Here is a 260,407-nt window from a genome sequence, read left to right as displayed (position 1 = left end):
CTGATGTTCCTCACGATATGCCTCTGGTGCACTGTTCTGTCCAAGGAAGCATTAAACTTATTACATCATCTTGTATGAAAACCTTTTATTAATATGTGATGGTTTATAATTTGGTTTACATTCAAGGAGAGATCCCAAGATTGTAATTCACAATGTTTGTAATTTAGATTGGTGCAGTACTTTGACAATTTAAGTAATCAGAACAAGTTCCACACACACATTTCAATCCTTAAATGTAGCAAGGTTTCCCAGAAGACACTCAAGTCTTGCAGATTCCTTAGGACAATATACATAGCCACTTAATTATATAAATAAATCCAAGTCTTGTGTTCTATACTACTATTTATATTACTTAAAACGGATCTTTTGTTGGTGAGTTTGATCACATTTGACTCTCAGAATGTGACACTCAGAGCATCCAGCCTGGGATGTAACCGTTCCCTGGCTGCGCCTGAGCTTGTGTTGTTGCAGTTATCTGCTCCGAGCCTACTGGATTGTTGTACCTGTTATCATCATCATCATCATCATCATCATCATCATCATCATATCACCAACGTGAATTATATGGTCCTCTTAGTACCAAGAAACTAAAGAACCTCAAACAAAGACAATATTAGTAGCGAAGTAGAGAAGCATTTACCCCATCTGCAGAGTAGGATTGCATTCAAGAGGCTGGAATAGTCCTTGAGACTGAGCTTGATGATGCTCGTACGAAACATTCTGTTCATTGCCTTCCCATCCTCCTCCTCCTCCCATATGATGGCTTCTCACACCAATCATATCATCCAGCTGATTACAATTTTTTCCACCAAAATGTTAATAACTTCAAAGGCTGTGAAAGAGATTAATGATCTTCATCAAAATGCATTTACCTTCATCGCCAATGCTCTATTGGTTTCAAGCAACATTTGCTCTTTGCTTTGAAGATCAGAGAGCTGATCAAGCATGTACTGTGTCTGCAATAGTAGTCATTATGAAACCAAAAAAAAAATATTTCATTTACACTAATCTCATCTGAATCATTCAATGTCTATGTATATATATATAGCTTCAAGTAGCTTATGGTAAGACCTTGATGGAGCGAACTTGCTTGAGAGAGCCATCTAGTTGACGCTCAAGCTGCTCTAGTTCCTTTGAGTTGAGAGGTCCTAAATCCTCCCCAAGAAGATTCCTTGCACACACACACAAATATGAATGACATGTGTGTATATAAAGATAGATAGATAGAGAGAGAGAGAGAGAGAGAGAGAGAGAGAGAGAGAGAGAGAGAGAGAGAGAGAGAGAGAGAGAGAGAGAGAGAGAGAGAGAGAGAGAGAGAGAGAGAGAGAGAGAGAGAGAGAGATCTACCTTTGTTGGCGCTGAAGGCTCTCATACCTACCCTTAAGCTTCAGATACTCTCTGTAGCTATTCTGAAACTCCAAGGAAAAACAGACTCTTTAAAATGATCTGATACAAAACCTAAAATATAATAAAGAGCACAATTAACCTCAAGTTCTTTGGCAGGTTTGTTGTTGACTTCAATAGAACCATAACTGCATTTCTGGTACCGTTCCAGTGTCTTGATCATGCTGAACGAAAAACCACAGGTTATAATAAGAGGATACGAATCTTGTAATCAAGAAGAAGATCATATACTTGACAGAATATGACACAAACCTAACTCATCATAATCAGACACGTTAACTTGTCTCTATTATATCCATATACTTGAGCTCTTAAATGTTTCAATCAAGATTTTTCCTATCAAATTTAAACATTATTCTCGCTAATAGCTACATATGTACTAACACATGGATCTTTTTTTCGTTTTGAGTTCACACATGGAAATAATGTTTTCGACAATTATATTTTCTGTTGTCATTAGACTATTTTAACATATAAACAGATACACACAAAATGAAGCATAACAACCTTTTTTTTTTTTGAGAAACTTTCATAGATACACACACGTTTTAAGTTTTAACCACCATAAAGTATGAATTAACAGTCAGTTAATGCATGGAACCATGTATTATCATTCTACGTTGGATCCTTGTTTCCATAGATATCTGTGTATCCAACTTTTAAGTTTCTAAATCTCGCACACACATATATTATTAATAAGTAAATGATAAAACAAAAAATTGATTTGCAAACTTCTCATGAGCTAATTAATTAATCTTCAGACAAAACATAACAAAAAAAAAGAGATCAGATCAAAATTTCAAATATTACAAATCAAGAAATCTAATAATTAAAGGTCACAACACAACACGTTCATAGACATCAAGATCGTTTGATCAGACAAAGATCTATGCTCAGATCTAGCAAAAAAACCAACGAAAATGAAAATAAAATTAAAATTAGAGAGAGAGAATTGAAAGAGAATTTTACTTAGAGGAGCTGCAAAACTCATAGAGCTTGCCACGGTTGGAGAAGATGATGAGAGCCACCTCAGCATCGCAAAGAACAGACAATTCGTAAGCTTTCTTCAACAATCCGTTCCTACGCTTCGCAAACGTTACTTGTCGGTTGATCTTGTTCTCTATCCTCTTCAGCTCTACTCTTCCCCTTCCCATTTTTCTTTTTTTTCCCTCTTTTACACACTCAAATATATGGATATATGTGACGTTTATCTATATTCAGACACACACAAAAAACACGAGTTGGGTATCTCTTTTTTCTGAGGAAAGATCTGAATTTTTAAGGTCCGGAGAAGTGAAGGAAAAAAAAGTAATTAACCCTAATTTCAAGAACAAGAAACCTGTAAGGAAGAAGAAGAAAGAAAGAAACTTTAGAGTTTAGGGTTCTTGTTTTTGGAAGTGTGTGGAGGTTGTGAACCTAATTGAAGTTTCTTTTGTAGAATAGAATCTAGTGGGAGTAGAAGATAAGAAACTTGTGAAGGTGAGTTTAGGGTTTGGTGTGTTTTCATTACAAGCCATCTCTCTTGCTTGCGCTACCCACACGCTCTCTTTAGGCGCGTGGTTTACTGTATCCAGTTTTTCTTTTTAAGTTTTTACCCTCTCTGTTCATCAATTTATTACCATTTTAGTAATTGGTAAATTTTCACTTGCAGGGAACATGATGGAGTTGTAATTTATTTAATTTAGAAAATCTTATGTGTGCTCCTCTTCGGGTAGAATTCATGTCTATATGCATATATGTATGTTGTCTACTTTTTTAGGTGTATATATATATGCCTGAGGTTATACAAAAATATCTAAACATATATGGTTTCATAAGAAGTCTATGTTTATATCATAATAACAAATCGTTTATGTTTTGTTAAATGTAATGAAACAACCTTTTTAGAAAACGTATCACTTATGATGTTTGACTCGTAACTAAACACATTCGGCCGCCTAGAGGTCGATTATCACATCTATGAGTCAAAACTTTTTAATAATCTATACTATATGTTAACTAGAAAATTGGTATAATGTACACATGCTCGTGGTGGAATGTCGATGCATATGTGTACATAAATTGAAGTTACATTCTTACGTGGTGACTAAATACGTAGGTATAAGAGATACTAGGAAAATATGTTTACAAATTTACTGTGTCATTATTTTTGTATACTTGATGTTTTAAAACTTGAAATTTTAAAACAAAGAATAGTCATATCCAATAAGAAATCGACACGTGAAAACCCATTTTAAGGTAGTAGATGTTTTTCTGCGACTTCTGAAAACAACCAGAAAATGATATGATACGTTGCTTTCATTTAATGCATTAGTTTAAAAAAAGGTTCAAAGGTGTATCTATATATATAAAAGAAGGTTGGATCTCTCCTGCTGACACATCAGCATCCATGTCACAAATTCGAGTGATGAGGAACTGACACGTGTCCCTGCATCTAAAACACATCGTTTCATTAAAACTTCAGTTAGATGGGCTTCGATCTGTTCTCTGTTTGGGCTCTCCTTAGACTCTTCTCTTCGAGGGTTTCTTGAGTCGTTTCATCTCGACGGCGGCAGTTTCTGCCTACACAAGTAGTGGAGCTTCTCCACTTAACTGATTCGTTGTCTTCGTATTTTCAAACACTGGGTAACAAATGGTTGAGATATCTCTCCACCGCCACTTTGCTCTTAAGTGACATGACTATTCAACAACGTTTTGAACCAACCATTTCCTAATCTCTGCATCGTAGTATCGCAAAGAACCTCACCGGATTGTGCCCACATTCAGATCTGTTTCAAAGTTGTAAGTGAATAAACAAACAAAGAAAAAAACAGATCAAAGAGACAAGAAAAGTTACTTACCTATTGAAAGTATGTGGCTTTGGTAATGAATCCGAGTAGTGATGCGAGTTGGAACAAGTTGTAAGGTTTCGACACTAAACTGTTTTAAGCAGACAGAGCAAATGTAGAGACCACATACCATTGCAAACACCAAAACTATCATCCTTACGAACAGATGTGATCTCTTTGGTTGTTTTATTACAATCGCTGCAGCGTCCTGTTTACATCAAACATTAAAACCTGAGAATATGAGTAAACCCTTAGTGCTTTAAAAACCATAACTTTAAATCTTATGAAGAAAAAAAGAGAAGATTTTGAAGGTTGTTTCCGATGATACAACTAACATGCAGAGAAACACAGAAGCTTAAATCACGAAAGATTAGATGAGAGTGGTAGAAAAAGAGTACCTTCAGGTATAAACAGATGGACTCCGCCATTGATGCTTCTAGAAGTTTCTGAAACAAAGTGAATGCCTTCAGTGAAAAAAATCTTCTGAAACAGAGTAACCATGAAAATGAAGAAGAAGAGGAGCTTAGATAGAAGGAGGATCTATTGGTTACTATGAGGATGATCTATAGGGGGTGAAGAAGAAGATGGGATCAGGTGGGGAAAGAAGAAGGTGAGGTGGTGAAACGAAGAAGATGGAATGGGGTAGTGAAAGGAAGAAGAAGATTAGGTTTTGTTGGCTAGAGTAAAAAAGTCAAGGTATTTTTTTTCCTTTCGGTTCAATTTTTTTTTTTGGGGTCAAATTCTTTTCGGTTCAATTAACCATTCATTTTATGTAACAATACAAATTAAAATCCATTAGTAGCCCCGATAACTAAAGTTCATTAATCAAAAATATGAGTATTGGACCACAAAAGCTAAATATGCATTCGCATACCAATTAAACTGAAAAAAAATATTTACGACACCTAAAAACATGACAATTTCATATACAAAAGTCAATAATTTTAAATGCATTGTATTTATAAAAGAATGAATATTTATATTTAATTCAACATCTAGCTAATTGTTAATAGAAACACAAACAATCTATCTATAACAATATATTTTTTTATCTCTATTTAAATCATATCTCACGTTGATACGTAAGCATTTTAAACATTTATCATTTAATATTATTTTGTTGTCATCAGAATTTAATGATTTTTGGTTTTATCGATTTAATAAATAAAATAAAATAGAGTGTGGAATCATTTGTAATTTTTTTAAATTCAGTTTCTTGTGGCTATATTACACTAGCAAATGCCGTAACAGAAGTTAAAACTACAATAATATCAATATACACAATACACACACTAATGATTAGCTCATATTTTCATATATGTATAACGCCATAAAAAATGTCTTGCTACATGCAATCTGGAGGCTCATCACATTCAACAAATACAAAAATTATTTTACACAACAACATTCAAAGATGGAATAACACATATCTACAGAGCAGCCAAATGTTCGTATACAATGCTATTTACAATACAATATAACTTATAATATAATGTTATGTAAAAAAGAGTTCGGGTTGACCAGCCAATTACATAATTTTAGATAGAAACTAAACAAAATTAGAGTTAACAGTTGTTAGAGTTGTATCTAGACATCAAGTCATGGAATTAAAATAACAATTTTCAATGTTATTTGACAAATCATAAAAGTATATGAGAAATGATTATATGTTATTGATGAATCTTTGAAAGGTATTATTCATGTTAATATTACAATTAAATGAGAGTTTTTTTACAATTAAGCAAAATCAGTATGACACATGTTATTATTACAAGTAAATTATAAAATTTATTTTCATAATTTAAACTAAAGATGTTAGTGCATGGTTAGGGAGTACTGTTAAAATATCAAAATTTGAATTTTAACAAATACCAACTCCTGATTACAACTTAGGCATTAAAATTAATAGTTTTAAAGTTTGGATTGCTACAATAAATCCACACCACCATTATACATAAAAACCACCATTATACATAAAAACAATGTGATATCTCACAATCTTTGCAAAACAAATAAACAATGACACAGTTACAAATATCATATGAAAAATTGGTCTGAGTCAGAGATAAACACAATCACGTAAATTTAAAAACACATTTAAAATATATTGACAAAATATCAAATCCCGCCCGTAGGGCGGGCCGATCCTAGTTCACAATATCACAAGCATGATATTCCTATCTACTGCAACTTGCCCACTTATGCTTTACTTTTGTTTTCAAGTTATGATTATGAAGTTGGGAGCCTACGCCCGGGTAAAAACTTGGGAATAAAACGTTGTTTGTTGTTTAAACAAAAAAAAAACGTTGTTTGGAAGAGTTTTAGGTATTAGAGCATCTCCATTAGTCATATCCATAGGGCACGAATTCCAAGAACAAAAAAGTAATTTTTTAATTTTTTTTTTTTTTTCGTTTGATCTTTTAAAAAAAAAAAAATAATAATAATATCTGACCTATCGCGGGCCGCCACGTGTCGTGGGACCCGCAGAATAGTCAAGAGACAGGTTCATCCGACAGAGCTTGGACGATACAGGTTCACAATTTTTGCTTTATTATATTAATTTTTTTTTTTGGGATTTGTGTGAATCCCACTTAAAAAACTTCAATGGAGATGACCTTAGAGTCGTTTAGGCCAAGACCAAGATAGATAGAAAAATGTGAGCTTTGGGAAGTAAACAAGCAATTAATCGTATTGTAGGGAGGCTAAAGCCGTCGCAGTTCACTTCCAAAGTCAAACTATGACGTGCAGTGCATATTCATTTCAAGATCATTCCGGTGTGAAATTGCGTGGATATGCAAATAATATTTGTTTTTTTACCATTTTTTAACTGATTTATTTTACTTATTCATTAGCACGATTTTTACCATATAGCTTATGCTCGTGGATATGCACATTTATCATGACGCTTTTGTAAAATTATCAAGTGTGGATTGTCATTCATATGTTTTTAATTACATAGCTGGAAATTCTTGGTGTTTTATGTATTCTCTAATAAATTTTCGAGGTTAGTCTTCATGTATATATGAGCATTATATCAATGCATCTTCTAATACAAGTATACAACACTAGAAACTCTGTGATAATATGTCGGTAATGAAGCTAAATTCTAACAAGATGACAGAATATACATATATGGGTTTCTGATATTAAATTTATCTCCTAAATTATATATTCGCTGTCAAAGTTCCAAAACATCAATTAAATGAAGTGTAACGCGTCTTTTGTTAAAGGTAATTATTCCAAAGAGTGGAATATGTATTTCTGGATTGCAATTGGGAATTACACTCATAAAGTTTTGTTCAATTAGGATACTAAATCACGCCATTGAAATATTGCAAAGAACTTCATTTTTGTTGTTGCAGAGAAACCTCCAGGTGACATGGGTAGTCCGTACGGAGTTACAGATGGTAAAAGTAAAAAGAGACGTGGAAAAAAAATCTAAACAGGAACAAGATGGGTGATGTGGTCTGACGGACACGTGTCGCGTCATGATTGAATTATACTTTTATCGGAAGCTTGATAGCTTTAACAGTGACTTGTCTACTTGTCTTCGGTTTTTTATAATTTTATTCAGAAATACTAACCACTAGATTTAGTTCTTAAAACTGACTAAAAAGTATTGTTTTATTCACACGTTTGATCAAATTTATTTATTGTATTTTTCAAATCATTTCTGATATATCTCTAGTTTTCAGCCAATCAACTTTCTTGTTTTGAAATGATAATTTTGAGTTTTTTGGTTCCAGATGGCACAAACAATAAAACGAAGTCGCTGGTCCTAAAATGCAGAAAGATAGGACAAGAGAGCTCTTGGTTACTACTAATTGATTTATCCGGTTTAGAGACGACAAGACCCGGTTAAGACTAACCAAATCAATAATCCACCAACATCCGGTTCAGCTAATCAAACTGCCAATCTGATAAAGAAACTGGAACAAGAGACTTCTCAAATGGATTTAGCCAAGAGTAGACATGCTGCAACTTCAACATTACCATTGGACTGATTACATATATATATCATAAGGTCAAAGAAGACGAAACAAAAGTAGTTTTAATCAAAAGTCTTGATGCAAATCTATTGAATAACCAACCAAAAAAAAAAAGGAGTCAAGACTTTGAGCACTCGGGGCAAGGGAAACAACCCTTGCCTTGGCAATTATCGCAAGTGGCTGATCTAGCGTTTGATGGCTCTGGCTCCCCGAATCCAAAGATACCTCCTGATTTGATCGACCCTGTCCCTTTGCAGCGACCACACGCTACGTTCTTTACATCTCCGCACTTCCTGCACATCCCAAGAGACCTGCGAATTTTGATAATTTCAGAAACATAGGATTGTACGGATATAGATTCAAGAAAAAAGTCTAGTTTCATTCAAGCTATAAGACAGCATCACTTTAGCACTTTTCTTGGAGAAAACCAATACTTTTTTTTTGATCAAGCCAATACTTTTTAAACATTGGAGAGAACATAGAAGAACACATTGGAGAGTGAAAGACAAAAGACATAAACCCAACAGAGGCTTTTGATGTCGGAATCTACCCTTTGGTACATATTAAACAATTGATCACAAAGAAACTCCTAAAGTTTTATCATTTTTCACATAATGAGCAAATTGAATAGAAAAAAAATCAATCAGAGCTCTATACGCAGTTACTACAAGCATCGTCTCACACGTCAATAACACATAGCCAGAAAAAACAAATCACATCCAAAGTCAGATACTTTTATGACATGGCTTATGGACTCAGAGAACATGAATTGATTTGAGGAAATGATGAGATAAGGGCTGTTCTTTTGAAAGACGCTGACGCAGCGGCTATCCATCCATTTTATAACTACCTTTTTGTTCGCGCGTCTGGAGAATGACACCGGCGGCGGTACTTTTGCCTATCAAATAAACACAGCGACCAATTCTAACTGCCGCTACATTTTACAGCGTCATATATGACACCGGAAATCTGTACGGAAGTAACCGCAGCGTCCACTTAATTAATCTACCACCGTTGTTTTATTTAATTTGATGTCTATTTCCCGTGGCGGACGCTGACGCAGCGCGTCTTTCTTACGAACAGGGCTATAATGAAACTTGTGTTACCTTCTCTGAGCAGCGGCGATGAAAGCGTCAACTTTTGGAGCAGCGATGGTGGCACCGAGAAGCAGAGCTCCCACAGCGAAACCCGCTACTTCGTTCGATGTTAAGCTCTGCATCCTCTCTTCTTCTTCTTCTCCACCTCTTCTCTCCTCCTTACCTTGATAATGATATCCTGTGTTAAGTCAAATATTATTTTTATAGCTAACTTGTACTTTCAAACATAGCAAATTGGCCTATTAGCTCAGTTGGTTAGAGCGTCGTGCTAATAACGCGAAGGTCACAGGTTCGAAACCTGTATAGGCCACAGGTTTTTTTTTTTTTTTGTTCCCTCTTCTGTTGTTTTATGACTTAGTATAACTTCTTACTCAACATCAACCAGCACAAGTGGCCTATTAGCTCAGTTGGTTAGAGCGTCGTGCTAATAACGCGAAGGTCACAGGTTCGATCCCTGTATAGGCCATTTCCTATTTTTTCTTTTTGTATGATCCCTTTATTTTCTAACTATTTTTGTTTAGACCCGTATGTTTTGTATATAATCAATTTAATCCCAATAGAAAAAAATAAAGGAAAATTGTGAAATCTCCTCCTAATGGCCTTGTAGGGTTTAAAAACTTGGTTGTTTACTCCGTCACTCTCTCTTTCTGAAATTGCAACCAAGAGGAACAAGCGATAGCGTTTCGTCTATCCTCGTTCAGACAAGCCGACAAGCGTTGTCGGCATCTCTTTAAACTTTTTGATTCGCCGTTCGGGTTACACATTCGTGTTGTTAGTTCAGTTCCTGAATCTTCTGCCCCTAAAAAGAAGAGTCTGAGATCAGAAATGGAGACAGATCTAAATGATTATACCGTTATCAAGGAAGGAGAAGCTGAGATTCTAATGCACAAGAAGAACCAAGTCTTCTTCAACAAAGCTCAGGTTTCATTTTTTTTTGCCTTCTTTTTATTGTTTATTGGATTTAATTTTGCTGCAAAGGTTCTTCATTTTTAATGATAAATGATTGAATTACATCAAGGGCAATCTCAGGACTGATCAAGTTATTAGCTTTGTGGGCTTATCTTTCGTTTTGAGATTGCAAGTTTAATGCTTTTGCCTCTAACTGTTACCAGTTAGAGTTTCATTTTGTGTTTGTGAGCTGAAATTATTGATTGTTGTGGTGTTATGGTTAGGTGAATAACAGGGACATGTCAATTGCTGTCCTAAGGGCATTTATATCCAAACGCAAGCAAGAGCATGAGGCGATGTTATCTAAAAGAGCTAGATCGTCTGGTAAAGTGGTTGAAAAGGACGTCTCTGAAGTTTCAAAGGAAGGAGATGCTACTGAGAACGGTAACCATAATGGTAAAACCAACGGAGAAGGAGAAGATGGAGTAGCTTCTCATGATGGACCAAAGGAAGCTTCCAAGACCACAACATATGAACCGGTCCGAAGGGAACTCAAGCCACCAAGAGTCCTTGAGGTTTACCTACCCTCTTTTATTTCCTTTATAACACTGTACTTTGTTTTTTTTTCAGTTAGATAACGTTTTCTTGTGTGGTCTCAACATTGTAGGCTCTGTCAGCTTCCGGTTTAAGGGCTTTGAGATATGCTCGTGAAGTTGAAGGAATTGGTCAAGTTGTGGCTTTAGATAATGACCCAGGTAACTTGTTTTTTTCTCCCAACATCTTTACTTCTATCCTAGCTTCCCAGAATAATGTAGTATTTACCCTTTTTTCCCATTAAAAAGCATCGGTTGAAGCTTGCCAGAGAAACATAAAGTTCAATGGCTTGATGTCTACTTCAAAGGTGGAGTCACATCTTACTGATGCTCGTGTCCATATGCTCACCAACCCTAAGGAATTTGATGTGGTATGCCTCCAATGTTTTTTTACATCTTGTTGACTGGCTTCATTCTGCTAAACTAATTTGGTTTAATTGATGATGTCTTAGGTTGATCTTGATCCATATGGTGCGCCGTCTATCTTCCTTGATTCAGCTGTTCAATCAGTTGCCGACGGTGGGCTGCTGATGTGTACAGCTACTGACATGGCAGTGTTATGTGGTGCTAATGGCGAGGTTTGCTATTCCAAGTAAGATATTGATTTCACACCCCCACCTTACATTACCTTACACTAAAGACAAGTACTCTATGGTTTTGTCTTAATTGTTAGATATGGTTCCTATCCACTTAAAGGGAAGTATTGTCATGAGATGGCTTTGAGGATCCTCCTCGCCAGCATTGAGGTAAATTGTTTTTTTTTTTTTGCTCTCACCACAAAATCTTCCCTGTCTATGATTTGTTTCTTAAGATGCTATCTTTTTGTTGCAGAGCCATGCAAACCGCTACAAACGGTATATCGTTCCTGTTCTATCAGTCCAAATTGATTTCTACGTCCGTGTTTTCGTCCGTGTCTACACGTAAGTTCCTTTTTTTAAAAAAAAACACTTCCCCTCAGCTAGAGGCTTAAAAAGTTAAAAGCTTTTATGAAATACAGTTCGGCGAGTGAAATGAAGAACACTCCACTAAAGCTCTCCTACGTCTATCAGTGCATTGGTTGTGATTCTTTTCATCTTCAATCTGTTGGAAGATCTCTTCCTAAGGTGTCTCTTTTGCCTACTTACTTTCTGAAAAATCAACTTTTATTTATTACTCCCTTCGTTTCAGATTAATTTTCGTTCTAGGGATAAATTTCCGTTCCAAAATAATATGTGTCGTTTTAGGATTTCAGTGCAAAATATATTAATAATTGGTTAAAATATGATTAGATGTATAGGTAATTGTGTTTTTATCTTGAAAATATATAAAATTATATGTTTTCTTAATCTATATTTTCTTAATCTATGTGCATAAGTCTAGAACGACAATTAAAATGAAAAGGGATGGAGTATAATCCTTTTTTTTTTGGGTTTGTAGCATAACAGTGTGAGGTATCAAGCAGGAGTTGGACCAGTTGTTCCTCAGGACTGCACTCACTGTGGGAAAAAATACAACATGGGTGGACCGATATGGTCAGCTCCGATTCACGATCAAGAATGGGTGGCTTCGATACTGAACGGTGTCAAGTCCATGAAAGATAGATATCCAGCTTACGACAAGATATGCTCTATGCTGACCACGATCTCAGAGGAACTGCCGGATGTTCCGCTCTTTCTGAGCCTTCACAGTCTCGCCGCGACGCTGAAATGCACTTCGCCTTCGGCTGCTATGTTTAGATCGGCTGTTGTCAATGCGAAGTACCGTGTCTCCGGGTCGCATGTGAACCCTCTCGGGATTAAAACCGATGCTCCCATGGAGATCATCTGGGACATCATGCGTTGCTGGGTGAAAAATCATCCTGTGAAGGCTCAGTCACCTGACCATCCAGGAAGTGTGATTCTGTCTAAAGAACCATCTCATCAGGTCCCTATTCCTTTCGTTTGCCATTGTTGTAAGCTTTGGACCGTTTTAAACAGTGTTTTTTCTTTTTGGACAGGCTGACTTTTCGCGGCACGTTGGTTCACTAAGCAAAGCGCAGGTGAAGAAAGTAGCGAGGTTTCTGCCGAACCCGGAGAAGCACTGGGGACCAAAGGTGAGGGCTGGTCGTCAGATCACGAGCAAACACGTCTCGCTTATTGGTCACGATGCAGTGAACGGTCATCTCAATGGCCACCATAAGGAAGAAGGAGCTGAAGAAGAAGAAGAAGAAGAAGAAGAGCCAGACATGAAAAGACGGAAGATAACAGAGGATAGTATTGCCTCAACAACATCATAGAAGGTTAATGTCTACACAAGAAATTCAGATTTTGAAACTCTGCAAAAGATTTTGCCGTTTTAATTAATATTTAAACATTTGTCATCATGTTCTGCGTTTTTTGATCCAAAGCGGCACACACATATTGAACTTTCAAATTCGACTTTTCAACGTGCATTGGTTCTATTTTTATTATATTTAGTAGTCTTTTTTTTTGTCACAATATTATTTAGTAGTCTCATAATATTTTAAAGTATTGAACAGAGACGGTCTTACCTGCGTTCTAAGAAGTAAGAAGCAATCACTAAACACTAACAAGAGAGTGTCACAAGCAAGAGAAGATCGTCTGCAATAAAATAGTATCATTACCAAAATTAAACAAACGTAGTCATCAAAGAGTCGTTGTAGTATAGTTGTAAGTATTCCCGCCTGTCACGCGGGTGACCACCCGGGTTCGATCCCCGACAACGGCGTTCGTTTTTTTAATATCCTTTCTTTTTCCAATTTTTAAAACTGTAGCTATTACGCGGCCCATATCTTGGCCCAATCATATATATAAGATTAGACCTGGATTTGCGGGTCAACTCGCCCCGACCCGTCCTGCGACCCGCGGATCGAATGATTATTTTGCATTCAAAAATCCGACCCGCATAACCCGCAAACCAAATATCTTATATCCGCACCCGCCCCGCTAAAACCCGCGGATAAACTGCATGACCCGCGGGTAATAATAATTATATTAAAAATAATTTATTTTAATTATATATTAATTATTTTTAAAAAATAATATTAAAATAAATAAAAATTTATATATTTTATATATTTTTTACGAAAATAATTATTTTAATTATATTAATTATTTTTAAAAAATAATATTAAAATAATGCATTTATAATTAAAATTAATTTTAAAAAAAACTTTTTTTTTTATATTATGCGGGTTGGCGGATACCCGCGACTCATATTCGGCTAACCCGCACCCACCCCGCTTAAAATAATTTTAACCCGCATCCGCACCCGCAATTCAAAATTTTCAAATTGCTCGACCCGCATCTACCCCGCGGCGGATCTAACGGGGCGGGATCCGCGGGCTTTGATCTAATAAGATACACCGTCGTATATATAAGATTAAGATATACGAATTCGTTGCTCTTTTGTTTGGTAGGTTCCTTCTAACATCACATCGTCTCTCTCTCAGCGCAATGGCGAAACTCTTCGGTTATCCAATCAACGTCGAAGCAGAAGGTGGAGGTGGTGGTAGCGGTGGCGGCTCAGCCAATGCGGAGGCTTCTCGATCTGGTATCTCCGCCGGTTTACCTCAGAGGGAAGAAAGCAATCCGCATTCCCGTTTCCCAGAGTCTGGATCATCGGCTCCGATGGATCCACAATCGGATCTGGATAACTCCTTCATCGATTTCTTCGGCAGAGAGTCGAACGATATCGAAACGGCTGGTGAGCCGCGAAATCAGAGGCAACGTATTGCGCCGAGTGAGGTAGATATCCCCGGAGGATTCGGTGACGTCACGGAGGAGATGGAATTAGGGCTAGGAATCGGTGCCCCATCAGGTGATGATTCAGTTACTGTGAATAAGGTAACTGATCCGGGTCGGGTCGTAGTTGGTAATACGGATCTGACTCCTCTCGGAGGTAGTATGGGTCTAGCTCCTTTTGATGATGATCTCTTTTGCGAGGAGGAAGCCATGTTGATGACTGATCAATTGGAATTAGAGCCTGTCCAATCCAGAACTGCACCTGTTAACAACATTGATGCTTTAGAATTTGCTGAAGCTGTACTGATGAACGCTGTGGAAGGCAGTTCTATCATGGACGTGGATGCTGAGTTTTATCTAGCTATGTTTCCTCGACCTGGTGGTGAAGGAACCCATGGAGCTTACGCTGATGTTTTTGCGGAACCATTCAATCAAGAACATCCTCCTCCTCTTCCTAAAATCAGGGGAACTCGTCCCGCATCCAAAAGGGTTGTTGATGATCTCCCTGTTGTGGTGATCACCTCTGAAGAGCTCAGCAAAGGGAAGATTGTTTGCGCGGTCTGCACTGGGAAGATTGTTTGCGCGGTCGAGGAGAAAGTTACTAGGCTTCCTTGTTGGCATTACTATCACGGAGAGTGTATAGTACCTTGGTTAGGGGTGAAGAACACATGCCCGGTTTGTCGGTTTCAGCTTCCTACTGATGAAAGGAAAGGCTAGGGGACTTGATGTCTTTTGTAGATGTAGTTAGTCCTTTTTATCTTTTCTGATATATAATGTCTCTTCTGTTTTCTTATTTGATATGATGATGTAGTACAGTGCATACTCGCTGTAGACAGATAAAAAAAAAGGAAAAGGAATTAACTTTTGCATCTATATCTTTTGTTCTTCAAGCTATTTTAGGTTCAGTGAATTTCTTAGACGTTGCTGAGAGTTGCAATTTGAAAAGTTTGTTTATGAACTGGAGTTCCGACTTTGATTAGGTTCTAGTTCTAAATGTGATTTTTTTTTTTTTTTATAGATGGGATTTGATAGCTGCTTAAAAGGTCCTTTTATATTTTATCGATCAAGATTAATTTATACTTTGTTCCACTGGAAGGATTCTATTGTAAAACTGTTGATGAGTATGTGTGGAAAGTGAAGAATATTCATGTGTCCTACCATATGTGTTTATCTTTGCTTTTAGACGATGCCAAATACAGTTGGGCACGGCAGAGGTCGTTTGGTTTTGTTAGAGATGATGTTGCGACTTGCAGTAAAGAGTCGATTACCTATTAAATCCCAGACCTGGTCTGGTCCAATACGGTCGGTTCATGTGACTCTCTGACCAGCTTGTGGGTTAATCAAACACAATAGTATTAAAGATATGGATTTGGTCCGGTTTAACTTTAGTCTTATATGGACCGTATCTAAATCAACATGCGGCCTTTGAGCCCACTAGCAAATCCCTGCATTTTATAGGCCGTCTCTGTATATTCACTGGTAGGCTGGTAGCTAAGAATTCCTACGTGTATTCAACACCTATCATCTGATCTTCCAATCATGTTGTACGTGATTTTGTCAGTTTTTCAAAACTTGACAGCTCTAAACAGCGGTTAAATTCGGGTGCGAGCAATGGATGTATGTAAAACCGACATCTAAAATCACACTCTAAGCTTTCAATAATCAATATTTGTAATGATGGTTCACAACTTCACATGTTTCATGTCGCATAACAAAAATGAGATATTTCCGTTCGGATATTTCAAATAATTTTGGATATATAAATGTTATTTTAATAGCTATTTTCTAAACTTTTAGTCGCCGGTTTAATTAATATCTCCATGTTTCTTTCAGTTAACTACTTCAATAACATAAATGAACCGAATCCCATTACGAATGAGATTGTAAAAAATAAAGAGTCATTTTCACATGGGAGTGGCCGGCTCCTTCCTCTTGTGGTGACTCTACATATCTAAAGAGCCAAACTTCAAATATTTAGTGTCGATTCTTATCTATTATTTTATTTTTTGATCATGGAAAATCTTCTTTCTGGCTCTTGGATGCCCAATTGGCTCCACATTATTTGCTATCCTCACATTCAATAATTATGCCCCTTGTCTCATTCCATATAACATATACTCCACATCGAAATTTTATACAAACATTCAAAAATTTATAAGCTCCTCTAAACCATCCATATACTTAAATACGAAACTTATTTCTTAGAATGGATGGACATTTAATTATAAGAACAAAACTAAGTAAAACAAATGAGAAGAATATATATCCTCACCAGCATCTGAATTAGACATAATTAAGGACATTGCAGTCTGAAATTTCAATGTGAAAACAATTCTATTCAATTTTTCTTGCTTAGAAGCATGTTCCTTTTATATATGATCAATCAGACGATGTTGTTTACGTATTATTTTATTAGAAAACACTTGTTTATATCAGGAATGCGCAAGGATATTATATCTTCAAAACACTTGTTATTTTAATTAGTAGTTTATTTACAGTTAAATTTTAAACTTTATTTGTGTGGATCTGTTTCGATTAAAGTGTTCAAAGAAGTGCATACAAACATGAATATAAAACGTATTTGTAGTTGGGGTAGGTGAATAACAGCACATCAAAAGTAAATTCATTAGTCCATTTGAAATGTTTCATTTGATGATTATTACCTCAATCATTTTGGTATAGAAATTTGAGCTCAAGTTTTCCGTGACGTTCTTCCACTTTGTCTTCTTGTCTCTTTGAATTCACTCACTCAGTCTTCTTATTGTAAAAAGGACATTAAGCTTTTGTAGACCAAAATTCACACAACTACTCTCAACTCTCAAGCAACAACCAGACGGGATTGATCTCATTGAATAACTAGTAATTGAAAAATATAACATTAACAAAATTCAGACAAATTAATCTCATCGAATACCCAAATACATATTTTAAAAAGTGAATGCTGAACTGGCATAAATGAAATTGATCGTATAAACTAGATACAAATTCAAACGGATATGAAGCAACAATGATATGAATTATCCAACAGTCAAGAATATACAACCTACCCAGACTGAATCTCACACTAATTAATAATTATGTAAAGCAAAAAAAAACTTGAATATACTACGTATAAATGATGCATTGTGCATGCATGTATCTTGCATGTATTATTTATGTCCATGTATACTTTATCATAATCGGATACCAAGATTTTGCGATTGTCCTAAGTATATTTAATTTGCATATGGTAAAAGTTGCTATCTTAGACTCTTAGTTTATAATCGTACTCGACATATCAAATAGACAATTATCTTCTTCTTTTTTTTTAGGAAAGGCATTCAAATAAACAATTATCTGGTACTGGTAGAAGACATAAACACCATAATAGTAGTTTTTAAAACGAAAAGTTTTCAAAACCTAAAATAAACCAGGGAAAATAATTAGGGAATGAACAAGTGGGTCTTTGAGAATTATTGAACCTTTTTCTATATAATCATAATAAATTAACGACAATCATATTTTTTATGATTATGACTGACGATAATAATTTTAATTGGCAGTGTGATAGTGGAGCAAGACCTTAATAAATTTTAATTACAAGTATCTCTCAGCAAACTATTTGGCCTTTGTCCGTATCCTTCAATTAAATTTAACAAGAAGAAGAATGGATTAAGTATCTGTGACTAAGAGTAATTAAGAAATTTTTTTTTGTGCAGTTTTGTTGTTAATATAGCAATTAAATAATCATGAGATTACTTCTACAACAAACTGAACGAAGGGATTAATACAAAGTTGAAAAATTTCGATTTATTAACATACATTTGTAAGTCTTCTCCATTTGAAAAAAAAAACTGAATAGAATTCCATAGAATTTTTAAAGACACAAACAAAAAAGTATAAATGGGTCCATAATTATAAAAAATTTCATAACAATAAAAATGTGGAGGTATAAAAAATTACCGTAAAAGACTAAAATGTGTTAAACCATTTAACAAAAAGAAAACTAAAAGGTGTTATGATATAATAAGCTTCACCTTTGGTGATCGGCTTTATCCTTAATCCACCAATCAGTTGGACGATTATGACATCATCCATTTTTCATTAAAAATAAATAGTGTATGAATAAATTTATATATTGATCATCATTGCTTAACGGAGAAGATCACTAATTCGGATTGGAATTTCATATGAAATTAAGGGGGCAATGATACTCAGAGTTAAAACAGCCATGCAAGAAAACGAGAAAACAATTCAACTTTCAGAGTTTCCTTTTGTTTTGTTGGACAGATGCAGTGCCACATTGTTAAAAAAAGAAAAGAAACCTTCGCCTATGGCAGCAAAATATTTTTTAAAATTGCATAATTTTATAAAAATTTGAATTATACGATGAAAGCACTAAAATAATTTGGATTTTGAAGACATGGGCTTATAAGTATATGGATTTTCTAAGCATGTAGACAATTGTTCATTGTGAAAAATTAAGAGTAATTAGATGTAGGATTATAATTTTGAATGCCTTTTTGAAATATTGGAAAATAAAGTTGATGACAGTTACAAAAAGTTGATATTTTTTTTATCTTTATTCCATTAGCATAAAAATATTGAGTAATTTAATTATCTTATCTTAAAAATCAGCTATTAAATTTAATAATAATACTTGATTAATATTTAAAAATAAAAATGAAACACTTTTTTGAAACACAAAGAATCTTGTTGTATAATTGATATTTTGTTTGTTAGTTTAGTTATCTATAGTTTCTTCTCTATTATAAGGTACATACTATTATTATTATAGGTATTTTTATGATTTGTTTCTGGCAACCAAAAATACTTACACGGCTCTGATAAGTACTAATTACTTTAAAAGATAGTTTGGTATACATATTTAGTTTTAGCTAGAAGAACATATTTCGATACCACAAATTACCATGATAATTACTAGTTATTTTAAATCTCAGTTTGCATATTTTTCCCTTTTCATAAAATGTTAAATAATTAATACCAAATAATTATTTTGTTTTACTAAAATGCGAAGATGCCAAAAGAAGCTAAACATAACATCTAAACAACAAGAAAGATTTAAATGGAACTAGGACTGATCCAGAATGGGACTAGAAACCAACATAGCAATGAAGAACAAAAAAAAGTATCAGAGAAATGAGAGAATTAATTGCGGTGAATAATCGGAGATAAAGGCGTTCTGAATTTTTTTTCTGTAAAAGATTCAAAATCTAAGAGAATTTATTGTAACGAATTCATAAATCAAAGTAGGCCAATATGGTAGTGTTATTACTGGGACCAAAACAATGAAACAATAAAATACTTTTTTATAATATTAGAAAAAGAAAACACTAAGATAAAGCAAATTGGAAAGAAAGGTAAAAAGGAAAAGATATAAAATTTAAAAAAGAACTTGAGGCTGTGGAAGAAGAACAAACTGAGCAAAAGGACATGAGACTGAAATAAAGAAAAAATAGTTTCTGAAAGATATGACTTGATGGTGTGTATTTGCCTTTCGTTTGACCAACACAGTTGCACACACGCTCTTATTGAGTAGTCAATTAAGATTTACCAAATTATGCAAGGGTTTAAGTCAGTCAACAAAGTTAAAGGTGATGGGAATTTCAATTTTTTGTAAAAAATAAGTATTAATCTATCTTTCATTCAATTTATCAGTCGGTTTGAGATGAAAATCTGTAATTCAAAGCTAATGCATATTTGATCCCAAATCCAATAACTAATTCAGTAGAAACTATTCGGTCGACCTTTTTTTTTTTTTTTTTGAAAAGTATTCGGTCGACCTTTCAAATTTTGGTTTCCTCAAATAGCGAGGTATGACATCACGGAAATAGTAAAACTTGAAATTTACTCGAAAAACTACTTTGACAGAGAAGCTTCATTTGTATATCAGCTTGGCTATATAACATTCGGTGAACAACCTAAAAATCAAACTATAAGATGTCCAATATTAAGTAAAAAAAAAATAGATGTCCAATATTAATATGCAAATGTTTTGTTTTTTTTTTCTTTTAATTTTGAGATATTCCAGATTCATGGAAAACTCAAACTAATTTTCAAAAAAAATGGTATAACCAGAACCGACCTTGAAAACAACCAAAGAAAACAGTTGCTTCCGCCCGACAAATAATAAATATAATTTCAACACATTTAACATATTTTTCTGGTAGTTGAATTGGTTGTGGTTACTACTAACAGAGCAAAGGTCCAGAGTTCTTTTTTTTTTTTTTTTTTTTTTTTTTCAAAACTAATATTATATAATTTAATCCATCCCAAAGGTCCAGAGTTCAAGTATTTCTCTTTTACTTAAATATTTGTTTTTCATTATTTTCTATTTAATATGTAAATTTACATGTCCAATATATTATTTTAGCTTCCAGTCCATAAAATATTAGAACCAGTATTAGATATGGTCCACATATGAACTCTCACTATAGATATTCAAATACACCATAAGATATGTTCATAACTGCGTAGTCATAAGATAAAAGTATGATGGAATGTATTCAAACTCGATTTTTTTAGCAATTCCAAAATCTGCCAACCACTAGACTACCTTGTGGTTTGCAAATGTTTTAGTTAATACTGCCCTTTTACACATGAAGCATAATAACCCCATGCATGCCTAAACATACCTTCTAACATAATAATATTAACAAGAAAAGAATAAAGGTACCAAGAAGATTTGTTCAATTCTCCAGTTTAACGAATCTAAGTCACGACAAAAGCAAACGATTTCCTAAATTTTGATGACATATGCTACAAAGTCAAATAGTTCTAAAACTAAGTGATCAAATATGCGTTCGGTAGTCGATCTTTATATTTTTGACCAGTTAACATAACTTAGTTAGTTAAATTGAGCAAATTTTTGGCCATAAATTGTAATTGTATGTGTGTGATTTTTAGTGGTTGTTGAGTCACCAGCTCCTCAAATGTATTATAGCCTTTGCCTAGCCTTTGCCTAGCCTTTGTAAACATTATAAAACGACAAGCCAACCCTGCCTAACACATCTTGCTTTCCTAGTGCATAAGGAGTTTTGGTTTTGTTTTTGTTAATAATAGTGGTATTTGGGTATATAATAATACAAGGGTTAGATAATAATTGAGTTCTTGTATCAACATGATGTTCTCTACATAACATTTAAAAATAAAATTCATTTAAGGTGAACTAATGATTCATTATGTGAATTAAAGATCAGGGTTCGATTAGACTCATTCAGAGGTAATCTCTGTGAATATTTTCAACGTCAAAAATATTTAGTTAATCTACTAGCTAATCACAAAGATGTTTTTGACCATATCATCTAATAATCGAAAAGAAAAAACACTAAAAGATTTTAAATGATTTGTTAATGCGCAGTTAATGGGTTACTAATGTATGTGAGATTTACATGTGTAATGTATGGTTGGAATTTCAGTATGGCATGGTTGTGTTTGAGCCTACATGACAGTTTAAAACATAGATATACATGGATAAAGAATGTAAAATTTTATAATTTCTTGGTAAAATTCTAGTTAAATAATTATTACAGTTCTAAAAATGTTCAACTATCCACTTGCGGTCTTTAATTTGATAATCTAAATTTTACTTTATGTGTGATACTATAGTAGAGAACACATTGTTTTTCATTTTATCTAAGACATCTATAAGTCTAAAACCATATAATAATTATGTTAATCAGAGAAGAGAAGCAAATCCCAAAGGTCCAACGGATAATTTTCTTCTTATCTACGAAAAAAGGAGAAATCGGCTAGTTATGGAGATGTTAGAATCAAATATACATTATATAAAGCTTTTATAAATTGACTTATCATCACTACTTTATATGTTGGCTAGCAAATCATTAACTGTTTCTAAACTTAAATAATTTGAAGCCCACAACTAGAAACTACAATTTCTCTCTGATGTAAGCACATAACACTGATCCATAACTTGATTTCATCCACAATATATTATAGACATATTACAACCCAGTGTCACAATCATCATAATGCATGACATGATATAGAAACCTTCAGTTAAAAAAAAAAAACTTCAGCTCAATCATGCATGAACATCATGATCCACTAGATGGCCATAGTATACTCTCTCCTATAATTACATGCACCAGATCCAACTTGACATTTGGTTATTAAACTAAAAACCTAATCATATCATGATCTATGTACCACCTCATTGTATCATTTTTATATGCTTATGTGATATCTCGATCTGTTTATGAAGTATGAGATACCAAGCATGCATGTAAGGGTTACGATAAAGTATAAGGCATGATTTATCTTGTATTAGTCTCATGCCTCAAGCCGTCAACTGATCGATGTATATATATCACAATAATTCCAATGGGACAAACTTGTTATAATTCAACATATATATCGATGTCATTAGTATTTTAAAATTTTAACAAAATAAAAATTTATATATCTATTAATTATTGGTAGATTTATATGGCGACCTGTAAATTTTAAAAGAAAAACAGCATTTTCATTAATTTAAAGAAACAAAACATGCCAATAGTCATGTAGAAGACATAATCATGTAGAAGACATAATCTAAATTATTTTATTTCAAAGCCAAAACCCTTAAGCATATGTCAGGAAAGCCACCAATTTGCAAAAGGCTTGTCCACTTTTTATGGCTTTCTTAGCTGTATAAACACCCCTCCTCATCCAACCTCCACCATTAACTCACCCTCTTTGAGCTCTAGAGAGAGATATAGAAGTTGACCATGCAGCCAAATTATGATAGCTCAAGTCTTAACAACATGCAACAACAAGACTACTTCCACATACACCATTATTATAACAACTTAAACCCTTCCAACAACAATCTCAATCTTATCCCATACCCTCAAATTCAAGAACTCAATCTACAATCTCCAGCAAGCAACCACTCTGCCACGTCCGACGAAGCAACTGAAGATATATTCGTCATCAACGAGAGAAAGCAAAGACGTATGGTATCTAACAGAGAATCTGCAAGAAGGTCAAGAATGAGAAAGCAAAGACACTTAGATGAGCTTCTATCGCAGGTTGCTTGGCTTAGAAGCGAGAATCAACAGATTTTAGAGAGGCTTAACCAAGCCTCGGATAGCAATGATCTTGTTCTTCAAGAGAACTCGAGTCTTAAAGAGGAAAACTTAGCGCTTCATCAAGTCATCACATCCATGAAGAAGGTTATAGGAGCAGGAGGAAGCAGAAGCATCAACGGCAGATACTCTTCTTCTTCCTTGGATAATGATTTGGATCAAGACTTGTCTTCTATTACAGATGATCGAAGAACTCATCATCCATCATGAGTTATTTATTCTGATCCAACTTTTAAAATTTCTGCCTTCATATCTGTTTTCTTTGTTTGGTACCCGTCCAATTCCGGCTCGTTTATATATTGTTGGGCCGAAAGGAAAAGCAAATTTTATGTATTTTGTTTTGGGCCAGACTCAGGTCCAGCACCGTTGAAACATACTTTTTAACGGTTTAGTTTAACTACGTACCAAAGTCTTGGGAGTTATTTTCAGCTGTTTATTGGAAGATCCCATAATATTTGAAGTGACTCTTTAAGTTTTGTTCAAGTGTCATCAGACTCATCACCACATTCAGTTTGAAAGAAAAATATGACTTAGTCAAAATGATGACATAAGTTACTTCTTAATACTACTTGTAAAATTTTAGTGATAAATATTTTGATTTTTAGTAAATTTTTTAAAATGAGATAATTATAAAATTTGGCTACATACCATAAAATATATTTATAATTATTATTAAAATGAACTTCTGATAAAAGAAGTAAGTAAGTTCATATAATTGTTTATATTTTCATCAAAATTAATTATAACTATAAACTATGACAATTTTGATTAAATTTTTATGAACAGTTAAATATTCATTTATATTTGGATCCAAAGGTATATAGATGATTAATCAAAATTTTAATCTATTGAATTTAAATGTGATTCAGTAATTGTTGTGTGATAATTATTGATTTATTGAGACAAATAAAATAAATAAATTACACTAATGTAAAAAAACTTTAAACAAAAAACTACTCAGAACTGTAGTTTTAAATATATATATATATATATATATATATATATATATATATATATATACACACACATATAAGATAAGCAAAATTTTCTATTTTAATTTAATTTTAATTAACGCAAAACCAAAAATTAAACTAAATAGTGTTAAGTAAAAGAGAAAATAAATCATTATTTATAATTTTGTTTTATTTTGTTTTTAAATCAATAAAATGAAATTTATATTCATATATATATATAGTTATTTAAAATATTTATTTTGTGCATGGTGCAGAAAATTAACTAATTTATATAAACAGACAAGAAGATAATTTGGAGATGATAGACATTTCTTCTTTCATGAATGATGATGATATAAAAATTGGTATATAATTTCAAATCTGCATGTTAGCAAAAAATTATAAAATGATTATATTATATTTGTGTAGTATAAATACTGTATGCCGCATGGATAAAAAGAGTAGTTTCCTAAAAGTATATAGTATAGGAAAACATGTTTGATGTTGCCAACGCGTGACACTACTTTGGGCCATTTTCTATATCCGATCCTAGGTATTGATGGGCTTTTATGAGCATGATTTTTACATCAGGTTAGTAGGCACATAACAGTTGAAGGATGTTGATGGTGTGGGTCGGGGTCAAATTCTTGGCTTCTCTCACTAGCAAAGTGATGTAGCGGAAGCTTTATAGGATAGGACTAGAGATCCGTTGATTCTGAGAATACCCGGAAAACTAGGATAATCACAATGATCTTATTTAGTCTAAGAATACCTAAGATCGATGTGTTCTTAAATTCGTTGAGATCACTAATGATCTACCGAAAACAAGGAACAAAAGAGAAAACTCTTAACTTTTATTAATCAATCAAAAACTGAAGTCGGAGGGTGATGTAGCGGAAGCTACGATAACACGATGAATCCTATTTAGTCTGAGAATACCTAGGATCAAAGTCTTCTTGATTCGTTGAAAACTCTCGAGTTCTAGCCGTAACAAGGAAATAAAGGGTTTCAAACCTCTGTTTATAAAAATATCAATATCAATCATCCCCATACAAACGTAAGCCTAGACGGCTATATATAATAAAATCCAAAAACCTTAAATAATAAAGATAATTATCAAAACTAATTAATAAAATAAATAATAAGATATTTGTAAATATTCCAAATATCTATCTACATCATTCTCTCCGGGTTGGAGAAGATTCGTCCTCGAATCTTGATCGTAGTCTTCGAATCCAAAATGTTTTCCCATGAAAACTCTTCCTCGAATCTTCAATAGCATGTTTTGTATGATTTTTGTACGGATCTGTTTGTAACTTGAATCTTTATAAATCCGTTTTTGCACAAGATTTGCACGCATCAGATTATCAAAAAATTTCACAAAATCTTCGTAGAACTCGTCTTGCCCGAATTTCGCACGGATCTCGTCATGCTCGAATTTTGCACAGACGAGATTTGCAAAAAGAATTTTCGTTGAAAACGAATCAACAACGCAGACATCATTTTCATACACGTCGTAGATTGGATCACCATAGATCTCTCGATAGATCTCATAGTTTTCTTTTCTCTCGACAAAGGGATAAAAGCAATCACTCACCATAACATCCAGAATCGTTCTTCGATTGAGAAACCAAAGAAACGCGGCTCTGATACCACCTGATGTAGCGGAAGCTTTATAGGATAGGACTAGAGATCCGTTGATTCTGAGAATACCCGGAAAACTAGGATAATCACAATGATCTTATTTAGTCTAAGAATACCTAAGATCGATGTCTTCTTAAATTCGTTGAGATCACCAATGATCTACCGAAAACAAGGAACAAAAGAGAAAACTCTCAACTTTTATTAATAATCAATCAACTCATAAACTGAATACAACCATAAACCGACGGCTATATATATAAAACCATAAAACCCTAAAATATTAAAGATAATTATCTAAAATAATTAATAAAAACAATAATAAGATATTTGGAATATTTCCAAATATCTATCTACATCACAAAGTCACAGTCCGGATTCTGGTAATCAAAAGCAACCTGGGATTATTTGGATAATCAGAAGGAATCAAAATGCAAAGGTGATGATCATTCCATGGACCACACGCAACTGAACATGTAACTAGTATTTAGTAGCTGAGTTTGGATTGTGACATTTTAACTCGTCTTATAACTAGCCAATTGATTTACTCAAAAACTGCTGGTACATACACGGTTACTTGTCCATATAGGCTGGTTGATGCTGCTACTTTACATCTGGTTGGATTCTTTTCCTTATCTTGCTTATTTTCTGATCAAGGGCCACAAATAAGTGGTCACTGAAATTTAGCCTTATAGGTTCTTCAGACAAGTTATTGCAGATTCTTTAGTCCACCATGGTTTGCAACGTATTCATGCAATTGTAGCGATTGGATATAGGCTTACTAGTTTGGAATTCATTTGTAGGCCCATCTATCGTTTACCTTTTCATTGTGTAAACACAACTAACTGGAACCACTAATACAACTTAGACTGAGGTTCACGGTGAAAACTGTGGAGATTTTAAAAGGGATTCCAGTTTCATGAAAGGCCATGTGTAATAACTTATGAGAAATGTATGAATTGTCTACTTGATATAAAGAGAGTTACATAGCTTTATATAGTAGAGCTATATGAATCAAACAATAATTGTGAAGATCATATAATCATTAAGAAGAATGTATGATGAAGTGATTATAGTGATTGAGTGCATCATATGAGTTATGATTGATATTCTTTCCTTGATAATGTGTTTCTGCAGTTTTCATTTATGTGTTGTTCATAGAACCAAGTCTTTTTTTTTTCTTCGTTGCTAATCCGTGGCTTTCCTTGAGTTTATTGTAATGGTCGTTGAGGAACTCCTCTCACATGTACACGTTAGTTATTTTTCCTTGGATTATGTGGAGGAAAGCAAGATGAGATATCAATTATCTGGAGCTTCACCTTCGCGAGTTCACGACTCCGGCCGGCGGGTTTGGCTCTCCTAGCCACCGCCGGTCCGGCAAAGCTTTGCTTCCTTTTTATTTTCTCTGTTTTTTTGGCTCTAAATCGGTTCGTCTTATACGGATCGTTTTCTCTTGCTTCCGGCCATGCACCGTTCTCTCTGGTGGTGGTCCGGCTTTGTTTCTGGGGCCGAGCCGTCTCTTCTCGGATGGTGGTCGCCGGCTTTCGCTCTTCGAGGATGTGTTCGAGCTGTGTTCAGGTTTGTTCTTTGTGGTGGTGAGTGGCCGAATTCGCATGAGGTCTCGGTGGAACCGATTGACGCTTAGCTGAAGTTCGGGCCGATGTTGAAAGACCCCGGTTCCTATATCTCCAATACAGTCGTTGGAGATGGAATCTGGTGGTCGTAGTGTTTCTCCCGGTAAATCCGGTGGGTGTGTTCCGGTCAAGTACAACGTCGACTCCTCTGGAGGAGGAAGGGGGTGATTTGCAATTCCGGTGAGATCGCGGGTTTCGGTCTCGGCGGCGACCGACAGCCTCTGATGATGACGAAGTCTCCGAAGTTGACACGCGTCCCATGAGTTGTAGCGGTTTGCGTACACGTGGGAAGTGTGGAGTTTGGGTGGGCCTGAGTCTCAATTTTCTGTGGGCTTTCGGTTTTGGTTTGTAATTTCGTTTGGGCCGGTTGGGCTTTTTTGTATGTTTTTGTCTTATATATATAATACTTCAGATGGAAAAAAAAAAAAGATATCAATTATCTGTGTTTTTTGGGAAGTGTACTAGAATGACTCAAATTAGTTGAGAAATTACTAGAACAACTTTTAAAAGTTTAAAATTACTAACATTATTTTATGGTCGAAAATGTCCTTGACTCTAGTTATAATCAAAAAGTAATATTACAAAAGTGCCATTTAAATTAATTAAAAAATATTCGACGGCAGACTTATTTAGCGAAAAATAAATCTATCGTAAGATAAGTCTATTATAAAAAACTGTTGTAAAATATATATCTGCCAAGTATTTGGTGACAGACTTTTCTGGTACGACAGATTTTTTAAGCCATCAGATTTTTGTGGCCGATTTAAGATTGTTGATAGATTTATTTATTTTAATATGTCATATGTAGTAACCGATTTGTTGAAGTCAGAAGTTTTTTTTTGAAGTAGTCAGAGTTTTGAGACAGATATGTTTATTGAAAATAGACATATATTTTGCTGATAGATATGTTTGCCCGATTTAATTTTACAGCAGACTTTTGTATTCATTTGGTGACAGATTTTTTTAAATTGTAGTCTTTGACGGCAGATTTTTAAATAAATTTTAATTACTAGAGTGAGACACAATTCGAATTTTTGGATAAATTCATCTAAATTTCGGTTTAATTTAAATTGGATCTCGGTTTGGATTGATTGAATTTGGTTTTAATTAATTTTGAAATTTGGTTTAGAGTTATTTTCGGTTTAAATTAATTTAAACCAATTTGAAATATTGGTTTAATCTAAAAGATATGTCCACGTTAACTCCAATTAGGTTTTACGTTCTTTGACCTCTTCTTCTTTTGTGACCTTCCACTCAGAAACACGTGGTCTACTTTCATGGTGACTTACAACTGCATCTTTTAATTCAGATCGAAGAAAGAGTAATGGAACCCATAGTTCTCGTCTGTGGGAAGTGGAAACTTGAGAAAACTATGTGGTTATTTGAAGTAGATAACGAGCAAGGGAGCATATTGATTGTTGCGAATGAAAACACCCGATTTGAGGATTTTGTTGAAATTATATTTGAGGATTACGGAGTTGATTTTGCAGAATACGATTTGGACATCTAAGTTGTACATTACACAGCTAGACATCTAAGTTGTACATTACACATACCTGCTCGCTTTTAAGAATCAAGCTTAGCATTTGAAAGGGCTAAGATATCCTTGAACCATATGGCACAATCTGAAGAACAAAAAGTAAGGCATATGATTGCAAAATTGTTGTGGTATGAATATATTTGCCGAGTTTTGTGTCATTGCTCATTGATAAACTGATATACATTGATAAATGATACAATCAAATGTTGAAAATCTAAACAAAAAACAACAAAAAGAGTGGTTACAATAACTACTAAACTAGACAAGAACAGCCCTAGCAATAAACTCTTGACCACTGTCTACATCCAAGACTCCAAAAACAATAAACACACATCCACACATTATTCAAGAACACTCGTGCTCCTGCTTTTCTTCCCTAGAAGGGTTAGCAGCCAGGAAAGTAGCAATTTATATGTCTATTCGTCGTTCAAGAATCGTCAGACAATATTAGTGGTTCTACGCATCGTCTCTTCTCTTCCCAATTTGAATTCATGTTCCAGTCAACCTATTCCTAAATATCTATAAAAAATTATTCCCATGAATCACTCTCCATTCCTACACACACCCATAATCTCAGGATCCACTGCCAAGAAAATGGTGAAAAAACAGTTCATCCGTAAGCAATACGACGATCATCTTTATTCTTTATTGACCCAAGCATAAGTTTGCACTTTAATCTTCTCCGAGTTATCTTGCGTGTCTTCAAACCCTGCAAAAGAGAGATTGGGGAATCCCATGAAGTGTATAACTATCCTTGCCTTCGTACATTAGAACTTTGATGGAGTCAACAAGGCTGCTAAAACCAATACGACCCTATGGATAGCGATTAAATGCTGCTGGATCAAACACCCTCTTACCACAATGCAAAGGGATCCGACTATTGCTTGAAATACCAAATATCCCATGGACAGTAGACAGAACAGACCAACCATTCTCCGTTTCTCTCTGGACCAGTTTCTGCATATCGAAAAAGGCTTGAAATTAATATATTTATCACTCACCGTTTCAATATTCTTCGATTTTGAGGCGGATGTGACGAAGCCAAATCGGAGTTAGGGTTCGGAGTTAGGCTTCATCGTGTACAGGGACGATGCCGATTTAGGGAGGATGTGACGAAACGAAAGGCGGCTGCGACTGAGATGAAGTTGTCGGAGATGGAGGTTCGATGTGTGAAGGGGAATTGAGATTGTGAAGAAGACAGAGCCTCGACAAAAGGGTTTTTTTTTGGGGAAAATATTATACAATTTCCTATTAAATTAACTCAATGGCAATTTTGTTAATAATAAAAGGAAAATTGGTTTTCTCGTATTTTTGTTACCCCTGTGATCTATTCTAGTAATTAAGAAAGTTTATGAGTTAGTATAGTCATTACATGTATTATTTGAATCATTATAGGTAATTTCTCGTGTTTTTATTACTATTATATTTTTCTTGTTCTAACAAAAAGAGAGAATCTACGAGGGTCCATGGACCATGATAAAAAGCCTGTGCAGCAAGCTATTTTAAAAAAGTGCATAGTGCAGCAAGCTTTTTCACTTTATGCACTTTTTCACTTTGTTTATTATATCTTTCTTAAAGTTCTCGAAGAACTCAACACATATGGTTAATTGGTTCTGTAACTTTTTTTTTCTGGTCAAATTGGTTCTGTAACTAAACATCAGGAATATGACTCTGTCTAGTAACAATTCATGTGTATGTGTAGCTTAAGTAGACAAGTTGTGATGATGTCTATGGTTGTATTTTTGGCTTACAGTTACAAGATTTATTTTTACAGTTACACACAACAATAGCTTTCGTAAGGCAAGTCAACACCGGTCTCAGACTTTTGGCTGAAACCAGATATGCATGCGTAGAACCGAATCTTTTGATTGCACTGTTTATTGAATGGTATACATGAACAGTATACCGCGTAGCTCTATGGCACTTTCCACATGGCAAAAAGGGCATCCTTTAGTAACAGTGTCACCTCTCCATTATATATTTTCCACTTTTCATTCTTTTTATAAGCATATACCCTGACTGATAAAGTGAGCAAGCATATATAGCTCTTTATTCTAAAAGATATGAGCAAGATTTATCAAGTAAGTATCTCTTATGTTTATGCGGATATATGGCCCATATATACGCGTAGACATTTACTTAATTATTGTTAATAGTTGTGAGTAAATATGTATGTACTAAAAAAAAGCTTATGGGAATGCATATTCGGTGCTCCAATCACTTCCAATGTCAACTGAGAACAATAATTTGCTTTTAATTAAATCATATTCACAATCAGCATTGTTCACTTCGCATTTGATTGCATGTTGGTTTATGGGATTGTGTTTAACTAATCGTGGAGTAGACACTGGACAGGTTGTGTTTAACTAATTAATGCAAGGAAGAAGAATACTAATTAGTAATAGCTAAGCACCAAAACTACACAACCTTATACATATAGCAGCATAAGTAATCATTCTTGAAGCCAAGGATTACACCAAACCTTACATAATCTTACAAACTAAACAGTTATTTACAGCTAGCAGTCTAGTATTCTTTATTTTTGCCATAGAATGAAGGAACAATGCCATATCCTGTGTCATGGTACATTAACATCGTGTTGAACTCTTGGTCCTCTACTTCGGTCTCGCTCATCTTTGCAAACCGTCCGTTGATCCTCGGTCTTCTCTCTGCGTATGCCTTCCTTGAAGCATACCTTATTGTCTTCTCAAACTTTCTTCTCTTCCTCTTCTCTCTGTATCTCAGGACTCTAGCCTCTCTGTCCATTGGACTGAGCATCTGAACTAGAGGTTCTGGTGGTTGGTGTATAGTCTCTTTGGGCGTCTTTTGGTGTGAAGCTGTTGTGACACGTGCTGTTGGCTCCGGCACAAAGTCAGTTTGCATTGATGGATTGTTTGCCTAATGACAAAAAAAAGAAACAAAGACAATTCTCAATCCCCTTGTTAAGAGGACTAAAGAGAAGCAACTTTTTCTAATTATTATAAATTTCTGGTCAAAGTTCTATGTAATACAGATTAACTCTTGGTAGTTATACTGTGTGTGTTTTGTGTGTATGATGAAAGAAGAAGATGAATTGAAGGGCTTACGTTATGGTTTATGGAACCATTGTAGTTGTATTGACTCCCTGAGGAGCCATATGTGATATTCTGTTGCTTGTGGCGCAGGTTTCCTCTTGTTTCTTCAAGTTGGAGTGGAACAACTCTATCTCCACCGTAGTTTGTCTGTGGTACGGTGCAGTCTTGCTTATGTTGATGTTGATTGTAATCACCAGTGAACTTGTAGTCCATACTCGAGTTGTAATCAGCAAGGTCTAGATAGTCATCACTAAACAACAACTCGTTGTTCTGGTTGTTGTTATTGTGATTGACTTTATCTGAGTAAGGGAACACCCATGAAGCCGTCTCTTTGGCATCCTCTTTACCTTCCCGATCATCTTGAACCAACACAGCTCTCTTCTCTGGCTCGGTCACTGATGTGTGGTGAGGAGTGGCCAAGGAGCTGCAAGAGTTTCCAGTTATCGGCACAACCGGAACTCGCTGATGGCGTCTAGCAAGAGGGTTTGCGGAGTGAACCTCTGAATCACAGGCTGTGCATAGAGACACATCATCTGCCTCACACATAAAAGCAGCCGGGGCACGCTCACATGACTCGCAGACAGGGACACGTTTATGGCGGGAAGCAACGCGGTTGGCAGAGTGAACTTGAGCATCACAGCTGGTGCATAAGTAGGCAGAGTCAGCATGGCAGTACACGGTGCAGATGGTGGACCGGCATGTGTCGCAGGCTCGTGCCCCTCTGTTGTTGTCTCTATTACTAATGTTGTTACTCTCTTGTTTCAACATTTTAACTCAGAGATGTAGTAAAGTGTGATGGTGTGGGAGATTGTGTCTTGAGAGCAGGGGCTATTAAAGCTATATCTGCTGTGAGAGAGAATATCGAGTCCGAATCATCAGTGCGTACACGTGGTTGAGAGCTATTAGTTGGGAAACATTCACTAGTTGCATATGTTGTACCTACTTGTCATTGAGAGATTCTCAAGAAGATAAACACCATATGGTGTTACTATTTTCGTACCATCTTTTACTATTTTTACTTTTGGATTTATTTAAAACTAAAAGTAGATACTCTATCTCTGTGGCTCTTCCAAAGGAAAAGTCTACGTAGTTGAATATCCTTCTTGAACCTTGTGATAACTAACTGTAGGTTAAGACATCGTGTCTCAGAGCCATCACCAACTTTTACCTGAGCCACAAGTTGTAGGAAAACTAGGACTCCAAAAGGAGCAACGTTAGTTAGTATCACATGTCTATATTTTATGTAGAAATTTGCAGTTGATCACCATCATGCTAATAAAAGACTCATGGGAGTTGTCAAATGTCTCTGCAACATTTTGACAGCATGATAATTGATAATATCTTGTTTATTGCTATTTAACCTAAGTATGTTTCCATATTACTTTTATACTGCCAAGTGTCAGGTCAGAGATGGAAAGTTTCATGACTTGTCTTTCTAGGATCACGGAGGTAGAGTTTTGAGCTGCTCGTTTACTACTCCGTAGGATCAGTAGATGCAATTTTTTTAAAATGACATCATGGGTTTGCTTTTGTACTAGTAATTAACCACCAGTGCTTTGTTGGCGATATGCTATAAATGTTTTACTATGTGGAAATGCTTTGGGTTCAGTGGAAGTACGATACCCATTTATGTGGTCCAAAGGTTAGAAGACCCTAGTGGCCGAATTCATGTGGCTTCCTTCAACTCTATTGTCTACAGCTGAAAAGTGAGTTTGCTTGTATAAAAAGGCTGGTCCTAGGATACACTTTTCGCATCTCTTCCTCTTTCATTATTTCTTATACCACACTATTTTTTTCTTGGTAGTTGGAGCTTAACTTCAAGTTCTTGTTATTTACTGGTTTTATGATGAATGTAATGGAGAAATCTTATGAAAGAGAAGGATTCTAGGATCATTACATTAGTGATATGAAAATAGTGGGGATTTTATAGTGGTTCTAGTTCAAGAAGAGTTGTGTATTGACCATTTTATCACTTGTAGTTCAAGAAATATAGTTTTAGCTTATTATTTCTCTTTTCCTATCTGTGGTTGGAACTTCTCTTACATGTATAGAGGTAGAGTTCCACCTTACATGAAAGTTGCAAGGGAATTATGTGAAGGAAAATGCAATTTAAAGCCAATTAGACTCAGTTGTAAAGATATTAAGGAAAGAAAACTATATGTCACTTATTTAATTTCATTATTTTGCAGCTTCCCGGGTTGCGAATACTTTCCTTCTTTCAGATTTAAATAGAAAACCTTCTTTTCTTGAAAAGACTGAGAAAGAGAACAAGAATCCAGGGACCATACAAAGCTTGCAATTGTAAGCTATGTGAGGATTCTCCATTTTACATGGCTGTGAGAAACTTATCTGAGGCAAAAGTGCAAAAGTGCAGCGACTTTTGGCAAAAGGTAATATCACTTTTATGCACTTTTGAGTGATATCTCAAATCCAATCACTAAATGTTAACATTAAATTGGTTCTTACAACTCGTTAGTTACCTAAGCAACAATTGTTATTGAATCTTTAAAATTTTCCTGAAAAGAAATCTAGATGAAACTCTCTCTACTACTTAAAGCTTACTTGTTGATGATGATATTGCGTGGTTTGTAAGTTTTTGCTACATGATCAAACCAGATCACATACTAGATTTTCTGGTGGGCTTTTGATTCAGTAGTTACACTAGCTAGTCACACTTCTGGTTTCAGTGGATGAATGAGATCCGTTTATGTGGTCCAAAGAGAACATATTTTACACTCACGCTCGCTAGTGGCTAAATTCATATGGATATCAACGCTCACTCAGTGATTGCCAAGACGAATCTTTTGATTGTTGCAGGAAATCATCAGTTAACCATGTAAAGTGGTAAGATAAGCTGAGGCTACATGGCCTTTTCCAGGTGGCAACAAAGTGAAGGGCTTAGTTACAGTGTCACTTTGATTTCTCTTTGCTTCTTTATTCTTTTATGTCAGCATATGCCTTGGAAAGGTGACACACTATAACCCTTTATTCTAATAGATTTATAGCAAGTAAACATAGGCATTGACATTATTCTGCTAGTAGTTAGTTCTGTCTTGTGAGTGTTAATTTACTGGATAAGACAATGGTATTTACGCAACCATGCTCCAGTGCTAACCAGGAACAATAATATGCCTTTGATGTAACTATACCTAGTAGCAGTTTTCACTCCGGGTTGTTTGCTAAGTTACTGCCACTTTTCTAAGTATGTTACTGAGAATGACTATTCAATGTGTGATGTTTTTCTCAAAAATAAAATGTGTGATGTTATGATGTCTCTTTTAATTGAATGAACTTTCCACGTTTTATATGTCTACAGTTAACTATGTCCTCATCTACTTTGTTTGTAAAATCATATCGTGTAAAACCTTATTTTCTCATGGAGGCACAAGCGGAATCAGTTATCCTCTACTTTTTTTTATCAAGTTGATGTGGAACAGTTGAAAAGGAATCACTACTTGTTTGAATCTCTTGGCTAGGTGAGTTCATTGTTAACTCTTCTTTGGTGCATCTAGCTAAAGTAATGCACATCGATTTAAATTTGGACTGAAAGGATAGTATTTTATGTCACTATGTGTGCAGATTTTGTTTAGATACAACAGCAAAAACATAAATATATATAATTAATTGGTACTAGTTAGACAAAAAATGTCTCTATATACATTACAGTGGTGATAACTTCTAAGGAATACAAACCAGTAATGCATTTTTCACAAGCATGAAATCTAGTTCTTGCTATAGGATGTATTATCAGAATGAAGGAACAATTCCATATCCTGTGTCGAACATTACCATTGTCGACAAACCTTGGTCTGCATCCACTTCATTCCTCTTTGCAAACCGGCCTTTGATCCTTGGTCTTTTCTCTGCATACTCTTTCCTTGAAGCATACCTTATCGTCTTCTCAAACTTCCTCGTCTTCTTCTTCTCTCTGTATCTCATCACCCTTGCCTTTCTCTCCATTGGACTCAGCATCTGAACTGGAGCGTTAGGCAGTTCCTCTGTTGCCGCTTTGGGCGATACTGTTGCGTCACTCGTTGTTGTTGACTCTGGCACAAGACTCACCATATGAATTGGGGAACCGTTGGAGCTTCCATAAGCTTCTGAGGAGACATTTGTGAAACCAAACTGATAGTTGTGTTGCTCGTGGTGCATGTGACCCTTTGATACATCAACTTGAAGTGGAACAACCCCATCTGCCACGTAGCTCCTCTGAGGCACGTTGTAGTCTTGTTGATACTGATTGGATTGACCTATGAATCGCTTATCCATACTAGAACTGTAATCCACAAGGTCCAGATACTCTTCACCAACCGAGAACCTGTTGCTCTGACTGCTGTTGTTGTTGTTGTTGTTGTTGTTGTTGTTGTTGTTGTTGTTGTCACCACAGTTTTTAACTGAACTAGGCAACAGCCAAGAAGCCGCCTCTGCTTCATCTTCTTCTTCTTGACCCACCACCACTATGTTCTCCGGTTCCGTTGTCTCACTTGAATGGTTAGTGGCCATGGAACCAGAGATTGGCAGAATCGGAACACGTTGGTGGCGTCTAGCAAGTGGGTTTGCTGAGTGAATCTGTGAATCACAGGCTGTGCATAAGGAAGCAGCATCTGCCTTGCAGAAAAAGGCAGCCGGTGCTCGCTCACATGATTGGCACACTCGTACACGTTCGTGGCGGGAAGCAAGACGATTGGCTGCATGAACTTGAGCATCGCAGCTGGTGCACAAGTAGGCGGAATCAGCTCGGCAGTAGACAGTGCAGGCGGCTGAACGGCATGTGTCACAGGCTTGTGCCCAGTTGCTCTCTTGTTTCAACATGTTTAACTCAGATGGTACTGGTTTGTTGTTTGGTGAGGGAAGTGAAGATTGTAAATGGGAAGCAAGGGACTAAGAAGGCAAAAGGAAGGATAGGATCTGGAGGAGCTGACACTTGGCGAGGAGTTAGTGGCCTTGAAAAGTTGTGTGATTATCTTGTGGCTGGCTGAGTTTGTGTATAGGGTCCATTTTCAGAGATGCTGACATTGGCTTTTGGAATCATACTAGTCGTCTTGTATCTTATCAACACTTGAGAAGAAAGATACACCAAGAGTTTACTACTCTCTCTCTCTCTATATGACTCATCAACATGTTGCCTAGGTTCTGGCCCTTGATGCATACCAAAACTATTTTCGTCTTGTAGACTACTATTTTAGGTAAGGTGGAGGCTTTGGCCATAATTATCCTTTGAACGTTTTATCTTGGTTCTTGACTTAATCATGTTTTAACTGTCTAAGGTTTATATGGTTTTAGAGATGATTGCAGCTGCACCTTCTTTTTAAAGAAAAATGTTTAGCTTTGTTAAGAAATGGATGTCTCTTAATCCATTTCTTAACAAAGTGTTTATCTTCTCTCTTTTTTTGTGTGTTTATCTTCTCTGGTAATGTTTTTTTTTGAAACTTATCTTCTTTAGTAATGTTGTAGGAGATTAACATGGCATTGTCCTAATTTTGTTTGCTTGCACATCAAGTCGGTCAAGCAGATGTGGCAACGCGGTTGGAGATCCGAAGAGCCAATTGGAATATGGCAAGTCGCTTCGAGTCTAAAAGATAAGAAGAACATGAACCACAAGGTGCAGCAAATGGTGGGTCCAAACGTGAATACTGAATAAGAGTTTCAACATCACCTATTTGTATGTAACGTTTATACATATCCAATTTGCATATGATCACCATCATTGTAACTTTGAACAAAACGGATGTGTGTTGTCACATCCGATCTCCCTCACCTTTTGAGAATGTGATATTAACTTGATCTTAACTTTATTAGATTTCAAATTTGGGGAAGTAATCATATTTGACATGGGGTCAAACAAAATTGGTGGATCCGAAATATTTAAGATTTTGAAGCCCAACATAAATTATAGACTTATCAAGAATCTTTAAGCCCAACATATTAAACATTGTTTTATTTAACAAACCAAAAAGACAACTTAGAAGCTTAATTACAATAATGACCAAACGAGCAATACTTCCCGCCACCGTCATGACCTCCGTACCCACCTTCATCGTCGTAGTCATCATCATCACCACCACCTCTACTATGAATCCACCACAACAGATTACTCAGAGAGTTCCCATCATCATGCCCATTTAATCCTCTAACCTTCTCCATCGCTCCATCTTTGTCGTAAATACTCTCCAAAGCATACACAAACCCTTTCCACCCTTCTCCGACACCCTCTCTCGCCAACGCCGGCATAGTCCAATTCACGAGTTGCTTCACGAACTTCACATCCGAGAACAGAATCTCCGACACTGGGAGTATCGGTAATAACTGTATCCCAAGCCGACACTCTTTCCATTCCTTTGGTGCGAACCATAAGCCACTGTCTCTCTTCGTCGACCATAAAACCCCAACCACACGATTCTCCGCCGTGAAGTCTGCCGGATAAATAGTGTCGCCTTCTTTCACCTGCCACCACCAAGAAGAGAAACTTAACTAAACCAAAGATAACCAAACTAACCATTTTAATTTGGATTTCTATCAATTAAACCATAAGTCTATGAGATCAATTCAAACCAGAACCAGAATTAAACCGATGTAGAATGAATCGGACTGGTTTGTGTGTTTGGTTTGAATATGGTAATATGTTTTACTAATACCCAATCGAACCAAAGATAACCAACCAAACCTATTAACTTAGATTTCTATCAGTTGATCAACCAAACTTAACCGAATAGGATTCATTTGGTTAGTTAACTAATCATAAACCGATGGCACTAGCAACCCAATTCGGTTATCATATCAAACACTCTCGGTTTGCTCGGGTAAAATCAACTTATCCGGTTCAATTCTATTTTATTTGAGATTAAAACCGTTACCTGCCACCACATCTTCGCGGCGTGAATCTCTAACGTCAAAACCGTCGAAGCCGCCGCCACCAGATGCGTATCCCCGTAAGCCAACCCCAACAAAGCAGCGGAGTAATAAGCGTTCACAGCCTCGCTCGTGCTCTCCTGGTTCCTCCCGTCGGCGAACTCCGTCAGCCCACCAGCCCAAGAATGAAGCTTGAAGAGATCAAAGCATCTCAGACGCGGGTAAACCGAACCGGAACTAACAAAGCTCGCTCCTTTCTTCTTCTTCTTCCCCAGCGTCATGAAATCCGCCATCAGAGCATACGCCTGAGGCCTGTACCTCTTCCCCCACAAAGGATCGATCTTGGCCAGCACGGCGATCGCGTAGAGGAAGTAGCCGAGATGGTAATGATGGTCGTTGTAAACCCCGAACCCGAAGTCAGCTCCGGGGTCTCTCGACCCTTGCTTCGTGATCACGCCTCCCCACGTGGGGTCGTAAAGGAACCCGTTCGGCTCGAAAGTCCCGTCCAGCCACGGCTCGATCATGCTCCTCAGATACTTCCTGATCGCCGGAATCGCGTCGAGGTAGCAGACTTCTTCGGCGATCAGAGCCAACCTCGCGGCTCGCGCGATCAGTTTCGCGTAGAAGTACGACGAGTTCGTTACCGGAGCGGAGGAGTCCAACGCGTTGACGTCTTTAACGAGAGCGGAGATGATCTCCTCGCGACGATCTTCCTCTACTCCTTTGATGGAGTGCCACGTCACCGAAACGGGGTCCGGTCTCAAAACCCATGAATCTCCGACGACGCCGACCAAATCTCCGTCGATGCTTCTGTAACGGAAGCTCTCTAGGACGGAGATTGAACAGTCGTCGGTTGATAGAAGCTTCAGGTGGAGAGGGTGAGCGAGCATTAAGAGGTCTCCGTAGCCTCGCTTCTCCCAGTTATACTCCAAAGTGAACGGCTTTGTTAAATCAGCGTCGCCGGAGACTGGGTAACAGCAGCTAAACCGGTCGAGGATCGATTCAAAATCAGGGCTTGGATCGGGTAGTACGGCGAACCGGAGAATACCGGAAAATCCAGGACTGCAGTTAATTGAAGAGCCTCCGGTTTGATTTAAGTGAACCGGGGAAGAGGCGTAGATCAGCCAGGTCTGGTTGTTGTTGAGCTTAGCGGTGTACTTGGTGGATGAGCTGTTGCAGGAAAACGACAAAACCGCGTGGATCGTTGAGATTGTGATCGAGGAGTTGCTGTCGGAGACAGAGCAGGTGATGAAGGGGCTTCCTCTGACAAGGAAGAATCTGAGGTTAGAGGAAGGGAAATCGAGAGTGACGCCGAGATCGCTGAAGGAAGAGATCAGATGAGTCTTCCTCGAATGCGGGTCGGGTCCGTCCGACCCGGAGACGGTGATGTCGGCGTTGAAAGCCTCGAAGATGAAGGCGGAGTTGTGGGAGAGAGTCGGGTACGAAATGGAGAGAGATGAAGGAGATGGTTTGACGATGTAAGGGTGGAAGTACTCGGCTTGGTCGCCGTTTTTGAGGGTGAAGTTTTGGAAGAAGGAGTTTGTTGGGAGAGGAGTTGAGAGGAGATCGTGGCTGAAGAAACGAGACGGGTCGGGTAAGACGGATGATTCGGATCTCGGGAAGAGAAACGGAGCGTTCCTTTGTCTCGATGAAGACATCTCTTGAGGCGTCGGAGATGGTGTAAGAAGAGGAAGAGTAGGTGGTGGTGGTGGATCTGGTGGTGATGGAGGTCTTGAAGGTCTGCTCTTATTAGACTTTTTAAAGGGTTTGGTGACGAATGATTTGACCTTTCGCCTCACTTTCTTCAGCATTTTGCTTAGTCAAGAGGAGAAAGCAATAAATACGGATTTGGAAATTAATGTCTTGACTCGTGGGGTTTGTTTGGTTAGAAAGAAAATTATTAAGGGATATTTTGTAAATTTATAAGATATGTTGGCGTAGATGAAAAAAAATGTTGTTTTGCAAGCCAAGGTGTTGGGAACGTGCAGGAGACTTGCTATAGATGCTAAACCTAGAGAAGATATTGTTGTATACCCAAATGAATGAAAAAGGAACATTACGAATGTGAATTTGATTACAACATTTGTAGGAATGTAATTTGTATTTTGTAATAAAGTATGTTTGATTGAGAGCTTAAGTCGTATACGTGATGGAATATGACAATGTTTGGGATGGTCATTTAACAAAATTCCTAATTTTGTGTATAGTTTTGGCAGATGCTTTGAGATTTTCTGATTTGATATTTTGCTTAGGAACGGGGAAGAGGGTTGATTGCAAGCAAAGGCAAATTACAAACACGCGGTAATGCATATTATTTTGTAGGCTCCTATTGCCCACCAATAAGAAAAGGATAAGAATTTATTTATCAGTTTATTTGTATCATAACTTTAAGAAATGTTAGCTGTCTGTATATCCCTAAAATGATACATTTCCATAATAAAAGTGTCACATTTCTTAACTGACAATTTAGGTCTACATTTTAGTTTAGCAATCTAAGAAGTAAAAATGAGTTATCTAACAAATTCCTAATAGGGTAGTTTATGAATATTTATCTGTAAAATCTGATCGGTGAGATAATTAGTTAGAAGCTTATATTTCAAGTGTACATCCACTAATTTTCTAATTTTCCTCAAGTTATCGTTTAAATTTTGTCCTTTTTTTTTCTGAAGGCCCATGTATCATACACACACGATGGATATCGAAGCCACTTTGCATGTTCGCTTCTGTTTCAGACCCAATTGAATCCAAACCAAACCAATTAGAGATTAAAAATCAAAAATCACTATCAAATCTAACCGGTTTAAACACCAACCGCTTCGGTTTAGCTCTGTGATCGCCCAGTCAGTCAGTCAGACCCGTCTGTGTTAGATCAGAGAGAAGAAGACGAAGAAATGGCGGGACTTCTAGCTTGGGGCGCCGACGAGAAGGATCGGATCCCACTAGTTTTCACGGAGGAGCAGCAGAGATACGTCATTGAGCTTGGCCCAAAAGCGACAACGCTCAGCCGTTCGATCCAAGATCTGCTTGCTCAGATTGCCTCCACCGGACATCTCCCAGCGCCTGGCTCACCTTCATGCTCACTCATGCTCACCTTCATGCTCACTCATTAGCCTCCAATGCAGCCTCTCACTCTTCTTCAGCTTGATTCCCACTCCGCCACTCGTGAACAGGTAACTTTCTCTCTTTGAATTTGAGAGAATAGGATCCATATGAGTTATTCGATAGAAATTTGACCGATACGAGGTACTTGAGTATCTCATTTTTGAAAAATGGTGAAGCTGAATCTTGATTTCTGCAATTAGGCTCAAAATGAGAGAGCAGACGTTGCTAGACGAGAGAACAGTGCATATGAGAATGGATATCAATCTGTGAGACAAAAATAGAAGAGAAGAGACATGAAGATGATTCTCTTCTTAAAAAGTTGTAAGGTCGAGTCTTAAGAAATGATATATTTTTTTTTTTTAATGTGAAACTTGTTCATTTGGACCTGCTTGATATCATATGGTTTTGCAGGAGCTATAAGATGTTGAGGAAAGCTTGAAGCTTCTCTAGATGAAAGGCACTCCAAGAGCTCTGGTGAATCTGTTATCCAGCCTGATGGGAATGGTAAAGACGGAGCTGACACAGAGGCCATGAAGTCCGTTATGGCTACAGAAGCTGGCGAGCAAAAAAGAACTATTTGGTTAGTTTTTATTTTTACCTTTTTTTTTTGTTTTGCAGGGAGTTCTCTAATCGTGTATACCTGACTTTGGTGTAAGTCATTTGATTCTTTAGAGGTTAATGGAAGAGAAGGTTCAGGAGCTAGAGAGGAGTTGGACTGTTATACAGGAAAGAGCACTGAAACAGCCTTCTCCAGGTACTTCCCTCATCAACTCTGACTGTTCTCACACGAGAAAGTTAGTAGCCTGAACATTTTCATTTGCATTTTCTGACTGGGAAGATTTTGCTTCCACAGCTCAGAGAGAGAAGTCATTGGATAAACAACTCCAAACTCTAATCGAGCAATTAGCTGCAAAGCAGGTCCATCTCAAGCTAGATCAATCTACAATTTTTTTCCCTTTCTACTGTCTCTGTCTCTTAACAGAACCCTTTGATATTCCTATCAGGGCACAAGCAGAGGGGATTGTTGGTGAGATTCATTCGGATGGAGTTAGAGAGATTGTGGAGAAGATATGAGAGCTTTGACGTCGTCGAGGGAAACGCTGCAAGGAACAGATTCAAAAAGAACAAATTCAGATAAGAGGATTTGGATCAGACCATGAGGTTGATGCTCATTCCTACCTTCCATATTCAACTGCTACAAGAACTGACACCCAAACAAGGCTCATGTATCTCAGGTCAGCTTTTGTGGCTTTGCACGTCCTCGTTTTCATCAAGATTTCCTTCTGAGATATTATGTACGACTGCTTTTACTTTGCATATAAAATTTATATGAATATGATAACTGTTCGTAAATGGTTTTCCGTCCTTGCATATGAATGAATATACATGGGCAATCAAATACTAAGACTTCTACAGGAATCTTTTTTTTTGTTTGATTTAAAATTGGTCTCATCTACTTATCCTTGAGGAATGGTTTTTATTTTTCTGTCTTCATCATTTGCAGCAAAATATCATTCCAAGTATCAATAGGTCCCGGGAGGCACCAATGAATACAATCATTTCTTAAACTCACCTCTGCGGCGGTCTGCAGATGTCCATATCTCCCAGGATGTCCATCTGGTCGAAGTAGCATTGCTTGTGTCGTGTCCATCAACCTCAGTCTCAAACCCTGCTTCTTCTTCATCTCTTCTTCTGCAGCTCGGAACTCCTCTACTTGAATGTCGTGAATCTTGAGATCTGCACCTTCGGGTATCGTCTCGTTTCTTCTGTATGGTCGTGTCCTTACACAGTCCCCTCCTTTGTCCCACGGTCCACCTTCGAAATGTTGAGGAGAAAAACTCCTCAGAAATGCCAAACCCTTGAAATTTTCGAGTATAGCTCTTAGAGATGTTCTTAAAGCCTTCGTGTATCCGTAGTACAAAGGCAGCTGAGTTGTGTTTGGTAACGCACAGTATTGGCATCCGGAGATTGTTTCATTTTCGTAGAAGATAACAGGCCGGTAAAACCAGTGGCCTGATGATATAACCAGGTAGTCAAGCCGGTTGATCTGACTCGTCCACTTGCTGTCATACTCGTCTAGGTATAGGTTGAAGAGGTTGCACTCCGGGTCTGTAGGGTCAGCTTTAGTAGTCTTCACTAGAAACGGTGACCACATGGCATGTAGAGTGAAGTTATAGGATGTGTAGTTCCATACTTTAAAAGCTTTATCTGGTGAAGAAGAAATGTCTTCAGGATATTCCACCTACAAGGAAATGAAAAAAAAAACAATTCATATATATAGAGAGAGAGATGTTGGTTAGTTGGTGATTATTGAAGATTAGATTGGATGTTTTACCCTAGAGAGAAGGCACAAGAGAGACTGGGCTTGGTTTCTGCTAATGGAATCACCAACAAACCCCATAGATTTCCCTCTAACCATTTCTAAGAACTCCTGAGGATCAAAGACGGGGAGGTCGCAGCCGTCTGGCTTCCACCTCCATCTCAGGAACCCTGAGTCTGGTCTCCCGTGCTTCATGCAGTTCTGGTGCTCTTGTATCGCCCAGCAAGTCGTGTGGTTATAGTATGGAGATTCTTCGTTCGGTATCCATTCCCCTTTGAAAAGATCACACCTCTGCTCATCATCTCTGATCTGCGTTCTTGATGTTGTTGGCGTTGTGACTGGGGTTGAGTGATATGAAGACTTCCGATGTCTTGTATGATATGGTGGAGCTGGAATGGGACTATTCACGGGTGGTAGAATCCGAACAGATGGAGAATTCAGATGACTGAGATGCATATGATCCGATGGAAGGGGACCATCAGTCTCGGGTGATGAGATAGATAGAGGTAATAAGATTGGATTGGAGAGGAGAGAATATAAAGCAGGGACTATTGCGAGGGAAAATAGAATAAGTGATAATCTAACTGCAACTCGTGGTGTTCTTTGAAGCACTGCAAACAAAGGAAGCTCCATTGTCTGCTCCAAGACTATGTTGGCTGGTCTTATCATAAAAATATGTATATGAGTAATTATGGTTGGTAATGGTGTGATCTCGTGGTGGTCAAATAAGAGTTATTCTTTAGGTTCACCAGCCAATAGAAAGTTGTCATTCTACATCCAGTATCTTTTAATTAAAGAAACAAAATAACTTGCAAATTACATTATATTTTCAAAATAAAATTTAAAAATAAAAAAATAGTATATAAAAATGAATGTTTAAAAAAATTAATATTGTCGACAAAACACTAAATCCTAAACTCTAATCTTAAATCCTAAATCATTTGGTAAACTTTAAATCTTTGGATAAACCTAAACGTTTGGAAAAATACTAAACTATAAATTTTAAAAATAAATATTTTTTAAAAAATAATATTTTTACAACTATTGTTATTTATTTATTTATTTTTTTTTAAAAAAATATAATATAATTTGGCAAGTTATTTTGTTTCCTTAATTAAAAGATATTGAATCTAAAATGACAATTAATTTTCTATTAGGGGGTGAACCCAAAAAAAAATCATCAAAGAATGAAGGAAAATTCTGACTATTCATTAAATTCAACTAAAGAACAGAGCAGGAAGACTTGTGGTTTTGGTCGTTAGGACATCATTTTCGACTTGAGTTCAATAGTTCTACTTGTGGTTTTGGTCATTAGGACATCATTTTCGACTTGAGCCAATAGTTCTACTTGTGGTATTGGTCATTAGGACATCATTTTCGACTTGAGCCAATAGTCCTTTGTCTTCTTCTCTCTTAACCAATATATAATTAATATATATAACTATGGTGGCTAATGTTTTACTCGTGGTAATCAAATAATAATCATGGAGACATGGACAACATTTGGCTATTCATTAAATATTTAAATCCAATTAAAAAACAGAGCAGGAAAGACTTTTGGTTTTGGTCATTAGGACATCATTTTCCGAACTTGAGCCAATAGTCCTTTCTCTTCTTCTCTCTTAATCATAGCGAGTAAGAAGTCATTGAGGTTATCGATCGGACCAGGCAGGCACCAGTGGACACAGTCGTTGTACAAAGACACATTAGCCTCAGGGAGATGTCCGTAGCGGCTAGGGTGACCGTCGGGTCTAAGCCACATCGCTCGAGTCGTGTCTAGTAGTCTAAACCTCTTTCCTCTCCTCTTGGCTTCTTTTTCAGCTCTCTCAAACTCCTCCACCTGAATCCTGTGTAGCTTCCTTGTCACCTCGTCCTGAGTCTCGTTCCCCTGATAAGGTCCTTTCCTCAAACAGTTCCCTCCTTCGTTCCATAACCCACCCTCGAAATGCGATGGTAAAAATGTTCGTAAATACATCACTCCCTCGAATGTCTCCGACTCCAAAATCGCTTTAAACGCTGTTCTAAACGCTTTTCTGTACCCGTAAAACATCGAGAAATCGGTTATGTTTGGTAACTGGCAATAACGGCAACCAACGATGGTATTGTTCTCGTAGTAGACCATTGGCCGGAAATGCCAGTGACCTGAGGAGATGATCACGTAGTCGAAGTCTCCTATCTCTGCTGTCCAACGCTCGTCTGGTTCATCAAGGTATAGATCAAAGACACTATGCTCTGTCTTTCCCGGGTCGGGTTCTATGGACTTTACCAAGTGTGTTGACCAAAATGGAGCGATGGTGAAATTGTATGTCTCGTATGTCCATCTTTTGAAATAATCGCTTGTGTTAACTGAAGCATCCACAGGATATTCAACCTGAAATGTTATTTCTACGTTAGTCTTGAGAAACTATGAACGAAACTAATACGTTAAAGATTCGATTTCTATATTCCAATTGCACAAGAAAACAAATCGAATTATAACAAAAGGCTGGACCATACTTCGCTGTTTAATATCGTTTATGCAATTTGATTATTCACTTTGTTAATTAGCTAAGATGACCCATGGACTCTGTGGAAATGTCAATGTCAAGTCTACCTTTTTTAGCAGAATCTTTACACACAAGTAAAATAATTTTATGCAAAGAAAAAGTTAACTATTTGATTAAAACATATTATATCACTGGACAAACTTCCCATTGATGTTTCATTATTACTTTTCCAGTATAGGAAAACATTGTTTCAATAATTGTGGCACCGGTGAACCAATCTTTTATTTAAATATTAATAATTGAGTGGTTATATGATTTTATCAAGCTTTGGTAAATAACACACACACACTTCTTAATATAATGGTAAGTGATCACAGTATGCACGTCTCACTTCGTTTATACTACTTTATCAAAAGTGTAACTTCGACTAATAATTAAATTATACACATGATCTAATGATTAGAGTTTATCGATTAGAATGTTACTTCGACGTCAAGAATGGTTATATGTTTTTATTTGCTGTAGTGAGTACTAAAAATATGATTAATTGATTTAAATGCTTTGGGACATTGAATTTAAAACAGTCTACAAATGGTTTAGTGACAAAATAAGCTACGCTCCGATCAGTTTAGGTCATATATGTATCAACTTTCTTATTTTGGTAAAAACACTAGTTAAGTAAAATCATTATTCTAATGAGCAGACTAAATGTATAACTAAATTCAAATTGATGTGAAAAGAAGGTTTAAATCCTAAATTAAGCAGTATATTTACAAACAAATAAATTTCTGTTGAGGATTATGAACTTAATATTCCAAAAAAGAAATAGAACAGTTAGAAAATATGGTGAGATTGTGTTACCTGAGATAGAAGGCATATCAAAGACTGCATGTGGTTTCTGCTAACAGAGTCACCAACAAACGCCATTGTTTTCCCTCTCACGGTCTCAAGAAACCGAAGGGGGTCAAAAACCGGCAAGTCATTTTCACATCCGTGGGGTCTCCATTTCCACTTGATGAAATCCGTGTCAGGTCTTCCGAACCTCATGCAGTTTTGGTGTTCGTGTATGGCCCAGCACGTGGTGTTCGTGTAGTAAGGTGCTTCAGGGTTAGGAACCCACTCTCCCGAGAATATGTCGCACCTTTTGTGTGTGGCTGCAACACTGTCTTGGAGCTTGACGATGCTGGTTTGGCTTGGATGTTGTTGCTTCAGGAAGAAGTTAGGGTCTTCAACAAAAGGGTAGAGAAGAGGAATGATGGTGAAGAGAGAGATGGAAATGGTCACTAGAATGAGTAGCTTTTGTTTGCTTGGAGATTTAGCAGAGTGTAGAAGCTCCATTGTAGGGAAGCTAGGGAGAGAAAGAAGATAGATTTTGAGGAAGAAAACAAATCAAGATTATCTCAGACTTGTGGCCAGTTTGTTTATAATGTTGTGAATTATTTAATCATGAACAATTTGTGAATTTTTTTCGTACAAAAAAACGAGTATGTGTCACATCTAAATTATGAGTTATGATTATTGCAAAATAACTTGCAGAAGAAATTAAAGTACTCAATCAAAAAGATTAATATTCACAATGGTGATGACTATTCTCTAATTTGGACGTTTTTGTCGGCAATTTATACGTTTAAATGATATTTAGATAGGCATCTTCTTTTTCTTTAAGTGATATGTTATAATCTTTGTTGATTTGATTCCTTTGTAGGTACCACAAGATAAATGTTATATTTGTTATATTTGTGAATTTCATGTCATACTTTCCAACTGTTTGACAAACAAGTTAAGAATAATTAGGAGTCGGCTAGACATATATGAGTTTGTTTCAGCAGCCATGTGGGATTCATTTTGGTTAGTCGCTGTTACTTTAACCTCAAGGTAAAAACATTAGATTAGTTTTAAAAATCGTTCTCTCCTTTATATAGGATATCTTTTATAAATGGCCGAAAAGAAGATGAACAATAAAGGTTTGTAAATACCAATGGGGACGCCAACGCCAAGCCACTAGATCAGATCACCATTCTTTAGATAAGATTCATAACGTTGTTGCTGCTGAGGCGATCATATCATCATCATCCTTCTGTTAGTATATATATATATCATATATATGTACACATAAGGTTTTGAAAATGTTATGAGCTTTTTTGTTTTTGTTGTTGTCAAGGGAATAATATTTTCTTATAAGATTACAAAAGACAACTGTATTTTATCCAAATGCTGGTAAGAATATCAACATCTTTGTTAGTGTATTTTTTGTCCGCAGACACGTGACGTGGAAGCTGGAACGCCACCATCGTACACAGTTATGATTTTAAAGGCCCTTTCCTTCTGGGTTTGGCTACGGAGAAGAGGGCTATTGATTCCACAAAGTTGTGTTAGCTAGCTCTCTGATCCTATCGTTGTTTTGATTGGGCTCAGATAGGTGGGCTATACTTCTACAATGGGCTGAGTGGTTACAGCAAGCCCAAGAAAAAATCTGTGACAGAATGCAAAGAAGTTAAGACAACGTGTCCTGTTTTTTAGTTTCAACAACAGAGTAGAGCTGAGTCATTGGTAGGTGTCAATCAATGACAAGTAAAAAACAGGAGCTGGAAGAAGAAGAGTATTGCTGCAGAAGATATAATCATCAGTGAGAGATAGATCAAGAGAGAGGGCTAGCTACACCATTTAAAACACACAGAGAAGAGAAGAGAAGATAGAGAGAGGGTGAGAGAAAAGCTACGTGAGAAATAACGACAATGTGTCTTGTTTTTTTAGTATTTTTTCTTGCATCTGTAAGAATAAAGTTTGGATTCATCAAGACAACAAATAAATCAAAGACTCTCTTATGATCATTAGTATCTTATTAATGGCCTAACTTATCTGTGTTAACTTTTTTTTTTTGATCAAACAAGTTATCTGTGTTATATGCTACTAATTTTACAAGTAAGAAACAGCAGTATATATAGGCACATCTTAAGATTCATGTTAAATACAGTTAATGGTACAAACACTCATGGTTTTGAAATAAGTCGAGCTAAAGAGAAATTATAAGAAATAAATGTTGAATGCTACACAACACATTTGCATATATAACTTTTAACCTTATAATTAGGAAAGCAGCATTGTTTACTTTCCATGAGAGCTTTATACTTGTATTCGTGCATGAAAAATGCAAAAATTATAGTAGGTTAATACACGACAACACGAACATCACTAGACTAAACGTGGACATTCCACTAACGCAAGTGTTGGAACAACCTTTCAAAACTGTTCGTTTACTAATTAATTTTTTTTATAAGTGAATATGCGAGTGTACTTTTAATTTTGGCACATTAATCCTGTTTGTGTTTCTCATTTGTTTAATTAATCCTTGGTGAGATCTGATTGAAAAGCATGTATTTATTGGGTTTTTTTTTTTTACTTTTCCACCTCGCTTTTGATCAACGCGAGGACGATGGTGACAGCCGACAGGGCCATTTTAGTCATTGCCAATAGACCGAAAAGAGAGTTCTACTAGCACAGAATTAGATTCTCTGGGCTCAACAAGAACGTAAAACAGCTCACGTTCTCCGCACCTGTCTGTTTCTTGTGAGTATCGAAATCTGAACGTGTCGTCTCAAACACGACACGTGTCATCAAGAATAGTACATGTGTCGTCATATGATTGGCTTTTATACATCTTTCTTCCATTCGCAGCAGTTTGTGTGGTTCAGATCTAAAACGTTAATTAATCTTATAAATCCAATATTCTTGTTTAACTTAACAGATCAATTAAAAAAATTGATTTATCCGCTGTTATATTTTTCGTGGCCAGGAATAGTCCTGATTTTATCGCTGTGATCTTTTCGTGGTCAGGAATCGTCGCGAGTACCGAAGTCACCAGCTTGGCTACCTCGAGATTAAACGTGTCAATACGTGTATCGCTTATTATATGTTTTGACATTTTGTGAAACGTATATATTAACATTTAAATCTTACACTGACTAAATTAATTTGTTGACATTAATTAGCAAATAAACAAAAAGATTTGTTGCACTTTTTAAAAATAATTCGTGTGGCTAAGAATCGTCACGCGAATCTCACCACCTACTACAATCTTTCCACATAAAGAAAAAGCTAGGGAGCTTTTAGTAAAAAGCCCAACAAGAAGGATAGATGCGTCATTTGACGGAGCCCTAATAGCCTCACAAACGTATCTGGGCTGGAGCCTATATAAAGAACTCCTCTCCTCCTTTTTCTAAAAATATATCACAAACTCATTTTCTCTTTTCATCATCGCCAAATCATAAGCGGCTCTCTCTCAACAAATTAGGGTTTTCGAGTGTTTTCTGAGTCAGGTTAGTTTTCTTCAGAGGGGTCTATCTCGTAATTGTTTCGTTAATCATAATCTTGTTTTGCGATCGATCGATTGATTAAATCTTTTCGTTTCAGGTTTCGTTTGATTGATATAAAAAGAAGAGATCGAAAAACTCCAGATCGAGATCAAAATATATTTCGTATACATGTAAGTCTCTGACGTTGGACGATTTCGTTTTTGTGATTTGTTTAGGGTTTATATAATCTGCACCTGGATCTGATGAAATAATGTGTTTGTGAGATATCTGAATTCGTTGTATTGTTGAATCATAAAAGTGTTTATTATATATGTTAGATAATCATATTGATAGTGAAGAAACATTGAAGGTTGCATCCGTCACGTTGATTCTGATTATCATTTGTTTGCTATATATAATGTTGCAGAAGAGCGTGAATGAGATTATGATGGAATCGAAAGCTGGTAATAAAAAGTCGGCGTCGTCAACTAGTTCATTATTTTACGAAGCTCCCCTCGGTTACAGCATTGAAGACGTTCGTCCCAACGGTGGCATCAAGAAATTCAAATCCTCTGTCTACTCTAACGTAACTCCCTTTCAACATTACTTCCATCTCTGTTAATTAGCCTTTGTAGTGTTAATTAACAATCCTTTTCTAATTGTTTTGTTTTTTTCTCTCTGTTGCAGTGCGCGAAGAGGCCCTCCTGAGTACCGTTCAGTTCAGACAGTCCTCGTAGTTTAACTAGTTTTTCAATTTCAGTTTTTACTTTCTGTCCAAAGCTCTGGTTCCCAAATCCCTCGTTCTCTCTTCTTCTTCCAAGAAGATCCTTTTCCTCTCACAATGTCACTCTCTGCAATCGGGTTCGAAGGCTACGAGAAGCGTCTCGAAGTCTCCTTCTTTGAGCCGAGTCTCTTCCTCGACACTCACGGCAAAGGACTCCGCTCCCTCCCCAAATCTCAGATCGACGAGATCCTCGCACCGGCTGAGTGCACCATCGTTTCGTCTCTCTCCAACGATGAACTCGACTCTTACGTCCTCTCCGAGTCCAGCCTCTTCATCTTCCCTTACAAGATCATCATCAAGACTTGCGGGACCACCAAGCTCCTCCTCTCTATCGAGCCGCTCTTGAGGCTGGCCGGGGAGCTTTCTCTCGAGGTTAAGTCCGTGAGATACACTCGCGGAAGCTTCCTCTGTCCTGGAGGCCAGCCGTTCCCTCACCGTAACTTCTCTGAAGAGGTTTCTGTGCTCGACGGTCACTTTGCCAATATGGGGTTAAACAGTGTTGCGTACTTGATGGGAGATGACGATGAGACCAAGAAGTGGCATGTCTACTCTGCTTCCTCTGCGAAGAACTACTCCAACGGCGAGAACAAGAATGTCTACACTCTCGAGATGTGTATGACTGGTCTGGATAAAGACAAGGCATCTGTGTTCTACAAGAACGAGCTAAGCTCGGCTGGCTCCTCAATGACTGATAACTCTGGTATCAGGAAGATACTTCCTGGATCACAAATCTGCGACTTTGAGTTCGAGCCATGCGGCTACTCGATGAACAGCGTCGAAGGTGACGCCATCTCCACCATCCATGTCACCCCTGAAGACGGATTCAGCTACGCTAGCTTTGAGGCTGTGGGGTACGATTTCACTACCATGGACTTGAGCCACCTCGTCTCGAAAGTGCTGGCTTGCTTCGAGCCAAAGCAATTCTCAGTAGCGGTACACTCTAGCGTGGCGCAGAAGAGCTGCTACGACTCTGGTCTCTCTGTTGACCTGGAGGATTACGGATGCAAGGAGTCGACGGTTGAGGCTCTAGGGGAAGAGAGAGGAACGGTTATGTATCAGAGGTTTGAGAAGCTGGGAATGTATTGCGGTTCTCCGAGATCTACCTTGAAGTGTGAGTGGAGCAGCAACAGTAGCTGCACTAGTGAGGACGAGAAGGAAGAGGGAATCTAAAAGCTTTTTTAGTTTTGTTGTTGTTTCGAATAATAATGTCGTGCGATTATGTTTTTTCTCCTTAAAAACCTTTGATAAAATTGTGTGTTTGGTTAGAGAGAGAGGCTCCCTTTTGTCTCCGGCGTACGGTCGGCGCGTGAGCGAGCGTGCCGTCGCCGGAGACACCATCCTTCCGTCTAGTTTCTTTTCCTGCTTCCCCGCCGTCTATTCTCATAGATCGCCTTGTCCAAGTTCTGGTACGGACTCACCTATCGTCGGTTGTCTCTTGGAGCGAATCGCCGGTTGCGAGGGTTCCGCGTCTTGGAGTAAGGACGCGGTTGTGTGAAGGGCTTGGTGTTGGGAAGGTAGCCGTCAGTTTCAATAATTTCCGGGAGACGAAGGCTTAGATAGCTCCGCCGCCGCCGGCTCTTGCTTCCGGGAAAAGGAGGCTTCCTCAGATCCTTTGTCGCCGGCGTTTGTTCCCGGGGGGTGAAGACTTGTTTAGCTTTGCGTCGCCGGCTCTAGTTAGTTTCCTTATCGTTTTGTTGTAGGGTTTGTGGTCTGATTATAGATCGGTTCTAGTTCGTGACTTTTGGTTTTGGAGTTTGCGTTTTGGTCTCTGTGGACAAAGCGTTGAAGTTAAGAGGTGGTTCCCGTGTCTTGAGAGTGGTTCGTGGATTGTCTGTCTAGGGTTTGAAGCTTTGCGTAGTCGGATTAGATCTCGATGGAGATCTCCGTCATGTTGACAGTACGGTGATGAACAGAGGTGGATCCGGTGGAGGCTTCTCTGAATTGGAGCTCCGAGGGATTGAGTGTACCTGTGGTGATGGTACGGTGGTGTTTAGTGACGGTGACGGTCTGGTGGAGGCGGGAGCAGAGCGTGTCGAGCTGACGGAGATGGTTCTCCCATGTGGCTAGCTTCCTGGACGCGTGGACCGGTCACTGTTGCTAGGGTTCTCTTTGAGTGGGCCGATAGGCCGGAGTAGTAGTTTTTTGTGGTTGGTCCATTGGACTTTTGTGCTTTGTCCCTGTATTTGTAGTTCTTGGACCTTGGTCTTTGCTGGGCTTGGCCCGATTTATAATCTAAAACTTGACGGAAAAAAAAAAAAATTGTGTGTTTGGTCTCTGTGAATTCGGATGATCGAGCATTATGAAATTATTCTATCAATAAGACCATTTTCGTGATATTATTAAGTCTTGTACAATCGTGTAAAATCCTTATTGACCATTTTTCGTAAAGTGGCGTCGTCAGGCTCTATCTAGAGTCGAGTATGTATGCATACACACAAGTCGTGTGACACAACGACAACCACCTAACGCTTATTCCGTTCTGATTCGTTTGCTTGACTATATATCGTAACACATTGTTCTGGTTTAAGGTTAATGACATGAGATTCTTAGTCAACATGCATGGTGACTTAAGAGACCTAGTTAATTTTCATGATTGGTAGTAAAAAACTGATTGCTAGAATTCCACATTGCTATTTGAAATCACTTATAGTATTAGTGTATATATATATATATGAAATATTTTTATCAGATCTCTTCATTCGAGCTGGATTTGAGTTAGAAATTCATGATTCATATAAAATTAAAAAATATTTTACAATATTTCAAAAAGTCTTTGAAAGACGGGCGGTTTGGCAACTGCAACAAATAACTTGCCGAACACAACTGCGTACGTCTAACTATTTCCCCGTCTACTATGCCGTGAACCACATACATAGAGTTTTTTTTTTCATAAATGTATAATATATGAGTTGTCTCCCAAACACCTCATTTCTGTTTGAAATTCTTCTCTTTTTGAAATAGTTAAATCATGTGTTTAGTGTGGTTCCGGATTAATCTAACGCACGAACTTTATAATTTATTCGCAAAAGATAACACTAAATATGTTTGCCAAACGCATATGCAACAAACCCCACGTTACATATTTCTATTTACATCCATAGACTTAGCTGCATAGTGTTCAAGAAAGCGCTAGATGCTAAGTGGGCGGCGATCTAACGCCTAACGCCTAAAACGACTAAGCAGACGCCTAGATTATTAGTTAAACGGTCTAGACGTTTATAAATTATAACAATATATTAAATATATGTAATATTTTATATTTAATAATAGTAAAAACTATTATTTATATATGATAAAAATTATTTTCATAAGAATATATATTACAATATATTAATTATTATAAATTATGAATAATAAATTATATATTATTTATTATTACAATATTATAATTATCTAGGCGGTTTAAAGAATAATCGCCACGGTCCTATAACGCCTATATTATATATTATTTATTATTACAATATTATAATTATCTAGGCGGTTTAAAGAATAATCGCCACGGTCCTATAACGCCTAGCGCCTAACCGCCGCTTTTTAGAACACTGGCTGCATCTCTACTGGATTAGAAATTACTAGACGACGAAATAATGCTACGTAATATCTATTAATCTATATATTCGAGATATTTTTTAAAGAGATAATATTGATGCGAGAGAACCACTTACATAGTTCTAATTATCCCATAGGTCATATCAATCCCAAAATAGACACTTGGAGTTCTCCATCGCCAATAAACAGTTACCGACATTAGGCAAAATTATATCGTGCCAATAAACCTCGCCGACGTGGTTTCAGATTACACATGGCACCACAAAGGTGTCTCCATTTTGGTCTATAAATAAAACAACAATCCCACATCTCTCATCATCAAGCAAAAACAAAACACATCCAAATTCATAAAAACAAAAATATATTCTTAAGAGAAATGGCAGACAACAAGCAAAGTTTCCAAGCCGGTCAAGCCGCTGGTCGTGCTGAGGTTTATTTCTTTCTTTAAAACTGTTATCAAATGTTAGTTACAAAAAAAAAACTGTTATCAAATGTTCTTGCTGCGGTTGGGGAATACAGTCGTGGCAACAGCATTTAGTTATCATAATTTGACACAATCACACTTCAAAAGAAAATAGGGAAAGTCTTGCTCAATAGATTTCTTGAACCAACAAAGCCTATATATGATTAAGCTTAAGCAGTAAACAGCATATAACTATAGTTAACTACTATATTCAGTCTATATTAATATCTCTTATACATTCTCTTGGTTAGTAATTCTTAAGATTTCGTTATATATCACAACAAATTCTTTTGGTGTGTATAGGAGAAGTCTAATGTGCTGATGGACAAGGTCAAGGATGCTGCTACCGCTGCTGGAGCGACTGCTCAAACCGTAAGCGATCCATACACACATATGATATATCACATATGTATATACTTTACATGTTCATGGATCTCATATCTTTTTACTGTATGTATTACTTATATAGGCAGGACAGAAGATATCGGAGACCGCAGGAGGAGCTGTTAATCTTGTGAAGGAGAAGACTGGCATGAACAAGTAGTGGACTCAAAATAAAATTGGCAGCTATTTAATATCCCTTCCTAATCAATTGTTGTGGTTTTAAATAAAATTGGGAGTTCATATTGATTCTCATCTTCATCATAGTAGTTGTTGTTGTTGTTGTTGTTGTGTTTAGTGTTTTAAATACTTGAATTAATGTTTCTCCCCTTAGGTTTGTACTTAAATTAAATACTTTGTTTCCCATTAATAGAAAACATGTATAATTTTAAGTTCCAACAATATCTTATCCTTATTATTCATTCGCTTGATGCTTATATACACCCTCCTTTAATTTTTGGTTAAATTATTAAATTATAACCAAAGTTACAGAAACCGTGCGTACTTGGATTCAAAGAAAACATTCTTAAAAATACCCAAGACGAGAAAATGAAAACTTGATACATTTTATTTCACTGATAAAAAAATATGTTGATATTCGGTAAAAGCCCAAAGAAACTGAATAAGGTCCACCATTAGGTAATCCAAACAAGGAAAGTACATAGGCAATCAGGCCCGAAGCAAACTACTGATCTAATTAAAAACTATAGGGCACGAAACTGGTAACCTCAAAGAATATAGGGTCTAAAATCGAATTATCCTAAAGTTATTTTCCTTTACGTCATCGAAATGGAACCTTCTCTCTCAGCTAGCCATGTTCCATTGCCTCGAAAATCAAAAATCCTCACAAAAACCCTAAACCATTTCGCAGAGCTTCGCAACCGCTCCTCCTCCTCCTCCGTCTCACTCCTCTCCAAAAAAGTGTCAACCTTTCGATCCCACAGATCAAATCAGAGATGAGATATCAGCAATGGCGATTGATGCTTCTCAGAATCCACCGTGGGTCTCCTTCTTCTCACTATCAGGTAACCTCCATTTCGACCAGATCCATCTCCTCTCTCCTCCACACACGTTCCAGACCCGGATCTCCGCCGCAACAAAGCCGAGATCTTTCTCGCTTACGGTCCCCAATCACGACTCCTCGAAGCTTCTCCTCCTCCTCCGAGCCTGCGGTTAAAGAGAAGTCCGCTTCCGAAGCGACCGTGATCGACATCTTCACCAGACTAACCAGCGAAGACGAGATCAAGAGAGAGCTGGAGTCTAGCTACATCGCGCTCACCCAAGATCTAGCTTTAAAAGTCCTGAGAAAGCTCGAGTCGAACCCCGATGTCGCTAAAAGGTTCTTCAAGTGGGTCAAAGAGGAGAATCATCTCACCTCGAAAAGCTACAACATGATGCTTCGTATCCTCGGCGGGAACGGGCTCGTCGACGAGTTTTGGGGGTTGGTTAGCTCCATGAACAGGAAAGGTCACGGCTTGTCCGCTAACGTCAGAGATAAAGTCGGTGACAAGTTTCAGAAAGATGGGCTTTTGAGTGATTACGTTAGGCTGAGAAAGCTTTTCCCTTTGGATCCGTTGGATGGTTCTCCCGAGAGCGTCTGCGTCAGGGTGTGTAAGGTCGTGGAGAACGGAGAGTGGAGTGATGACGTGGAGAAGCGGATAAAGGATTTGAACGTTGAGTTTGGGAGTGGTTTGGTTAAGATGATCTTGGAGAGTCTTGATGAGGAGCCGAGGAAGGCTTTGTTGTTCTTCAGGTGGGTTGATGAGTCTGGTCTGTTTAAGCATGATGAGAAGACGTATAACGCTGTGGCTAGGGTTTTGGGGAAAGAGAAGTTTTTGGATAGGTTTCAGAACGTTGTCGGAGAGATGAGGAGCGCTGGTTACGATGTGGAGATGGAGACTTATGTTACGGTTTCGAAGAGGTTTTGGCAGAGTAAGTTGGTAAAGGAAGCTGTTGACTTGTTCGAGGTTGCATTGGAGAGTAGTACTGATAGTAACAGACCCTCCTCTCACTGCTTGTCTTTGTTGCTCAAGAGAATTGTCACTGCCGAGGTTATGGATGTGGAGTTGTTTAAGAGAGCTGTGGAAGCTTATACCAAAAACGATAACAACGTTTTGACGGATGGTTTGATGAAGTCTGTGTTGAAGTCTCTGACAAGCGCTGATAGGGTTGCTGAGAGCAATGAGGTGTTGAAAGCGATGAAGAAAGGAGGATATCTCCCAAGCAGTGATCTGCAGAGCGTGATTGCATCAGGGATTGGTCGTAAGGGAAAGAAAGACGAAGGGGATGAGCTTGTAGACTTTATGGAAGAATCCGGGAAGAAACTAGATGATAAGGCAATGGCTTCTCTTGTTGTAGGGTACTGTGATTCTGGGGATCTTAAGAAAGCTTCAGCGAGTTTCGAGAGAATGGTTGGTAAAGAGGGAGTAGTGTCATCAAATGCTGATTATGCGTTTGAGGAGCTGGTTCATGCTTACTGCAACAAGAATCAGGTAAGAGATGCGTGCAAGCTTTTGTGCGCACATGTAAAGCAGAATCAGCTCAAACCTCGTCACAGCACGTACAAGTGTTTGGTGAGGAATCTGCTGACGAAGAAGGTTGCTATAGAGGGAGGGTTTGAAGAAGCTTTGAGTCTCTTACCAATGATGAAAGATCATGGATTCCCTCCTTTCGTTGACCCTTTCATGTTCTACTTCTCGAAAACTGGAAAAAGCTCCGAAGCTTACAGTTTTCTGAAGGCTGTAACCTCATATCATTTTCCATCTATCTCAGTGGTGACGCGTGTATTCGAAACTATGATGAAGTCTGCAAGGCATAGTGAGGCACATGATCTACTCTCTCTGTGCCCAGACTATATCCGTAACGATCCAGATGTTCTTGAACTCTTCTACTCCATGAAACCTAGTGAGTCTGCTGCAGAGGAACCCTTGGCTGCTTCTTCTTAGCTCCAGTTTTAGTTTACATTCCTTCCATGTTCTTTTTTTGTATTGGCCAGAATTTTTCTCCGGTTCCCTTTTGTTTACATGTATCACCCATTCGCCGGTTTAGTGTCTTCATCAACCTGGTGTACTGGCAAAATAATTACAAGATACTCTGGTTTCTTTTATTATTCAAATTTTTATCTTCTTCTCTCTACCATGGTTGTTCTGATCATTAGTAACAAGATCTGTCTGTAATTGTAGTACTTTCATTTTAAAGTTTTTTTCTCTGCACCAGTGTTGCCTATGGATCAGATCATCAGATACTTTGGTTTCTAACAGTGACAAGTGATTGTGGTATCAAAATGGAAGGTCTTTTTAATGATGATATATTTGTTTAGATAGCTAGTCTAGATGTCAAAAAAAAAAGATAGCTAGTCTTGGTTCCCCTGTGGCCAAGCCCAAAAGAAGCCATCAAGCATTTTGTATATGGGCCTGAGAGATTTAGATACCAAACATAAGAGTGTTGGTTTCTATGTCTTTGTTGCTTTCTGATTATTGATAATACTACTTGTAACAGGACCACAACCACTTAACCAATCGTAGTGCTGGTCTTTGTCGCGGTTCTATATTCAATATTCTTTTGTTCTTGTAGTTGTGTAGATATATCACAATCTCTGATATATAAATGCAAATGTTTCAAAACTTGTACCGTTTCCATTCTCGTTGTTAAAGGAGCATCATCTCTGCAAAGTTTTTTTGAATTTTTCTGCAGAAGAGTGTGGAGAAGTAAAAGGACTGAACGAGGAGGAACAGATCGGCGAGAGAGCGATGTAGCAACATAAAAAGACAAAGGATTAATGGATGTTCATACAAGCAATGAGACAAAAAGAGTGGAAGAAAGAAAGAACGAGAGGGATGTGTCATCATTCCTGTATGATGAGTTTGCTAACTTGCTATTTAGCAAAGGAGGGGGAGGGGGACCGTTGCCAAACCTTTGGATCCATACGGCGGGTTCCTGAGTTTTGAAGCAAAGCCTAACATGCTTTTTCACGTTAGAAGAAAGATATGAGAAAGAAGGAGAAGGTTAAAGCAGGTTTCACATTTCAACGAGGAGACAAAGTTTCTATCACTTTCCCGGGGAAAGCTAAAAAGGAAAAAGAATATGTAAAAAAATAATATCAATTGTCTATGCAACACTAAACTTTTGCACAAATACACTGAGCACGCTTGGGACCGGATATTTAAAATCAAATATTTGCCTTTGTATCAATTTAATTATTACAGTATTTTTTTTAATAAGCTTCACATTAGCGATGATCCCAAGATTCATGCATAATTTTATTAACTTGATAAGAATAATCTTCAAAAATACAAATGGAGTTAACACAAAAACTTTGCTATCAACATTGAGACAAAAGTCAGAACTACTGAGACATGTATCATGGTGGTTGTAAACTTTTATTATTATGTTATTCTGCGTTGTCACATTGAGACAAAAGTTACCATTTTATTTCAGCTAGGTAAACTGTTGTAAATTCTTAATATGTTAATAGTATAAATTAAAATATGCATTTTTTGGTCAAAAAATTAAAATATGCATATTCATGGAAAATATTATTTTGAATGAAAAATATTTTCATTTATATTTCCTTTGGAATGTGAAATTTACTGAACAAAATAAAATTGTTTACGTCAGACAAGCTAGTTTCTAGAGTTTGAAATAACTTATCTTTCCAGCTTTTTAACATTTTAGGATATTGGAGAGAGTGAGTCTCAAGTATCCGGAATTCCGGACAAAGCATCTGATTTCATATAATTTTATTGATGACTCAAGACAGCTGATTTTTAATGAGAAGTGACTTCAGATGGGTTCCATCATTATGAACTTGTTTGTTTTCAATTGAAATATTTGCTAAAATTTTATGGCTATTATAGTTGGCTATGAGCCTATGAGTGATAAAATAAAGGAGATGTTTACGTTTTGTTTATACCAAACCCAATAGATTTGAATAAGCATAGCGTTTGGTATGTTAGGTGAATCCCGAACGCATTGAACATATGATTAAATTGTTCAAGACAAATTGAGATGTCTGAAAGATCCAAGAAGTCAAAACAATAATCATGCGTTTCTTAACGAGCAACAAATGAAAAAAGCCAGTTACAAAAAAAAAAAAAACAAATGAAAAAAGCAATATTACTAATCAACTGCTAGACCGTTATAATTTAAAAAAATCTTTAACACTAAATGATACAACAACTTTCCATAGTATTTAATTCATCATTTAAATTTCAAATGTCAGATATACTAAACTTTGTGATGATTTATAGTTTTTCAATTCATAGCACCAGCTACATTTATACGAACCAGTATCATCGTCTTGGATGCCACAACTTTTTGAGCAATTGTATTTTCTTTTTTAATAACCAACCCGCTAAAGCTAAGTAAGAATGTCATGATTTGATGTAACAATCACATATCTACGGGAAATGATGGCAAGCTGCTTCGACGGGGCACTTTCATGGACCGACAAGACATGGTTATTTAATCATTCTATTCCAATAATCCATGCAAAATACAATTATTGATAAATTTATCCAAAAGAAACTCAAAATTAATTTCAACTTTTCATGATTTCATGGGTTCTACTTCTAAGAAACAATATGATCATAACTTGTTTGTTATTATCTACTTGATGACTCGCAGTGAACAGTCCACTTCATCTGTTTTAAAATTATGTTTTATTAATTCTTAAAAATCACAATTATGTCAAATGCTGCTTGATTCTTGAATATAAGTTTTCTTAAGAAAGAAAAAGCAAAGTGAACTTTAAAAAGATATGGCAAAACAGCATGGATGCTAGCTCTTCAACCGTTTTCCTTGTAACTCTGATTGAAAGTAGATGAGTTATAGTTAACTAGCCATATTGATGGAGCCGGATCTTCGCTATACCTCCTTGTTGAAAAATGTACTTTACACGAAAGCTTTGGATTCCATCACGATTTTTTCGGTTGATGTAGTTGAATTGTATGCCAATATGTTGATTAACTTGTGCTGAGGAGATTCTTGGGAACTATAGTATTCGAAAAACAGAAGCTAAAAATCATCCACTAAAATACTTTTCAGCATTACGTTGTAAGAGTCTGTGTCAGCATCTTCTTAACTATACAGTTCGCAACACTACTCAACGAGTACAGAATGTTAAATTTTCTGCAATTACAAAAATGTCTTTGTGTTTCTTATTAACGTTAATACGTAATTTTGGATATTTTTCTGTTTATGTTTGTCATTGACAGTTTTAATTATTCACCCATGTTTTTCCATAACATTCAATGTATGAAAACAAGTACGTAATAAAGCTTAGATCAAGTTTAAACACTGCTAATAATTAAAATGTGATTTTCTTTGTCAAAAAAAAAGTGATTTTTGTGGAACTTGATGACAATTAGGTGACCTAAAAGACAAATACAAAACTTGAAATGAGTAAAAACAAAGACTTGAGACAATTGGGTGTGAAGTATATTCATTGTCATACGTATGCCATGTAATGGCTGTAAATCGTAGGAATAGTTTGAACAGTCATACACGAATTGTTAGATCACTTAAAGATCAGGCTTAGAGCATGATTAACTCCGATTTCTTAGCATTCACATCATATCCTCTTTCTTAGACGGATGGTAGAAAAGGATATGATGAGCAGTTGTGTATATCTTTTATCGTATTTATCTCTATTTTGCGACCACAAAACTTGTATCAAATTCGCAGTATATGAACTTGTAGTATGAATCACAACAAAAGAGTAATTTGTGAATTCAAATAAGACGAGGCCAATGATATAATATAATGTCATCAAATACTATTCCTCTAACATTATTGAAGTTGAGGCAGTTTAGCTCCACCACCTCAGTCCTCAGGCATAGGACTCAAGTTTGGAACCATCTTTCTCTATCTGCATTCTGCACAACATGCCATGACATGTTTTGTGATCTTTATATTCTTATTACAGTATTTATGATTTTTATTTTGTTTCCTCTGAAATCCACAGAACCCATTTTCCATCAAATGTCAAATCGTCGAGAAAAGCACTAAATATAAATGATTGTTTCTCATTAATCGAGTTTTAAGAAACCGTGTCACGTGGACCAAACTATCAAAACTTGACTAGAGAATGACGCTTGGGAAAGTAATTCTTGAACAAAAAATGAATATTTTCTTGTTTGTTTGTTTTTGGTTTACGCATCGATGAATATAAACATGATGTACAAATGTGGATATATTTGAATAGGTAGAACGCTACAAAAACCATTTGAATTTTGCTACACATTATATAGTTATATAAGAATTAGAGGCAACTTCACTACTTAAACAACATTGTTTTTTTTTTGTTGATCAGAACTGGAATAAAACATATATTGTGTACGTGATTATTGACATGAGATCACGTTGTTACATATATAATAATAGTAATAAATTTAACCTAAAAGACTAAAGCAAATCATGTTGTTACATATATAGTATATACACTCAACAAATGCAAATGCTTGTCACGGTATTAGTGCCAACTCACATATGTACAAAACCTAGTGATAAGGACAATCAGTTTGGACAAATGGTAAGGTTAAAATTTTAGTGTCTTGTACTTGGATTGTGGGTTATCCTATTATCTAATTATATATAAAATCTATATATACATACACATGTATACATCTATTAGTACATTATATCAAAAAGCTTATAGTAAATATAGTAAAATGAAAAGTGGGTTAAAGACTTTTAAGAATTTTGTGTTTTGAATGTTAAGGAAAAAAATTGTATTTTTAAAAATTCTGACCATCACTTTCTTATATGAAATTTAAATGATGATCGTTAGCTCTTTGTAGGATTTATCGAATCTATTCCCTTTCCATGCAAAGAGCCAAAGTATTCCGCACAAATAAAAGAAAACCCCGCCAAGGACTGAGAATCATCGAATTTGTATAGAAAGCAAAATACTCTACACAATTAACCACCACACATTCTATTCTACAGATTTATATAGAAATCTATTGGCGATGATTATATTTCGATATTTAATTATCTTCGTATTTCCACACATCGATATGACTAAGATGCTGAAAATTCGAGTGGGTAACAAAATCAATAAGTATACAAGTTTCTTGAGCGTAGTTTTTTTCCCATGTAATCTTGTCATCGAAGTTCTCACATTCTCAAAACACATATTTACCTTAAGTTATCACATGTAAACATACTTGTACTGAAGGATAAAAGATGTTTAGGTCTAGCTATGCATGGCAAAGCGATGTAATGTTGGATTGCCTATCTACCAAGCAACCAATCATAAATGTTTATTCTGTTTTATAGTGTGAACATAAAAATATGAGAAATTCTTAGGTTCACCCCTAGAATGAAACTTTAGGTTCACCCAACCAATAGAATTTTGTTATTTTATATTCAATATCTTTTAAAAAAGGAAATAAAATATTGTCAAATTATATTAATATTTTAAACTAAAAAACAAAAATTAATATTAATTGCAAACAAAAATATATTTTAGAAAAATATATTTTTAATACCGTCAGCCAAACACTAAACCTTAAACCCTAAATCCTAAACCCTTGGATAAACCCTAAACCCTTGGATAAATTCTAAATCCTTGGTAAATCCAAAATGGTTGGATAAATTCTAAATCCTATGGTTTAAGATTTATCCAAGGGTTTATGATTTACCCAAGAGTTTAGAGTTTAGTATTTTTGGGGTTTAGGGTTTAGTATTTTGCTGATTGTGTTAAAAAATTTTTTTTTTTTAAAATCCAAAAATTTAGGATTTATCCAAGGGTTTACCATGAATTTAGGATTTATGATTTAGGGTTTAGAGTTGGTTGGGTAATATAAAATCTTTAGGTATTATTTAGTTTTATTTAGGTTTAGTGTTTTGGTGACGGTATTTTAAATTTAAAATCTTTTTTACGATTACTATTATTTTATATTTATTTTTTATTTTAAAAATATAATAAAACTTGACAATATTTTGTTTCCTTTTTTAAAAGATATTGAATATGAAATAACGAAATCTTATTGGTTGGGTGAACCTAAAGGTTCACTCTAGGGATGAACCCAAGTATTTCTCTAAAAATATTTCCGCTTTAATCATCCTTTGAAAACCAGTAACTTATTTTCATCAAAATTATACACACTGCATACAAACATTTTATGTATCTGTAAATATGAGTGAAATGACTCGAGAAAGAAAACAAATGTGAAAATATATATTTTAAAAAAGAAACCTTGTGCACACAAAAAAAAACAAGAAACCACAGACAAAAAAATGACAGAGTGGCAGCTAGCAAAAGAACAGTTTTCTTGATTTCCGGTTTTACCCTTTTGAATTTTTGAAATACAACTTGCTCTACTGACTAATCTTGTCCTTTACAAGAATATGGGTAAATATATTTTATTTTTTACATTTTTTTAATTTGAGTTATTACTTTTTAACGGTCTCCCCACACACAAAAGCTTTATCGACAAGCATGCGATGAACTTTTTTTTTTTTTTTGCTAAATATGCGATGAACTTCGCTTTAGACTACCAATGAATCTGATATTTATTTCCCATTTTTAAATTCATTTCTGACACATGAAAAAATTAATTCTTTAAAAATAAAGATCATGCTTTTGGTGAAGTGGGTTCCTCTGCCATATAAAGCAGTTTTTCTTGATGGTGAAATGTTTATAATTTAACCTCAAAAATAATACTTATAAAAATTTGGTTTTTGATTCTTCCAGTCTATCTCACTCTCTCTATATCTCCATCAAATATCAAATTATCTGGAAACTGAGTACATCTTGTTTTCTTCTCATTCTCTCTGTTTCAGCAATGGAGAGTACTATAGTTATGATGATGATGAGAAGATCTATAGTTTATTTCTTTGGTTTTCTCTGCCTTCTCTGCTCTGTAAGCGGTTTACTTTCTTCTAAAGGAGTTAACTTTGAAGGTAAGTCATCATAAAGTTTAAATTTTCAGTCTCACTCCTTAGCAATCAAAGCTCCAGCTTTCTAGTTTATTTTTTTTATTTTTAAATGTTCTTACATGTGTGGTTCTTGATCCAAACTAATGTGGGAATTGGATATTTTCTTTAGTGCAAGCTTTGATGGACATAAAGGCGTCATTACATGATCCTCATGGTGTTCTTGATAACTGGGATAGAGATGCTGTTGATCCTTGTAGCTGGACAATGGTCACTTGTTCTTCAGAAAACTTTGTCATTGGCTTGTAAGTTTCACATTTTACATCAATTCATTCATTTATATTATATAACATGACTAAGAAAAAATTTAAGTCAACTTTTGACAAAGAAATGCTCTAATTTTATTACAGGGGCACACCTAGTCAGAACTTATCTGGTACACTATCTCCAAGCATTACCAACTTAACAAATCTTCGGATTGTGTGAGTACTAATAATCACTGTTTTACTTAAAAATCATTTTGATTATTTTTTCTGTGTGTGTTTGTGTATGTTTTTGATGAGTTTTTCTCTCTCTCTTGCAGGCTGTTGCAGAACAACAACATAACAGGAAAAATTCCTTTTGAGATTGGTCGGCTAACAAGGCTTGAGACTCTTGATCTCTCTGATAACTTCTTCCGTGGCGAAATTCCTCTTTCACTAGGCTATCTACGAAGCTTGCAATACCTGTAAGACTAGAACTAAAGTTGTTTTTTTTTTTTGAAGTATAGCAGTTTCCACTGTACAAACGTTTTTTTGGGATGAATAAATTTAAAATTCTTTCAAAAAAAAAAAGAACTAAAGTTGTTTAAAAGATCTCTTAGTTTGTGATCTTGATATATAACTATATAAGTATGTTGTATGTGTAACATCAGGAGGCTTAACAACAATTCACTCTCTGGAGTAATTCCTCTGTCACTATCCAACATGACTCAACTTGCCTTACTGTAAGCTAAAATTCATCATTCAGTTCACATTAACCAGTTCATATGTAATGTAATGTTGGGTCTTTATTTTCCCAGAGATTTATCATACAACAATCTTTGTAGTCCAGTCCCAAGGTTTGCTGCAAAGACCTTTAGGTGATATTCATTCTTTCTCAAAATCTCTCACTCTTTCTATAATTAGCCTTTGGTCAACTATAACTGTTTCCCTTTCTGATTACAGCATCGTTGGGAACCCGCTGATCTGTCCCACTGGCAAGGAACCAGACTGCAATGGAACTACATTGATACCAATGTCCATGAACTTGAATGAAACTGGAGGTAACTAGCAAAACTACTTGTAAACACTTCAATCTTGGTAATGATCATACCTAACTAACAGCTCCTTTCCTTGTTTTTGAAAGCTCCTTTATACGTCCGTAGATCAAAGAATCACAAAATGGCAATAGCCGTTGGATCCAGCGTTGGGATTGTATCATTGATCTTCATTGTTGTTGGTTTGTTTCTCTGGTGGAGACAAAGACATAACCAAAACACCTTCTTTGATGTCAAAGGTTTGAGATCTTTCCTTCTGTTTCTTACTTGCATACAATAGAAAGATTCATTTGTAACAAATCTCTTCATCAGATGGGCATCATCATCATCATGAAGAAGTCTCACTAGGAAACCTGAGGAGATTCGGTTTCAGGGAGCTTCAGATCGCTACTAACAACTTCAGCAGCAATAACCTCTTGGGGAAAGGAGGCTACGGGAACGTATACAAAGGCACACTCGCTGACAGCACCGTGGTCGCGGTGAAAAGACTCAAAGACGGTAATGCGTTAGGAGGAGAGATTCAGTTTCAGACAGAAGTCGAGATGATCAGTTTAGCCGTTCACAGAAACCTCCTGAGACTCTACGGTTTCTGCATCACCCAAGCCGAGAAGCTTCTGGTCTACCCTTACATGTCCAACGGAAGCGTAGCTTCCAGGATGAAAGCCAAACCGGTTCTTGACTGGAGCATCAGGAAGAAGATAGCCATAGGAGCCGCGAGAGGGCTCGTGTATCTCCACGAGCAGTGTGATCCCAAGATCATCCACCGTGACGTCAAAGCAGCGAATATACTTCTTGATGACGACTGCGAAGCCGTGGTTGGTGACTTCGGTTTGGCTAAACTTTTGGATCACCAAGACTCTCACGTCACGACTGCCGTGAGAGGCACGGTAGGTCACATAGCTCCTGAGTATCTCTCTACAGGTCAGTCCTCTGAGAAAACCGATGTTTTCGGGTTCGGGATTCTTCTCCTAGAGCTTGTGACGGGACAGAGAGCGCTCGAGTTTGGCAAAGCGGCTAACCAGAAGGGAGCGATGCTCGAGTGGGTTAAGAAGATACACCAGGAGAAGAAACTCGAGGTGCTTGTGGATAAAGAGCTGATGAAGGAGGAGAATAAGAAGAGCTACGATGAGATCGAGTTGGAGGAGATGGTGAGAGTGGCTTTGTTGTGCACGCAGTATTTGCCTGGACATAGACCGAAGATGTCTGAGGTTGTTAGGATGCTGGAAGGAGACGGGCTTGCGGAGAGATGGGAAGCTTCTCAAGGGAGATCAGAGAGCAGTGTTTCGAAATGTGGAAACAGTAGGGTGAATGAGTTGGTGTCGTCATCTTCGGATAGATACTCTGATCTTACTGATGACTCTACTTTACTTGCGCAAGCTATGGAGCTCTCTGGTCCTAGATGAAAAAAAAAATCTGAAAAGGGGGTTTATGTTTCTTGAATCTCAAGGATTCTTGTTTCTCTCTTTCTTATTTATTTGTATAATATAAGGTTTTTTGTTGGGAATGTTGTTTCTGCAATTGTATAGGCTAAATTGTTATTAAGAAGTTTTGATTTAGTGTACTGTACTTGGGAATTAGGGTTAGATCATAGCTTCTTTTTTGTTTGGTTCCTGGATTTCATGTTTTGGAATTTGGAAGTTTCAAGTTTGAGAATACATTTTATCATAAGCTTTTTTGTCACAAAAAATAAATTTAATTTTTTTTAATATTTATTTGTCTTTTCAAAAATTTGAAACTTCATCCTAAAACTCCACCCTCGTAAATCTAGGGGGTGTATTGAATCTGAAATTTGAAGTGATTTGATTTTTAATGAGTTTTGAGATGATTGCAGGAGAATTAGAGAATTTGGTGTGACTTTTGTTAAAACATTCTAAAATCTCATCTAAAACAGTGGGATTTGAATTTTTATTTTTATAACTAAGGAACTCCCCTCAAATACTTTAAAAACACTTAAAGTACTCTAAAAATCTCTAACTTAAATTTTGTTCAATAACAGTAGATTTCAGAGTGTTTTATAAAATGTCAAATTCAATAACACTGGATTTTAAAGTGTTTTTTAAAGTCCACATTTGAATAACAGTGGATTTGTCATTTTAATACAAATCACTTAAAACTCTTAGTTGAATACACCCCCTAAATCTTATATTTATATTAATTATAACTCTGTGGACATAAGTGCATATTTATGGTTTAATAGAACATCTTATGGCTCGTTGAAAACAAACAAAAAAATAACTATCCAAGAAAATTTCTCTAAATTAATTTTGTTCAAAAAACTTACATCATAAATTTATTTTCTTTTAATTAATTAATTTTGCTTTCTAACAATTGGGTAACGTTTATGATTTTTCTTTTTGTCAATTTTCTCAACCTTCGCAGCCCAGCCCACCTAAATAATAAAACGGAAAAAATACATTTGTTTATTTAACCTAAGTAAGTCGCCTTTTATTTTCTCTTCCGTCTCCCAGTCGCGCGTATCCCTATCCTCATTGCATTGTCGCCGCGGTTCTAGACTCTCCGACCAAATTTAGCTGGTGAGTCTCCGTCAATCTCGTTGCTTCCTCCCCACCCCAGCTGGATCTTTCATGTCCTAAACCCTAACGAGAGTTGGAAAATTTTCAATCTTTTTTGTTTTCAGCAGGAAGAAAGAATCCGACAATGCCTACGGTTGGTGTCGGTAGAGACCGTTTGTTCGCTGCTCTTGGAGAGACCTACAGTAATAAACCCTAACAAAACCCTTCCTTCAATTTGTGTTTTTTTTTTTCTCACTTCTTGTTTGTTTGTTTGGTTAAATGTCCTTAGCTCAGGAAGAGTTTGAGGATCTGTGTTTCCGTTTCGGTATTGAGCTTGATGATGTGGTGAGTTTGCTGTCCCTCTGAATAGTTTCTTTTCTTTTCTCGTTTCATGTTTCCCACTGATTAGTTTCTTCTTTTTTTCTTTTATTAGACTACTGAGAAAGCAATAATCAGGAAGGAAAAACATATCGAAGAAGAAGCTAAGGATGACGAAGAGACCATCTACAAGATTGATATTCCTGCCAACAGGTACGATTTGCTCTGCCTTGAAGGTATTGCTCAAGCTCTTCGCATTTTCAACAAGAAGCAGGAGATTCCAACCTACAGCCTTTCTCACATCCCCAAGGACAAAATGCTTAAGATGACTGTTAGATCTGATCAGGTCTGTGTGTATATCTTACTTACCCTACTGTCGCAACTCGAACAAAACAAAACTTTCTTTTGTTTTTTTTTTCTGATGATTTTCGCCGTTCTGCAGACATCTCAGATTCGCCCTTATGTTGTCTGTGCTGTGTTAAGAGGGGTAACCTTCGATGAGGCTCGTTACAACAGCTTCATCGATCTTCAGGACAAGCTCCATCAGAACATTTGCAGGTTATATGTTATTTGTCAGTTGATCCATTATTAGCTGCGAATGTAATCTCTGTGGACATTTATACATTTTTCTTTCACTGCCTATTTTCAGGCGAAGATCCCTGGTTGCTATTGGAACTCATGACTTAGATACATTACAGGGTCCTTTCACATATGAGGTGACTACTGTTATACTCTCTTTTCCACTTTTGTTATTTTATCTGCTACTCTTCCTCTCTTGTTCCTGTTTAGTGTCATTTCTGTAGTTGAAATGATAATCAAACTTATGTACAATCTATTTCTTTTACGCTAGGCATTGATACTGTGGTCTTTGCTTCTTATTTTCAGGCTCTGTCGCCAAAGGATATAAATTTTGTCCCTTTGAAACAAGTAAGTTGCCTTTCTCTGCTACCTACTCATGTAGATATGTGATTTTATTTCTCGTTGCTTGTAGCATTTGGCATCATTCAACTTACTGTTACAGATATATTGTTTTATGTCTTTTTATGATAACATCTTAGTATATTTGGTTTTACATTTGTTACCCTGGCTAATACGAATCTCCTGGTGCAGACTAAGAGCTTCAGGGGTGACGAACTAATTGAATTCTACAAGGTAAATCACCAATAAACATGAAAGTTGTTAGTTTTTTGTTCATATCAGTCAGAATATTTACTCAGACTGCAACCGTTCTGTATAAATTTCTTCTTAAAAACTCATCCTTTTCTGATGACTGCTTTATTTTAAATTTACGTTTCTTTTTTTGCAGTCCGATTTGAAGTTGAAGAAGTATCTACACATTATTGAGAATTCACCGGTCTTCCCTGTTTTATACGACAGTAAAAGGCATGTAGTGGTTCTTTAGCAGTAAACTAAGTGTATCAACTGAAAATAATGAAGGTTTACTTTTGCAGAACGGTGTTGTCATTGCCACCTATTATCAATGGTGCACATTCAGCAATTAGCCTGCAGACAAAGAATGTCTTCATTGAGTGCACAGCAACTGATTTGACCAAGGCCAAGATCGTTTTGAATACAATGGTAACGTAGTTGACAAATCAACAATCACTACTTTAGTGACTACTGTTTCAATGATCATTCGCCACTGTTTTGTTTTCCAGGTTACAACCTTTTCTGAATATTGTGAGAAGAAATTTGAGATTGAGCCTGTTGAGGTTACATATGACAACGGACAGTCATACATTTATCCTGATCTAGCTGTCTACGATATGGATGTTCCTCTCTCTTATATCACTGACTTAATGGGAGTCTCTTTGGAGGTGGAAGAGGTAATGATGGCGATCAAGTTGTTTTGTTACTTATTGATCAATGAACCATTCTCCTTGTTCAATATTCAATCTAGAGGTTGCAGTGAAAGCACATATATGTTAGGAGCTTCTTTTCTTGGTCTGCTGTGTATTTTTCTTTCCCTTTGAGGAGGCCCCATGTGATACTAATCCTTTTGTTCTGTGAAATGGCATGTGTAACCTCCAGGTTACAAGTCTGCTGAACCGAATGCAGTTGCGCGCTGAGCGATCAACGTCTAGTGAGGGCCAATGTCTCGTAAAGGTGCATGTACCCCCAAGCAGAAGCGACGTGCTCCACCCTTGTGATGTTATGGAGGTAACTTTTTTTTTTGTAACTAGGCCTTTATACGTTGATGGCATTATGAATTATTTTGAGTAGTTAATTAACAGCTTTGGTTATATTTCACCAGGATGTCGCCATTGCCTATGGTTACAATAACATCCCGACAAGAATGCCCGCTTCGATTAAACCGCTGCCTTTGAATGAGCTCAGCGATCTTCTCAGATTAGAGGTTACTAGCATTTCCACTTACTTCGTTTATATCCATGTGAAATACAGTTAAACATTTATATCTCGCAGAGGTTATCTTATTCAATCTTTGGCACTTTTTAGATTGCGATGAATGTGTACACCGAGGTTCTGACATGGATACTGTGCTCACACAAGGAAAACTTCGCATTACTGAATAGAGAAGATGACAATTCAGGTGTTATTATTGGGAACCCACGGGGTGCTGATTTCGAGGTGCCTCTCCAGAACCTTTTCTTCTCATATTATATACTCATTGGCCATTTTCTTGCATCCTCCTCGTTACTTACCTTCCCTTTGTTTCATTAAACAGGCTGTAAGAACGAGGCTAATGCCTGGAATACTGAAGACAGTTGGTTCTAACAATAAGCACCCTAAACCTATCAAGGTAGAGCGCTTTGGTTTACCTTCCTTTCTCCAGTTACCATACCTGAATTTGAAGTCTCTTGATCAATTTTTTTTTTTTTTTTCAAGATTTTTGAAGTAGGTGACGTGAACTTATTGGATGAAACAAAAGACGTCGGTGCATCCAATCGCCGCCATCTCGCTGCACTTCACTGTGGTGCTACTTCTGGATTTGAGGTATAGGGATTTTTTCCCAACTCATCTTCTTATCCAATTGTTGTGATGCTTAAAATCTTATCTTGAGAGACTTATCTGTATAATGCACAGCTTATACATGGTCTCGTCGATAGAATCATGGAAGTAATGGGAGTCCCATTTAAACCAGAGGGTGACATTATAGGATACCATATAAAACGCTCTGAAGTAAGCTTTTTTACGAGTTACATTGTCTTTGTTACCAAACGCAGACACTCTAAAACTTTTTTGTTTTGCTCTAATCTGTGAAAGGAACCTGAGTTCTTACCTGGTAGACAAGCCAGTATCATTTGCAAAGGGAAACATGTTGGTAACTTCGGAATAGTTCATCCTGAGGTATACACTTTCTTCATCTTGTTTTGATTTTAAAAAAAAAACGCATATCAGGCCGTTCGGTTTCTGATTGTTTATTTTTGTTCCAGGTTTTGATCAACTTTGACATCACTGATCCATGCTCTTTCGTGGAGATTGACATCGAAGCTCTCCTCTAGAAAAGCTTCAACTGTTGCAAAATTCTCGTTTTTACTTGTTTTGAGGATAAAGAGAGGATTGTTCCTACAATATATTTAGCTTTTTTCATTTGATGGATTAAATTATTTGCGATTTTGCATAGATACTCTTTTCATATTTGTATACTTGACTGTCTGAGAAAAAAAGTTGTTGAAACTTTTGGATCGAGATCAGTTTGCAAATTTGTACACACTAGCGCTAGAGAAGATTGATCCTAACTTGTTGTGTTGCTTTTAGAAACACTGTGCGGAAACATTATCACATACATGAGGTTTGTTCACACATTAGGACTCGAAGTCGAAGCTAAGATCTTCACCAACATATGGATGTGTTTGTTCACACATTAGGACTCAAGGTCAACCCACAATTTGTATAAGTATTTAACATGATCTGTGTGTTATCTAATACTAGAAAAAATAGACACCTAAGTATCATATCGACATAATTGCATTTGGTTTCTTGTTGGTATCTCCTTATTGAGTTTCTTTTTAATTTTAAATAAATTAAAATTGTGGTTACAAATACAAGAGAATCGGAGAGGACAAGAATCATCCAACATTACACAAACAGCTTCTTCTTCTCCCAAGGCAAAACCTAACAGAGTAACAAAAAATGGAGATGGTGACGAGTTTTGTATATCCACCGCCTCCGTCGATACTGCTCAACACCATGAGCGTCGTTGGTTTAGTCTCTCTGGCGAAGGTCGGTTGGTCGGAAGTAAGAGGAATTCATCTCAAATACTCCAAATTCAACAACAACAAAGCATCTTCTTCACCATCATCATCACCACAACAGCCGCAGAAACCTCCTCTCGGCAGCTTCTCCAGCCGAACCGGAATGCTTCTGCTATACACACCTGCCTTCCTAGCCGCGGCTGCTTCTTTCTTCCTCGTACCTTCTGATGATCTCAGGTTTCTTCTCCTCAAATCCGCACTTGCCCTCCATTTCTTCAAAAGGATCTTCGAGGTAATAACATTCCCTTCCCTCCCTCTGATGCATTTCGTCGAACACCTTGTACGTATAGCTTGGTTCTTGACTACTTAATTCCTCTCTGACGCATTCCATCGAACAGGTTATGTTCATTCACAAGTACAGCGGAGAGATGGCGATAGAGTCAGCTCTCACCATAACCAGCAGCTACTTCTCATCCACGGCGTTGCTGCTATACAGCCAGAACTTCACGCTTGGACTAACCGAGCCAGCTTTCGATCTGAAACCCCTCGGGATTGTGATGTTTGTGGTGGGGATCGTTGGGAACCTGTATCACCATGTTTTGCTAGCTAAGCTGAGGAGTGAAGATGGGACTAAAGAGTACAAGATACCCAAAGGCGGTCTCTTCGACACGATCATATGTCCTCACTATTTGTTCGAGATCCTTGTGTTTTGGAGCTTCTTTATGGTTTCTCAGACCATTTACTCGTTTTCTTTCGCCATGGGAACCACTTTCTATCTCGTTGGTCGGAGCTATGCTACGAGGAGTTGGTATCTTTCTAAGTTCGATGACTTCCCTAAGCACATCAAGGCTCTGATTCCCTTTGTGTTCTAGTGAGATTATCTGTGCTGCCAAATGTTTTTTTTTTCTTTTTCTTTCACTTAGAATTGTGGAAGCCTGATTTCATATCACTAATAATGTTTGTGAGGATTATTTGCTTATTTATAATCACATTTATTTGAAAAACTTTATACAATCTACATGAATTTATAGATTTAAAATACATGAATTTATAATTATTAAAACTGAATTTCCATTTGAAATTTTGAAAGATAATTACACGATTTAATAGCCAAGCGAAAATAATTATTGGGCCATGATTTGTAAGCCCAAATACTACTATTGGGCTACACTCGGGTTTTAATTAATGTCAGTTACCTCCACGGACCACTTAACTGACACGTCGTCCGTGTTTCTTAGTTTGGGCGGCAAATTTGCAGAAACCGGCTCTGTCTTCTCGACCTTCTTGTGAAATCTGCAACAATGGTGGATTCGAGATTCTTTTTCGTGTCCTTAACCATCATCTTGTTCTTAGTATTCTCTACAGTTGCTCAATCACCAGGTTAAATTTTACTCTCCATTACTTTTTACATCATTAAATTTTCCTCTAGTAAATAATTTTTCCCCCTTTCTGAATTGTTTCCAGACCAGACCGTGGAGAATAAATCTCTTCGAGTTCTCTCGAAGACACTAATCGGCGATGACGGCAGAGTCTACGCTTGCTCCGACAACGATTTCTTCTCCTTCGAGTCTAACGGTTCAATCGCTTGGTCTGTACACATGGATTTCAAATGTAACACCGGTTTCTCCCCGGTTTATTCCGGTTTTAACCAGGTACGTTCCAATCTCCCCTCTCAACCGTTTCTCTATCTCTTCTGCTTTCTCAAAACAACTAATGGACGGTTTGTTGTTGTCTTCAGATGCTCGTTCTTGCAGAGAACCGAATCCTGAGAATCGATTTCCCGAGAAACGGAACCAAAACCGAACCGGAGATGTTCTTCGATCCAGGCGAAACCATTCTCGGTTTCGCGGTTAGCATATCGAGTTCTTCGGTTTACATCACGGTCAAGGACCATGGTCTCTACGCTTACAGTATGCTTCGCCAGCAACTCTGGATCGCAGAGCCTAAAACCGAACGGTTCGGATACAGATTAGGTTGTAGAAAAGATTACGACAACTGTAAATTCGATTCTGGACCGGTTATTGATTCTTGCGAAGCAAGCATCTATGTAACACCTCTTTTTTTCTCAACTTCATTGTATGTTGTTGATTGATTCTTGCGAAGCAAGCATCTATGTAACAACTCTTTTGTTTTAATCTTTTTCTTTTCAGATATCAAACAATGAAGGAGAACTCTACTCGTTATCTCTCCGTGGCACATACTACCAATGGATCCAAGATTTGAGTCTAGTGGACCGGTTCTTCACCGTTACACAAGGGAACAACGGTCTAGTCTACGTTGTTTTCCCAACAAAATCGTTAGTTTTCGCGTTAGATTCTTTTTCCGGTGACATTCTCTGGCAGAAAACCGTCGGTCCATTAGCAGAAAGTTCCAGTTCACAGCCTGTCATAGACACAAACAGTCAGTCTCTCCATTAGCCAAATATATTACATTGTAAGATCGCTCGAATTTTAGTCTAATCAAGATTTTTTGTAGCACAGGTTGGGTTTCGATTGGTTCGCTGGATGGGACATTGTACTCGTTCTCAAGAAAAGGGGAGCTTCATAAGATACCAGAAAACGTGGAAGCAGATTTGATGATCCAAGTAGAGCCGTTACTGGATTGCTCTGGCAACGCGGTTTATGTTTCTCAGACAAAGCTAGAAGGGAAGACCGATCTAGTCATTGGAGATAGTACTTACGTGTCGGCCAAGAAGCCAGAAACCGCGGTCTTTTCACTTGTAGTTCCAGAGACCAGATCCATCCACTGGTCTCATAGTTATTCTGGTAAAAACCCTAAATGACTACTTACTACTACTCTTAGTCTCGTTGAAACTATTTTGATATGATGAATTTTTTGTATCAGATCAATCTACGAGTTTGTTACTAGATGAAGATCTACAACATTTTGTGTTGGACGAGAGGATTGTTCTTGCGTTCATTGCAGCTTCTAACTCAGGAAACCCATTTAGATGTCGTTCGAAACACGTCAAACTGTCATCTAGCTGTTCATTTGCAGAACCAGAGCATCTTGATATCTACATTGGTAAACCATAAAACACCAGTCTTATTGGTTTCTTGTATCTCAAGTAACTATTTTTTTCTTCTTTTAGGTAATGAAAGAGCGATAATTTGGTTTCTACTGTTCGAGTTTGTGATCATAGTCCTCTTTGCGGCGCTTGTGAGGTTCTGTTTTATATTCTGGAAGAAACAAAAGCTTCAAGGTCGTCCCTTCAGTGTCTTTTTGGACAAGCGAGTAAGCAAACCCTAGACTTCTTTTTTTGTTACTTAGGTCCCAAGAAATCCTCTGCTTACAGTTATTTTTACTTTTATTTCAGCGTTTGTTACACAGAAAGAGGAGAGAAATCGATAGGACCATAACAAGACTTCAAAACAAATCAACGGCTGATGAATTCTCCGTGGATAAAATCAATGATTTGGTTCAAGAGAGGGAAAACGTGAAGAGGAAACTCTCTTCGACCTATAGTCTTGGAAGGGACATAGATGCGTCAAAATCAAAAGATCATGTTCTTCCCTTGTACGGGGGAGGTTCTAGAAGCCTCTCTTTTAGAAATAGGGAGAACGAGAGTATCACCATTTTTCAAACACATCGCCATGAGTCATCATCATCCTCGGAAGAGAGCTATAGGGACCAGCACTATGATGATGATGATGATGATGGTGTTGCGGATGACGAAAATGATGAAGGTGACTTGAAACGCAAGCAAAAGGGAAAGTTCTTTGTTCATTCAGAGGGTTCTACTAGTGATGATGATTATGAATCATGCGGTGTTGCAAGTAGTAGAAGAAGCACATATTTGAAGAAGAGGTCGTTGTCTTTAAGAGATTGAAGATTGCTAATGTGTAATTTGTAGTTTATAACCAAACAAAAATATTTATAGCTGTAATCTATCTATCTATACTATTATTTGCGAAGTAAAATTTTGGATTCAAGCTCTCACGTTAAAAGTTAGAATGGTTAATATCGTTTGTATCCTTAATGAATAAAATATATAAATTAAATCTAAAATAAAAACGAATTTAAATGATTAAAAACGAAATTAAATGATTAAAAATAGTAATAACAATAATAAGAAGAATTATCTGAAACCTAATATGTATTAAAAATAAAATATGATATATATACATATATATTGTGTTGTTATCTGAAATTATCTTTTAATAATAAATTTAAAACTAAAATAAAAACAGAAAAACATAACTAAAGATTAATTAAGAAAAATTATCAATTTTATATAACTTAAAAGAGAACATTTAGTTTATACTACTATATTCAAAGCGATTTTCTTTCTTTCACTTTAAAATTTAAAGCGTTTAAAATCTTCACTATCCTTAATACATAATTAGATTATATTTGTTAATATATAATTACTCACAAATTAAAAACGGATTTCATTAATTTGATTCTCACCATTATCTACAAAATTATATATTATGTGATCCAATAATATTTTACATCAAAATATTTTAAAAATAAATATAAATCCATGTATAGAGTTTTATGAATATATGAATATTTTCAAATTTTTACATAATAAATATATTTTATTAAAATAAAATTTATTGTATATAAAATTAATAATTAATTAATTATTAAATATATTAAAGGCATGAAAATAATTTATTTTAATGGTTCTTGAATTGATAATATATTTATTTAGTAATTTGTAAAATTATTAAGCCCGCAACTGCGGGCAAAACACCTAGTTCTTTAAATACTAATGAACAATATTTAAAACATTGCATAATGTAAAAACAAAAACAACCAAAGATGGATTGAGGTCACTGTATATACAATTTAGTTGAAAGATCACAAAACTAAAACAAGCAAACCGGTTGTCACCCTATTTAACACAGCTCTTCCTGTCTTCCCTCGCTTAATAAGTTGCACACATGCGTACACGCATGGCAAGTGTAAACATAACGATAGAACTTGGAATCGTTTAATTTGGGATCAATCATGCCAACAAAGGAGCATGACTACGCATCTTCTGATGATGTAAATCCTTCCCTTCTGTTCTTTCATATACTTCCCCAATCTTCTGCTTATTGATCTCTTCTTTTCCTTTGATCTCTCTGAGCTCCTTACAGCCCTCTCCATCTCCATTTTCAGGCTTCCAAATAACCGAATTTGATATAAACAATAGTTGCAGAAGTAGCTCTGGTGGGAAGTAATGATACTTGTTTGGTGTCTTTAGGAGTAAGCCAAAAGCAGAATTAATTGTTTTTGTAGTTTTAGACTGATGGAGAAGAAAAAGTTTAATTTGATAGAAGATAACTAATTTTGAAGTAGACTTCACTTGTGGAGGAGTGTGTTATATATAGAGAGGACTTGTGGCATGCATGCATATTTACATTTTTTCAGCTAAAATTATACATATATATGAAATATCCAGCACCCAAAATACAATAAACTTTTCTAATTAGGAGATACATTAATGACTTCATAAGAAAATCTTAGACACACACTTATGATAAAACGGATAAAATATATATCCATGACTTCATCAAACCAAACAAAATTGAAACTTGAGCTTATTACTTAAAGTTTTGTCAATGGAACTAAACTAATACAATTATCAAAATAAGTGCGTGTTAAAACACAATCCCATATGTCTTTTCTCGTGTTCCACCATGCAATCAAGCATAACTTGAACCTGGCCTTGCTTCATAGTTTCCACTAAACCATACAACTCAGAAACAGTATTTCTTTGGTAACCAATTTAATTAGTCATATTTCAAACTACCAACGCACAAAATACGGCGCACTGTTTAATCAGTGGTCACCATACACTAGTTATGTTTTCTATGTGTATGTTTCGAGCCAAGACTTATGATTTAAGATGAAAAAACATTTAATTATGTTTTCTTTCATCTGTGCGAATTGGCAGATATAATTTTCTTTTAATCGATTATGTTGGTATATCTTAATTAGATGTCACGTCGCAGGGTCGTCTCTTTTCAGATTTTTATTGAGAAATATATATTATTTATTTAATGGATTAATCTGGTTTACGTTTACACACGCTAAAGTATCAATATTAAAGTTTCCATTTGAATTTTATAATAAAAATAAACCAGCAAACACATTTTAATCTCAGTATGTTACTAGAAATGATCAATAGTGCAATGTTATTGGCCGACAAAACAATGTTTTTGAAGCAAAAAAAAAGTAGCTGAACAGAGACAAGTCCTGAAATTGTAGCAAAGGAAAGCTTTGGAGCCAACTACACGTGATATTTGCGTGACTGCATGCTTGCTGTATGGCATAATCTAGACAACCTTTGTTTATCTTGTCTCCTGACTAAAATTGATGTGACTAATTTTCTTATTTATGTATTGTTGCAGTGAACTTGAACATAATTTTAGTATCATTAATTCACTATGCAGTATCTTTGCCTTGGATTAATCAAAGATTATGTCCGTGATTAAAAGCTATGTACGGTTCAACGCATCAAGTACTAGTTTCGTTTCTGTAATTCAAGTTTGGTTTACTAATCGTGATTCTGGACTTTATATAGTAGGCTTATTATTTCTGTTTTGTGAGGCATCCGACATCTTTGGAATTAGTGATTTTATTTTGGACCCCTCATGTATAGATATTGATACCAACCTTGTTATATATTCCTCCCTAATTATTTACTATAGGACTTTTTAATGTAAAATATGTTTACATTTACAGTATAATATGAAAAACTAAACGTTGATTTAGAATTTGCTCATACATAATACTTCAAAGATGTTTATATTACTATATATATATATATATATATATATATATATATATATATATATTTTTTTTTTTTCATGGGCCTACTATAGAAAACTAATATACATTACACGATTAGCTACACAAATACTGAGAATTAATTCAGAAATTAGTAGTAGTCAAAATCTAATCTCACAAAACTAACTCTTAGTCCATTGGCACATTGGTTTTCGTGCGATCAAAATTAACAATCAAATTCTAATCCCATCGGGCCATCTCATAATTATGCGATCAAAATTACTTACAATCAAATTTTTATCACATACTAGATATGAGCCCGTTGCGTTGCAACGGGTTTTGTTTGATGTTTAATTTAATAAAGAACATAAAATACTAATAATTTAATTATAATTTTATGATTCATTTACATATGTTTTGTGAGATTTATTTTATATTTAAAAAAAAATATTTCATACATAAGTTCAAGTCAAAACTTGTTTTTATAATCATGGTACATAGATGAAATTTTATTTATTTATTTAAAAGATAGTTATTCATGACTTTTATCAAATAATTTATTGTACTTGTTGCATTTTATAATTTAATTTTGTTTAATATTTTTTTTTAAATTGTTTGGTTCTTCAAAGTTGATAATTAATATGATGGCGACACATGACAATTATATTTTTAAAAATGTGACTTGTGCTAATATATCTCATAATTAAAAGTATATATACTAAGTTAATAACCAAGTTTTTTTTGTTAAAAAGTAAATATTAATATTATTTAATAGTAATTTTCCATTTTTAAAATCCTAATCAAAAGATAACTGCAAAAGATTATTTGATAGTAATTTTTATAATATTCTGATATGTGTTTAAATATGTAATGGTTAAAAATATATGTACCAAGAAAATAAAAAAGTAAGGTTTGAAACAACTACCTTTAAAAATTATTTAATGTTAATTGTGACACATGACAATTATATATTTAAAAATGGGATATGCATTAAATTATATCATAAATATCAATATATATATACTAAGATAAATTTTTTTAATGATAAATCATAAATATTATCTAATAGTAGTTTTCCATTTTTAACATTTTCAACAAAATATAATTGCAAAATAATAATATATTATGATTAAAAATATATATACTACAAAAACTAAAAATTAATTTATAAAAAAGAATATTTCAAAATTATTAAATATACATTTAAATTGAAAAATAATTTAGTAGTAATTTATAAGATAAATTTCATTTTAAAAATATTTAAGGAAAATATTTGTAAAAAAGGTTTCTTTAATAATAGTTTAATTTTTTTATTAAAATATTATTTTTTATTTACTATAGATTTTTAATACACATTTTTATTCTAAATTTTGTTAAAGTAATGTCATTTGCTAAATTATCTTTTTCTCTATCTTCTTTTATTTCGTAATTTTCATCTATTTTGAACATGTTTTTCTAATACATGTTAATAACATAAAACTAAAAACTATCAAATATTAACTTTTAAGAAACAATTACTAAAACCAAAATTTTAATGATATTTTGTATTTTGTAATTATCTTAAACCCATGTTTAAAAAATAATACTTTATTAATAATTATTATATAGAAATATTTTTTTTCTTTTCATTTTTTTTGTTTACGACTTTTAAAAAACAAACTATTTAAATTCTCTTGGTTTAATTTTTTTTTAAAATGTTATTTAACACATATGATAATCTTAAATATATAATTATCATATGTCATGATTATGCTTATTAGGACCCTTGGGTACCAAATTTTATATAACAAAAACTTCATCTTTTAATCATTTTTGTTACTAAGAAAATTATTCATATTAAACCAATGTTTACTGATTTTGTAATTATCTTAAATCCATATATTTTATTCGACCTTGAAAATAAGGTTCTTAAAAAAAATGAATATTATAATTAAAATAAATTTATAGGTTTTATAAAATTTAACCCAATACTTTTTTGTTTAACTTATACAATTTTTTACTATTCTCTTGGTTTAATATTTTTTAACATGAAAAATACTATTAAATACTATTAAATATTTTTTTAAAAAACATTATTTAACACATGTCACAATCATAAATATTTAATTGACATGTGTCGTGATCTTGTTAATTATTAACTTTTAAGAACTAAACTTATTTAAGACTTTTTAGAAAAAGGAAACTAAGTTTAAGAGTTTTTAGCTTATTTTTTTTTAAAGAAAAATTGTTATTTAACACATGTTATATCTAAATACATAATTGCTATGTTCGTGATCTTGAAAACTTGTTTTGCTTAATTTTTTAAGACTTAAAAAAAACTTGTTTAAGAACCAAATTTTTTTAAGACTTTTTGGCTTAATTTTTTTAAAAGGAAAATTGTTATTTAACACATGTTATATCTAAATATATAATTGCCATTTGTCGTGATCTTGAAAACTTTGAAGAATCAAACTTTGTATAGTAAGTTTATAAGAATTTTTTTTTTAAAAAAATATTTTAATATGTAACAAAATTATCTCACAAAATTTTCTGTATCTTTTAATTATTTTAAACTCACGTTTAAAATGACATTATTAAATAATTATTTATATGGAATATTTGTTTCTTTACATTTTTTTATTTAAGACTTTTTGAAAAAAAAGAAAACTAACTTTTAAAATTCTTTTGGTTTATTTTTTAAAAATAAAATTGTTATTTAACACATGTCACATTACTTTCAAATAGCACTTTACAATTTTAAATTTTTAGAATGAAAAAAATTACAATCAAATACTTTAACAATATATAATTGTAAAAGATTACGTAATAGTAATTTTACTTTTCTAAAATAATCTAGAAAATAGTAATTTTCTTTTTCTAAAATCCTAAAGAGAGCTTTAAAATACTATTTTTGTAATGAAAATTTTCCTTTTAAAAATCTCTTTTAAATTCTAAAGAAAAGATAATTATTATATTTTTGACATATGTCATAATCTGAAAAATTTGATTGCCACATATCGCAATCATGTTAATTAGTAATTTTGAAGAACCAAATTTTATATAATAAGATTGTTATCGAACTCTTACTTATTGGGTTTTTATGGGCTCTAGGTAAAATAGATGTGACCACACCTTCCTTTTTTTAACAACCGCATACTAGTATGTAGTATCTCATCCACGTAATGATTTAGGTTTACACATTATATTTCCATTAAATTGAGAATTTATTTTTAATCAGACCTTTCTTAGTTATATACATAAAATAAACTGAATATTCTAAACAAATACAATTCTATTATCATTTTTAATTAAAGTGGACTAAAATGTTAATCAGCCTATATACATATGCATATTTTCACGACTTTTCAAAATCTTCATGGGTCAAACAAATAAGTATTTTTTTGGTTCAAATTTTTTATGAAGTGTCTTTTTTGTTAGAAAATGTTTATTAAATGCCCCATATCACTCTATATTTTATGAGTATCGACAGCTTTTAAAAATTTATCATGGGAGAAATAAAAAAAAATTCACATGGAAATGTACTACTTCCTGCAATAAATCTAGTTTTATGACTTTATCACATTGGAAAAGCGGTTCGTAACTACCATACTGCATATGAAAAAAAGAGAAACAGTCATGTTAGTACTGCAAAACACCAAAAATAAGAATGAATCGACTCAAATTTGAATTTCGTGGGTAAAAGTTTATAGAGATGAACAGAAAAATAGACAAAAGAAAAGACAATAAGTGAGAAGATTAATAATTACAACAATAAAAAGTGGAAAAAATAATAACAGAAAATACTCTGCACGAATAAAAAGAAGAGACAAATATTATATTAATGAATCATTTTTCCATATTTCACCAGTCACAGGTGATGCCTACATTTGCATGCATCGTCTGCTCCCACCACAATCATTAGTTTCTATTATGGGCCCCTTGCTAAGTTGCTTAACCGGTCCAACCCGAATAGCTGTATTCGATCGGTTTTTATATTCCTTCAACCCAAAAGTTTGAAACCACTAGCGGATGTAGAATGGAATTTAACTGGGGGCACAATAAACTTTTTCACTATGTTTTACTTTAGGATAAAGAGCAGTTATATAAATTTCATACTACTCATCAAAGAAAATATAAAAAGTAAAAAAATAAAATATATATATATATAAAAAGTAGATGGGGGCACGTGACCCGTCTCTTCCTTTCTACGTCCGCGCCAACCGAAGATTTATCTATATCTGAAACGGCCAATCTCCCCCCGGCACAAAGAAAAATATATGCGGATCTCTGGAACGTTTGATGCTGTTTAATCTAAATGTTTAAAATCTGAAAAGTTTAATTGGTTTTTCGCTTGAACACTTCAACTCTCAAGGTTCAACGATCGTCTTGCAATCCGAAGGATCATATATATTAAATACTCCCTCTGTTTTTAAATAATACATGTTTTGAGATTTTCACACTTTTTAATAAAACATATTAAAATTTACTTATTAGTGCATAGTTTTTTGTTATTTTATATTTCCTATATTTCTAAACCAATAAAATTTCAAGAAATGATTAATGTTTTTGAAATTCACAATTATTCATAATTAGTTGACAAAAATTACATTGAAAATATGAAAAATACATCTTTTTGAAACAAAAAAAATTCCTAAAACATACATCTTTAAAAAACAGAGGGAGTATTTATCATCTCGTTTACAGTATATATATAGACACGTCAAAAAAAAATTAATGAATGTTAAATTCCTATTAAGCGTCCATACATCTATGATTCAAGAAATCAAATGATTCAAGAAATCAACTTATTCTCTAAAGAGACTAGATAAACTAGTTGATAGTTAGTCGTCATCATCACATGTACAACGATGATGAATGTGACATCCACATGGTCATTGATATTGATGTGTCCGACCACAAACCCACTATTTATAGATTCTCTTGATCCTAATAGAGTCCACTCGAACACACATCAAATTAATTTGCTTCACTATAACCAAACAAAAGACGACCATGTTATTGACAACAACTGTACATTCTATACACATACCATTTGATATTTTTCAAAATCAAATTACACAATAGTTGTATATAATCCATATCAGCCTATCCATTCTTCACATTCTGCCAACCCCCTTACCATGTGCCATCATCTCTCCTAATTGGTCGACGTCAATTTCATACATTGGCCAACAAGATTTTTTTTGAATAACCTGGTGTATCCTGGTATCCACCAAGGTGAATCTAGACGAGCGGTGAAGGTCTGTATCAGTTTACGTTATTGGCCGGAGTAGGCTTCGGTCACCAAACGCTAAGGAAACCCATATTTTAAATTTTTACCCCAAATGGCCAACAAAATTCGAACCCAAATCTATATTAGGATCAAAATTTCTTCAAAACCACCGGACCATTCTCAGTGGGCCAACAAGATTTTTCGTTGGTCTGTTCGTAAATTTTCATTACTTTCACACACATATGTTTTATATATACAGCACTTGTAATTTCCTTTTCTATAAGCTATGAAAGTTCCCAATATCCAAAGCCGCAGCAGCCGTTGATAATATAATAGATTAATTGTTACTATGTGAGCATTGTATATTAGTACTTTGAAAACTTATATACTGTCAGGTATAAAGTATTTTCTAACAAGTTATTAACTCATTTCATTAGAATGACATTACTAGTTTGCGACCACATGAAATGTAAAATATTTTCTAGTTAGTGATAAATGCATGAAACGTGATCCGTAAGGAAATAGTCTAAATGGGACACTAAACAGTGCACCCAAAGAGAATGGGACACTAAACAGTTTCAACTACGACAATTCAAGCTAGCTTGCATTACTTTTCGTTTTGATGTATTAACCAACTAAAGTGAGTATTAAGTCGTTTTCTATCGGATATACTTCAACATTTCATTTGATATGAACACTATTTTATTTGGTGAAGTGGCATATGATTATTAACCACTCATAAAAGATCAGATGTCCACCTTTCCAAATCTGTGCCAATTTTTTCAACGCATAAATAGCGTGCACTGTAATACTTCTGTCACTTTAATGTAGTATAATAATTCCGAGTTAGAATAAAATAAAGAAATCCAGTAACACAGAAATATATTTCGAACAACAACAATTCCAAATTGATAATGGCCAATATCTAAGGATTCATTAATTTTTGTTGTTGCGTTTGGTGACTATCATTAAGAAAATAAATTGTAATAAACTAATGAACTGCATAAACTCAATTATCACATAGATATATGTATGTATGAGGTATTAAAAGTCAATTAAAATATATTGTTTTAAAGAATTTGAATTCAAAATACTGAAAAGAAAGGACCATATTTTTAAAATATACTTCAAAATGGTAGAAAATGCCAAGTGAGTTTGATTCCTAAAAGGATTACACCCAAGGAAAACAACAAAAATGCTATGTTGTAAGATTTTTATATACAAGGCAAGCAGTCAATATGATTAACACTTAACAGCACCCTCATACACCTCTTTCTCTCTATATATATTTATTTAAATTTTCAAATATTTTTCAGTCTGTAAAAAGACACGAATGTATTTAAATATTAGTATACCCAATATCTTTTAAAAGAACAAGGGACTAAAATAATTCATTCTAAGAACATGAAAAAAAAAATATATATATCCTTCTATATGTGCTGCCTGATTGCCTCATTCTCCCTCCTTAGCTCATAAGTTTATTGCTCTTTCACAAAAAAAAGTAGAAATAATTTTTGCCAATGGCTCTGCGTGGAGATGAGCATGAGTTTATGAACTTAAGAGAATGGGATCGAAGAGCTCGATTGATCCGAGAAAACCCTACTTCAAGAAGGTTCTCTGCTTCCTACGTTGGAAGCTTTAGAGAAGATCATAAGTCTTCTTCAAGAACAAACTTAAGCAACATCTCTAGTACTGCCTCTTCTCCTGGCTACACCCTCAAAGGTGGCTAAAAATTTTACCACCCTTTTTCTCTTTTTAACGTGTTTATGGATTATCTGTCTGAATGTTTAAATTCATATCTTTATAACAGACGAGATTGACCCAGCAACATATTCCTTCACCAATGCACTCAAGGGTAAGTTTTTCGTGAACAAACAAATTGTTAATACAGAACAAAGGAGGAATGTTTAATTTTGGGTTCTGTTTTTTTTTTCTTTTTTTTTCCTTTTTGGGGTTTGCAGCGTTACAAGCGAAGACAAAGTTTAATAACAGAGAATGGTTAGCACAAGAAGGATTTGCGTTGAATTCGAAGTGGAACGAAGCAGAGAAATATATATGTAATCCAGTGTCTGGAGAAGTTCCAATGGAGTGTTTGTCTTCTAAAACACTAAGTGCAAGATCTTTCAGAAACTTGACCACCATGTCTGCTCCTCTTCACTACCCTAATCTTAATCCATTGGTAAATAATATTGGACCAAACAAACCTAATGATAATCCCAACGTTAGAGTTATCCACGAGGATCTTTATGCTCCTGATCCTGTTCTTGTTCGAGGTGATTGATCTTTAACATGTCTCTTTGTTGTTAGCTTTCTTGAAGTTTTTTTCTTAGTTTAATTATCTTGGGGTGTACTTTTCAGCAGAAAAGAAAGTTGTGGGGCTGAAACAAGATGTGGGCATTCAGAGTACGTCGGTGGATCTTAGCTCCGGTAGCCCTAGTCCGGCAAAGACGCCTACGATCATGGAACGGTCACTGAAACGACACGTGAAGGATAATGATTCGCCAGTGGATTTTACTCTCAAACTAGAAGGTCAACAAGAGGTAACTACCAAAAAAATATTTATGATAAAACTAATAAACAAGTAAAAAGTTTTCTAAAATAACATTAGTTAAAAGATAAAATGAATAAATTACTCCTAACCATATCCTTTAAAAACTAAATTATAAACCATAATCACTAAATCCAAATCCAAATGTAAAAATAAATATAAATAAAATGTTTAATAATTTTTAACGAATGTAATTTTGATATAAAAAGGTATTTTTATTTTTTTGTAAGTATTCAAGATACATAGTTCCCTACCACAAGGTCTATGAGATAGTACGGAAGTTAATAATTGCACAAACATTTTGAGTTGCTCGTGCATCAATAATTAGATTCATTCCCAAGATAAGTAACGCACCAAACATTTAATGGTACCAATGTTATCAATCATAGAAAGAGACAATGATAAAACTCTTCTAACGTTAGTGTTTCTATACGTCTCTTGAGGATCCATTTTAAGATTAAGATTCTTTCATATAAGATACAAAACATAGTATGCATGAGTATCAATCAGTGAAACACACAAAAATGTATGATCATATGATATCACTCTTACATGGAAAAAAAAATGTCATTAGATTTAAGACCCCATTTCAAGATTTTGTGTCCAACTCACGTGACTATACCATCTATATTCTTTATGCATTATCTGTATACATACATTTATAGCCATATAGACTCACAGGCTCAGATTCATAGATTCAGTCCCATTTGGTACTAAGTTACTAACAAAATAATAATGTCAGTATTATTTATAATAATGTTTTATCACCAATCCCCAAGTTCACACTTTTACCTTCAATAAACAAAAGGTTGAATTACTATTTTACGTTTGGACCTGAAAGACTGAAACTATAAATTATTTTCCAAACGGCCAAGATTTCCTAAACTGTAAGGTAAATACATCATTTTAGGTTCCAACGTACGTCTAGTTTTCTTAAAGATTGTATGTTAATGATATGTAATTTGGGTTTATAAGGATTTGAAGTTAGAAGAGAAGCAAGAAATGAGAAAAGAAGGAGAAGAAACAGAGGACAAGCAAGAGATGAGTATTAAAGAAGGAGAAGAAAAAGAAGAGAAGCAAGGGATGAGTACTAAAGAAGAAGAAGAGATGCACGAGATGAGTAATAATAAAGAAGAAGAGAAGCAAGAGATGAGTATTAAAGAAGAAGAAAAAATGAAGAAGCAGAAGAAGAGAGGAGGTGGATGCTTCTCATGGAGAAGATCAAAACAAAGAAAACCAAAGTACATCTTCCCTATTTGTGTTCCTCATCTTGTCAAAGGTTGTTGAAACAACAAGAGTTTCTACAAAAGCAACAAGAAAGAACTTCTTAATGAGGTTATTATTATTATTATAAGTATTAGTCTTCCCTCTTCATATAGATAAATTCATCATTCATCATGGGAATGTCAAAAGCTTAACAGTTTCTTTTGCTCTCCCCTTTTCTCTCTATAACAAAATATGCTTCTCTCTTAGAGTCCCCCATCTGTTGTGCTTTCTTCTTCTTCATGATTATTCTCTGTTTCCTCCTCCTCCTCCTGATCAGCCTTCCATTCCATAATAGCTAGAGTGTGTCGACCCCCACATGCCACAAACTTAGCTATCCACTTTCCATCATCTTCTTCATCTGCGTGGTTAAACTGTCCTTCAGGTGGTGGAATCTCTATAGGAAGCTCTGATGGTTGTCCCGTCGTCACTTTTCTTCCATACCCGAGTCTACCATGGTCTCCCCTACCAAACTGATCACAAATATAAAAACAAGAGAGGTGTTAGAAGAAGATCAACTTCTGGTTTATAACCCAACACAATGTTTTTTTTTTATTTGCCTTCTTAAAGAACTTACCGAGAAGATCCTACCGTCTCTTGTCAAAGCAACTGAATGAGTTCCACCACATGAGACCTGAGGAGAAAAAAGATTTTGATGATATAAAGCTTCCAAAGTTTATGAATAAGAGGATTAAGACTGGTGGTTTTAGTTTGTTGTTTTTACCTGAATGATGTTTTCTCCAGCCAAGAGATTGACTTTCTGTGGAACCATTTTGCTGCTCTTGTCATTGTCACCAAACCCAAGCCTACCATGTTCCCCTCTTCCCCAAGCATACACCTAATTAGAGGATATAACCAAGGTCACAACAATGGCTTGACAAAGAACCAATAATAGTAAGACAATATCAGTTCCCTATACCTCCCCTTGTTCGGTTAAAGCTGTTGAATGCCATCCACCAGCAGCTATATCAACCTAAAAGCATGCAGGGGAAAAAAAAAAAATTGTTAAGCTTCTATCTCCCTGATAAGCATCAGAAGGCAGTTAGGTTCCGCATACCAAAGTGAGATCATCGAGGCCTTGAACAGGAATAGGATGAGATCTAGGTTGGGTATCTCCGGTTCCAAGTTGTCCATATTCATTATTACCCCAAGCCCACAGAGTCCCATCTTCTTTGAGAGCCAAGTTATGAAAAGCTCCAACAGCAATCAGACGAACGTTTTCAAGACCCTGAACTCTTACAGGCACAGATATCTGTTTTCTGTGATCAAACAAAACATAAGAAGGTTTAGTAACATCAGACCAGAAACACACAAACAAATGTTTATATCGATCAATGAAAAGGAATATTGGTTTAGTACATGTCACCGGGAGGCCAAGGTTGACCCCAAGTCCATACAGAACCTTCACGGGTTAGAACCACAGAGTGAGTACCCCCTGCAGCTACCTTTTATGTTAACCATTGAAACACGAGAAAAAATATGGTTTAGACAAAAAAAAAAGATTCAAACACTAGTAAGGTGAATGCAGAGAGGTTAGTACCTGACGGACTGTAAGTTTAGGAGCACAACGCTTAGGGATTACAATATCTCTACGCACAGGCCTACCTGTCTCATCTTTGGAAGGCTCTTCACCACACTGCCCATATTCATTTCCTCCTAAGTAAGTTCCATAACAAACAAAAAAAGGAGTGTAAGTGTGTCTTTTAAGATGACAATCAATAGATAGGAAGCAAAAGATGCATACCCCAAGCATATGCTCGGCCTTGATCATCGACAGCTAAACAATGCCAACCACCAATAGCAGCCTATAATATTCATTCGTTGAGAACATCAGACTCCGAGTAAACAACAATGAGGAAATTGAAATGATTTGGTTTCACCTGAGTAATCTTGACATTGGCGAGAGACTTAACAAGACTAGGGATGCTTTCTGTTTTCTTCTCTGGTGGGTGTCCTAATGTACCCCTTTGGTTCCAACCCCATGTAAACAGCTGATAAAACCATTAAAGCATCAGTTTTCTTCTTCAAAAGATGTATCCTCAGTTAAAGCATTAAAACCATACACTACAACTAGGTGTCTGAATATATGTTCTATCCCATGATATATAGCTGCCTTAAAAAAATGAACTTAGCGACAAAAGCTCAGTGGTGAGAGATCTATTTGTGTATAAACCAGAAAAAAGACAAAAACTTTAAAACCCTCTCTCGATTAAATCTCAAAAACCCTCACTTTTTTTTTGTAAGCGACTTGAAGACAACACCAAGTCCAACTTCAAATCAACTCAAAGCATTTAACTTTACACTGATTTTGTGAGAAAAAACAACAAGGATGAAGTGAATGGAGTGGGTTAGTTAGTATAATAACCTTGCCATCATCGCAAATGGCGAGGGAGTTGCGGCTACCACCGACGACGGAGCGAACGGTAAAAGGATCCAGAGCCTCGACAACGCAAGCCCATTCCTTTTCTTCGTATGTTCCAAGTCCTAGTTGCCCATCTTCTCCTGAGCCCCTGTAACAAAACACACACACACCAATCAAAAGTAAGAATCATCAATGGAGAGCTGAAAGCACAAAGGCTTTGGGAGAAGAGAACGGACCAAGCTATGACGGAAGTAGCTGAAGCCATCTCGAGACGACTGCGAGGTAGAGAGAGAGAGAGTGAGTGGAAAACGGAGGAAAAAGCAGGGCACTTGGTGGGTGTGTTTCTTCAATTCGAGGGGCTACTAGTAAGTAGGCTATGTGTTGTTGTTTGTGTCAATTAAAGTCTTTTCATTATTTTATTAATGGACCGACTAATTGTTAATTAATCATAGGCATTTAAGAAAAATCAAGGGTCATATATGTTACAGATGACAAATAGTGAGGTTATTTATCAGAATAAATTATAATATAGGGAGCTGATTGTAAAGTTTCTCAGCTAATTTTACGGAATCACCCTTTGCCCTGAACCCCCATTTCATTTCATTTCAGTCGTCTTCTACTCGCTTTGATCGGAGTAAAAGCTCAGAAGGTCTGTCTGTCGTCAATGGGGGGAAGCTATGTGGAGCAAGCTCGTGAGAATCACGTCAAGAAGAAGGTTGAAGAAGGTAAATTTTTTAGCAATGTCTTCTTCTTCTTCATTCCTGCTCTGTAATGTTACTAAACCCTAAAACCCCTAAATAGTCTGCCTCAACGATAAAACTCTTTAAGCATGTTTTATCATCTGACAGAGACGCAGATTCTTCTCCCATCTCTCAAAACCCATGTCGAAAAGTTACCGACTTTCGGACTAAAAGTATCTTTTATCAATTGAAAAATATTGGTTTCTATAAACTGTGTTAAATTGCTTCTTTGTGAATTGAGCTAAGGAGGAGATTTGTTGAAGTTTCGTTATGTTTGGTTGATTTGTGTACTTTGTTTTGATTAGCGCTGCGTAGCAAGATGAAGGCAAAGGCATTAAACGAATGTGATCAGTACGTCTCCAAGTATGCTGAATGCGCCACGGGACGCACTTTTTCTGTCGTGTGGACATGTCGTAAGCAAGCTAAAGAGCTCAACACCTGCCTCCATCAGTTGTGAGTTTCTTCACCTCTTTCTTAATAATAATGCACCCCTTTGGTTATCTCATCTTGAGATGCTTTGATTTGTTGAGATTCACTTAGCCTCTGAACGGGTAAGGAGAGCAATTGATTTGGTAGAAACATCTTTTGGTTAGGAGATGCGTAGTCTGGTCATCAACTACCATTGCTAGTAATCTGTCTGTCAAGGAAATATAATCTTATGAAAGGGGTTGACTCTCTGTTACTGGCTTACCATGATAACTGTATTCATTTTTTTGGAGTTGGTAAGAGGGGACATATGATCATTATGTTAGCTAATGGTGTAGCACAGTCAGTCAAGATCGAGTTTATTCTTACTTTCTTTGCGAGACTCCCTGATGAAAATCTCTTGACATCAGTCTAATCATGAAGTTTTTTCTTGTTAATTCTGCAGCACCAATGACAAAGTGTTGGAGGAAATGAAGAGAGAGTACATGATTCAGGAAGAGGGTAAAGTCTCTGCTTCCACCACATAAATTTTTTCCTTGGACAAAAGACTTGAGTTGGACCAATATAAGGTTGTCGCCTTGTTTCTGTTGATCATGGACTAAAGAGATCCTTCTTGTAATGGATGCTTTTCTAAGATCCGAGTCTTGATTATGGCCTTTCTACAATAAAATGGTTTATTCACTACAAGAAATGTAATAGATTTTTTTTGTCTGCAAAAGTCCACAAGGTGTACGAGATCAGATTCAAAAATGTTTCTCATAACCAAAAACATAGGGTTTCAAACAACTTTCAGGATTGAAACAAAAACAAAAAGACAAACTTGATAAGGTAGCAAGTAACAAGAAAGCAAAAGGACTTCAAGCAGTAGGCTTCCTCATATTTCTTCCTGCACGAATCACTTCGTCCACCAAAAGCAACTGCGATGCAATCACTGGCCTGCAACACACAAACAAGTACATATTAATAATGGCTTCAATTATATTAATAAAATGGCTGGTTGGTTCCAAACATTACCCTGAGTTGATAAGTTGGCGTTTCACTGAGTAGTTGTCGAAGATACCAGCAAGCTGCGGGTCGATTGGTTCACCGTCCTGAAGGTTCAATCCCACTACGTTCCCATTGTCATGCTCGCTCTGCATAAGCGCATCACAATGAGCAGTTAAATCTTTCTTCTTTCCGCAATTTATTTCGGTTTTGCTGATGAGGATAAGAGATAGGAATGTATACCGTAAGAGAAATTATCACGTCTTGGGTGTCAAGGCCTGCGTTTTCAGCAAGTGTCTTAGGCACCACGAGAAGGGCATTTGCAAACGCTTCCACCCCAAGTTGGGCACGCTGCAAACGTTGATGAAGTGTATTAGTCATATACAGAACTTATGAAAATAGTAAGAGTATCTGAGTATTGTGTAATGATTTTCAGTTACCCCTTGAACGGTTTTCTTGACTTCATTAAGTAAGTGTTGTCTTGCTGCAACTTCAAAAGCTCCTGCTCCCTATATAAAGATGCAACCGTGCATAAACACAACGTCCAAGGTATCCAATAGGTCTATTTGCTTAATTTACAATTGTTTTAATCAGGAATTGACAATCTCTATTGACATTACAGAGAAACGGAGCAAAAAGTCACAAAACGGAGCAAAAAGGTACTTACTAACACAACACACTCGTCTTCTATGGTGTTCTTGACAGATCTTAGACCATCGCGAACCGCATCCTTAATTTGAGCAATGGTGTGGTCATTAGGCCCTAGCAAACAAATAAGTCATGAATGAATGACCACCGAAGTGATTACGAGAATTTATGAACCTTCAACAAATTTGATGAAAGGATCGAAGTTGGCCTAATACCTTTGATGAGGATGGTACACGAATTAGGGTTCTTCACTTGCTCCACGAAGGTGTACTTTTCCTCTCCAAGAACGTGCTCATAGACAAGTCCAGCCCATCCAAGCGACTCGGGGGTCAAGTCGTCAACCGAATTCACAGCTTCTCCACCACAGGCCAAAACTAAACGTTCCATGTTCCTCCTCTTTGCTCTTCTAAGGGCAATAATCTGGAGAGATGAGGAAATGTAATAAGATTCAACCACCTCTAGAGAAATTATATCCGAAGGAAGCGCCTCTAAAAAGGTTTCAACTGTTTGTAACATTAGATGGATGCAAGAGATTACACAAGTAGATATAGCTTACCCCTTCTCTAGCCAGAAGATCCAGTGACGGTGGGTCAATACCCTTTTGGTTTATGATAACAAAGTTGTTATCATTACCAGCACACACCTGCACAAGAAAAAGAAAAAACATTATTAATGTTTAGAATATCAAAATACGGTTCAGATAAATGGTTTCAGTCCCACCTTTTTCTTGAGATCGATAATTTTCTGAACTCTTTCATCAACAGATCGCCTCTCGGCAGTAACCATGGCTTCCCTCTGCTCCGCATTAGAGTAGAAAAAGCCTGCATTAATTTCGCTGATAAATAAACAGAGGTCAGTTTACATCACAAGCAGCATCTAGGCTCTTATTTATCTTTACGGAATTGAGACCAAAGAATTATATTACACACCTCTTCTCATACTCCAGAGACACATTGCAAGTCAGGATGTGGCAATTTTCTGCGCGTCGTTTCATATCAGGGTGCCTTGAACCATGATCAAGAACAAGCCCCTCAACCTAAATCAAGAAGGAATCAATGTGGTACTTGCATCACGCCAAAAATTATGAAAGCATTCAATCATAAACAGTAATATATATATATAATGATTACATACATGCAAGTATTTTAAATTTTCAGAACTATGAGAACTTCGAGGGAACAATGTTACGGTAAACCACACATGTCAAAGACATACCAATCTTGTGTCGACATCGAATTTGTGGCGCATGTGCATTATCTCCACCATAAACAGATCAATACCTTCCTCAGGCTTCCGGATACAGAGAACCTGTTATGTACGGAAAGGAGATAATTATAAAAACAAGCTCGTACACCAATAAGAGTTCTCATCGGTGTGAAAAAAAGAAACCGAAAAGAAGTAATAAGATTTTTATAAGAGATCGATTAAACTCACTGAATTAACGACAATGTCAGTCAGTTGATCAGCCAAGCCTTCGTACAGCTACACGAGCCACAATAATAAACCGAGGTTAAGGGGTGAAAAGAAGTATCAATCAAAAAATGAGAAAGAGATAAATCACAAAATCGAGAATACCTTTGTTCTAAGTGTCGTTCTGGCGACCATTTTCAGTATCTCTTTATCAGGTTCATCACCCATAACTACAGGGGTCTTGAAGTTGTCAAGGAATTGAAGCGTAGCTCTCTTAGCAATCTCAAAACCATCAACTAAGACACGTGGATGCATTCCTGATACATATATACACCTTCATTAGGATTTCTCACTACAAAAGTTTATACTGACACCCTTAGTAATTTTATGGATTCAGTTTCAAACAAAACAAGTCGCTGAAGATCTCAATTATTGGTAGTACAAATTCATACGCTAAACTCAACATACAAACTGAGAAAACTTAAAGTGTCAGATCCCAAAAGAAAGAGTAGAGAGGCATAGATATAGATTAGGTAAGTAGTTTTCAGCCGACTCACTGACCTTCATCAATGCATCGTTCGGACTGCTTCATGAGCTCACCAATGAAGATAACAGTGGAGGTAGTACCATCACCACTAATGTCATCCTGGGCAACAGCAGTCCTTGCAATCATAATAGCGGTCGGATTCTGAATTTGCTGCAACAGTTAAAAGAAGTGAGCATGTAAGCATCATCATCGAATCAAGAAGACTTGTATGAAGTAACAGCAATCCATTTAAACACCGTAAAAAAAAAAGTCCGGCACTAACAAACACATTTACCTAATCAGAAAACCTACATTATTGACCATGAAATCGATCAATCAAATCACGCTTAACCATATCACATTCAGTTCCTAGTACAAACAGAAGGAAAGTCACAGACTTTAGAGCAACCCTTCACTACAAAACAGTAATAACACTCACCATTTCCTTCAACAGAGTGTTCCCATCCTTGGTAAGCTTGATATCTCCCGATCCACCAACAAGCCTACATCGATTGAACAATAACAAATCAACAACAACTACAATCTGGAAAGTGAAACACTATTGATGAGAGAAAGAAAGAGAGAATACATCTTGATGGTTCCCTTAGGACCGAGATTTGATTTGAGTACATCCTGCAACCCCTTGGCGGCGTTGATTGTCATATGAAGCGCCGCCGTTTTGTTGAGCACCTCCGCATTTGGGTTCAGAACTCGTACTGACATTTTCGTGTAAGCTTTTCGCGTTCGTACAGAGAAGAGAAGAGAAGAGCTGGAGAGTGAGAGCTGGCTAGAGCTAGAGCTTGCGAGAAAGGAGAGATTTTATTTAGGGCAAGAAGAAGCGAGGGACCAGAGACTCTGATTCCTCTAGAGACTCCCTGTTTAGCGTAAATTACAGTTTGAATACACTTTTACCCTTGTATTCCTTGATTCCTTGCAAATAAATAAAATTCGCACAATTCACCACCCTCACAATAACTTACAATGTTTATTGCTAGTCATTTGAAAGTAATTTTTATTTAAAAGTACATAAATTTCAATCTAAAATTAGTTTTTAATTTGAAACTAATTAAAAACTCTTGTCGGCTTGTCTGAGTAAGGATAAACGAAACGCTATCGCTTCTTCTTTGGCTGCAGTTTCAGAGATAAAAGGTACGGAATTAGCAACTAAGTTTTTTAAATCCTACAAACCCATAGGACATTTCACAATTTTCCTTTAATTTCTATTGAGATTAATTTTTTTTTTTAAACTTAATTTCAACATTCATTTCACCAGTGTTTGGATACAAGAAACTTGGCCACAAGAGACTACTACTAATACATTGAGGAGATTTAGTATCACCTTAGATCACTTGATGCGATGGTTCACATGTCAAAACAGCTTCGGCTAAACCAAAAAAATCTTCTTTTTTATAGATTTTAACGTTGCTAACCACGTAGACCAAGAAAACAAAATAAAAAAACACGTCAAGGACGTTAGGAAGACAACACACACCGAGCTAAGATACCAAGCTCCATCTTCAGACCTTTCTCTTACTCTCCTAATTAGATATGTAATATTTGAAAGCGTAGTACCACTATGTACATAGCTTGTGCATAATGAAAAATTATTAAATCATACTAATTGTTTTATATGCTAATTATGTTTTGTTATTTTTAATAATAGGATTTGGACTCCCGCGGTCTGCAAAGGAAATGATATTAAATTTTAAACATAATCTAAAATTTAACTATATATAACTACATTTAGAATGAATATAATGCATAATCATTCGATTTTGAAAGGAATCATGTGTTTCTTATAAATTTGGTCATCAAAACTAAAACACTTATTTGGCTAGAATTTATACTTTTACTAAAATATTTCGAGTATAAACTCCATACTTTCGGTGACTTTGTAAGTTCATGATGAACTAATATCATAGAAACAATTGCACAACTGATCAAGTGTATCCCAAATTGATGTTTCTTTTATTGGTTCTTGCCATTTTTGTTCTCTTTCTAATAGATGTATATAGGTGTTCACCTAATATTTTTTATAGTAATTTGGAGTGATAAATAATCTCTTTTTTTTTCTTTTTTTTTGTCTTAATGATTTTGAATTTTCATATTTGTTGAAAGTTGAATGTAAATAAAATATTGAACATTTATTAATACCTAATTATTTATATATAAAAATCCAGTAAATGTATTTTTTGAAACTTCACATTAGCAACAATCAGTTAAAAGTAAGATTTATACTTTCTCGATATTTAAAAAGTGTTTAAATTTTTTATTATTTTCAAATAACTGGTTATATTTTTTAAAGTTCTATTATTTTGAAAAGTGAGATTAATATTTTTTTTATTTTCTTAATTGTTTCTATGTTTGTTGTTGTTATGTTTTGTCAAAGTCCACAACTTTTATACATAGAGAATACAAGTTGTATTGTTTGGTCACCAATCATTGCAACGTTCAATCATCACAAGTTACAATTTTTTTCATTTTAGCAGTTGTTAATTTGTTTAGAATGTACAGTTGGAATGTTTAATCATCAAAGGTTACATTTTTTATTTTAATAGTGTTATTATATTTTGAACATTTGCAATGTGTCACTGTGACAATTCACTTTAAAATTCAAATATTACTTCATATATTCTTAGAAAAACAATTTCCAAAGAGTAAGTAACAATAAATTAAAAATTAAATAATTTATTACTACTTACTAGGTGCATAGCCCCTCGCAAGAGCGGGATCCTGTAGATTATTGATAGTTATTGATGCGTTGTGTATCGGATTTTATCGTTTGTCTTTTTGTAAACTTTTGTTTTTCTGTGTTATCTATAATGGTAATGAATGGAACATTGGAAGTCTAGGTTGATATAAGATTGACCGGCGAGTTCATATATGTTGATATTTTCATATCTTATCTTCATGATGAGTTGATCAACTATTAGCGTTATTAGCGTTTTTATGTTCAAAAACTGAGGTTTATGGAGTTTAGTTATAAGTGTTTACTTAAGTAGTTATTAGTATATAGATCAAACAGTGTAAGAAAAAAATAGATATAAAATTTGGATTAAAAAATTAAATTTATACGTAATATAATTAAAATTATTTTCTTATTTTACCCAAAATTAATTTCAAAATATAGAATTGTAATAAACTGTTTAAAAATATTAATAACTCTAGAAATTTATAAAATTAATAGTTATAATTTTTTTTTTTAGAGTTTTTACTAGACTTTGTTATCATATAAAATTGTATAGAATATATAGTTTTTTACTGGACTTTGTTATCACCAAACTGTCTTTGTTAGAAATATATGTTATCATATGTGATTGTTAATATATGCTAATCCAACTTTAGGAGTTTGTTTGCAAGTGAAGTTGTGGTTGATTTGTTTGTGCAAAGTCACTCGATGGGCAGTTAAAAATAAAAATCATGTTCTTTGAATTGTGTTTGAGTTTTTGTACTTAGACTATATTGTTTAATTAAGGGTGGCTGAGTGATTGGTGGAAATAACATGAGCTTTTGTATTTGGGCTATTGTCCTGGCGTCTAATTTATATGATTGGATTTGTATCGGTTAACGTAGTAAACCTAGTCATGACAACAATTTGCATTTCATGGGGATTTTTTATTATATCTACGAGTGTTAGGATTTTAATCCTACACTAGATTTTGACCCGCTCCACCGAACGGGTATCAATTTCATATTTTTGGTTTATATTAAATATTATACATGGTTTGTAATGTGTGTACGAATATAATATATTTAAAAATAACAATGTGTTTAATTACATCGAATAATTTTTTTACGTTCTACAGTAAATTATATGACCAATTTTTATTGGACATTATATAAACAAATCAGACATTTATATAATTAGATTTATGTACAAAATATCTAGAAAATAAATTTCTGAATTAAAAGTAAAAAACATATACAAATATGAGTGAGTATGGTATTAAAAATTGATACATTAGTTATAACATTTGTAAGAAAATAAAATTATTATAGACAATTTATTCCATAGAATATTCAGTTTGTATAGTTGTATCAATAGTTTTCAAAATAGAGAAGGTGTATGCACTGTAAAAATATTTTAAATAATGTTAGCAAAATTTCCAAAAAGTATAGATTTTTTTGAAAATTTTAATTAGTTTTTTTTTTTTTTGTCGGCTCCCAACTTCTTAGATCAAGTGGTAGTCGGTCTTGAGGCGTTCCTAAGAGACGCTCTGTCCGGCTGGGTCTGATCTATATGGGAAAAAAGAACACCGCTGTTTCTCGCCTCCTTGGCGAGAGAGTCTGCACGCACATTCCTAGTCCTGGGTATATGGGCGATGCTGAAATCCTGGAAGCCGGCGCGTAGAAGACGGAAGGAGGCTAACTCGGAGGCAAAGGCCGGCCAATCAGTCGGGTTGGCAATCATATCCACCAGGTCGGAGCAGTCCGTCTCCATATGGATCACAGTACATTGTACTTCTCGTAGACAAAATAAGGCCCATATGAGTCCTTCCATCTCTGCATGGAGAGCTGATAAGCTCTTCCGGCATCCTTGTATAATTAGTTAAAAAAGCTAGAAATATGATCTAAATTTGTAATAAGTATTTATCTGTATAAGTGATAATATATATTTTATAATTTACCCGGTTAAATAATTGTTTATATGAAATTTTTAAACATAATAATTTATAATTTATTGAGTAATTGTTTTTATAACCCGTCAATTGTATAATCCATACTTTTCGAATATGACCTAATATATCCGTACAAATATATTTTTTATGGATCAAAATTTATGATAATGTATAAAAAATTGTTGTATATATTATTTAAAATATATGGTGTTATATATTTTATATCTTCAACATTTATCATACTGAACTTACATTGTGGTATTATTTATATGAAAAATATATGTGACATAATATATTTATATATTATATAAATGATTATTTTAATGTGACTTTTATTTTTAGTTATTACTAATAAATAGTAAAATATAATTACATATTTAAAATAATATTGTTCATTAAATATTTAAAGCTATGTTTATTAATTATTTCTAAACACACACACATATATAAGAAAATACGAAAAAAACAATGAATAATATAAGTTAGGTTTATTAATTATTGTTGCCAAAGTTTTTTTTTATTTCGAATTCGATTTTAGAAATGTATTAATTAAACAGAAAAAGACAAAAAATCGTAAAAGGTAACACACATTAAATAAAATTTGATTTTGGAAATACATTAATTAAACAAAAAAAAAGACAGAATTTTTAGGAAACACATATTAAATAACTGAAAAAGACAAGCATTAATATAGGAAAATTAATTAAATGTTCAGTGGCATATCATTGTAAATAATAATAAAAACTAAGAGGTATTTTTAAAGTGTACTTCTGTTTTAATAGAATAGATGTACTATAAAATTTAGAAAGACTTGTAATTCATCACTTGAGACTTGTAATTCATCCACTTTAAAAATAATTAAACTAAGAACATACAATTATTGACAAAAAAAAAAGAACATACAACCAATCTCTCTAGATAAGTTAAAGGCCCTTAGTATTATGGCAATAAGTAATTAATCATTTCAAGGATGCAGCAGCAACCTCCAATTTCAAAACATATCAACAGAACTCTATATTGTAACACTTTTCACCTTGAATTATTGTGGTGTTAGCATATGTTGGACTCGCTCCTCAATGCAAAATATGTATAATATGACCGATCGAATAGAGACAAAATAAAAGACGGGTTGGGGATAGACGTCACGAAATAAACTTACTGATATGGATACCAACTTGTTTGTTCTTTTTGACATTCCATATACAACAAGCCCCGTTAAAAATGTGAGAAAAGAAGAAAAAGACAAGAATAAAAATCATCTTCTCTAGTGCATTTGGAAGTCCAGGACCATACATTAACTAAGTCAACTCCTCATCCTCGTTTTGAGTTGATCTAAATGTTTTCGTGTGAAATAGCTTTATGGAAGAGATACTTCCCATCTTAATAACCTATCTTCAATTTACAAATTAACCAAAAAAAAAAAAATTATACAATACTACATATCTGTAGGTATTAGAAGAGAGCTTTTTATTCTTCTTTTTTTGTAGCAAGAATCTAGTTAGAATATTAATCTCTTCGCATAAGTATACAACTGACACGTTAAGTACAATATTTCACAAGTTAAATGGATCCATTAATATGTTAACTTTATACCTAAAAGTTTAGATAACCAAAACTGGTTCGGTTTGACCTAAGATTTAATCCTTGTTTGTTTTATCCAATAAAGAGTTTTTAGTTGTATGGGTCTCTATCATGGAGACAAATTTACCAAAGTCAACCATAAGAAAATTATTGAAATGCAAGAAAACAAAAGGTAGATACTAGACGACAAAATATATCTTAAGTTCTCGATATCATTAACAGCAAAGAAGAAGCATTAGATACATGATAGTAACATACATACAAGCTGTTACAGCATAAACCAAAAGGTTATATAACTATATATCAAAACAACATACCACACGACAGGAGGAATCAGACTAGTTTATAATTTATACTAATCACATCCATTGAAGACACTATAAAAGCAACTCTTAATCACTTTAATGTCTTAATTGATTTACTTAAAAGGTGTCCTAAATGCTTTAGCGAATTATTATGGATGAATGAAGTTGCGAAGACGACACATCATGTCGTGGATTCGATCACGTGACACCGAAGATTTGTCGAGGACATGAAAAGCGTGACCAACTCCTCCATGAATGATACCTTCAACTCTCTTTCCATGGCTTCTCATCACTTTACACATCTCCATGTTCCTATCTTTCAGTATATCAAACTCCGCCATAAACACCATCGACGTCGGCAACCTAGCTTCCCGGAGAAACCCCGCTGATGAGCTTATCAGAGGGTTGCACCAAGGATGGTCTCTACTGACGCCTCGCGGCAGAGCCAGACGCCAGTACGTGTCCGAAGCCGAGAGAGTCAACGCCGATGACTTGGAGTTTTGTTGTTTCTCCGAGAACGTTCTCGCTTCGCCGCCGAAGAAAGGGTGGATTAGAATAACGCCCTTGAGGTTCGAAGTGTTTGTCATTTTGAGAGCGACTTGATAAGCTATGTTGGCTCCGGCGCTATCTCCGGCCAAGAAAACGTTCGAGAGATCACACTTACTCACCCAAGAGTATCCCCCGTTAGATCCTTGCTTCATCAACCACGAGACAACGTTAACTCCGTCGTCGTACGCCGCCGGGAGACGGTGCTCAGGGGCCAGACGGTAGTTTACCGAGACGACTACGCAACGGGCTTTAACGGCGAGGTCGGTCAAGAAGTCGTGGTAACAACTCCAAGCGGCGGAGCCAACGCAGAAGCCACCACCGTGGAAGTAAACGAGGAGAGGGAGAGTAACGGACGGGGAGAAGGCTGCGGCGCCGGGGATGTAGACGCGTGCCCACGTGTCGTTGGATAGTTTGATGTCAAAGGCCGTGACCTTGGCGGATGGATGAACGGTGGCTGAGACGGCGGGGACTATGGGAGGTCTCTCGACGCAACCGTCGTTGAAAACTTTGATGAGTCCTTCGATTTCTTCCACGACGGGGCCGTGACGGTGGTGGTGAGATCCACCACGGCGGTTGTCGGATGGTTGGTGGTTGTGAGTGAAGGAGAGAGCTGCCATTTAGTTTTTTTTTTGGGAAAGTGTAGTATTGTTGGTAGGGTTTTAGTTGCGTGAGATGCAATGAGATGAGATTCATTCATGCTCTTTATATAGAGGATAGTTTATATAAATGCCGTAATTTTGTTAAATAATGGATTTTTGTAAGTATTGCATCTATATAGTAAATTATGGAGACGAGAATAATAGATCCTTGATGTAGTTCACGTGGGTGAATCTTCACCGGCCACTCCAAAGCCGTCCAATTATATTATAGGTCTTCCTTCTTCTACTTCTTTTTTTTTGTCAACGACGAATCATAGTTAGAAGTGTTTTTCGGAATATAGTTATACTGTATTATAATATGAATATAGTCGGGAGAGTATATGACAAAAAAAAAAGAATTCGGGAGATAAAAAGAAACACAATTTATTTACGTCCATATATTTTATATCTGCTGAATTGATATAAAACCAAGTGATCCAATCTATATCATAAACTCGTTAGTTTAGGTAGGTAAAACAAACCTTTTTATTATAAGAAGCGAATGAAATGTAAAATAACCTAATTTTATGGTAGCGAAACAATATACATAAATATTAAAATATATGATGAGTTATTAATCTAAAGCCAGATATTATAGACCAGGACTTGAAAAATCTGATACAAAATCACGATTGAATACATTGTGTGTGTGGAAAGAATAACATTATACAAAGAAACTATACAAAATTCACGTGGAAGTTTTTCATATCAAAAGGAATATTACGCTAAAAAAAATAACAAATTATGCTTACATGAAAACATTGAAGAGCTATATCCTAAAAGAATAATCAACATTATTGCCAGTCGTGGTATTATGAATAGTCGAATGACGGTAAGTTGAGTTTCAGTTGATTTGATCCCAAACAATTCGTGTTGTTCCATCACTCTTATTTGTATCATTACAAAGTGGAACTTAGACTATTGTTGTCCTTTTCGAAAATGCTAACATTTTATGGGTTTATCTACTTAATTATCCAATAACAAAGACAAGTGGTTTAAAACAGAAAATATAATCATTCTCAAAAATGTAATCTTCGTTTCTTTTGTGAAAATAGGCTTTCTTATAAGAATCTCCATTTTAAGTGTCCAGGCAAATAACTTCTTTTTTTTTTTGGAAAATCAGGCAAATAACTATTTTGGAGATGGATAGTTCGTTATTCCGGCTCATCTATCGTGTATTAACTAGAAAATGAAACAGATTAAAAAAACTAGAAAATGATACATATGCTAGATACTTATATTGTTATATCATACTTATATGCATGCATAATAATTAATAACAGTATTAAAGTATTTTTTCTTTATTTTTTAAAGAGGAGTAATCCGAAGTAGAGAAGTCAAAACAACATCAATTCCATGGGCAAGTACAATTCACAAATCTTCTAAAATTCTTATGATATATTCCTCCCCCTCGAATATTCTATCACATATATTTGTAATTGTTTTTTTTTCCATTAGTAAACTGTCGTTGTAACAAAATCAATACAATTAAAACAGCAGCTCTTTTTTTGAGATACCCATGATCTTTCAAAATATTTACAGGACTGCTACTACTTATTAATTTAAAATTATATTTATTTAAACAAAACAAAAAAATTCCTAGAACTACTCTGCATGAAAACAATATAATTAAAAGAGAAGATTTTTTTTTTGTTTTGAAAAACATATCCTTGATTTGTTTTCTTTAAATAACTAATATCAATATATCATAAATTTTAAATTCCTTAACTAACTAGATGTCATGTGTATATGACTTTATTCATATATATTCTATGTATGAGTAATAAAAATTTTCTTTTTGGAAATAAGTAACAATATTTTTTTAATTTGGACGTAAATTTTTCAATTTACTTATATGATTTTTAGTTACTGTTTGTTCTTAAAATAAGGACAAACGTATTTCCTATGATTAATTTATACATCAAACAAAATAGTTATGTTAGGAAAAGGAATACAATAATTGAGTAGTACAATAAGAAATAAAGTATCTAATAGTATTTTCACTTTATATTATAATCTTTGCTATAAGATAAAAACATTTGAATGAATAAATATTAATCAAATTTTAGATACGATTATAAAATATGAAATAAAACAAACTATAGTATAATAAGTTTTTTTGTTTGATATATTCTTAAATTATAGAACTCATGTCTAAAGTGTATTGTATTAAATATATAATATAAGTATTGTTTTTAAAAGTAAATCCATAACTTATACTAAGATATTTTTTTAAAAAATCTTGTGCAATATATCTTTTCCAAAAATACTTGAATGTTATAGATAAAATAGTTATATATTTATGATTTAAACCAATCATTTTATTTTAAAATTTCACAATATATATATACATATATATTATTTTACGCATCATTTCTATTACAGTCTTTAGAGCTTGGCAAAAAAACAAAAAAAAAACAAATCCAATCTGGAAAAGTAGTATAGAACCCGAACAAAAACTGGTTAAATATCTGAATGAGTTCAAAAGGTTATATTTAGACAACTAGAACTAAAACCGACCCATACTGAAATATTTCAGGTATCCGAATATATATATATATATATATATATATATGAATTCTATTTATATTCTTAAATATATTAGTTACTTTAAGAATTAATATCCAAAAAAAATTCAAAATAGAAGATATTTTGAAATTGTCCAAAATATTTGAAAATATATAATAATAGTTAAAAGTGAATATCTAAAATTGTTATACAATACTCAAAACATCAAAAATACTTAAAATATCTAATGATTCTCTATACAAATTTCAAGCCATACCAATTTTTATGTAAAGTTTATGTATTTAATATTTTTACTTTTAGAATTAAAAAAATTTACAATCTATATGAATTTCAAAATTTTAAAATAGTTTAAACGGGTTATCTGAAATCGAACTAATCCCACAAAAAATCTGAACCGAACATGAACCAGAATTATAAATACTGAATAGGGCTAAAATTTTAAATCTCGAAAACCAAACCGAATTCGAATAATCAAATAGCCATTCTCCATATCATTCATTCATGTATATACATCTTTTAAAAAACATCATTTACATATTCATCTCAAATCTCTTTTAGTTTAATGATAAATTTTTTTTTTCAGATGTCACTATAGTTTTCATAAAATAAAAATCAAAATTATATTTTCGAAAAATTAAATTCCGCGCTTTCAAAGCGCGGATCAGAATCTAGTTCAACATTAAACTTGCAAGTTATAATTTAAGACGTATATATGTATTAAAGTATTAAGATACACGTACATAACTCGACTGTAATTTTGAGTGTTGGTTTAAGCTTTGATCATGCTAGCTTTCCCTGAGTAGCTAGAAGCATCATTACAAACCGTGTGAGAAATCTGCCGGAGAAAGTTACTTTTGTCTTAATTTTATCTTCGTAATATTCTTAGCTTTTCTTATATTCTCTTTGAAGGAACCAAATGGATTTTTTCGATATCAAAGAATATTTACTTCTCGTATTCTTTCTCCCATCGTAAGCTTCGTAGAAAGAGCTTTCCCCAAAATATGGTCTCACTGGAAAATTATAAATTCAGAAAGTGCTTTGTTTCAGAGCCAAAAGGTAGACTAACTACAGCCCCCCCACCCGAAAAGAAAAAAGATAATTATTCAATGATACTGTTTTATAGATCGAGATAATAAATATCTAAACAAATGTTTATTTGTTTCCTTAGTCAGTACAAGGTCATATGAAAGCTGCAAAGAATCAGACTAAAATGTAGTGTTTTTGGAAAAGAGTTATTTTTTTATTTTATTTTGGTAAGGAAAGGTAGAATACACATCAATCAATCACCCCAGCTGTGTGTAACCAGAGCAAAAGAAACTAGGTTATAAAACAAGATATTTGGTTCACGATAGAAAAATAGATGTAACCACTACAAGCCAAGAAAGAGACTCAATCATCATAGCGAGAGATAGTTTGGTATAGTGTGGTCTTATTGTCGTCTAGACTCGTGCTTGTAACCGAGAAGATGGTTTGCAGCCACTTGGACGTTCCTGTTGCAAGCGAAGTACGCCACCGCCGCATCACCTCTCTCAAATCCCAATGCTTCCAGCTGTTTTTAAACCAGACACACAAAATAACAATGAAAACTTCATGTACGTATATTATGAACTATTGATATTCCGGCGCTACGCGCCAGATTTGTATGTTTTTTTCTTATTTAAATTTATAATTTATTATATGGTCTTAGTAAAGAAAATATGTAAAATGAAAATATGTAAAAAAATAATATTTTCCGATCTTTTTAAAATGATTAGCGACCATAATATATTATTTTGTTTGAAGTTATTTAGTTCAAAGTAAAATAGCATAAGTAGTTGTTAATAATCGATTTAATAAAAATAGAATAAAAATTAATAGTCGTAAAAAAGTTTTTAGTTGTAACTTTAAATACTCGTGTCATAGACTGAGCTTTCTTTCAATAAATGTTTAAAAGTGTTAAACCTGAGAAAGTTGATTAACGCATGTAGAAGGACCACCTGAGAAAAGAGATAATGCATAAGAAAACTGCTACTTTAAAAGTAAGCAATCATTAACTGGTAAACTGAAATAAGAAATCGGTGTACCTTTCCATTAATCAACAACATATCAACCCCAATATCTTTCTCCTTTCTTAACATTTCAAGCTTGCCAAAATTGTTGTAGCCTAGTTTGAACATCTTTATACTGATTTGTCTTTAACTCCGAGCAATGAAACTGGAAATTCGACAATGATTGAATTGAAAAAGTAAAGGGAGTATCGTCCGAACTCTCACACCATCTATACATATACAATGAAACTGAGAAAGCAGGAACTAAAAAAGCATTCAATAGGAGATGGTGGGATGAATGTGATTTCTGGATTGATTATATGAATGATTACGTCGATTGCGTTGAAGAAGGAGAATTGCAGAGGCTTTATTATCTATCGTCAACATCAAATACAAAAAAATCCTATAAACCAATGTTTTGAAACTCGACCCGGATACTGAATCAAATGATTTACCTAATCACTGGATCAGTGGATTAACCACAGATGAATTGCGGGTTAATAAATAAATTAGTTTTATTATATAATAATATATCAGCTATGAAAACAAATATATATAAAAACTAAAGTTAAGAATTTTAAGTGTACATACAAAATATTAAGAAATAGTTTAGACTATTTAAAAAAGTTGTAACATAAGAATTATGACATCTAAAAAAATCAAGACATTTTCCAATCCAAAATAAAACAGAATTAAAACATTATTGTAATAAATTTTCAATAACAAAAATAAACTAACACCAGATCACATCCACTAATTTTGGTTTTCTCTAAATTTTAAAACTTACCAACAATTTTTTTCTAAATTTGTCACTTCATCATTTTGGGATATTTTTTAGTAAGAGCATTCTCTAATTTATTATAATCAATCTCGCCATGTTTTTCTTCTTCAACAATCCAAACTTTGTTTTGTAATTCATATGATCATATGATTTTTTTTTATCTGTAAATTAAAAATGTAATGATTTGTATTAAATTAGTTAAAAAAATTATTTACTCACCTTTCTTGCCAAAGTAAATTGTAGTATAGGAGAATAATAAGTCTCATCGTGCTTCAGTCTGTTTTACGGACGTACAACTCAAGCACAATCATGACTCACTTTTTTTTGCAAACGTAAATTGTAATGTAGAAGAAGAGGAAGACGATATTTAAATTGAAATTTCAAAATTTTAATTAGAAATTTAGAATATAAAAATAATTTCAAAATGTAAATTAAACTAAAAATAGTAAAAATAAAAATTATCTATTAGTTCAACCAGTGCTGCAATAAAACCCAAACTCGATCTCTATTGGATCACAAATTTATCAGTTCAATTACGGATCTAAGTCAGATTCAAAACAATCTTATAAATGCTTGGACATGTATCAAGAAAAGTTTAACCTCCACTCTCCCCATTTATTTCACAATTAATACCAAAATTCATTAAATTTAAGTTGAGAAAATATTTTAATTATTAAAAAGAAAAATTTAACCTCCCCTCACCCCATTTATTTTACAATTAATACCAAAATTCATTAAATTTAAGTTGAGAAAATATTTTAATTACTAAAAAGAAAATGCCACATGGCATTTTTTCCCCCAAGGAGATAAAAAAGCCTACTTTATTAGTATAGATAACGAATCCATTGAAGTTGAAGTTTCTAAGAAACCAAGAGAAATAGAACACATAGACAGACCCGTTCGATCAATTCATAATCCTCAGGGGTGGCGACTTCAACTTCCGTTTCTTTAGACTCTCCCACCAGGTTGCCACTGAATCACACAAACAATCCACAAGAACTTATAAACCACAACAGTTACAACTAAAACTACAAGAAAGCTCTGTTAGTTTATGTATCGTTTTAACTATCAACATTAGTTATGGTAAATTATTATGGGAAAAAAAAATTATGGTAAATTATGTACCCATCTCCTCCTTTGTTTGGTTCGTTGGTTTGGTCTGCTTGGAGTTCCCGAGGCTCATCAACTTCGGTTTCTTCAGACTCTCCCACTTGGTTGCCACTGAATCACACAACAACAAAGAATCCACAAACACTTTAAACCAAAAGAAAGCTCTGCTAATCTCTGTATAGTATTAACTACCGATCCAACTTTAATTATGGTAAATTTTGTACCCATCTCCTCCTCCGTTGTTTGGTTCGTTGGTTTGTTCTGCTTGAGGCTGCTCAACTTCGGTATCTCCAGACTCTCCCACTTGGTTGCCACTGAATCACACAAGAGCAACAACAAAGAATCCACAAGAAAGCTCAGTTAATCTCTACATAATTTTACTACTAAACATTATGGTAAATTGGTAACTAAGTTTTGTACCTATCTCCTCCGTTGTTTGGTTCGTTGCTTTGAAAGTGTAAGACGTCGTCGTCCTGGAGTTCCCGAGGCTTCTCCAGTAATAAGCGTATGAAGAAGTCTGCTCTGTGGTCTTGAATCAACTGAAACAGTGATGGGTTTTCTTTCTCTATATTCTCCAAAACATCCTGCAGCAAGATTCAACAAAACCAAATAAAAAACTTGAGCATAATAATCATTTTCATTATTCCATTTTTCTTTAGTTGCATTTTTTTTTGGATTTTACCTTTAGGAGACTAGGGTCTGACTGCACCATAGCTCGTAGATACTCGTACTAGTTGTCACACCGTACAGAAAAAAAAACTAGTTAGATCTCCATCAATTTCTTTTGATCTTTCAAGCAAGACGAACAAGAAAACAGGTGAATACCTCTGGGCTGTTGCGCAAGGAATCAAGTGACCGATCTAGGTCTGCTACTTCAGGAGCTACAGAGTCTTGACTATCATCTTCCTGTGTGCTCTTTTCATTACATTTTATTTTCTCAGTCTTCAGATTTACACATATACCCTCTTGCTTCAACAAAATTTAGTTTATTTACCTCCGTTATGTAAGGATCTTCACTCTGCACCGGGATCCCCTTTTTTCAAGAAAAAAAAACTTATCAATCGTCAAACTCCACATTACCTTACTATATATGGGCAGCACATGGTTCTGGAGAAGAACTCACAAAGTAAAGATATTCCAAAGCTTTATTAAGGTCATTATATGCCAAACAGAGTGCATAGGCAACCACTTCACGGCTCCAGAATCCACGGACCATCTCAAGAATCTGCCGAATGTTACTCTCTGAGACACTTTCATAGCTCCCATTTGATGCAGCATCCCAGGCAGGTTCAGTAGGAGTAACCTTAATCAATAATTTCAAGTTATATTATAACTCAGTAAACACAAGATAAAACATAGTTGACAAACATAACAGTCTGCATGCTCTTCAGAATCATTAGATGCAAAAAGGTACAAGAATCTTAGTTTTGAATGATAACAATATGATACTAACTCACCTGAGCTGTAAGGTTATCAGACGTTCCGGTAGATGCAGGTTTTCTCTACATTATAAGCGGGACCATGCCCAAGAATCCAAGATCAACAAGCTAAACTCTAGAAACATAAACTTTGATTAACATTTTACCTAAACCCTAAGCACACACCTTCATAACGCCAATAACGCTTTTCTCGGAAACGTTGTTTGCCTCTACTGTTGTCACATCTTTAAGCACTTTCCCTTTGTGAATAAGCACTTGTTCTGCAGCAGTAACTCCCAGTACGGTTTCTATGTCCTTCTTCACATCAGCGACCTGATCACACACGCATATATATTTTGTACAGCTACTCAACGAAAACAGAACAATATCAAATACAGAGGAGACTCATGGATCTAAGAAACGAAACATAACATGATTTAAGACTCTACAGTATTACATCTTTAACTATAAACCACCGAAGTTACTAACTTGCTGATCAAGAATCCGTGATCAATCTTCTACCGTAGTGAACAAGAAATCGAACAAACTACATACCCTAAATAGAGTCTGAGCAAAGTTTCTTGAGATTTTACGTACCGAATCCTCTGGATTGACTTGGATCTCGAAGCGATCCCCCTTCAGTGTTTTGACAAATATCTTCATCTTCTCTTTCACCGGCGAGGCTCTGTTTTGATGATACGCCGTCGGTAACAACTTCCGGGCTGGGAAGAAGTGGGTAAGAAGGAGAGTGACGAGACGAGAAAGGAGAAGAAAACGACTCAACTTATATGCTCGCCTTCACTACGTTTCCTCCTTCACTATGGTTTATATATAGTCGTCCTCTGATAATTATTTCTCTAATCATCCAATACAAGCTTGACACGTGTTAATCTGGTGATTTATGAATCAGTCAATAATTTCTTTTCCCGCTTCCCTTTCAGTTTTAGGTTTAAAATGTAGTTATTTGGCTTATCATGCAATTCTAACTCGTTCTCTCTTTTGAAGGTTGTTTATCATTATTAGAAGCACAGTACATAACCATCTGAAAGTATTAGTTTTTTTGCTGCCAAAAAAAAATCATCTGAAAGTATATAAGCTTCACTACATATCTTGCTAATCTTCTTCTCAAGTCTTTTTTGAAGCTAAAGGTAGAGTAGTAGTATATACATCAATCATCCCAAATGTGTAACCAGAGCAAAAGAAACCAGGTTACAGAACAAGACTTTGGTTCTCGATAGAAAAAGATACGCAAAAACCACTACGGGCCAAGAAAGAAACTCATGGTTCAGTGGTGTTATTCTTGAGGCTCGTGCTTGTCACCGAGAAGATGGTCTGCAGCGTCTTGTACGTTCTTGTTGCAGGCGAAGTACGCCACCTCCGCATCACCTCTCTCAAATCCCAGTGCTTCCAGCTGTTTTTAAAAGCAAAACACACACGTTTCTATGAATAATAGTAACGAATCTAAAATAAATTAAAAAAGCAAGAGAAAAACACATAGAGCAGACCTGTTCGATCAATTCATGATCCTCAGGGGTGGCGACTTCAACTTCGGTTTCTTTAGACTCTCCCACCAGGTTGACACTGAATCACACAAACAAGAACTTATAAACCAAAAGAAAGCTCAGTTCATTTTAATATACTACCAACAATAATTATATTGGTAAATTTTGTACCCATCTCCTCCTCCGTTGTTTGGTTTGTTGGTTTGGTCTGCTTGGAGTTTCTGAGGAGGCTGCTCAACTTCTGTTTCTTCAGACTCTCCCACTTGGTTGCCACTGAATCACCGAACAAATAATCCACAAAAACTTAAACCAAAAGAAAGCTGAGTACATTTCACTACCAACATTAATTAATTATGGTAAATTGTGTACCCATCTCCTCCGTTGTTTGGTTCATTGGTCTGTTCTGGTTGGAGTTCATGATGAGGCTGCTCCATCTCGTTGCCACTGAAAATCCACAAAAATTACTTAACCAAGAGCTCTAGTTGAATTTAGGATCTAAGTCTCTGACTCATAAACTAAGACAATGTTTTACCCTGCTCCTCCTTCAAGTAGTAAGCGTAAGAAGTAAGCTTTGTTGTTTTGAATCAACTGAAACAATTGCGGATCTTGTTCCTCTGCCATCTCTACAAAATCCTGCATCAATATTCAACAAAACCAAAAAAAAAAAAAGGCTTGAGCATAATAAATCATTTGCATTATTCCCGGTTTCTTTTGTTGTATTTTTGGTTTTACCTTTACGATACTAGGTTCTGATGGCATCAGAGCTAGTATATACTCAAACTAGTTATCACAACGTCCAAAAAACCAAAAAAAACTAGTTAGATCTCCACCAAAATTAGTCTCTATCTTCTTTGATCTTTCAAGTACGAGGAACTAGAAACAGGTCAATACCTCTGGAGTGGGGCGGAAGGAATCAAGTAACCGTCTTAGGTCTGCTTTTTCATGAGCTTCAGATTCTTGAGTTTGATCCCGTGTGACCGTCTTAGGATCTTCAAGCCGCGCCGGGAGACCCTTTAGAAAGAAAAAACACACATGATCAGTCTTAAAACTACACATTACCTTACTATAAATGGGCACATGGTTTCTGAAGAAGAACTCACAAAGTAAAGATATTCCAAGGCTTTATCAACGTCATTATATGCCAAACGTAGTGAAGTGGTAATCACTTTACGGTTCCAGGCTCCACGGACCATCTCAAGAATCAGCTGAATGTTACTCTCTGAAATACGCTCATAGTTCAAATCTAATCCATCATCAAGATCCCAGGCAGGTTCAGTAGGAGTTACAGGTGTCAGTCCAGAGATCCTTGGAGTCTCAGTTGCAGTTGAAGAAGGATGCGTTGCATGATCCTAAATCAATCTCTCAAGTTATTATTATAACTCTCAGTAAACACAGACATAACAGAGTGCATTCACTTCAGAATCACAAGACGTGTGTTACAAGATTCCTAGGTTAAATGATACCCAACTCACCTGAGCCGTAAGGTTAGCAGAAGTTCCGGTAGATGCAGGTTTTCTCTGCATTATAAGCTCACTCGAGCACAGATCAATCAGCTAAACTCTAGAAACGTGAACTTTATTACCATTTACCACAAAACCTAATCACACCTTCATAACGCCAATAATGCTTTTCTCGGAAACGTCGTTGGCCTCTAGTGTTGTTTCATCTTTAAGCACTTTCCCTTTGTGAATAAGCACTTGTTCTGCCGCAGTAACTCCCAGTACGATCTCTACGTTCTTCTTCACATCAACAACCTGATCAGTGATCACACATGTATATTTGTACATACCCATCAGCTACATAACGAAAACAGAACAAGACCAGGAAGATCAAATACAGAGGAGACTCATGATGGATAAAAGAAACTAAACCATAACGTAACGTAACATACAAGCAGCTTAGCGTAACAGAGTTCACTTTGACGAAAGTGCACACGATTCAAGATTCTACAGTATTTACTCTTTAGCTAGAAATCACCAAAAGTAACTAACTTGCTGATCAAGAAACAGTGATCAATCTTCTACCAAGAAATCGGACGAACTACATACCCTAGATATGAAACTCAACTGTGATAAGAAAGGATTTGATTGAGCAAAGTTTCTTGAGAAATGTACGTACCAAATCCTCGGGATTGACTTGGATCTCGGAGCGATCCCCCTTCAGAGACTTGACAATTATCTTCATCTTCTCTTTCACCTGCGAGACTCTGTTTCGATGAATCGCCGTCGGTAACAAACTATCGAGCTGAGAAAAAGCGGGTAAGTAGGAGAGTGACGAGACGAGAAAGGAGAAGAAAACGACTCAGCTTTTACCGCCTTCCCTACATTTCCTCCTTCACATGGTTTATATAGTCTTCCTCTGATAAGAACTATTTCTCTAGTCATCCAATACGATTTTGACACGTGGTAATCTAGGGTATTGTATGTTTTTTCTTTTCCCATTTACCTTTCAGTTTTAGGTTTATACGTACTTTTATTTATCTTATCATGCAATTCTATCTATTCAAGTTAGTTCATCATTATTACAAGCAAGTATAAAACCATCGGAAAGTAGATAGTTGACATCTTTATTTAAACAAAAAGACAATCACCTACGCGTGTAATTGTGATCAGATGAAAATATTCCAAGTTTACTTTTGCATGCGACACCAAAAAAAATAAAAAAAATCACTTGAATCTCACTTATTTTGTTCCTCAAGTCTTTCAATCTCTGCTTCAACACGAGTTTTTACTTATGCATCCTTTGTCGCTTCATCTCCGCTTTCCTCAGACTCTCCCACTTGGTTGCCACTGAATCACACAACAACAAAGATTAATCAACAAGAGCTTATAAACCAAAAGAAAGCTCAGTTAATTTTACTACCAACATTAATTATAATTAAATTTTTGTACCCTTCTCCTCCTCCTCCGTTGTTTGGCTTGTTGGTTTGGTCTGCTTGAGGCTGCTCCGCTTCGGTTTCTTCAGACTCTCCCACTTGGTTGCCACTGTATCACACAACAACAACAGCAAGAAAGCTCAGTTAATTTCTATATCATTTTACTACTAACATTATGTGGTAATTAAGTTCCGTACGTACCTATCTCCTCCGTTGTTTGGTTCCTGAGGCTGCTCCAATAACAAGCGTAAGAAGTATGCTTTGTTGTCTCGTATCAACTGAACGAATTGGTGATAATCTTGTTCCTGCTCTAGCACCTCTAGACTCTCCTGCAACAAGCAAAGAATCAACAAAACTTGAGCATAACTATCATTTGCATTATTCCATCTTTCTTTAGTTGCATGCATTTTTTTTTTTGTTTTACCTCTAGGATAGTAGGGTCTGGTTGCACCAGAGCTCGTAGATACGCAAACTAGTTGTCGTCACAACGTACAAAAAACAAATAAGTTAGATCTCCACCAATTTAATAATCTCTATCTCCTTTGATCATTCAAGTAAGAAGAACTAGAAACAGGTCAATATATACCTGTGGAGTCTGGCGCCAGGAATCAAGTGTCTGTCTTAGGTATGCTTCTTCAAGAGCTTCAGGTTCTTGAGCTGGAACCTTTTCATTACATTTGTTCTCAATATTCAGATAAAAAATTCCCTTTTTCTTCAACAAATTTGGTATATTATACCTCCGTCATTGAAGGATCTTCAATCTGCTCCGGGATCTCCTTTAAAAAAGAAAAAAAAAAACTTTGATGATCAGTCTTAAATCTACTCATTACCTTAATTACGGCAGAGGGGGGTGTTAACTCACCCGAGGTTTAAGGCTAGCAGATGCAGTAGACGTTCCGGTGGATGCAAGTTCTCTCTGCATTATAAGCTCACCCGAGCACAGATCAACAAGCTAAACTCTAGAAACATTTCATTAGCATTTAGTTTAAGCACACACCTTCATAACGCCAATAATGCTTTTCTCGGAAACCTTGTTAGCCTCTACTGTTGTTTCATCTTTTAGCACTTTCCCTTGGTGAATGAGCACTTGTTCTGCAGCAGTAACTCCCAGCACGATCTCTATTGCCTTCTTCACATCAGCAACCTAATCGAACGTATATATATATATATATATATATTTTTACATAAACATGAGTTGTATCAGCTACATAACGAAAACAGAACAAGACTATAGCAAGATCAAACTACAGAGGAGACTCATGGATCTAAGAAACGAAACCCTACAAGCAACTTAGCGTATCAGAGTTCACATTGACGAAAGAGCACATGGTTCAAGATAAGTATTACTCTTTATAGAATTCACCAAAAGTACCTAACTTGCCGATCAAGAAACAGCGATCAAATTCTCTACCGTAACGAACAAGAAATCGATCGAACTACCTCCTACCCTAGATATCAAACTCGAGTGTGCCAAGAAACGATTTGAGCAAAGTTTCTTGAGAAATGTACGTACCGAATCCTCGGGATTGACTTGGATCTCGAAGCGACCTCCCTTCAGAGGTTTGACAATTATCTTCATCTTCTCGTTCACCGGCGAGATTCTGTTTCGATCAACCGCCGCTGGTAACAAACTTCCGAGCTGAGAAGAAACGGGTAAGTAGTAGGAGAGTGGCGACGAGAAAGGAGAAGAAAACGATCCAACTTTTACTCTCGCCTTCACTACGTTTCCTCCTTCACATGGTTTATATATAGTCTTCCTCTGATAATTATCTCTCTAGTCATCCAATACGAGCTTGACACGTGTTGATCTGGTGACTTGTGTATCATTCAATGATTTCTTTTCCCGCTTCCCTTTCAGTTTTAGGTTTAAAATGTAGTTATTTGGCTTATCATGTAATGAAGTTCTATCTTTTAAGGTTGTTTATCATTATAAGAAGCAGTACATAAGTTTCTTTAGATGCCGTCTTTAATCCATCTTTATTTGAAAGTATTAGTTTTTTTGCCGCCAAAAAAAAATTTATCTGAAAGTATATAAGTTTCTATAGATGTCTTCCTCTAATTCCATCTTTATTTAAACAAATAAAAAAAACAAATCACTTAGGCGTGTATTTGTTGTAATCATCTGGAAAAGTATTCCAAGTTAACTTTCACAACAGCAGAAAAAAAAGAATCACCTAAAGCGTTTTTGAGTGCTTCACTACATATCTGGCTAATCTTCTTCTCAAGTCTTTTTTGAAGCTAAAGGTAGTAGTATACACATCAATCATCCCAAATGTGTAACCAGAGCAAAAGAAACCAGGTTACAGAACAAGACATTTGGTTCTCGATAGAAAAAGAAATGTAACCATTGCGAGTCAAGAAAGAAGCTCATGGTTTAGTGGTGCTATTCTCGAGGCTCGTGCTTGTCAGTTGTCACCGAGAAGATGGTTTGCAGCCTCTTGTACGTTCTTGTTGCAGGAGAAGTACGCCACCTCCGCATCACCTCTCTCAAATCCCATTGCTTCCAGCTGTTTTTGAAATGAAAACACACACGTTTTATGAATATAGTAAAGAATCTAAAAAGAAAAAGCAAGAGAAGAACACATAGAGCAGACCCGTTCAATCAATTCATAATCCTCAGGGGTGGCGACTTCAACTTCAGTTTCTTTAGACTCTCCCACCAGGTTGCCACTTAATCACACAAACAAGAACTTATAAACCAAAAGAAAGCTCAGTTCATTTTACTACCAACATTAATTATATGGTAATTAAATTTTGTACCCATCTCCTTCTCCGTTGTTTGGTTTGTTGGTTTTGTCTGCTTGGAGTTCCTCAGGCGGCTGCTCCACTTCGTTGCCACTGAAAATCCACAAAATTTACTTAACCAAGAGCTCTAGTTCAACTTTTAGCAAAAAAAAAAAGATCTCTAGTTCAATTTAGGATCCGAGTCTCCGAATCATAAACTAAGCACAAAATGTTTACCCTGCTCCTCTTTCAAGTAGTAAGCATAAGAAGTCTGCTTTGTTGTCTCGAATAAACCGAAACAACTCCGGATTGTATTGCTCTAGCCTCTCTACATAATCCTGCAGCAAGATTCAACAAAACCAAATAAAAGAAAGAAAAAAACTTGAGAGCATAATATAATCTTTTTTGCATTATTCCCGTTTTTTCTTTGTTGCATTTTTGGTTTTACCTTTCCGATACTAGGGTTTGATTGCGCCATATCTCGTAGATCCTCGTACTAGTTTATCACAACGTACCAAAACAAAACTAGTTAGATCTCCACAAATTTTAATCTCTCTCTCTCTCTCTTTTCTTCCTTCAAGCAAGAAGAAGTACTGGAAACAGTTCAATATATACCTGTTCAGTGTAACGCGAGAAATCAAGTGCCCGTTCTAGGTCGGCTACTGAAGGACGAGTCTCACGTTCTTCATGAGTTTGATCCTAGTTGTTACATTTTTATTCTCAGTCTTCAGATTCACTTATACCGTCTTGCTTCAATAAAATTTAGTGTATTTACCTCCGTTTTGAAATGATCTTCAATCTGCACCGGGAGCTCTTCCTTTAAAAGAAAAAAAAATACTAATCAGTCTTAAGACTACACATTCCCTTACTATAAATGGGCACAGGGTTCTGAAGAAGAACTCACAAAGGAAATATAACCTAAAGCTTTATCGATGTCATTAAATTCGAAATAGGGTGCATTAACAATCTCTTCACGGCTCAAGGCTCTTGATCCGGCCATCTGAAGAATCTGCTGAGTGTTACTCTACATTATAACAGGGGGACCATGCCCAAGATCAACAAGCTAAACTCTAGAAACATAAACTTTGATTAACATTTTACCTAAACCCTAAGCACACACCTTCATAACGCCAATAATGCTTTTCTCGGAAACGTTGTTAGCCTCTACTGTTGTCTCATCTTTAAGCACTTTCCCTTTGTGAATAAGCAATTGTTCTGCAGCAGTAACTCCCAGCACCGTCTCTATCTTCTTCTTCACATCAGCAACCTGTTCAACACATATATTAACCTAACCATCAGTTAATCAGCTTCATAACGAACAGAAGAAGAACCAGGACGATCGATACAGAGGAGACCCATGGATCTAAGAAACGAAACCCTGCACGAAGATCTGCGTATCTGAGTTCACATTGACGAAAGAGCACATGATTCAAGACTCTACAAAAAAAGTAACTAAAAGAAAGAGTGATCAAGGTTCTACCGTAACGAACAAGAAATCGACAGAGGAGACTCATGGAACCTTAAGAAACGAACCCATACAAGCAGCTTCACGTATCAGAGTTCCCTTTTAAGAAACCACCAAAAGTAACTAACTTCCCGATCAAGAATCACTGATCAATACTTCGACCGTGATGAACAAGAAATCGAACGAACTAACCTCCAACCCTAGATATGAAACTCAACTGTGCCAAGAAACTATTTGAGCAAATTTTCTTGAGAATTTACGTACCGAATCCTCGGGTTCGACTTGGATCTCGAAGCGAGCACCCTTCAGAGTTCTGACAAATATCTTCATCTTCTCTTTCACTGAGAAAGAAAAGATTCAAGTTCTAGAAAACCGGCGAGACTCTGTTTCGATAAATCACCGTCGGTAACAAACTTCCGAGCTGAGAAGAAGAAGTTGATAAGTAGGGGAGTGACGACGAGTGAGGAGAAGAAAACTTATACGCTCGGGTTCACTACGTTCCTTCACGTGGTTTATATTGTCTTCCTCTGCTCATCATCTTCTATTTAATTGATGTGATTTTGACACGTGCACTTTGATGATTCGTTAACAAACATTTGTCTTGCCCTATCATTCAATGTTTTCTTTTTCCTCTTTTCTATCTTTTGAGGTTTAAAATGTAGCTATTTTAGCTTATCATGCAATTCCACCTAATTAAGGCAGCTTCTCATTTTTACAAGCAGTATATAAAGTGTGTTACAAAAGAAAAAAAAAACAGTATATAAAGTATATTATTAATTCTTTGTTTCAACAAAAAAAAACAAATCACATACGTGTGTATTTGTAATCATCTGGAAAGATATTCCAAGTTTACTTTAATTCAACCAAAAAAAAACCATGCACTTAAGCGTTTTTAAGTGCTTCACTGCATATCTCACTTATCTGCTTTTCAAGTCTTTCAATCTCTGATTCGACACGGGCCCTTGCTTGTGCATCCTTTGTCGTCTCTAACATGCTCTTCAATGATGAGATTTTCCTCAGAAGACTCTTGATCTACAAATTCATTTACCAGAATCATATAAGTAAAACTAAAAGCAGTTAACTAATAGAGTGAGATTATTAATTATTGTAGTGGTTTGATTCAAGAATATTACCTTGCGATGGGGCCATCGATACAGCCCTCCTCGGCGACATATCTTCTTAACCACTGTCGGACATAGACTCATCCGTCTTGCAGCTTCTTGAATCGGAAGATGGAAATGCATGCTTATGTCTTTCAGTTTTAGTTTTCCAGTCCGTTCTCTCTGTTCTTATCCTCGGCACATAGAGATGAAATCACAAAACCCAAGATCAGTGAGTCTCTTCAGTAAAACCAGTTAAATTGAATATATTCAAAGCACAAGAAACATGTCTTCATCTACATGCAAACCATAAGAGATTCCCTATTCTCTATCCCCTCCACAGACCAGTGTTTATATATGTTTCCATAATGAAATCATCCAGAAGTTTCCTTTTTAAGTTCTTCTATAGACTTACAAGTTCATAAAAGAAATCTATAGACTTCCAAAACCCTAACTGATATCTATATTTGACCTTTTCTACAATTAAACCGCAATATTATGTTTTCAACCCAAGGACCTAGACGTATAGCAAACAGTTCCTTGTGGCACAAGCAACATGTCTCTATTCCAACGTTAGCCTCTAGACACATCCTATGGTATTAAACTGAAGTATTAGAGACAAAACCTGTATAGCGAGAGCGGTTTGTTTCCTTTTCTTTCCTTTCGACACCGGAGGTTCATCTCTCAATCCAACGTACAGTGGCACAGACGGAACGTTAAGGGCTGGATCAGGCACTATAGCCTGAGGCATTGGAACATCATCGACCGGTGGCAACGTTGACAAAGGCGACGGATTATCGGGGAAGCTAGTATTCATTGCTTGGTAGAAATCAGCATTAGTGTCTTGCACAACTCTAAAACCGCATGCTGCTCGCGCCGCGAGATACTCTTCTAAAAACCTCTTCACATCCTCCATAGATAAAAACTTCAAATCAATGGTTTGATATTGCGGTTCGGTAGAACCATCAAGCCGGTGAATCTCGAGAATCGCATGGCAGAAGTAGCCTATCCCTCCATGAAAATCAAGTCTCATCATCTCCTGACCTATGCAACCATATAATATAACCAACCAAAATCATTCAATAAATTTCAATAAACAAACATCTAAATGATATATATACATATATATAATAGTTAATACCATTGCTATGTAGTAATGTTCGAAGAAGGTTGCAACAAGTGCACACGAGTATGCCGTTGGATACTGACGGTGTAATCGGCGCGACAGACGCTGATGAACCACCACCGGGTTCAAGGTTCGGACCGTTTTCAACAAAAACTCGAGTACTCACTTCAAGTCTACCAGTTCCACAACCATTGTTATCACCATTATTATGATTAGTACCAATCTCTCCTAGGGTATTACTGTCCACGTTGTCGTAGAGAAACTCAGGTGGTATATCGGACAAGTCCCAAGAGAGGTCGATATCATCGTCAAAAGATGTAACAAGAAAATCGTCTGTGCCATCATCAGAGTTAGGGATTGTAAGTGAGAGTTGATTCAACATCCCGGTTTCTATTATATCCGTGGTGGCTATAGTAACCGGATGAGGAGGAGGAGGAGGAGGAGGAAGTGGATTATCGGTGAAGGCAAAGTCCATTAGATTTGGATTTTGGTTAGACATAAGGTTTTGGAGTTCCTCTTCTGAAAAGCGTTCATCGTAAGGATCTCCATCGTCTTTGTCTTCAAGACCGGATGATTTTGGATCATCATCACCCGCCATTTTGTGTTTTTTTTTTCACACAAAAAGAGTTAATCTCTCTCTCAAGCACCGTGTGATGCTTGAGAGTTGAACCAAAGAGTGAGTGACAAAAGTTGTAACGGTTTGATCAGGGAAAGGTTTTGTAGATGAGAGAGAGAGAGGAGAGAAATTTTGACGGTTAAAGGTCGTTGGAGTAAGTTATATTTCATTCAACAGATGCGTTTGTTCAGTTAAATTGTTTTGCCGTGAGAATAACTGTCATTTTCATAGATGTTATTTTTTCTTGATATTATTTCATAACAGCGCAATTAACATTAATTAATGTTATATGAATCTCACTTCGGTGGTTCATAAAACCTATTTGCCTGATGATGTGAACTTTTTTTCTGTTAATTAGTGGTGAAGAAAGTTATACAAATTAACATTTCAAGGATTGTCTTACTTATAAAACTGAGTGGTCATCATGCAACAGTTCCAAGTTGAGGCTATTGGTTCACTCACAACCCTGATAATTTTTGAGAGGAAATCTAGTAATCACATGAAGAACCGGGGGCATCATGAAACTTGAAGTTTCCTCCAGAGCTTTTAACATTTGTTTTTATGGCGAGTTACTTACGAGTCTAGAGCTCTCGAACAGAATATGTTCGCTTGTGCTATTTTCGGCAACCACATGGAGATTGTCTCAGATACCACTTTACAAGCTTGACATTTCCAACTGAGGAGCTAGAAGATGATTAGATAAGGGCAAGGAGTTAAACCAAAACTGAAGAACAACCTGATCCACATGAAGATATTGATCAATGACTACAGTAAGAGCAACTTCAACTTTGAATCAGAAACATCTCTGAAATTTTCGATACTGATGTCTTTATTCTCAAAGGGGCATCGATGTCCCACATAACCAGAATATCTCTCTGTTGTTTTGATACATATGAGTTCTAAAAAACACACAATCTGTTCACCATGATTTTGTATATGAATTAGTAAAGTTGAAAGAAATGTCGGCAAGATAAAGTAGGCAAGAAACTCGGTAAGAGAGAAAGAAGCACTCAACTGTTTTCATTTAAAGACACACATATGGGACTCCACTCTTAAAGCTACATTTAATTTTTGCTTTTCCTCGCAATATAGTGAGAGAAAAAAAAAAGAGAACTGGTAAGAACAATACGGTGCTTTTAATATACAGATTCATCAAATCACAAAGATAAACATATACAAAGGTGTTGTTGGAGAGCTTATGCTCAGCCCACTACTATACACAATGGTGTAAAGAAGATAATTTTATATTACAACGAAATCAAAAGGAAAAAGATACAAACCAGACCTCTTCTCCAAGATAAAATTTTACAGATTCTTCTTTCTAATCTTCTCCTTAATTATTAATGTATTAACAAAACGGTGACCCGATCTTCATCTTCATCCTCCCTCTCTCTCTCTCAGGAAAAGATGAAAAAAAAAGAAAACACTAAATAGATATCACATATTCATTTGCTTCAAAAATGTAGTAGTAACACTAGTAATCAAATCCTTCTCTCTGTTAGGGCCTTGGTCCGGAATCTCTCTGTATATACACTTGTTTTTTTATTGTTGGCTTTTGTCTACTAAGCCATGGCGGGGATGCTGGAGCTCTGGCGGTCACGGTTCAAGCAATCGAACCCTTCTACTCTAACTGCAGGTGGTTTGAGCCCAAATTTCATTCGAGCGCAACCACGAGACGACGACGATGATGATGTTGATGTTGATGGATAAGGGAAGCCGGCTGATGATGATGAACCGGGCTGAAGGAAAGGAGAGTTTGGTGAAGAGAGTGGGTAGTTGAGCTTCTCGCCGTCACGAAAGCGTGCATCTTGGGCTAACGGGTTCGCTGCTCTGCTCGGGGGAGAACCGGGAAAGTACGGTGGCGATGAAGGTGGTAGTAACTGCCCTATTGTACCATTGTCCTCCTGCAGAGAGACATATCAAAGTGAAATCAGAGATCAATACCAAGTAGAAAAGGTGAATACTTTTAATCGAATCGACTCAAGGAAGCATACCTTTCTACGGATGATGTCCAAAAGCTCTGCGCCCGCTTTCGAATCACACAGATCAGCAGCAGCTTGACTACAATTCGAGAAAAAAAAAAACAGAGTAAATGTTTGGTCCTAAACACAGGAGAATCAGACAAAAGGAAGATGCTTTTTTTTGTTGTTGTTGTTGTATACCTCACATGTAATCTGAGAGGGCGAGTGACGAGTAAGCCGACACGTCTAGGCTTAGGACAAACGACAAGATCCTCCTTGTTGCTGCGATCAAGTCCCATCATCTCCTCCTCGCGGCGAGACATGAAGGCGTTGTTCTTCTGCTCAAGGTTGTATTGATTCATTTTTTCTTTATCAGCGCCCTGAAATTTGATTACAACCAATACAAATTAGATCGGATCAGATCCATGACAACACCGTAAAAGGCAAGAAATCCACAGACTTTGAAAAAAAAAGATTTAAGCTTTGACGGATCTATACATAAAGTAAACAGCGATCTGTAGAACTATTAGGTTTAAAAGGGGGAAGGGGAGAGAGAGATGATACCTGAGTAAAATCTCCGAGAGGGGAGAGAGAGAGAGAGAGAACGATGACAGAGAAGATTTTTGTGTGTGTGTGTGAGAGAGAGAGAGAGGCGAAAAATCGTTTCAGGGAAGAGGGATTTTATAAAAGGATGAGACCAAAGTGTGCGGGTGAGGTTGAAGACGACGTGAACCGACGCCGTTTCGGTGGATTTGTGAAAAAAAAAAAGTTCTTTTTTCTTGCCGTCGTAATAGTGATATTTGTGGACAGCTAATATTCCGGTTTTCATGCAATTATTATTTGACTTGTAAACTAATCATCTTTTTTTATTTCTTTCTATCTATTGCTTGATATACTACCTTTTTTGTGTTGACAGAAAAAAAAATACTACCTTTTTATTAGCATTGGAATATCTCTATTTTCCATAATTTGAATTGTGCAACTTTTGGAAAAATATAATTTATTACGAAAATGTAAAAATCTGTTTTTTTTATTCAAGGAAATAAGTTTATCATGTAAGGATGGGATTCATGTACTGCAATTTGAGTTTTGAGATTTTTTTTTTATGGATCTAATTTTATCAGACAGTAGCAGAATTCTCAACTAGGTACTTTGTTCTTGCCTTCTTGGACACAGTAAAAGGTTACACGATTTTGAAGTACATACTACTATCAATCTGATCGAGCCATGGAAACATTAAATGATAATGTAACAATCATATGTTTGTGTACCGTTTGAAAACCTTTGTTCAAAAAGCATATATATGTTTATAACATATCTCATACCATTTTGTTGCATCTTAAATCTCTGTTGTACCAGTAAAATGCCCAGCACTCGTGGGTCGGATGTAGTCAGACCGAGTGCGGGCGACACTCGTTATCAAGGTTGACATCTGGGGAGTGCGGGGGCCGCAGGCCCCCGCGGTACGGTATACCTTTTCGGTTTAGGAAAGTTACTATTTCTATTAGGAAAAGAAAATTAAATTTTTTTAGGCTGTATAAATATGGGTTTAAGGGTTTGTAAATTATTATCACATCATTAATAAAAAACCCTAAACGGGTATTTGCCTCAATACGTTTTCTTCTATATTCTTTTTCTAACCTAAACGACGGCTGTTCTCAACACATTTGATTTCTTTTTTTTTTCTTTTTGGAACAATTACCATTTGATTTCTGTACTTAAAAAAAAACACCACATTCAAAAACAGACCTACATTCACATGGGTATCTAGCAAGAGTTTACTTTTTATGTAGATCTTTATATATTTTGTAGATTCTGCTTTTTGTTTTACTTTTATTTACTAAAGTGTATTAAAAACGCATGCCTGTGTGGCAATCTCATTTGTGAAGTTTGACATTTTGACCGAAACCTATTGGTGCGTGATGTTTCTTTCTATTTAAAATTTTTGATGAGTTCCATAAAAAGGTTAAAGGTGTCCATGTCAGCGAGCGGTAATAATATCATGAGTTGGCTTTAGTCGGATTACTAATTACTCAACGATGATTTATTAATTAAATCCCTGATCGAGATTCGAACCATACAGGTATTAACTCATCTATATTCCTAGGATTAACCATGGGCATATTTATCCATCCAGAACCGAAAAATCAAACCGATCCAAACCCAAAAACAAAATTCGCTTCGAATCTTGATTCTATCAGTTGTACTTTTTATCCAAAATATTTAGTTATATCTGAATTATACGAATTTTTATTTGAAAACCCGGAAATCTGATATTTAATTTGAACTCTATTTTTTTTTACTTTTAACTCAAGTTAGTAAAAAACTCAGAACCGAATGAGATACAAAATTATCTCAGATATAAGCCGATTCCAATTTTTTTATCCGAAACGAACTAAAAATCAAAATAACTAAACCAAAACCGAATCAAATTTTCTAAAAATATCCGAACGAATCCTAAATCTATAGAACTGAAAAACCAAACCGATAACCGAATACCCAAAACTATCTAAGATCATAGTAAATTTCAACAAGTGTTATTCACTGCTGGCAATTAGTAAGCTCAGTCTTGATTGCCATTTTTTACCGAGAAACGCTTTTGAATTTGGATCCAATTGTTATAAGCGATCTCATGATGAGACATCATGCTACTGATGTCAAGAGTAATAATAACACTACAAGAAAACAAATATTTAACGAGGGCTAATTTCCTCGTTAATTCCTCGTAAAAGGAAGTTTACGAGGAATTAACGAGGAAATGGGTTTCGTCGTTTATCGTCCGTCGTAACACACATTTCGTCGCCATTTCCTCGTAAAGTAGCGAGACAACCATTTCCTCGTAAAAACGAAGTAAAGATTTCGTCGTAAGTTCCTCGCCGCATTTCCTCGTAAAATCCTCGCGGGCTTTCCTCGTAGAAACCACGCGATGCATTCGTCGTTACTTACACGTAATTTCCTTGAAAAGAAATCCTCGTAAATTTGATGTAACTTCCTTGAAATATATTCCTCGTAAACTCCACGTAGATTCCTTGAAAAGCTTTTCTCGTAAATACCTCGTAAAATATTCCTCGTAAATTCCTCGGTTAGCTTTCGACGTAAATAACTCGTATAATGCGAATTTTTGAATTAATAAATAATATTGATAAATTTAATAATTATTAATTTAATTTAGTAAAAATATTTATATATTTGTGGTTTATAAATAAATTTTAAATAAAATTCAAATGCAACAAAATATTTTATATATAAATAAGTTTTGGATTTTATAATACATAAATCGAAAAAAACTAAGGCCCGTTCATCGCCTCGTAGAATTCCTTGCTCCTCCTCATAACATCCTCCTCGTCATGTGTGCCCGATGACTCGCCTGGAATGGGATTTTGTTGTTTCATGTTCCTCAACAAAGTTTCTCATTCCGGATTTGTGGCCGCTATAACGTCGATGAAGGCCTCGAGTCCACTCACACGGAACCGCCGGCACCTGAAGAAGAACCTGGAGGGTCTAACTGACTACCAGGCTCACCGAACATGTCTCTGTAGTGAGCAGTAAGCATGTTCTTGCGAACCTGCAAAATATATTTTTTGAGTTTATGATCATCAATAATAAAAAATCTATCATCAATAATTTAAAAATCTATCTAACGAACATAAATTCCATAAACCTATCTAAATTCCCTAAACTAACCACCTAATATACTAAACTAATTATGGGGAGCGAGGAAATTACCATTTCGAAGGAGAGAGGAATGGGAGAGGAGTTGGAGAGGAAATGGGGAGGAATTGGAGAGGAAGTTGGGACGAATGGAGAGTGTGAGGTTTGGGTTGTATATATAACTTACGAAGGCGTCGCAATTTCCTTGTAGCTTTACGAGGAATTAATGAGGCCCGTCTTTTATTTCCTCGTAAAATCCTCGTAAACTTACGAGGAAATTGCGAGGCCCGTCCCAAATCCAACGACGAATAAGCGAGGCCCGTCTTTCTGGTCCTCGTAAATGCCTCGTAAATTACGAGTTTTTAACGAGGTAAATTTCTAAACCTCTAAAATCAGAAACCCCAAACCCCAAACCCTAAACCCCATCTTTCTTATATTCTACTTCATATATTACAAACATATCTTCCTTTTAACCTCAATATCTTCTTAACATTTCAAAACTCAAAATTTAAAACCACAATTCTTTAACTTCTAATATCAATCTCTTCTTTCTAATATAACTTTATACAAAATCAAATTATTTATTTAAATTTTCTATTTTGCAACAAAAATATAATCTTTTGAAGATTTGAAAATATAATCTTCTTAACATTTCAAAACTCAAATTTTAAAACCAAAATTCTTTAACTTCTAATATCAATCTCTTCTTTCTAATATAAACTTATACAAAATCAAATTATTTATTTTGCAACAAAAATATAATCTTTTGAATATTTGAAAATATAATCTTTTCAAAATTATAAATTATTAATGGGGTTTGGAGTTTGGGATTTAGACAAAATAGAAGAAAGATGGGGTTTGGGGTTTATGGTTTAGGGGTTTAGACAAAATATCTCGTTAAAACCTCGTAAACCCACGAGGAAATTACGAGGAAATAAAAGACGGGCCTCGGTAATTCCACGTAAGCTTACGAGGCATTTACGACGATTTCGTCTTACGTGGAATTAACGAGGCTCACATTTTTTTTTTCGTCGTTATTTCCTCGTTAACTACGAGGAATTAACGAGGTATGCTTTCTAAACGCCTAAAATCTAAAACCCCAAACCACAAACACCATCTTTCTTATCTTCTACTCTTCATTCCAAATTTCAAAACTCAAAATTTAAAACCACAATTCTTTAACTTCTAATATCAATCTCTTCTTTCTAATATAAACTTATACAAAATCAAATTATTTATTTTGCAAAAAAATATAATCTTTTGAAGATTTGAAAATATAATCTTTTGAGAATTATAAAATTATTAATGGGGTTTGGAGTTTAGGATTTAGACAAAATAGAAGAAAGATGGGGTTTGGGGTTTAGGGTTTAGGGGTTTAGACAAAATATCTCGTTAAAACCTCGTAAACCTACGAGGAAATTACGAGGAAATAAAAGACGGGTCTCGGTAATTCCACGTAAGCTTACGAGGCCTTTACGACGATTTCGTCTTACGTGGAATTAACGAGGCTCACATTTTTTTTCGTCGTTATTTCCTCGTTAACTACGAGGAATCAACAAGGTATGATTTCTAAACGCCTAAAATCTAAAACCCCAAACCACAAACACCATCTTTCTTATCTTCTACTCTTCATTCCAAATTTCAAAACTCAAAATTTAAAACCACAATTCTTTAACTTCTAATATCAATCTCTTCTTTCTAATATAAACTTATACAAAATCAAATTATTTATTTTGCAACAAAAATATAATCTTTTGAAGATTTGAAAATATAATCTTTTGAAAATGATAAAATATAATCTTTTGAAAATTATAAAATTATTAATGGGGTTTGGAGTTTGGGCTTTAGACAAAATAGAAGAAAGATGGGGTTTGGGGTTTAGGGTTTAGGGGTTTAGACAAAATATCTCGTTAAAACCTCGTAAACCAACGAGGAAATTACGAAGAAATAAACGACGGGCCTCGGTAATTCCACGTAAGCTTACGAGGTCTTTACGACGATTTCATCTTACGTGGAATTAACGAGGCTCGCATTTGCTTTTTTTTATTTTCGTCGTTATTTCCTCGTTAACTACGAGGAATTAACGAGGTATGCTTTCTAAACGCCTAAAATCTAAAACCCCAAACCACAAACACCATCTTTCTTATCTTCTACTCTTCATTCCAAATTTCAAAACTCAAAATTTAAAACCACAATTCTTTAACTTCTAATATCAATCTCTTCTTTCTAATATAAACTTATACAAAATCAAATTATTTATTTTGCAACAAAAATACAATCTTTTGAAGATTTGAAAATATAATATTTTGAAAATTATAAAATTATTAATGGGGTTTGGAGTTTGGGATTTAGACAAAATAGAAGAAAGATGGGATTTGGGGTTTAGGGGTTAGGGGTTTAGACAAAATATCTCGTTAAAACCTCGTAAACCCACGAAGAAATTACGAGGAAATAAACGATGTTGGTGTGTTTAAAATCTAAAACCCCAAACCACAAATACCATATTTCTTATCTTCTACTCTTCATTCCAAACCTCAAACCTCAATATTGGTGTGTTTAAAATGATGTTGAAACTTCCATATTTATATTGAACTTTTGCGAGGAATTTGCGAGGAACAGGTAGGTAGCAAAAACAAATGTGCTTTAGTATTCCTCGTTAAAATCACGTAAAACATTTCCTCGTAAAGAAGACGCGAATTTACGTTGTGTTTACGAGAAAACTCTATTTCCTCATTTCCTCGTAAAGATGATGCAAGCTTTACGTGATTTTAACGAGGAAAGAGAATTTCCTCGTTAAAACCACGTAACTTTACGTTGTTTTAACGAGGAAATGTTTTCTTCGTTACTTTACGAGGAAATAACGACGTTTTGTTCTTTCTTTGTAATTTCCTCGTAAAGTCGACGTAATTTTACGAGGATTTTATTTCCTCGTTAATTTTCCTCGCCAAAGTGTTGTTTTCTTGTAGTGTAAGTCTGATCCGAGACACAACCATTATTCTCCCACCAATCTTTGAAATCTGAAGAATTCTCGTCCGGTCTGAGAAAGCTCCCATACGTGAAACCAAACTTCTTACATGTTTATAAAGCAAGTTGAAGATTTAAAGCATATTTATCATAGCTTAGACTCCGAAGTTGTGGTTGAGAAATGACCAATCCTAAGTTATCACCAAAAAAAAGGTTGTAGAGATTAAATTTGCGATGAGAAATTTCTGCTCGAAGAGTGACAATCGAGGTGCCATTAATTTTATTGTTTGTTGATGTTGCTATGTTGTTTTGAGAAGTTGGTCATTAAAATAACCAGAAACTCATAACAGAGAAAATAACAAAATGAATCAAAATAGAGAATCGAAGAGCTTAAAATTTTAGGTTAAATTCTCTGATACCATGAAAAGAAGTCTCAAATTGGTATGAAATGATTTCTCAGTTTGTCATTTAAAGGACGACTACAACTTATACAGTACAAAATACCTAGTACTAACTAGTATTTTTATATCAGTACCCGAAGGTTTCATATTTACATATTATGAACCCATATTTCCCAATAGAACCCAGTAACGACATCCACCACCCACTATAACTTCCCCCTATTGATATGTGACGATAAGTGAAAGTAGACGTGCAACCTAAAACCTTAAATAGAAGAAGACAAGTAGCAAATAAATGATACAAAGAGAGCAAATATAAAATAATAACTGTGGAGGGAGAGAAGGAGATGTTTTGTTTGTTTTGTGAAAAGAATAGACAGTGAGCAACAGAGGCATGCGAGCCATTTGCGCATTGTTCAAAGGAAGAATAAAGCCAAAACGGCATATACCTATTGATTATACTTTCTCGAAATAAAGATAAAGGCACATATCTTGGGTGAGATCAGATTTTTAAAAATAATCAGACTTAATCAGTAGTTGAATCTTATATACGTTCGGTATCGGTCAGGAGTTTCCCTAACTAATAATGTATCCAACAGTTTCATAAACACCTAGGTGGCTTGAAGACTTTACTAGCTTGAGTGATTAATAGAGAAATTTACATGTCAGAAAACCTAAGAAAATTTAAAACAGCTGGGATAACCTAATCAACGGCTTACTAGACCCTCGATAAAGAAAAACCTAGTAAATAAATCTCAAGCTATGATTTATACTAGACCCTCGATAAAGAAAAACCTAGTAAATAAATCTCAAGCTATGATTTATATATACACTACAATATTAAATCCCATTTATCATACTTAATTCATAAAATATAAAGCTTAAATTCCGCCGAAGATGTCTCAGTTCAAAATAATTTTCTAATTCTTCTTAATAATTCTCAAGAGCATAGAAAATGTGAAAAATCTCGTTAGTTGAGATCCCATGATATAGAAAAAGAGAATAAGGAGGCTTCCAAGTTCCTACTACTTTGAATCATTCATGCTAACTCTTCACCTAAATGCACGTGACGTGACTCATTATACAAGTTGGCATCGCATTAATACGGTTGTCGTCTATCAAACGACACTGACTCGTTAGCATATCGTCACAGAATCTTGTGAGAAGCCAATCTCAAGCTATCTCTCTCTGTATATTTCACAAATAAATAATACTCTCCGACCCGACAGTATTTGTTCCGCACGACGAACGCATTATTAAAGACAAGAACCTCATAATAACTCATTGATGTAATAAAAAAGGAAAATTGCGTAATATTCCTGATTTCTTCAACATTTTCTTCCTCGTAATCCTGATTAAAAATGAATAATCAAGTTGGAAAATAACAGTTTAAATTTTCATTTTAAATACAATATTTTGAACGATTCTTTTTTTTTTAATTATTGAACGATTCTTTTTTGATGGCTCTGAGAACAGCAAAGCTCTTGCTTTTCAGTCCTTTACACATTAAGCATTTGTCATCAATCACTAACATTATTCGTAACTATCCATTCAATTTTCACTTTTTTTTCATAACAAAAGTTTTTATTTTTTAACTTAGCGAAGCATTTAGGGTTTGGAGATAAGGGAAGAACCGTGTGGCAAAGGAAGAGCTCGATGGCTCCGACGGCGAAGGTAGACAACGATGATGAGCTCCGTCGAGTCAAAGATGTTAACAAGGACGAAGCTCCGGCGCGCCGTCACGTTCGCGATTCCTTTAAAGATATTCAGCTTAATCTCGATCATATCCTCTTCAAGGTAATCAAAAAAGTAGAAAAAAAAATTGAATTGGTTTTCTTGTTTGCTCTTCATTCCCAATCGAATTGGGTATAAGAAAGGTTGAGACTTTACAGACCAATCTGCTTCAGCTTTTGTCTGAATTGCGAAGTGATTTTTGATTGCAGACACCAGGCGATGGGATTAAGACAAAGGAGGTAATAAAGATATGTTTTTTTTTTAACATGAATCGAAGTTAATTTACTTGAATTATTTTTTTTATATAGTGTTGGTTGTGATTGTGATGATCTAAAATGTAGTCTTATGAGGTGAATTCAAGAGGAGTTGAGATCTTCTCGAAAAGCTGGCTTCCTGAAGCTTCTTCTAGGCCCAGAGCTCTTGTTTGTTTCTGCCATGGTTATGGAGATACCTGCACTTTTTTCTTCGAAGGCATGTTTTGTTTCTTTTATTAACCAACAGCTCTCAATCATGTTTGGTTGCTTACAAGCTCTCTTCTTGCAGGGATTGCAAGGAGATTGGCATTGTCTGGATACGGAGTTTTCGCTATGGATTATCCAGGATTCGGGTTATCAGAAGGCTTGCACGGCTACATCCCTAGCTTTGATCTTCTTGTTGAAGATGTCATTGAACACTACTCCAACATCAAAGGTACGTACATATTACTTTTTGATCAGAATCAAAAGGGTAAACTTGATAGATTTCGAATTTGTTTTTTGGTTTGTAGAGAATCCTGAGTTTAGTTCTCTGCCGAGCTTTCTCTTTGGGCAGTCAATGGGTGGAGCCGTGTCGCTCAAAATACATTTCAAGCAACCAAATGCTTGGACCGGTGCAGTCTTGGTAGCACCCATGTGCAAAGTAAGCATTTAGTCATTTTGTGGATTAAACTTAATCATAGCATTAAACATGAAAAGATCTCTCTCTCTATCCGTTCTAGATTGCAGATGATATGGTTCCGCCACCAGTATTGAAACAGATTTTGATCGGTCTAGCTAATGTTCTACCGAAACATAAGCTGGTTCCCCAAAAGGATTTAGCAGAAGCAAGTTTTAGAGATGTCAGGAAGAGAAAATTGGTGAAAAACATAACTTTACATATCTAAGGAACTTAATCGCCTTTTTCTTCTGGCTACTAAACTTTTGTTTTTTTAAAACATTTGCAGACACCATACAACGTCGTTTGTTACAGCGGCAAGCCGCGTCTACGGACCGCTGTAGAGATGCTCAGAACAACTCAGGAGATCGAGCAACAGTTGCACAAGGTAAAATGTGAAATCTTTGAACTGAAAAAAATGCAGAATCAGAGCAATAAAAATGCTTTCTTGATTTTGATATTTACAGGTGTGTTTGCCAATACTGATACTACACGGAGAGGCTGATAGAGTGACGGACCTATCAGTGAGCAGAGAGCTTTATGAGAAAGCGAAAAGTTCAGACAAGAAGATAGTTGTGTATAAAGATGCTTACCATTCTCTGCTGGAAGGGGAACCTGACGAAATGATCCTCCGTGTCTTGTCTGATGTTATCTCCTGGCTTGACGACCATAGCCTTGCAAGTTGAGGAGGGATCATTGGTTACTTCTGTGTAGATGCTGATCATTTGTTTCCTTCCATTTTGTAGGTGAAAAGTATTTTTCGACAAATAAATTCTTTTTTTTCTTTGACATTTTGCAAATTTGATGTGATCTATCTTCGGATGGAAAAAAATAATGTAACATATGATCAAGCTTTGTAATCTATAGCTGCCAATCATATATATATATATATCATGTTACATATTCAATCAAAACACTGGCTGTAAATGACAAAACACTGGCTGTGTGTCAGGCTTTTTGAGATTAATCAGGCCCATAAAGCTTTAAAGCCTTTTAACGGGCCCATAATTGAACATTCAAAAAATAGGGCAACCTTAGGAGGAAAACCCTAAACATTAAAACCTGACTTTACCCCCAATTTGCTTGTCTTCTAAGAAGAGAAGCCGCAAACTCCTTTTTCTTCTCCCTTCACCGTTTTCGCTTATCTGGTAACGTTTCTTAAGTGCTTCTCTTTCGTATTCGCTCTGTGTGGTTATGTTCTGGTGCTGACGTATTCTCTACATTTCATTCTTAAATAGCTTACTTTCAGTTTTGGTAGATTGGTGGAACATTTTAAGCTCTTGTAGTTATAATTAGACTGTCAAAGTAATGTCATTTTTAAGAATACAAAACTTGCTGACCATTATATTATTGAAGACAACAAACAGCATTTAAGAAAGCTAAGTCCTTTTTGTTCTTACAAATCCCTGTAGATTGGCTTAGGAACACTTATTTGTAAGAATGCTGTTGTTTTTCTTATAAATGTTCATCTTACATGGAAGCTTATATATATTTCATGTTTGTTTTTATTTAAGATCCTGCAAAGATGTTCTCCGCTCAGAACAAGATCAAGAAGGACAAGAATGCTGCTACAACAGAGTGCGATGAGCTTGTTGCTCAGGCTCTCTTTGATCTGGAGAACACCAACCAGGAGTTGAAAAGCGAGCTGAAAGATCTCTACATCAACCAAGCTGTGTATGTTCCTACATTTTTGTTTCTTCCCATTTTGGATTGGTCCTTATTCAAGTATCTGATGTTTGTCTGTTGCAGTAACATGGACATCTCTGGAAACCGCAAGGCTGTTGTGATCTACGTCCCATTCAGACTGAGGAAAGCGTTCCGCAAGATTCATCCTCGTCTCGTTAGAGAGCTGGAAAAGAAGTTTAGTGGAAAGGTTTATAAATACTTTCTCTCGTTTCGTAAGGGACTAATGAAGTATATATTGGAAGTGTCTCTTATATTAATATACTCTTTGCCATTTTGTATTCGCAGGATGTGATCTTTGTTGCCACAAGAAGGATCATGCGTCCTCCCAAGAAGGGTGCTGCTGTTCAGAGGCCACGCAACAGAACTCTTACCTCTGTTCACGAAGCTATGCTCGAGGATGTCGCTTACCCTGCTGAGATTGTTGGCAAACGTACTCGTTACCGTCTTGATGGTTCCAAGATCATGAAGGTATTGTATCGTATCGTATCTTTTTAATGGTGATGTATAGTCATTCTTGTTTTGCGCTAAGGTAAGCTATATTTGATTCTGGTTTTTGAATGTGACAGGTCTACTTGGATACCAAGGAAAGGAACAACACAGAGTACAAGCTCGAGACTATGATTGGTGTGTACCGTAAACTTACTGGAAAGGATGTCACTTTTGAGTACCCAGTTGAAGCTTGAAAGGAAGAATGATTCTGAGGAGAGAGAGCTTTTTATTCTGTTTTTGTGATATTTAGGATGAAGTAAACTCTCATTTGGTTCAGTTCCTTATTAACAATCTTCATATTCTATTTTACAAAGACTAGTTTACTGTGCTGTTCAATTTTGAAAACAATCTTTTGATATTTCAGTTTTAATGTCAAATTCAATCAAAACCACATTTGAAAGAGAACATGATTTTTGTGCCAGAAAGATGTTTAATTGTGTGTTACTGATTACTTCTATGATATATGTATATAAAAAATACTAATTTATTGGTATTGTATTCATCCCTACTTTTAATTTTGTCTTGCAACAATTTGAAAATAGTTATTCTTGGGTTCACCCCTAGAGTGAACATAGAGGTTCACCCAACCAATAGAAATCACTCATTTCACAATTGATATCTTTTAAATAAGGAAACAAAATATTGTCAAGTTATTTTATGTTTTAAAATAAATAATAAAAACAAATATAAATAATAGTAGTTACAAAAGGTAATTTAAAAAAATATATTTTAACATTTTCAAAGAATAAAATAAACCCTAAACCCTAAATCATAAACCCTAAACCCTTGGATATACCCTAAACCCTTGGGTATACCCTAAACCCTTTGGTATATGCTAAACCCTTGGATAATCTTAAACTCTAAATCCTAAACTCTAGTATATGCAAAAAAAATTATATATTTTAACGCCGTCATCGAAATATTAAACCTTAAATCCTAAACTCTAAATCCTAAACTTTTGATTTGGTATTTTTAAGATTTAATGTTTAATGTTTTTAATTTAAATTTTAGAGTTTAGGCTTAGTGTTTTGATGACGGATTTAAAATATTTTTAATTTTTTTGCATATATTACTATTTTTATTTATTTTTAACATTTTTATTCTAAAAACATAATATAACTTGATAATATTTTGTATCCTTATTTAAAAAATATCAATTGTGAAATGAGTGATTCTTATTGGTTGGGTGAACCTCTAGGTTCACTTTAGGGGTGAACCCAAGAATAAGTCATTTGAAAATGCTAAACCAATACGCATAGCTACATTTTTTTTTATCAATTATACTTTGTGGAATTTATACTTCTGGACAAGATTAAATCTTGAGATTCCTTCACTGAAACCACAGAGGACAAGAGTCTTCACTGCTTCACTCCCTTGCTCGAGTGCTTCATCAATCTGTTTCCGTTCCGATGGACTAAACTTCTGAAGAAGGAAAGCTTTCATATCCATGTTTCCAGGTGGATGACCAATGCCTGACCAAAATATCAACAAAAACACCAGAAGCTTCAGAAAGAAAACAAAGAATAATACTATCATGTTCCAACCGAACCAAAAAAAAAAGTACCTATGCTTAGTCTAGGAAAGTTTCTACGACCGTCCAAGTTCCCCATTACACTCTTTACTCTGCAAAACAAATACAAAACTAACATCAGTTTCTAGACCAGAAACACACAACACTTAAAATGGTTCAAAGAGGCAAGATACATACCCGTTGTGATAGCCTTGACCTCCTTTTGGTTGAAGTCTCAAAACCCCATTTGGTAATGCCATCTCATCGTATATCTAAGAGGGAGAAGAAACCCACATTAAGCTTCAATAAAAATGGCTATAATCCAGAACATTGTTCTGCTTAGTAAGGATGCTATAGTCAGTAAGTTTACGAGCAAAATGTGGCGCAATGGTACTTGATAGTGTGCAGCTAAAGATCCAACCTTTAAACAACAACAATAACGGTTTTAGGTAATGAGAATTTTGATCAAGTAGCTTATGATAAAGATGATTAAAAAAACAATACAAACCGATTCGCCGCTGAAGTTCATGTAAGTCTGGGGTTTAGCCAACAAGATAGGTACCTCTTCTATAGCACCTGTACTGATCAGAGGCATAGATACAACCGAGAAGTCATAAGCTTTTTCCCATGCTTCGTTCAAACCCAAAAAAAAAAACAAAAAAGCAAGAGAGCTTTTAAGTACCTATTCCGATCAGAGCTTTGGACTGTATTGTGTTCATCAAAACACCTTCTTTCCTAGCCAACTTATCAATCATCTCGAAACCAACCTGTTAAAAAAAACAACACACACTTGTAGGAAAATTACAGACAGACCAATTAATCTAACTTTTTTTTTTTTGAAAAATGATATGTTTTTTTTTCTTTAACATTACATTGTGTCTTGTTCCATGATACTTGTTCCCTGGATTACCCAACCCTACGATAAGCCACGGAGTGTACTCTACTTTGAACCTGTCACTCTCGCTAGAAGTGGATGAACAGACCCGAAACCTCGGTTTCCGACAAGCGGGCTTGTTGACATGAAAATGGTAAAAAGTGCAACTTGGTGTATACGCTGAGCAGATCATCGAGCTGTCGAGTTAAAAGAAATGGAATCAACTGTTGTTCTTAGTAATCTATGCTGCAAAATTCATGAAAATTAACCTTTTAATAAGCAAATGTATTGTGATGGTTTTATTAAACTTCGAGAACTACTACTACATTCGTTTTGATATGTTATGGAACATATTACAAATAAGAGATAACATGTTTTCACAAAACCTCGAAATCAATAAAACAACCAAGAATCAAGGCTTAATGAAACCCGTTAACAGAGAAACAACTCAAAATGTAAGTGTAATCGAGAAGAATAATCAGAGATTAAGTAATTAACTACAAGGGTTGCTTAAGATTACTTAATAGTTTCTCAGTGTAAGAAGACGATAATAGTTGCTAACCTGTTCTTCTGGAGTTTTCGAATCTTTCAGGCTTACAAAAATTAAAGTGAAGAGATTTTTCCTTGGTACGAGAGATGGAAGAAGGATGAACTGGGTGAGAGAGTATAGGAGAGAAAGAGAGACGAAGATGTTAGTGATGGCCCGGTTATATGTTAATGGGCTTTCTAATGTTAGCCCACAATAATATGAGCCCAAATTAGATAAAATGTCACATATCCTACTACCCCGTACGGCACGTGAGAGTACTCTTCCCCTATCACGTTCGTCAACGTCATCCAAAATCTAATCCAGAAAATCCATCATTGCCAAATCACCTCCTACGGCATTTCACATATTTTTACCCTTATATATTCTGCTCATAACAATATACGTCGTTCAATTACTTATGCAATATTTTAAATATTTACGTATAGAAGGTTCAAAATAAATAAAAATAGACTTGCCAAAGTAATTTTGCACAAAAAAAAAGACTTGCCAAAATATCATAAAAATGATATGTAAAGAATAAAGATATACATGCAGCCGACTGTGTTCTAGATGGGATGAGACCTTCCAAACATGATATCCTCAATTAATAAATGATGAACATGAAACTAAATAGTACATATTTTGATCTATAAAATGGATGTAAAAGAAAAGAGAAGGTCATAAGCTTATAAACTTTACAATGAAAAAAACTTATGGTTATGGTAATTATGAATTATTTACATAAAAAAAACCAAAACTTATAAGGGTTCTCTCTTTTTTATCTGAAGGGGCGTTTTAAATACTTGGAAATGATATTTTGCTGAAAACGACAATAGACTATGAGAAGCAAGTTCTTTCTCTGCATCAAAATCTCTGATAAAGCTCTCTCTCAGTGTCCTCTCTAGCTAGCTCTCTCTCTCACTCCGCGGAGTCTCCGAAGTTTCTCTGGTATATTATTCCAACTCGTAATAGTTTCTGGTTCGATTCGGTGTATCTCTGATCTGAAGCTGAAAATTCGATTTCGGTTAACCAGTAGCGATCGAGAGAGAGAGAGAGAGCGTTTACTTTTGTTATCTATCATCAATGTATCGATTTCGCAATTACGTGATATCGCGTCTCATCGTTTGATTTTAATGCGATCTGTTTGACTTATTTCTCTCTCTCTCACACACTCTTTTCGTCGCAGATAGAGACGGTTATAAAACAAAAGGATAAATAATGCAGTCGTCAACGTATGCAGCAGCAGTTAAAGGAAACGCCGCGTTTGCGTTTCAGAGACGTAGCAGCTTCTCTAACCTCGTCGTCAGCAGATCGGTGGCTGCTACCGGAATTCGATTCTCCACCGGCTCTTCTACCTCGAAAGCCATCATGGGAGCTAAACTTGTTCGCGCTGAAATCGGGATCCACAGTCTCTCCTCCTCGGTCAAAGCTCGATCGGTCAGAGCTCAAGCCTCCTCTGGTTCGTCTTCGAATCGACTTCTATTGTAGTTTGATTCTTCTGCTACTAGATTATAATACATGTTTTACTTTTGGGAATAAACTTCGTCCAACTTGATATGTTTGTTGACTTTGAAGTTATCATCTGATATGATATTCGAATTGTAGGTGGCGGAGATGAGGAAGAAGCTATACCTTTGAGATCTCAACAAGGGAATAGCTCCGGGACTGTTTTACCCTTTGTTGGTGTTGCTTGTCTTGGTGCTATCTTGTTTGGTTATCATCTCGGGTATGAATATGATCATATCTATGACTAGTAACTAACATTTGATGATCAATGCACCTTTGCATTTTGAATCTTAGGGTTGTTAACGGTGCTCTTGAGTACCTTGCTAAGGATCTTGGTATCGCTGATAATGCTGTTTTGCAAGGCAAGTAGTGTCTTCTCTTATGAGGAGCAATCAACTGAAATGTAGCCTAGCTTATAATTGGTGTTGCTCTCTGTCGTGTTGCTTGCTGAGCAGGGTGGATTGTTAGCGCGTTGCTTGCTGGTGCAACGGTCGGTTCTTTCACCGGTGGTGCATTAGCTGACAAATTCGGACGAACTAGAACGTTTCAATTGGATGCTATCCCACTTGCTATTGGAGCTTTTTTATGGTATCTTTTTTTTTCATGTACTAAGAAGTGATGGGAAGAAGTTGTTAAGTGATGATTTTTTTTAACGCATTTTCTCTGTTTTGTTTGTTACGTAGCGCAACAGCGCAGAGTGTGCAGACGATGATTGTGGGACGTCTCCTCGCAGGAATTGGAATTGGAATCTCATCAGCCATTGTACCACTTTACATATCAGAGGTTGTTTTTTGCGTATTTAGTTTGTGATGTTAGACATTTCTTTTTGTATTATGTATATGTTATGTTACTGAAGCGTGTGTGATGATAATGTGTGTCAGATATCACCAACTGAAATCCGTGGAGCACTCGGATCTGTGAACCAGTTGTTCATTTGTATCGGAATACTTGCTGCCTTGATAGCTGGTTTACCCCTTGCAGCAAACCCTCTTTGGTATGTGAATCCCTTTTTTCACTCCTTTGAACAAATATATATATATATATGTAAGTTCTCATCTCATGATTTTTCTAGGTGGAGGACGATGTTTGGTGTTGCGGTTATCCCTTCCGTTTTATTAGCCATAGGAATGGCTTTTTCTCCAGAAAGCCCAAGGTGGCTCGTTCAGGTAACTCTCCTGGAACGCAACTCCACACACACTTAACGGAGATCTGTTTTTTCTTTTTTTTTGACTAATCAGGGAAATCAATTTTGCAGCAAGGAAAACTTACTCAAGCCGAAAAGGCTATCAAAACTCTTTATGGTAAAGAAAAAGTGGTTGAATTAGTTCGTGACTTGTCAACCTCTGGCCAAGGTACTTCTGAGCCAGAAGCAGGATGGTTTGATCTATTCAGCAGCCGCTACTGGAAAGGTATTGCAAGACTTGCTGGAGATTCATTGTTATTCTTCTTATAAAAGGATACAGATCAAGCTAATGTGTTCCTTTTCAGAGTGGTCTTATTTACGTAGTTTCTTTCAACTTGTGTTGTAGTTGTAAGCGTAGGTGCGGCGCTCTTCTTGTTTCAACAGTTAGCTGGAATAAATGCAGTTGTGTACTACTCTACATCTGTGTTCCGCAGCGCCGGAATCCAATCTGATGTTGCAGCCAGTGCTCTTGTTGGAGCATCAAACGTGTTTGGTTTGTTTTTCTCTTCTCTGTTCTCACTGAGTTCCAACATAACCGAGCAAATGACCTGATAAAGAATCCTGTCGCAGGAACTGCTGTTGCTTCGTCCTTGATGGACAAAATGGGAAGGAAAAGTCTTCTACTTACTAGCTTTGGTGGAATGGTACATGTTACAAATGTCAACCTGCGTTGCCATTTTTTGTGCTTAAGGAGGCTAACTTAATTTTTTGTATGGATATAAGGCGTTGTCGATGCTGTTGCTCTCTTTGTCCTTCACATGGAAAGCTCTAGCTGCATATTCAGGCACTCTCGCTGTTGTTGGAACTGTTCTGTAAGTCAAGTCAATCTCTTATGTTTTCGACACTATAAGAGTCTCTCTGTTTCAGACTTGACCGACTCTTATACTGGGTTGTTGAACCAGATATGTCCTGTCATTCTCACTTGGTGCTGGCCCAGTACCAGCTCTTCTTCTTCCAGAGATATTCGCATCCCGGATTAGAGCAAAAGCCGTCGCTCTTTCTCTCGGCATGCACTGGGTATAAATAAATATAAAGTTCTATGGTTAAGAACAGAATGACTTCTCTCCATTTCTAATTGTTTCTGTTTTCTCTGTTTTTTTTTTGTTCCCAACAGATCTCGAACTTTGTGATTGGACTCTACTTCCTGAGCGTTGTGACTAAATTCGGAATCAGCAGTGTGTACTTGGGTTTCGCGGGAGTGTGTGTCCTTGCAGTCATGTACATTGCAGGAAACGTGGTGGAGACTAAAGGACGATCACTCGAGGAAATAGAGCTTGCTCTTACCTCCGGTGCTTGAAATTAAACAGAAAGAACAATCCCACTTTGTTTCATCACTGATCTTGTTAGTCTTTCGTACTTCTCTTATTACTCTTTAATAACTTGTATAATGGACTAAGTGTAATCAATCAATAACGAGAAATCGATTCTATCACTACATGTTGGCTTTTCCTTTCCCACCAAAGTATTTCTCTCTTTCAAACTAATTACTTTAATGATTGACTAGAATCTTTCCCAAGAAATAATTATTTTAAATATAATTTTATTTTATTATAAGTTAAAATTTTAATTTATATTTTGAAATAATTATTTCTATAATTTTTAATTTTATAGGTTTAAAAAAATAAAATTGTAAGGTAATTATATTTTATCGTTTTTTATTTGGTCTAACTATTTCATTTTGATTTTTTTAAATTTTTTTATAACTAAAATTACATTTTGTAAGAATTTTTTTTTATTTTTTTATGTTTTTTTAATAATGATTTATACTAAATATGTATCTTATCCCTTATATTATATATATATATATATATATATTAAAAATCTAAAAATTTTGAAATTTTGTTTGTTTATCTGGTTATCATTACTTTAGTTTTGTATTTGTTAAAGCTTAATTACAATTAATTTTGATAAAATAATATAATATTCATATAAACAAAATAGGATATATAAATTTATTGGTGATATATAAGTTATTAGTTATTATCTTATGTTGAATTTTTTCCAAAATTAATATTTATAGTTATATAGAAAACTCACTTAATGGTGATATATAAGTTATCACCATATTTTAATAATTTTATCAAAAATATAAATTTTATTAATGGTGTAATAATTAGCTTGATGCTATATCATATTTATCAAAAAAATATCATTTTTATTATTAAGAATATGATGATGACAAATAAATAAATCATTTTGTAAAGTTTAGGGTTAACATTGTATTATTGAATTGAACGTGCCAGAAATAATGGTCCAAGTCTAACAGCTTTAACTGCAAGTAAAATTTCCCAGCTTAATTGGTCTTTATTTATTATTACTTGACTAAGCAAAGTAATTAGTCCTTGAGATTTCCTAATTACTAATCTATTATGCCGCTCACGGCCTCAAGGCTCTACCGATTTCTGTACTAAATAATATCAAAGAACAAGAAGTCGTATTTGACTATTTAGCCTAAAGAAACAGAGTTGTATTCAAGAAAAAAAAAAAGAGGGAGGGAAAGTTCTGGACATTTAAGTGCACCTAAAATTAGGCAGGAAATCTTGCTCCTCGTTTTCGTAGGTCTGCACCGAACACTTTCTACTGTTTTAATACCATTTCATTTTGGAATTTAAACACATTCATCACCTTTGCTTGGACTGCAATCTATTGCACCTCTTACTCCGTCTTACTGGCAAGATAAAAAATTCGTCAAATGGTAAGCATTACTTCATTAGTGTTTAAGATATAAAACCTAAGTTTTTTTTTTTAAAGGTTAGACCTGGATCTATTAAAGACACAGACCTAACTCCCGGATAGATGTACAACCCACAGTACAACCCACAGATAGACTTTTTCCTCGACATTCAAATGAACCAAAAGCAATAGCCGTACCGTGTGGTCGGTAGGATTTGAACCCGAATTCGCCATATTGAATTTTAAATTCCTTCAAGCGCCACTAGACCTTCACCACCGGTTTATAAAACCTAAGTGTCGTATCAAACACATTATATATGTTTGTTCGCTCAAAAAAAATCCTTATATATGATCTTTTTTTGATCAACTCTTTATATGATTTTTAAGTCATCAGGTTTTTGTTCAAAAAAAAAAAGTCATCAGGTAATGCCTTCCTTCCATAGTCAACCCTACCAAACGCCCTCATTTGACTTTATCTAGATTCTAATACACTCCAAAAACATTTGATATTCTTTTACAACTTGCAATTATGCAATTATAACAACTGTTGCAAAATCCTCACCGTTCACAACTCACCTTTCTCTCCCTCTCCCCACCATGGACGTTACTGAGCAAAAGAGAAAGAAAGAAGAACACTTACTGATGTCAAAGCCCTTAAGGTTGATTCTCTTACAAAATGGGAGTCATTTCTTACGCTCACTCTTCTTTATCATCGGTTTCTCTGTTGGTCTCTTCCTTTGTCTACAACTAAAAGCCTTTCACATGTCCTCGACCAAGACACAACAAACCTTATGGTCTACGTTACTATTCAACCACTCAACAACGGTGGAAATCAAACAAGAGTCACAAACACAACTACTTCAACACAACATGACTGATCAAGAACTCTTCTCCAAGATCTCGTCATTATCATCACTATCATCATCCTCATCATCATGGTTTTGGAGGAGACATAACAATGATGAGAATATTGTTGTGAAAGTGGCTTTCATGTTTTTAACAGGTGGTGGACTCCCACTGGCTGATTTGTGGATAAGTTCTTTGAAGGACATGAAGGGTTTTATTCGATATATGTTCATACTAATCCATCTTTTCAAGAACATTACCCTGAAACATCCGTCTTCAACTCAAGAAGCATCCCAGCCAGGTTTATTAAATTAACTTCTTACTTCTTCTTCTTTTCTTAGTTATTCCTATATAGTTTACCTTGTATGATTAGTACATCTAGACATATATGATCAGCAACTATATCATTACTCTACCAAAGGTTACATACATCTCTTGGATTTGACAGGATGTTTTTTTCACGTAGCATGTGTATAGATCTTGATTTGCAACCCTTGTATGAACGTCCCATTACTAGCGCCAGTTATTTTTGCAGATTTAAATAATTGATAAACGTGTAAAAGACGTGTGTACTCTAATTTCTCGAATTAATAACTTTAAATGAAAATAATACTAACATCACTTAAAAAACTATATAATAATAATATAATAATAATAATAATAATAATAATAATAATAATAATAATAATAATAATAATAATAATAATAATACTGAATTCAATCAGGGCCAACTCAACATTTCTATAGTCTTAAAAAAGTTAGACTTTAAACTGTATGTTTATTTAATGTATTCATAATCTTACAAATATTAAGAATAAATTTTTAGAAAATTGTGATAAAACAAAAAAAATTAAAAATTTATGATATTTTTTTGCCTAAATCTTAATATTTTTATAAAAAACAATAACACCGGAGTACCGGACTCTTAACTATTAAAATACGGGGACACATGTTTCAACCTGTAACGGTTGCACCGCTTTTCCCAATCTGCCATGGCTTCAATAAACCTAATATTTTGAACCGTATAGATACTTTGTAATGATAAAACAATAATAACCTTGATTTAATGGTGGTTTGTGAAAAAATGTGAAACAGGCAGTGTATTGGGGAACATCAACAATGGTAGACGCAGAGAGAAGACTCTTAGCCAACGCTCTACTCGACGAATCGAACCAAAGATTTGTCCTCTTGTCAGATTCTTGCATCCCACTCTTTAACTTCACAACCATCTACGACTATTTAACCGGCACTTATCTCAGCTACATTGGCTCATTCGACGATCCAAGAAAGCCTGGTCGAGGCCGTTACAACCCCAAAATGTATCCACAAATCAATATCACACATTGGCGAAAAGGATCACAATGGTTTGAAACAACCCGTGAGCTTGCTCTTCATATAATCCAAGACACATTTTATTACAAGATATTCGATCAGTATTGTAAACCGCCTTGTTACATGGACGAACATTATATCCCGACACTCGTTCACATGTTGCATGGAGAGATGAGTGCAAACCGGAGCTTGACTTGGGTTGATTGGTCCAGACCCGGTCCACATCCTGGTCGGTTTATTTGGCCTGATGTGACCGACGAGTTTCTTAACCGTATCCGGTTTACAGATAAGTGCCCGTATTATGGTAAGGATAGTGAGAATATTACAAGTTCGAAATGTGTTTTATTTGCGAGAAAATTCACAAAAGAGACTTTAGAACCGTTGTTGAGAATCTCGCCTCTAGTTCTTGGGTTTGGTCCCTAATTATTTTAGATTTAAGTATCGATCGATCCCTTTACTTTTCAAAAGTTTGTTAATGTACCCTAACTCTTGGTTGTTTAAAAGTTTTGTCTTATGGGATATTCTTTGTCCTGATAAAAAGACAAATAATGTTGTCTTTACCGAGGGACTTTCAACTTAAGTGTAAAACCCTTTATAAGCTGTCAAAAGAATTTTAAATGATGATGGAGACATTACTGTGGAGTCACGAAAAAGATGATAATTAGTGGGAGACTAAAAGAATAGGAACAGATACAAAGACAGACACAAATAGTAATCTTTTAGCAAAAAAAAAAGAAAAGACAGACACAGGAGAAGAGAAAATGTAAATAAACATGACACAAGTGGAGGAAACTAGTGAATCTAAAATTATCATAGCGTTCGACAAGTTACACTTTACATAATCTTAGGCACACCATCCATACCGAAGAACTCACATTGTATAAATAAAACTAAGATAGTATTGAATTCTATAATCTAGAAAATGAGTTGGTACTTTTAACTGCAGTTTCAGTGTATGCAGTGCTTATGCCATGTTTATTACAAAGTTCTTAGAGTGAAGTTTTTAACGTAATATAAAAATCGTCTCTTAACTTTTAATTAAAAAAATTTAAAAACCCTTTTAAATATAATTGTCTCTTAAATAAAATATTTAAGAATAGTTATTAATTTTTCTTAATTAAAAATTAAGAAACGGTTTTTATATTACGGTAAGAAGTACTTCATCTTAAAAACTCTATAATAAACATGCCCTTAGTTAAATATGTAACGGATATATTACAATGGTTTTTTGTCAACGATATATAACAATGTTATTTACTTATTTTCTTGGTTAGGATAAGATGTCTAATATATAGGTACATTTTAAGTTCCGACAAAACCAACTCCACATATTATAAATGCAAGAGCCTGCATGAATAGATAAATGTATAGCATTGTATTCCCATATGCAAAGTCGTAGCATGCACAAAACAGTATGTATATCCCCACGATCATCTCTTTTGAGTTTACTCTGTCATCAAAACACAATTTATTTCATCAGTTAATATCATTTTATTGGCATTATTTACCTTTGTTTTTGATGTTAATTACCTTTCGAAAAGCCTATTGCGAGGTTTTTTCACTTGTGGAAGTAATTTAGTCTCGAGAGCATCTCCTAATTTCTCGGTGACGACCCATTCGTTTACTCTCCCTCCTTCAAGTAATCCAATGAAAGTTCCTTTAGTCCGGTGCATAGCCATTACATTCTCGAACAAGACCCAGAAAACCACGAGGTAGAATGATCTACACAAATAATTCTAAATATCAATAATTAATTAACAAGTAACATGTTGTGGTTATGTAAAAGGATCATTAACCTTGGTGTGGCGATGGCATTGAAGAGAGTGATCATAAAAGGAAGGTAGATAGTTGACCAAGTCGGAATGTTAACTTCGCTGAAGAATACGCTCGTAGGAAGAATGACGCAATAGAAAAAGAAAGTGAAGAAATGGACTATGATCTTCCGTACGAAGAAGAAGCTGTAGATCACATACAGTTTCTTCCAGATTTTGACTCTCTGTTCATTCACATTAGCAAATCACATTCATTACCATTACTAAAACATTGTTTTAAAAAGAATTGTTTAACGATATCAAACCATTAAGAAACTGGAATTGACATCATGCATAGGTGTTTGTCGCTCATTAAAAAAAAATATGGTGCATAAATAAAAGATGGTTGGCACCAAAATTTTGGGCACGTCTTTATCTCAAAATGAATTAAAATGAAGTTATAAAAGTAAGTACCTTATTGTGAATAATTTCCATAGTCATTTTCCTGAAGAGATTAGCTGGACCGCATGACCATCGATGTTGCTGGAATCTGAAAGCCTTAAACTGGCTTGGTAGCTCACTTTTTACCTACATTAACCACTACCTTACTATAGTATAGAAAATGCTTTATTTATTTGACATCCACACGTATTTACATATTACATTTATGGCAACGGAATATGTACGTTATCATACTGTTGAAATTGTCATTTATACAAGATGTTCAACTTTCCAAAAAGTATGTGCAAAGCAAACAACACATGTGACGAATATGTTTGGACAAAATCACTAATTAACTATAGTCCAACAAAAAAACAATTAATATGTACCGTAATGTCGTTGACGAAGACAAATTTCCAGCCGTGTAAACCAACACGAACGGCCAAGTCCATGTCCTCCACGGTGGTCCTATCTTTCCAACCTCCCGCTTCTTCCATCGCTGCCAATCTCCATACACCCGCAGTCCCTGCAGCACTCCAGTTATACTGTTTATGATATTAAGTTGGTTTTTGATTTCCTCAAATTGGTTTTTGAGTTATAATAACTACTTGTTTTTAGAGTTATAATATATTTTAAAATATTGGATTTTATCCAAAAATAAACATAATTCATTTTATTCATCTTGGCTTGTTTTAGCGATTATTAGCATAGCTAAGACACTATGAAACTAGAGCAAATAATATTTTTTGAGAAAATAAGAAATGAAATAGTATAGAATAAAAAAAATCTAGCAGATGATAAAGTTATAAATAAATGTTGATGGGGATGTTACCATTGAAACCAAAGAAGGCATGTCGAGTGGAACCGGATTCTTGCTCTGCCATGAAATGGTAATTGAGGGACATCTCCTGCATCCTAGTCATCAAGCACCTCTTTGCATTCACTGAACCATTGAATCGTTTCATAAACAACATATATATATGAGTATAATTGTACACTTAACTTCTCTTTTTTTTTTGTAACACTCCCTTAATTTCTTTTTTTTTTTTTTTTTTGAAACAACTCCCTTAATTTCTCTCAAAATCAATTTTTCTTAGTTAAAAAAATGTTAATTATGTCAATTGTCAAAATGTTTTACCAAATTTCCATCGAGCTTGAACAAGAGCGAGCTCAGGATTGTGAATGAGAAATGGGACAGTGCGTTGGAGATAATCGGGCTCTGGCTGGAAATCAGCATCGAAGATGGCAATGTAGTTGCATTGTTTGACGTAGCTATGCCTCATACCTTGTTTAAGAGCTCCAGCTTTGTAGCCATTTCTATTGTCTCTCCTCTCACATTTTATGTTTATTCCTTCGCTTGCCCACTTTGCACACTCCATGTTCACCATTTCCTTTGATTAAGACATTAAATATTTGGAATATTAATAACTAAATCATTGTGTTTATGAGATAAACATACTAACATTTAAGTCTTTTAAGAAATGTTATTTGAAAGCCAGTGAAGGCAAAAGCTAAACGGAAAGGAAAAGAACCTTTGTGTTGTGTGTCTTTATGGTTAAATTAATAGTATAAAAATACTTAAATGTTTGCTTATATTTTAATGTGAACACAGTCAATTAGTATGTACCATGATGGTGGGATCAGTGGAATCATCTAAAACTTGAACGATTAGTCGATCCAATGGCCATTTGAGTCTGCAAGCAGCACCTATGGATAATTGAAAAACCTGTGGATTCAAAACAAAATCGAAGTTTAAAGGCTGCACCATCAGTTACAGTTGAATACTTGATCATTAGTTCATAAAACTATTAAAGAACCTCTCTTTCATTGTACATTGGGATTTGCACAAGAACCATGGGAAAGTTTTGACCTCCTTGCTCAAGGTCCTCTTGCATTGCCTCCCATTTGTAGATCTTCTCAGGTTTGCGTTTAAACAGCATGAGGTAAACTACTACAATGTTCATATAAACACTTTCTACGAAAACTAACAAGGAGATGACCAAACATATAGCCACCAAACATTTGAAGATTGGAACTATAAGTAAACTCCTCGTTTGTCTCAAGTACCACATAGATTCCATGCTCGAATATACTCTTCACACAATCATATGCTTCAAGCGTTTCGAAAGTTGTAGCTGCATCTTCATAAGTACTCTCCTTCCATGAAAATTAACGCAAAATGAAATACAAAAAGAATTTTCTTCAGTATCAAGATATGGGAGTGATATAGAATTGCGTATAGGAAGAGGATATGAGTTGCACAAAAGAAAAGGTTGCGATATGATTTAGGAATGGGTTGATTTTGTCTATATAAGTAACGATTGACTTGAGAAGACTATCTTTCTTTTGGTTGAATTAAGTAATTTATCTTTTGGTTTAGGATTTGTTTTTTTTTTCTGGTATCCGTCGTCGTTTTACCGGATTATGCGGACCCGACACTGAGCATTATTATCATAGGGACCAGCTAGTGGGAACAACAAAATGGGAAAAGGACCAAACAGAAGTTTTCACTCGGTCTCGCTTTTTTAATGGGGAATTTTCAAAAATACCACTTTCAAGGTACCATTATTCATCTTTACCACCACTAAAGACACATTTTCAAAAATACCTTATTTATTGAAAAGGTAAAACTCTTATATCTTTGTTTTTATATGATTTTCAAAATTCTAATCCCAAATTTTAAATCCTAAACTTCTAATTCTAAACCCTAAACCCAAAATCTTCAACTCTAAACCCTAAACTATATACCCTGAATTCAATATCCTAAACCCTAAACCCTAAAATCTAAACTATAAACCCTAAATCCTCAACTCTAAACCCTAAATCCTCAACTCTAAACCCTAAACTATATACCTTAAACTCTAAAACATCAAATCTAAACCCTAAATCCTAAACCTTCAAATCTAAATCTTTCATTAAAAGTAGTGGTAAAAGTGGTTAGTGTAAACATGAAAAGTGGTACTATGAAAATGGTATTTTTGGCAATTTCTCTTTTTTTAATTCATACCTTCACGCAGTTGGACAAAAGTTTTATCGAACATTCTTTATAAATTTAAACTATATCTCGACCCGTATGACCGCACAGGTATTTATTTTCTGTTTTTAGTTTTTTATTTGTATTAAATGATGTATTTATAATAATTGATCATAAATTTAGATCCAAAACTATTCTTTGCAGTTATAACAAAAATTTAAATTTAAATTTTAATAAAATATTCTAATATAAATTAAATTGTCCTAATTAAAATAGTATAGGTGTGGGTCATAATGCTTTTAAATTCCAAATATTTAAAATTTTTATTAATATAAATTTGTTAAAAAATAATCTCACTGGGTATTTAATTTTAAATTTTAATTTGTTTGTGTACTAAATGTTATATTTGTAAATGTAATCATATTAAATTAAGTAATTTTATATTTTTTGCATTTAACGTAAAATGTATCACCGACACTGGAGATCACCTAAACAAATCTAACATTTATATGATTAGATGTATGTGTAAATATATAGCAAACAAAGTTTTTGAATGATAAATATAAAAGTATAAAATATGGTTAATATGCTATTAAACATGATACATTAGTTATAAAATTTGTAAGAAAAAATTAATTGTTAGATTTTTAACAAATTTGTGACATATAAAAATTAAGATTAAAATTTGTAAGAAAATTAAATGTAATATAATATATATTTGATCTAACTGCTAATTATTATAAATGGGCTTACGTGTTCAATAATTTTCAGATTGGATTTTGACAATTAGTTTTCATAATTATTGTAGACTGATGAGAAATTCAATAGAAAATAATTTTTCGAAAATAAATAAGGTGATTCAGTTTCTATATCTTGTAGTAAGGATGAGCGTTCAGATATCCATTCGGGTTTGATTCAGGTCTCTTTAGGTTTTAGGTTTTTGGGGTGAAAGGTTTTAGCCTCATTCGGGTATTTATAATTTCGGTTCATGTTCTGGTTCGGATAAATCATTTAAATCTTTTTAAAATATTAAAATTCTTAAAATATAAAAGTAAAAATATATATAACAAATAAATTTGAATAATGTATGCCAAAAACTTAAACTTAACATAAAAATTGGTTTGGTTCGAATACTAAAAGATAGTGACGGCACAATAATTTTTCTACCATACCATATGTGATTTTTATTATCATTAAATATGGTAAATTTAGAATTAGTAAATGTATTTATTAAACTGAAAAGACAACATTAATAAAACTATAAATTATTTCGAAATTGATTTAATATTGAAGGAAAGTTAAATTTTTGTATTAGAACAACACATTAACTCAACTAAAAAGACAAACATTAAAATAGGTAACTTAATTTATATTAGGACAACATATTAACTCAACTAAAAAAGACAAGCATTAAATTAAGTAGTTTAATTTAATTCTCAGTGGCATAGTAGTGTAAATAACTTTGAAAACTTAGGGGCAATTTATATGGGTACTTCTCTTTTAATAATATAGATGTAAAACTTATACGACTGGTGAAAAAGATTCTTTGAAGATTTAAATCAGAGTACAAATATCTGATACCTGATGGTTTAATATCCAAAAGATTAATCAAACTTTTCGGTAAAATTAAAGGAGTTATCAACTTCAAACTTCAAAAAGAACTAGACTTTGATTCACGCATCCGAGCTGCTGTATTTAAAAAATATATATTATTATTTACTTTTCATGTTACTATTATATATCATATCGTTAATCATATTTTATATGTATCATCATACAAGTAATCATATAATTAATAATATTTTATATATATCATCATATAAATAATTATATATATTACTATATTTTAAAAACTTAATATGAAATAGAAAGACTATAATTTATTGGGTTTTGTATTGTATTTATATATATTTTAAAAATATTTTAAATGCTTATTAGAAATATTTTAGTAAATATAAATTTTTGAATATATATATATATATATGTTTTGAATCAATTTTTGATGTAAATCAATTTTAAATTATTATTTTATTTGAAATATGTATAGAAAGTTTAAATTTGTTTTATGATTATTTTAGACAAAATATATTTTTAGGTACTTAGATTGAGCAATTTTCGTATATTTTAAATCTGTCCAAAATAGATAGTTTATCATAATATAATAAACTTCTAATTTTTTTTAATAACACAAATTCATTACTTTTATTTTTAATATACTGTTATAAATGTTTTCAAAAATATTATATTTTTTATACTACTATACATGTTTTCAAACAATTTCCAAAGATATTTCTCCTTTAATAATATAGATATTCTAAAGATTTACAGTTAATTAACTATTATCTTCAATTAAAAACTATATTACAGATTCATTGGATAAAACTGGAAAAACATTTTTTTGCCTAGGTATTTGTATTTATTGGTTGTTATATTATCATCTGGTTATAAAGCCCGTTTTCTAATGAAGAAAAAAATGTTTAATTTGAAAATATAAATTACATTACCGTCAGCACTGAATGGAGCTCTTAGGTAATGTATGTAAATATGTAATGTTAACCCCTAACCATAACCTCGATTAAATCAAATTGAATTAAACAACCGCAGTAAAATACTCCCTCTGTTTTATAATAAGTGTTACTCTGAACTTATTTTTTTGTTACACAAAGAGCGTCACTTTACAATTCCAATATAAATTATACTAACTTTCAGCTGAAAATTAATTGCAAACTACATTGATTTTATAAATAATTTTATTTATCTAAAATACTATTGATCAAAGAGGTATAATTAATTACAACTTATATATATTTCAACAACTTTTTTAATCTGTGTGAAAAATGTCACAACGACACTCTTTAAGAAATGGAGGGAGTAAGCCACAGTATAATGTGATTTTGAGAACACTTAATGATAATATGATATGTCTCTCAGTCTCCGAAATTGCAAATCGCATCGTACGAGGAAAGAGTCATTATTTAATGACCGGAAACATGTTCTTAATGACTCATTGGTGACTTGACTGATTTGAGAGATTATCTTTAAGACTTTAAGTGGTGTACCGTCTACGTAATTGCCTAATTGCATTGAATTATTTGTAACGTCTCGCAAGTTGCAACTAAATTTGGATTTGTTGACTGTAACTTAGTAACATGAAATATATCAACAGCAACAACTATGCAGAATTATGTTTAAAAAAAAACAACTATGCAGAAAATGTATGAACTTTGAACTTTTATGTACCATCTTTTTTTTATAAAAGTTCCAAAACTCTTTAAACGGTAACATTCTAAGTTAGAATTTCTAACTTGTGTTAAAAGAAAAAAAAGAATTTTAAGTTTTTATAACGTACACATTATATGAATTTTATAGAATGGTTGAACTGACCACAAATGAAGTCAGATCTGGAATGTCTTTGCACTGCACAAAGAAAAAATGTTAATTGAGCTTTTTTCGGGTTTGAAGAAAATTTATTTCAATTAAAAAAAATCCCCACGTGAGTTTTGTGTTTTGACCCTTCTCTTTTTTTTTTAACTCCGAGTTTCATTAATGAAAGAACCAAAAAATACAAAGTTCAGGCCTCAATGCTTTGAGATACAACCACCGCACGAGGTAAGAAAACCAGACAAACTACGCGAGAAGACGACATAGTCAAAGTTAAGACCACAGAGCCTAAAACATCTGTGTCCAAAGAGACCACTCCAGACAGAAAAAAAAGGATCAAAGACCCCTTTCCTCTTAGATCAAAGAGGCTGAATTTTTTACCCTTCTCATCATAAACAAGTTGGTAAGTGTTAAGAGTTGAATTTTTTTTGTGTGCACGACACGAGACTTGAATAATCATTCACGGATGCGCTGAAATTAGGGCTGAGAAATGCTAACAGGCCGGAAGTGGACCACACCAACCGACTCAGAAAAGAGTGAGGCCCAGGCCTGGTATGTGTTTGTAAGGCACATTTATAATTGGGCTATTGGGTCTGCTAGGAAATTGTACTGAACCTACAACTATTTTCAATTTCATACTAGAATCAAAATTATTACTGTTAAACAGGACATAATCAAAAAGAAGACAAGCTTTAAGCAGAAGCAAGTGTGTGTCTCCTTCTCACTCCCACCTGTTTGATCATCTTGCCCTCCAACACACTAAATCCAAAAAGAAAAATTATTATTGCCTCTTATAAGAGCCGTTGAGAAAATTTCAAACCCCATTTTGTAAAATCATATACTAGGTTACACGCCAAAAATATATATATTTGTGCACGCCACAACATGCCAAAAATATACATAAAATAATATCTTACCCCATGTGGTAAGTTTGTCCCGTTCTATTCAAATGTACCTTCCCAAGATCCAATGATTTCTTTTTTCTTTTGTTACGCAAGTTACGTAACTCAAACATTTGTTCTGTTTCGCCCGTAATTTCTTTAATTTGTTGAGTTTTAGTTTGGACCGTCCTCTCCATTTCCATTTGCTACTTGCTAGTATTCACAATCTTTCGATGTTAAGAGAGAACCGATTACATAGTATGCAAATCTTATAATAGCGGTCAGAACAAAGAAACGGCCATGGAAAGTAAGACATTTTTAACTATAACATTTCATATAAAAGCTATATAAGAAAATAAAACATAGAAAAAGTTTTTTTTTCTAATAAAATGCCTTTTAACAGTAAAAGAAGAATTAGAAAAAGGTTTTTATTGTTCAGGAATGGAAACCAGGACTGGTCGCCAAGATTTCCTCAAAATCCTTAACCGAAACGATTGAACCGGACCGGAGGAACCGAATCGTCGAGTCATTAATTCTCTGCCGTCACCGTTAGAAGTAACGGATCCGCCCGTAACCGACGAAACACCACCCCTCGCTTCTCCGCCGTCGTCGATCTCCTCCCCACCACTAAACGGCGGAGACGGCGATGCGACCATCATCAGCTCTTTCAACTTACGCCTCGCACGGTGGCTTCCCCTCTTCTTCTTCCCGGAGTTTCCATCAAATTCCGCCGATTCTTCGAGGATCTGACGGAGATTCCGTCGGCGGCTGTCGGAGCTCTTCTCGAATAGCGTACGCAGGGTTTTGCGTCGTTGGAGATGAAACACAGGGCTCTTCGTTGGACTCATTGAGGGGTTACTGGCGCCGGCGGGTGCCTCCAAGCTGCGATTTGCCGCAAAGAGCTTGAATTTGTGTAGTCTGGAGAGTGACATCTCGAGAGATCCAACGGCCGACGATCGTTTGTTCTTCGCTTTACCTTTTTTATGTGAAATGCGAGAAGTTAGCAACTTTATACTATAGGGCGGATTGTTTGTATAAACATTTTAAATTAATAAAAATGATATGGTAATTAGATTTATTATTATATGTAACGATCTGGTCAAATTATATGTTTTATGATTTTGCAATCCGGAGAATTTTTCGTTATGTAAAGCGAATTTCTCAAAAGGAGTTTTAGTATAGTCCCTACTTGTGATACTTAATTAACAATTACTGATATGTTGTGAAAACTCTGATCTTATTATTGAATCAAAGTGTTCCTTATATAGGAAATACATGGCGACATGGGCCTAAATACAATGGGCCATAAACGGGCCAAGATTACAAGTAAATATCTAATGGACTGGACATCCATAAACATAATATTCATAACACTCCCCCTTGGATGCCAGAACCATATAGAGCTTGTAGTGTGCTTAATGTTGCCTCATTAAAACCTTACTCGGAAAACCCAGTGGGACAAAACCGAAGTGAAGGAAAAAGAGTACAACACACACTACTCCCCCTGTTCTGGACCTCCGTTCTTCAAGTCTGGCGCATGGACACTTTGATGGTTTAGCTTCATGGGCGCCAAGTCTTGAACTGGTCCTTCTGTTGCCATGTCCCAAACGGATAGGTAGACTTCATAGATGTGTAGTTGGTGTAGACATGATGAAGAAGTCGGCTAACATTTCTCATGACTGAACTTGTAGTACTTTGTGCTTCTTCATCATTCTCCAAATGTGTATAACCTGTTTGAGACCTTGTATAAACCTGTAACATTTATTAAAACCAAACAATCCCTTTTCTTTTGGGTTTGGTTAGTATAAATCAATCTCAAACTTTTAATTCATTAGAAGGTAACTTAGGATATATTGATCATGTCCCATATTGTCTCATGTTCCGACATGCCAAACTTGTCTAAGTAAAGGTGTCAATGACACTTATAGCAGGGGGTCGTGCATGGCTTTAGTATCAATGTCTTATGGTCTGAACATATCCATAAAACTTATCCGACCTAGTATGGCTTTTCCACATCAAGGCGCCAATCATACCAATACATTGCACTTTGGTCGGATGTGCATAAGCCTTAAAAGTACTTACATAAAGTCTTTCCTGGACCAAGGACACATGCCTTATCCATAGCCATACCACGATCTGAATATAGTGGTTACTGGAACCAGTTTAGTCGGAACAAGATCGAACTAGGTCGGACGTGATCCTAGTTGATATGGATCTTTGGTCGTGAATCTGATGGATTCATCCTCTTATTCTCTTTTGACCATATCACATTCTATTCTCGGTACTTTGGATCATAGATCTCAATATATATTCATGGCTATCATCTCCACTATAGATCATTGTATTCTTATCATAGCCTGTCCAAGAATCAGTCGATCTAATCATCATTTCTTTAAGTATGAACACAAGGAATTTCCTTCATAATATATGCATGGACTGTTCAGGGACGTTCTTGTAGAACTCCTTTCACTAAGTATTACTTAGTCTTATCCTTTACATGCATTATATGCTTTATATGCATCTGCCTTTCGTTTCAGTCCATGAATAGCTTAGGAACAAAACTATTCTATGAGAATTTCTTTTCTCATCTTTCTGATACTTTTATCATTTCTTTATCCAGTGATCAATCATGCTGCTTACTACATTTCTCTTTTCTTATATCCAGACCTTTATCACTTTCGGATTTGTAGTAGCATCCACCACATAGGAGTATATCTCCTTATAATTTGTTCCTTGGTCTCTGTGAGTATCCTTGTGTAATCAAGTCATTCCTTGAATGCTTTAAATAGGAATATGAACACCTTAGTCCATGTCTCACGATTTCTTTTCCTTTCCCACACAGGACCCATTTTTCACTGGTTTTATCTTATCAGATGGTGTTTCTAAATATGGCCAATACACCCATCTCTTTTATAGATTCTTTGAATCTTTCTTAAACCCCCACAGTTTCTTTTAGTCTATGAATGCATTCTTGTATTCTCGTGGGTTCTGATCCTCGCTTATATCTTTTAAACTCAAGTGCTATTTTCTTATGCATCTTTATCTTTTGTGTATGTATGTGTCGACACTTCTTTTATAGTGTTCCATTGTGTTCCAGACATGAACTAATCGATTAGAGATTTCATTCTTACTAAGAACCTTTATTACCTTGCAGTTTGGCGTCCCAAACTACATGGTCTGGTATCTTAGATGTTCAGCTGCGCAGCCTTATCTAAATGTCTGGTCTGGTTTCCCTTATGACCTCGGATATGTCATTTATTTGCACCTTTCTTTTTATTTCCGAAGTTCCTTATCTTATGGAACATATTGGTCTATCTTTAGACTCTATAGCAACTTGATTATGTCTCTTCTAGGACATTAATTTCGTGGTGCTTAAGCTGGTATGACTTAGTCATTCTTTTTCTTTTTTTTCGGGTCTAATCTGTCTGGCATTCTTTTAGCTAGCTTTGTATGATCTTTCTTTGGACGTCTTAAATCATATTCTCTGGTCCGAGGATCTTGCCAAGACAAGGATGGTTAATACCATTCCATTTCTCTTTATACTTGTACCAGCTTATTTCTTTCTCCCCCTGATGTTGGATAGTCGGATTCATCATGTAATCCGTAAACCTGGCCTTAATCTGATCACCCATATTTTGGCTCAAGGTCTCTTATAAAATCGTGGGAGGAAGACATTCTCATATCCAACATATATTCCCAATCTTATTTCATCTTCTTATGAGGTTCCATCCTAGACGGCACATATTATTGTGGTGGTCTATACATAATATCTTAGGATGGTCTATGTCTGGATCATGACCCTTTATAATTATTAGATGGGAATATCTATGCTCACTTTATATGGCCTGATGCATCTTATCTTTCATACATGTAAATCCATAATGTCTCCAAGCTTATAGACTTTGAAAGTCTGAACCTTATAGGTTATGGTCTGTTCGACCAAGCTCTTATATCTTATGGCCTGTTTGGCCAGGCTATCATATTCTGTTTGGCTATCATGTTCATGTTTTTATAGTATGGTCATGGACCACACGGGGTGTGTATTCTCCCCCTCATGAACATGCTATAAATTTGTTTGTGTAAGGACACTAAACCATTATGCCATTTCGTGATGCTTGGGACAATTGAGCCTCATGAGTTTCCCTTGTGTACATGTTTCACAACGTGAGATTTCTATGGGATAACTCTTTGTGCCTTTGTAATATTAAATTTTGCATCAAGTTTGGACTAGGATGGCTAATCCGGTCATGCCATAAAGTGTTTAATTTCGTAGGTCAACCAATCTGGTTACCTAGGCCCTGTGCCTTTATCATACTGATCCTTGGCATAGTCTAGATCAGTAGAGAATGCAGGTATAGTCTCGACCATTTTCTATGGTCTTGGGCAATTTTTCTGATCTCATATATCTGAAGGAACTTTTGTTTCATTTGCCCATTGGTTCAATGCGGAAACCATTCATTTTTAAATCTTTATAACTCAATGGGTCTTTTATTGGGTGTATATAATGCCTTGGCCGAGTGACTATACTCTTATTTATAAACTCATATATACTCTTATCTATATCATAGAGTTTTGATGTCGAGATTTTTTTTTTTCAAGGCATCTGAAGTCTCATAATCCATCTGATCATTTTCTTTTTCATGAGTTTCATACTCTATTTGATCAGTATGGTCATGATCCATGTCATCTTCACCATCTCGGTAAGCCATGTTGGCTTCCGGATTTTTCTTCAAACTCTCTATGTAAAGCTCATACAAGTGCTTTGGAGTTTGGCAATTATTTGCCCAGTGATTACCCATACCACATTTGTGACACAAATAAGATTTTATTTAAGGTTTAAAAGACACACTTCGACCTCGACCTCGACCACAGCTAAGGCCGGGTGTGGTACTGCGGCCTCGTCCTCGCCCATGTGTCTTAAATGTGTCACGACCTCGTCCATAACATTTCCCACGGCTAGGGCCGGAATGGTTGTTGTGCTGGACGAGATTACTTTCTTTCTTAGGCTCTAAAGTCAGCCTAGAAATGTCGGGTAATGATTTTGTACCGGGAGGTCTCATCTCACTGTTTCTCATTAATAACTCATTATTGGTCTCAGCCAATAGTAAACAGGATATCAAATCAGTATAGGTGGTGAAACCTCTTTCTCTATACTGCTGTTGCAGTAACACATTAGAGAAAGTCTTGTTCAGTTACTTCTTCACCACATTGTTTCAACATTGAAACTATCTTAAACAGAACCGAGTTGTATTCATCCACAGACTTATAGTATTGAAATCTCAGGTTCTTCCACTCAAATTTTATCTTTTGGTAATAGCACCGTTTTATGGTGATCATATCTCCGCTGTAAGGCGGTCCAAAGTTCTAGTGGATTTTCTTTACTGGGATACTGATTTCTTTAGACTCTCATTTAGATGGTGGCTAATAACTAATACTGCCATGTATCAATCTTTCTCGTTTGGCAATATCGCCTTATGTGATTCATTCACCAAGTCCTTTTGACTTTAGGATAACCTCGGTATCCAGTGCACATTTTAAATGATTATCTCTTTAGAGATTTAGGACAGCATAATCCAAGTTGATTTTCGACATCTCATATTATATATCACTCAATCTTTATAAGAAAATCAATCATATGAATCGTGTGATCAAGCAAACAATCGAGTTAATGATTTCCTAATAAACAAGTCACACGGCTTAGATATATGTCTAAAATATAAAGTTTTTCCTTTCATAGAACGTTTCTGAAAATATAAATTTTCTGAAAATAGAAAGTTTCCTTTTATAGTAACTTTCTAAAAATAGAAAGTTTCCTTTTATAGTAAGTTTCTAAAAATAGAAAGTTTCTTTTTATAGTAAGTTTCAGAAAATAGAAAGTTTCATTTTATAGTAAGTTTCAGAAAATAGAAAGTTTCCTTTTATAGTAAGTTTCTAAAAATAGAAAGTTTCATTTTCTAGAAATATTCTGAAAATATAAAGTTTTTTTTTTTTTATAGTAAGTTTTTAGGGTTTATAATAAATCGATCATAATTATGTTTTAGGAGATGATCAACTTCAAAGTTTAAAATCGATTTGATCATTCAGATCAATGATGTTTTCGAGATTCAAGAACACTTAGTGTTTTGGTTTTAATTGATTTAATCAATCTCTTATTGAATAAGGAATATTTGTGCTTCTAACAACTTAATGACCGTTTGATCTAGCAACTTAATGGGAGAACTAAACCAAATCCTAATTCCTCAAATTTATTTAGGGATTCAATTGTCCTAGGTTTTTAGGTTCATCAAATTTTAATGTTCAATCCTTTAACAAACAACCAAATTCGTTTTGATATGGTTCCAAAGGATGTTTCAGATTTTATTTACCTTTAGATTGGAGAGAATCTGAAACTGGACCACCTAGAGAGAGGAGAGGAAAACCGCAAACGGCTTGAACATCTATCGCGAGCAAGGAACGGGCTGATCGGATCGTCCGGAACCTCTACCGGCTGTTGGATGAACTGTCGGATCGTCTGGTGGCTTATCGGGTGCTGATCAATTCGTCGGATGGTCAGTATGTGTGCTGGTCGGATGAGAATGGAAAGACAGCTAGGGTTTCCTTTAGTAAAAAGGAAATTGTCAACGCGGATTGAAACGGAGGTGGAGAACGCGTCTGAAGTCGGATTGAGACGAAGTTTGCGGAGCTGGATTCTTCTCGTCGAGAGCTTCAATTTGATATATGGAACGTCGGCTAACTCCTTATGGTTTGAGAGATACGTCGATTTGAAGTTGCGTCCGAATTAGGGTTTTGAATCAAGTTGACGGCGGTTCTTGTAATAGCTCGTGAGAACGCGTACGGTATCGGATTGCGATGAGGTCGACGGCGTTGGATTCGTCTCGTCGAGATCTTGAATTTGATAGGTGGCTCGTCGTCTGGATCCGTCGGGTTGAGGAGATACGGTGTTTTGAAGTTTCGTCTGATTTCTAGGGTTTATGGTGGTTGCTGGGAAAAGGGGTTTCGAAATTCATTCAGGGTTTTGTCAGAGCTCTCGTGCTGATAACGTGTTGTGAAAACTCTGATCTTATTATTGAATCAAAGTGTTCCTTATATAGGAAATACATGGCGACATGGGCCTAAATACAATGGGCCATAAACGGGCCAAGATTACAAGTAAATATCTAATGGACTGGACATCCATAAACATAATATTCATAACATGATAGTTGTTGTTTGTTTAAAAATTTGACACAAGATTAAAAAAAAAATTAAGGTGTTAAGTACACTTGGTTTCGGATATTATGATAAGGTTTAACAACACGCCTGATACGGATATATACAAGCCATAAATAGTCTCAAACAGGTTTAGTCTAATTACTAATTAAGTAATTTGTCGTCGGAATAAAGAGAGTGGAGACTTTAGATTTGTCATTTAACCGAAAGCCTAAGCATGCATACGAGGCCCACTCTATTTATTATATACACCAAAAAGCCCAAAACTTGTGGTCTATAATCTACTGATTTGGTCCTGACAGCCTTGTGTCTTGTCACAGTCAGAAAAGTCGAATGATTCTAAAAAAGTCTAATAATAGACTCAACTCACTATTCCTCAGTTCTGTCGAAAATGTTTAAACAACATTAACCGAACATAAAACGTTTGAAGAAGATATATATAGATTGAACGCCCTAGTAAGTACTAAGTAGTAACATCAAGAATCCGCAATGAACTCAAATCCTAACATTTACATTCATATTTAAGACTACATATATATTTATGTATTTTTGCATATTAAAGACTATGGATACACAAACCTTCAATCAAATTGCATGGGAAACATGTTCGTGACCAACTGACCATATACCGTTACACTTCCAGCTGTTTCTGTATTAAGTCGGACCAGAAAAAAGGGAACTAATTACATCTTCACAGTGAACAACAGATCCCAAGAAGATCTCTAAAACGTAACGTAACTCAACACTAATGACAAATTATAAGTGACGAGCAGCACAAAAACATCAACGTGAGGCGGATATTCACCACTGAGTATACAATACAAACGCTGAGGCGAAGGAGGGAAACGAGAAGGATCGGAGAAGAAGAACTCCTTGAGACGAATTGTTTGGGCATCGTCGAGGAGCTCGTGAAGAAGCTCAAACGCAGTTAAAGAGGTAGCTCTCCTCCCATCAGCGAAGATCGCTCGGCGTTCATTACCATTTTTTGTGTTTCTTATCCTTAAACGGGATCCCTAAAATCCAATCACAGGAAACCCCTCATTCATTCAGAAACAGAATTCAAAATTTATCTCACGATTTGATTTGATCTGATGCATGTGGTACAGTGTAGCGTGTAACTAGTTGAGGTTACGAACAAGATTGAGCTTTAAGAGACACGTAGACGGTGCAGATCTCAGGATCTATAATTGGGAACAATAAATACAGCGAGATTTATATATTTAATTAATTAACGAAAAGAAGTAATCATATAGTAACATATCTCTTTATAAAATGTAAACTTCAGAAAGGAAATAAAATAGGATCATCATGTTATATAAGTATTACAGCAAGCGAGTGTGTGAAACAAGTGAGACAAGGGTCACCAAAGGAGACAAGAAAAGCAGAAGTATGTATATATATGTAAGAGAACCAAAAAACCAAAATTGTAAAACCAAATTACCTGAAAACGAACTTCAACTGATTTTTAATGCTCTCTCTCAAGTCTTAACCATTGTGGGTGTTTAGCTGACCCAGAGCTTCAGTCAGCATCATTGTCTGCAACTCAGACGATACTATTGGAGCGGGTGGCTGAGATTTGTAAATCTGAGCACGAGCTGTATCATCATCGAGGTCAGCGTTGTAGCTGAAATCATCTTTGCATGTAGTACTAACAGCAGCTTCACTTGATGCTTGTACCGATGATGAATCTACTACAGGTTTTGGTGGAAGGTAAACCTGCGAGGAAAACTCTGGAGGTAGAGGGCTGCTGGTGCGGGCCACTGGGGATCCAACTTGATGATGGGTGTTTAAAGCGGTGTTGTGTCTCACAGGCGGAGGAGCTTGAACATACCTCGGATTATACTGCTCAACTGGACTGTAATAGACTGGGTATTGCTGTGGCGGGAGCTGATAGTGTATCTGGTTCATGTGCTGGTATGTCATAGGTGAGTTTCCAGTCATGTAAGGCGGCTGCCCTGCGTAAACCACGTAGATAGGTTGTTGTTGCTGTTGCTGAGGAGCTTGGTTCAGAAATGGTGGATACCCGGAAACTGGAACTGGTTTGTTTAGGTTAGGCTCGTACAGGTTTGAAGATGATTTGGTCTCCAAAACATGAAGGCTTGTTGGTAGCTCGTGAGAAGAGATTGGCGTGACCACATGATTGCCGCTGTTAATAGTAAAAAAAGAAAAGGAAGAATGGTTTATCAGTAAAAAGAATCGCCTATTGAACTAAACGTGAACTGACATTTTCTCCTGCCAATATATACACTCCTTATGACACCTCAAATTCAAATACGATAATAACATACACCCGAGGGTATTGATAGTTACCATAACACAAGGTCGTTACACAATAAGCAAGACAAGCTACTGATTTGCCTAGACTATGAACTATGTACAAGCTTTAGAGGGACGTATACACTTATAAACACACTATTCGATGATGCAATTGTTTAAATGAAGAAGATAGAGAGAGTAGGATATACCTTGTGAGTGATTCAATCGGCGCAAACTTAACCTGAGGATTCGATGTGTTATTATTATCCTCCCCGGTGCTCTTCATCGGAGGCAATTTGCTGGAAGAGACAGAGGACGACGTGGAGCCAAACGACGAATTAGTCTCGAGCATCATCGACTCCTGTCCGCAGATCCCGCCGCTTCCGCTTCCGCCGCTACTCCCGCTATTATTATTATTATTATCCCCGCCAGTCTGCATCATCTCCACCCCCTTCAGCGCGTCCACGAACCACGTGTCAGTCTTTGGGTGCTGAAGCACGGGCTGAGTCAACTCATCGCGAGTGGGATTTGACTCTCCTATCCCCAGCCAATCAACATCCCCCTCCGCCTCCACCGAAGGTTTACACTGAGCGAGATCTCCCTGACTCGCGCCGCCTCGGGATTTCGAAGGGAAGAGAAACAGCCTCACGCGCGTTTTAGGAGCCGAGGACTCGCACGTGAGGTATCCGTGCTCCTCCATCATGATCTGGACGTCCTCGTCCGTCTCCACGGAGATGAGCGAGTCCAGCTCCTGATCGGGGAGCTGGTACTTGACCTTGAAATCGTACGGGATCCCGAGCGCGACCGCGAGGTGGCTGACGAGCGACGCGACGCTCGTCTCCGCTGAGGGAGGGACGGCGACGATCCGAGTGTCTCCGCCGACGTATCGCGGCGATTTCGCCTGCGGGAGCGAGACTACGCTTCCGCCGTACCTGCACATCACGCGCAGCTTTCCGATGTTCGTACGCCGAGGCGTGACGGCCTTCGCGCCTTCCGTTACGGCGGCGGAAGCGGATGAGACGGTGGCCATGGTGGTTGTTGCGATTTTCGGGGGGGTTTAGCTTTCGCTTTTATTTTTTTATTCTTCTGTGAGCAAACGCCGTTTATAAGCGGTCACCTTTTTTCATCGAATCGTGAGTGCTTTGGCTTAGCTGTGACGGTGACGTTATCATTAACTGAATATATCCGCATAGGGACGTGGGCCCGTTAATGATGTTATTCCCGAGCGCGTGACTTTTAAAACGGGTTATATTATAACTGGGTCGGGTTAAGAATAATGCAAGAGCTGGTTTCACGCGACCCGGGCTTTGATTAGATTTCTTTTTGTTGGGTTTCCATAGATGTTAACTAACTCGATCAGAATTTGATCTTTTTACCATAAAACTGATGAAAATAGTTAATTACCAGTCAGTGTATGTGATTTCTATATTTTTGGGCATCTTATGTGGTTTTCTATATCTGTATTTCATTTATGAAAAAGGATTTGAGATTTTCAGGGTATGAGGCTATGTCGCAAAGTTACATAAGTTAGAAAAACATTGTCTTTAATATTTTCACACTACATTAGATACGTGGCAGCATTACATCGATTTCAATTTGAGTATATTGTCGGTCTCACAATTGTTTAACAATTACGTTCGCATTTTTTTTTAATTTCACCGCAATGAATTTAATGTGTTTACACTAATTTTTTTATTCAGCTTATATTTAATTCCTACTTTTTCAATATTTGTATTAATGTACTGAAATTTTCTCTGTACAAAACTGAATAATATCATTTGAAAAAAATTACAAAATTATTATAACTCACATCAACTAAAATACTGAAATGAGAATGTTTTGAGAAATTAAAAGTTTCATATATTGCCAAACTTAAACATAGTTGAGGATTCTATACATGAATACTATAAATAATTGTGATTGATTATGCATAAAGAAAACTGAGGTAAAAAAAACTACATATACAAAGTCAGATCTTTAGTTCAATCAAATATTGTTTTTCTTTATGGAATTTGCATATTTAATGAAAAATTAGAAACATAATCAAATTACTTAGAAAAAAAATTAGAAATAAAAAAGCTTTGAAAAAAAGATTTGTGAAATTGATTGAAAAACATAATTCATGTGCCGAGTGTAGAGATCACACTATTTTCCACGCATTTGTAACATTTTTCATTCAATTGAATCATGTTTTATTATATTTACCAATAATTTTTAATAAAAAAATACACATTAGTGGTTATAGACTACGCCAATTTTGGAACATGCCCAACAATATTGACATAAGGCCCACCATTTTTATTGGTATTATTACAAAAATAGTCCAATAATTATATATGTTAAACAAGTCCAAAATATTTATTTTAAATTTATTTTATTTTGCTTTATATTAGTAAAAGAAAGTAAGTCTGGGTAACATATATGGATCAATATAACCGAACCAAACTAGATTTCAAAATAATATTAAAAAAAAAACTAAATTGATTAAGTATTCAGATGGATCTAAAATTTTAATATCCAGATTAAATAGACCCGAATCTAATCCAAACTAAAATATTTTGGATACTAAAAATATCTTAAATCGTAATTATATATTTAAATATGTTAATTAATTTAAATTTATATCTATTAGATATTCAAAAAATATGAAAATATCTAAAAATATCAATATAGTCACAAATATATATCTAAAAATAACATAATAATGTTCAAAATACTGAAAAAAATTATTTGTTCTCCATCTAATTATTTAAATTTAACTAATTTTATGTAAGTTTAAATATTTAGTCTTACATTATTCAGTTTTTTATGTTTTATATTATTTTATTTTCGGAATTTGAGGAGTTAAGTATATTTGGTTTTTTAAACATAATTAAAATGAGTATCTGAACTCGAATCCGAACCGAACCCGTAATGATTCGAACCAAATATAAACCAAAATTTGTAAATTATCCAAATACAATTTAAATTTATAACTCTAAAATCTAAAATCTGAATTGATCAGTTGAGTCCAAAGGATATATAAACGTATATCCCAAAAAAGCTATACAACAAATTTCTTAGAACAATATTATAATAAATGATTTTATAACAATTTCACTCCGCGCACATCGCTGATTACTACCTAGTTCTTCTATGTAAAATGAATCCAGCAATTTAATCAAAAACAATTATGAAGATTAATAAAATTTACATACAATTTTTAAAGAGTTATTTTTTAGTTCACTTTCTAGGGTGAATCTATAGGTTAAACAACCAATAGTTTAATTCATACAGTATTCAATATCTTTAACAAAAATTATTGTCAAGTTATATTATGTATATTTTTTAAAAAAGTAAAAAATAAATAAAAACAAGGGTAGTTGCAAAACTTTTTATATTTTTAACATAATCAGCAAAATACTAAACCGAAAAGTCTAAATCCTATATCCTAAACCCTAAATTTTTGGGTAAACCATAAACCCTGGGATAAATTTTAAATCCTAAATCAAAAATACTAAACGCTAAATCTTAAAAACACAAAATCTTAAACTCTAAATCATAAACCTTAAATCTTTGGGTAAACCCTAAATTTATGGATATTTTATATAACATATCATTTTATTGGTCTAATTTCCAACCACATTATGAGCAACTAACAAATTACATACAGTAAAAACAGTTGGTTTATTATAAATGTTACATCTATATTATTAAAAGAGAAATACCCATATAAAATACCCTTAAGTTTTCCAACTTATTTACAATGGATATCACTAAAGTAATTAAATGAAACCATCTTTAAGTAATTATTGTATTTTCCTATTTATTAAATCATTTCCTAATAAGATTTAGCTTAATTTTTGTGTTTAATATATTTCCTAAAACAAATTAGCTAATTTTTAGGAATATTCAAATTTAAAATCGATTTTAACAATATTAAATTTTGATAATGTTACCATTAATTATTTTGTACAAAATTCAATTTAAATCTGATATTAAAAAATATTATGAACGTTCCTAAAATATATGTTTAACTCACCATTAATTATTTTGAACAATAAATTCTATATATGCTAAGATCTTTAAACTACTTAGAATAATATGAAATGTTTGTAACTGAATATTGTTTTTAATATAATTAAATCTCGCCTAAGATTATATATATATATATATATATATATTAAAATTTTCTAACATATATGTTTAACCATTTCAGTTATTGTTAATTATTTTAAACAAGAAAATTTAATACTGAAACTTAAATATCTTTGAATTACTTGGAAAACAATGTTTATAACCAAATTTTTTTTTCTAATGTATCTAAATCTCATCATATGGTTCATATCTGATCAAAATATTTAAATTCTTATTACATTTGGAAAACAATTTCAAGTTAAAAGAAATATTACTCAAACATATCAATAAGTCAATATTAATTTGTCAAAGGTTAGTAACAGGTACGAATCACTATTTTTTATAGCACATAAACTATTTGAATGTTGTATTTCAAAAAAAAAAAATATGATACATATTTAACATATAAACCAATAAATATTTAAATAATATTTATTTATATAAAAAATAAGTACATGCGCAGATGCACGGATTAAGATCTAGTTACAAATTAAACAAACACTCATATATATGAACATATGTTTGTGCAATCATTACATTTTTGTGTTATAAAAAATTATATATTTATTCTATTAAAATAAGATCAAGTTCTCAGCTCTGGTTTCTAACTTAATTTTAAAAGTATTTATCATAAAAATGAAGTACGAATAAAGCTGATTCGAAGCAGTTGATCACGGTGATCTTAAATGGTGGACATTGTTCGGATCTTCACCGAATTTTATTTTGATATTTTGTGTTTACCAAATTATTTTGATTATGCTTCTTTTAATTTCTGTATTTTGGAAATTCTAGTGTTTGAGGATCGTGTGGCTAAATGAGCTCTGAGGCCAGATGCACCAAACTAAAGTTAACCACAGTAATGAAGTAAGTGGTGGACAAAAAAAAAACTGAGATGAATCATCAAAACAACAATAGTGCTACGTTTATTATAGTTTGGAATTTGATCAGACTTGTGTGGCTTTTTTCGTTTCCAATAAAAACATGATGTCAAATCTACAAACTGATTTTGTGGTAATATTTGCTAACTCCCTGTCAAAGTACTAAAGTACCAAATCAATGTGCCTCTTATTTAGTAGACACTATCTTTTTGGCAGATATCATTTTCTAAATTTTTTCATCCAGAATATACTCGCAAATTTCATAAAAGGAATATATAATTTAAATTTGATATTTGCGTTTTATGACATGTCTTTTTTTTTGCTTTTCGGTTTCATATTAATCGGTTAAGTAATTTTGATTGTAGTGATTCTAAAAAGATAAATAAAATGTATATAAAAACTAGGGATTATTTGAATAATACCCTATTTTCGTTTCTAAATTTGGAGAATACACTACATTTTTTCCTTTTTGAAAACTAACTCTTTTTATAAGTGATAAGACATTTTTGTCCTATTTTAAGTTGGATGTTATATTTCAAAAAAATAAATTTTACTTCATCATTTTTGGGAAATAAATATACAATATAACATTTTGAGAATTGTAATTGGATAAATCTCTTCAAATAATTTATAAAATCAAAATTTAAAGACTCATGTAAACTTACGATCCAATACATTTTTTCAGACTAATTGGTGTAATAATATACTTACATGTTGACTATGAAGCATATGCACGTCTATGTTTATTGCCAGTTGTCTTGTCCCACGTACTGAAGATGTTTCGGGGATGGCTTGGAAACGATTCGTAATGTTCTTGTGACAGTTGCTTCAAATTGGTGTGTCCCTTGATGATTTATAAAACATCCTAAGGTGATATGGCAACCTGCAAAATTTAGAACCCGAACTTTCGTAAGGCCTTTCTCGATTCACCCATTAAATTTTCTATTTTGTGTGTTTTGTTCATATTCACTGAGAGGTTTTAATATTCAACATCATTTATAACAGTTGTCTGTTATAAATTATGACATGACGAAGACCACAAAGGCAGACTCCTCTATGACATGTCTAAGTCTAACCCTCTTATGAGCACTAAACTAACCTGAAGTGAGTTTTGATATCTGCCGTATGGTTTGATATCTTGTTTTTCTACAGATAATGTGATATGAGTATAACATTGTCACACTATTCATCATGTTATTAATTTAGCCCTCATGTAAGCTTTGTGAGTTGTTTACTTTATGTATTCTATTTGATTTCAGCGATTCAAAATTCTAATATTCTCCTATCCCTATCTAATAACTAATAAGGATAAGTTAGTCAATTTACTTAGTAGAAAGTGTAATTTTCAAAAAAAATTAAGCAATAGAGTAATTATCAAAATAAAATCTCATCATGGTGTATTTATCCAAATTTTCCCTAAAAACTACTAGATAATTTCAAAATTCTCTATGATTATTTTTATTTCAGTTTGAAATTTGATCAGACTTGTATTCTTCTCTTGTTTCCAAAAAAAAACACGATGTCAAATCTACAAACTGATTTTGTGGTAATATTTGCTAACTCCCTACCAAAGTACCAAAGTGCCAAACCAATGTGCCTCTTATTTAGTAGATATCGTTTGTGGACACTATTTTTGATATCATTTCTAAGCTTCTTCATCCAGAATATACTCGCAAGTTTCAGAAAGGGAATATATATTTTAAATTTGATGTTTGCATTTTATGACATGTCTTTTTCTTTTGTTTTTCGGTTTCAAACTAATCGTTTAAGTAATTTTGATTGTAGTAATTCTAAAATGATAAATGGAATGTAGATAAAAACTACTAGATTATTTCAGGGTTCTCTATGATTATTTTTTCAGTTTGGAATTTGATCAGACTTGTGTTTTTCTCTTGTTTCCAAAAAAAGCACAAACTGATTTTGTGGTAATATTTGCTAACTCCCTACCAAAGTACCAAACCAATGTGCCTCTTATTTAGTATACTGTATATCATTTGTGGACACTACCTTTTTTGGCAGATATCATTTTCTTAACTTCTTGATGTAGAATATACTCGTAAGTTTCAGAAAGAGAATATATAATTTAAATTTGATGTTTGCATTTTATGACATGTCTTTTTTTCTTTCTATTTCATATTAATCGTTTAAGTAATTTTGATTGTAGTAATTCTAAAAAGATAAATGGAATGTATATAAAACTACTAGATAATTTACAGGTTCTCTATGATTACTTTTATGTATAAATTTATTTTTTCCCTCTTTAAGTTGAGTAGCTTTATAATATAATTGAATTTTAGTTCGATTTAATTTTAACTTTTAAAGAAATTAAACTAATAAAATGGTAAATATGATTAATAAAATTTACAGTAAACTCATTTGCTATATTTTAAAGTGAAATATAACAAGATTAAAAAATATTCTACTCCAACACTCGAAATAAAAAAATGAAATAAATTTTAAAATGCTCAAAAGACTATTGACCATACATGTTACATAGTTGCTTAAGACTTTTTATGATGACAAAAAAACGGATAACCTTCAAATAAGTGTTGGCGATAGTAAATATTAGTTATAATAAATTTATTGTACCATAACTTTAAAAAATTAGTTGAATGATGATAAATGAAAAAATATTATTTTCACTTTTTTATCTAATAGTTTCAATTTTAATTCTATGTAACGTCTATGCATTACAAAATCATCATAAATTAATAGAAAATCACTTTCTATCTAAAAATATGATAAAATGTTTTTATGTTATGATAATCACAATAAATTGATATAATTTTTTTATTAGTTTCAAATTTAATAACTTTAAAATAGAACAAAACATAGCTTGTTTTTACCTTTTTTGATAAATAAAAAAATTAAAACAATGGTGAACATGACCACTCAATTTTTAAATGGACAATATAAATCGTATTATTAAATATTTTGTTCCAAAAAGTTGAAAATGAAAAATTTAACTAAATTATATTAAAAATTTCAAAAAAACTATCAACCATAAATAACATTATAAAATTGTTCAAGATTTTTGTAAAACAATTAACCTTCAAATGACTCTCGGTGGTGATGAAATTGTATCTAAAATTTTACTTTCTCATAAATTATATAATTAAACCATTATAAATTATAAACAAAAATTTGTGTCATCTATCTTTATTTTAATATTTTATAACAATTTTATAATAATTATAATGCTTATGCGTTATGGAGTCATTATAAAATTAGAAACTACCAATTATCTAAAAAGAATAAAATAATTGTTTTTACTTTAGATAAATACAACGAAAATTGTTCTTTTCTACCATAACGTAAATTATCATAAAATTCAAATAAATTTTATTCATGAATAGATTTTCAAGTGAAACAACAAAAATCATGTGGTAGTATTGCGTACTCTCTCTCTCTCTCTTTAATTTAGTTGTTGTTGCAAAGTAAAATTTTCGTTTAAGAATAAGTGTTGTTTTATAGTTTCAGTACAAAATTTTAAAAATATTCTCTAATTTATTTTTTATTCGTTATAATATGGTTATATATATATAAATAATGATGTTTTAGTTTGGAAATGTGTAGAAATAGATATGATCTTGATATATATGCATAAATCTAAAACAAAAAAATAAAATAAAATGGAGGGAGTATTACTTACCGGATTCTTATTAGAGTGGAATGTTAGATCGGTCAATAGCGTTAAAGTTATGGAATTGGTATCTTCTAATTTTGGGTTTTGTACTTTCGTTATTCAATTAGTGACACAAAAACCAAATGTTGCTTGACGACAGCTTTAGTTTTGAGCAACATCCTGGATAGACAGTTGGTTACGCACTTAAATCACAACTTGTACAATAATACTTAATATTAATAACATCTAGTTTCTTATGGACAAATTATTGAATTATTTGAACACCTTCGCTTTTTATTGCCTATCTCTAGTTCGTAATATATAATAATAATTATTATGGTGGTGGTTTAAAAATACTTTAGAGGTTTTTTGGTTGATACTTTGTTTAGTACTTTTGTTTTTCCCCAGGAAAAAATGGCTTCTCTTGCGGAAGTTATACATCAAAACGATATGAAGTTAGACGAATCTTCCAAATAATTGATTAAAATAAACGAAGTAATGGTAGATATATTAAGAACTATAAACAGTTGTCAATGGTTGCTTAAGGAGTACTATAGTAATACTATAATTAATCAGATATTTAGAATAATCAATGAGAACGGAACACTCCATCTCAAGTCAACTTTACTTGGTATATATAAAGGAGTAAAGAGAGGTATTCCACCTTGTAACGCGCAAGCACGAGAGAGAGAGAGAGAGAGAGAAAGAATCAAAGAGATCTGCAAGGAGAGAGATAGAAAGAAAGAGAGAGCGGAGATGTCGATAGCTTTGCTTTTGTCCTCGCCGGTGATGACGCATATGCCGGCGTCGATAACTTCTCCTCACCGTGGATCTTCTTCTTCGCGCCTTCTTCAAGTTTCCTGTGTCACCAACCATGCTAGGTACAATTTCTTTGCCCTTTAAATATTTTTGATACTTACTTTAGATCTTCGATTTTCTTTGGATATACATAATACATGAACATTTAGTAGGGTCTTAGGGTGACCTGAATATCATTATCGATCTCTCTGTTTTCTATCTATCACGTAATTATCCTAAATATAATATTATCCCGTCGTTTTCAAACACAAATAAATAAAATTACTATGCAGTTTCGTTAATGTGGTTGCTCAAATGAGATTTAACGTTTTATTACATATTTTTTGTTACGATCTGAGGTATGACATGAGCATTACATTTTAACGTTTAGCCAAAGTCATTATTGTCATATTAAGTGGGACTAAAATACTGTTTAAGATACATTGGATTCCATGTATATTTCTTTGCTTATTCATGATTCGTATCATGATGTCAACTTTTTTTTTCTTGGTCCACCTGAAAACATTTTCTTTATACTGCAGAATGACTATACCTTTAACTTTCCTGTGTGCTTACAACATGCATTGCGTGGTGTTTGTTTTCACAGGGATCGTGACATTAGTCATCATTAGGTGATCTTAATATTGTAAATAAGTTTTGATTGATTTTCTTAAAGATACTATATTAGTAAAAAAAGACAAAACATTTTACACTGAATTCTAAGATACTTTTGATAATTAATACAATTCGCTGATGAACAACGTTTAAATCGAAAACTGGTTAGGTAGATTGTATTTGTCAGGCAATATGTACCATTCCACTTTAATAAGCTGAGTTGTATTAAAAAAAAAACAATTTCACCTACTACAATGATTGAAAAATCAAATATCAAGAAATCTTTCTTGTCTCTGTATAATAGTTTTACTAAAGTGATTAGAAATCCCTATCTCCAATCTGGAAACAATGACCCAACGCCTCCACTCTGCTCATAAAGCAAACGAGAATGGACCAATCGTTTTATGTAGTCCATAAAGTGTTTTTTTCTTCTAAATATTTTTTTTTGTTCAACACAAAGATATTGCGATTAAACGAGTCAAAATCAAGCTAATAGATTAGTAACTTATTTACTTTTCATTTTTTCTAATTAATAAAATGAAAATAGATGACATGCATGGTTTTAAAAATGTATTTTATGGTTCGAGATTTCTTTCTATAATTGTAAAAGATATCGCAAATCTTTTTAGAAAGTACGAAGGACCCATTTATTTTGGTACTTAATTTAACTTTATTTACAGGAACAAGAACGTTACGTGCAATAATTTTCGACCCATCAAAGAAGTAAATAATCAAATAACACACACAATACCACCAGAGAAGCTCGAGATCTTCAAATCAATGGAGAATTGGGCAGAAAACAAACTACTACCGTATCTCAAACCGGTTGAAGACTCGTGGCAACCACAAGACTTCTTGCCAGCGCCTGAGAACGACGACGAGTTCTACCACCAAGTCAGAGAGATCAGAGAACGAACAAAGGAGATTCCTGATGATTACTTTGTCGTTCTTGTCGGAGATATGATCACGGAAGAAGCACTTCCGACGTATCAAACGACGTTAAACACGCTTGACGGCGTTAAGGATGAAACCGGTGGAAGTATATCGCCGTGGGCGGTTTGGATCAGAGCGTGGACGGCGGAGGAAAACCGTCACGGTGATTTGCTTAACAAGTATCTTTACCTATGTGGTCGTGTTGACATGCGACATGTTGAAAGGACTATACAATATCTCATCGGTTCTGGTATGGTAAGTATTCATTTTTTAATGTCATTTTCTTGCCAATCGTTTTCATTAAAGAGTTTTAAAATAAAGATTCGATTTACTTAATAAGACAACTTTTGGATAAATGTATGAATTTTTTAATAGCATGAAGATTTTCACTTTTTCAAAAGAAATTTCCTTAAATATTAAGTTTACAGTTTTCAATATTAACTTGAGAAGTTTTAAAGCTCCTTATTTACCCTACCGAACTTTTTTACAGAGAATATATTTATTTTTGGCGTAATTTTTGTTACATTGGACTAGTTTTATTCAGCATAAAGTTTTTGTGTTACAATCCTTTTTTTTTCTTTAATTCTTAATAATTTTCATGATTTTAAAACTTCATAATCTTAATATTAAATTATTAACATTTTGTAGGACTCGAAGTTTGAAAACAATCCTTACAACGGATTCATCTACACGTCGTTCCAAGAACGCGCCACTTTCATCTCTCACGGCAACACGGCGAGGCTAGCCACGACCTACGGCGACACAACACTCGCCAAGATCTGCGGCACGATCGCCGCCGACGAGAAACGTCACGAGACAGCCTACACCAAGATCGTGGAGAAGCTGTTCGAGCTCGACCCGGATGGAACGGTGCAGGCGCTGGCGAGCATGATGAGAAAGCGGATCACCATGCCGGCTCACCTCATGCACGACGGCAGAGACGACGAGCTTTTCGATCACTACGCCGCGGTGGCGCAGAGGATCGGAGTCTACACGGCGGCAGATTACGCGGGTATCTTGGAGTTTCTGTTGGGCAGGTGGAAGGTGGAGAGTTTGGGGTCGGGGCTGTCGGGGGAAGGAAGGAAAGCACAGGAGTATCTGTGCACCTTGCCGCAGAGGATCAAGAGGTTAGAGGAAAGAGCCAACGAGAGGGTCAAACGTCAGTCAAAGGGATCCGTCTCGTTTAGCTGGGTGTTTGGTAGAGATGTGGAACTATAAATAAAACTAAACATTTTAACCAGTCAGATAAATAAATGATGTTCTGTTTGTGATCAAATTAAGCTTATACAATGAATTATACAATTTAGTTTTCACCATTGAAAAATACTATAAGTTTTTTTGTTTTGCGTTTGTTTGTTGTAGATTACCGTTATAATGATCTTTGACAGGAGTGTGTTTCTTTAATAAACTTAGCTTCATTGGGCTCCAAAAGCCCATAAGTATATATAATAACTTGACCCATGGGCCTTTGCAAAATTAACAGTAACCACAACAACAGAAACAGTTTGGTAAAAGAAGGAAGAAAAAAAAGGATGCAGACAAGACATAATGGCATTGTCGTGTAATAATAAAGCAAAGGGACATTGAAATGTCACATTTGCTAACACACATATCACATCATCACGCTGCAGAGTTTCTCAATTTGCTCGTTTGTTTCTTCGCCTTTCTCGTCCTTTGCTTTTTCTTCCCTCCTTAAATACCTACCTATACAGACAAATTCACTCTGTTATCATCGAAAATTTTCTATTTTCTATTTTTTTTTTCGTTTTATTCCTCATCTATAATAATCTTGTCCCCATTGTTATCAAGAAAAGAAGGAAGGGAAAAAAAAAGCAATGGTTATGGCTATGGATCGGATCGCTTTTACCTCATCCCCATTCGCTTATCAACGTTCTTCTCATCCTCATGGCTACAGATCGTCTAGAGTTTTCATGTCTTCTACCATCCGTCCAGCCTCTACGTGAGTTTTCTCTCTTCATTTCCAATCTTTACATCTCTATTTTTCCTCGATCAGTCATGATCAACATTGGATCTAATTATCTAAATATATTGTTTCTGTCATGTTTGTTCTTAAAAATGCAGATCAATAATAAAACACACATTTTAATTAGTAAAAGTGATTCATACATCATTACTCTTTCTGTTGATTTGCTTTCTGCTCAACCTGTGGACATGTTTGGTCACCGAACCATAAACAATCTCTTTTGCATTTTCTTCTACGAATTCAATTGATCTGTTTCTCTTTGGGTGTAATCTCTCTTACATTATTCATAACTATGAAACATTCCATATGCATGCATGGATTTGATTGTTCCATTTACTCTTTTTTTTTTTAATATCATTTAATTTGGGTTGTTGGCCTATTCAGGCTACAATCTTGTTTGTTCAGTACTGTCTTGTTATTTTAATGCATTTTAATATTGTCTTTGATTTCTTTCAGTAGATGTGGGACTCCATCTAATCCTCTGTGTTTAGCATGTTATAGCTGCAAAGTAGTTGGTCAAGTTAGGTCTGGAAATTTTCTTGTATTGTTTTGGTGAGAACATCTGTAAATTTACAGAATGCTTTGTCTTGCCCCCACAACTTTCTTATCAGCATTAATTGAGTCAGTCACGCATCAGTGTCTTTTTCTTTTGCTTTCAAGAACTGATTATTCTCGTGTTTGGTAGATCTTCTTTTTTTTTTTTTAGAAAAGATTGTAACTTGTTTGCAAGTTGGTTACCTGCAGAACACGTAACCGTCTCATCTCTTTCCGGTGGTGAAATCTTGCTGAAAAAACTTTATATCATTTTTTTCTGAATCTCCTTTTAATTAATGGATTTGCAGAGAGGTCACCAATGGAAGGAAACCGCATCTCCCTCCACGTGAGGTCCATCTTCAAGTGAAATATTCAATGCCACCACAAAAGCTGGAGATCTTCAAGTCCTTAGAAGGATGGGCTAACGACAACCTGCTGCCTTACCTAAAACCCGTCGAGAAATCATGGCAGCCAACTGATTTCCTCCCTGAACCTGAGTCAGAAGGGTTCTATGACCAAGTCAGGGAGTTGAGAGAGAGGTGCAAAGAGCTTTCTGATGACTACTTTGTAGTGCTTGTTGGGGATATGATCACAGAGGAAGCACTCCCAACTTACCAGACCATGATTAATACATTGGATGGGGTTAGAGATGAGACGGGAGCAAGTCCTACTCCTTGGGCTGTGTGGACAAGGGCATGGACTGCTGAAGAGAATAGGCATGGTGATCTTCTCAACAAGTATCTTTACCTCTCTGGAAGAGTGGACATGAGGCAGATTGAAAAGACCATTCAATATCTGATTGGTTCTGGAATGGTAAAACGCTCTTATAATAATATAACATGTCTACTTTATATAATCTAATTGATTTGTTATTTTTTTGTTTGGTTCTTTAGGATCCAAAGACTGAGAATAACCCTTACTTGGGTTTCATCTACACATCTTTTCAAGAGAGAGCTACCTTCATCTCTCATGGAAACACTGCTGGACTTGCAAAGAAGCTTGGGGACTCGAAGCTAGCGCAGATCTGCGGCACCATCGCTGCTGATGAGAAGCGTCATGAGACTGCTTACACCAAGATCGTAGAGAAGCTTTTCGAGATCGATCCCGACACCACTGTCGTAGGCTTTGCTGACATGATGAGGAAAAAGATAGCCATGCCTGCTCATCTGATGCACGATGGCTCTGATGACAATCTGTTTGAGCACTTCTCCTCCGTGGCGCAGAGGCTTGGTGTCTACACTGCTAGGGACTATGCTGATATACTGGAGTTTCTTGTCAGGCGGTGGAACGTGGAGAACTTGGCAGGTCTCTCTGGTGATGGACACAAGGCCCAGGTAAGCCAACGAACATCTAAAACCTCTTCTTGTTAGATTGTATTATAACTTATTGTTCTGACTTTTGCCTCTTTTTTTAAATTGCATGAAACAGGACTATCTCTGTAAATTGCCTGCTAGGATCCGCAAACTGGAAGAGAGGGCTCAAGGGAGAGGCAAAGACACTGCAAGAGACATACCTTTCAGCTGGATATTTGGTCGAGAGATCAGGGCTTAAAAAGAAAAGTAGTATGATGCACAATCTCCTCACCATCACAATGATAAGGAGATTCTCTGTATTGGAACATATGCTAGATAAAGTATGTGCGTTTTAGCCTTGTTTTGTTGGGATGATCACTATTGCTATTTTATTTATTTGTTTCAGCCGGTTTGGGTCGGTTTTGGATGTGCTTAATAAACCATGCGGTTCCTGTTTTGAAGTTATAATGGGTGTCGGTTCGGTTCGGTTTAAAACCCGACAACCGATTGATTACATCCGATAACCGATCGATACATAACCTTCAGTGTAACCCTACCCCCTTTTGTTTCGATTACACAAAGATCTTCTGCGGAAATCCCTGAGAAAATCTCCCAATCCTTTCCCAAATCTCAACACCCGTATATCCTTTCCCGAAATCCTTTCCATAAACCCGAAAATCAAATATCTTTGAATCACCGACTTCGATGAAAGTGAAACCCTTAATCCATCGAGTATATATGTCTCTGCGTATCGTTAGATTTCACAAGCCAATTCACCTCTTTAGTAAGAAAGTAATCAATCAAGGTGCTTTATTTTCTTATAAGTCATGTATTTTATTTTCAATTTTAGATATTGGGTTGAATTGTCGCTTATAGTTCTGAACTTCTCATGCGTCTTAATGCGTTTAAGAACTTATTCTTCTTATTGTGTGTACTGAGTATTAAGGCGTGTGATGTTAGTTCTGTAATGTTAGTTATTCTAGTGTTAGTTCTGAGATACAAGGCGTGTGATGATGTTAGTTCTTTTACTGTTTTCTTCCTCTTATTGTCTGTAATAATTCTTGTTCTTTTCATTTATATGTAGACGTGTGATGATGTTAGTTCTTTTTGTTTTGTTTTTGTTTTCATATATTCTAAAGCTAATACTAATTTTTTTTTCTCTTGCAGATGACATCCTCAGCTTTTGATAACCAAGAGACTGATGTTCAAATGCAATGTGAAGACCAAGAGTACCAAGAGACATTTGCCGATGCAAATGCAACATCTGGAGCATCATCTCAAGCGATGAAGGCGAAGAAGTTGGTTGTCCCAAGGTCTACTGTGTGGGAGCAGTTCACCAGAACCAAAGAGAATAGAAACAAGTGTATCTGTCACTATTGCCAGAAGGTCTTTTCATGTGCATCCAAGTCAGGAACTTCTAACCTGAAGCAGCATCTTCAAATCTGCAAAGAACACCAAGCGTGGTTGACTAGGAACAAAAAAAATCAACAGCAAGTTGGTAATGGAGGAAACCTAAAGGCATCCAAGGTGACTGAAGCGCTTTTCAGAGAAGCTTGTAACGAGATGGTGGTGGTAGCAGAATTGCCACTTTCATTCATTGAAAGTACTGGTTTTAAAAACTTCTGCGACAAGGTACAACATTTTCTTTTGATTTTTTTTTTTGTTTTTTTAAATCATCAAACTTACTTACTTTTATAATGTCTTACTTTTGTAATTTGGTTTTAAAGTCATCAATTTTCTTACTGTTTTCTTCTTTTAAATTGCAAGGTTAACCTCTTCAAGCCTCACTCAAGAAGGACTGCGACCAGAAACATTGTCGAGATGTTTGCTAAGAAGAAAGCTGCATTGAAGAACTTACTTACAGCAAGCAAACAAAGGGTTTCCCTTACCACTGATATTTGGGTATCTCAAGTGACAGGTAATGTGTTTTGGTTATTAAATATTTCAATACGATTCATCTTGCATACGATGTCAAACACTTATACGTTTAATTCTTGTGTTTTGCATATCAGGTGCAAGTTACATGGTTATCACTGCACACTTCATTGATGAATCGTGGCAGCTGAGGAAGCTGATCATTGGCTTCAAGTACGTGATGGATCACAAAGGTCAGACCATTGCTACAACTCTTTTACAGTGTTTAGCCGACTGGGGTATCGAGAAATTGTTCTGTATCACGGTAGATAATGCAACTGCCAACACTTCTGCTCTTGGGAAGTTCCATAGGGTCTTTAGCTCAATATCTCCTGATGCTTTGGTCTTAGATGGGGAATTTTTACACATGAGGTGTGCTGCGCATATTATAAATCTGATTGCTAAGGAGGGTTTGAGTGATCTAGGCGATAATGTGCTAGCTATCAGGAATGCGGTTCAGTATGTTAGGTCTTCTACCAGTAGGCTCAATGCTTTTGATCAAAGAGTCACAACTGGTAAGATGACTCGTGGTAGCTTGCCTCTTGATATAAAGACTAGGTGGAACTCTACTTTTCTTATGTTATCTAGAGCACTCCAGTTTAAGGTAGCATTTGATAGGATGGAAGCAGAAGATAGGCTGTACAATGACTACTTTTTGGAAGTAGATAATGGAGCTAAGAGGTGTGGACCACCTACTGCTAGCGACTGGAGTGGTGTTGAGAAGCTGATTCGTTTTTTGGTCATCTTCTACAACAGCACACTGATTGTCTCTGCCTCCTCTACGGTCAATGCATACAAATGCTATGGTGAGATAGTTACCATTGAGAGAAATCTCACTGGTTTAGCTAATAGCTTTGATTCTGACTTGAAGTTGACAGCATCAGATATGTTGAAGAAGTTTTTGAAGTACTGGGATGGTATCAAAGGTGTTAATAAGATGTTGATCCTAGCGACAATCTTTGATCCTAGGAATAAGATGCATTTTGCTAAGCTATGTTTTGAGAAACTGTATGGGAAAGACAGTCTTGAGGCTAAGCAAATGCTAGGATCAGTGAGTGATCTTCTCCAAAGCATGTTCAAGGAGTATAGCTTGCGGTTCAGAGGGTCTTCAGGGCAAGCTTCGCAGTCACCTCAAGCGCCTAGTGTCCCTGGTCCAGAGTCTCAAGAGCAAGCATCAGAAAGAATGGAGCTGGTTGTTGATGATTTCGGCTATGAGAGGATGGATGCTGTGTACAAGGAACTTGTAGCTGAAAAGGGTGAAGATACAAGGGATGAACTTGAGGTTTACTTGAAGGAAGCTGTCGAGACTCCTAAACTCTTAATGGGACTCGAGTTTGACGTTCTGTCATGGTGGAGAGTGCACAAAATCAAGTATCCGGTTCTAGCTGAAATGGCCAGAGATCTCCTTGCTATGCAGGTTTCTTCTGTGGCTTCAGAAAGTGCGTTTAGCACAACTGGCAGGATATTAGAACCACACAGAAGCTGCTTAACTCACTTCATGATAGAGGTTCTTCTGTGTAGTGAGCAATGGATGCTGGCTGATATTAAACTTGGTGAAAGCATCATCACAAACGAACAGATTCTTGCAGACGTTGAGCAGCTTGATAAACTTGAGAAAGGTATATTACTTCAACTGAGCTCTCTTCTTTAAATTTTTTAAATGGGTTATTTTACTGAATCGATTGTCTTCTTGTGTCAGAGTTTGAGGCTCACAACCTTGGTGATTGAAGTTTCAAGTTTGAAAGTCGAAGTTGAAGATTGAAGTTTCAAGTTTTAGAGATTTGGTTTTATCATTTCATTGAATAATGTTGCTTATGTTTGGTTTTGGATAATGATTCTTGTTTGGTTTTCATTTCAGTACTTGTGAGCTTTATTTGGTTTCAGTTTCAATAAAGTTATATTTTGGTTTTACAATTATGTTTCTTTTTTAGTTTGTCTTGTAAGACTTGCATACATTTCTAAGTCGTTTGGTCTTGCGTTTGATACTTTGTATTGGAAGATCTCGTTTGGTACTTTGTATTGGAAGATCATTGTCAAATACAAAAAGATTAGTGAGTATTAATTATTGTCTAACCAGGTACAAATTAGTGTTCGGTTAACCAAAACCCGGTTAAGATCCGACACCATATAATATATCGGGTGTAAACGGTTTTGTTTGTATGGTAGGAAACCCGAACCGAACCCGACAACACCCGAACCGAGACCGACCCGAACTTTTTAAATATCCGAATGGTGCTGATTTTTTCATATCCGAAAACCCGACACCCGATTACACCCGAACCGAAACCCGAACGGACCTCCGAATGCCCAGCCCTAGTTTGTAATTTTAAAAGATTGGGTTTGTACTGTGTTTTGAGATTGTTAACAAGTTTCTTGATTATAAAAAAAATTGATTAAAGAAAACATATTATATTTATTATGTAGTCATCATTGTCGACAATGACAGATACAACAAATGAACAAATCACATCACCACCGACAGAACACAGATCAAAAGACAACAATTGATACTGATATACCTCTCTCAAAACGACAAGAAGACAGAGACACTAAACTTCATCAAACTTGGAAAGGCCACGGCCAATCCTTAGGATTCTCATCACTCTGCACCTTACCGCTCCTCTTCACCGCAACAACCCCTCTTCCATCACCACCCTCGACATATGCGTAATACTTCAAGAAGAAAGCCAACACAAGCACGACCCAATCAAGACAAAAGATCGCGATGCAAAGCCCACCGCCGAGCTTCAAGATCACAGCAGCATCTTCCTCACGGACGTACGACTTGAGACTTCCGAGGAAGTTAGCGGTGTTGGTGAAGATGAGGACGGAGACGGAGCCCTGGAATATGGCCGTGATCACGGTGGCGACCATGTGTGCGGCGTACCACCGGTTTCTCCCGCAGGAAGCGGCGGTGCAGCCGGAGACGGCGGCGGCGATGGTGGTGGAGTGGAGGAGGATGAGGAGGAAGCCGCAGATGGAGGGGATGAGGCGGAGGGAGAGGGTGAGGAAGATGCAGCTCGTGGCGGCTCCGAGGAGGATGTAGTTGGAGAAGAGGAAGATCTTGTGTGTGTAGTAGTGAGAGTCTTCCACTGAGGGAGATGAGATCAAACCCATGACTAGAGTTTTTTCTTTTATGGAAAGTTTGGATTTTGAGAAGTGGGTTTGTGTTCTCTGATGATGATGATGAAGAAGACGATGTGAGTGTGGTGTGGGATGAGCGTGAGGAGTGTGTTTATGTAGAGAGGACTTGAAACGGTCAAGTTTCTAAATATGACCGTTGCTGAATCCCCGAACGGCTAGTTTTCTAATTTTTATTATTATTATTGTTTACGTGGGCCCGAAGCCGTAGAAAGAACAAACAAGGTGGGTCCATTAGGCTGTGGACGGGTTCATGTTTATCCGATACAAGGATAAGAGTTTCTCTGTATCCAAACTAAGTTAGGGTCTTCCACTCTTGTCGTCGTCTCTCTCAAAGACCCAATGGGTTTAGATGGGCCAGTTGTAAAAGGTGGGCCTATTGGGCTGTAGATAGGTTCAAGTTTATCCGATACGAGGATAAGAGTTTCTCAGTATCCAAACAAGGTCAGGGTCTTCTACCGTCTTCATCGTCTCGTCTTGTCTCTCTCTCAAAAAGCGACACTCCTTTTAAGTCGGTTTTGGGTCTTATTTTGCGGAGGTTTAGCGAGAGAGAGATAACAATGTCCGGCTCCGATAATCCACAGGCTCCTCAATCGTCGAAAGGTGAAACCGCCTCTCCTTCTCAAAAAAACTTTTTGCGACTTACTTCGTGTATGATGAAGAGATTGATCCTAGGGTTTGTGAGGAGGAGATTGATGATATAAGGACATTATGAAACTGAGAGCAGAGCAAAAGCTCATCTTTAGGGGATAAACAAAATCATACTTTGTGTAGTCTATAGCTTATGGAAGAGTATGTGTATATAACTTGGTTCCAGTAATCACTTTGAACGTTGAACTAATGGCTTTGTTTTGTTAACATTGTGAAATAGACGCTACTGATGTTGGTTGGTACATTCTTGGTGGAAACCAAGAGAGCCTGGGTCCATATACCTTCCTGGAGCTGTGTGGTGAGTGTTGCTTGTTATTAAGCTCCTTGATGTATCTGCACCTGTTTCTGTTGTAAGCTACTAAGGGGATTTACTTTGCTTTGACTGGGCAGATCATTTCAAGAATGGTTACCTACAGGAAACTACACTAGTCTGGGCTGAAGGAAGAAGCGAATGGCAGCCACTTTCTGCTATCACTGAGTTGATGTCTAGGATTTCTGGAGCTGAAGTTGACCAATCAGCTGGAAGTAAGATCCTTTTCACCACTTTTGTGGTTAGGTAGTTGACTTCTCGCTTTTTTTTTTACTTACGGGAATTACTTTCTGGTATCTGGCCAGGTGCACCTGCGTTGGTGAATGGATATAATGCTACAACGAATCAAGAGAAGCAAGGTAATAATACTGGTCAGATATTTAGGCAGGAAATGAATACATCAGTATTATGAATTGCAAAGTGAGGGTAGCTCTTACCGCATCATGTTATTTTCTTGCAGCTTCTACTGAGGATGAGTTTGAGAAATGGCAGAAAGAGATTCAAGAAGCAGAGGCGGAGGCTGAAAGGTTGAAAAATGGCGCTGTTGAAGATGATCAGGACAGACCTTCTTCACCACCCGAGGGGGAAGATGAGTTCACAGATGATGATGGAACTAGATATAAATGGGACAAAGCTCTTCGAGCATGGGCTCCTCAGGTAATACTTTTTATATGATTGGAATCGTTTCATGTGTCATTTTGCTTGGTGGGTTGTGTCTTTACCTTTACCGAAAGAATGTTCATTTGCTATGATTCTCTCATATTTTTGCTTGCGTTTATCAAGATTGAATATCAGGACTCCTAAGAAGTCTACTCGTCAATCTATTTTCTTGTTTTTTTCATGTGGCGCACCTTAGAAAGAGTAGAACATAACTAATATGTTTAATTGCTGATGCTATTTTATTGTAGAACGAGCCACAGGGTAGCGCTGACCCTTATGGACTTGAAGAGATGACCTTTGCTGAGGAAGACGAAGTAATTCCAACTATAAACATCCTTGATACTTCTGTTGATAAGGAGGATGCCTCTAAGGATGATGTGGCTAGTAAGAAAGAAGAAGATGGCTCTGATCAGACCGCGGAAATAAACAATAATGGAAAGAGGAAGCTGCCAGAAGAAGAAACTGAAAAGAAGGTATTTGTTATTGTCTTTTGTCTTCTTCTCTGTTTCGTTGATCATCATATCTCTTTCTTAAGGTCATGCATGCTACTTCAAGATTTCTTGATTAAGGAGTGACTTCTAAGTGGTAATGGATGATTACTTTTTGACCAATATGTACGTCGTAGCGGGAAAGAAAAACTTGTTTGACCAATATGTACATCGGTGTTGGACATGGTAGTTATATCAGGACTAGCAAACTGCTTTTACTTACTATGGATAAAATTTATGTTGTGCATTTATTCATGAAAATTTCTGCAAGTATTCTAAGTTTCAAATTAATTTTCAGGAAGCAAACAAGCCTCCAGAAGCGTGGTTTGAGCTGAAAGTAAACCCACATATCTATGTCACTGGGTTGCCCAAAGATGTCACGATCGAGGAAGTAAGTTGTTGTCATTGCTTTTTCTATTATCACGAAAATCCTAAAGCTTTAAAACGGACTGAAAGTAGTGACATCGATTACAGGTGGTTGAAGTTTTTTCTAAATGCGGCATTATTAAGGAGGTAAATGCCAGTATCTTGTGATTTCTTTTCTATGTTATTTTGGAGTCTTGTGTAAGTTTTCCCTAACAACGTAGATCTGGTAAACATCGCAGGATGACAGTGGCAAGCCTCGCATAAAGCTTTACAGTGACAAGGCGACAGGAGAATTAAAAGGCGATGCTCTTATCACGTATATGAAGGTAATAGTAATGCTTTCCCTCCGGGGATTTATAAGTTTCTGAGTTTTAGACGTTGTCTCTTCATGCTATCTGTCTTTGTTTTCATTAGGAGCCCTCAGTAGATCTTGCAATTCAAATCTTAGACGGTGCTCCTTTACGTCCAGCTGACAAGCTCCTCATGTCAGTTTCTCGAGCTAAGTTCGAGCAGAAAGGTGAATACCGTTGCACTTTAGTTGTATCCGATCCCGATCTTAGTTTGAGTACAGCTTAGGAAGTAGTTTTCCCATCCATGGCTTTGGTTTCTACACTATTTTTTGTCTATGGTTCTTATTACCTTTTTGCTATTTTCACTCAGGGGAGAGATTTATAACAAAGCAAACCGATAACAAGAAGAAGAAAAAGATTAAAAAGGTCGAGCAAAAGTTGCTTGGATGGGGTAAGTTTTGGCTTCTGTGTACTATAAAACCTACCTTTTTATCTAGAAAGTCACATATTAAAGGAAGATGTGAGGAGATGCTAGAGATTCATATATTAAAGGAAGATGCTAGAGATGCTATATATATGTAACTCTCTAGCAAAAGGATTGCACTAAAAACTTATCAATTTTGGAAGGAAACCTTTCATTGACAATTATAACAAAAGGAGGGCTTAGAAAGTCGATGTAGATTAGAAGGGAACATAGTCATGTCGATGGTCTCTATTTGTCTGTCTGGTAAATCATAGTTGATATTAGCATAAAAAAGTGGCCATTTTAGTTCTTGCAGTTGGAGTTTTTCTAACTTGATTTATGTTTATTCTGATGGCCCTTGGTCTCCCTTTTCGTGGCATAGGTGGTAGAGATGATGCTAAGATCGCAATACCTGGAACTGTTGTTCTACGCCACATGTTCAGTCCGGCGGAGATGAGGGTAGGGCCTTGTCCATGATGTTGATACGATAAAATGTTACCAGTTTTTAAACACCTGATATAAGCTTGAGCTTTTTTTTGTCTCTGCTTGTAGGCTGATGAGACTCTGTGTGCTGAGGTAGAGGAAGACGTGAAAGAAGAGAGTATGAAGCATGGACCGTTTGATTCAGTGAAGGTAACTTGTTTAGTCTTTTTTTTGCTTAAGCTAGTGGTAAGAATATTTCATAGTGTCAATCAACTGATGTCTTTCTTTATACAGGTGTGTGAGCTTCATCCACAGGGTGTTGTCCTTATAAGATTCAAGGATCGTAAAGATGCACAGAAATGTATTGATGCAATGAACGGTCGATGGTACAGATTCTCTCCCTGAGTCATTTCCGCTTGCATAGAGTTGTCGTCTTTGGTTTCTGATTTGTTGCTTATGTTTATGGGTGAAATGCAGGTATGCAAAGAGACAGATACATGCGAGCCTTGACGATGGATCAGTAAACCATGCTGCGGTTCGTGACTTTGATGCTGAAGCTGAACGGTTAGACCAGTTTGCAGCTGAACTCGAAGCTGAATAGAAAGAAACAAAATCACAATAATTTCTTTTGTAGAATACGTTATGTTAGTTAATAAGTTTGAGATTTAACCTATGTTTTCATTTTTGTTGTTGAGAAACCTAACGTTCTTTCGTGTAGCAAAACAAATACCATGTCCCTGTTGATACATAAAAAAAGAAGATTACATCAAAGTTTGTGATCTTGGGTAATTTTAAGTCTATAAAGCTGAGTGTCAATCATTGAAGCAGACACAGAGACATCCGAAGCGGATCATTGCAAATCGGGTTACTTCAACATACTCCCGGTTTATAATTTTCGCACAAAATTTTCCAAAATTTTCATATTTCCCGCAACTAGGAGAAGAAACCGCCATGCTCAAATGTTTTGAAAGAAAAAATAATAGTTTTAATTGAAGGCTGGTTGACAAAAAAACTAAATCTAAAGCTAGGTGGGACCACCTCGTGTCTTAACCAATAGGAGCGAGACGTATGCCATCGGTGTTCCTTTTCCGAACCAAATCCCTCGAAATTTTAATCAGAAATCGAACCGAAGATCCAAAAGTTCGAAACTTTTGCATATTGCAATTTCCTCTCAAAACTTACTATTTTTTTTCTCACGTTTTTATTTTCTGGGCGAGTTCGCTGTTTGTTGTGTCTGATCTCTGACAACAACAGAGCTTTAAGTCTTAAAAGATTCTGTTTTTACCGAATTGGGGGTGTTCTATCGAAGTTTCCGCGTAATTAGGGTTTCCGCGAGGACTCTGTTTTGGAGCTGTTGAGCTTTGAATTGGTGAATTATACGGTAATTTGATCTAAACCCCTTTTGTCTTAATTCTACTATGATAACCTCGTGAAGTAGTCTTAGGACATTTGAGAGAGTCTCTGCTCCGTGGCAAGTTCGAAGCTTTATTGTCGATTTGAGATAATTTGGGGGTTCTGTTTGTCTTAAATTGGAAACTTTATTTTTTTCTCTTACACACACTGTCTCGGGTTAAAGATGTCTGATTCTATTACTGTGTCGGAAGTAGATTTAGTTTTTTTTTTTTAAGCTCAATTTGTGAATTCTCTAACAAGTTGGTTCCTTTTTTTTGTTGCTGAAATTTTAGGGCTTTTTTGGTTTGGGTATTGGGAAGAGGAATGTTTTACTCGCAGTTTATATTAGCAAAGAAAGGACCACTTGGGACGATATGGATCGCTGCCCATTTGGAGAGGAAGCTTCGAAAGAATCAGGTCGCTGATACTGACATCGGAGTCTCTGTTGGTGAGAGTTCTTTCGCTTCTCTGTCCAGTTTTTGAATCTAGGTCTCTCACTACTTTGCACGGATTAGGGTTTAGCAGAAGTAAAAGTTTCAACCTTTTCTCATAGCTGTATGTTAAGGATTTGCCAGTTTATTTTTGATTCTCTAGTTGTTTATGTTGGTCAAATCAATAGAGTTGTTATGTTTTATCTTGACCCTACTTGCTCGCTCCCATCAAATTTTTTCATAATCTAACTTTTTTTATTTATTTATGTATTGATTTATGAGCAGATTCTATTCTCTTTCCGGAAGCTCCAATTGCATTGCGATTGTCTAGTCATCTTCTGCTTGGTGTGGTTCGTATTTATTCAAAAAAGGTGAACTACCTCTTTGATGATTGCAGCGAGGCACTGCTTAAGGTGAAGCAAGCTTTTCGCTCTGCTGCGGTTGACCTACCCCCTGAAGAATCCACAGCACCCTATCACTCGATCACGTTGCCTGAGACCTTTGATCTTGATGATTTTGAGCTCCCCGACAACGAGATCTTTCAGGGGTCAGTTTTCTTCATATTTTCAATTTCCACACTCGTTTTTTTTTTTTTTGCTATTTAATTATGCTAATGGTATATTGCTTCTTGTTTTCTTTGTCTAGCAGTAATTACGTTGACCATCATGTTAGCACAAGAGAGCAGATCACCCTTCAGGATACCATGGATGGCGTCGTATTCTCAACATCGCAATTTGGATTAGACGGTCAGTGGTTGTTTCATGCTTACTTGTCTTTACTTATTGAGAGCTCTGCCTTAAGTAGTAAGATTTATTTTACACTTTTCCAGAACGATTTGGTGATGGCGACACTGCTCAAACTGCTTTGGAGCTTGACGAGGTACTTTTGCTTTCATGGAACAAAACAAATATATATTTTAGGTCATCTAGGGAGTAGGGACAAGAAATAGATAAACCATATCGAAATATAAAAATGCAAAGAGTCTTTTGGTTTATTTGCTTCTAGCCTTTTGGGTTCTTTCTCTAAGCTATTTGGTGAGACCCTGCTGGGAATCCAGTTGTGGAGTCTCGAACCGTGAAAAGCTCGTATTTTGAAATGTTAGGTTGCAGCCATGTGTTGTAGGTTTAGGGTGATGTTTAATGTTATCTTTTTCTAGTGAAGTTTTTTAAATTTGCATATTTGAAATTAGAACTTCTCCTCTCTTCTCATCCCTATAATTGTATGCAGGAAGTATTCCAGGATAAGGAAATTATTGGATCCGATGATGAGGGACTTCAAGGGTCAGTTTTTGTTTCTAATAATATATACTACTTCATATTAGTTTCATATGTATACTCTTTTCCTTTGAATATACACATCGCAATCATATTGTTTTTAGCTTATGGCTGATATTTTATTTGTTGATAGCGGTGATCACAATGCATATCCGGATGCGGCAACACCGGAGATAAAGGACGAAATGGTAGAAGTTTCTGATGCAGTGCCCAGAGATTTCAATCAAGAGCAGGTGCGTACCAATTTATACTTCCACAAGACTTTTTTTGGTTTAGTTTTCTGGTAGGATTTATTGTAAATTTTGGTAAAAAATTTTTTACTTATGAATATCATCACACTTTGATAGGTTGAAGATCCTGCAATGCGTGATGAGTTCCTTGAAGATGCTCAAGCTCCTCAAACCCCTGGACTAGTTGAGGTGCCGAACTCGTCTAGTGTCAGAGATCAGCTGGCATGCGACGATCACATGGAGGTAGATGATCCGAATGCAGAAGAAGTTAGGAAGGCCTCTGGAGAGCCGGATGCTAATGAGCCCTCTGAATATAATGCCGGAGAATCAGCAGTTACTCCCATGGAGGTGGATAAGTCGTTGATAAATGAGAACATCGACGCACAAAACGAGCCAGAGGAGGAGAGGACAGAGCATGCACATATTACCTCGCCATGTGTTTCACACATCACCACCGAGATGGAGAATCCTGGTCAAGTAATCACTGAGGCAGGAACCGATGTTATAACGGATAAGTCAGATGCTGTTCCTTCGGCTGAGTCCCCTGGAGAGCCTACGAGGAGTAATGCTGAGCACGATTTATCCCAAGAACCAAAAGAGCCTGGAGAAGAGAGCCAAGGTTCGTCAAATAAAATGCAAAGTCTTAGTGCATGCCTTATTATATTCTTATAATACTTTTAATCGTTTCTGCCAGATCATTTTGCCATTACCACTGAGGTGAACCAGGAAACAGATTCTAGTTTACAAGGAGATGGGCAAGCGCACAGTATACCAGCTGAGCAGCTGAATAACGCACAGGCAACTGATGAGCAGTTGGGAGATCTGACTGGATCGGCTAATACTGATTTGCCTGCACCTGAGAAGGTATTAGCTGCACCTAACAGTCTGGGGGATGAAAGTGGTTGTATGGTTGAACTTGAATCAACACCAGATAAAGAAGACCTTGGCACATGTAACGGAGATGCAGGAAATAATAACATTACCGGGAAGAAACGCACTTTTACTGAGAGCACACTAACTGCAGAGAGTTTGAACTCTGTTGAGTCAGTTGGATTGATTCAATCAAAGAGAACTGCAAATTCTGTTCCTGATGACGATGACTTGTTGTCTTCTATCTTAGGTATCCGCTTTGTTGTTGCTATTCTTATATGACTCTTGCCTATATGCAGCTGAATCATTGCACTCTTTTTTTCTTTTCAGTTGGGAAGTCATCTTTTCTGAAAATGAGGTCTACCCCTGTGCTTGAAGTAGCAACTACAAAACGGTTAAAGTCTGCTCCTCGTTCTACTACCACAAAGAGGAAGGTTCTAATGGATGACACTATGGTCTTGCATGGCGAGTATGTTTTACCAAACCGACTTTCTTTTTTTTGTATGCCGTAGCTTTAATTTATTCTTCCTTTTTTTTTTAAAATTCACCCACCCTGCTTTTGCACTTAGGTACAAGGCGGCAACTGTTAATAGTAAAGTTATATGAATCTTGATTCTGTTGAGCGAAAATAAAACTGGATGCTGTATTAGAAATAGAAGTTTAGTCTTCTTTTATGTCTCACACTTTTACTTGTTTTCTTATCTATTCTGATGGTGCCTACTTTTTTTTATTTAGCCTTATACGGCAACAGCTGACCAACACGGAAGGTATACGCCGTGTGCGTAAGAAGGCACCTTGCACCATTCCTGAAATCTTGATGCTTCAAAGGCAGGCTTTGGAGGATGGATTTTTAAAGGAGCCAATATTCACTGGTAAGTTCACTAATGCTAAAAAAGTAGACTGTTCTATACAAACTTAACTCGATTGTTCTTGTAAAATGCTCTTCTGCTACACAGGTGATAGATTTGTTTCAAATGATTTTTCAGGTATGTCAGTGGAATTAGTCTCTCTGCATAATGAGCCGTATGATCTAAGAGGAATCACAGTGATCAAGGACGATGACGGACATACTTCTGTTGGTGTGGTGGAAGAAGGCAATGAATGTTCAGTTAGGGCCGTGGAAGAAAACGAAGCTGAGGAAAGGTCTGCTCCTCAAACTCACCCAAATGATTCTGAGGAGCAACCTGCTGAGGCTCAGACTCAGCCACAGGATCAACAGATCGTAGACCAAGATGAAGAAGGGAAAAATGATAACGAGCTTGGTGAAAATAGATGTGAGTTGGAAGTCTTAAAGGAAAGCGATGTACCTGCTGATGAAGAAGTGAATCATGTAGTGAATGAAGAGATCAGTGAAATGCCATCCGAAGACAAAATCGACGGTGTAGAGGATTTACAGGTGGAAGGATGCCATGATGGAGGCCTAGGCGGTCAAGATGTTATAGAAATTGCTGAAGGTGATGTAGATAACAACGCCACTCTCAACGAGGCAGACTTGAAAGTTGAAGATGAACCACCACATGAAGATCAGAAGACGGATGATGCCTCGGCTGAAGTTATCGAGACTGGGGTAGAGGACCAGACTCCATGCGATAACACAATTGTAGAAGAAGCTGGTGGTTCTAGTAATCTATTAGCTTCGGAAACAAGTTGCAAGGAACCTTTTGTGGAAGCAAATAATGATGGGGTGATGATTCCAGAGATAGAGTCTGATGACAGATACAATGAGATGTTGTTTACTGAGGAGGCTTATATGCAAAGTGCACCAGATGCAGAACCTACTTCTCGCGATGGTCTTACGGGATATAATGATGTAAGTTTCTTTTGTGGCTTTCATATCCTTATTTCTGGTAAGACATGCCTCTTTAAGTCTTCTTTTTTGTTATGTTGTAGGAAATGGATACCATGGATGTTGCACATGACACAGGTTCTAAAACCTTTTTCGAGTTTTAATTAAATTTATCCTAATCCTCTGTATCCTCCAGTTTGATGAATGGGACTAACACTTTGGTTTAAACAAAGCTGAAACTCTTGAGCATGATTTAGATATATGAGATGGTTCTGCTTATAGTTTATTTCACTCCGTCTTTAGGATTTTTGAACGTGGATGATGATGAAGTAGATGAAGATCACGAGGAGGATGGTGTGGAAGAGGGTGATGAAGCTCGTCTTCTTGAGAACAGTGGATGGTCTTCTCGTACCAGGTCTGTAGAGTTGATTATTTTTTTTTCTCACAATCCATAACCTTCTATCATGTTAGATACATGAGAGGCCTGAAAGAATGAAGATTCTTATTCTCTATCCTCAATAGGGCTGTGGCGAAGTATCTTCAGACGATATTTGATAAAGAATCTGAGAGTGGGAAGAATGTTATTGTAGCAGACAAACTTTTAGCTGGGAAGACCCGTAAAGAAGCATCTAGAATGTTTTTCGAAACACTGGTATGTACACAACACGACATATCAGTCTCACATAGTCTTCTTTCCTAAGACGGAAGAACAACAAGTCTTGGTTCTTTTGGTCATAATCTTCATTAACTTGGTTACATAAGCTGAATCTGTCTTCTTTCTTTTTATCACATTTGCAGGTTTTGAAAACAAGAGATTACGTCCAAGTTGAACAAGCCAAGCCTTATGAAAGCATCATCATAAAACCGCGACCAAAACTCACCAAATCCATCTTCTAAAATGGGGAAGACGAGTCTCTCATCATAGTTGCAGCAGATAGGTAGTTTGGTCCCAGTGCCGAGAACATCATTATCCCAAATGATTGTCCCTTCTTCTTCTCTACAGTTTATACATTTTCCACTCTTTAAGCCAATGAAGTAGAGTAATAGTATCCAGTGGTGTTGTTAGCTTTTAATCATCCAAGTAACTGGAGGAGGTTAATACATATATGAGTCGTTGTTGTATGTGTGTGTATATATTGGTGCCACCATGATCATTGATCACCACCAGTTTACATTTGAGACATGCTAATTTTTATTTTCTTTGGATAACTCAAGTTCTCTGCTTTTTTTCTTTCCATCTGGTTTTCATTGATAAGATACAAAAGAGGGGGATGGATCTGAAAAAACCCACATCAAACGGGTGACACATGAACAACTGAAACATAAACCAAAAATGGTCTACAAAGCTGTCATCTCTGAGATAATCTATTTAATGTCTTTTCCGGAAGCCGTAACCAAAATAATAACCAACTGTAAGAGCATCATCGTTCATTTATAATATTTGTATTACAAGTGTTGTATGGATGGAATTTAGTTTCGTTATTAAGAATAAATGAATTATTCTGCAGTCTATTTATAAAAGGCTTAACTTTACATATGGCACTGCCAATATAACATAAATATCATGTCCTGGAGTTATTAAATATTTCTATACAGATTGTAAGTTAGAGATCTGGAGTTAGGTTGATATTTTCTGGCTTGTTAAAATAATTTGTTACACTTACGCAAGCTTTTGAATGTTGCCTTGATCAGAGCTTAGGGGAAGGTGCTGATGGTGATTTGAGTGTCGATTCTGAAAATGGAAAATATAAAGTTCGGTTTTTCCCTAGAGTTTTTTGGAATGCTTTTAATCTTATATAGGAAGGTTGAGGAAGATAGTATTTTATTAGTTGGGTTTGATTTCTTTACGTTTTTGGACGAAGATACTATTTAATTTCTTGGGTTTGATTTTATGTCGACGTCCTAAATTGATGCCGTCAATCACGTTAGAATCTGTGTAATTTTATGTTATTTTTTCAAATATTTGGATGTGATATTAAGAGGTAATCAAATAACTTATATTATTTTTTCCTTTAACAACTGCCTTAATGTAGTAGATAATCATATATCTTAACTTAGAAAAGAATCACATAATCTTATCTTAGTTTCATGATTATAATCTAAGATCATGCGCCACTATGAAGTTTTCAACTGTAAATAAATAAAACTTGGACCATGCAAACCATACATACTCATAAAACTAATAAACAAAGCAGAGTAATTGTGAAGAAACAAAGTAATAGTGAAACAAAACATGATAATTAGCTAATAATCATGCAAAGTAGATAGATGTTTGAAGGGGGGAAAACTCTGAAAAGTTCAAACTGAGTCAAACAATAATTAAAAGGAAAAACTGCATTCAACCATTCAAATCTCTGAGAAGGTGAATGGAAGCTCTAGTCCCCACACTTTGGGCGTTTTGCTGTCTCTGGATGAGCAGTGGCACACGTCCTCTTACTCCCCTCATCTCCACGGCTGCTAGACGGTTCACTCACTTCGTTTCCGATCTGCAAGGCTTCCTCGGACGTTGCAGCAATCTGGTTTCCAACCGAGGCTTCTGTAGCTACAGAGAGGATTTTGGTGACAGTTAGAGCTCGGCTCTTGCCTGATAGGTTGTGTTCGGTAACTTTTCACACAACCGCTGCATTAACCAGCTTAGCAATCTCTGGATTAGAGCCTAACCTGAGAAAGAGTAGAAAGCATCGCTTCAGGTAGTCATTGCTATGGGGTTATCAACGGCTCACTTGATTTAGTAAAATAGTAAATGCAAAATACTTAGATACTCACCAGGCGAAGTAATCTATGGTAGGCTGGACATCGTAGTCCATAAAAACACGTGAGGAGGTCATTGAGCTCAGGACCAGAGTACCTGATGTATTATGGAGAACCCATTTAAACAACACAAAGTGTAGATATGGAACTGTGAGTAAGATAGGCTGAAGGAGAAAGGAGAACCTCCTAGACGCTTGGTGTTAACCGTCGTGACCAGTATTACGGTGGGAGGGTTTTGCGTAGGTCTTGAACTTTTTGCAGAAGTCTGTTGCAGCATGGTCCCAAAGGTAGAGCTTCATCACAGGTCCAATGCAAAATATCAACACTTAAACCAATACCTGTTTAAAAGATGATGGATCGAAGATGATTGTAGGCGAAACGGAATCATTATGAAAAAGATGATGGATCGAAGTAAAGAGCGTATTGATTGATGAGAGTGGGATGAGTTTCGATCGGAGAAGGTGAACTGCTTGAGAAACGTATATCTCGTTTACTCCGTCACATTTTTGGTTAATCTAACTTTAATTAACTAACTAGATTCTGGCGGTTATATTTTTTATTTTAATTTATTTTCATATTTTTGTATTTTGGGATTAAATTTTTATTTTTCTATTTGTAATTATATTTGTGTATAAATTTAATCAAAATATATTTTATTAAATAATAAAAATTTAAAAACTGATCCGGTATACGCTATGCTAGGACTGGATTGCCGGTCGAACTCGCCAACCCGCGGATTTCAATTTTGTTTTGGTCAAAAAATATGATCCGTACAACCCGCAAACAAATAATTTGTACTGCCATCCGCCCATTTAATTTGGCAGATCCGGTATACGCTATGTTAGGGCTGGGTTGCCGGTCGAACCCGCCAACCCGCGGATTTCAATTTTGTTTTGGTCAAAAAATATGATCCGCACAACCCGCAAACAAATTATTTATACTCGCACCCACCTATTTAATTTGGTAGTTATCAGCGGTTATAATTTTATAAAAATAATTATTTAATTTAATTATTAAAAAAATATAAAAAATATATCTATAATAAAAATTATATATTTTTAAAAATTTAAAACTCTTTTTTGAATTATCATATTTAACAAAAATTACTTTCTTTTTATTTTTTAAATATTTTTCGGGTCGGCGGGTACGTGTAATCCAAAATCTACCAATCTGCACCCACCCCAAATTAGTTTAATATGGTTAATATGGTCAACTATATAAGTTAGGAATATAGTTTATTTTTATTAGTTTATAAGTTAAGAATATAGTTTATTTTTAAATTGTATTCCTAAAGTTTGCAGAACATTATATTTTCTTATTAATTACCTAATATAATTAGTCAAAAATACCCGTATCCTTAAAACCTGATTTGGAATCGATCCAAAAAATCAAAGTCTCATTCTCTATTAGACCTGACTTATATACTTGAACGAATCTTAAAATGTTATATCCGAAAATCAATATCAAATGCAGCCGGCACTAAAAACCGAATTTGCTTTTGAAAAATGTTTGAAAAATAAAGAGAAAAAGACAAAAATAGCACCAAACCAAGTTTTTGTCACAAAATAGCATCACAAGGAGAAAAATGACCAAAATATGTTTTATTGAAGGGTAAATATGCATTTATAACCATTGGGTTAACTAATTTACGACTTAGGGTTTAGAGTTAAGGGATGAGGTTTTAGTAATGTGTTCAAATATTTAAAAATAAAAATTAAAATTAAAATTTTCAAAACAAAAGGTGCTATTTTGGTCATTTTATTTTTTGAGTGCTATTTTCTGACAAAAACTTAAAAAGTGTTATTTTATAGATTTGCCCAAAATTAAATCTTAATATATATATACACGTAAATGGGTTAATATGATATTCACTAATTTTAAGTAAAATCACATTTAATAAATATTTTTTAATTAAATAATCTATTTTAAATCCGTTAAATTAAATGAATTTATATGAATATTTATTTTTATTAAGAGTCCACTTAAAATCCGTTGAAATTTATTTTAATATTATGTGTTTTGTTAATTGATAAATTTAATGTCTATGTAAAATATTTAAAATTTGAATAAATTAATTTTTGGTTGAATAAATTTCAATTTTTGGGTGAGATGTAAGTTATATTGTTGTAATATGATAATGATTTTTGAAAAAACTGACATTATAAATAACATTTAAAAATTATAGTAGAGTACAACGTTTATGGTTGCAGTTATTTTCAAAAGAATCGGGACAATTTTCACTTCACAAAGCTTAAGTCGTCATCATCATCTCAAATGAAGTTTGGCCATAGAATTTTTTTGCCCCCTACATGGATTGCGTCTTCACCGTGAGACCTCTGTCACTTGCTTGAACCAAATGCAGCATTTTAGGATGATAATTGGAAAAAATGGAAGAATTTGTGACAGGCATGCACCTTAGGATTGTCTTAAAATAGAGTGTTCTTGTCATCATCTAAATTATCATTCATCTCTAAACCAACCTAACCATTTTGACCGTTCACCCAAAGAGAACCTTCGCTGCATAATCCCTTATAGTAAAAATGAAGAATTACTTTCACTTGTGAAAAAAATTAAAATAAATCAATGAATACGTACATGTTATGAAGAAAGAAACGTAACCGTTTTGTTACAGACTGTTTTTGTTAGTTAGAAATAGAACATAGTTAGTGTTTAAATAATATATTGTTATATAAAAAATGAATAATTAGTTGGACATAACCTATTATCAACTGGTCATACAACAAAATTAATAGAATAGATTAAAATGGAACCTAAACAAAAAAGGAGCCCAAACGGAAATGGAGCCTGTCTGACATCGGAAAAGCCCAGACGAAAACTGTGTTAGAAGCCTGTATGACATGTCAAAATAAAATGTGCTGATTGGGTGATTTTTTTATGACGTCGATAGCCTAATTGATCACTATATTGTGTTTTTAGTATTGTTAGATTAGTAGCTAACAAACGTTCACGTGGCTATTATAATGGTTAAGATCCTTTGATTAACAGTCAGAAGCATAAAATACACTTTTATGTATCTACTACCAGAAATGAAATGTTTAATCTTCGCATGCAATATGTATTCCTGAATAATTTCATTTTTCAGTTATTCAACCATTTCAGTTTACCAAGTTCAATGTTAGCCAGATTAGTTAACATTTATATGTTTCGATGTAACGACAAGATGTTATTTGTAACAAATAGTTTTGTTGATTGGTTAATTGTTCACATTTTATTCATGAAATGTTAGTGTGAGTACCATTCTTCCTTCTTCTTCTCCCGTTGATGATAGTTCTCACAGTCTTGGTGGGCCGTTGACTTATAAAACTATCCAAATATTTGGCTCTTGGTTCATGGACCGTTTCTTTATTAAATATCTGTATATTTGGCTTTTGGTCCCTGATTTATCTTAGATATTAATACAACTAGTCATTATATTCAATCGGCCTTATCATTGCTGGCTTTATACAATTTAATTGATTTTAACTTTCATTGGGTTGGAGCATCATCACAATGCCATATAAGAGCAACTCCATCGATGAAAAACTATAACATATTTTTATTTAGGTTACAATGTGATTTTCATCAATAATAAGTTTTATTTTGTTTTTAAAATCAATCAGTTTGTAGAATGACAACTGGAAACAAAATATTTGAAATATCTAAAAGGTCTAAGATGAGATACTTTCTTCTTGTTTTTCTCTCATTTTTCTTTTTTCCCTATATTATTTTTATAGTGTGATACCAGAGATTAAAATTTAGAATCCCTTTTGATAATGTTATTCGAACAGTATTTACTATTTAGTAATCGTTTAGACCTCCATAATATCTGTTTTCACGTGCCTATTTCATAGTAAACACACATTTTTTATCAAGAATAAACACACAAAAGTCATAATGTAATAATATAATAATTGATTTATCATATTATTCAAATGTAATATATTTTATTATAATCAATATCTCATACAATTTAAAGATAAAATATCGACCAAAAATATAAAATTCTAAGTTTTGAGAAGCTGAGGAACATCCCACTCAAATGTCATAGTAGGGGGGTAATGAAAACTAGAAAAGTAGATACCATCTTCTCTAGCAACCCAATTACATTGAGTGTTATGTTCAACGCACGTTGAAGGGCCAACCGCAGTAAACTCTTGGTGATGTTCGAAATTATTAGGACCTTGGTACATTGCACACTTGTGGAAAAAATCATCATTGAAAGTAAACTCATATTCTTCACCGATTTTCAGAAGATGCTCCCTTTCATCGTTGTCACAACGAACCTTGAGGAGTTTGTTGTGTTCCAACTCGTTGCTAAACTTGACTTTGTTTCCATTGCTTAAGCTGATGCATAAGCCCAAAAAAGTCAGTACTATCAAGAGATTGTTCATTTGTTTAGTCTACTATATTTTCGAGACAGACTAAATTTCTTTAGATATTTTTAATGTTTCTATACTACATATGTTGTGGTATTTATATTTCCAGTTTGTAACATGGAATATGAATTTGTTGTGTTCCGGTTGGTTGCTTAACGTGACATTATGATTTTTTGCCAAACATAAAAGTTTTTTTCTAATCACAAAAAGGAAAGTATCTACAAAATATTTCATACGTTTTTAGGGTATATATAATAGGAAAGATCTGATAGCAATCTTTACTTTGGGGAAAAAAGTATTGGGGGTTTTCAGAATCTTTGAAAAGTTAAGAAATAAAAAATAATACTGACAGAGACAATTTCAATCATAATTAACAATTATGTCATTGATCAATTATAGTTTTTTTTGGTTGGAATGTAGATATGAAATTTTTCAGAACTTATACATAAGCGAAATGCTTCAGAAGAAATAGAAACAATTAAGTAATAAGTAGATTCATAGTATGACATACAATTTAAAATCTTAGATCTCTGAGTAATTGATAGATGATATTGTTCTATATTTAAACTATTTTTAATTTTTCCTTTTTCATTCCGGAATAGATTAAAGTCAAATTCTCTGAGTTGCTATTATATTTTCTACTTTATATAGTATTAAAATGGATTATTACATAAATAGATTATAGAATTATTATTTTATTACATGGTGGACTCTTATACTTAGACCATTTTCAACTCTTTCCTTTTTATTCATTATTTAATTTTCACTCAAAAATAAATTAGGATTAAATGAAACTTAACTTAATTATAGAATTTGATTAAATATCCGAAAAAATCAAAATTTTGGTATTTAGAAAACTGAAACCGAATTCGATCCTTTTGGATATCCAAATATATCCGAAATAGATTTATATATCTATACATATTAATTAAGTTTAGATTAAACATATATTAAAAACAGCTTGAATAGCTCTCATGTTCAAGCTGTATGTATACATATAGACGTTTCATGAAAGCAATGTTTGTATAGATGAGAACATAATTTACATAAATATAATTGGAATAAGGAAAATCAACAAAACAAAAATATTCCAATGATATATATTTCCTTTTCTGAAAAGTATTTATAACCAGACTGCGAATAAAGTACTGACTATCTCTAGATATTCAGTTCTCGATTTGATTCTTTCGGTATTTTGGTTCTGCAGATTTAGGATACATTTGAGTATTCATAAAGTTCAATTTGATTTCAGTTCGGTTATTTCGATTCTCGATTTTTGATTCAGTTGGGGTAACAATGTTGGAAATCACCTTATTTCCAAAGTAACTTCGGATCCTATCCGGTTCTGGTTCGGATAGTAAACTTGGAGACCAGCTTATTACCAAAATAACTTTGATCTCATCCGATTTCGGTTTCGATTTTTTTGGTTAATTTGGGTTAAAAGTAAAAAAAAAAACGATTTGGTTTAGATTAGCCAATGGAAGTATGAGTTGGTTAAGTCATATTAAAGCCAGCTGGAACCTTTAAATTAAAGCAGATGCTTTCAAATGAAACCGCAAAGCACGTATAATCATAATCATTTCTTCTTATTTGGATGACGGTACTTTAATTGTAACTAGATCATGACCCGCTCGACCGAGCGGGAATCAATTTTTCTTTATTTTTATTTGTACTAAATGTTATACATGATTCATGATTGTAATGTGTATTAATATAAATTTTGATAAATAACAGTGTGTATTAATGTGTTTAAATAAGCAATGTGTTTAATTCCTAAATTTGATTTTTAAACTTTATGATAACGTAAAGTAGATTTTTAATATATTATTTAAAATATATAGTGCTATATATTTTGTATTTTCAACATTTATCATATAAAACTTACATTGGGGTATTATTTATATGAAAATATTTGTAACATAATATATTTATATATTATATAAACATATCTACGATTTTCGCAAAGGCCATGCGCACCCGCACGAGTTTTATTTTTAAAATGTATTCTATATTGTTTAGTTTTATGTAGTATCGAGTTTGTATAATTCAATTTTGTGTTTAAAAAAACAATATCAAAACTGTCTTTCGTATGTAAAACTAAACACTTTGCAAGCGCGAATTGTGTCTTTTTATTGTAACACAAAATTTGATATAAAACTTATGTTTTTTTTTACATTACGAAGTTTAATTTTTAAAAATAATTATTACATAATTTCAAAGTGAATTTTATCTCTGAGGTCTAATATATTTTGTGTGTAATGGTTCAAAGCATTTTCGATATATATTATATTTCAGTTTGATTTGTTTTTAGTATTATTATATAAGTATAATACTATACAATATTACTATATTCTATACAATATATAAAGATATGTGTTATTTGTTTTAAAAAGTAGATTAAACCCAACATAGTTAAAGAATAGTCATATCTTTATGTATGTGTCTATGACTTATCTACCTAATGTTATCGGTGCAAATAAAATCAATATGGCCAATGAAAGTTTACTGATCAATTTAAAATGAATTGTATAGAGTAACTCTAGTACGATTAATTTTTTAGTATTTTTAGTATCTATTTTATTTAAATCGACATGTAATAAAAGTGAAAGCTATATATGGAATATGGACAAAGAGGAATTGTATTTAAGGAAATACATCAATGTAAAGTTAGACTATGGTATTTATTATATATAAAGAATGAGACATTTAATTTAAATATATGAGGTCCACCTTTTAAAATCCACCTAGAAGAAGTTGTAATGTTTCTGATTTAATAAGATAGATAAGTTCAATACAGATGCACGCATGCCATATAAAGATAACTGGAAACGCAGATGAGGACCATGAAGATCCTAGAATGGGTGGAAATAAATTCTCTTTAGCTGGATGAAGTATTGGCTAACATCCGCGTAGTTGCATCGATGATAGATTCAACGAATCGTGCCTCCGAGCTGTAAAAACATTCAGAGATTAGGGTGACATTTTATCAATATATATTATATACTTTTGTAATAGGAGAGGGGATAACTTACCCTAGGTTTGCAGACACAAGACCAACCCTGTGTCCAACTGAGTTAAGAGCATGCTTCCATCTGTCGATCCTGGCGTCCGTAGCTCCCCAATTCGAGAGTAGCTGGTTGTAGATCTCCACTAGCTCCCCATTCCTTACATATTTCGGGTCAACTTTGTAGAATATTGGAATGACTATAAGACCGTACATCGTGCATTTGTTGATCTCCACTAGCTCCTCCAAGCACCATGCAGATCTCAGGTAGCGCTCAGTGAAGATCACAAGCGCTATCCTCGACTCTCGGACATTCGTAATAAGCTTTTCGATGTCATATCCTTTAGTCATGTTTTCAATATTTATGTAAAAGTTGATTCCACTTCTTTCCAAGCCAGCTTGGAGATGATAAATGAAACCAGGGCGGATGTCACCATCATGACCCCCAAAACTGATGAACACTTTTTGTTGTGGCACAATATGTTGTGCCCAGATCCGGTCATGCACATCCTGGAGAGAAAATGTGAGAGTTTTATTAAATTAAAGGACATAATCAACCAGACTTAACATGACTCGGTACTTTAGTGGGTTTTTTACGTACATCTGATGATCGTACTTCGCCTAACATTTTCTTCACAGCCTTCACGATGTCGTTGACAAAGAGGGCTTGGTTGCTTCCAATAACAAATGAATCATCAGAGTATAGTTTACCTAAATCCATATATGTTCTTTTCCAAGGCGCGCGGCTATATTCTTATGAACAACAATATAAACGACTACACAAACCTTTTAGTCAGTTATATCCAAATGCATCAAGTAGATGCAAGAATATTGATTTTACTAACAAACAACATCTAGATGTTGAATTTGGATGTTGTTATACTATTTAATATTACATATATATTCATATGTAATTAATCAAACCTGTCCTTTTTATACGTCAAGGCCGTATGACCCGCTATAGATTTCAAAGCTCCCCTCCACCTGACAAACCTCTTGTCTGCATCCTCTAACGCCTTCTTACCGTCTTTTCTGACCTTTTCTCGTTCGTCGTCTTCCAACCGCAGTAGAATGTCTTTGAAAGGATTATGTTCCTCAAGTGTTACATGTGAGGCTCTAACCTCGAAGAAGATGGGAAGAGGATCAAGATTCTTTAGCTCCATTTGCTTCTCGATCTCCACTAGCTCGTCCAAGCACCAAGGCGACTGTGCATAGTTCTCTGAGAAGATCACCACCGCCACTTTCGAGTCTCTTATCAGCTTTAGTAGATTCTCATCGATCTTTTTTCCTCTATCCATGTCCTCGTCCGTCATCACGTTGACGTCTTCATCTTTCAATTTTTCTTTCAAGAAGCTGAAGATGTTGCTGCGAACGTCTCTGCCACGGAAACTGACGAAAACTTGATGTTGTGGATTAGTCCTCTCCATCTGTCTATCTCTCTCTCAAATTTGTTTCGGGTATAAGCATTTGATGCTGAAGATATACTAATACAAGCCTTTTTGCTGGATTTTATCTTATTTGCGGTCTATTGGATCTTTTCACAAAAAAATCTTTCTTAATATCCTTCACTTATTCTCAATACCTGTTACTTTGTGTCTTCCAAATATATCACGTCTTCTAATCTATTAATTTAGGGATTATCTACTATTTAAAGTTCTCATTTAAATTTTGGACTCTTTGACTTTCATAGTTAGTGCTAGAATATATCATGCCTCTTATACAATGCAACCTACCAACTTAAATTAAACCAAATTTTAATCAACATAGATTAGTTAAACCTAACCAGTAACACTTTTATAATATTTTTGGTTAATCTCTTAATATAATTAGATCATATAAAACTGAACCACTCTTAAATAACGAGTTCCATATCATTCCAAACATAAGAGAAAAAATATCCGATTTATTTACAACGTAAGCATACAAAGACCGTCTATGCTTATGCTCATTGATCTTCCAAAAACCAAATAATTGTGGCATAGACCAACATAGGCTCATCTTCGTGTCACTAACTTTACTTTCATATATTTACTTTTCACCTACATCATATCACAACATACACAGTTATGCAAGAACATAATTTTTTTTTGTTCAAACAACCAAATAATGGTGGCATATGGTCAGTAGATTTTTTAAATATGTTTTTTTATATATTACATTTTACGAGACTATGTGTATAAATTTTTTTTTTGAAAAATAGTATAACTATGTGTATAAGTTAAAAGGTAAAAAGTGTGACAAGTATAAATTATTATACTAAAAATGAAAGAAGATTAAATACAAACTAATAACAAGTACAACACAAATTATAACACTATTAAATTCTATATATATTTAATAAAATATTATATATGTCTAATATGTATATATATATATATATATATATATAAATGTTACACAAAATATATATAATATTATATACACATATTATATATACCATATATTATTAATTGAAATTTGACAAATCAATTTCCAAGGACGGGTCCTAATCTAGTTTATCTTTATCTTTCTCTTTTAATTTTTTCACCTTTTTGTTTTCATGGGTGGTTGATTTGGTAGGTCCATTTCCTGTTTTTTATATATTTTTATATTTATATTTTTTTGTTCCGAAAGCGATAGAGAGACGGAAAGTATTCTTAAAAGTCCTAAAAAAATTATATCCTTAACTCCCCGCTATTTTTCCAACTACTCCAACTTTATCCACCATTTTTTCTTTTTTTTTTTTTCCTTTTTACCTTTTATTGGTCAACTTTTTTAAATATATTGTAATACTGCGGGACCCACCATTATTCTCTTTTTTTTTCTGGTGGATCCCATATTATTTTCTTCACAGATCAGATTATTTTTTTCAGATTTTTTAAAATCTTTTCGGATAGATCCCATATTTTATTTTCCAAATATTTTATTTTCTTCTAAAAAAAATGGTTAAATGATTAATATAGCTAAAAATTTATAGAAAATTTTAAAATATTCTTATCTTGAAATAATATTTTCATAAACAATAAAATAACAAAATAAATTATTAAAATAATATTGTAATCAGCAATTAATTTTACAAAATATTTATATAAATTAATTTTCCTTAACTAAAATTTATTTCTTTTATATAAAACAATCAAATTTAAAATAAGATATTTCATATAGATCAATAATTAATTTCAAAAATAACAAAATTGGGAACCAGCTTATTTTCAAAGTAACTTCGGATCCCATTATATTAAACTTGGGAACCAGCTTATTTCCAAAATAACTTCGATCTAATCCAATTCCAGTTTGGTTTCTATTTTTTTGGTTAATTCGGATTAAAAAAAATACAAAAATCGATTTGTTTAGATTAAACAATGGATGTATGAGTTGGTTAAGTCATATTAAACCCAGCTGGAACCTTTAAATTAAAGCAGATGCTTTCAAATGAAACCGCAAAGCACGTATAATCATAATCATTTCTTCTTATTTGGATGACGGTACTTTAATTGTAATAAGTTCAATACAGATGCACGCATGCCATATAAAGATAACTGGAAACGCAGATGAGGACCATGAAGATCCTAGAATGGGTGGAAATAAATTATCTTTAGCTGGATGAAGTATTGGCTAACGTCCGGTTAGTTTCATAGATGATAGATTCAACGAATCGTGCCTCCGAGCTGTAAAAACATTCAGAGATTAATGTGACATTTTATCAATATATATATATTATATATACTTTTGTATATAGGAGACTAAGGAGAGGGGATAACTTACCTTTGGTTTCGAAACACAAGACCTACCCTCTCTCTAACTGACTTAAGAGCATGATTCGATCTGTTGATCCAATATATATTATATACTTTTGTATAGGAGAAGGGATAACTTAGCTTAGGTTTGCAGACACAAGACCTAACCTTTCTCCAACTGACTTAAGAGCATGATTCCATCTGTGGATCCTAGCGTCCGTAGCTCCCAATTCGAGACTAGCTGCTTGTAGATCTCCCCTAGCTCCCCATTCAATACATATTCCGGTTCCACTTTGTAGAATATTGGAATGACTGTAAGACCGGTCATCATGCATTTGTTGATCTCCACTAGCTCCTCCAAGCACCATGCAGAGCTCAGGTAGCTCTCCGTGAAGATCACAAGCGCTATCCTCGACTCTCGGACATTTGTGATAAGCTCTTCGATGTCATATCCTTTAGTCATGTTTTCAATATTTATGTAAAAGTTGATTCCACTTCTTTCCAAGCCAGCTTGGAGATAAGAAATGAAACCAGGGCGGGTGTCATCATCATGACCCCCAAAACTGATGAACACTTTTTGTTGGGGCACAATAGGTTGTGCCCGGATCGGGTCATGCACATCCTGGAGAGAAAATGTGAGAGTTTTATTAAAATAGAGGACATAACCCACCAGACGTAACATGACTCGGTAGTACTTTAGTGGGTTTTTTACGTACATCTGTTGATACTACTTCGCCTAACATTTTCTTCACAGTCTTCACGATGTCCTTGACAAGGAGCGCTTCGTTGCTTCCAATAACAAATGAAATTCATTATATAGTTTACCAAATCCATATATGTTATTTTCCAGGGGGCTCCAAATGGCACGCGCTATATTCTTATGAACATTACACTATAAACGACTTTTTTTTTTGAACAACTCACTGTAAATAACTACGCAAAACCTTTTTAGTCAGTTATTATATCCAAATGCATCAAGTAGATGCAAGAATATTGATTTTACTAACAAACAGCATCTAGATGTTGAATTTATATGTTGTTATACTATTTAATATTATATATATATATATATATATATTCAGATCTATATATATATATATATATATATATAATATATATATATATATATATATATTCAGATGTAATTAGTCAAACCTGTCCTTTATATACTTCAAGCCCGAAATACCGGTTATAGATTTCAAAGCTCTCCTCCACCTGACAAACCTCTTGTCTGCATCCTTTAACGCCTTCCTACCGACCGTTCTGGCCGTTTCTCGTTCGTCGTCTTCCAACCGCAGTAGAATGTCTTTGAAAGGATTATGTCTCTCAAGTGCTACGTGTGAGGCTTTAACCTCGAAGAAGATGGGAAGAGGATCAAGATTCTTTAGCTCCATTTGCTTCTCGATCTCCACTAGCTCGTCCAAGCACCAATGCGACTGTGAATAGTTCTCTGAGAAGATCACCACCGCCACTTTCGAGTCTCTTATCAGCTTTAGTAGATTCTCATCGATCTTTTTTCCTCTATCCATGTCCTCGTCCGTCATCACGTTGACGCCTTCATCTTTTAATTTATTTTTCAACAAGCTGAGGATGGTACCGCGAACGTCTTCGCCACGGAAACTGATGAAAACTTGAAGGTCTTGATTAGTCCTCTCCATCTGTCTATCTCCAGGGCCGGTCCTCCTGAGACAACAAGCTGGATGAAACATTCGCCAACCTTTAAAATTTTTGAAAAAATTCATCTATAAAAATAGACCCCCAAATTTATATAAATCTTTTTTTCAGCTCCCAAATTTATAAAATACTTCTAAATTCGTTTCGGGTATAAGCATTTGATGCTGAAGATATACTAATACAAGCCTTTTTGCTGGATCTTATCTTATTTGCGGTGTGCTGGTTTGTTTTCTTTTGGTCATCACTCATCAGTTGAACTCCGATAGATAATGCCGCTGAGATACACATTTAACCACGTACACTTTCTCCTCGTTTGCGGTTTGTTCAATTGTTATTTCTTTATATTTTAAATGTGAATTTATTATGTTCTAATAGTAGTTTGTCAGTGGTGACTGTGTTTTGAATGTATAGGCATGTTTTCAGAAACCCATTTTCTAACGTGTCTCGCTGAGAAGAAGAGGAAAACTAATATCTTTGATTCAGACATCTATAGTTCAGCTAAATAAAATTCAAGCATTCAAAGGGCCACCATAATCTCTCTAATCTTTTATTCCACAAACAAAAGTAAGATTCACCATTTGGCGTAATGTCTTTCTCCTTTCGAAACCATTTCATGACAACAACTTGCTACAATCAAAATTGAAAACTCATTCGTAAGGACCAGTAAGATATGAATACACAGAGGACAATGTGACACATTAGAAGATTCTCTTGCTTACTAATGGACACATCAAATCTTTTATAGAAAGAGAGAAAGCTCACTCAGACTGAAGAACAGTAAGGTAACAAGGATAGCCTTGGCATGTCCCTGATGATGTTGATGATGAAGCGTTTTCATGCTCCCATATAAGTGTATACGAAGAGAGATTGTAGACACCAGGAGAGAAAACCGATATCTGCAGGGGGATCTCTGTTGTGGACAATGGCTGGATTTTGACCTTAGTGGAACTTGAACCTGACCATATGAAAGGAGGCGAGCTTTCCATCGAAGCTGGTGGTTTGCCCAGGCGGCTTCCCATGACGTCTGAAGTTAGTTTCATTTCCTCTGTTATGGCTGGCACGTAGCGCCACCCGGATTGGTTTCCAGAGGAAGGAGTTGGTGCTGATGTATCTGGTAGGCCGCCATCAATGGTGTTGATGCTCACAGATAAAAATCCATCAGATGTATTTCTGACTACCATCTTTAGTTTGATTTCGCACAAGGAGGTCGAAAAATCGTGGTTTATGGTTTTGGGACCGTCTAGTGACCATGAGAGCGGGATTGAGCTCTTGATTCTGTAATTGAACAGCAATGTGATCAGAGGTAAGGATAGGTTTGAAAGCTGAATAAAGATACTTTTGCCTGTACTCTTTACCTATTATGACATGAATCGTGAGACAGAATCTTTGGTATATCTGACACTGCTGATGGATTGCTGGATTTTGCTAGGCGAGATATTAGAATGAAGTCAACCGTATCCGGACTTGACTGTTTCATCATAAAAACACGAGTTCACTAAAGCTTCTGATAATAGAAAGTTACCAGCGATATGATGTTATGTTTGAGAAAAAGTCCCTGAAAGAGGGACTTTTTGCTTACCGGATCTGAGGTTCCACTAAATGACCTTTCGCTTTCATGGAAGCTTGCTAAAGGTGAGTTAACGATATCAAAAAGCTTTTCATCGTCATCCTGAGTAATCAGTTTTATGTCGCTTTGGCTAAGAGGAATAGACATGGTTTTCTCTTCTTCAGTCCCGGGTTTTCTGCAATCCTGAAAAGAAAAACGCTCTAATTTCAGACTTGGATAAGAGATAAACCAGCTAGCTAATAAAGTGTATTAAATGAACTTTATAAGTTCAAATGACCTTAATCATGAAGAAACATGATAAAGCTTGCCCAGGAAGTAGAGACTTGGAAGGTAAGATTGTATCAACAGGCTGAAGCAACGAGATACCCCACCGACACCCAACTGTTGACAACTGATCAATTTCGAAAGACTCTGAATTCGCACGGTTCACGATATCCATACGCACAAGAAATTCTTGCAATCTTGATGGAGAGGGGGTGATTTCGAACGAGGTCTCAAGAGATGGTAATACCTATATAGGAAATTTTACGATTTAGATATCTTGGCCAATGCAAAATTGCAGTGTAGAGATTCCGTTACCTTTAAATTATAATGCATCCTTAGGGTGCGATACTTCATGATGCTTGATACATTTTCCATCTCGTAGTATATTGTGAAATACAAAGATATCGTTCCAGGGGTGGCAGCTCGAAGCCAAAGAGGCCACCTCAAAGATCGGTCTCCTTGCAGTGATACATCCTGAAATAGATAAGTATTCAGAACCATTTTAGAATTATCTGACATGCACAATCACTTTTGAGGCTTGAACAAAAGGCTCGCCACTGACCTTTGGAAATGCAAATACACTAGTTCTACTTGTTACACGCTGGACAGTATTTTGTTCATGGCCCTTCCTTAAGCAATCTGGAAATCCGGGTGTCAGCTCTTCTTCATGACTTTCAGGATTTACAAATCTTGGATGGCTAATCTTCATTTTAAGATTCTACAAGGACAGAGAAAAGTTGTTGGCACAAGAATGATTAAAAAAAGTTTAGTGCATCACAATTCGGTCGTCAAGCAGGAATAAATAGTATAAACAAAAACATAACAAACGAAATTCATAGACAGTAACAGAACAAACAAAAAAATAAATTGGCTTTACAGCAAATAATATGAATGATAAGGGTTGATGAGAACAAGAAACTACCTTTATTGGAGATTCTGAACTATTTTTTAACTCTAAAACAAGATAACGAAGATCTCCAGCATACAATTTCTCAGGCAGATGATCAATTGAACCCTCAAGCCTGGGTAGACTCTGCACGGTCAAAATATCTTTACATTAGAAGGTCCCAACGAATAAAAATAAAAATAAAACATTGAGGAGACGTTTGCACCTTAATGACCAAAAATTTCAAGGCATCAGTGGGAGTAAGTTTGTTTTTCTTTCTTGCTTTGTTAGTTTTTGCCTTTGTAGGCACAGATTGGAAGTAATGCACGCCTACAATGGAGCCAGACAACTCCCACCTTACACCGACAATTTTGAGGATACCTTCTTCACTGGGGGTAACTGTGAGCCTCACCTGAACGACAAAAGCAAAACGATAAGTCATACAAAACAAACAAATAGCAGATAATTAAACCCTCAGAACCTCATCAAGGAGAAAAAGTAAGCAAACGGAAGTTACAATAGTCAAAAGTTACAAATGACCAGGGTAAAGACAACAATTACAGGTGGAAGGAGTATCACAAATTTGAAAAAGATGTTTCTCTATATATACACAAGAACATGAAAATGTCAGATAGAGGAAGATTTAAAATATTGAAACATATCAATCAATCTAAGTGTCTAATTTAGCAAGACTCACCAACTTTTTCTCGCCTCCGCCTAATGTGAAGTCCACTTCAGACAAGGTGAAAGAAGAGAAACCAGAGGTTGCAACCCTGTAGTATTGTTGACAACGACGGCACAGCTTAGTCAATCAAATGTGGGTCAATAAAGTTGAAGGAAACCTGATTCAAGAGATTAGATGCTTACTGATTGTGTTCGGTCTCCAAGCTTAAGCTACTTGGCTCTTTATCTACTTTACAAAGTCAGATGTGGAAATCAGTCAACCATATACAAACTGAAGGATGTAGAAAATTTGTAAAGTGAACATCAAATAATAGAAATAGCTTACCCAATTTTAAGTCATCCGAATTTGCGGTAAGTTCACAGATGAGAGAGACGCTTGTAACGGAAGTAGAGATTAGCAGTGGATTCCTAAACTCCAGATCCAATTTCACTGACTCTGAAAGCAAAGAATAATCCCCAGTTACATACATTTTCAAACATGCTAAAGCAGAGTATCATGTCATCAACAATATGGCGTGGTTGTATTGCCAAACAAAGAAATGCCCCGTCCTTATAAGTGATAATATTAATAGATTGATACGACAAATGAAGAAACCTATCACTCCCCTTCTCTCTCTATCATATCTCCGTGAAAAATAAATCTAGTCGTTTCAAGTCTCAAACTGTAATGTCCTGCTGCTGGTATAACAAGGTAAAACAGATTTTGCGAATAAGTGTGCCTATTTTGGCTGGACTATAGATTGCATTCTTTTAGCCTTCAGACTTCAAGCATAAGTTAAATTTTCGATCACTAAGAAGGAAAATCTGATTCAGATAAACATCGAATGCAGCTAACAATAACCTGCATACCTCCAACGACACAAACATTTGATTCCTTGTATTTCTTAGGCAGTAGCTTTGACTGTAACTCCAACCAGTTTGACTTGCCAGAGTTTAACGATGGAATGATATCATCCTCCAATGATTGCCAAATGCTCTCTTCTACAAGAGCCTGACAACGACATGTGAATCATATTGGTAAACAATACTTGCAAATTCACCATTAATTAAGGAAGCAATTCAGTGATGGGCAATATTATTCATTCGCAAGTAATGCGAAAATTTTACCAGAAACACTGATGTCAAATTATGCTGTTGACAAAGTATAGAAACAATACATCCTAGGAAGGTTATGATGGGTAAATATGTACATACTTCCAAAGAGTGAATATGCAACTTACAGAAGCTTGAGATGCATAAGTGCGATGGTCTTCATATATAACTTGAAGAGACGACATATTAATAACTGGTAGTCGAAGTCCCACCACCTCGTGCTTCATTCCAGTTTTCTTCAAAATGACAGAAATATGAAAATGAAAATAAAATTATTTTGTATAGACGAAGAATAGAGACCAGGAGTAACTATTGGAAGCACTATCTTACTCTCTGAGCAGCTTAATTAGAGCGTATAAAACCGCAAGTATAAGCTACACACCTTAACTATGTTGAAAAAGTCTCTGAGAAAAATCTCTTGGGTAGACTTGGACTGGTTTCCACAGTCCAGTACTCTGAGCATGTTTCTAACTGCAACATCATTCATCCCGACAATTGCATACCACCTGAACAGAATTTCATTGCAAGTCTTAAGCCAACAAATCTCTAATCGTCACGTCTTAAGGGAACTACATTAAAAACTTACTGTCCAATATGAAAGTAAACATGGTCTTTGATATGGCTCCAAGTAGTTGATTCATAAACAGAGATCGCGCTTCTATATGTACGAATTGCATGGTTAACCTGGAAAAAGGCAAACAAAATGCATTCTTTAAAATGCAAAGCATGTACGAAGCTTGAGCCCTTTCAGCAAATTAGCATGTACCTGATCACAGATTTTATAGTGGTCTCCTGAGAGAACTAGATGAAATCCATACTTGTGTAGCATCGCTGGCTTAGTTAACACGAAGCAGTAAGAAGCCTGCTCTAACATGACTGCAGCGTGCAATGGTTCCTGAAAATTAATTTAAAGTTAGCAATCGCATAAACAGCATATGTTTTGAAGGTAAAAAGGAAGAACCTCTCCACATATGCGGAAGTAAACAGAAGCCGCTTCTTTGTACTGGTCTCTAGCCTTTAGCATCTCTGCCCACCAGAGCCCACATCTAGTAGCATTTTGAAAGCCAGACTTCCCAAGTTTCTGCTTGAGATTTTAAAAAGATGTATCAGCACGTACTACCACGTCACTTGCTTAAGTTAAACCATTCATATTTCCCTTTCCTGTTTTGCTTAGAATAAACGGATATTTGCTGAAGAACTGTTTTCGGTTAAAGATTGGGTTACAAAGACATACCATATAAGTGCTGGATGCATTTTCCATGCAGTACTCAGCTTCCTTTATTGACTGGTCTGAGATGAAATATGCGAGTCCCATCATTTCCTTCCAACCATGCATGAAAAGATGAGTTATCAAGCGACCACAAGTAACAAAATAATGAATAGCATAGACCAAAACAATCAGTTTGATAACATGGTTAACCTATACTATATGTGAGGTTCAAAATACAAGACGAACATTGATAAAAAATTATGCCACTACATTAACATAATTACAAAGATGTGAATCTACCTGGACACCGGCATAGTGCTTCCAAGCTTTATCGAGCTTGTAATCAGTTGATATTAAGCGATAGCTAGACAATGCAAGTTCATAGTCATGCAACATGAAGGCGTAGTCACCCAAAATTCTGATTTGAGATTCGGTGGAGCTATAGGTATAGCTTCAAAAGTGGACAAAAGACCGTTAGAGCTTATGATGACGTCAAGGAAATCATAAAAGGAGCAAGAAGGTGAAGAGTGCATACATAGAACCTTTAGTCGAATCCGGAATATCGTCTTTTCCTTTTCTCCACCATAAGTTCTTTATCTGGTTTCTAAGTCCTTTCCTTGTTGCAGAAATCTAGTGGCACAACAAAATGAAAACTAATGATATGGAAAGAGAACAAAATACTAGTAAATCATATAGAAAAACTAGGATATAGTGAATCACGTGTATTTGTGAGAAAATCTAGAGCCAACCTGTTGATTAAGATCTCGGACTTTCTGCTCCATGTATGGAATTATATGCCTGGAAGCAAACTCTTGCATCAGATCTTTGATCTGCTCCGAATATGCCAGTAAATTTTTTAGAGTTGGTTAATACATTCCAAAATGATTGAAAGGGGTGAATTTCATCAGCAAGATAATTTTACACGAGAACTAGCGGCCAGAAGCTTTTAAATATACCTCCACAATATCGTCGCCAGTAAGAGCACATCCAAGTTTTTCAGCCGGGACACTTGATTTCTTTCAGAAAAATTGGTAATCAACATGTTGAACTTATATGTACATATAATTTAAAAAGTAACCTTAAACAATATGTTTGATTAGGGTTCTGATGAGTGACTTACAAATGAAGCCCAGGGATTAGCCTGGTGTTCTATGTTCCCCTCTTTAGATGAATTAGTGCAAAGTAAGTTGCATTCATTATTTCCAAACGTACTTCTCATCTCAGACAGGACTTTAGACGTTCTATAGAAGAAAAAAACATCCAGTCAACAAAAATACTTACATTTAAACACCAATATGATGAGAACGATATCATAAACGATGGAGTAAGGAACAACAACCTCTCTGTTGTTGCATCTTGATTGTCATGCACCAATAAGTAATGCTTCAAAATCTTTGGGTCCATGATCCCATCATTAAGCAGAGAAGGTAATCTATTGGTATTGAAAAGATCTACAAATTTATTTAAAGGGTCTTCGTCTTTTGATGAAACGACCAAGAGACCTGAAAAGCACATTTATAATTATTTAGGTACACAACAGAAAACTCTATGAGACATAAAAAGATCAGCGAACCTAGTTTAAAGTGAGAAGACAGTAACAAAAAAAATTCTAAAACCCATTTAATGTCTTACAAGCCACAGGATGATCAAACGCTTCATGGTCTGAAAACGACAAGGTACGGATAAGTTCTTTATTGTAATACTGAAACCATGTGGGTGCAATTTCAGACTCTGGATCTGCACGGCGGAATCACATCAGCACTAGAAAAGCAAGGCGTCTGAAAATTCACCTTCTCAATAACGAAAACATGCATCGTCTAACACTCATATCATAAAAGCGTAATTTCAAGTAGAGACTTACTAGAGAGTATATCAGTAATTTGAGGAGGGTCAGATTTCAAATCGTGAAAAACCTTCTCCCCAGCTTGAGTAATAACATGTAGTAGCCGTTGCTTTGCAACCTATCCATTACGTGAACATAATCAATTTTGAGCTAAGCCAAAATATGCAGAATGAGGAGGGAGCCTCTAATACAAGCATTCACGTCGCATTTTTGGTTTAAAAAAAACAGATAATGATTCTAACATGTCCGTTAACTGTGATTCACATTGTTTCTGACTAAGAAACAATTAACGTACCTCTACGTTAGGTTGTCTGATATCTGAGGCATTAAACAACCTCAGCGTAAACCTCTTTAGACGATAAAGCTGATCGCCTGAGGTCCGAACAGGAACTGCACAACAAATTTTCACCATTTGGAAGTCAAACACTTTGAAGAAGACAATAAAAAAAAAAAAAAACTAGTAATCATCAAATCAGGAGGACTCACCATCGATGTTACTGAAGTTGCAGAAGGGCTTAAGCGTTTCCACAAAGGATAGACCATTCTTGAGGAAAGTCTCTTCAACGAGAGGCGTGCAGAGAACCATGACCACTGGACTCACCTCCTCCAATAGCATTTTCCCTAGCGAAGAAGAGTTCACCGGCGGCTCCACCATTCTTCCTCTCGACTAAAACTCAGATCGGATTAGGTTCTGGAGGCGGGGAGCTAGAACTAGATCTCCTTCCTCTCGAGCTGATCAGAGCTACGACGCAGCTGCGGGATTCGATGGAGATAGGTTTGAAGATCTCCGTAACTAGTGAAATGTGTGTAATCGAGAAGGTGACGTGTACGGTGAAAGTCACCGGAGAGTGGAGAGATGATGGTGATCGGGATCGAGATCGACGTAGAGGGATGAGATGTAGGCAAAGTCGATTGGAGGAGATTCGAGCGACGTTGGAGAAGAAAAAAAAAGGGAACAATTTTTCATTCGTTTAATTTATTTTATTTTATGTAATTGCACCTTTATTTAGGTACATTTTACAATTGTGCCCAAACTATTCAAGAAGTATGGAATTGTGGATCTATGCATTTATAAGTTTTTAGTGAATTGAATTTTTGGTAAAATAGTGAATTTCAATTTTACTACGAGTTTTACCTTCTCAAATTTATTTTTAAAAGATAATTATTTTCACAAATATTTTAAATTTTTGATAAATACACCAAATTTTATTCTATAAATACAAAATCCTAAATAATAATTATTAAATCATCACATATATATTTTTTGATTGAATGTATTTTTGAAAAGTGGTAAATGTATCTTAGCAATTTGTTTAGTTAACGGTAAAAAAAAAGAACATAATACAACACTAATCTTTAGTTAAACCAATTAAAAGTACATCCGGTATGATTACCCCTTACCGGAACGGTTTGCTTATTATATTTGAATGATTCAATTGCAAACCCAGATAAGGGTAAACTAGTAATCTCATATGAAACGCTTAATTACTCTCGTCGTTATTCTTCACGCCAATGGCAGAAACTTAAAAAAAAAATTAGATCTTAACTCCGGGGGATTCTACTTCTAAATCTGAGGCAAAGCATTTTCAGATCCGATCAGATCAGATCCGAGCTTTGCTTCTCTTCTTCTTCACTACTCAATGGAAGCTACGTCGTATTGATAGAGACAACACAAACGAAAAAAAAATGAGAATGTCATCATCAGCTTCCACCGCGGAGCACCGGCCCTCCGCCGCGGCTCTCGGCGTCGGTCAGAGAGATGCGGAGTCTCTGTTCCGCGCGAAACCGATGTCTGAGATTCGGAGCGTGGAGTCGGCGACTAGGAAGAACATCGAGGATAAGAAGGAGGAGCTCCGGCAACTCGTCGGGACTCGGTACCGGGATCTGATCGACTCGGCCGACTCGATCGTCCACATGAAGTCGCTCTGCGAGTCGATCTCGTCGAACATCTCTTCGATCCACGGGAACATCAGATCGCTCTCTTCCTCCTCTCCCGTGGCCGAGACTCCCAATCTCGCTAGCCGTGACTCGGCCCGGGTCGACGTGTACGGGATCGCTTGTCGTGTTAAGTATCTGGTGGACACGCCGGAGAATATATGGGGATGCCTCGACGAGTCCATGTTTCTAGAAGCTGCGGGGAGGTACATGCGTGCTCAGCACGTGCAGCAGAGACTGGTTAAGTTGGAGGGATTTGAGGTTGATCAGAGTAAGCTGTTGGAGAAGTTTCCGCTGCTGGAGCATCAGTGGCAGATTGTAGAGAGTTTCAAGGCTCAGATCTCGCAGAGGAGCCACGAGCGGCTTCTGGATCAGGGTTTGGGGTTGGGGGCTTACGTGGACGCGTTGACTGCTGTTGCGGTGGTTGACGAGCTAGATCCGAAGCAAGTGCTTGAGCTGTTTCTCGACTCGAGGAAGACTTGGGTTCTGCAAAAGCTGAATGCTTGTGGTGGTGATGATGCGGGTAATGTAGTTTCAGTGTTTTGTGATGTGTTGTGTGTGATTCAGGTGACTGTGGGGCAAGTTGGTGAGCTGTTTTTGCAGGCCTTGACTGATATGCCTCTGTTTTATAAGACTATCTTGAGTACCCCTCCGGCTTCTCAACTGTTTGGTGGGATTCCAAATCCGGAAGAGGAGGTTGCGTTGTGGAAATCATTCAGGGATAATTTGGAGTCCGTCATGGTTATTTTTGATAAAAATGACATTTCTAAAGCTTGCCTGAGTTGGTTGAGGGAATGTGGTGGACAGATTGTTGGCAAGGTTAATGGGAAGCATTTGATTGAAGCTATTGTTACTGGTGCAGAGCTTGGGACAGCCGAAAAGTTGATAAGAGAGACCATTGATAGCAAAGATGTCTTGAGGGGTAGTTTAGATTGGCTTAAGAGTGTTTTTGGGTCTGAGGTAGAGCTGCCTTGGAATAGAATCCGGGAGCTTGTTCTCGCTGATGATTTGAACCTATGGGATGAAATATTCGAGAAGGCGTTTGTGGAAAGAATGAAATCCATCATTAACTCTAGATTTGAGGATTTGGCTAAAGCTGTCAATGTGGCAGAATCGGTTCATGCTTTTAGCAAGATCACTGGTGAAAAGATTAACTTCCAAGCATACTTAAACAGACCATCTACAGGTGGTGGTGTCTGGTTCATTGAGCCTAACGCAAAGAAACTTGGCCTTATTACTGGAAATAAGACATCACCTGAAGAAAGTGACTTCCAAAGTTGTCTAACTGCTTACTTTGGTCCTGAAGTTAGCCAGATGAGAGATGCTGTTGATATGCGGTGCCAGAGTGTTTTGGAAGACCTCTTAAGTTTTTTTGAGTCAGAAAAGGCAGGTCAGAGGTTAAAGGATCTGGCTCCATACGTGCAGAATAAGTGTTATGACAGTGTCTCAGCACTTCTTTCAGATGTAGATAGAGAACTCGAGTTTCTCTTATCTGCCATGAAGAAAGAGAACAATGACAATGAAGCAATCTCACCTGCTATAGTAATTGAGAAATCTCTATTTATGGGACGCCTTTTGTTTGCATTGCTGAACCACTCTGAACACGTTCCCTTGATTCTCGGTTCTCCAAGATTGTGGTGTAGAGAAACTATGACTGCAGTTTCTGATAAGTTGTCATCCTTGTTGAGGCAACCAAGATATGGCTCTAATACTTCACTCAGTGCTGACAGCCCTGGAAAGCAGTTGCATACCGATCTTAGGAAGCAGAGTTCGTTAGCTGTTGCCGCACTACTTAAGGCAGAAGAGAAGACAAGTCCGAAATTTGAAGAGCTTAATAAAACTATGCGAGATCTGTGCATTAAAGCTCATACATTGTGGATACAGTGGTTATCGGATGAGCTTTCAGCTATTCTCTTGCGTGATCTTAAGAGTGATGATGGATTATCTGCTACAACTCCTTTAAGAGTAACTAAAACACCACCCTTATCCTTTTTTTTTGCTTAGCTGTCACTCCTGCATTGATAATAGATATTTCTGACTACTTTTTAATGGTGGAAATATATAAGGAACTACTTTTTATTCTGGCTCTTCAAGTAAAATTGAGATAGTTTAAACTTCCTTTTTGTGTTTCCAGTTATGATTTCCAACGTTCACTTTGTTGTGTCCATACTCATTTGTGAAGTAATAATGCAGGGTTGGGAAGAGACAATAGTTAAGGAAGAGCAGGGCGAGAGTCCATCTGAGTTGAAGATATCACTTCCGTCCTTGCCTTCGCTCTATATTATCTCTTTTCTGTGTCGGGCATCAGAAGAAATTCACCGAATTGGAGGCCACGTACTGGATAAGTCAATCTTGCAAAAATTTGCTTCAAGCCTGTTGGAGAAGGTGCGTTATCTCTGTTTCGTTTATTTCCCTATGATTATTTTCTACCTGCTCTTCAAAGTGTTTGTGATAATTCCCCCCTATTCATACTTACTACCTTTCATTGTGAATATCTCCAAGCTGGTGATTGCTTACAAGAACGATTATTAAAAATTTCCCATTGTACAATGCAGATCATCATTATTTATGAGGATTTCTTATCTCCCAGGGAGGCCAACGAACCCCAAATTTCAGAGAAAGGAGTCTTACAAATTTTACTGGATTTGAGATTTGCATCTGACGTTCTTTCTGGGGGTGATACAAGCCCCAATGTGGAGATGCCAAAGAGTACAATGAACAGATCACCTTTCAGACGAAAGCAAGGCCAACAGCAAACAAAGTCAGTCAGTAGAGGTCGCATTGATGGAGTGATCTCCCAACTGTCTCAAAAGTTGGATCCTATAGACTGGCTCACGTAAGGAACCTTATCCGTAAACTATTCCAAAGACACATCTTAACGATAAGTTCATGTGAATCTCTTCTTACCGTTTATTGTCTCAATCATTCTCTGATTATTGGATTTTGAAATGTCTAAAAAGGTATGAGCCTTATCTCTGGGAGAACGAGAAGCAGTCATACCTACGCCACGCTGTGCTCTTTGGATTCTTTGTGCAACTAAACCGAATGTACACAGATACTGCGCAGAAGCTACCAACTAATTCAGAGTCAAATATCATGCCATGCTCCACAGTTCCCCGCTTCAAATACCTTCCCATAAGGTTGGTTTGTCTTCTTTGACTGCAAAAACTGTTTGTAGCCTTCGCAGAATATAGTGAAAAGGATCTCTCATATAAAATATGTTTGTTTCTTGTCAATGCAGTGCTCCGGCTCTGTCATCTAGAAGTACAAATAAGGTCTCGATTCCAGTTACATCAAATGATGGCTCCTCAAGAAACTCATGGAATGCATTTACAAATGGCGAGCATTCTCAAACGAGTGAGTTAGACGATGACTCCAGTTTCGGTGTGGCTTCCCCGTTCTTAAAGTCTTTCATGCAGGTAAGATCTAGTATTGGGTTGATTTATTTGTAATCTGTTCAGCATCTTTAATAAGATCATGTAAAAAATATGTTTCAGGCTGGTAGTAGATTTGGATCAATACTAAGTGACGGACAAGTGGGAATATTCAAGGATAGATCAGCAGCTGCTATGTCGACATTTGGGGATATAATACCGGCTCAAGCAGCCGGTTTACTCTCTTCTTTCACAACCTCCAGGTACGAGTGATGATGATGATCTCGGGTTAGTCACTAAACCGTCATTTCCGACTCGAGTTTCTGCAATCAAATTATGACTCACGCAGAAGATGAATGCGGAAGCTGATATATTTGTCATTATACAAGTTTTTACATAAACGGAAGAGAACAAGTTTTGTAATAGTGTTTGATTTATTGCTTCTTATAAGCTATTTTTATAAGGAACATGTAATTACGAGGGGCCCCAGCTTCTTCTTATCTGCAAGAATCTTGAAGGAATTGAAGAGGAAAGGGACAGAGTTTGTGTTTCCTCCTCATGTTCTCTTTCTTCCAGTTCTTAGACTTGTCTTCCTCCATTACACTCTTCTGCCACACTGTCTCGATACCGACATTGACTTCGGAAAGAGATTTACCCAAAGCCTCGTAACTGCTTTTGTCGGAGTATTTATCAGCTAAGAGACTGATCGGAATCTCGTTCATCACATACCGGTCATTCGGCTCTCGTACCACATTGTCAAAAAGTAATGTGTCCTTGCAATATAGTTTTCTCTCCCGCATATAAACCGAAACATTAGAACGGACTAAACCAACATTGATTAAAATTTCTCTGATTAATTTGCGTTATATCAAACCGAATCAGACCATAACCGAACCGATAACTGAATGTTAACTACCGTATTTTTATAGTAGAAATATATAATCGGCGGGTCTCGCGATTGCCGGTGAAGATCAATCGAAATCTAGGGTTACAACGATGATGACGGAGACTGAAACAATCGCCGCCGCGATTGATCAAATCGACGAGAAGAAGCAAAACCTGAAGAAAGCCTTCGACGATCTTCAATCACACCGCTCTCTCCTCTCACCGTCTTTCTCTCTCTCCTGGTCCGACATCGACTCCCACTTCTCCTCTCTCCAATCCTCCCTCTCTAACCGTCTCCGCCTCCTCCAATCCGAACCTCCTCTACCGAACGATTCTCCTAGAATCGAAACCGACGACGCAGAGGCGACGGTGGTTATTCGCCCCGAGCTGAGAGCCTTATGCGAGAAAATGGACTCGATCGGTCTAAGCAAGTATCTGGCCGATCACTGGGACGACGACGCGATGCCTAATCAAGATCTCTCCGCGGCGTTTCGTTACTCTCCAGATCCGGCGTCGATGGTGCTCAACGCAGTCTACGGCTCGAGCAAAGCCCCGACGTCGGGGAAAACTATCGATGTAAGGAGGGTTGTCGTTTTGTTGATGGAAGCTTTGATTGATCTCGATGATGCGAAGATCACTCCCGATACCAAAGAGAAGGCCAAGAAGCTTGCTGAGGATTGGAAGACGAAGATAGGTAACAAGCCTTTCGAGGCGTTGTTGTTTCTTCATTTAATCGCAGCGTTTGGATTAGGATCCGAGTTCAACCCTGAGGAGCTTTCACGTTACTTGGTAATGATTGCTAAGTATAAGCAAGCGACATTGGTGTGTAACAAGATTGGTTTAGATAAAGAAAGAGTCGGGGAGGTTATAACGAAGCTTTTGAGCACTGGGAAACCGATCTTGGCGGTGAGGTTTATGTACGAGTGCGGGAGGACCGATGGGTTTGAGCCGGTCTCTGTGTTGAAAGGTTACGTCAAGGAGGCGAGAGAAGCGGCCGAGAGAGTTCGTAAGGAAGATAACTACTCTCTCAAGTCACAGAACGAAGCTACTGATAAAGAAGTTAGTGCCTTGAAAGCAGTGATCAAGATCATCAAAGATCAAGGCCTTGAAGCGGAGTTCTCTGAGGAGAGAGTGGAGGAGCGTGTGGAGGAGCTGGAGAAACACAAGGCGCAGAGGAAACGCAACGTGGAGCAGCAGCAGCAGCCACAGACGAAGGGGAGAAAGCGGCCTCGTGATCGCAGAGGTACACAACAACAAGCTCCAGCTCCGAGTCAGCAGCCTTCAAGACCAGAACATAGTCATCATCATGGCTTACAGTTGAACCCTTTTGGTGTTGTGAACCCAGCACGCGGTGGTGTTCTTGGCCCTTACATGATGAACCCATTAGCTGCTGGGCTTTATGGTTCTGCTGCTCCTCCTCAACCTGTTTACTATGGTCAGCAACCTGGATTCGTGATGCCGCCGTTTCACCCAGCTTATTATTCTCAGTAGCAGAGCATTGCTAATACTAAGATCTTGTCTCCTGCAATTAAAATATCTTTGTAGTGAATGTCTGAGGAAGGAACTTGCGGTCTTGACTCTCCATTTCTCTTTTATGTAAATGAAAAAGTAAGCAGCTTTGTGATGGAGTTGAGCTTTTATCAAAATGTCTTGTTGAAGAGTTTAATTCTTGAAAATAATAATATTGTTTTGACTGTATTTGCCACTTGCACAAATAAGTTAAAAATACAGTTTTACACAATACAAAGGCATAAGCAAAGTCTCTTACACAACAGATTAGTCATCAACCATCCATGAAACAAGTACTTGAGTAATTTTGAACTACTTGTTTTTGTCGTCGTTGTTGTTATTGTCCAAATTGCCATCTAGAAATGCCATAAGTGTAGCAAGCTCTTCCACAGGGACCTTGCGGACATCCTTTCTCACACCAACGTCGTAAGCCACACGACCAATACAGTACTTACTGTATCCGGCCACAGCCATGCCTGCAAAACCAGTAGTTACAAACCCAAGCGTCGTCGAAACAGCACTGGCTGCAGCAGAAACCACCGAAGCTGGAGACACCGCCAACGAAGCCACTTGACCAGCAGTCCTTCCCACCCCTAAATACCTGAGCGTCAAAGAAGCGATACCGCCAGCTGCACACACCGAGTTGACTTGGCTGCTACTCCCAGACTTGGTGACGGAAAAAACAAGCAGACCAGTTTTGCAATAGATCGCGAAATCCTCACAGTTGTTGTCCAAGAGATGGTACTCGCCAAACCCGTTACCCGACAAAAGGTACTTCGCGCGGTGAACGACTTCTTCGGGAGGATCCGAAGGCGCGGTGGTGCAGGTACCGCCACGCTGTTTGGCCACGAGGATGGCCTTGGAGACATCGTACTGGAAGAGATAGAGGTTTCCTCCGGCGAGGAAGCAGTCGAGACAAGAAGAGATTACGCCGTCGAGAGTCGATTGGTCTCCGCAATTAGGACAAGGGTTGTCTCCTCCGTGACGAGGAACAGAAACCTGGATGATCGTGTCCAGATAAGTACCGGTTCCGATCTCAAGACCACCTCGACGAGTGAAGTGAATGACTTTCCCATCTCCTACATAGATTCCTATGAAATGGCATGCATAGAACCCAGAAATAGCTAACGATCGCGATCGAGACTAAACGAAAATGTGGATAACAGAGAGAGAGAGAGAGAGAGTGAGGAGATGGAACCGTGATGGGAGTAGATGTAAGCACGCCATGAATAGATGTGATCTCCTGCCTTGAGCTCATCTCTGGAGATCTTGTTGGAGAACAATCCCATCTTCCTTCTTGTTCGTTCCTGACAGCGAAGATTCACTTTTTTTTTTTGCTTAATGAGTTAGGTTTTCTGATTTTCTCTCTCTGTCTTTTTTCCTTATTATTTAAAGTTGCAAAATATATTATATGCCCTTAAATTATTTAATATTTGTAAAAGAACCCCAGAAACTGCGGAATCTACAGAACAGCCATCAAAAATTAATAAGAAATAGCAATATTTTGTAGAAATCACGTTATGGTGTTGGACTATACATATATCTTTACATTATAAACTAGGGTAAGTCCGCGCTTCGCGCGGGAAGTTTGTTATCCGTAAACTTTATTTTTAATATTTGGTTTTCATGTTATATGCAAACTGATAGTTTGTGGTTGATCTTCTTAATTTTTTTAATCTATTTCCATTAAACCTTTTTATTATATACAAAACCATTTTAATCTTGTTGTGCTTAACTAAATTCATATTCAAATTATTGAAATAATTTGAAAAAAACAAAATTCTGTTTTTATATGCTAGCATATATCCTTTGAATTGTTTTTAAATCATCTATTTTCACTTCTCTTATGATATATTTTTTTGTTAAGTTGTTTTAGATTACATCTCTCATTCAGACTGTTTATATATATCATTTTTATTTTTATATAAGTATTTAATTATGGTTTAGTTTTTTTTTCCAAGTTTGGTATGCAGATTCCTTTTTTCTCCATTTATTCAGATGCAATGATTTTATATCAGAATCATAAATTAATTTTCATTTGTTTGGAGAAGTACGTAGGTGGCAATAATCATCTTTGGAGAAATAGGTGGCAATGATGTAAGTAAAAATCAATAGAATAAAACGATTTCTAATATATTATATATGTTTATTTAATAATATTTAGTTTATTCTCAATTGAAAGTAATATTTACATACCTTTTAAAAAATATTAACATACCTTTATTATTATTTTTATTTTATTTTTAGCTATCAATAATATGTTTATCATAAAAAATCATTTTAATTATGTAATTATTTTTACACTTTTATCTTTATTTTGTGTTTACTATAATGATAGAATAAAATTATTTAGAATTACGGTTGATATTCAACATATAAATTGTGTAAAAGTGTCTCTTTCTTATACCTTTGTTTAATAGGGGTGGATTGTGCCATAGTCCTCGTGTAATTTTCAAGGCCACGTTCCTCCAGGTTATGAATTAACTTCTTATTTTTTTAATCATCCTGAACTAACTTAATGTGTTTGATAATCATCATCAAATAATCGGAGAACCTATATTTGTGGGAAAAACAATAAACTGCATGATTACCTTTGTTTCCTTTTTTCTCTGTCGTGATGGAAAGGCGAGTTGCCCATACCGAGGCTACGATCTTTTGACGCTCAGTGTGTTTGAAGCTTTGAGTGAGTGAGCGTCTGCTGCAGGAGGTGGTTTCTTAATTAACCATATTGTGAGAGAGATGGTATGCTTGTAGTGAAGGTTACAAAAGTTTATTCTGACACAGTGACACACATATAAGCTGGTTAATGGGAGAGTTAAGAGTTTACATATTCGCTGGAATCCTGTGGGATTGCCTTTGTTAATTACTTGTAGCGTTTTCTGTGTGGCAGGCTGTATGCTGCTGATACAATGATGCTAAATTAAACTTTTATTGATTCCAAACAAAAGCATCACAGAAGTCGTATAGAACCATTTTTTCTAACTCATTATTTTTTTGGTTGGTATTTCACAGTTTGTGTTTAGCGTTTTCCATTGGTTGAAGAGCAGTAAGAGTAAGACTGTCACCTTCACTAAAAATTATTATTCAACTACATATATATATATGCAGAGTATAAGTAGAAGATCTGGAAAAACCTTTATTTTTAAAAGCTAAACGAATTATTCTCCCTTTTAATAACCACAACTTGAAGGAAAGATTATATAAATTATAAACACAGCAGCGACATACAAAAAAATTATCATTCTCACTGGCCAAACGAACAATCATTGATCACACACGTAACAAAATTCAACTTCTAGTGATTAACGTTTATATAGTACTACTTTATATGTAAAGCAACCTGTCAATATTCAAGTTAACCATTATACGTTCTGTGGTCTTATGTCATCGTTGAATATAGTTTTGATGCCTCTCACTTCACCATCTACATCTGCAACAAAACAATGGTAGAGGATGTAGTTCTTGTTGGAAAACATAGATATTGAACATAAACACAGTGTTGAATAGGGTTGGAGACAGAATTGGTAAATCGGTGTTAGTGTTTGCAAGCATGAGCAGCTGCTAACACAAATCATTATACAGAACATGAGAAACAAAATCATATTCATATTCCTTAGAAGCTAACTGAGTGTATCTGGCAACCAGCTTCTATGCTGTTAAGATTTTGTCAGAATGAGTCATGAAGAAGCCACCAACAACAGAAAAAAAAAAGAAACTGTGACTCACCTGAGGGACACTTTGGTTGATGAGGTCAGTCTGCAGATTCAGGGGACGTGACAGTTATAAGCTTCTTCTTGCAGTATCTTTTGACTGAACTTTCTCTCAAGACCATCTTCTTTGTCCTCATCATGGAAATGGTTCCTTCGACACATGTATTTAAATATACATATTTTCTGATTTCATCGAAGATACTTTGTAGGTAATACTGATTCAAGACGGGGGAAGCATCTGGCAAAATAACTTTGTTTATGAACAAAACTTTTTAAAAATAAATTTGACTTTATTATATGGATTCAGGATGGTGGAAATGGCTAAATAATTAAACCACAAAGACTATGTTTATGAACGAAAGACCTAGTTAAATAAGATACCTGAGAGTCCAGAAAAGCATATCCATTGCCGTGAGCTCTCCACCACAGCAGATATTCCGAGCATAGCCTCCCCTAAACGGAGCAAACAGACTTTAACAGTGGAGGAGGAGCAGCCAATCTGCAAATCGGAGAGGAAGACCGAAACGTTAGTCATATCTCACAGAATTAGTTTACTGGTTAACTTAAAAGAATGAGAGGATGATTCTTTACGGGGAAATCATACCTTTTTATAGATGAATTTCCACCGCCTTGCAGATCCTGAGATCGCATTTAATATAGATTGTGTGTGAGAGAGTAATGAAGGGTTTCAAGATGATAATTTGGTAACTGGTAACGTTTTGTATCTGAGGAAGAAGATGGAAGAGCGATTTGGACGACCTAATCGTCGTTTGTTTAGGAGAGGCGAAGGAAAAGAACAGTGTGTTAACCAATCCTAAACGACAAAAGACCCAATCAAATCTATTATGGGCCGAAGTAAAGACAAAGACCAGCAAAAAAAAGCCTGATCGAAATGAACAAATGATTTAATGAAACGCAGCGTAGAAACCAAATGGGACAGGTGTCACTGCGAGAAGTACCCACTTAATGACGTGGCAGGCTGAGGAAGGAGAGAAACCCAACTTTATATAAATAGATAGATTGTTGGATGCTTAGTTTGTAATTTACATTACAAATAGTTGGAGTCTTATCTTGCAAATGTTGGTTAATTTGACAATTATTTTGCATTTTTCAGTTAAATGTTTAAAAAGCAAACAACTTGTAATTAAAAGATTAGAACCGCACTAATAAAATTTCTAGTTTAATTCCGGTACGGATCAAATATAATAACAATAGTCCTGACTCCACTACAAGTCTAGAATAACTTTTCTTTTGGTCGACCACTAAAATAACTTTAGTTGTCTAGTAGTAATTGACTTATACTTTTGAAACCGTGTTTCCTTCTTCAGTAAGGAAAACCCGGGTTGGTACTAACGAAGGAACTTAGAATATTAGAATTCAACAACAAAAACAGAAGCAAATTCTCCATTCTACAACACAAACTAGGCATCAACATCATTCACCCCTAAACTTGGAACCGGCAATGCTCAACCAGGCTTCTCTTGGTGAATCATATAGCTTTAACATGGCAATTAGCCTCTCCACAGGGACCTTGATAGCCTCAACACCTAGCTTTGCTGTCATACCTACGTCACTAGTAAGGCGAACAAAACAATACGCACCAAATCCGGCCACAGGCAAACCACTGAGACCAAGCACGAGTGCAGCAGAATAAACTGAAGCAGCCGTATTGACTTGACCACTGATTCCAAACCTAGCCTTATGGCACACCAATAAACCAGTTTTGTTGATAAGCTTGAAAACTAGCTTGTGATACAAGCTATCCTAATCCTAGTGAAGTTATGATTATGATTATGTAATTGGATTAGGACATATTGAAAGGTGTTATGTCAAGTAGGTTTAGGAGTTTCTAATACCTATATATATGAATGCTTCTGATTGTATATTCCCCACGGTTTGTGTGAGGTGAATAAGCTTTAGTTTTTGAGTGGATATTTTTCTAAGGCAATACGAAAGTGATTTGTGATTTCATTGTTGAGTTCTTTAATTGGTATCAGAGCTTAACATTCGAAGAAACATGTCAATAGAGAAAGCAACTATGTCGGGAGTGAAGAATGAAACAGAGAATAGCAAAAAGGAAAGTGGACCCTCATCCATTAAACTCCCAATGTTAAACTCGACAAACTATACCGTTTGGGCGATGAAGATGAAGATGGCTCTTAAGGTGAACAGAGTATGGGAAGCTGTAGACCCCGGATGCGAACAAGAAGAGAAGAACGATCTAGCTACAGCCTTGATAATTCAATCTATACCCGAAGCACTGATGTTACAAATAGGAATTCTTGATACATCTAAACTCGTCTGGAACGCAATTCAAACTAGACATGTTGGAGCAGAGAGAGTTCGAGAAGCACGACTGCAGACACTGATGACAGATTTTGACAAGCTCAAGATGAAAGAAGAAGATACTATCGACTCTTTTGTCGGAAAGCTTGCAGAAATTGCGTCTCGATCAGCCTCTCTTGGGGAAACCATTGAAGAAACAAAACTTGTCAAGAAATTCCTAAAGGGACTACCAAGGAAAAAATACATCTTCATAGTTGCATCTTCATAGTTCTCTCAAGTCACAGAACGAAGCTACTGATAAAGAAGTTAGTGCCTTGAAAGCAGTGATCAAGATCATCAAAGATCAAGGCCTTGAAGCGGAGTTCTCTGAGGAGAGAGTGGAGGAGCGTGTGGAGGAGCTGGAGAAACACAAGGCGCAGAGGAAACGCAACGTGGAGCAGCAGCAGCAGCCACAGACGAAGGGGAGAAAGCGGCCTCGTGATCGCAGAGGTACACAACAACAAGCTCCAGCTCCGAGTCAGCAGCCTTCAAGACCAGAACATAGTCATCATCATGGCTTACAGTTGAACCCTTTTGGTGTTGTGAACCCAGCACGCGGTGGTGTTCTTGGCCCTTACATGATGAACCCATTAGCTGCTGGGCTTTATGGTTCTGCTGCTCCTCCTCAACCTGTTTACTATGGTCAGCAACCTGGATTCGTGATGCCGCCGTTTCACCCAGCTTATTATTCTCAGTAGCAGAGCATTGCTAATACTAAGATCTTGTCTCCTGCAATTAAAATATCTTTGTAGTGAATGTCTGAGGAAGGAACTTGCGGTCTTGACTCTCCATTTCTCTTTTATGTAAATGAAAAAGTAAGCAGCTTTGTGATGGAGTTGAGCTTTTATCAAAATGTCTTGTTGAAGAGTTTAATTCTTGAAAATAATAATATTGTTTTGACTGTATTTGCCACTTGCACAAATAAGTTAAAAATACAGTTTTACACAATACAAAGGCATAAGCAAAGTCTCTTACACAACAGATTAGTCATCAACCATCCATGAAACAAGTACTTGAGTAATTTTGAACTACTTGTTTTTGTCGTCGTTGTTGTTATTGTCCAAATTGCCATCTAGAAATGCCATAAGTGTAGCAAGCTCTTCCACAGGGACCTTGCGGACATCCTTTCTCACACCAACGTCGTAAGCCACACGACCAATACAGTACTTACTGTATCCGGCCACAGCCATGCCTGCAAAACCAGTAGTTACAAACCCAAGCGTCGTCGAAACAGCACTGGCTGCAGCAGAAACCACCGAAGCTGGAGACACCGCCAACGAAGCCACTTGACCAGCAGTCCTTCCCACCCCTAAATACCTGAGCGTCAAAGAAGCGATACCGCCAGCTGCACACACCGAGTTGACTTGGCTGCTACTCCCAGACTTGGTGACGGAAAAAACAAGCAGACCAGTTTTGCAATAGATCGCGAAATCCTCACAGTTGTTGTCCAAGAGATGGTACTCGCCAAACCCGTTACCCGACAAAAGGTACTTCGCGCGGTGAACGACTTCTTCGGGAGGATCCGAAGGCGCGGTGGTGCAGGTACCGCCACGCTGTTTGGCCACGAGGATGGCCTTGGAGACATCGTACTGGAAGAGATAGAGGTTTCCTCCGGCGAGGAAGCAGTCGAGACAAGAAGAGATTACGCCGTCGAGAGTCGATTGGTCTCCGCAATTAGGACAAGGGTTGTCTCCTCCGTGACGAGGAACAGAAACCTGGATGATCGTGTCCAGATAAGTACCGGTTCCGATCTCAAGACCACCTCGACGAGTGAAGTGAATGACTTTCCCATCTCCTACATAGATTCCTATGAAATGGCATGCATAGAACCCAGAAATAGCTAACGATCGCGATCGAGACTAAACGAAAATGTGGATAACAGAGAGAGAGAGAGAGAGAGTGAGGAGATGGAACCGTGATGGGAGTAGATGTAAGCACGCCATGAATAGATGTGATCTCCTGCCTTGAGCTCATCTCTGGAGATCTTGTTGGAGAACAATCCCATCTTCCTTCTTGTTCGTTCCTGACAGCGAAGATTCACTTTTTTTTTTTGCTTAATGAGTTAGGTTTTCTGATTTTCTCTCTCTGTCTTTTTTCCTTATTATTTAAAGTTGCAAAATATATTATATGCCCTTAAATTATTTAATATTTGTAAAAGAACCCCAGAAACTGCGGAATCTACAGAACAGCCATCAAAAATTAATAAGAAATAGCAATATTTTGTAGAAATCACGTTATGGTGTTGGACTATACATATATCTTTACATTATAAACTAGGGTAAGTCCGCGCTTCGCGCGGGAAGTTTGTTATCCGTAAACTTTATTTTTAATATTTGGTTTTCATGTTATATGCAAACTGATAGTTTGTGGTTGATCTTCTTAATTTTTTTAATCTATTTCCATTAAACCTTTTTATTATATACAAAACCATTTTAATCTTGTTGTGCTTAACTAAATTCATATTCAAATTATTGAAATAATTTGAAAAAAACAAAATTCTGTTTTTATATGCTAGCATATATCCTTTGAATTGTTTTTAAATCATCTATTTTCACTTCTCTTATGATATATTTTTTTGTTAAGTTGTTTTAGATTACATCTCTCATTCAGACTGTTTATATATATCATTTTTATTTTTATATAAGTATTTAATTATGGTTTAGTTTTTTTTTCCAAGTTTGGTATGCAGATTCCTTTTTTCTCCATTTATTCAGATGCAATGATTTTATATCAGAATCATAAATTAATTTTCATTTGTTTGGAGAAGTACGTAGGTGGCAATAATCATCTTTGGAGAAATAGGTGGCAATGATGTAAGTAAAAATCAATAGAATAAAACGATTTCTAATATATTATATATGTTTATTTAATAATATTTAGTTTATTCTCAATTGAAAGTAATATTTACATACCTTTTAAAAAATATTAACATACCTTTATTATTATTTTTATTTTATTTTTAGCTATCAATAATATGTTTATCATAAAAAATCATTTTAATTATGTAATTATTTTTACACTTTTATCTTTATTTTGTGTTTACTATAATGATAGAATAAAATTATTTAGAATTACGGTTGATATTCAACATATAAATTGTGTAAAAGTGTCTCTTTCTTATACCTTTGTTTAATAGGGGTGGATTGTGCCATAGTCCTCGTGTAATTTTCAAGGCCACGTTCCTCCAGGTTATGAATTAACTTCTTATTTTTTTAATCATCCTGAACTAACTTAATGTGTTTGATAATCATCATCAAATAATCGGAGAACCTATATTTGTGGGAAAAACAATAAACTGCATGATTACCTTTGTTTCCTTTTTTCTCTGTCGTGATGGAAAGGCGAGTTGCCCATACCGAGGCTACGATCTTTTGACGCTCAGTGTGTTTGAAGCTTTGAGTGAGTGAGCGTCTGCTGCAGGAGGTGGTTTCTTAATTAACCATATTGTGAGAGAGATGGTATGCTTGTAGTGAAGGTTACAAAAGTTTATTCTGACACAGTGACACACATATAAGCTGGTTAATGGGAGAGTTAAGAGTTTACATATTCGCTGGAATCCTGTGGGATTGCCTTTGTTAATTACTTGTAGCGTTTTCTGTGTGGCAGGCTGTATGCTGCTGATACAATGATGCTAAATTAAACTTTTATTGATTCCAAACAAAAGCATCACAGAAGTCGTATAGAACCATTTTTTCTAACTCATTATTTTTTTGGTTGGTATTTCACAGTTTGTGTTTAGCGTTTTCCATTGGTTGAAGAGCAGTAAGAGTAAGACTGTCACCTTCACTAAAAATTATTATTCAACTACATATATATATATGCAGAGTATAAGTAGAAGATCTGGAAAAACCTTTATTTTTAAAAGCTAAACGAATTATTCTCCCTTTTAATAACCACAACTTGAAGGAAAGATTATATAAATTATAAACACAGCAGCGACATACAAAAAAATTATCATTCTCACTGGCCAAACGAACAATCATTGATCACACACGTAACAAAATTCAACTTCTAGTGATTAACGTTTATATAGTACTACTTTATATGTAAAGCAACCTGTCAATATTCAAGTTAACCATTATACGTTCTGTGGTCTTATGTCATCGTTGAATATAGTTTTGATGCCTCTCACTTCACCATCTACATCTGCAACAAAACAATGGTAGAGGATGTAGTTCTTGTTGGAAAACATAGATATTGAACATAAACACAGTGTTGAATAGGGTTGGAGACAGAATTGGTAAATCGGTGTTAGTGTTTGCAAGCATGAGCAGCTGCTAACACAAATCATTATACAGAACATGAGAAACAAAATCATATTCATATTCCTTAGAAGCTAACTGAGTGTATCTGGCAACCAGCTTCTATGCTGTTAAGATTTTGTCAGAATGAGTCATGAAGAAGCCACCAACAACAGAAAAAAAAAAGAAACTGTGACTCACCTGAGGGACACTTTGGTTGATGAGGTCAGTCTGCAGATTCAGGGGACGTGACAGTTATAAGCTTCTTCTTGCAGTATCTTTTGACTGAACTTTCTCTCAAGACCATCTTCTTTGTCCTCATCATGGAAATGGTTCCTTCGACACATGTATTTAAATATACATATTTTCTGATTTCATCGAAGATACTTTGTAGGTAATACTGATTCAAGACGGGGGAAGCATCTGGCAAAATAACTTTGTTTATGAACAAAACTTTTTAAAAATAAATTTGACTTTATTATATGGATTCAGGATGGTGGAAATGGCTAAATAATTAAACCACAAAGACTATGTTTATGAACGAAAGACCTAGTTAAATAAGATACCTGAGAGTCCAGAAAAGCATATCCATTGCCGTGAGCTCTCCACCACAGCAGATATTCCGAGCATAGCCTCCCCTAAACGGAGCAAACAGACTTTAACAGTGGAGGAGGAGCAGCCAATCTGCAAATCGGAGAGGAAGACCGAAACGTTAGTCATATCTCACAGAATTAGTTTACTGGTTAACTTAAAAGAATGAGAGGATGATTCTTTACGGGGAAATCATACCTTTTTATAGATGAATTTCCACCGCCTTGCAGATCCTGAGATCGCATTTAATATAGATTGTGTGTGAGAGAGTAATGAAGGGTTTCAAGATGATAATTTGGTAACTGGTAACGTTTTGTATCTGAGGAAGAAGATGGAAGAGCGATTTGGACGACCTAATCGTCGTTTGTTTAGGAGAGGCGAAGGAAAAGAACAGTGTGTTAACCAATCCTAAACGACAAAAGACCCAATCAAATCTATTATGGGCCGAAGTAAAGACAAAGACCAGCAAAAAAAAGCCTGATCGAAATGAACAAATGATTTAATGAAACGCAGCGTAGAAACCAAATGGGACAGGTGTCACTGCGAGAAGTACCCACTTAATGACGTGGCAGGCTGAGGAAGGAGAGAAACCCAACTTTATATAAATAGATAGATTGTTGGATGCTTAGTTTGTAATTTACATTACAAATAGTTGGAGTCTTATCTTGCAAATGTTGGTTAATTTGACAATTATTTTGCATTTTTCAGTTAAATGTTTAAAAAGCAAACAACTTGTAATTAAAAGATTAGAACCGCACTAATAAAATTTCTAGTTTAATTCCGGTACGGATCAAATATAATAACAATAGTCCTGACTCCACTACAAGTCTAGAATAACTTTTCTTTTGGTCGACCACTAAAATAACTTTAGTTGTCTAGTAGTAATTGACTTATACTTTTGAAACCGTGTTTCCTTCTTCAGTAAGGAAAACCCGGGTTGGTACTAACGAAGGAACTTAGAATATTAGAATTCAACAACAAAAACAGAAGCAAATTCTCCATTCTACAACACAAACTAGGCATCAACATCATTCACCCCTAAACTTGGAACCGGCAATGCTCAACCAGGCTTCTCTTGGTGAATCATATAGCTTTAACATGGCAATTAGCCTCTCCACAGGGACCTTGATAGCCTCAACACCTAGCTTTGCTGTCATACCTACGTCACTAGTAAGGCGAACAAAACAATACGCACCAAATCCGGCCACAGGCAAACCACTGAGACCAAGCACGAGTGCAGCAGAATAAACTGAAGCAGCCGTATTGACTTGACCACTGATTCCAAACCTAGCCTTATGGCACACCAATAAACCAGTTTTGTTGATAAGCTTGAAAACTAGCTTGTGATACAAGCTATCCTAATCCTAGTGAAGTTATGATTATGATTATGTAATTGGATTAGGACATATTGAAAGGTGTTATGTCAAGTAGGTTTAGGAGTTTCTAATACCTATATATATGAATGCTTCTGATTGTATATTCCCCACGGTTTGTGTGAGGTGAATAAGCTTTAGTTTTTGAGTGGATATTTTTCTAAGGCAATACGAAAGTGATTTGTGATTTCATTGTTGAGTTCTTTAATTGGTATCAGAGCTTAACATTCGAAGAAACATGTCAATAGAGAAAGCAACTATGTCGGGAGTGAAGAATGAAACAGAGAATAGCAAAAAGGAAAGTGGACCCTCATCCATTAAACTCCCAATGTTAAACTCGACAAACTATACCGTTTGGGCGATGAAGATGAAGATGGCTCTTAAGGTGAACAGAGTATGGGAAGCTGTAGACCCCGGATGCGAACAAGAAGAGAAGAACGATCTAGCTACAGCCTTGATAATTCAATCTATACCCGAAGCACTGATGTTACAAATAGGAATTCTTGATACATCTAAACTCGTCTGGAACGCAATTCAAACTAGACATGTTGGAGCAGAGAGAGTTCGAGAAGCACGACTGCAGACACTGATGACAGATTTTGACAAGCTCAAGATGAAAGAAGAAGATACTATCGACTCTTTTGTCGGAAAGCTTGCAGAAATTGCGTCTCGATCAGCCTCTCTTGGGGAAACCATTGAAGAAACAAAACTTGTCAAGAAATTCCTAAAGGGACTACCAAGGAAAAAATACATCTTCATAGTTGCATCTTCATAGTTCTCTCAAGTCACAGAACGAAGCTACTGATAAAGAAGTTAGTGCCTTGAAAGCAGTGATCAAGATCATCAAAGATCAAGGCCTTGAAGCGGAGTTCTCTGAGGAGAGAGTGGAGGAGCGTGTGGAGGAGCTGGAGAAACACAAGGCGCAGAGGAAACGCAACGTGGAGCAGCAGCAGCAGCCACAGACGAAGGGGAGAAAGCGGCCTCGTGATCGCAGAGGTACACAACAACAAGCTCCAGCTCCGAGTCAGCAGCCTTCAAGACCACAACATAGTCATCATCATGGCTTACAGTTGAACCCTTTTGGTGTTGTGAACCCAGCACGCGGTGGTGTTCTTGGCCCTTACATGATGAACCCATTAGCTGCTGGGATTTATGGTTCTGCTGCTCCTCCTCAACCTGTTTACTATGGTCAGCAACCTGGATTCGTGATGCCGCCGTTTCACCCAGCTTATTATTCTCAGTAGCAGAGCATTGCTAATACTAAGATCTTGTCTCCTGCAATTAAAATATCTTTGTAGTGAATGTCTGAGGAAGGAACTTGCGGTCTTGACTCTCCATTTCTCTTTTATGTAAATGAAAAAGTAAGCAGCTTTGTGATGGAGTTGAGCTTTTATCAAAATGTCTTGTTGAAGAGTTTAATTCTTGAAAATAATAATATTGTTTTGACTGTATTTGCCACTTGCACAAATAAGTTAAAAATACAGTTTTACACAATACAAAGGCATAAGCAAAGTCTCTTACACAACAGATTAGTCATCAACCATCCATGAAACAAGTACTTGAGTAATTTTGAACTACTTGTTTTTGTCGTCGTTGTTGTTATTGTCCAAATTGCCATCTAGAAATGCCATAAGTGTAGCAAGCTCTTCCACAGGGACCTTGCGGACATCCTTTCTCACACCAACGTCGTAAGCCACACGACCAATACAGTACTTACTGTATCCGGCCACAGCCATGCCTGCAAAACCAGTAGTTACAAACCCAAGCGTCGTCGAAACAGCACTGGCTGCAGCAGAAACCACCGAAGCTGGAGACACCGCCAACGAAGCCACTTGACCAGCAGTCCTTCCCACCCCTAAATACCTGAGCGTCAAAGAAGCGATACCGCCAGCTGCACACACCGAGTTGACTTGGCTGCTACTCCCAGACTTGGTGACGGAAAAAACAAGCAGACCAGTTTTGCAATAGATCGCGAAATCCTCACAGTTGTTGTCCAAGAGATGGTACTCGCCAAACCCGTTACCCGACAAAAGGTACTTCGCGCGGTGAACGACTTCTTCGGGAGGATCCGAAGGCGCGGTGGTGCAGGTACCGCCACGCTGTTTGGCCACGAGGATGGCCTTGGAGACATCGTACTGGAAGAGATAGAGGTTTCCTCCGGCGAGGAAGCAGTCGAGACAAGAAGAGATTACGCCGTCGAGAGTCGATTGGTCTCCGCAATTAGGACAAGGGTTGTCTCCTCCGTGACGAGGAACAGAAACCTGGATGATCGTGTCCAGATAAGTACCGGTTCCGATCTCAAGACCACCTCGACGAGTGAAGTGAATGACTTTCCCATCTCCTACATAGATTCCTATGAAATGGCATGCATAGAACCCAGAAATAGCTAACGATCGCGATCGAGACTAAACGAAAATGTGGATAACAGAGAGAGAGAGAGAGAGAGTGAGGAGATGGAACCGTGATGGGAGTAGATGTAAGCACGCCATGAATAGATGTGATCTCCTGCCTTGAGCTCATCTCTGGAGATCTTGTTGGAGAACAATCCCATCTTCCTTCTTGTTCGTTCCTGACAGCGAAGATTCACTTTTTTTTTTTGCTTAATGAGTTAGGTTTTCTGATTTTCTCTCTCTGTCTTTTTTCCTTATTATTTAAAGTTGCAAAATATATTATATGCCCTTAAATTATTTAATATTTGTAAAAGAACCCCAGAAACTGCGGAATCTACAGAACAGCCATCAAAAATTAATAAGAAATAGCAATATCTTGTAGAAATCACGTTATGGTGTTGGACTATACATATCTTTACATTATAAATTGTTGGATGCTTAGTTTGTAATTTTACATTACAAATAGTTGGAGTCTTATCTTGCAAATGTTGGTTAATCTAATCTATTAATTCAGGGATTGGTTTTTATCTACTGTTTAAGGTTGTCATTTAAATTTTGGTCTATTTCTTAGTTGTTGCTAGAATATATCACATCTCCTACAAAATACATTCTCCTCTATGAACATATATAGCTCTGCTACGAACGTCTTGAACAATCCTGAAAATATGCAAAATATCATAACTGCTTAATAAGTACTATTTATTATAATAGATAACAAAACCATTTATTCGATAGTAACATAATAACAAATATAACTGTTAAATTGTGTCTAAACTACCTGATATTATTGTGATCTATATAGAGAATCATAACTAATTAAATGGAAAGTTGACGTTTGCTAAATCATCCCGCCTTTGCTTATCACTAAAACATTTCGAAATCATCCCACCTTTGCTTATATAGCACTATTTAGTTATATATATTTAATATAAATAATATATATGTATCTAATATATATATATATATATATAAATATTACACAAAATATATATAATATTATATACACATATTATATATAGCATATATTAAAATTAAAATTTAACAAATCAATTTCCGCCGTTTAGGGCGGGTCCTAATCTAGTTTGACAATTATTTTGCATTTTTCAGTTAAATGTTTAAAAAGCAAACAACTCGTAATTAAAAGATTAGAACCGCACTGATAAAATTTCTAGTTTAGTTCCGGTACGGATCAAATATAATAACAATAGTCCTGACTCCACGACAAGTCTAGAATAACTTTTCTTTTGGTCGACCACTAAAATAACTTTAGTTGTCTAGTAGTAATTGACTTATACTTTTGAAACCGTGTTTCCTTCTTCAGTAAGGAAAACCCGGGTTGGTACTAATGAAGGAACTTAGAATATTAGAATTCAACAACAAAAACAGAAGCAAATTCTCCATTCTACAACACAAACTAGGCATCAACATCATTCACCCCTAAACTTGGAACCGGCAATGCTCAACCAGGCTTCTCTTGGTGAATCATATAGCTTTAACAGGGCAATTAGCCTCTCCACAGGGACCTTGATAACCTCAACACCTAGCTTTGCTGTCATACCTACGTCACTAGTAAGGCGAACAAAACAATACGCACCAAATCCGGCCACAGGCAAACCACTGAGACCAAGCACGAGTGCAGCAGAATAAACTGAAGCAGCCGTATTGACTTGACCACTGATTCCAAACCTAGCCTTATGGCACACCAATAAACCAGTTTTACAGTAGATAGCAAAATCTTCACAATTGTTGACGGCGACGTGATAATCACCAAACCACCCATCCAACAGTAAATGGAAGTTTGCACGGAAAAGAGCATCCTCAGGAGGATCTGAAGGTGCTAATGTGCAAGTACCGCCTCTAGGTTTAGCAAGAAAGGCAACCCAAGATACATCGTACTTAAAGAGGTAGAGATTTCCTCCAGCAAGAAAGCAATCAAGACAAGAGGTAATGACCTTGTCACCGTTGAAGCTGTGCTTATCTTTGCAAATAGGACACGGAGGATAATTTGGAGACGAGGAACTAACGACGAACTTGTCCAAAAAGGTCCCGGTTTCAGTTTGTCGATGACCACCTCCACGAGTGAAGTGTATGACTTTCCCATCGCCTACATAGATTCCTGCAAAGAGAGAAACAAATTATAAGTAAATAAATAGATACATATCAAAGAAAAAAAGTGAGTGAGGGAGAGAACCATGGTGGGCATAGGCGTACGCAGTTCGCCATGAGTAGATGTGATCTCCAGGTTTCACTTCTTGTCTGGAGATTTTGTTTGAGAATAATCCCATTTTTGGAGCTTCTTTGACCTCTTCTTTTCTATCTTCCTGTTAACTCATACTCAAATCCTAGTTTGATCTTTTTAGTTATTGGACCAAATGCTCAACCACTCAAGCTAAAAGGTTAATAACTTCTTAAGATTTCCGGATTGGTCAATTCTCATATCTTTTTTTTTTCCGTCAATGTTGGATTTTATAATTAAGAGGGGCCAAGCCCAAATACACCGAGTTTTAAAACATAAAGCCCATACACAGACCGGGCTATTACATAAAAGGCCGAAGCCAAACACACAGAAAGGCCCATCGGCCCAAGAAAGCCCCAAATCGGACAGCTTGCCCTAGGAAACAGGAGAGAGCACGTGTAATCATCTGGAAGCTCCGTACGCCACGCGTCCCCTCGTCGACTTGATCGACCATCCATTGCACAGCCACCGTCAACAACCATCGACAACTTCTTTTCTCACCGGAGCTCCGTTACTGCCAAGCCTCCGTTTCACCATAACTGTTCTACTCCGCTTTGTCTTCACGCCGTAGAGGTAATCGTTCCACGAGAACTACTCCGACTTTCAACCACCGGAAAAACTGGACAAAGCAAACCGAGAACATCGCTATCCTCCTCTCTGAACATCATCACCGTCGCGGAAGAGCTTCATCTTCCGAGAGCTCCTCCTCTTCGACCCACGAACTTCTCGCCAGAAACACCACACGCTTGAAACACTTCGATCTATTCAACATAACCCACAGGACTTTGGGTTTCAAAAAGGTATCGAGGAGCTCAGTAGGCCTCCTCTCCCCGTCATCCAAAAGCCGGCGAAGAAAGAGCTGAGAAAGCCTCCCCTTCCCAGAAGCTAGAGCGGCGTCGGTGAATCTAAGAGAGCCTCCACCCCCCGCATGTGAACCGGCGTCGATGGATCTAGGAAAGTCTCCATCGCCCGGGAGAGACAACACCACCAACATAAACAAAAATCTCCGCCTCCTCCGAGCTCCAAGCGAGAGCGTCTTCACTCCAAGAGGTAGACCACCGACAACGATGGTGACACTCTCAGGGCTCCGACAAGGCTGACGTCGGTGGAACTGCGAAGTAAAGACGGAGAGGAACTTCTAGATTTAAGAAACACTATCTCCGGCGACGGCACGGGCGCTCACGCGCCGGCCGTACGCCGGAGGAAATAGATCTCTCTCTCTTCTCTCTCTTCTCTCTCTTCTTAACGATACCTTTTTCAGTCAAATTTTAAATGGTGGAAATTGGTCAATTCTCATATCATCATGAACTGTTTCTTATAAAAGAGACTTTTCAGTAAATAATAAATAAAAAAGACTATTAAATTCTTCAGATTTATTAGTTATCTCAGTTTCACTATTGTTCATTGATTATCACGAGTCATAACCCAAAATAATGGTACGTGGGGTTGTTTCTATTTTGCTTATAAAGTTGGGCCGTCAATTCAAAATAAATAACACCAGCCCACATCAGGGTTGTATTTTTCAAAATTCCAGACTTACAACGTGTCCTTCACTGATCTGTAGCGGATATGATCAAAAGTCTTACTATGCACTGTTATGCACAGTATAAACACCTTTGGCTATATATTATTCTTTTTCATTTTTAATAAACTCGCAACGAGCTGATAAATAATCTCACATCGAACCTCTCGTCGGCCCACCCCCAAAATCAAACAAATTAGGGTTAGGGTTCTCATCTCTCAGCCGCCGATTCACGATGACAGGCAAAGCGAAGCCGAAGAAGCACACGGCGAAGGAGCTCCAGGCGAAAGCCGATGCAGCGTTGACCAACAGAGGAGGAGGAAAGGCCGGGCTCGCCGACAGGACCGGGAAGGAGAAAGGAGGGCACGCCAAGTACGAGTGTCCTCACTGCAAGATCACGGCGCCGGATCTGAAGACGATGCAGATCCATCACGAGTCGAAGCATCCCAAATTGCCTTACGAGGAGCCGAAGAATCTCCACGAGGCTCTTGCTGCTCCTGCCGAATCGTCCAAACCTAAACCTGGAATCAGAGGAAGCCTCAAGAAGTGATCATGATGTGATTGTTTTCTATCGAATTCTCCCTTTTTATAATATAAAGTTTATCATCTTTTATGATGGGGTTTTCTTCAAGTTGTTGCTCTGATAAAGTATGAAAAAACTGCAATGATGTTTTGCTATTATATAAAAGAAAATGGTATCTATTATAAATCTTTAGTTGCAAATTCTCTCATCTGGTTGGTTTTGGTGAAGCTAAGGTTTTTGATTTGGTTCTTTAGTTTCAATCTGTCTGTTTATGTGTATGATTTCTGAGCACTATGTTTGTTGAAAAACATGTTACTTAAAGCCAATTCTGCTGGTGAAGGAAGAAGAGTTCAACTTTCCGACAAAACACAAGATCGGTACTTTTTTAGTTCGATGTCTGAAAAGCTTTAGTGAAACAACAGTTCATTTGTGTGTTCAATGTATTTGCCTTCATGTTTCAGTTTCACGATTTCAAAGCATCTTGGATGCGGTCTTTTGTTTTATTGTCATTAAAAGAAAAAAGAAAGATACATGATTCTCATTGTGCTTGTGCGGTCTTGTCTGAGGATGGAACATGTGCTACTTTTTTCTTAAATACGAATCAAATTTGTGATAGGAATTGATGAGATAGTATCTGATCTTCCGACGACTTTTGAGTAATCGGAATCAATGCTTTTATATAGGCCTTTTTGTGTGTGTTATTCTTCGGTTGGTGGTACGGGTAGAAAATGCACGATAGTTTATTCATTCTTATCACACGATAATCGAAATTTCGAACACTCCACAACTATATTTTTGAGATGTGAAACCAAAACACGACTTCTATTGTATTCATGGAATTTTTGCCGGTCGACAACAAAAAAAAGAAAGATAGACGATCCCTCCCGGTTTCCTCTTTCGGGCTATAATGGGCCTTTTATATTAACTGTTATATTGTGCTTCATTTGATATGGGCCTAAACTAATATGCCGTTCTTGTCGTGTATAAAAGGTCAATTTTTATTTTGTTTGCAGAAGTTGTAGCAGCTGACACCACACAAGACAGTCGAACCTGTTGGCCAAGCTTCACAAGATTCTTAAGTTTGGATTAGCATTAGACAATGTGTATGGAGAAAAGACAAGATCAACCAGTTTGTAAAACAACATCTTTCTAGTTTAATGAAATGAACAATTGTCAACCACTAATCTTTGATTTGTTTTCTTTAGTTGACTTGATGAATCTCATATGATTAACAAAACAAAAGCGAGACATGTGTTGTTAGTTTAATCCATCTGTAAATTTTTCTAGGCTGTAATAAAAGAAAAAGAGACCAAATAAAAATCATCTGTTGTGAACCTAAAGGATCTAGAAAAACGATATAATCCTCCGATTTCAAGCTCTTCTGGTTTGTTCACCACCCTTTGGTGGCTTGAGGTTTATGCTGTTGTTCTTGGACAACATTCTCTTCTTGATACAGCAACTTTCTCCTCTTGAGACCATAACCATTGTACTGGTAGATTATGCTGTACAGGCATTGCCTTAACCCGTGAACATCGAACTCCTCTATGAACATCAAATCTCTTTGTCTCCATTTCAAACCCGCACACTTCTGGTATTCCTCAAGAACAGATGATAAGCACCAGTTCTGCACCTTCCTCAGGCATCCAACAAGACAGCCTGTCCTATGCTGCAATTAACCCAACAAAAATACACAAACTCTGTTATAAACAAAACTCAAAGCTTATGAAACCGGATCAGGGGTTTTGGGGTTTACCTTTCCTTGCTTACAGTGGATGAGAATTGGATGGTTTCTAACATCTGTAAGCAAACAGAAAAAAAAAAGAAACTAAATGAGACAGCTAAAAAAAAAGAGAAAACAACAAAGGGTCTCTCTCTCACTCTCTCTTTTGATTCCTTACCAACAAGTACTCTAAGAGCACTCAAGACCGTATCCTTTGGCATAGGAGTTGGAGGATCCTAAGGGCGTAAAACAATCCAAACTCAGAAAACCAAAACAAGCTAACAGGAACAAGCATAATCCAAAAAGACAACAAAAAGGAGGAACAAGCTGATACAGATCCAATTCAATGAAGCAGTAAAAAAAAAAGAGTAGAAAGCCATATACCGTTTTGCCTTGGATACCGAACTGGAAAAGCTTGATGTTGTTGGATTGGAGAAACTTTAGATTCTCCTCAGGGTATGGTTCAGGACACAGATAACTGTTTCCATAAAAAACCCAACAACTAAAAAAACTTGTTTCTATAATCAAATTAAGCAATGAGAGTGAAAGGGAGAATCTTTTACATGAAAGATTCATTCTTTTAATTAAAAAAAAACAATTATCTCAGGAGATTCAGAATCAAAAGAGAGAATGTTTACATGATGGATTTAAGATTGAGGGTCGATAAGAAAGCGAAATTCTCGAGCTGAGGAAACCCAGATCGGTATATTCCGTCTTCCACCATCGAGAAATTCGTCGGCGGAATCAAAACCTCGCCGTCTTCATCGTCCACTATCAATAAACCCATCAAATCTCAATCGAACCAAATCAATCCTTTGTTTCTCTCTCTCTCTCTCTCTCTCTCTCTCTCTCACTCTCACGATAGAGAAAGGGAGAGAGAGAAAGAAATGGCAAGAACTAAAAAAATCCAACAAAAATCTAAATTTTGCTTTTACCAAAAAAAAAAGTTTTATTTTAAAACGAGTAGTGTGGGATAATCACATGAAAAGTGGGTTTTAATTTAATGTTGAAAAGGGATTAACGGAGATTTAGGGATAGATTTACTTTGTAATTAGCCTAGAGATAACAACGTAAGTTAGTTTATTTATTTTTGTTTTGTTGGATTCACCTACTAAAGGTTTTGGATTTGGTTTTCAAGGAATGTCTTCTCTGTAATCTCCCTAGATTATGTATGACACACATCCCTACGAATCTATCTATTTGACTTGACAGATAGTCAATTTTTAGAAATTTTCTTTTTTGTTTTTGTTTCCATACAGCAAGTCATTGTTTAGTTCAGTAATCAACGGTTTCTAGAAGTTAAAATCAAATTTTACGACAGTAAACTATACTATAATAGTGAGAATTTGTAGAATCAAATTTGGTTGTTGGATTTTGAACGTTCCAAGTGCTTTTGTTTTATTTTATTACTTTATAACATTCATCTGCTTACGTATCATGCTCATATCTTACTATTAACAATATCCAAACACATTCAGATATATACTAATACTCCAATAATAGTATACGGCATATCATCATGCATTGTTTTATAGATCAGAGATATTCGCCATATCGGCCATATATGTATTTAAGTATGTTTCGTTTCGTGTACAAGAACATAAAATAAATTTAAATAGAAGGAGTGAATTATAAAGTTGGATGAAGATCAGTATTATTAATAACGTCTTCTTTTGCAGCGACGGCTGCGAGCAACTCAGGCGGTATGAGATCTTTCCATTCTCTACTGCTTTCCCAACCAATATGCGATACATGTTTTACGTTTGTCGGAGCTCCTATCTCCATTAGTCCTGATGTCTCTCCTTCTTCACTCTCTTCTTCTTCTTTGTAAGCTATACGTTATTAACATGAAGCAAAAAACAAAAATAACATAAATAAAAGTGGGTCTATCAAGTGTTTACTTCGAAAATATTAGAGATAATATAAGATTACCAAAGAGTTGAGAAATGGTCTTGAAGCTCTTGAAAAGCCGGTTTATACCGGTAGAAATCTCCGGTTTAGATACCGCTAGGAACTTGAATACATTCTTCATGTTTTCTTCCTCCTCTTGGTCACGAATCCCTTTTGAAAATTAACACATCAAAGATAAGATACATGAGATATCAATTTAATATACACTTTTTATGAATAGAGAAAGAACCTTGAGGAGAATGGTGGTGGTGATGATGATGATGCTTAGAGAGAGGAGATAAAACGTCTACACTTGAGTCCGAGATACATCCGACGGAGAAAGGAAGCACCACAAGTCTCTCCATTCTATCTCTCATTTTCTATACCAAGCCTTTCCTTTTACTATACTTATAAGAGTGTTTGTGTATATATATACTATGAAAATGATAACCTACCAAATGTTTTGATGTAAATCTATATTGTTTTGTTAAAAAACTCTGTTGGAATACAATTTGGTGATGGTCGTGTTATGTGTTCAGCTGACTTTGTTGTGAAGTTACAATGATGTTAACGTGTGCACATGACGTTACGGTTCGCTAGAGAAGAAAGTGATAGCTTTAGTTTTATTTTCTTTTTCTTTTTGAATTGAACTCAACAACAGTTTGGTAGAGAGTGTTGTTTTAAGTGACGTATCCTTTGTACTATCTTTGATATTTTGAAAACTATAATATATATGGTGAATTCGAGATAGTTTAACGTCAGATGTAGTCTATAATGAATACTCAAGAACTCTATAATGTATGCATCATGATGGCTTAAATGATTAAAATGTACATTGTGTGTTACATCCCCTTGGATTCAAAGCAAGCTAATATTAGAAAATTGAACCTTTTTCTTTTGCAGAATATAATCACCAAATGCATGATGCCAAGGCTTTCTTTTCTATACTTTTTTTGTTTCACTATATAATATATTTTTCGTCACTTATTCAACCGTTTAGCATGAATACAATCAAATAGTTGAACCTATATGTATATACAGTACAAGTGTACAGCAAGCCATCACAATAATTGACTATCTCAAAATATTGTATGTGCTTTGAGTGTACTTCCTAAATCCAACTCATATCTACTATACACATAACATATATATCACATTTAGTAACCAAATGAAACCATAATACCTTAGAAAAAAATACAAAAGAAAATGTTTTCTACTAGAGTACTTTTTGTATAACCAGTTTGTAAGTTTGTAACATTGGCCTCTAGCTAATTAATATAACATACTGTATTCAAAGATATTCATAATATAACATACTGCATTCAAAGATATTCATAATATTACGCGGGATAGAATGAGAAGATGGGGGTTACAGGTTCCTGCAGTGTGTATCTTGTGCAATCAATATCTTTGAATGCAGTATGTTATATTATGTTTGAATGCAGACAAATGTATGTTAGATTTATGCGACAACTTGGTTGTTTTAAAAGAAGAGAAGATGAAACATTTTTGATCGTGTTGCAAATGTGTTCAATCATGACTTTGTTAATCAACTTATGAGAAAAAAAAACTCTTGAAAATATTCAATCTTGATCAGAAGAATCATGGTCCTCTTCCTCCTCTGGTTCGGTTCGACGCAAAGACGAGTCACCACTTCCCTCGCATGTATCATCGTCTGAATAAACACTCTGGACTTCAGATTTTGAGCTATGAATATGCTCAAGCCGAGTTTCATGATTCTCTTCCTCCTCCTCATCATCATCATCATCATGAGCAAGACTACTATTGATCCGCATGCTTGTGTTCTTAGACGAATCATCATCGTGATTCTTTTCGCTATCAATCCGCAAAGAAAGCAAGCTTTCCTCATTTGATTTACAACTGCTCAGCCTCTCGTTATCTTCCTCTTCGGAGCTATAACCATACTTTATCTTCAAGCTCTGAGCAGTTGCATTAGTTTCCCCAGTAGACATTCTCCCCCTCTCGCTTCCAGCAGAGTCAGATGAACTGCTAGAAGCAGCTTTCTCCAACTGAGAACGTTCCTCCTCTTCTTCTTGACCTTTCTCTGAGTCTGAATCAGACTCATCATCTGAATCATTTCCGTTTGTTTCCTCCTCTTGCTTCTTCACACTTCTTGATTCTTCTTCTTCATCTTCACCTTCATCTTCATCTTCTGATTCTGATTCTGATTCTGATGAAACACTAGATGCGTCATCATCTTCCTCCTTCCGAGGAAGTGAAAAGGGAACCACAGAACAAGAACCGTGTCTGCTCAAAGCAATGGACATACTCTTGTCTCTAAAGGATGCAGCAGGAACCGCGGCTGGGACACCCTCTGTAGACATTGAAAGGAAGCTAAGCGCAACCATTACATCGCTTATCAAAGGACGAGCTGTTGGTTCCTCTTGTAAACACATTGACGTTATCGCCACTGCTTGATTCAACCCTCTCTCTGAGAACCTCTTCTTCAATAGAGGATCTGCCATATCCGGATACCTCGTTGGATCTTTAAATATCGGTTGTGCCTACGCAAAAAGAAAAAAATCATCAAAAAATGATGCTTCAAAGACAAGGAAGAGGTGTAGAGTGTTACCCAAGCAACTAGGTTCTGTTCATCATTAGGTTTAGTAGTGTCAACAGCTCTTCTACCGGTGATGAGTTCAAGCAGCACAACCCCAAAGCTATAAACATCAGATTTGATTGTGACTTCGTCTCCTCGAGTGTACTCAGGAGCAGAGTAACCATAAGTGTCCATAACCCTTGAAGAAAGAAACAAGCTATCACCAGCCCCAGGCGATAAAAAATGCAAACCAAAATCACAAAGCCTAGGGAAAAACTCATCGTCTAACAAGATGTTAGAAGCTTTCAGATCACGGTATATCACCGGTGGGTTCACTTTATCATGCAAGTAATCCAATCCTTCCGCTGCACCGAACGCAATCTTCATCCTCGTTATCCAATCCATAGGCTTCTGACTTTGCTTTTGCTCTGCATATCAATCAAGCCCATTAACAATCTCTAGAACACTGAAACTGTTTATAAAAACTGAATGTTTGATTCTGGAAATGACTTAAATCTATATGCACCAATAAAACATGGTAAAATATGCTTTTTAAAATTATGAAAAATATTTTTATTGAGATGATGATGTTTTCTTTAAAAAAATAATATCGAATTTTAAAGCTAAAAAATATGGGTGATGGTAAATTACTAATTTACTTAATCAATTTATAAAACCTTAAACGGGTTTTTGTCTTAATTGTGTTTTGCTTTCTTCAGATTTTTTTTTGTTTTGTTAGATGTTAATTCTTGTTTGTTCACAACATCAAATATATTACCGTAGAGATGGTCTTGAAGGGAACTTCCAGTGACATATTCAAAGACTAAAAGCCGTTGGTCTCCATCAGCGCAGTATCCTATCAGCTTGACGAGATTCGGGTGTTCGAGTTTAGCTAATGATAAGACTTGAGTTTGAAACTCTTTGGTACCTTGTAGTCCATGCCTGTCTAGCTGCTTCACAGCTACCAACTACAGTCATAAAAGCAACAAAATAACTCTCTCTTTTTGTTTTACGGTGGTTAATTGAAAATGTATCCAAAGTTGGGGTGATCAGTAACAAACCTGGCCAGTAGATTGAAGGGTTCCTTTGTAAACCCTACCGTAGCCACCTTCTCCTATAAGACATTCTTGCCGGAAGTTCTTGGTCGCCATCGCTAGCTCCCGGAAATTGAACGTTTTAAGCGGCGTTTGCTCTGTTTCTATTTCCTCAATACGTTTCGTCGCCGCCACTGAAACCACATTTTTTTTACCAACACGATCGAATCAGTCCAAGAAAAAATGAGTTTTCATATTCGAAATGCGCGGGAAATTAAAAAAAGAAAGTTTATGATTACCAGGTGGTCTGAAGTCGTTGTGATCATCGTGTTCGTTAGTCTCGTTATTACAAGGAGGGTTTCTGTTCCTCTTTGAAGAGAAACACGGGAAACAATTCATGATTGTAAGAATCTAAAGAGGCCTAAAACACAGTTAAAAATGGATTTTATCGAGGGGATTAACAATGGCGGGGTCCTTCAAGAGGTTGAAGGACCCACGTTAAAGTGTAATAACTTTTTTTGTTTTGAGATTGTAATAATGAAACGAAACAGAGGAAGGAAGCGAAAGGAGACACAGAGAGAGACAGAGGAATAACGAGAACCAATCAGAATAACATGAACACATCCGATGAACCTTGCGAGAAGCAGGGGACACAAGGATTTTTTTTTTTTGGTCTTTTTTACAAATTATATGTTCTGTCTTTTTTTTTCCAACTTTTGTTCAAATCCATAAAGCATGGACAACCATTCTTCTTATCATTTATCCTCAATCTAATTTTAAATATAGTTTTACTTAGTTGTCTTATCAAAACTTACCAAGTGCATTTTATTATGTTATGTTTTAGTAAAAGACAGTACTCTCTTAAGAGTTGTGTTTCTAAATAATAACATCATTATCCTTTGTCAACGAACCTGATTATCTTTTCTTTTTGAAACAGTCGAACCTGATATCCTTATTACAAGGAAAAAATTAATGTTACATATACACCATTGGAAACATGACACGTGTCAGAATCTTTAAGTTTAACCTTCCACTTTCCCCATCTCTCCCTTCGTTTCATTTCTCTCGTGTCGCCGTCTGAAATTCCTCCACCCTGAAAAAAAAAACCCTAGATGCTTCAAATCATGGTGTCTTAACACCTACTTTTATCTACGCTGTCTGGTCACTAGAAGCTTCGAAACAGATCCGATTCACTCTCTGTCTTCGCTGCGACCAAGATCCCCATTTCTCCGAAAAGGTGTTTCTTTTAGCTTTGCCCTGTCTTCGTATTGGAATCAATTGTTGATTCTGGAAATGGGTCTCTTTAGATTTCATAAAGGATGCTCCTTTTGTTGAAATTAAGCTTGGAATTAGGGTTTCGTGTCTTCCGTTAAAGTTTTGTTTTTCTTAAAACCTGTTTATGTTCTCTTCCTAGTAGGTAAACCGATGATGATGATAAGTGTTTTGCATTGACGAACAGATGCAATGCCTAATGGCCGATGGAGCTTTAATCACTCTAGACTCCGACGACATCCTCACAACAACAGAGCAACATCATCCACTAGCTGTCGGCAGAGAGTTTCCCGATGTGGAAACTTGCAGAAGAACTCTGAAAGACTTAGCGATCGCTCTCCACTTCGACCTCCGCATCGTCAAATCGGACCGGAGCAGATTCATCGCCAAATGCTCCAAAGAAGGCTGTCCCTGGCGCATCCACGCGGCCAAATGCCCCGGCGTCTCGACCTTCACCGTGAGAACGCTCAACGGCGAGCATACCTGCGATGGCGTACGCGACCTCCACCACCAGCAGGCTTCCGTCGGGTGGGTCGCTAGGTCGGTGGAGGCGAGGATCAGAGATAACCCTCAGTATAAACCGAAGGAGATATTGCAGGACATAAGGGATGAGCATGGTGTTGCGGTTTCTTATATGCAGGCGTGGCGTGGGAAAGAGAGGAGTATGGCTGCGCTTCACGGGACTTACGAGGAAGGTTATCGGTTTCTTCCTGGGTATTGCGAGCAGGTGAAGGTCTCTAACCCCGGGAGCGTTGCGTTTGTCTCCGCTTACGGGGCTGAGAGTTGTTTCCAGAGGCTGTTTATTGCGTACCGGGCTTGCATCTCGGGTTTTTTCAGTTCTTTTAGGCCTCTTCTTGAGCTGGATAGAGCGCATCTCAAAGGGAAGTACTTGGGAGCGATACTCTGCGCTTCGGCGGTTGATGCGGACGACGGTTTGTTCCCCTTGGCGATTGCGGTTGTGGATAACGAGAGCGGTGAGAATTGGTCTTGGTTTCTCGGAGAGGTGAGGAAGCTTTTGGGGATGAACACTGACAGCATGCCGAGGCTGACGATACTGTCCGAGAGACAGAGCGGAGTCGTGGAAGCCGTGGAGACGCATTTCCCCACGGCTTTCCATGGGTTCTGTCTCAGGTACGTGAGCGAGAACTTCAGGGACACGTTCAAGAACACGAAGCTGGTTAACATCTTCTGGAGCGCGGTCTACGCGCTCACGTCCGCGGAGTTCGAGGGGAAGACCGCGGAGATGAACGAGATATCGCAAGACGTGGCTCGCTGGTTCGAACTCTTCCCTCCGCACCTCTGGGCCGTTGCCTACTTCCAAGGCGTGAGGTACGGACACTTCGGTTTAGGGATCACGGAGGTGTTGTACAACTGGGCGCTCGAATGCCACGAGCTACCGATCACGCAGATGATGGAGCATATACGTCATCAGATATCTTCCTGGTTCGAAGCTCGGCGTGACATGAGCATGAGGTGGAACTCTATACTCGTGCCTTCTGCGGAGAGACGCGTCACGGAAGCTGTGTCGGATGCGAGGTGCTACCAAGTGTTGAGAGCCAACGAGGTGGAGTTCGAGATCGTGTCGACGGAGAGAACCAACATTGTGGATATAAGGACGAGGGTGTGCTCCTGCAGACGCTGGCAGCTGTACGGGTTACCGTGCGCTCACGCGGCGGCGGCGCTGATATCGTGCGGTCAGAACGTGCATATGTTTGCGGAGCCGTGTTTCACTGTGTCGAGTTACCAGCAGACGTATTCGGTGATGATTAAGGAGGTGGGGGATAGGAGGATGTGGAAGGAGGAAGGAGGAGAAGGAGGGTTGGTGAGGATACGGCCGCCGAAAACGAGGAGGCCGCCAGGGAGACCGAAGAAGAAAGTGGTGAGAGTTGAGAATTTGAAGAGACCGAAGAGGATTGTGCAGTGTGGAAGGTGTCATTTGCTTGGTCATTCTCAGAAGAAGTGCACTCAGCCCATTTGATTGGACACGCCACCACCACCACCTTTTGTTTCCTTCTTGTTTGTTTTTTTTTTTGAAATGTAACTTTGTAATGTTTTAAGTTGGATTTGTTTGTTTTAGAGACTTTTGTTGTCTTCAATGGAAATAAAAAGAGAGTTCATGTTTAACTTTAACCCGGGTTCTGAGTATAGTACCTGATCGAGTACTTAATCTCGAATTTATTTGAGGGCTAGATAACTAAGATAAGAGCGTTGACTTTTTGAGTATATCCATTACTGAAATACTTTTGTTAATAGATCCGGTTCTTGATCAGAATCTCGCTTTGGTTAACAAGGGGGTGAAAGACTAGACTAAAACTAGACCCTGGATTTTGTTAGGATAGGTTTGGTATCTGAGGTTCGGTACGTGTTTTGACTTTTGAGTATAATTAAATGATCCGGTTCTTGATTTCCATGTGGATTTTGGTTAGGAGTCGGGAAATTAAATCGAAATTTGAGTTTTGTTAGTATTAAATTTAGCATTTCAGTAAAAACAACAAATCAGTATCAAATTCCAACGTAGAATATTTAGGTTCGGATTAAAGATGTTGTTTAGTTCAGTCCCGGTTCAAACTAAACCCAAAACCTGGTTAAATCAGAAAACCAATTCCAAAGCAGTCCATTCGGTTAGATTCGGTTTTTGTTTGAGGGATTTATAAAAAAGAAAAAATCGAGTTGCACACTTTGACGCACAATAACGCCACGACACGCACGATCGAAGAGGGAATTGCGGGAGAACACAGCAGCAAATGCGCGAGACCAATTCTACAGAAACGTGATAAATCCTCAAAGCCATACATACATTACACACAGTTCGTTCGTGTTCATCCATCCCTCTTAGGAAAAAAAAAAAAGGAAGAAGAAAAGATCGGATCTATTCTGCTGCATTCTCTCAAGGTTCCATCTCTCTCTCTCGCTCTCACAAACGAAAACCTTTCACCGTCTCTCTTCAATTCGCTTTTCTCTTCGATTTATAAAATATATATATATATATAACTTGTGGGTTGGGTATTGCTTTGTTTTGATCTGATAATCCGTTTGCTCTTTCTGGGGTATCGCTAGATTCTTAATTTGAATTAAATGTGATTATGCCTTTTGCTCTGTGTGGTAATAGTCTTAGGTGATTACGTTGTAACTGATAGCAGAAGGATCTCAATTGATTTAATCGGATTTCAATTATAAAATCTCCACTTGTTGATGTCAATCCATCGCTTACCGTAATATTCATGCGATCCTAAGTTGACTGAAGAGTAGATCTTTGATTAGGGCTATTTGGATGAATCGTGTGTTTGAATCATGTTCTGTTTTTCTAGTAACCACTGATAAAGTCAGGTGATCTAAAAATCTAATCTTTACTTCTGTTTTCTTCTTTGCTTATGTAAAGTGTTTAACTTTTTTTCTAATGCTGTTTGGTAGTTTCCTGATAAAGTTCCAACTTTTTGATGTACCTGCAGAAGATTTACCTAGAATCTCTTCATATTCAAACATGTCGTCGTCTGAGATAAACAAGAACGATGTTGACATTGTCATTGGCGCTCTCAACGCTGACCTCACTAAGTTCCTCAACAGCTGGAAACCCTTTTTCTCCGGTTTCCATCTCATCATCGTCAAAGACCCCGAGCTCAAGGACGAGCTCAACGTACCCGAAGGCTTTGATGTGGACGTCTACTCCAAGCCCGACATTGAGAAAGTCGTCGGCGCTGCCAATGCCGCCATCTTCTCTGGCTATTCCTGCAGATATTTCGGTTACCTCGTGTCCAAAAAGAAGTACATTGTCTCCATCGATGATGACTGTGTCCCTGCTAAGGATCCCAAGGGAGTTCTAGTGGATGCTGTCTCTCAGCACGTGACCAACCTCGAGAACCCTGCCACGCCTCTCTTCTTCAATACCCTCTACGATCCTTACTGCGAGGGAGCTGATTTTGTGCGTGGGTACCCGTTCAGCCTTAGAAGTGGCGTTCCCTGTGCTGCTTCCTGTGGACTTTGGCTTAACTTGGCTGATCTTGACGCTCCGACGCAAGCTCTCAAGACAGAGCAGAGGAACACTTCGTATGTTGATGCGGTTATGACCGTTCCCCTCAAGGCGATGTTGCCGGTAAGCGGGATCAACATCGCTTTTAACCGTGAGTTGGTGGGACCAGCTTTGGTGCCTGCGCTTAGAATTGCTGGTGAAGGGAAAGTGAGATGGGAAACGCTTGAAGATGTTTGGTGTGGGATGTGTCTGAAACACATCTCTGACCATTTGGGTTACGGTGTGAAAACTGGTCTGCCTTATGTGTGGAGGAACGAGAGGGGAGATGCTGTGGAGAGTTTGAGGAAGAAATGGGAAGGGATGAAGCTGATGGAGAAGAGTGTTCCGTTTTTCGAGTCTTTGAAGTTGCCTGAGACTGCGGTTAGTGTTGAAGATTGTGTGGTTGAGCTTGCTAAAGCTGTGAAAGAGCAGTTGGGTTCAGATGACCCTGCCTTCACTCAAGCTGCTGATGCTATGGTCAAGTGGGTCCAGCTCTGGAACACTGTTAACTCGAGCGGCTAAAGTTGAACCGGTGTGAATCTATATCTCCCGAGGTTAGGTTCCTTTTATCACTTCTGAACTTATTGATACCATGTTTCAGGGATTTTTCATCATGTTTATTTCTCCTTTTATCTAATTATAAGCATGTTTTTTTTTATGAGACTTTCAATAATGTAAACCTTGACTTATGAAGCCCATCTCTTGTTAGTTTCGATGATGATAATATCTATCTTTTTCTTCGGGTTCTTGATTGACTCTGCCGTTTCAATCATGTAGAATCATAAACATAGATTTGCTACTACTAGTACTAGCAATTTGGTATATTCACAAAAATGCAAGCAGCACCTTTTGTTAGTTATAAACTGAAGCTGTTCTAGTCTCTAGTTGATAAGAAATAACTACAAACAAAGCAGGTGAGACGACATCTAGTACTGGTTTCACTCTGATTACATTTTCCGAAAAGGGTGCATATGCTGATGG

At 35.9% G+C, this 260,407-nt stretch overlaps 60 protein-coding genes, 3 long non-coding RNA genes and 2 other non-coding genes across 81 annotated transcripts in view; 30 read left to right on the top strand and 35 right to left on the bottom strand.

The window, feature by feature from the left end:
- LOC108814167 (E3 ubiquitin-protein ligase At3g02290) overlaps positions 1 to 228 on the top strand; it is a 2,277-nt gene extending 2,049 nt beyond the window's left edge. For both annotated transcript variants that reach the window (XM_018586676.2, XM_018586677.2), the window contains exon 5: positions 1 to 228. This exon is cut by the window's left edge and continues 256 nt beyond it. The gene's annotated coding sequence lies outside the window, so the exon portion shown is untranslated.
- On the bottom strand, positions 195 to 2,880 carry LOC108814166 (developmental protein SEPALLATA 1). The gene is made up of 7 exons (XM_018586675.2): positions 2,374 to 2,880; positions 1,487 to 1,568; positions 1,348 to 1,409; positions 1,072 to 1,171; positions 873 to 956; positions 641 to 789; positions 195 to 503 (listed from the first exon to the last, which is right to left on the bottom strand). The coding sequence occupies exons 1-7, from the start codon at positions 2,556 to 2,558 to the stop codon at positions 410 to 412; spliced, it is 756 nt and encodes a 251-aa protein (XP_018442177.1). The 5' UTR covers positions 2,559 to 2,880; the 3' UTR covers positions 195 to 409.
- A 5,278-nt stretch (positions 2,881 to 8,158) lies between these two features.
- On the bottom strand, positions 8,159 to 9,488 carry LOC108816022 (protein ORANGE, chloroplastic). The gene is made up of 2 exons (XM_018588577.2): positions 9,328 to 9,488; positions 8,159 to 8,532 (listed from the first exon to the last, which is right to left on the bottom strand). Exons 1-2 carry the CDS (start codon positions 9,438 to 9,440, stop codon positions 8,340 to 8,342), a joined length of 306 nt encoding a protein of 101 aa, XP_018444079.1. The 5' UTR covers positions 9,441 to 9,488; the 3' UTR covers positions 8,159 to 8,339.
- Positions 9,489 to 9,554: 66 nt separating this feature from the next.
- On the top strand, positions 9,555 to 9,628 carry TRNAI-AAU (transfer RNA isoleucine (anticodon AAU)). The gene has a single exon. It is a non-coding gene; the product is annotated as a tRNA-Ile (tRNA).
- Positions 9,629 to 9,710: 82 nt separating this feature from the next.
- TRNAI-AAU (transfer RNA isoleucine (anticodon AAU)) lies at positions 9,711 to 9,784 on the top strand. Its single transcript has one exon. It is a non-coding gene; the product is annotated as a tRNA-Ile (tRNA).
- A 136-nt stretch (positions 9,785 to 9,920) lies between these two features.
- On the top strand, positions 9,921 to 13,203 carry LOC108814103 (tRNA (guanine(26)-N(2))-dimethyltransferase 1). The gene is made up of 10 exons (XM_018586597.2): positions 9,921 to 10,239; positions 10,491 to 10,781; positions 10,874 to 10,961; positions 11,049 to 11,170; positions 11,252 to 11,391; positions 11,473 to 11,545; positions 11,631 to 11,719; positions 11,797 to 11,902; positions 12,216 to 12,701; positions 12,775 to 13,203. Exons 1-10 carry the CDS (start codon positions 10,144 to 10,146, stop codon positions 13,051 to 13,053), a joined length of 1,770 nt encoding a protein of 589 aa, XP_018442099.1. The 5' UTR covers positions 9,921 to 10,143; the 3' UTR covers positions 13,054 to 13,203.
- Positions 13,204 to 14,233: 1,030 nt separating this feature from the next.
- Positions 14,234 to 15,238, top strand: LOC108815141 (uncharacterized). Its single transcript, XM_018587795.1, has one exon. It carries the CDS (start codon positions 14,234 to 14,236, stop codon positions 15,236 to 15,238), a length of 1,005 nt encoding a protein of 334 aa, XP_018443297.1.
- Positions 15,239 to 23,029: 7,791 nt separating this feature from the next.
- LOC108816321 (basic leucine zipper 43) lies at positions 23,030 to 23,984 on the top strand. The gene has a single exon (XM_018588900.2). It carries the CDS (start codon positions 23,251 to 23,253, stop codon positions 23,818 to 23,820), a length of 570 nt encoding a protein of 189 aa, XP_018444402.1. The 5' UTR covers positions 23,030 to 23,250; the 3' UTR covers positions 23,821 to 23,984.
- A 5,559-nt stretch (positions 23,985 to 29,543) lies between these two features.
- On the bottom strand, positions 29,544 to 30,686 carry LOC108814736 (uncharacterized). Its single transcript, XR_001943686.2, has 2 exons — positions 30,236 to 30,686; positions 29,544 to 30,087 (listed from the first exon to the last, which is right to left on the bottom strand). It is a non-coding gene; the product is annotated as an uncharacterized LOC108814736 (long non-coding RNA).
- A 1,078-nt stretch (positions 30,687 to 31,764) lies between these two features.
- Positions 31,765 to 33,444, bottom strand: LOC108817264 (zinc finger protein CONSTANS). The gene is made up of 2 exons (XM_018589909.2): positions 32,465 to 33,444; positions 31,765 to 32,276 (listed from the first exon to the last, which is right to left on the bottom strand). Exons 1-2 carry the CDS (start codon positions 33,218 to 33,220, stop codon positions 31,905 to 31,907), a joined length of 1,128 nt encoding a protein of 375 aa, XP_018445411.1. The 5' UTR covers positions 33,221 to 33,444; the 3' UTR covers positions 31,765 to 31,904.
- Positions 33,445 to 36,055: 2,611 nt separating this feature from the next.
- On the bottom strand, positions 36,056 to 37,437 carry LOC108814926 (zinc finger protein CONSTANS-LIKE 1). Its single transcript, XM_018587580.2, has one exon. It carries the CDS (start codon positions 37,262 to 37,264, stop codon positions 36,200 to 36,202), a length of 1,065 nt encoding a protein of 354 aa, XP_018443082.1. The 5' UTR covers positions 37,265 to 37,437; the 3' UTR covers positions 36,056 to 36,199.
- A 938-nt stretch (positions 37,438 to 38,375) lies between these two features.
- On the bottom strand, positions 38,376 to 41,185 carry LOC108817755 (glucan endo-1,3-beta-D-glucosidase 1). The gene is made up of 2 exons (XM_018590537.2): positions 39,307 to 41,185; positions 38,376 to 38,896 (listed from the first exon to the last, which is right to left on the bottom strand). Exons 1-2 carry the CDS (start codon positions 41,110 to 41,112, stop codon positions 38,423 to 38,425), a joined length of 2,280 nt encoding a protein of 759 aa, XP_018446039.1. The 5' UTR covers positions 41,113 to 41,185; the 3' UTR covers positions 38,376 to 38,422.
- Positions 41,186 to 41,815: 630 nt separating this feature from the next.
- On the top strand, positions 41,816 to 42,728 carry LOC108815140 (uncharacterized). The gene is given in 5 exon segments (XM_056990885.1): positions 41,816 to 42,324; positions 42,326 to 42,430; positions 42,433 to 42,471; positions 42,604 to 42,655; positions 42,658 to 42,728. Coding segments are annotated over 5 exon segments (399 nt in total). The 5' UTR covers positions 41,816 to 42,192.
- A 60-nt stretch (positions 42,729 to 42,788) lies between these two features.
- LOC108818509 (uncharacterized) lies at positions 42,789 to 43,883 on the top strand. Its single transcript, XR_001944159.2, has 4 exons — positions 42,789 to 42,983; positions 43,076 to 43,157; positions 43,257 to 43,321; positions 43,408 to 43,883. It is a non-coding gene; the product is annotated as an uncharacterized LOC108818509 (long non-coding RNA).
- On the bottom strand, positions 43,362 to 45,452 carry LOC108818507 (protein trichome birefringence-like 21). Of its 2 annotated transcripts, XM_018591495.2 has the most exons (4): positions 44,739 to 45,452; positions 43,977 to 44,645; positions 43,583 to 43,686; positions 43,362 to 43,503 (listed from the first exon to the last, which is right to left on the bottom strand). In XM_018591495.2, the coding sequence occupies exons 1-4, from the start codon at positions 45,390 to 45,392 to the stop codon at positions 43,452 to 43,454; spliced, it is 1,479 nt and encodes a 492-aa protein (XP_018446997.1). In that variant the 5' UTR covers positions 45,393 to 45,452; the 3' UTR covers positions 43,362 to 43,451. The 2 variants fall into 2 exon arrangements, with proteins under 2 accessions (XP_018446997.1, XP_018446998.1); XM_018591496.2 differs by lacking the exons at positions 43,362 to 43,503; positions 43,583 to 43,686 and having other exon boundaries at positions 43,747 to 44,645; positions 44,739 to 45,450.
- A 715-nt stretch (positions 45,453 to 46,167) lies between these two features.
- LOC108818304 (protein trichome birefringence-like 19) lies at positions 46,168 to 48,631 on the bottom strand. Its single transcript, XM_018591238.2, has 2 exons — positions 48,071 to 48,631; positions 46,168 to 47,094 (listed from the first exon to the last, which is right to left on the bottom strand). Exons 1-2 carry the CDS (start codon positions 48,545 to 48,547, stop codon positions 46,294 to 46,296), a joined length of 1,278 nt encoding a protein of 425 aa, XP_018446740.2. The 5' UTR covers positions 48,548 to 48,631; the 3' UTR covers positions 46,168 to 46,293.
- Positions 48,632 to 52,201: 3,570 nt separating this feature from the next.
- On the top strand, positions 52,202 to 53,550 carry LOC108833562 (S-adenosylmethionine decarboxylase proenzyme 2). Its single transcript, XM_056990817.1, has one exon. It carries the CDS (start codon positions 52,343 to 52,345, stop codon positions 53,453 to 53,455), a length of 1,113 nt encoding a protein of 370 aa, XP_056846797.1. The 5' UTR covers positions 52,202 to 52,342; the 3' UTR covers positions 53,456 to 53,550.
- A 2,296-nt stretch (positions 53,551 to 55,846) lies between these two features.
- LOC108816272 (stress-induced protein KIN2) lies at positions 55,847 to 57,080 on the top strand. Its single transcript, XM_056990818.1, has 3 exons — positions 55,847 to 56,264; positions 56,601 to 56,669; positions 56,767 to 57,080. Exons 1-3 carry the CDS (start codon positions 56,211 to 56,213, stop codon positions 56,839 to 56,841), a joined length of 198 nt encoding a protein of 65 aa, XP_056846798.1. The 5' UTR covers positions 55,847 to 56,210; the 3' UTR covers positions 56,842 to 57,080.
- A 438-nt stretch (positions 57,081 to 57,518) lies between these two features.
- On the top strand, positions 57,519 to 59,811 carry LOC108818062 (pentatricopeptide repeat-containing protein At5g15980, mitochondrial). Its single transcript, XM_018590917.2, has one exon. The coding sequence runs from the start codon at positions 57,635 to 57,637 to the stop codon at positions 59,621 to 59,623; it is 1,989 nt and encodes a 662-aa protein (XP_018446419.1). The 5' UTR covers positions 57,519 to 57,634; the 3' UTR covers positions 59,624 to 59,811.
- A 6,368-nt stretch (positions 59,812 to 66,179) lies between these two features.
- On the top strand, positions 66,180 to 69,418 carry LOC108818460 (protein NSP-INTERACTING KINASE 1). The gene is made up of 10 exons (XM_018591433.2): positions 66,180 to 66,313; positions 66,468 to 66,587; positions 66,733 to 66,865; positions 66,971 to 67,042; positions 67,144 to 67,287; positions 67,474 to 67,545; positions 67,621 to 67,680; positions 67,766 to 67,863; positions 67,947 to 68,096; positions 68,170 to 69,418. Exons 1-10 carry the CDS (start codon positions 66,262 to 66,264, stop codon positions 69,258 to 69,260), a joined length of 1,992 nt encoding a protein of 663 aa, XP_018446935.2. The 5' UTR covers positions 66,180 to 66,261; the 3' UTR covers positions 69,261 to 69,418.
- An 829-nt stretch (positions 69,419 to 70,247) lies between these two features.
- On the top strand, positions 70,248 to 74,339 carry LOC108814155 (phenylalanine--tRNA ligase beta subunit, cytoplasmic). 2 transcript variants are annotated; one of them, XM_018586660.2, is made up of 19 exons: positions 70,248 to 70,391; positions 70,496 to 70,573; positions 70,660 to 70,715; positions 70,804 to 71,034; positions 71,131 to 71,246; positions 71,338 to 71,404; positions 71,574 to 71,615; positions 71,799 to 71,840; positions 71,995 to 72,071; positions 72,140 to 72,266; positions 72,347 to 72,514; positions 72,720 to 72,848; positions 72,943 to 73,044; positions 73,146 to 73,277; positions 73,375 to 73,449; positions 73,536 to 73,643; positions 73,734 to 73,829; positions 73,914 to 73,997; positions 74,084 to 74,339. In XM_018586660.2, the coding sequence occupies exons 2-19, from the start codon at positions 70,516 to 70,518 to the stop codon at positions 74,150 to 74,152; spliced, it is 1,779 nt and encodes a 592-aa protein (XP_018442162.1). In that variant the 5' UTR covers positions 70,248 to 70,391; positions 70,496 to 70,515; the 3' UTR covers positions 74,153 to 74,339. The 2 variants fall into 2 exon arrangements, with proteins under 2 accessions (XP_018442162.1, XP_018442163.1); XM_018586661.2 differs by having other exon boundaries at positions 70,290 to 70,391; positions 70,499 to 70,573.
- Positions 74,340 to 74,678: 339 nt separating this feature from the next.
- Positions 74,679 to 75,886, top strand: LOC108814876 (uncharacterized). The gene is made up of 2 exons (XM_018587515.2): positions 74,679 to 75,137; positions 75,244 to 75,886. The coding sequence occupies exons 1-2, from the start codon at positions 74,784 to 74,786 to the stop codon at positions 75,715 to 75,717; spliced, it is 828 nt and encodes a 275-aa protein (XP_018443017.1). The 5' UTR covers positions 74,679 to 74,783; the 3' UTR covers positions 75,718 to 75,886.
- A 209-nt stretch (positions 75,887 to 76,095) lies between these two features.
- Positions 76,096 to 78,726, top strand: LOC108815139 (protein GAMETE EXPRESSED 3). Its single transcript, XM_018587793.2, has 8 exons — positions 76,096 to 76,225; positions 76,310 to 76,497; positions 76,584 to 76,892; positions 76,996 to 77,245; positions 77,326 to 77,610; positions 77,690 to 77,869; positions 77,937 to 78,079; positions 78,162 to 78,726. The coding sequence occupies exons 1-8, from the start codon at positions 76,147 to 76,149 to the stop codon at positions 78,672 to 78,674; spliced, it is 1,947 nt and encodes a 648-aa protein (XP_018443295.1). The 5' UTR covers positions 76,096 to 76,146; the 3' UTR covers positions 78,675 to 78,726.
- Positions 78,727 to 79,798: 1,072 nt separating this feature from the next.
- Positions 79,799 to 79,951, bottom strand: LOC108816863 (small polypeptide DEVIL 1-like). The gene has a single exon (XM_018589424.1). It carries the CDS (start codon positions 79,949 to 79,951, stop codon positions 79,799 to 79,801), a length of 153 nt encoding a protein of 50 aa, XP_018444926.1.
- Positions 79,952 to 88,208: 8,257 nt separating this feature from the next.
- LOC108818348 (uncharacterized) lies at positions 88,209 to 90,764 on the top strand. 3 transcript variants are annotated; one of them, XM_018591305.2, is made up of 5 exons: positions 88,209 to 88,505; positions 88,594 to 88,638; positions 88,745 to 89,056; positions 89,142 to 89,323; positions 90,140 to 90,377. In XM_018591305.2, exons 1-5 carry the CDS (start codon positions 88,304 to 88,306, stop codon positions 90,167 to 90,169), a joined length of 771 nt encoding a protein of 256 aa, XP_018446807.1. In that variant the 5' UTR covers positions 88,209 to 88,303; the 3' UTR covers positions 90,170 to 90,377. The 3 variants fall into 3 exon arrangements, with proteins under 3 accessions (XP_018446807.1, XP_018446804.1, XP_018446805.1); XM_018591302.2 differs by having other exon boundaries at positions 88,215 to 88,505; positions 90,307 to 90,764; XM_018591303.2 differs by having other exon boundaries at positions 88,216 to 88,505; positions 89,145 to 89,323; positions 90,307 to 90,764.
- On the bottom strand, positions 90,652 to 93,351 carry LOC108818347 (ultraviolet-B receptor UVR8). The gene is made up of 11 exons (XM_018591301.2): positions 93,193 to 93,351; positions 92,960 to 93,104; positions 92,475 to 92,585; positions 92,339 to 92,399; positions 92,135 to 92,250; positions 91,954 to 92,039; positions 91,652 to 91,853; positions 91,514 to 91,567; positions 91,319 to 91,432; positions 91,172 to 91,228; positions 90,652 to 91,067 (listed from the first exon to the last, which is right to left on the bottom strand). The coding sequence occupies exons 1-11, from the start codon at positions 93,219 to 93,221 to the stop codon at positions 90,801 to 90,803; spliced, it is 1,242 nt and encodes a 413-aa protein (XP_018446803.1). The 5' UTR covers positions 93,222 to 93,351; the 3' UTR covers positions 90,652 to 90,800.
- A 169-nt stretch (positions 93,352 to 93,520) lies between these two features.
- On the top strand, positions 93,521 to 94,832 carry LOC108818384 (COX assembly mitochondrial protein 2). Its single transcript, XM_018591342.2, has 3 exons — positions 93,521 to 93,681; positions 94,002 to 94,149; positions 94,568 to 94,832. Exons 1-3 carry the CDS (start codon positions 93,621 to 93,623, stop codon positions 94,647 to 94,649), a joined length of 291 nt encoding a protein of 96 aa, XP_018446844.1. The 5' UTR covers positions 93,521 to 93,620; the 3' UTR covers positions 94,650 to 94,832.
- A 27-nt stretch (positions 94,833 to 94,859) lies between these two features.
- Positions 94,860 to 98,515, bottom strand: LOC108818382 (T-complex protein 1 subunit zeta 2). Its single transcript, XM_018591341.2, has 15 exons — positions 98,280 to 98,515; positions 98,130 to 98,193; positions 97,726 to 97,861; positions 97,330 to 97,481; positions 97,189 to 97,236; positions 96,970 to 97,062; positions 96,684 to 96,790; positions 96,475 to 96,589; positions 96,311 to 96,397; positions 95,970 to 96,174; positions 95,774 to 95,868; positions 95,547 to 95,615; positions 95,350 to 95,457; positions 95,137 to 95,255; positions 94,860 to 95,058 (listed from the first exon to the last, which is right to left on the bottom strand). The coding sequence occupies exons 1-15, from the start codon at positions 98,411 to 98,413 to the stop codon at positions 94,980 to 94,982; spliced, it is 1,611 nt and encodes a 536-aa protein (XP_018446843.1). The 5' UTR covers positions 98,414 to 98,515; the 3' UTR covers positions 94,860 to 94,979.
- A 5,569-nt stretch (positions 98,516 to 104,084) lies between these two features.
- On the bottom strand, positions 104,085 to 105,437 carry LOC108815897 (probable carboxylesterase 17). The gene has a single exon (XM_018588427.2). It carries the CDS (start codon positions 105,359 to 105,361, stop codon positions 104,345 to 104,347), a length of 1,017 nt encoding a protein of 338 aa, XP_018443929.2. The 5' UTR covers positions 105,362 to 105,437; the 3' UTR covers positions 104,085 to 104,344.
- Positions 105,438 to 109,320: 3,883 nt separating this feature from the next.
- On the bottom strand, positions 109,321 to 114,030 carry LOC130497692 (ubiquitin receptor RAD23c-like). The gene is made up of 11 exons (XM_056990706.1): positions 113,845 to 114,030; positions 113,434 to 113,580; positions 113,287 to 113,331; positions 112,953 to 113,132; positions 112,824 to 112,862; positions 112,655 to 112,744; positions 112,512 to 112,559; positions 112,250 to 112,413; positions 111,845 to 111,940; positions 111,616 to 111,691; positions 109,321 to 109,460 (listed from the first exon to the last, which is right to left on the bottom strand). The coding sequence occupies exons 1-11, from the start codon at positions 113,908 to 113,910 to the stop codon at positions 109,341 to 109,343; spliced, it is 1,071 nt and encodes a 356-aa protein (XP_056846686.1). The 5' UTR covers positions 113,911 to 114,030; the 3' UTR covers positions 109,321 to 109,340.
- A 440-nt stretch (positions 114,031 to 114,470) lies between these two features.
- LOC108816240 (ubiquitin receptor RAD23d-like) lies at positions 114,471 to 117,052 on the bottom strand. Its single transcript, XM_056990149.1, has 11 exons — positions 116,868 to 117,052; positions 116,357 to 116,503; positions 116,222 to 116,266; positions 115,850 to 116,098; positions 115,641 to 115,760; positions 115,482 to 115,529; positions 115,282 to 115,382; positions 115,119 to 115,193; positions 114,921 to 115,022; positions 114,753 to 114,828; positions 114,471 to 114,658 (listed from the first exon to the last, which is right to left on the bottom strand). Exons 1-11 carry the CDS (start codon positions 116,931 to 116,933, stop codon positions 114,542 to 114,544), a joined length of 1,146 nt encoding a protein of 381 aa, XP_056846129.1. The 5' UTR covers positions 116,934 to 117,052; the 3' UTR covers positions 114,471 to 114,541.
- A 244-nt stretch (positions 117,053 to 117,296) lies between these two features.
- LOC108816242 (uncharacterized) lies at positions 117,297 to 119,345 on the bottom strand. The gene is made up of 9 exons (XM_018588814.2): positions 119,138 to 119,345; positions 118,622 to 118,768; positions 118,487 to 118,540; positions 118,362 to 118,400; positions 118,211 to 118,288; positions 118,049 to 118,096; positions 117,826 to 117,953; positions 117,641 to 117,733; positions 117,297 to 117,538 (listed from the first exon to the last, which is right to left on the bottom strand). Exons 1-9 carry the CDS (start codon positions 119,201 to 119,203, stop codon positions 117,481 to 117,483), a joined length of 711 nt encoding a protein of 236 aa, XP_018444316.1. The 5' UTR covers positions 119,204 to 119,345; the 3' UTR covers positions 117,297 to 117,480.
- A 450-nt stretch (positions 119,346 to 119,795) lies between these two features.
- Positions 119,796 to 122,337, bottom strand: LOC108816241 (ubiquitin receptor RAD23c). Of its 2 annotated transcripts, none has more exons than XM_018588812.2 (10): positions 122,078 to 122,337; positions 121,469 to 121,615; positions 121,253 to 121,357; positions 121,124 to 121,165; positions 120,964 to 121,047; positions 120,797 to 120,844; positions 120,586 to 120,686; positions 120,385 to 120,462; positions 120,219 to 120,294; positions 119,796 to 120,131 (listed from the first exon to the last, which is right to left on the bottom strand). In XM_018588812.2, exons 1-10 carry the CDS (start codon positions 122,141 to 122,143, stop codon positions 120,030 to 120,032), a joined length of 849 nt encoding a protein of 282 aa, XP_018444314.1. In that variant the 5' UTR covers positions 122,144 to 122,337; the 3' UTR covers positions 119,796 to 120,029. The 2 variants fall into 2 exon arrangements, with proteins under 2 accessions (XP_018444314.1, XP_018444313.1); XM_018588811.2 differs by having other exon boundaries at positions 119,798 to 120,131; positions 121,253 to 121,372.
- A 358-nt stretch (positions 122,338 to 122,695) lies between these two features.
- Positions 122,696 to 124,708, bottom strand: LOC108815138 (uncharacterized). The gene is made up of 4 exons (XM_018587792.2): positions 124,055 to 124,708; positions 123,539 to 123,957; positions 122,947 to 123,096; positions 122,696 to 122,845 (listed from the first exon to the last, which is right to left on the bottom strand). The coding sequence occupies exons 1-4, from the start codon at positions 124,635 to 124,637 to the stop codon at positions 122,696 to 122,698; spliced, it is 1,302 nt and encodes a 433-aa protein (XP_018443294.1). The 5' UTR covers positions 124,638 to 124,708.
- A 1,175-nt stretch (positions 124,709 to 125,883) lies between these two features.
- LOC108814256 (uncharacterized) lies at positions 125,884 to 127,339 on the bottom strand. Its single transcript, XM_018586790.2, has 4 exons — positions 127,181 to 127,339; positions 126,818 to 126,996; positions 126,650 to 126,716; positions 125,884 to 126,559 (listed from the first exon to the last, which is right to left on the bottom strand). Exons 2-4 carry the CDS (start codon positions 126,976 to 126,978, stop codon positions 126,218 to 126,220), a joined length of 570 nt encoding a protein of 189 aa, XP_018442292.1. The 5' UTR covers positions 126,979 to 126,996; positions 127,181 to 127,339; the 3' UTR covers positions 125,884 to 126,217.
- A 2,395-nt stretch (positions 127,340 to 129,734) lies between these two features.
- Positions 129,735 to 130,668, bottom strand: LOC130497687 (uncharacterized). Its single transcript, XR_008936695.1, has 2 exons — positions 130,343 to 130,668; positions 129,735 to 130,181 (listed from the first exon to the last, which is right to left on the bottom strand). It is a non-coding gene; the product is annotated as an uncharacterized LOC130497687 (long non-coding RNA).
- Positions 130,669 to 135,027: 4,359 nt separating this feature from the next.
- On the top strand, positions 135,028 to 137,142 carry LOC108817207 (caffeoylshikimate esterase). The gene is made up of 9 exons (XM_018589849.2): positions 135,028 to 135,171; positions 135,245 to 135,429; positions 135,576 to 135,605; positions 135,708 to 135,837; positions 135,910 to 136,056; positions 136,133 to 136,263; positions 136,343 to 136,480; positions 136,568 to 136,666; positions 136,746 to 137,142. The coding sequence occupies exons 1-9, from the start codon at positions 135,093 to 135,095 to the stop codon at positions 136,962 to 136,964; spliced, it is 1,158 nt and encodes a 385-aa protein (XP_018445351.1). The 5' UTR covers positions 135,028 to 135,092; the 3' UTR covers positions 136,965 to 137,142.
- Positions 137,143 to 137,270: 128 nt separating this feature from the next.
- Positions 137,271 to 138,811, top strand: LOC108817206 (40S ribosomal protein S7-3). The gene is made up of 5 exons (XM_018589848.2): positions 137,271 to 137,426; positions 137,793 to 137,952; positions 138,028 to 138,151; positions 138,250 to 138,432; positions 138,531 to 138,811. Exons 2-5 carry the CDS (start codon positions 137,804 to 137,806, stop codon positions 138,645 to 138,647), a joined length of 573 nt encoding a protein of 190 aa, XP_018445350.1. The 5' UTR covers positions 137,271 to 137,426; positions 137,793 to 137,803; the 3' UTR covers positions 138,648 to 138,811.
- Positions 138,812 to 139,640: 829 nt separating this feature from the next.
- Positions 139,641 to 141,543, bottom strand: LOC108817205 (chloroplastic group IIB intron splicing facilitator CRS2-B, chloroplastic). Of its 3 annotated transcripts, none has more exons than XM_018589847.2 (8): positions 141,400 to 141,543; positions 140,836 to 141,034; positions 140,646 to 140,730; positions 140,472 to 140,539; positions 140,334 to 140,384; positions 140,162 to 140,235; positions 140,018 to 140,076; positions 139,641 to 139,925 (listed from the first exon to the last, which is right to left on the bottom strand). In XM_018589847.2, exons 2-8 carry the CDS (start codon positions 141,028 to 141,030, stop codon positions 139,732 to 139,734), a joined length of 726 nt encoding a protein of 241 aa, XP_018445349.2. In that variant the 5' UTR covers positions 141,031 to 141,034; positions 141,400 to 141,543; the 3' UTR covers positions 139,641 to 139,731. The 3 variants fall into 3 exon arrangements, with proteins under 3 accessions (XP_018445349.2, XP_056846229.1, XP_056846230.1); XM_056990249.1 differs by having other exon boundaries at positions 140,836 to 141,083; positions 141,400 to 141,539; XM_056990250.1 differs by having other exon boundaries at positions 140,836 to 141,078; positions 141,400 to 141,495.
- A 613-nt stretch (positions 141,544 to 142,156) lies between these two features.
- Positions 142,157 to 145,490, top strand: LOC108817202 (plastidic glucose transporter 4). Its single transcript, XM_018589842.2, has 14 exons — positions 142,157 to 142,314; positions 142,553 to 142,825; positions 142,972 to 143,092; positions 143,167 to 143,234; positions 143,328 to 143,460; positions 143,556 to 143,655; positions 143,754 to 143,866; positions 143,945 to 144,038; positions 144,128 to 144,281; positions 144,402 to 144,548; positions 144,626 to 144,699; positions 144,779 to 144,867; positions 144,958 to 145,072; positions 145,170 to 145,490. Exons 2-14 carry the CDS (start codon positions 142,585 to 142,587, stop codon positions 145,350 to 145,352), a joined length of 1,632 nt encoding a protein of 543 aa, XP_018445344.1. The 5' UTR covers positions 142,157 to 142,314; positions 142,553 to 142,584; the 3' UTR covers positions 145,353 to 145,490.
- Positions 145,491 to 147,292: 1,802 nt separating this feature from the next.
- On the top strand, positions 147,293 to 149,427 carry LOC108817204 (glycosyltransferase BC10). The gene is given in 3 exon segments (XM_056990696.1): positions 147,293 to 147,758; positions 147,761 to 147,872; positions 148,666 to 149,427. Coding segments are annotated over 3 exon segments (1,209 nt in total). The 5' UTR covers positions 147,293 to 147,325; the 3' UTR covers positions 149,330 to 149,427.
- A 638-nt stretch (positions 149,428 to 150,065) lies between these two features.
- LOC108817203 (probable glucomannan 4-beta-mannosyltransferase 11) lies at positions 150,066 to 153,432 on the bottom strand. Its single transcript, XM_018589843.2, has 9 exons — positions 152,916 to 153,432; positions 152,726 to 152,824; positions 152,237 to 152,489; positions 151,931 to 152,041; positions 151,488 to 151,624; positions 151,132 to 151,245; positions 150,703 to 150,902; positions 150,437 to 150,628; positions 150,066 to 150,356 (listed from the first exon to the last, which is right to left on the bottom strand). The coding sequence occupies exons 1-9, from the start codon at positions 153,177 to 153,179 to the stop codon at positions 150,209 to 150,211; spliced, it is 1,518 nt and encodes a 505-aa protein (XP_018445345.1). The 5' UTR covers positions 153,180 to 153,432; the 3' UTR covers positions 150,066 to 150,208.
- A 5,119-nt stretch (positions 153,433 to 158,551) lies between these two features.
- Positions 158,552 to 159,456, bottom strand: LOC130497597 (uncharacterized). The gene has a single exon (XM_056990530.1). The coding sequence runs from the start codon at positions 159,264 to 159,266 to the stop codon at positions 158,763 to 158,765; it is 504 nt and encodes a 167-aa protein (XP_056846510.1). The 5' UTR covers positions 159,267 to 159,456; the 3' UTR covers positions 158,552 to 158,762.
- A 6,655-nt stretch (positions 159,457 to 166,111) lies between these two features.
- LOC108818190 (uncharacterized) lies at positions 166,112 to 168,943 on the bottom strand. 2 transcript variants are annotated; one of them, XM_056990951.1, is made up of 3 exons: positions 168,009 to 168,943; positions 166,985 to 167,689; positions 166,112 to 166,556 (listed from the first exon to the last, which is right to left on the bottom strand). In XM_056990951.1, the coding sequence occupies exons 1-2, from the start codon at positions 168,827 to 168,829 to the stop codon at positions 167,029 to 167,031; spliced, it is 1,482 nt and encodes a 493-aa protein (XP_056846931.1). In that variant the 5' UTR covers positions 168,830 to 168,943; the 3' UTR covers positions 166,112 to 166,556; positions 166,985 to 167,028. The 2 variants fall into 2 exon arrangements, with proteins under 2 accessions (XP_056846931.1, XP_018446588.2); XM_018591086.2 differs by lacking the exon at positions 166,112 to 166,556 and having other exon boundaries at positions 166,792 to 167,689; positions 168,009 to 168,942.
- An 8,003-nt stretch (positions 168,944 to 176,946) lies between these two features.
- LOC108814102 (stearoyl-[acyl-carrier-protein] 9-desaturase 3, chloroplastic) lies at positions 176,947 to 180,080 on the top strand. Its single transcript, XM_018586596.2, has 3 exons — positions 176,947 to 177,299; positions 178,512 to 179,019; positions 179,413 to 180,080. The coding sequence occupies exons 1-3, from the start codon at positions 177,175 to 177,177 to the stop codon at positions 179,980 to 179,982; spliced, it is 1,203 nt and encodes a 400-aa protein (XP_018442098.1). The 5' UTR covers positions 176,947 to 177,174; the 3' UTR covers positions 179,983 to 180,080.
- Positions 180,081 to 180,362: 282 nt separating this feature from the next.
- On the top strand, positions 180,363 to 182,979 carry LOC108817491 (stearoyl-[acyl-carrier-protein] 9-desaturase 5, chloroplastic). The gene is made up of 4 exons (XM_018590201.2): positions 180,363 to 180,724; positions 181,591 to 182,095; positions 182,176 to 182,616; positions 182,711 to 182,979. Exons 1-4 carry the CDS (start codon positions 180,600 to 180,602, stop codon positions 182,831 to 182,833), a joined length of 1,194 nt encoding a protein of 397 aa, XP_018445703.2. The 5' UTR covers positions 180,363 to 180,599; the 3' UTR covers positions 182,834 to 182,979.
- Positions 182,980 to 186,881: 3,902 nt separating this feature from the next.
- LOC108817492 (uncharacterized) lies at positions 186,882 to 187,700 on the bottom strand. The gene has a single exon (XM_018590203.2). It carries the CDS (start codon positions 187,603 to 187,605, stop codon positions 187,048 to 187,050), a length of 558 nt encoding a protein of 185 aa, XP_018445705.1. The 5' UTR covers positions 187,606 to 187,700; the 3' UTR covers positions 186,882 to 187,047.
- Positions 187,701 to 188,071: 371 nt separating this feature from the next.
- On the top strand, positions 188,072 to 192,069 carry LOC108817490 (splicing factor U2AF-associated protein 2). Its single transcript, XM_018590200.2, has 15 exons — positions 188,072 to 188,232; positions 188,501 to 188,578; positions 188,671 to 188,805; positions 188,896 to 188,949; positions 189,051 to 189,247; positions 189,499 to 189,723; positions 190,037 to 190,129; positions 190,213 to 190,251; positions 190,344 to 190,430; positions 190,519 to 190,621; positions 190,765 to 190,845; positions 191,240 to 191,316; positions 191,410 to 191,490; positions 191,575 to 191,666; positions 191,758 to 192,069. Exons 1-15 carry the CDS (start codon positions 188,190 to 188,192, stop codon positions 191,879 to 191,881), a joined length of 1,509 nt encoding a protein of 502 aa, XP_018445702.1. The 5' UTR covers positions 188,072 to 188,189; the 3' UTR covers positions 191,882 to 192,069.
- A 329-nt stretch (positions 192,070 to 192,398) lies between these two features.
- Positions 192,399 to 198,472, top strand: LOC108817607 (sister chromatid cohesion 1 protein 4). 2 transcript variants are annotated; one of them, XM_018590336.2, is made up of 16 exons: positions 192,399 to 192,661; positions 192,966 to 193,120; positions 193,389 to 193,650; positions 193,752 to 193,849; positions 193,933 to 193,982; positions 194,331 to 194,383; positions 194,511 to 194,610; positions 194,725 to 195,226; positions 195,302 to 195,727; positions 195,808 to 195,946; positions 196,213 to 196,349; positions 196,464 to 197,287; positions 197,368 to 197,401; positions 197,567 to 197,678; positions 197,786 to 197,915; positions 198,062 to 198,472. In XM_018590336.2, exons 2-16 carry the CDS (start codon positions 192,997 to 192,999, stop codon positions 198,158 to 198,160), a joined length of 3,090 nt encoding a protein of 1,029 aa, XP_018445838.1. In that variant the 5' UTR covers positions 192,399 to 192,661; positions 192,966 to 192,996; the 3' UTR covers positions 198,161 to 198,472. The 2 variants fall into 2 exon arrangements, with proteins under 2 accessions (XP_018445838.1, XP_018445837.1); XM_018590335.2 differs by having other exon boundaries at positions 193,749 to 193,849.
- A 1,007-nt stretch (positions 198,473 to 199,479) lies between these two features.
- LOC130497759 (uncharacterized) lies at positions 199,480 to 204,405 on the bottom strand. Its single transcript, XM_056990883.1, has 5 exons — positions 204,157 to 204,405; positions 200,353 to 200,529; positions 200,198 to 200,279; positions 200,030 to 200,111; positions 199,480 to 199,924 (listed from the first exon to the last, which is right to left on the bottom strand). Exons 1-5 carry the CDS (start codon positions 204,403 to 204,405, stop codon positions 199,873 to 199,875), a joined length of 642 nt encoding a protein of 213 aa, XP_056846863.1. The 3' UTR covers positions 199,480 to 199,872.
- Positions 204,406 to 207,141: 2,736 nt separating this feature from the next.
- LOC108817662 (protein PHLOEM PROTEIN 2-LIKE A8) lies at positions 207,142 to 208,981 on the bottom strand. The gene is made up of 4 exons (XM_018590411.2): positions 208,319 to 208,981; positions 207,996 to 208,068; positions 207,423 to 207,904; positions 207,142 to 207,341 (listed from the first exon to the last, which is right to left on the bottom strand). The coding sequence occupies exons 1-4, from the start codon at positions 208,819 to 208,821 to the stop codon at positions 207,269 to 207,271; spliced, it is 1,131 nt and encodes a 376-aa protein (XP_018445913.2). The 5' UTR covers positions 208,822 to 208,981; the 3' UTR covers positions 207,142 to 207,268.
- A 1,844-nt stretch (positions 208,982 to 210,825) lies between these two features.
- Positions 210,826 to 213,027, bottom strand: LOC108816297 (protein PHLOEM PROTEIN 2-LIKE A8-like). Its single transcript, XM_056990581.1, has 5 exons — positions 212,266 to 213,027; positions 211,827 to 211,899; positions 211,279 to 211,732; positions 211,139 to 211,198; positions 210,826 to 211,041 (listed from the first exon to the last, which is right to left on the bottom strand). The coding sequence occupies exons 1-4, from the start codon at positions 212,850 to 212,852 to the stop codon at positions 211,161 to 211,163; spliced, it is 1,152 nt and encodes a 383-aa protein (XP_056846561.1). The 5' UTR covers positions 212,853 to 213,027; the 3' UTR covers positions 210,826 to 211,041; positions 211,139 to 211,160.
- Positions 213,028 to 213,306: 279 nt separating this feature from the next.
- LOC108817661 (uncharacterized) lies at positions 213,307 to 221,288 on the bottom strand. Of its 4 annotated transcripts, none has more exons than XM_018590406.2 (28): positions 220,817 to 221,288; positions 220,626 to 220,720; positions 220,349 to 220,448; positions 220,120 to 220,224; positions 219,827 to 219,989; positions 219,608 to 219,728; positions 219,444 to 219,503; positions 219,237 to 219,317; positions 219,023 to 219,117; positions 218,788 to 218,938; positions 218,512 to 218,598; positions 218,239 to 218,361; positions 218,044 to 218,172; positions 217,864 to 217,961; positions 217,660 to 217,783; positions 217,406 to 217,513; positions 217,035 to 217,176; positions 216,511 to 216,621; positions 216,369 to 216,414; positions 216,199 to 216,274; positions 215,728 to 215,913; positions 215,538 to 215,648; positions 215,178 to 215,333; positions 214,931 to 215,089; positions 214,629 to 214,862; positions 214,364 to 214,534; positions 214,140 to 214,252; positions 213,307 to 214,059 (listed from the first exon to the last, which is right to left on the bottom strand). In XM_018590406.2, exons 1-28 carry the CDS (start codon positions 220,983 to 220,985, stop codon positions 213,543 to 213,545), a joined length of 3,831 nt encoding a protein of 1,276 aa, XP_018445908.2. In that variant the 5' UTR covers positions 220,986 to 221,288; the 3' UTR covers positions 213,307 to 213,542. The 4 variants fall into 4 exon arrangements, with proteins under 4 accessions (XP_018445908.2, XP_018445911.2, XP_018445909.2 ...); XM_018590409.2 differs by having other exon boundaries at positions 216,369 to 216,411; XM_018590407.2 differs by having other exon boundaries at positions 218,239 to 218,358.
- A 547-nt stretch (positions 221,289 to 221,835) lies between these two features.
- Positions 221,836 to 226,191, top strand: LOC108817612 (conserved oligomeric Golgi complex subunit 1). The gene is made up of 6 exons (XM_018590338.2): positions 221,836 to 224,230; positions 224,459 to 224,650; positions 224,821 to 225,101; positions 225,226 to 225,405; positions 225,507 to 225,684; positions 225,763 to 226,191. The coding sequence occupies exons 1-6, from the start codon at positions 222,017 to 222,019 to the stop codon at positions 225,910 to 225,912; spliced, it is 3,195 nt and encodes a 1,064-aa protein (XP_018445840.1). The 5' UTR covers positions 221,836 to 222,016; the 3' UTR covers positions 225,913 to 226,191.
- A 373-nt stretch (positions 226,192 to 226,564) lies between these two features.
- On the top strand, positions 226,565 to 228,222 carry LOC108838423 (truncated FRIGIDA-like protein 1). The gene has a single exon (XM_018611362.2). The coding sequence runs from the start codon at positions 226,636 to 226,638 to the stop codon at positions 228,013 to 228,015; it is 1,380 nt and encodes a 459-aa protein (XP_018466864.2). The 5' UTR covers positions 226,565 to 226,635; the 3' UTR covers positions 228,016 to 228,222.
- LOC108838424 (protein LEAD-SENSITIVE 1-like) lies at positions 228,171 to 229,700 on the bottom strand. The gene is made up of 2 exons (XM_056990774.1): positions 229,232 to 229,700; positions 228,171 to 229,124 (listed from the first exon to the last, which is right to left on the bottom strand). Exons 1-2 carry the CDS (start codon positions 229,320 to 229,322, stop codon positions 228,346 to 228,348), a joined length of 870 nt encoding a protein of 289 aa, XP_056846754.1. The 5' UTR covers positions 229,323 to 229,700; the 3' UTR covers positions 228,171 to 228,345.
- A 5,221-nt stretch (positions 229,701 to 234,921) lies between these two features.
- Positions 234,922 to 236,451, bottom strand: LOC130497723 (protein LEAD-SENSITIVE 1-like). Its single transcript, XM_056990772.1, has 2 exons — positions 235,983 to 236,451; positions 234,922 to 235,875 (listed from the first exon to the last, which is right to left on the bottom strand). Exons 1-2 carry the CDS (start codon positions 236,071 to 236,073, stop codon positions 235,097 to 235,099), a joined length of 870 nt encoding a protein of 289 aa, XP_056846752.1. The 5' UTR covers positions 236,074 to 236,451; the 3' UTR covers positions 234,922 to 235,096.
- A 5,221-nt stretch (positions 236,452 to 241,672) lies between these two features.
- Positions 241,673 to 242,931, bottom strand: LOC108838259 (protein LEAD-SENSITIVE 1-like). Its single transcript, XM_056990773.1, has 2 exons — positions 242,734 to 242,931; positions 241,673 to 242,626 (listed from the first exon to the last, which is right to left on the bottom strand). Exons 1-2 carry the CDS (start codon positions 242,822 to 242,824, stop codon positions 241,848 to 241,850), a joined length of 870 nt encoding a protein of 289 aa, XP_056846753.1. The 5' UTR covers positions 242,825 to 242,931; the 3' UTR covers positions 241,673 to 241,847.
- Positions 242,932 to 243,887: 956 nt separating this feature from the next.
- On the bottom strand, positions 243,888 to 245,074 carry LOC108817226 (protein LEAD-SENSITIVE 1). Its single transcript, XM_018589868.2, has 2 exons — positions 244,855 to 245,074; positions 243,888 to 244,779 (listed from the first exon to the last, which is right to left on the bottom strand). The coding sequence occupies exons 1-2, from the start codon at positions 244,946 to 244,948 to the stop codon at positions 244,091 to 244,093; spliced, it is 783 nt and encodes a 260-aa protein (XP_018445370.2). The 5' UTR covers positions 244,949 to 245,074; the 3' UTR covers positions 243,888 to 244,090.
- Positions 245,075 to 246,540: 1,466 nt separating this feature from the next.
- On the top strand, positions 246,541 to 247,130 carry LOC108817228 (protein METHYLENE BLUE SENSITIVITY 2). Its single transcript, XM_018589871.2, has one exon. It carries the CDS (start codon positions 246,657 to 246,659, stop codon positions 246,969 to 246,971), a length of 315 nt encoding a protein of 104 aa, XP_018445373.1. The 5' UTR covers positions 246,541 to 246,656; the 3' UTR covers positions 246,972 to 247,130.
- Positions 247,131 to 248,154: 1,024 nt separating this feature from the next.
- On the bottom strand, positions 248,155 to 249,604 carry LOC108817227 (tyrosine-protein phosphatase DSP5). 2 transcript variants are annotated; one of them, XM_018589869.2, is made up of 5 exons: positions 249,303 to 249,604; positions 249,049 to 249,142; positions 248,843 to 248,900; positions 248,698 to 248,741; positions 248,155 to 248,610 (listed from the first exon to the last, which is right to left on the bottom strand). In XM_018589869.2, exons 1-5 carry the CDS (start codon positions 249,449 to 249,451, stop codon positions 248,335 to 248,337), a joined length of 621 nt encoding a protein of 206 aa, XP_018445371.1. In that variant the 5' UTR covers positions 249,452 to 249,604; the 3' UTR covers positions 248,155 to 248,334. The 2 variants fall into 2 exon arrangements, with proteins under 2 accessions (XP_018445371.1, XP_018445372.1); XM_018589870.2 differs by lacking the exon at positions 248,843 to 248,900 and having other exon boundaries at positions 249,303 to 249,586.
- Positions 249,605 to 250,036: 432 nt separating this feature from the next.
- On the bottom strand, positions 250,037 to 250,971 carry LOC108816253 (CRIB domain-containing protein RIC4). Its single transcript, XM_018588828.2, has 3 exons — positions 250,805 to 250,971; positions 250,597 to 250,725; positions 250,037 to 250,496 (listed from the first exon to the last, which is right to left on the bottom strand). The coding sequence occupies exons 1-3, from the start codon at positions 250,929 to 250,931 to the stop codon at positions 250,294 to 250,296; spliced, it is 459 nt and encodes a 152-aa protein (XP_018444330.1). The 5' UTR covers positions 250,932 to 250,971; the 3' UTR covers positions 250,037 to 250,293.
- Positions 250,972 to 251,909: 938 nt separating this feature from the next.
- On the bottom strand, positions 251,910 to 254,790 carry LOC108816597 (receptor-like kinase LIP1). Its single transcript, XM_018589164.2, has 5 exons — positions 254,448 to 254,790; positions 254,176 to 254,342; positions 253,893 to 254,082; positions 253,148 to 253,542; positions 251,910 to 253,079 (listed from the first exon to the last, which is right to left on the bottom strand). Exons 1-5 carry the CDS (start codon positions 254,545 to 254,547, stop codon positions 252,138 to 252,140), a joined length of 1,794 nt encoding a protein of 597 aa, XP_018444666.1. The 5' UTR covers positions 254,548 to 254,790; the 3' UTR covers positions 251,910 to 252,137.
- Positions 254,791 to 255,178: 388 nt separating this feature from the next.
- LOC108817957 (uncharacterized) lies at positions 255,179 to 257,550 on the top strand. 3 transcript variants are annotated; one of them, XM_018590790.2, is made up of 2 exons: positions 255,179 to 255,385; positions 255,563 to 257,550. In XM_018590790.2, the coding sequence occupies exon 2, from the start codon at positions 255,608 to 255,610 to the stop codon at positions 257,396 to 257,398; it is 1,791 nt and encodes a 596-aa protein (XP_018446292.1). In that variant the 5' UTR covers positions 255,179 to 255,385; positions 255,563 to 255,607; the 3' UTR covers positions 257,399 to 257,550. The 3 variants fall into 3 exon arrangements, with proteins under 3 accessions (XP_018446292.1, XP_018446291.1, XP_018446290.1); XM_018590789.2 differs by having other exon boundaries at positions 255,180 to 255,385; positions 255,608 to 257,550; XM_018590788.2 differs by having other exon boundaries at positions 255,180 to 255,385; positions 255,566 to 257,550.
- Positions 257,551 to 258,090: 540 nt separating this feature from the next.
- On the top strand, positions 258,091 to 260,172 carry LOC108818378 (probable UDP-arabinopyranose mutase 5). Its single transcript, XM_018591335.2, has 2 exons — positions 258,091 to 258,312; positions 258,870 to 260,172. Exon 2 carries the CDS (start codon positions 258,902 to 258,904, stop codon positions 259,946 to 259,948), a length of 1,047 nt encoding a protein of 348 aa, XP_018446837.1. The 5' UTR covers positions 258,091 to 258,312; positions 258,870 to 258,901; the 3' UTR covers positions 259,949 to 260,172.
- The last annotated feature ends 235 nt before the right edge of the window (positions 260,173 to 260,407 follow it).

The sequence above is a fragment of the Raphanus sativus genome, chromosome 7 (assembly GCF_000801105.2).
Source record: "Raphanus sativus cultivar WK10039 chromosome 7, ASM80110v3, whole genome shotgun sequence".
NCBI lineage: Eukaryota > Viridiplantae > Streptophyta > Magnoliopsida > Brassicales > Brassicaceae > Raphanus > Raphanus sativus.
This window is presented reverse-complemented; position numbering and strand designations above follow the sequence as displayed.

What these genes read in the sequence shown, in the direction of transcription:
- LOC108818507 (XM_018591495.2), bottom strand. Translation starts at nt 45,392, where the DNA reads ATGATAAGACCAGCCAACATAGTCTTGGAGCAGACAATGGAGCTTCCT. An exon ending in ATCTGCAGACCGCCGCAGAG is followed by an intron (nt 43,687 to 43,976) that starts GTGAGTTTAAGA and finishes ATAATATCTCAG; the next exon opens with AAGGAAATCTTGATGAAAAC. An exon ending in GTAGCAGTTGAATATGGAAG is followed by an intron (nt 43,504 to 43,582) that starts GTAGGAATGAGC and finishes TGTTCCTTGCAG; the next exon opens with CGTTTCCCTCGACGACGTCA.
- LOC108817661 (XM_018590406.2), bottom strand. Translation starts at nt 220,985, where the DNA reads ATGGTGGAGCCGCCGGTGAACTCTTCTTCGCTAGGGAAAATGCTATTG. An exon ending in ACTATAAAATCTGTGATCAG is followed by an intron (nt 217,962 to 218,043) that starts GTACATGCTAAT and finishes GCCTTTTTCCAG; the next exon opens with GTTAACCATGCAATTCGTAC. An exon ending in ACTTTTTCAACATAGTTAAG is followed by an intron (nt 217,514 to 217,659) that starts GTGTGTAGCTTA and finishes GTCATTTTGAAG; the next exon opens with AAAACTGGAATGAAGCACGA.
- LOC108817228 (XM_018589871.2), top strand. Translation starts at nt 246,657, where the DNA reads ATGACAGGCAAAGCGAAGCCGAAGAAGCACACGGCGAAGGAGCTCCAG.
- LOC108817202 (XM_018589842.2), top strand. Translation starts at nt 142,585, where the DNA reads ATGCAGTCGTCAACGTATGCAGCAGCAGTTAAAGGAAACGCCGCGTTT. An exon ending in GCTATTGGAGCTTTTTTATG is followed by an intron (nt 143,461 to 143,555) that starts GTATCTTTTTTT and finishes TTTGTTACGTAG; the next exon opens with CGCAACAGCGCAGAGTGTGC. An exon ending in GCCCAAGGTGGCTCGTTCAG is followed by an intron (nt 144,039 to 144,127) that starts GTAACTCTCCTG and finishes TCAATTTTGCAG; the next exon opens with CAAGGAAAACTTACTCAAGC.
- LOC130497723 (XM_056990772.1), bottom strand. Translation starts at nt 236,073, where the DNA reads ATGGGATTGTTCTCCAACAAGATCTCCAGAGATGAGCTCAAGGCAGGA. An exon ending in TTACATCTACTCCCATCACG is followed by an intron (nt 235,876 to 235,982) that starts GTTCCATCTCCT and finishes GCCATTTCATAG; the next exon opens with GAATCTATGTAGGAGATGGG.
- LOC108814926 (XM_018587580.2), bottom strand. Translation starts at nt 37,264, where the DNA reads ATGTTGAAACAAGAGAGCAACTGGGCACAAGCCTGTGACACATGCCGT.
- LOC130497597 (XM_056990530.1), bottom strand. Translation starts at nt 159,266, where the DNA reads ATGTCACTCTCCAGACTACACAAATTCAAGCTCTTTGCGGCAAATCGC.
- LOC108817755 (XM_018590537.2), bottom strand. Translation starts at nt 41,112, where the DNA reads ATGCTGAAGAAAGTGAGGCGAAAGGTCAAATCATTCGTCACCAAACCC. An exon ending in CCGCGAAGATGTGGTGGCAG is followed by an intron (nt 38,897 to 39,306) that starts GTAACGGTTTTA and finishes TGGTGGTGGCAG; the next exon opens with GTGAAAGAAGGCGACACTAT.
- LOC108818460 (XM_018591433.2), top strand. Translation starts at nt 66,262, where the DNA reads ATGCTTTTGGTGAAGTGGGTTCCTCTGCCATATAAAGCAGTTTTTCTT. An exon ending in TAAAGGAGTTAACTTTGAAG is followed by an intron (nt 66,588 to 66,732) that starts GTAAGTCATCAT and finishes TATTTTCTTTAG; the next exon opens with TGCAAGCTTTGATGGACATA. An exon ending in CACCTTCTTTGATGTCAAAG is followed by an intron (nt 68,097 to 68,169) that starts GTTTGAGATCTT and finishes TCTCTTCATCAG; the next exon opens with ATGGGCATCATCATCATCAT.
- LOC108816272 (XM_056990818.1), top strand. Translation starts at nt 56,211, where the DNA reads ATGGCAGACAACAAGCAAAGTTTCCAAGCCGGTCAAGCCGCTGGTCGT. An exon ending in AAGCCGCTGGTCGTGCTGAG is followed by an intron (nt 56,265 to 56,600) that starts GTTTATTTCTTT and finishes TGGTGTGTATAG; the next exon opens with GAGAAGTCTAATGTGCTGAT. An exon ending in CTGGAGCGACTGCTCAAACC is followed by an intron (nt 56,670 to 56,766) that starts GTAAGCGATCCA and finishes TTACTTATATAG; the next exon opens with GCAGGACAGAAGATATCGGA.
- LOC108817491 (XM_018590201.2), top strand. Translation starts at nt 180,600, where the DNA reads ATGGTTATGGCTATGGATCGGATCGCTTTTACCTCATCCCCATTCGCT. An exon ending in ATCTGATTGGTTCTGGAATG is followed by an intron (nt 182,096 to 182,175) that starts GTAAAACGCTCT and finishes TTGGTTCTTTAG; the next exon opens with GATCCAAAGACTGAGAATAA. An exon ending in GTGATGGACACAAGGCCCAG is followed by an intron (nt 182,617 to 182,710) that starts GTAAGCCAACGA and finishes TGCATGAAACAG; the next exon opens with GACTATCTCTGTAAATTGCC.
- LOC108818304 (XM_018591238.2), bottom strand. Translation starts at nt 48,547, where the DNA reads ATGGAGCTTCTACACTCTGCTAAATCTCCAAGCAAACAAAAGCTACTC. An exon ending in TGATATGCCTTCTATCTCAG is followed by an intron (nt 47,095 to 48,070) that starts GTAACACAATCT and finishes ATAACATTTCAG; the next exon opens with GTTGAATATCCTGTGGATGC.
- LOC108814256 (XM_018586790.2), bottom strand. Translation starts at nt 126,978, where the DNA reads ATGAATCAATACAACCTTGAGCAGAAGAACAACGCCTTCATGTCTCGC. An exon ending in CCTCTCAGATTACATGTGAG is followed by an intron (nt 126,717 to 126,817) that starts GTATACAACAAC and finishes CTCGAATTGTAG; the next exon opens with TCAAGCTGCTGCTGATCTGT. An exon ending in TGGACATCATCCGTAGAAAG is followed by an intron (nt 126,560 to 126,649) that starts GTATGCTTCCTT and finishes GTCTCTCTGCAG; the next exon opens with GAGGACAATGGTACAATAGG.
- LOC108816242 (XM_018588814.2), bottom strand. Translation starts at nt 119,203, where the DNA reads ATGAAGATAATTGTCAAACCTCTGAAGGGAGGTCGCTTCGAGATCCAA. An exon ending in AAGTCAATCCCGAGGATTCG is followed by an intron (nt 118,769 to 119,137) that starts GTACGTACATTT and finishes ACGTTCGATTAG; the next exon opens with GTTGCTGATGTGAAGAAGGC. An exon ending in AAGATCCTTCAATGACGGAG is followed by an intron (nt 118,289 to 118,361) that starts GTATAATATACC and finishes TGTAATGAAAAG; the next exon opens with GTTCCAGCTCAAGAACCTGA.
- LOC108817227 (XM_018589869.2), bottom strand. Translation starts at nt 249,451, where the DNA reads ATGGGTTTATTGATAGTGGACGATGAAGACGGCGAGGTTTTGATTCCG. An exon ending in TCGGTATCCAAGGCAAAACG is followed by an intron (nt 248,901 to 249,048) that starts GTATATGGCTTT and finishes TTACGCCCTTAG; the next exon opens with GATCCTCCAACTCCTATGCC. An exon ending in TGCTCTTAGAGTACTTGTTG is followed by an intron (nt 248,742 to 248,842) that starts GTAAGGAATCAA and finishes GTTTGCTTACAG; the next exon opens with ATGTTAGAAACCATCCAATT.
- LOC108817490 (XM_018590200.2), top strand. Translation starts at nt 188,190, where the DNA reads ATGTCCGGCTCCGATAATCCACAGGCTCCTCAATCGTCGAAAG. An exon ending in TACCTTCCTGGAGCTGTGTG is followed by an intron (nt 188,579 to 188,670) that starts GTGAGTGTTGCT and finishes TTGACTGGGCAG; the next exon opens with ATCATTTCAAGAATGGTTAC. An exon ending in CTCTTATCACGTATATGAAG is followed by an intron (nt 190,431 to 190,518) that starts GTAATAGTAATG and finishes TGTTTTCATTAG; the next exon opens with GAGCCCTCAGTAGATCTTGC.
- LOC108817957 (XM_018590790.2), top strand. Translation starts at nt 255,608, where the DNA reads ATGCAATGCCTAATGGCCGATGGAGCTTTAATCACTCTAGACTCCGAC.
- LOC108818348 (XM_018591302.2), top strand. Translation starts at nt 88,304, where the DNA reads ATGGCTCTGCGTGGAGATGAGCATGAGTTTATGAACTTAAGAGAATGG. An exon ending in TCCTGGCTACACCCTCAAAG is followed by an intron (nt 88,506 to 88,593) that starts GTGGCTAAAAAT and finishes TCTTTATAACAG; the next exon opens with ACGAGATTGACCCAGCAACA. An exon ending in CTTCACCAATGCACTCAAGG is followed by an intron (nt 88,639 to 88,744) that starts GTAAGTTTTTCG and finishes TGGGGTTTGCAG; the next exon opens with CGTTACAAGCGAAGACAAAG.
- LOC108815897 (XM_018588427.2), bottom strand. Translation starts at nt 105,361, where the DNA reads ATGGCAGCTCTCTCCTTCACTCACAACCACCAACCATCCGACAACCGC.
- LOC108817264 (XM_018589909.2), bottom strand. Translation starts at nt 33,220, where the DNA reads ATGTTGAAACAAGAGAGTAACAACATTAGTAATAGAGACAACAACAGA. An exon ending in ATGGTTCCATAAACCATAAC is followed by an intron (nt 32,277 to 32,464) that starts GTAAGCCCTTCA and finishes TTTTGTCATTAG; the next exon opens with GCAAACAATCCATCAATGCA.
- LOC108814102 (XM_018586596.2), top strand. Translation starts at nt 177,175, where the DNA reads ATGTCGATAGCTTTGCTTTTGTCCTCGCCGGTGATGACGCATATGCCG. An exon ending in TGTGTCACCAACCATGCTAG is followed by an intron (nt 177,300 to 178,511) that starts GTACAATTTCTT and finishes CTTTATTTACAG; the next exon opens with GAACAAGAACGTTACGTGCA. An exon ending in ATCTCATCGGTTCTGGTATG is followed by an intron (nt 179,020 to 179,412) that starts GTAAGTATTCAT and finishes AACATTTTGTAG; the next exon opens with GACTCGAAGTTTGAAAACAA.
- LOC108815141 (XM_018587795.1), top strand. Translation starts at nt 14,234, where the DNA reads ATGGCGAAACTCTTCGGTTATCCAATCAACGTCGAAGCAGAAGGTGGA.
- LOC108817612 (XM_018590338.2), top strand. Translation starts at nt 222,017, where the DNA reads ATGAGAATGTCATCATCAGCTTCCACCGCGGAGCACCGGCCCTCCGCC. An exon ending in CTGCTACAACTCCTTTAAGA is followed by an intron (nt 224,231 to 224,458) that starts GTAACTAAAACA and finishes GTAATAATGCAG; the next exon opens with GGTTGGGAAGAGACAATAGT. An exon ending in TCTTAAAGTCTTTCATGCAG is followed by an intron (nt 225,685 to 225,762) that starts GTAAGATCTAGT and finishes AATATGTTTCAG; the next exon opens with GCTGGTAGTAGATTTGGATC.
- LOC108816022 (XM_018588577.2), bottom strand. Translation starts at nt 9,440, where the DNA reads ATGCAGAGCTTAACATCGAACGAAGTAGCGGGTTTCGCTGTGGGAGCT. An exon ending in ATCGCCGCTGCTCAGAGAAG is followed by an intron (nt 8,533 to 9,327) that starts GTAACACAAGTT and finishes CAAAATTCGCAG; the next exon opens with GTCTCTTGGGATGTGCAGGA.
- LOC108817205 (XM_018589847.2), bottom strand. Translation starts at nt 141,030, where the DNA reads ATGATCTGCTCAGCGTATACACCAAGTTGCACTTTTTACCATTTTCAT. An exon ending in CAAAGCTCTGATCGGAATAG is followed by an intron (nt 140,540 to 140,645) that starts GTACTTAAAAGC and finishes TGATCAGTACAG; the next exon opens with GTGCTATAGAAGAGGTACCT. An exon ending in GGTCAAGGCTATCACAACGG is followed by an intron (nt 140,077 to 140,161) that starts GTATGTATCTTG and finishes TTTGTTTTGCAG; the next exon opens with AGTAAAGAGTGTAATGGGGA.
- LOC108838424 (XM_056990774.1), bottom strand. Translation starts at nt 229,322, where the DNA reads ATGGGATTGTTCTCCAACAAGATCTCCAGAGATGAGCTCAAGGCAGGA. An exon ending in TTACATCTACTCCCATCACG is followed by an intron (nt 229,125 to 229,231) that starts GTTCCATCTCCT and finishes GCCATTTCATAG; the next exon opens with GAATCTATGTAGGAGATGGG.
- LOC108817607 (XM_018590335.2), top strand. Translation starts at nt 192,997, where the DNA reads ATGTTTTACTCGCAGTTTATATTAGCAAAGAAAGGACCACTTGGGACG. An exon ending in GGATGTTGCACATGACACAG is followed by an intron (nt 197,402 to 197,566) that starts GTTCTAAAACCT and finishes CTCCGTCTTTAG; the next exon opens with GATTTTTGAACGTGGATGAT. An exon ending in GGATGGTCTTCTCGTACCAG is followed by an intron (nt 197,679 to 197,785) that starts GTCTGTAGAGTT and finishes TATCCTCAATAG; the next exon opens with GGCTGTGGCGAAGTATCTTC.
- LOC108816597 (XM_018589164.2), bottom strand. Translation starts at nt 254,547, where the DNA reads ATGAATTGTTTCCCGTGTTTCTCTTCAAAGAGGAACAGAAACCCTCCT. An exon ending in CCCTTCAATCTACTGGCCAG is followed by an intron (nt 254,083 to 254,175) that starts GTTTGTTACTGA and finishes TTATGACTGTAG; the next exon opens with TTGGTAGCTGTGAAGCAGCT. An exon ending in CCTTCAAGACCATCTCTACG is followed by an intron (nt 253,543 to 253,892) that starts GTAATATATTTG and finishes ATTGATATGCAG; the next exon opens with AGCAAAAGCAAAGTCAGAAG.
- LOC108816253 (XM_018588828.2), bottom strand. Translation starts at nt 250,931, where the DNA reads ATGAGAGATAGAATGGAGAGACTTGTGGTGCTTCCTTTCTCCGTCGGA. An exon ending in CCACCACCATTCTCCTCAAG is followed by an intron (nt 250,726 to 250,804) that starts GTTCTTTCTCTA and finishes AATTTTCAAAAG; the next exon opens with GGATTCGTGACCAAGAGGAG. An exon ending in GACCATTTCTCAACTCTTTG is followed by an intron (nt 250,497 to 250,596) that starts GTAATCTTATAT and finishes AATAACGTATAG; the next exon opens with CTTACAAAGAAGAAGAAGAG.
- LOC108817203 (XM_018589843.2), bottom strand. Translation starts at nt 153,179, where the DNA reads ATGGAATCTATGTGGTACTTGAGACAAACGAGGAGTTTACTTATAGTT. An exon ending in TGCCTTCTTTGGTTTCAATG is followed by an intron (nt 151,625 to 151,930) that starts GTAACATCCCCA and finishes GGAGTGCTGCAG; the next exon opens with GGACTGCGGGTGTATGGAGA. An exon ending in TGGAAATTATTCACAATAAG is followed by an intron (nt 150,903 to 151,131) that starts GTACTTACTTTT and finishes GTGAATGAACAG; the next exon opens with AGAGTCAAAATCTGGAAGAA.
- LOC108814166 (XM_018586675.2), bottom strand. Translation starts at nt 2,558, where the DNA reads ATGGGAAGGGGAAGAGTAGAGCTGAAGAGGATAGAGAACAAGATCAAC. An exon ending in AGCAAGTTCGCTCCATCAAG is followed by an intron (nt 957 to 1,071) that starts GTCTTACCATAA and finishes CTACTATTGCAG; the next exon opens with ACACAGTACATGCTTGATCA. An exon ending in AATCCTACTCTGCAGATGGG is followed by an intron (nt 504 to 640) that starts GTAAATGCTTCT and finishes TGATGATAACAG; the next exon opens with GTACAACAATCCAGTAGGCT.
- LOC108815138 (XM_018587792.2), bottom strand. Translation starts at nt 124,637, where the DNA reads ATGGCGGGTGATGATGATCCAAAATCATCCGGTCTTGAAGACAAAGAC. An exon ending in AAACCGCTCTCGCTATACAG is followed by an intron (nt 123,097 to 123,538) that starts GTTTTGTCTCTA and finishes GGATAAGAACAG; the next exon opens with AGAGAACGGACTGGAAAACT. An exon ending in ATCGATGGCCCCATCGCAAG is followed by an intron (nt 122,846 to 122,946) that starts GTAATATTCTTG and finishes ATGAATTTGTAG; the next exon opens with ATCAAGAGTCTTCTGAGGAA.
- LOC108815139 (XM_018587793.2), top strand. Translation starts at nt 76,147, where the DNA reads ATGGTGGATTCGAGATTCTTTTTCGTGTCCTTAACCATCATCTTGTTC. An exon ending in TTTATTCCGGTTTTAACCAG is followed by an intron (nt 76,498 to 76,583) that starts GTACGTTCCAAT and finishes TGTTGTCTTCAG; the next exon opens with ATGCTCGTTCTTGCAGAGAA. An exon ending in GCATCTTGATATCTACATTG is followed by an intron (nt 77,870 to 77,936) that starts GTAAACCATAAA and finishes TTCTTCTTTTAG; the next exon opens with GTAATGAAAGAGCGATAATT.
- LOC108816240 (XM_056990149.1), bottom strand. Translation starts at nt 116,933, where the DNA reads ATGAAGATAATTGTCAAGTCTCTGAAGGGGGATCGCTCCGAGATCCAA. An exon ending in AAGTCAATCCCGAGGATTTG is followed by an intron (nt 116,504 to 116,867) that starts GTACGTACATTT and finishes ATCACTGATCAG; the next exon opens with GTTGTTGATGTGAAGAAGAA. An exon ending in ATCATGAATTGATCGAACAG is followed by an intron (nt 114,659 to 114,752) that starts GTCTGCTCTATG and finishes TTTTAAAAACAG; the next exon opens with CTGGAAGCACTGGGATTTGA.
- LOC108817492 (XM_018590203.2), bottom strand. Translation starts at nt 187,605, where the DNA reads ATGGGTTTGATCTCATCTCCCTCAGTGGAAGACTCTCACTACTACACA.
- LOC108814876 (XM_018587515.2), top strand. Translation starts at nt 74,784, where the DNA reads ATGGAGATGGTGACGAGTTTTGTATATCCACCGCCTCCGTCGATACTG. An exon ending in TCTTCAAAAGGATCTTCGAG is followed by an intron (nt 75,138 to 75,243) that starts GTAATAACATTC and finishes TCCATCGAACAG; the next exon opens with GTTATGTTCATTCACAAGTA.
- LOC108814155 (XM_018586660.2), top strand. Translation starts at nt 70,516, where the DNA reads ATGCCTACGGTTGGTGTCGGTAGAGACCGTTTGTTCGCTGCTCTTGGA. An exon ending in ACCCTTGTGATGTTATGGAG is followed by an intron (nt 72,849 to 72,942) that starts GTAACTTTTTTT and finishes ATATTTCACCAG; the next exon opens with GATGTCGCCATTGCCTATGG. An exon ending in CACGGGGTGCTGATTTCGAG is followed by an intron (nt 73,278 to 73,374) that starts GTGCCTCTCCAG and finishes TTCATTAAACAG; the next exon opens with GCTGTAAGAACGAGGCTAAT.
- LOC130497692 (XM_056990706.1), bottom strand. Translation starts at nt 113,910, where the DNA reads ATGAAGATATTTGTCAAAACACTGAAGGGGGATCGCTTCGAGATCCAA. An exon ending in AAGTCAATCCAGAGGATTCG is followed by an intron (nt 113,581 to 113,844) that starts GTACGTAAAATC and finishes GTGTGTGATCAG; the next exon opens with GTCGCTGATGTGAAGAAGGA. An exon ending in CCTTGCGCAACAGCCCAGAG is followed by an intron (nt 112,560 to 112,654) that starts GTATTCACCTGT and finishes TGTGACAACTAG; the next exon opens with TACGAGTATCTACGAGCTAT.
- LOC108817207 (XM_018589849.2), top strand. Translation starts at nt 135,093, where the DNA reads ATGGCTCTGAGAACAGCAAAGCTCTTGCTTTTCAGTCCTTTACACATT. An exon ending in ACACTACTCCAACATCAAAG is followed by an intron (nt 136,057 to 136,132) that starts GTACGTACATAT and finishes TTTGGTTTGTAG; the next exon opens with AGAATCCTGAGTTTAGTTCT. An exon ending in TGGTAGCACCCATGTGCAAA is followed by an intron (nt 136,264 to 136,342) that starts GTAAGCATTTAG and finishes TATCCGTTCTAG; the next exon opens with ATTGCAGATGATATGGTTCC.
- LOC108818190 (XM_056990951.1), bottom strand. Translation starts at nt 168,829, where the DNA reads ATGGCCACCGTCTCATCCGCTTCCGCCGCCGTAACGGAAGGCGCGAAG. An exon ending in CCGATTGAATCACTCACAAG is followed by an intron (nt 167,690 to 168,008) that starts GTATATCCTACT and finishes TACTATTAACAG; the next exon opens with CGGCAATCATGTGGTCACGC.
- LOC108818382 (XM_018591341.2), bottom strand. Translation starts at nt 98,413, where the DNA reads ATGTCAGTACGAGTTCTGAACCCAAATGCGGAGGTGCTCAACAAAACG. An exon ending in ATCTTCTGGCTAGAGAAGGG is followed by an intron (nt 96,175 to 96,310) that starts GTAAGCTATATC and finishes TCATCTCTCCAG; the next exon opens with ATTATTGCCCTTAGAAGAGC. An exon ending in TCAAGAAAACCGTTCAAGGG is followed by an intron (nt 95,458 to 95,546) that starts GTAACTGAAAAT and finishes CAACGTTTGCAG; the next exon opens with CGTGCCCAACTTGGGGTGGA.
- LOC130497759 (XM_056990883.1), bottom strand. Translation starts at nt 204,405, where the DNA reads ATGAACAATCTCTTGATAGTACTGACTTTTTTGGGCTTATGCATCAGC. An exon ending in TAACACCAAGCGTCTAGGAG is followed by an intron (nt 200,112 to 200,197) that starts GTTCTCCTTTCT and finishes ATAATACATCAG; the next exon opens with GTACTCTGGTCCTGAGCTCA. An exon ending in ACCATAGATTACTTCGCCTG is followed by an intron (nt 199,925 to 200,029) that starts GTGAGTATCTAA and finishes ACTCTTTCTCAG; the next exon opens with GTTAGGCTCTAATCCAGAGA.
- LOC108838423 (XM_018611362.2), top strand. Translation starts at nt 226,636, where the DNA reads ATGATGACGGAGACTGAAACAATCGCCGCCGCGATTGATCAAATCGAC.
- LOC108818378 (XM_018591335.2), top strand. Translation starts at nt 258,902, where the DNA reads ATGTCGTCGTCTGAGATAAACAAGAACGATGTTGACATTGTCATTGGC.
- LOC108816297 (XM_056990581.1), bottom strand. Translation starts at nt 212,852, where the DNA reads ATGAATTTTTTCAAAAATTTTAAAGGTTGGCGAATGTTTCATCCAGCT. An exon ending in TTGAAGTATATAAAGGACAG is followed by an intron (nt 211,900 to 212,265) that starts GTTTGACTAATT and finishes TGTTATTGGAAG; the next exon opens with CAACGAAGCGCTCCTTGTCA. An exon ending in GCGAAGTAGTATCAACAGAT is followed by an intron (nt 211,733 to 211,826) that starts GTACGTAAAAAA and finishes TTTTCTCTCCAG; the next exon opens with GATGTGCATGACCCGATCCG.
- LOC108816321 (XM_018588900.2), top strand. Translation starts at nt 23,251, where the DNA reads ATGCAGCCAAATTATGATAGCTCAAGTCTTAACAACATGCAACAACAA.
- LOC108818347 (XM_018591301.2), bottom strand. Translation starts at nt 93,221, where the DNA reads ATGGCTTCAGCTACTTCCGTCATAGCTTG. An exon ending in CCATTTGCGATGATGGCAAG is followed by an intron (nt 92,586 to 92,959) that starts GTTATTATACTA and finishes TGGTTTTATCAG; the next exon opens with CTGTTTACATGGGGTTGGAA. An exon ending in CTTTAACCGAACAAGGGGAG is followed by an intron (nt 91,433 to 91,513) that starts GTATAGGGAACT and finishes TCCTCTAATTAG; the next exon opens with GTGTATGCTTGGGGAAGAGG.
- LOC108817226 (XM_018589868.2), bottom strand. Translation starts at nt 244,948, where the DNA reads ATGGGATTATTCTCAAACAAAATCTCCAGACAAGAAGTGAAACCTGGA. An exon ending in GTACGCCTATGCCCACCATG is followed by an intron (nt 244,780 to 244,854) that starts GTTCTCTCCCTC and finishes CTCTCTTTGCAG; the next exon opens with GAATCTATGTAGGCGATGGG.
- LOC108818384 (XM_018591342.2), top strand. Translation starts at nt 93,621, where the DNA reads ATGGGGGGAAGCTATGTGGAGCAAGCTCGTGAGAATCACGTCAAGAAG. An exon ending in CAAGAAGAAGGTTGAAGAAG is followed by an intron (nt 93,682 to 94,001) that starts GTAAATTTTTTA and finishes TGTTTTGATTAG; the next exon opens with CGCTGCGTAGCAAGATGAAG. An exon ending in AACACCTGCCTCCATCAGTT is followed by an intron (nt 94,150 to 94,567) that starts GTGAGTTTCTTC and finishes TTAATTCTGCAG; the next exon opens with CACCAATGACAAAGTGTTGG.
- LOC108814103 (XM_018586597.2), top strand. Translation starts at nt 10,144, where the DNA reads ATGGAGACAGATCTAAATGATTATACCGTTATCAAGGAAGGAGAAGCT. An exon ending in TCTTCTTCAACAAAGCTCAG is followed by an intron (nt 10,240 to 10,490) that starts GTTTCATTTTTT and finishes TGTTATGGTTAG; the next exon opens with GTGAATAACAGGGACATGTC. An exon ending in AGCCACCAAGAGTCCTTGAG is followed by an intron (nt 10,782 to 10,873) that starts GTTTACCTACCC and finishes TCAACATTGTAG; the next exon opens with GCTCTGTCAGCTTCCGGTTT.
- LOC108838259 (XM_056990773.1), bottom strand. Translation starts at nt 242,824, where the DNA reads ATGGGATTGTTCTCCAACAAGATCTCCAGAGATGAGCTCAAGGCAGGA. An exon ending in TTACATCTACTCCCATCACG is followed by an intron (nt 242,627 to 242,733) that starts GTTCCATCTCCT and finishes GCCATTTCATAG; the next exon opens with GAATCTATGTAGGAGATGGG.
- LOC108833562 (XM_056990817.1), top strand. Translation starts at nt 52,343, where the DNA reads ATGTCACTCTCTGCAATCGGGTTCGAAGGCTACGAGAAGCGTCTCGAA.
- LOC108816863 (XM_018589424.1), bottom strand. Translation starts at nt 79,951, where the DNA reads ATGGAGATGGAGAGGGCTGTAAGGAGCTCAGAGAGATCAAAGGAAAAG.
- LOC108817662 (XM_018590411.2), bottom strand. Translation starts at nt 208,821, where the DNA reads ATGGAGAGGACTAATCCACAACATCAAGTTTTCGTCAGTTTCCGTGGC. An exon ending in GCGAAGTACGATCATCAGAT is followed by an intron (nt 207,905 to 207,995) that starts GTACGTAAAAAA and finishes TTTTCTCTCCAG; the next exon opens with GATGTGCATGACCGGATCTG. An exon ending in CTTGTGTCTGCAAACCTAGG is followed by an intron (nt 207,342 to 207,422) that starts GTAAGTTATCCC and finishes ATGTTTTTACAG; the next exon opens with CTCGGAGGCACGATTCGTTG.
- LOC108817206 (XM_018589848.2), top strand. Translation starts at nt 137,804, where the DNA reads ATGTTCTCCGCTCAGAACAAGATCAAGAAGGACAAGAATGCTGCTACA. An exon ending in CTCTACATCAACCAAGCTGT is followed by an intron (nt 137,953 to 138,027) that starts GTATGTTCCTAC and finishes TGTCTGTTGCAG; the next exon opens with TAACATGGACATCTCTGGAA. An exon ending in AAAAGAAGTTTAGTGGAAAG is followed by an intron (nt 138,152 to 138,249) that starts GTTTATAAATAC and finishes TTGTATTCGCAG; the next exon opens with GATGTGATCTTTGTTGCCAC.
- LOC108816241 (XM_018588811.2), bottom strand. Translation starts at nt 122,143, where the DNA reads ATGAAGATATTTGTCAGAACTCTGAAGGGTGCTCGCTTCGAGATCCAA. An exon ending in TCTCGCGTTACACTGAACAG is followed by an intron (nt 120,845 to 120,963) that starts GTATATATTGAA and finishes GTGATAAACTAG; the next exon opens with TACGAGGATCTACGAGATAT. An exon ending in CTACTTGAAAGAGGAGCAGG is followed by an intron (nt 120,463 to 120,585) that starts GTAAACATTTTG and finishes GTGGATTTTCAG; the next exon opens with TGGCAACGAAGTGGAGCAGC.
- LOC108818062 (XM_018590917.2), top strand. Translation starts at nt 57,635, where the DNA reads ATGAGATATCAGCAATGGCGATTGATGCTTCTCAGAATCCACCGTGGG.